At 41.9% G+C, this 285716-nt stretch overlaps 7 protein-coding genes and 1 long non-coding RNA gene across 22 annotated transcripts; 3 read left to right on the top strand and 5 right to left on the bottom strand.

Moving 5' to 3' along the window:
* Window positions 1-959: 959 nt before the first annotated feature.
* On the bottom strand, window positions 960-56405 carry DLG3 (discs large MAGUK scaffold protein 3). 8 transcript variants are annotated; one of them, XM_038587634.1, is made up of 20 exons: window positions 55683-56405; window positions 52308-52358; window positions 51789-51913; window positions 51401-51570; window positions 50948-51084; window positions 50456-50600; window positions 49682-49841; window positions 47915-48071; window positions 47391-47493; window positions 26738-26852; window positions 13668-13844; window positions 13369-13444; window positions 10554-10599; window positions 8783-8824; window positions 7415-7465; window positions 6492-6593; window positions 5721-5893; window positions 5196-5305; window positions 4463-4554; window positions 960-3162 (listed from the first exon to the last, which is right to left on the bottom strand). In XM_038587634.1, the coding sequence occupies exons 1-20, from the start codon at window positions 56037-56039 to the stop codon at window positions 3056-3058; spliced, it is 2496 nt and encodes an 831-aa protein (XP_038443562.1). In that variant the 5' UTR covers window positions 56040-56405; the 3' UTR covers window positions 960-3055. The 8 variants fall into 8 exon arrangements, with proteins under 8 accessions (XP_038443562.1, XP_038443560.1, XP_038443561.1 ...); XM_038587632.1 differs by lacking the exon at window positions 10554-10599 and adding an exon at window positions 12457-12556 and having other exon boundaries at window positions 55683-56404; XM_038587633.1 differs by lacking the exons at window positions 8783-8824; window positions 10554-10599 and adding an exon at window positions 12457-12556.
* Window positions 56406-65924: 9519 nt separating this feature from the next.
* On the top strand, window positions 65925-69616 carry LOC119868453. The gene is made up of 3 exons (XR_005386311.1): window positions 65925-66614; window positions 68376-68413; window positions 68570-69616. It is a non-coding gene; the product is annotated as an uncharacterized LOC119868453 (long non-coding RNA).
* Window positions 67569-77416, bottom strand: GDPD2 (glycerophosphodiester phosphodiesterase domain containing 2). Of its 4 annotated transcripts, none has more exons than XM_038587629.1 (16): window positions 77235-77414; window positions 75494-75607; window positions 75129-75232; window positions 74767-74860; window positions 74541-74600; window positions 74187-74285; window positions 73922-74015; window positions 73627-73772; window positions 73434-73516; window positions 73187-73337; window positions 70935-71156; window positions 70567-70715; window positions 68858-69005; window positions 68620-68702; window positions 68341-68369; window positions 67569-68244 (listed from the first exon to the last, which is right to left on the bottom strand). In XM_038587629.1, the coding sequence occupies exons 2-16, from the start codon at window positions 75596-75598 to the stop codon at window positions 68192-68194; spliced, it is 1620 nt and encodes a 539-aa protein (XP_038443557.1). In that variant the 5' UTR covers window positions 75599-75607; window positions 77235-77414; the 3' UTR covers window positions 67569-68191. The 4 variants fall into 4 exon arrangements, with proteins under 4 accessions (XP_038443557.1, XP_038443556.1, XP_038443558.1 ...); XM_038587628.1 differs by having other exon boundaries at window positions 67569-67996; window positions 77235-77413; XM_038587630.1 differs by having other exon boundaries at window positions 67576-67996; window positions 70950-71156; window positions 77235-77416.
* A 1867-nt stretch (window positions 77417-79283) lies between these two features.
* Window positions 79284-204501, bottom strand: KIF4A (kinesin family member 4A). Of its 3 annotated transcripts, none has more exons than XM_038587623.1 (31): window positions 204342-204501; window positions 203852-203992; window positions 203628-203742; window positions 200210-200400; window positions 198360-198452; window positions 195362-195528; window positions 195037-195131; window positions 163667-163783; window positions 162877-163052; window positions 157531-157592; window positions 147160-147292; window positions 145052-145110; window positions 144835-144940; window positions 140607-140663; window positions 139414-139599; window positions 126645-126748; window positions 125207-125351; window positions 124354-124464; window positions 116991-117074; window positions 116384-116497; window positions 100078-100233; window positions 99855-99955; window positions 95044-95173; window positions 93341-93511; window positions 92863-92970; window positions 91754-91831; window positions 91141-91239; window positions 90105-90287; window positions 82010-82126; window positions 80355-80477; window positions 79284-80080 (listed from the first exon to the last, which is right to left on the bottom strand). In XM_038587623.1, the coding sequence occupies exons 2-31, from the start codon at window positions 203969-203971 to the stop codon at window positions 79877-79879; spliced, it is 3705 nt and encodes a 1234-aa protein (XP_038443551.1). In that variant the 5' UTR covers window positions 203972-203992; window positions 204342-204501; the 3' UTR covers window positions 79284-79876. The 3 variants fall into 3 exon arrangements, 2 of the variants coding, with proteins under 2 accessions (XP_038443551.1, XP_038443552.1); XM_038587624.1 differs by having other exon boundaries at window positions 203852-203995; window positions 204342-204498; XR_005386308.1 differs by lacking the exons at window positions 79284-80080; window positions 80355-80477 and adding an exon at window positions 90429-90511.
* PDZD11 (PDZ domain containing 11) lies at window positions 204483-207986 on the top strand. 3 transcript variants are annotated; one of them, XM_038587626.1, is made up of 7 exons: window positions 204483-204623; window positions 205322-205421; window positions 206073-206156; window positions 206615-206671; window positions 206966-207064; window positions 207298-207358; window positions 207509-207986. In XM_038587626.1, exons 2-7 carry the CDS (start codon window positions 205335-205337, stop codon window positions 207541-207543), a joined length of 423 nt encoding a protein of 140 aa, XP_038443554.1. In that variant the 5' UTR covers window positions 204483-204623; window positions 205322-205334; the 3' UTR covers window positions 207544-207986. The 3 variants fall into 3 exon arrangements, with proteins under 3 accessions (XP_038443554.1, XP_038443555.1, XP_038443553.1); XM_038587627.1 differs by having other exon boundaries at window positions 204537-204626; XM_038587625.1 differs by having other exon boundaries at window positions 204578-204661.
* Window positions 207987-212644: 4658 nt separating this feature from the next.
* ARR3 (arrestin 3) lies at window positions 212645-225305 on the bottom strand. Its single transcript, XM_038588803.1, has 16 exons — window positions 225232-225305; window positions 224936-224966; window positions 224744-224804; window positions 224505-224549; window positions 218175-218374; window positions 217993-218052; window positions 217741-217808; window positions 216942-217077; window positions 216688-216772; window positions 216337-216409; window positions 215823-215960; window positions 214182-214265; window positions 213895-213918; window positions 213654-213706; window positions 213362-213371; window positions 212645-212803 (listed from the first exon to the last, which is right to left on the bottom strand). The coding sequence occupies exons 1-16, from the start codon at window positions 225303-225305 to the stop codon at window positions 212713-212715; spliced, it is 1233 nt and encodes a 410-aa protein (XP_038444731.1). The 3' UTR covers window positions 212645-212712.
* A 10744-nt stretch (window positions 225306-236049) lies between these two features.
* Window positions 236050-237158, top strand: P2RY4 (pyrimidinergic receptor P2Y4). Its single transcript, XM_038588801.1, is given in 2 exon segments — window positions 236050-236800; window positions 236803-237158. Coding segments are annotated over 2 exon segments (1107 nt in total).
* A 21113-nt stretch (window positions 237159-258271) lies between these two features.
* Window positions 258272-264674, bottom strand: AWAT1 (acyl-CoA wax alcohol acyltransferase 1). Its single transcript, XM_038586527.1, has 7 exons — window positions 264532-264674; window positions 263510-263617; window positions 263170-263240; window positions 262076-262280; window positions 261207-261378; window positions 259725-259924; window positions 258272-259312 (listed from the first exon to the last, which is right to left on the bottom strand). Exons 1-7 carry the CDS (start codon window positions 264605-264607, stop codon window positions 259158-259160), a joined length of 987 nt encoding a protein of 328 aa, XP_038442455.1. The 5' UTR covers window positions 264608-264674; the 3' UTR covers window positions 258272-259157.
* Window positions 264675-285716: the final 21042 nt, after the last annotated feature.

Below are 285716 nucleotides of genomic sequence, written 5' to 3'. Positions count from 1 at the left end.
TGATTCTAGCAAATGAGAGGACATGTCAAAGGAAGCCCCCTGCAAACTTTAAAGCGCCACAAACAGGTAAGGAGTCTCCTCCTTCCTGTGGCTCAGCGCACACATGTCATGGCTTCTCTTTCGATCAGTCATGTCTCTTGACCATGATCATGGACGGGGGTGGCTCCTCAGGCTATTGCACAGAAGTCACTTTGCCATCGGCCGTGTCCCACGTCCCTGCTCTCAATGCTCCTCCTCTCTCTTCAGGGGGCCTGCCACCTGCTCTGCCAACTAGGACCTACCCTGGACCCGTCTCTCCTGTTTTCCCCTGAGCTCAGTGCTTTCTGGAAAGCCCGGGAGCTGGCAGGCCAAGCTTGTCCATGCCATATTTGTTACTCAGCTCCCTACTGCTAGTTTGGCCCCTGCTTTTTCTAGCAAACGTCTTTGCTGCAGCAGGCATTGCCCATCTTGGCAACCTTTTGGGAAAATGTCGGCATCTTGCCACCAAGAATATGGACATGCCTCACACCTCGTCAGTTCTGGGGGACAGGGTTTGGGGCCACAGCAGAAGACCAAGCGCATAGCGCCCACGAAGGAACTGGTACAAACATAGTAGTCTAGAACCATCCAGAGGAATACCTGACTCAGTCAGCTGATGGTCACAAAATCTGGAGTCTTCTGAAGATTTTATTTTTGAGAGAGAGCGTGTGTGCATGACTGCAAGTGGGGGTGTGGTGGGGAGTAAGGCAGAGGGGCAGACGGAGAGACAAGCAGACCCCACACTGAGTCCCACGTGGGACCCGACCTCACGACCCATGAAACCCTGACGGGAGCCGGAATCAAGAGTCCGATGCTTACCTGAGCCACCCCAGCACCCCTGAGTAGAGAGCCTTTGGGGCCCCAAAGGTTTGAGACTTCTTCCTATGGCTGTGCTGCCACCCTCCCTTCTCAACTCCTTCAAGAAGGTCTCTGAGCCACACTTCATTGCAACTATCATTTATTAAAAAATATATGTCTCCTTGGAAGGAACACTGGTAAACCAACTAGTGTCATGCTTACTTTGAATCTTGATTTCCTTCCCTGGGAGGGGCAGAGGGTTGAGCATCATTCAGAGGATACATCACTTAACATCAGAGAAGTCAACATTCCCGGCTCACCCCCCTCCTCACCAGAATCACCATTGGCCATCGCTTCATCACTCATTGCCTTCAATCCAGTGTACTGCCCAGGTGAAGCTGCTGCTCTTTCTTTACCCTCATTCTGGGCCCCACACTGTACAGTTAGCCTCATTATGCTGGTAGGAGAACTGTTAACACATTTCCTAAATGCGGCTGGTGGCACTCGAAGAGTTTTCGACATGGTGTTTGCACTGCTCACAACACTGCGGACTAGGAAGCAACGGACTGGATCCCAAGGCCAAGCACATGCATGTTCTCCCCAGTGTCCCACCCAGCGAGGGGGTAAAGGAGGCTTGGTGGCATCCAGGGAGTGTGGCAGGGTGGGCCCGAGCCACAGCTGCTGCCTGCACTTGTATGGTCAGAGAAAACCTCCCTTGACCGTAGTCACAGCCTTCTGACTCTGGGAAAAAAAAACCCACGGCTTCCTGTCTCACCAGCAAGGGAATCTTAGCTCTATGGGGTCACACAGAAGGCCTGAAAATCTGCTTTCTGCCTGAAGAAACAGTCAGCTACCAGCTGTTGGTGCATGTGCTGGGGTAGGGCATATGGAGCAGCTGCCAAAAAAAAACCCAGATCCAACTTCTCATTACATGGCTGGCCAAGCCCAGGGCCGTGCTGCTGTCCCAGCGTGGACAGCAAGTGACTCCCAGTCACCGTTGGGGGGGGTCCCACCAAGGAACCTGAGGGAGTCCAGCACGTTCCCTGCACGAGTAAAGGGATGTGCTCCCACCCAGAGCCCTGGCTCCCCCCTCTGCTGCCTGGACAGCCATGCCTGCTCACCTCCTTTCACAAGGCCCGGCTCCTCCACAATGTCAATGAGCCTTTACAACACTGTCAATTGGAGTCTACGCATTCACTTAAATAGTAAAAGTAAAATTTGGAATAATGAAAAGGCTGACACGGTAGCACAACATGGTTTTGGTTTAACAGCAGCTTAAAAATGAACAAAAAGGAAACCTCTCATGCAGACACATCAGGTGGCATAAAACAATAGGCAATTTAATCTGGAGCACTGTTAGCCATTCTCTTGCTTTCTGCGCACGGACTGACTGCATCTCCGGGGCAGCAGCTGTTTCAGGGTCAAGTGTCCACCCCTCTCACCCGAGGAAAGGCCCTCTGGCTGACCCCGCCGAGAGAAAAGCCCAGCTTTCAAGAGAATGACCGAATGTGAGTGCCCCTGGTACAGCACTTACTACCACTTTTGATACCTCCCCAACCAGTTGGGATAGAAGATGCCATCTGATTGGAATATGAAAATTAAAGCATTTCTCTAATAACACAGTACCATTGATGAAGTCTCCATAGATTTTCTAGTCTGAGTGTGTGTGAATATATATATATTATATGAGAGTGTATAATATATATATATAATAATTTCTATATATTTTATATAAATTACATATATATATCTATATATAAATAAGATACTTTCTGTCGCCATACGTTGCACCGTTCAGCACTGCATGATGGCAGCACAAGAGGCCAAAACGCCCGGGGGCATCTCAGCACGCGGCACACTGAGCTCGCTTCACAAGCCGTGCAGCTGTCCGGAGCCTGGCTTTCCAGCAGTCCTCCTCTCTTCTCGTCACTTCTGCTTGGTTTTTATGAAAACAATGACTCTGATGGATTTGCACCTGTGCTAGCGCTTGGGAAAGGTCCATGCAGGAATGGGCACAGTCACATGATGAGTGAGATGGCATCATCCCAAAAAATAAACTAAAACAAAATGAAGATTTAAAAAAACAGAACAGGACTAGAAAACTCAATTTTTGGGACATATCTAAAAAAGGGGACAAGAACAGTAGTCATTTGTTCTCCTGGTGGGGACAGGACTGAAGAGGGAGGAGGGAAGAGGGACTTGATGTCTTCTGTTCACAAGAGTGCTTGGTGGGGATTCTTCAGAGTTTTTCAGGGGATGGGACCCAAATGTAGTGCCCAGACTGGTCCTCGATGATTTGTTTGATCTTGTTGTAAATCTCTTCCAGTGAGTCACCCTGTACAATGGCTAAAGTGGAGAGGAAAACGGAATTGTTAGTGTGCTCCACAGCACCCTGGACCCAGCAATCTAGCCTGCCCCATCACCCTACGGCTCAGCCTAGCCGAGATGCCCACGTGGATGTGGACTCTGGTTTCACCAGCCTGTGAGCCTAGGGCCAGGAGGGAAAAGGGCAGGTGCTGGAAGCCCACAGCTCAAGGTCACCTCACTGAGACGGTGAGACTAAGAGGCAACGAACAAGAAAATGTATTGTTCAAACAACATTTACCGAGCGCCCCTTAAATGCCAGACTTTGCAGCTCCCGTTGCTCTTGGCAGCCATGAAGCCAGCAGCTGGTCACTGTAAATGGCCTTAGTAGAAGATCTGGAAAATCCCAGTTATCCAGAGAACCAAAAAAACCGTTTCTAGCAAGAGGCAGTGCTCCTGGGGTCATGACTTCTGTTCTACATCAGAGGTTGGCCCGGCAAACAAGGACATAGATGTTAACAGTAAATGGAGCTCTAGAACCCAGGGTCTGAGGGTGTGGCTACGAATCCTTCCCCCGCTTTACCCAGCAGCACTACCAGCTGGGGTTTACTCAGTACTAACCTGCACATAAATGTCACTGTACTTTTTTTTTTTTTTTTCAAAATTTTCCTTTAAATTCTAGTTGGTTAACATATAGTGTAATATCAATTTCAGGAGTAGAATTTTGTGATTCATCACTTACAAACAATACCCAGTGCTCATCTCAACAGGGATGACACACTCCTTAATCCCTGCCATCCATCTACCCACCCCCCACCCACCTCCCTGTGACTCTACTTTAAAGGTAAGCAACAGATGACACAGAAACTTTAACAATCTTTTAGGAACTGACCTTGTAAAATAGGTGGCCATATAACACACACATACACAAACCCAGTGACAGACAACTTGAAGACCACACTGAGGAATCATCATCATCAACAAACATTGATCAGCACCTAAAACATGTGAAACCTAGTACTAGATGGAGGGGAGGGGAGGAGTTGAGAGAGAGAGAGAGAGAGAGAGAGAGAGAGAGAGAAGCAAAGTAACATAGGGAGCCTACAATCTGGGATAGGAAGAGAAGACGAATAAAATGATCCAAGGCAGCAGTTGGTGGTGGTGGTTGATACTACAAACTGGCTAAACTCCTCCAGCTGGATGGAAGGAACTTGAGTATTCTGGAAAGATCTGATCTCCAAAGCATCCAAAAAGTCTGTGCAGGGTATCTAAGCCTTCTGGAGACACTTAAAGTTGTCTGGCTGGTCCCACGTTATCTGAGCTGGGCAGCAGGTATTCTCACCTGTGAAGTATTCTCCAAACTCCTGCTCCAGTTTCATAGCTTTGTCATAGATCTTATTTGCTTGTTCGTATGTCTGCCGTCGGTTCATTTCCCTGCCAAAGACAGAGGAGAAAAATGATACCAAACTGGATTCTATGTAGTTTTTTTGTTTTTTTGTTTGTTTGTTTGTTTTTTTAGCAAGTGAGCATGAGCTGTGGTGGGAGGGGAGGAGGGCAGGGGCTGAGGGAGAGAACAACTTTTTTTTTAAGAGTTATTTATTTACTTTAGAGACAGCACAAGTGGGGGAGGGGCAGACAGAGGATCTCGAGCAGACTCCCCACTAAGTGTGGAGCCCGAAGTGGGGCTCCATCTCAGGGCCCTGGGATCATGACCTGAGCAGAAATCAAGAGTCAGATGGTCAACGGACTGAGCCATCCAGGTGCCCCCCAGATTCTACATTTTGATTAACATAAAGTATTGCTCCCAGGTTCCCTAAAAATCTGCTTAGCTGCCCTGAGAGCAACAGTTGCCCATGGCTCAACATCTTCCTCAAACCTTCCAGGTTTAAAAGTGCAACTGGAATGCATGTGCGTGGACACTCAAATCAGAAGGAGCCCTCGGTGACCAGCCAGGGTGCAGACTTTCCTCTGAGCTTCTACCAGGTCTTACCCCTGCCCAGCAAATCAGTTTATTTTTTTGTTCCTTTCCAGGGCCCTCTCCTAGCTGGGAGTGTCTGAGTCTTGCAAATACTTACATAAGTGCTTCAATGGATTTGGGCTTGATGAAAATGGCTATGGGGTAAAGTTGTGCTTGCTGCAGCCTCTTGATAGCATTGCCAGAAACATCTAAGATACAGTGCTTGCCCTGAAAAGGCAAAGACTCTATCAGCTTGCCCAGTCCCAGTCTACCCAGCCCCAGGCCCTTACCCAGTGGCAACCCAAACATCTGGCTGAAAGGAAGCCAGGACCACTCTGAGAGGCCAGAAGATTCTACCCCTGAGGCAACACCCAGGCCCCCATTTTGCTCCTACTAGCCAGAAAAGGCCACATCTACAGAGGGGTCCGTATTCATGCCGGTGACAAGCTGGGGTGAGTTGCATGGAGATGGCCAGCCACCTCTATGCAGGGCCTGGGAACATGCAGAGCCGGCACAGCTTTGGTCAGCAGTGCCATTCAGTAGGCCCTGTGCTGAAAGGAAGAGGACCCTAACAGAATGTCAGCAGGAACCCTTTGGTTTTTCCTTTGAGGGTTATACTTAGCAGGGCCATCTCCTCTCTTACCCTCTCTGCAACTGCCCGCACTGACTGGATGCTGGTCCCATAGAGATTATCATTAAATTGGCCTGCTTCGATGAACTTGTTGTCCTGAATATCCTTCTCCATTTGTTCTCGGGAGACCACAAAGTGGTAGTCTTGTCCATCCACCTCATTATCACGTCGAGGCCGAGTGGTATCTGAAGGAAGAGACGAGATGCTATATGGCCCAAGGACAATGACTTGCCCCAGGCCAAAAGAGATGATGTGTTCCTCTCTCACCAGGGTCCCAGGGCCACTCCAGTATTTTCCAGGTGAGCATGTGGGGTGGCGAGGAGGGAAGTAGCTTGAAAGAAGTTTTTCTTGCCTACTTCTCTTATAACCACCAGGTCTCACACACAGGGAGCTATCTGCTTTACACTGGTATAAAGGTATAGTTTCCTAGGCCGTAACCTGGCAGAAGATGCCAAATGTGGGACAGGAGCCAGCAAACCTAACAAGCTGTCCACAGGGCTAGGCCAACACTACTTGGACTGGGCCCCCAGTAGTCCAATTCTCCCTGACCCTCCTCACTTAAACTTTTCTCCAAGGGAGGCAGCAGGCCAACCTGATGGCTTAGGCCTCTCAACCCCATCAGCCTTGTGAAAATCTACTGCTGCCTAATCTCTTCCAGAGCGTTACATACACCCTTGTTCCCAGAGAACCCTAGAACCTGCCCCAGACCCCTTCCGTAAGACATCAGAGTAATAGTTCCCAGGGCACTAAGGCCTCCCTTCCAAAACCTTCCTGGGCTCTTACGCGGCACACAGGATCCAAATTTATGTGGGAACTCCGATATCAGGTCATCGTTGACTCTGTCCTTCATTGGGCCCAGGATGATCACAGGTCTTGCATAGTGAACTGGACAAAGAGAGCATGGAGGTCATGAGCAAGGCCTCCCACCAGACAGCCTGTTCTACCTCCAAGTCTGCCTAGAGCACTGAGGCTCTGGAGCTGCCACTTAGGGCAGTGTCCACAGCCATTCTCTGGCTTTTAAATACAAAGACATCAAAGGGCCTTTAATTGGAAAATATCTAAATCCAAGGCAAGTCTGAAATCAGAAGCAATCTGTTCTCCCAACAGATTCGGGAGAAATCTCTGCATGGGCACCAGCAGCTAAGCAAGGTTTTTTCTAAGGAGCCACTACAGGGAGGGACTGGGACCTTTGTTTAGGCAATGGTCACAGCCACTGAAACTGACCCTTGCCATCTTTGTAAACCTGTCCTATCCTCTAGAAGGCATCTTGGCAGCAACAAAGGTAGAGTGAGGGGTGCACACTGGGTTTCCTTCCCCTTTTTCTTTTTTTTTTTAAGATTTTATTTATTTACTTGAGAGACAGGTGAGAGAGAGCATGAGCAGGGATGGGGGGTAGGCAGAGGGAGAAGCAAGCTCCCTGCTGAGCAGAGAGCACGACATGGGGCTCGATCCCAGGATGACCCGAGCCGAAGGCAGACGCTTAACTGACTGAGCCATGCAGGCGCCCCTCTTCCTCCTTTTCTCTAACACTAGGAAGGCATAGAAGAGAAGAAGATGCCCAGGGGCCAGATGTGCAATAAGCCAATGAGTAGGATGTGCCTTCCTACTCCCTCATGTTCTTCCCTCTATTGATGCCACCAACCCCAGTGTTGGGCCCCATGACCACGAGACTAGCTTGAAGGCAAGACTCTCAGACGGCGGCTTACTTTCTTGCCGTGTCACTGGCTCATATGACAAAATTGCATCCTCTTGTCCTTCTGCAACAAAAAAGGGAGACATGTTAGCACTTTATAATCTGCCTATGTCCTGGTCCCCCTACAACATCCACCTCACCCCACCTCTGCCAGAAAACAGCCTTGTCAAGTGGTACTTATTACCACCTGCCATGTGGCCCTATCTGCTACAAATTGGCAAGAAAGCATAGAAGCCCTTCACCACCCCTGGAACAGGAGTCAGGAGTCCTCTCATCCAGCAAAATATAGCTGACCAAAGAGACAAGACCCAGAAGCCGTGAAGCCTCCACCAAAAACCACCCCAATTTCTCAGGAACCGTTCTTACAGGTAACTGTCAACTATGCTCAACTACCCTCTTGCTTCGGTAAGAACCATGGGGAAGCTTTAACTCGTTGAGAAACACTGCCCATGTCCCCTAATCTGTAGGCAGGGGAGTCAGAGTACTCATGCAGGCCCCCCAAGTTGCAGACTGACTTTGCCCTTTTAAGGGTTTACCTATGCGCCCCCCTACACTGGAAGAAATATCCAAAGGACTCAAGGCTGGGCTAAGGTCCCCAGTGCCCTTTATGAGCAATGCTGAGCCCTGCTCTCTCCTCATGGTAGAGCTCCATATATCCTAACAATTGTTAACTTTTCCTAAAATAGTCACCAAACCACTTGGTTCTGGGTGCCTGGAGGTCCCAAGTGGCTGATGGCAGTGCTGGGGAAGGCAGTATTTGCATCAAGTCCCAGGATGTTTGCTCACAGGCTTCCTCTGAGCCTAAGACCCGTGGGCAGATTATATAAGACCTCTAGCCACAGTTTGCCAGAGGCCAGTGCTCCCAATGTTCGTGGGGTTCCAAATGTGGCTTCTGTGGCTTGATCACGGGATCTCTGGAGGAGAACTGGGCAGTTACCTGATCACTTAACCCAGCAAAAAGACAAAAGACACCGAGGCTTAACCCAGGAGGTCCAAGAGACCTGGAAAGGCAATTCAGGACAATATCCCACAGGAGCCATTTGTTGGTCTCTAAGCAAGTCTGTAAAAATGGCAGCATTTACAGCCCAGGATGCCCATGGCAGGGATTTACTTACTGGCAGCTCACCCTTCCCAGGGCCCCAGGGACAGCTTTAAGCCAGGTCCTGACCCGAAGTGCAGGCCTTATACTCTCCTTTAATTCATGGCCCAAACCCCACCCATAAGGACAAAATGGCCACAGCATTTCCAGGATCTCAAAGTGTACGTGGCTAAAAGAAGCACTAGCCTCTGAACAGATATGGCAGCCATGCAACAGTGGAATGAGGATGGCTGGGACACGTAGTGGAGCCACACAACATGGGGGAGAATGACACACACTTACTGGAACTGCTTTCGCTGTCACTGGTGTTGGATGTCACTCCCTCTGCAAGCCAACAAGAAAGAAGACTCCGATTCAGAACACACCACTGAGAGGTCACACGCGGCACAAAACTCAAATCCTCTAGGAGGCAAGACACTGAGCTGCCACCGAGTCAGGCCACAAGAGGCCTGCCACATCCAGGCTACCAAGTGGGAGGCAGAGCTCCAACCTTGAGCCCCTGGCCACCTCATTCTTGTCCCCAGAGCCCTCTCAGTCTGCCAAATCCCTCCCTATATGCTACAAGCCTTCCATCCTTTGGCAGCATCCTCTTCGTCTGAATCCAGAGAACTGACTTGGATGGTTTCCAAATCCTATCTCAAAACACATCTCCCAAGACTAACAATAGGAAAGGAAAGGCAGTGACAGTGGCAAAGAGAAGTCCAGGGACCAGGCTGCTCTTGAATCTCCTCCCCAGGCAGAGCCCCTGAAGTACAGAGTTGGGCAGTGCTCCAGAACTAAGAGGCTAACCACTGGCTGGGTTGGAGCTGTCAACAGGGAGATGCTCTGACAGTTCAGTAGGACCAACAACCCTCCTGCCACCACTATCACGTAGCCTCCTTCTCCTCGCTTGGCCTAGTGGTGAGGGAAGATGCTCCTCTGTCCACATTAAGACAGACATGTCAAAACACAGAAACAATGGACACAGAACACTTGTAGGCCAAGACAGCCATCCTGTCTCAGACCACTGTGCCTACCCTCATCGAAGTGTGGGCACAGCAGCCACACTCAAAGGAGGCACAAGGTACTGTGTGGCCCAAACAAAGCTCACCACTCCCAAGACGACAGGCAAATGAAGATGAAGCACAAACACAACTATGGACAGAGACACTGCTCGTTTCAGCCAAGATGACACTGCTCCAGACTGTGATATGCTGTGGCCCCCGTAGGAAGAACTGGATGAGTCGCTGCCCAAGGCTGGTTCCTGACCCTCTGAGGAAGCTCCTTTACCTTCACGCCTTTATTACTTATTGAAGGAGAGTATACACTGACAGAACCTGCCTGCCACAGCCATGTGTATGTGCCCCTCTGTGCACGAGGGAGGTGCTGCTAAGATGCTGTCATCATGGTCCCTTCATATTTCACTCTAGAATTATTTTCCAGAGAGGAGAGGTCAGAGTTTTCCCTAGCTAAGGCACTAAATATATATATGGTCCATAAATGCTGCTGAGACCCCCCCTGCCCCAACCAGCTTAGACCCTTAGAGATGTTCCATGGAAAGCCAGCCCATGGCTGTTTCCTGAGGCCCCTGAACCTGCTGGGATGTCCCAGATGCACAATGGGTAAAGGGCTTCACAGTACTCTTGCCTTTAGTTAGACTGAAACAGCTCATTCCTAAGCACAATTCTTTAGTGCTGTGTCACTGGGAGAAGCAGCCAACCAGCAGGCACCCCTCACCTCAATAATAGGCTAGAGATGAGCTGAGTGGTCATCCCTGGGGAGGTGCTTCTTGCCCACCTCATTTCTGAGGCAGGGCGCCAGGATGGCTCCCCACCCCTTCAAGGTACAAAAGGGAAACACAGACATGAATGATGGGCTTTTATCAGGGTGCCAGTGATCCAGAGCGAAAGTTGTGACATTCAGAGTCACTTGTTCCACTTCCTGCTGTGGTGTCAGAGTTCTCACAACACTGTCCTCCCCTCCCCCTTGCCCTCACCCACATTCCCTACACCCCCAACCCCAGCATCTCCACTCATGCCAGAAATACAGTTAGTGGTGTGTAAGTTTGACTTACTCAGATTCTTTGCTCCATAATAATCGTCACTTAACCCAGGGAAGTCCTGATTTCACAGACAGGAAGGACAAAGTGAGAGGGAGGGAGGGAGGGAGGGAGGGAGGGAGGGAGGGAAAGAATTGGGACAAAAGAGAAAATAGAGAAAAAAAGACAAGGGGAAGGAAGAATAGAGAGCCAGGTGAGCATTAGTGACAGGAGTATGAAATACTGTGAAGCCCTATAATCATAGTGGGGTTAAGAACGTTGCTATAGAAAGAATGCCCCGGGTCGGACAAGATCCCTGTGCTTCATACTGCCCGACTTGCTGCTGGAGAGCCTCAGAGTGGACTACCTTTCTGAGGTGGTCTATAGTCTATAGCCTGACAGGACAGGACAGGCGACTTTCTAAGGCTTAGAGTCCCTGCTTTGGTTGACTTTGTAGTTGCAGAGCCCCGGTCTCTGGCTCTGCCCCTGTAATCACCATTTCCCTGAGGGAGCACAAGAGAGCTAGCAGAATCACCATCATCCCAAGGAGCTTTTGCCTAGTACTGACTCTGTCCAAACCCTTCAGGGAAAGCTTCACGTAGTCTCAGCTGTGGCCTTCAAAGCTGACCGGAGTTGTGCAGACCACAGGGGATGAGATCAGCTTCTGGAGAATCAGCACTAGGCAAGTTTCAATTCTCACCCGACAGGCAACCCCTGACCCTCAGAGCTGGGCCATGCAACAGCGAACCCTCCTCAGGCTAGATCCAGCACAGAGGTTCCGGGGCTGATCCACTGAACTGTGGTGACCTCACATCAGACCCTTTCTTATTGCTCACGAGCAGAACCAACTGCACATGGTGCTTCTTCCTGTGCTACCCAGGATTATGACCCATAACCCTCCATTTGGAGGAAGGTACCCTTGGATCTACTAGCTATCGCTCCAGGTGGCAAGACCTGCGTAGACCATGACCACGAATCCGGCCGGCCTAGACAAAGTCAGTCTCCTATCAGTCCCAACAGCCCAGGACCCCAAGGCCTCTCTTTGTGAGGCAGGAGAGGAGAGGTTTACAATTCACCACGAGCCATATGAGAAGTATTTCACCACTTTGACCTGGTGTGTAAGGTTAGGGTCAGCAGTTCATTTCTGAGGCATACGGTAGAATACAAATATTTCTCAGGATTATATTGGTTCTTAAAAGTCCATTTAGCCTAGCTTCTGGCCTTTTCTACTGTTTACTGTTGTTCAATAAATTTTTATTTAGACAATGTTGAGTAATCCCCCTTGCACATCAATTCCTTTAAGCAGGAAGGATTTTATTTTGAAGGCTGGCTCTGGAATCACTCTGGGATGACAGTGAGCCTATTGGAGCTGTGTGGGCATCCAGGGTGCATATGCACATGCATGTAATTCAAGAAGCAGGTCCAACTCCAGGTGTCCAGGGAAGAAAAGGCTCTTCTCTTAACGTAGATGAGTAAAGTTAGGGAAAGAAATCACAGGAGGAAGAAGCCAGGAGAGCAACTCGGAGTCCCTAGACCTGGTTCTCTTGAAAAACCATTCTTCTAAACCTGACACTGTGGCTGAAAACTGCTCATCACTCCCACAGGAGAGCTTCACCGGACCCCCAACGTCAGTGCCAGGGGAGTCCTGGTAGGCCAGCTTTGCAACCAGTTGGTCCTTAGAACTTCCAACATTCTTTCAGAGTGAGCAGCTGGATAAGAGAGACCCAATATCTCCCTGTGCAGGCCAATTTCTATGCTGACTCCGCAAATAAGCAAGTATGCACGCGCACACATGCACACATGAACAGATGGACAGGGACACACACACACACACACACACACACACACTTTCCCCCATCTTCTCATTAGGGGAGGTGCAAATGAGGAAGAGAGGGTGGGGCTGTGGGCAGTCTGCTCTCTGTACCCTGCTGCTACTTACGTTCCTGTATGCTGCTCTCCTGGGCCATGTTTTCTTTGCTCTTGTAAAATGGAAACTTTCGAGAGAGGCGGAAACTCTTTTTACGTTTCGTTTTGATCGACTGTGAAAGAACATGAAGATGGAGGGGAAGGACAGAAGAAAAAAAAAACAGAACAATGGATTTTAAAGCATGCAAGAAAAACTAAAATGGAGACAATGGTGAGCTAAATAAAAGACCATCTCTCACAAATGGAGTCTATGAGATTAAATGAAAGTTGATGTAGGAGGAAATTATGTTTACAGGAAAATGTTGTAGGGATGTTAGAGGTTTCTACCTAATCCAGACTCACAGCACTCATTGGCACTTTCTAAAGGACAAAGGTCACTGTAGCCTCCTGGACACATCCCTAAGGTGCCACTGATACACACAGAGTCATCTACTCCGTGTCTCTCTTACCTCTACTGCTCCAAAAGCTCTTTGGCCTACAAAGCTCATAGAAGAAAAGGGGTGAATGACTGAGCCCTCATGCCTTGTTGGTCTGAGGGGTGGTCAGAGCTCTGAGGCTGGCCTTCCTTGCTGGATAACAAGGCCAGGTTCTGTTCAGGGTCTCCACAGCTCTGACAGGGTCTGCGGCCAGGGAGATACCCACAAGTGGCTTCATGTGCCCAGAACAAGTCAGCCTTCCAGACAGTCGAACTCCAACACATCTTCAAGAGTCAGTAACCCAGAGGGAAGGAGTACAGACAGGACACAGAGTTTGAGTGCCCTCTCCCTGCTTTCTGAAAAGCAGTCAGTGTTCTGATAGGACAGAGCCAGCCCCCTGAAAAAGAGATATTCTGTTGTGCTCCCCAGTTCTCTTATCCAGCAGACAGACTCCAAGCTTCTTACTCCTCTTCTCATATTGGCTGACTTCCTTGGGGATCCCTACTTACCCTGTTAGACTCCATCATCCCCGTCCTGGCATGGAACTTCACGGTTTTCAATCGAGCTCTTTCTTTCTTTTCCACCCTGTTTTGGAGTCAGAAAGAAGTCCTGTTACTTACTGCCAGTGCATGGTCTCAGCAGCCACTTTTTGGCTCACTGAGTCATAACCATGTCTTAAGCACCAACTCTGTAACAGAGGAATAATAAAGCACATTCATTGCTCTCAAGCAACTTATAGTATAATAGGTAAAAAAGAAATCAATACCAGGAAGAGGGCAAGGAAGACCTCAAGAGCATGACAACTCACCTCTTTTTACTGGGGATCACACCGATTTGCTCACTTTCTCCATGTGGGGTCACCAATCTTGCCTGCCACCACTCATCATCAGATGCATTAATGACATGCAGAATGTCACCATAGGAGAAGCTGAGCCCCTGGCTTGGCAGGCAGCTGTCCCGAGTTCGATCATAATCAAACAGGGCCCTGAAATGCACAGCGAAAGATGAAGTCCTCATCCTAACCCTAAATGCCAGGAGTCTGACTCTCCTGGAAGGACGGCAGAGGACGGCCAATGCAGATAGTCAGCACAGACCTACCAGCCCCAGAACAGACCAGAGGGAATTCTCCAGGAGATTGCATCCTTCGTTCGGCCTCGATGTCGTAGATACGTGCCTTTTCTCAAAGAAACATCCCACTCTCCCAAGAAGGGGAATAAGAGAATCTCTTTCATGAACCCCACGGTCTCTAAGCTTCTAGACATAAGGTGGAAGTCCAAAGGAGAACATACTCAACAGTCTTCCCCCTCACCCACATCCTAAGGAAGCAAGTTGGGTCTACCAAAAGGCTTTCTCAGTTTATAAACATATCTTCAAAAGGTAGTTGAAGGCAGAACATAAAAATGTTAACTACAGCCTCAAACAATGAATGGTAAATGCTGCAGAGACACAAAACAGAAAAGGACCCTGTGTCCTGGGACAACTAAGGAAAAAGCAAAGACTGACATTCATCCACACAATGATAAAGTTGAAAAGGACCCTACAAAGAAGTCTCTTCATTCAGTCTTTCAGTCTCTCACTCTTACGTAGAGGGAGAGGGGGGCTCAGGGAAGAATAATGTGACCCAGATCACATACCTATCTAGGTATGTGAGGCCTAGGATGGAGGCCAGCTCCTCTGACAAGACATGCAGAGTAGAGTGCTAAAGGAGAAAGTGGGAAAAGGTGGGCTTGAGGAAGAGGAGGAGCCCAACCTGGCTGCCACTGGGAGTCCTAGGAAATGAGGTTAGAAATAAAGGCCTGGGGCAAATTTTGGAAGGTCCTGAATATATCTGATCCACTGGCCCCTGAAACTTGAGAGTAGGAAATTGACATGTCAAAAGAGCCTTAGGAACGTGAATCCACCCTCACATGTAACAGGGTAATCATGGAGTGGGATGGGTGGATTTGAAGGTAAATTTAAACCAAAACTACAAACTCAAAGGATCCACCACTGACTCTGGCTCCAGTGAAGCTGGCTCTTCACAACTAGCTTCTAGCTTCAGGAAACAAACTCACCTATATGAAAGTCTACTTTTCTCAAACACTGGATCTCACTGCGAATTGGTGATTTCGGTGAGAAGTTTGGATTTTTCTACTCGAGATCTAGGGTCTGACTCTTTTTTATATTCTCTGTTAGCACTTTTGTACACACAGCCCAGTGCATTTCCAGAACTAGTTCCAAGATTTAGAATTCTCCCCGTGGTGTGGTAGTCTGTGGCTCAGCTGCAAAGTAAAACACACTATTTCCCCATGTGCAGCCCCAAATGAAATACAAAATGTAGTAAAACTGTGCAGAGTGAAATACCCATCTACTTTTTAAACTTCTTGAAACAGAATTCCTAAAAAATCAGTATCAGGGGCGCCTGGGTGGCTTAGTCGGTCAAGCACCTGCCCCCGGCTCAGGTCACAGTCCCGGTGTCCTGGGATCAAACCCTGCATCGGGCTCCCTGCTCAGTGCGGAGTCTGCATCTCCCTCTCCCTCTGCTGCTCTTCCTGGTTGTGCTCTCTCTCTCTACCAAATCAATAAATAAAATCTTAAAAAAATAAATCACTATCAGATTATTTGACAATGAAAATACCCAAACTCTGACACAAAGCCCTTTATCTTCCTCAATTTATGCACTCGAAGCAGTAAGGAGGGTGGCTGAGGCCAGCAGATCAAGGAAGCACTCTGCCCAAGAGGTTCTTCCCTGGTTCTGTGTGACAGGATCAAATTGGAATGCATTTACCCTGCATTCGAAACGAAGTTTCCTAAAGCATGTTCCTACGAAGATGTGCAAGGTGAAGACCTTCTAAGTGACCATGAGAAACACTAAATGGCATTCTGGGCTTCACAGATTAAAACAAATATAGTCAAGAAAAGAAAAGAACTTGGATTAAGCACAAATTAGTTTGGGGAGGGAAGAAGGAAGATGTTAAAATAAATGAGAAGAGATTAGGATGAGGCTGTAGGACACTAGAGAGCTTACCGGTGAAAATTCAGAGACAACCCCACAGAACCATATCTGACCTTTGCCAACAGCAGTAAGAAGCTGGAGCACATATGATAAAGTTGATATAGACGTGTTTTCTGGATGTCAGGAATCCAATTATTGGTAATTTTTTAAACACCTGAGGTTAAAATAAAACTAATGTGCCAATTCACTTCCAAGAGGAATTTCAGAAACCTTACCATATGAAACCTTACCATATTAAAACACATATACCGCGAGCTAAGTAAAAACAGTAAGTGTGGATCCAAGTCACCAAGAATGCCAGCAGTGAGCACTGCACACTAGAGTGGCACCGTCTGCTTTGTTTTTACCCACAGGCACATGTTCCTTTTACTACTTTACTTCAAAAAATGTAAGTCAATATAAAAAGAAACTGCTTTCATATATTTTTGCTGTTTCTTTTTCTTTTCTGACACCTTTCTAAATAACTGCTGCTTGTTGCTATGTGTTGCATCACCTTTAAAAAAACATTTTAGACATTATATATTGGTTTTCTTTTTTTAATGTATATTTATTTTTTATTGGAGTTTGATTTGCCAACATATAGTATAACACCCAGTGCTCATCCCATTGAAAGATGAATATATATTGGTTTTCAATAGCACTCACCTATCCTTTTGACCCTGTCCTCCCAATTTAGTTATATCACATTTCGAGGATAAGCAATATTTATTTTTACATTATGATGTAAATAGTTTCCTTGGATGACTACCCCTACCTTCCTATAAGGTTTTTCTATGGCTTCTTTCCTCCCAGAAATACTGAATTTTTCATCTGATTAGTTTTTTACATCCTTATCATTTCATAGCTCCATTATTTAACACAGGCAGGGTTATTTAGATTTACTATCTCTTTTTGCTATAGCCAAAATATTTGGAAGCATTCTCCTCTATAGAGCCAGAAAAGCGAAGAATAGGAAAAGGATTAATTTTTTGCATGTTATTATAGTGTTTGAGATTTTATACTATTCATATGCATTAATTTCATCAAAAAATTATATCAATAAGTTCATTATGGAATATTTGAAACACAAAGTCTAAACAGAAAAATCACATTGAATATAACTCAGAACCATTCTTCATACTGTTGTGTTACTGTATAATATTCTGTAATAAATACACAAAAAAACAGATTTCACTGAGATGGAAACACGGTGTGTAGGTACAATTTAGCAACCTTAGTGGTCACTTGAAATTGTATCATTAATATTTCCTATACCATTAACTAGTCATCAAAACTAATATATATTTTTTATTTTAAAGATTTTAATTTATTTATTCATGAGAGACACAGAGAGAGAGAGGCAGAGACACAGGCAGAGGGAGAAGCAGGCTCCATGCAGGGAGCCTGACATGGGACTTGATCCTGGGTCTCCAGGATCACATCCTAGGGCTGAAGGTGGCACTAAACTGCTGAACCACCAGGGCTGCCCAAAACTAATATTTTTAAAGATGATATAATATTCTATTCTTAAGGATAGTCATTAATTAAACAAGTATTTTTGAACATCTAATATGCTCAGGCACTCTTCTGAGCACTTGAGAGAAAAAAAGAGAAAGAAAGCATCTGACTTAAGTCATTTACTTCTGGTAAAGAACATGTTTGGCTCTAAGTTCCATGGCAAACAAGGCAAAAAAGGGGCTATCTCCCAATAAAAGTGATCCCCAAGTCTATCTGGATTTTCTTTGATGAATCTGTGGATGAGGGACAGTGAACAACAGAATAAACAATGTTTTTAAACTATGATTTTGTTAAAGACATAGCAGCACATTTGAATTTGAAATAAAAGAAAAAGGATTTGAAGCTCTGAACTAAAATAACATCATTTTCAGCTGAGAATGTAAAATGAATGAACAAGAATTTACTTTTCTCGGGATGCCCACCCAGGTTGCTCAACGGTTGGGTGCCCACCTTCAGCTCAGGTCGTGATCCCGGGATCCGGGATCATGTCCTGCATCGGGCTCCCTGAGGGGAGCCTGCTTCTCCCTCTGCCTGTGTCTCTCGTGAATGAATGAATGAATGAATAAATAAATAAATAAATAAATAAATAAATAAATAAATAAATAAATATTTTTAAAAAAGAATTTACTTTTCCTTCAATCAGAACTACAAATGGAAGAAGAGCTTGGCAGGACATTAGAGCCTCAGAGGTCTCAAAGTTTCTTTCCAGCTCTAGCATTTCATGAGTATAAGTCTTTCCTATGTCTTCTCTACCAGGTTAAATATGCCCAGTTCCCTCACCAGTCGACTCTTCCACAGTCGTGATGGTGATTTCTTCTCCAAATCCACAATGGGGATTTTCTCTAAATCCACTTTTTCTCTTTTCCTGCTGAAATTTTATTTGACTATGAGCTAAAAAACTTCCTCAGAGATGACAGAAAGCAGGCCCAGAGGTGCATAGGGCCTCCCTCATCTAGAGTTGTGTGGTAGACAACTCTCACACCTTTGTTCCTTTATTTAAACATTCACTTTGTCTACTTTGTGTGGGGCACTGTGTTTGACACATGGGAGACCCAGAAGCAAAAGAAGTCCTGGCCTTGCAGAGTACACTGGCTGAGTATGTTGTAGTGAGAGGCACAAATGCAAGATAAGCCAAGGCCTAAAAGCATTCAGAGGGAACATAGGTCACACCCAGTTTGGGGAAGCTATAAGGAGGGGTTGACTTTTGAACTGGCCCTCAGTGAAGGTTCAGGATTTCAACAGGGAGATGGGGAGACGCCCTTCTGGCTAGAAAGAACCACGTGAGCAAAGGCTTAGAGGCAAGTAACCCAGGGTGTGCAGCAGGGTCAGCAGCACCATTATTTGGCGGCAGTGCAAGGCACTCAGTCTACAGTCCAGCTAAGGAGTCTGGCATTCACTTAGTAGGCCTTGTGAGACCGATTTCATGGTCTCAGCTTGTCATTAGCATGCTAAACTTGCACGTGAAGGTATAATTGAAAGAGAACAAGGGTGCCTGGCTGCCTCAGTCGGTAAAACGCATGACTCTTGATCTCAGGGTTGTGAGTTCAAGCCCCACGTTAGGCATAGAGCTTACTTAAAAAAAATAATAAGAAAAAAAAAAACTAAGAACAGGCTGAGTAGTAAAGTCAAACCACCTTTCAAATGATATATATTTCATGTAATCAGAAAAAAAAAGTATTAAATTAGACCTTAATGAATTTTGGGAGCACCTGGGCGGCACAATCAGTGAAGCATCTAACTCCTGATTTTGGCTCAGGTCATGAGCTCAGGGTTGTGAGATCGAGCCCCGAGTTAGCCTCTGCGCGGAGTACAGAGTCCGCTTCAATTTCTCTCTCCCTTTGCCCCTCTCGCCACTCTCTCTCTCTCTCTCTCTCTCTCTCTCTCTCTAAAATAAATAAATAAATCTTTAAAAAATGTAAATTTATTTTGAAAAAATATCAACTGCCTACTTGAGATCTTTAAGAACCATGCTTAACTGTGGCCATCTAGCAGTGACAATCTCTCTTAGGAACAGCCTGGAACCTAAAAGTGACAGGGACTGGCTAATGCCTCAGGTTGGAACTAGTAAGAGGATGAAGGAGCACCTTTCTCCACAGCATGGATATATTCTCCTATCTACTACCCCTTTTAATCCTTAGGGCAAGCACTAAAGAAAGTCAAGGTAGATACCATACTGTCCCTTTTAAATCAGATTGAACCACTGTCCCAAAACTGAAATCCTACACATGCAAGGCCCAAATGACATAGAAACAAAACTTTTCACCCTCTGACTCAAAAAGAATGAGCAGAAAAAGAAGAAAGAATAAAAGAAAGCAATACTTATTTGTCTCCAGACACCTAAAACCACATTTAACCACTCTGGTACCTTGGTCCCACCCTGTGTATATGAGTTTATTGACAAGATGGTGTATTGGGAGACTAGAAGCCTCAGAAACCTCTTATTATTTCTGGGTCTAGATAAAAAGCATTTCATGAAAGCCTCCGACTTGAGGACTGGTCAGTTCAGAGGGAAGCACTATGTCAAGAGAGAACAAAGCTTGTGGAAATATTACCATCTAAAGCCTAAGATCACAGTAAATGGTCTACATTAAAAGATTATTCTTCAACCCTGAATATGCTCCTCCTTGGTTATGGCCATACACCTCTGTGAAGCAAGGGAAAAGCCAGATCCTGGGTTTTCCTGCAACTTCTCAGACATGGCCAGGCAAGAAAAACACCAATTTCTCTTAAAAGCAGGGCAGAGACTGGCCCAGAGAAAAGCGAAAGTGGGCAATGAAGCAGCCTTCTGGAGCCAAGTCACACCAGCATGAAAAGCAGATGCTCGCTTCCCAGGGTCTGCAGGTTGGAGTTCCCGAGCTGAAGCTTTAAATGGAGCTGCCTATCTTCCTAAGGAGAAAACACTGCCAAAGGTCTTGAAAGATATGTTGTGTAAATGGTGACCTTTCAAACAGTATCCCCTAAGAGCTGTGTGTACCTGCCCACATAATACACGTGCTCTGGGGGACTTTGCCTAATCTTCCCTTCAGCTGGGACCTCACTGCCAGACTGGAAAGCAGGAAGATAATCAGCTCAAAGTAAACAGATTACCAGGCCAAAGTCTCTGCAGTTCAGATCCTAAATTGTGAGGTTTGGGTCTAAAAGATCCAGATAAATCAGAAGCACCTGGTATAGCCACCTTGAAGTCTTGGTGAACAGGAATGCAAAGAAAATGGCAAATACCCGGGAAACTGGTCAGGCAGGTTTCTCAAAACAAAGTAAACAAGAGCACTCCAGCACTTCAGCCTCAAAGACATGTGGCTGCTCCTGCTGCACTGACCTAGCAGGGCTCCAGCCATCTGTGTGGCCCGGGGTGGGGGTAGGGTGGGGGGGCTTTGCCAGTCCCCTCTCACCCTCATCAGCATCCCAGAGGCCCAGCCCAAGTTCCACCCTTCTCTGTGACCCTGCCCATTCCAAATTTCTTTCTTCCAAATTCATACTATGTATTTAGCAATGACCTTTCTTAATGTTTTCTACTTATGGCTATTTAACTCTTGTAGTTTTAAAATCTTTCATAGTATATCACCAAGGGGGAAGCCCTTTGAGGACTAAGGCCATGTCTGATGCTCACGAATGCTGGAGGAGATCAGGTTGGGGAAGCAGGGCACCAAATACCCTCCCAGTTACTCTCCAGTTGCTATCACTCAGAGAGTTTGCCCACTGCACTTCCCTCCCATATCAGTCAGGGTCTAAGACATTGCTTTCTTCCTTTGGTCAGTGTTCTGAGCTGTATGTTTGTGTTCCACCAAATTCATACATCAAGGTCCTAACCCTCAAGGTGATAGTATTTGGAGATGGAGCTCTTGGGAGGTAATTCGGTTTGGACGAGGTCATAATGGAAATAGTTCCCCTATGAGAAGAGGAAAAAATAAGATCTCTTTCTCTCTCCTTGCACATACCCAGGAAAGGCCAGGTGAGGACAGAGCAAGAAGGTGGCCATCTACAAGCCAGGAAAGTTGGAGGGGGTTGGTGCTCACCAGAACCTGAACCTGCTGGCACCTAGATCTTGGACTTCCAAATATCTAGAACTGTGAGAAATAAATGTCTGTTCTTTAAGCCACCCAGTGTATGGTACTCTGCTATAGCAGCCTGAGCTATAGAAAGTACCAGATAAAAGGCACATATTATTTGAAAATCAGCAGCTCATCCCTTTCCTGGTCCATATGAAGCACGCACCAAGAGCCATAAAGCAACAGTCACTCATCAGCTCTTGATCTTACTGCGAGAATTAAAATTGTGAGCAGCTTCTGAAAAGCAACCTAAAAGCCCAAACTTGAGTACTCAGGTCGACATAAGGTGGGTCATCACAAGAGGCACAAGTGCAGCTGACATCAAGTCACGTCTTCCAGGTACTCTTTGCAGAAGGGAACATGGAGAACAAGGAAGGGCATTGTTCTCCTTAGTTTACTTCAAAGTTTCAGGCCTTAAAAGTCAATTATGACATTAGAGGGGCAGTCAAGGACCGATTGCCCCACAATATGTGAACATTTGGGGTCACAGCACCTGTTGGGCCATCTGAGGGGATTAGGAGCCCAGGTCCAGGACTGCTGTTTGGGGAATATACTCTAGCAACAGGCAGTTAGAGAATCAATGATACAGTACACTCTGCCCCACCCTCAGGTAGCCCTGAACACTACAGAAATTGCTGTTGCATTTGGAGATGTTTATTATTGTCACCCCCAAATTCTGTCAGATAGTGAAGCCTGCCAAAATCACCTCACTGGCATTTTAACCCATATTGAAACTCATTAATGAACAAGGCAAAGTCAGGCTCTCCTAGGCACCACCCTGGGCTCTAAGCACAAGACAGATTAATGTCTGCTCCTTGACAAGAAGTAGCATTCTCCAGCCTTCTTTGATGACCAAACCAATATTTCTTATATGCTTTCTGGAATGCAGACTACAGATGCCCCAACATGATTTCCTTCCTAGAATGGGAAGAAGACTGAGATGGTAGATGACCAACCAGGAGGCCAGGGCTTCCCTGATGGTATCCTGTGGCTGTGAAGAACATACCCAGCCTAGCCGGAAGAGACTTGCAAAACCTATTTCTGCAAATATACTACTGAGCCTCTTGGCAACCTTTGGAGGACAAGGTCTTTGATTCATTCATTCAAGAAATAAATGAAAAAACATCTAAGTTTAGAACTTGGAGGTCCCTGGAAGTCTCACCTACCCAGTGTCTTTTTTGTACTACCTTCACATCAGAATTACCTGAGTTAAACACCCAATCACCCTGACCCTGAGCAAGAGGCTCAAGAGAGGCATATTTCTGTGGACTTTTCCAGTATGGAAGGCAAATTCACTAGCATAGCAAAAGCCCTGGAGTGGGCAGAAAGATGGCCTCTGCTCATCCTTCCTATACTGTTTAAGAGCTGAGTCTAGTCTGGTGAAGGGTGGGGAAGGCCCTGTGCTTTCCTACCTTCCACGTGGTAGCAGCTAATGTAAGTGTAATGTTCAGTTGCTAAAGTGAAACGGAAATAAATACCTATTGTGACAAACAAGTGGTTATTCCCGAGCGTTTTGACTGCTTGTTAAAAACATACATTTCAATAAATAAATAAATAAATAAATAAATAAATAAATAAATAATAAAAACATACATTTCCCCAAACCCAATGAAGCTAAATAGATAAAAAGAGGAGCCCGGGGATCTGTATTTTTACTAGCATGCCAGCTGATTCCGATCAGCAAGTTTGGGAAATGTTGAAAGAACCATGCTCTATGGTCAGAACAACTGGGCTGAAATTCCAGTTTTGGAACTTCAAGGCTGTCTAAAGTCTCTGTTTTCTCATCTGTAAAATGAGAATAATGTCTACTTTGCAGTATTATTTAAAGGATTTTAACTACAACTGAAAGAGAATAACAAAGGCCCTAATGCATAGATGTCACCTGTTTCCCTTTATCCTGAAGACATCATGGAACTGCTGAAAACTTCTGATTAGATTATGTCCAGATTGTTGCTTTAGCTTCAAGCCTCTCTGGTAACATCCTGGCATGGGGGTGCCCAGCCTCTTCTGTAACATCTCCAGTAACAAAATATCAAATTTACTACCTCCGGACGCAGTTCATTCTGTTTTCAGACAGTCTTAATCATTAGGTCTTTCTTCCTTCTGTTGAGATGAGATCTGCCTTAGGTGACAGAACAAATCTAATCCCTTTTCCACATGATAGGTTGATGCAATTAACTTAGATATAAGGAAATTGAGGAGCAGCAGGTGCATGTGTGTTATGAGGGGGTTTCAATTTTGAGCAACGCCGCTTGTTTTGAGGCACTGGGAGTGCAGTTCATGCACATGTCCAGCACGTAGTTGATATGCAGGTCTGGAGTTCACCAAAGGGATCAAGGATGTCATTTATACAAGAGGATCTGAATCTGAAAATAAATGACTATAATTTAGGGGGCAGAGCTAATAAAAGACATTGAGGAATGGTTAGCAAGGTAGGAAGAGAGCTTTTAAAGAAGCAAGTGGGTAATTCGTGGTAATAAATATAGTGAAGAGGTCAGACCAATGGCAAAGAATCGGTGAACCAGTCACTGAATTTGATGACTAAGAAATCATTGTGGATCCCTGACAGAGTTGGGCTTCTGCTCCTCTGGAGCCTTCCGGAGTTGCTTGGAACCCCACCACCATGCTGAAAAGCAGATGCACACTTCCTTTCCTACTGAAAGAGAGGTGATCTGAAGACATAGCAGGAGCAAGCACAGATGACTCCAACATTTCCCAAACTGGATTTAAGACAGGCTTCTCCAAATAAGGCTCCCATGCTCCTATCTTTTGGTGAACCTCTGCCTAGTACAGTCCCTCCCCTGGATATGAATCACAGCACTCTATTTTCCTCTGTTCAATACTGCATTTGCCCAACTTACTGAACCACTGATTTTGCACACACAATACTTATTAACATCATGAGGAACTAGTGTTTCCTGGCATATAATTTGGCACATGTGGTGAGCAAAAGAGAGAACAGTTTAAGGTGCTATTGGTATCAAAGGGATTTTTTTTTCTTTTTAAGAATGGAAGAAACTCGGGCAGCCCTGGTGGCTCAGAGGTTTGGCGCTGCCTTTAGCCCAGGGTGTGATCCTGGAGACCCGGGATCGAGTCCCACATCAGGCTCCCTGCATGGAGCCTGCTTCTCCCTCTGCCTGTGTCTCTGCCTCTCTCTCTCTCTCTCTCTCTCTCTCTCTGTCTCTCATGAATAAATAAATAAAAATCTTTAAATAAAAAAAGAATGGAAGAAATTCGAATATGTTTACATGCTAATGAAAAGGAACAAAGTGTAGAATGAAAGAATGCCAAACAGGCACGAAAGAAACAGAGCAAGCCAGGCTCTGATAGAAAGGTTAGGTTAGAAAAAGACCTCACACCTCACTGCTTTGGCCATAAAACACTTCCCTTGACTAAGTCTAGTGATCACAAATGTTCATTATTCTAAAGCATACTTACTTTCCTCAGAGGACACTGATGTTATCTAGATGAGGTTAAGGGCAGATTATATAAACCATAGAAACTGATTCACTAGAACAGAGCAGAGTTTCTACCCTCCTACCAGAGTTAGACACAATGTATCCCTTTCCCAGGGCTAGAGAAGGGTGTTCCAGGTCTTTTAGGTCTTCCAGGTCAGGAGCTAATGCCCCACTTCTATTACCCAGGCAGGGAGAGCTCTAGCACAGGATAGGTGGAGAGAGGAAATCTAAAAATAAAGCTCTCCGAAGAAACTGTCTTGCCTAAAGAGCAACTTCCCACGCACACTGGAGTGCCACATCTGCGGGGGCTGGCAGCACGGGAACGGAACAATCCTGACCAAGTCACAGAAGTATTACCCTTTCGCTGGGGGCAACAGCACATTTCTGCTTCCCCCATCAGTGTCCCAGTGTCTAGGCTACAGACCCAGAGCAAGGGCTTTGTGACAGAAAACAGGAGACCGAAAAGATCACCAGAAACTAGTCCAGCCTTCCTCTAGCTCAGGTAGCCCTGAACATTACAGAAATTGCTGTTGCATTTGGAGATGTTTATTATTGTCACCCCTAAATTCTGTCAGATAGTGAAGCCCGCCAAAATCACCTCACTGGCATTTTAACCCACTAGGAGGTAAGCACAGCAAATGTGAAGAAAGCTGCTCTCAACAAACAAGTAGTTAAGGGGTCATTTTTCAAAAAAGAACCATGAAGGGTTCTAGTGGGCTTCAGACTCAAAGCTGGGCTCCCTCGGCTCCACTCCCTCCCTAAGGCCAGGGACTACCAACTGAGAGAAAAGAAAATCAACACTGTGAGACAAACTGCAATGAGCATTTATATCCACTGGCTATCTTCAAGTCAAACCCCAAAGGCAGAACAGCAGTTCCATTGCCAGGCAATTAATGTAGCCTTCCCTCCTAACCCCCCAGCAGGTATCAGAGGCCACTAGAGAACATTCACCCCAAGAGTGTAATACAACCCCACACCTAAGCATTAAACACACACACACACACACACACACACACACACAAAGCTGTCTTTGGGTCAGGGGAGTAATCCCACCACTAAGGATTTTAACCTTGGAGAGATACCATGTACTTGCACCATACTGTTTGGAGTTTTGCCAAGAAGCTAGGGCAGGAAGAAGAAAACTATTCTTACTTCTACAAGGAGTTCATAGTGTTCACTTAGCAGTCCAACTCCCCAAGAGGTTTGTACTTTTGACCTGACAAAGTATTATAATGTGTCAAAAGTTCAACCTTGGACAGTACTGCAGAATAGCTTTCAGCAGCAATACAGTCAATGCTATATATCCGTTCCTTCCACCCACCCTTCCTGGGGACCATACACCATCCCATCCCATCATATCCCAGGATTCAGATACAACAGACTAGCACAGCAGAGAGGAAGAAAACACCATTTTTTAAAAAGACTCAGAAGCAGCAACCTGTCAGTTATTTGGTCTCTTACAAGACCCTGTACCGGAACACAGTGATAGTGATATGCTCAGATACAAATGCTGATGTCTACTGCATATGTGGAAGGGGGGTATGCCAAGTTTTCCCCTCAAATCACAGATTGCAAGCAAAGTACTCTGAACATTTGAGTGCTATTTGAATGCTGACTAGCAACAATCACCCAGCAGTCTTTCACAATTAGAGCAAACTGAAATTTTCTCATACTGAGTCATTCATGAGCAAAGAGGAAGAAGCCAGCTCACAGAAGAGAGAGACACTGACCATAAAGTACACAACCTGAGCATACAGTGCAAAATGCTGCTTTAGTACTGGGAGTACACACTCCCTACCCCACTAGTTAAACAGGAAGGGCTGTGTTGGCACAGAGCTCTCCTCAGGCAGCACAAGGCCTGGTGCTCAGAATTGTGACTTACCTGACATACAAAGACCTCTTCTCACTTGTTCGGAGGGATCCAGACCCAGAGCTCATGCTGCTGTTCATCATTTGTTCTCGCAAGTCATGTATCTTTGATTCAAAACGACTGTACTCTGTCAGGGAGACAAGGGAAAAGACAGGAAAAGAATGAACCCAAGGAACTGCACCAAGCCTGTGTGCCAGTGGCTAGAGAGCCAGAAGGACACTGGGCTTTTTCAAAGCAGCCAGAGTCAGTGCAGTCAATCTTTGCTTTGATAAGCAGAGTCCCTCCTCCAAGCACAGACAGACATCTTTCCACTCCCAGACTAATAGAAGGAAGAAACATACCTGAAAAAGGAGTAACATTTGGATATATCAAATGGAAAAAAGCTTTTATCTGCCTTGAAATTTCACTGGTCCTTGAAAAAACAATTGGAGAGAGGTTCCAGTGCAGCCTTCATAAATCTTTAGAGCAGGCACTAAGGCCCAAGGAGAGCAGATGGGAAAAGAGACTTTCCCAAAAAAGTGGATGGCAGAGAACAGATGGCCCTGAGACACGGTGGAGGGGCTGGAAAGGGCCTGAGGCTATTATACTACTGTTAGGAAAGGAAGATGATTTGTTTCTAGATGACTTTTTTTTTTTTTTTATTTTGGAGGGGGAGACTGGAACCCAGTACACAAAGGTAAAAACAAACCTCACAATCAGATGAGAAGATCACATCTTCCAAGTTATTTCCCTTTTAACAAACAGGATCTTTGGCTTCAGTAACAAACATTAAAACAGAAATTCTCCCAAACCGGTAAGTCGGCTGTCACCTTTCTCCTCCAAAATCATCTAGTTCATGGGGTTCTAAGTCCATATGCCCAGCTTTATAGCCCACTAACACCATCACAACAGCCTTGAAACAGCCTTATCACTCTGGAAAGGCAACTCCAGGTTTACACCCAACTTAAGAAAACCTGATAGAGGAAAATTATTCTAGCTCTACAATTACTATAAAAGTTTTTTTTTTTTAAATAGGGGTCCTTTGCTGTGACATTTTCCTAGTACATTTCCTGGTACATGATATTTACATTTGTCCCCCCCCAACACACAACAATTTTTAAGATCTATAATTGCTGCATAAAATGGGATATATCTAAAGCACATGCTGTAGAAATAGTAGAAAATAGTCCTACCTCATTATGAAAAGATTTCAAAGGAAGACAAAATTTATAGTAGGGGTTGAAGGTTGTGGAACTGCTTTAAAAAAACAAACCTATTTCCAGGGAAAAAGAATTCCACAAAAGCATTTTCATGTACCAAGTGGGCTGGCAAGAAGCATCCCCATCTAGTCTGTATGATTCTACAGGCAGAAAACAAAACACCTGTTCCAACACCTGACACTACCATTCCCTCCCTCAGAAAGCAACCTGACCTTCAGCTAGGTATAAAGGGAAAGGCTAAAAAGCCTTAAGGGGAGGGAATGGAGTTCTAACTCACACAAATATCCTCAATAAAGTTTATTTTTGTTCACTCTGGTACCAATGAAGCCAACTGGTTAAATTCATGTGTTCTTTCATTCATCATGCACCAGTGTTATGATTTGTCCTCATTACCTACTCCCATTCCTGAAATCCTGCAGGAAGCAGTTAAGTCACTGACTCACCCATTAAGTGTTGGAGGGAAAAGACAGCAGCTGGACAGTGTCCCTGTTCTGAGGGTTACAAGGCAACACATCAATATCAATGAGGCGTCGCAATCTAAATGTAGAGGGTGGCAACCGATCTGTCATAGAGGCCCCGGACTGCCCATGAGTGCAGCAGTGGGGCTGTCTACCTCTCTGCCTGCCCAGGGAACTAGCCCTACTCCAGGGCTCAGCCCTCCACCCTGGCCTGCTAGTTGGCTGCTTTCTGGTCCTCCTCTTCACTCACTGGCTAGGAGGAGAAGTTGATGAGACAAAGAGATTTTTGACCAGGCAGCCCTTTCTAATGGGGGAAGATAAAGAAGGCAGAAATAGCCATTGAACCCAGAAAAAAATATACCAAATCTATCCTTAAGCCATTTCCCCCCCTCTCACAACTTGTTTATATATTCCCTTCTTTGGAATTGACTTGCCCGCTGAACTCCAACTTAGCAGCAGATCATGGCAGTTGCTTAGTAACTACATTTCTTAAAAAAAAAAAAAAAAAAAACTTTAAAAAACAACCACCAAACCACTATTTCCTCAAAGCTCCTAATCCAAGGTTGATAATGCTGGGCTAGAGGGACCACTTAAAATAGACTACAAAAAGAGAACAAGGCTGTTACTTTAAGGAATCCACTTTCTGTTTTCTATGGGCTACTAAGCTTTCAAGTCTATTAAATTGTGTTTTATTCATTTTTTCCCACTCAGATGATCCCCTCAGAGTTCCAGCTGCTCATCAGTCTCTGGCTTTATTTGTAGAATTATCTAATGTCCACTAGGCACAGAGTAGCTTCTGAATAAATTATTGTTGGGTAAATGAGGAGCAAATTAGAAAACTGTGCCCAAGTTGATGCTTCTGTTCTCAAACTAATAAACATAATGGTTTATTTAACTGATGGCTGCCAGCTTCACTGAGGGCTTGGGAAGGTAGTTATGAAGTATTACCATTCACTTTTATTTCCAAGGTTAACTGTTGGGAGTAATTGGGGTATATGGTTTTTAAACACCCTTATGTGATGTTAAAAACCCACAGTAGGCACCTGATTAACAGACTTTGTTTACAACAAAGAAAAATAATAAATCTAACAAAAAACATTTAGAATAGTCTTTAAGATAGATGGCACCTCATCAGAATACTAGAAAACATCATTTTCCAAGGACAGAAGCTTCACTTAAAAAGCATCTGAATTCTAAGACCTCACGGTCCCTCCTCTTCCACTTATAAATAACTAAGGAAGCCATCGCTAGAAGGCATCTCCTAGGCTGCTCACTGCCTAGTCACTGCCCACCAGACCAGCCTCCAACCCAAAGGGTCCACTTCAAATAGGTTAAAGAAACAACACTAAAAAAAAATAGAAACAACACTTATTAAAGTCTCAAGTCTACTGACCTATGTTTTATTCATTTTCTCCCATTCAGATGAACCCAACCATGTGTGACCCACAAAGATATCCATGGTGAGGTTCCCTTTGCTAATCATGGCGAGAGAAATGAGGGGTGGGGGCACAATCAGACATCATTCCCTGAAACAGGGTTTATCACTGACCACCTGGGGTGCCTCTGAAAGAGCAGGATTTTGGATCCAACCAAGACACACTGACTCAGAATCTATTGAGGGATGCCTGGGTGGCTCAGCAGTTGAGCATCTGCCTTTGACACAGGGCTTGATCCTTGAGTCCCAGGATCAAGTCCCACATTGGGCTTCCTGCATGGAGCCTGCTTCTCCCTCTCCCTATGTCACTGCCTCCCTCTCTCTCCCTCTCTCTCTCTCTCTCTCTCCCTCCCTGTCTCTCATGAATAAATAAATAAAAACTTTAAAAAAATCTATTGAGCAGGCCCAGGAATCTGCAATTTACTAAGCATCAAGGGGATTCTGATGTCCAATAAGGTTTGAAACTGCTGGTCTTGACTTACAAAATTGAGTTTTGTTTTATTAGTTAAGGGGAAAGATAAGGTAAGTATCCTGTAGCATGTATCATATCAGAAGGAAGATAGGGCCAGAGGGCTGGAAAACTCTCAAAAAAAATTGCCAATACAGTTGCAAATCCTGCAGGAAAGGAAAGTGCTAGAGGCCTCTGTCCAATGTGTCTACAAAGAAAGCTGATGAATTTATACTTTATGAGAGGCACATGATTTTTAAAAATCTTTAACTACTTCCTTTAGACATTCCTGTATCACTTCCCCCCCACTACCCAAAAGTAACCTGTTAGTGTTTCTAGCATGTATCCTTCCATGCATATATTGTTTATATACATATACTCACAACTCACACAAAGTCACATAAATCTACTTTTTTCATCCTCTAATAGGTCATGGAAACCCATCCTTGTCAGTACAGAGACCTATTTCATTCTTTTTAATAGCTGCATAGTATTTCACACTATGGATAGACCATAATTTATTCAGTCATATCTCAACTGATGTACATTTAAATTGTTTACAATTTTTAATATCACCACCAATGCTGCACTATGTATTTGTATGGGCATTTCTATAGAATAGACTCAAAGTGAAACTGCAGGGTCAAATTATACACACTCACAAAAACATTTGATTAGCACTACCAAATAGAACCCCAACCTTCTGAAACCTTTCTGACTGGAGGTTGAGGACAAATTGCTATTCTAAAGCTTCCAGCAGTTTTTCCATTTCTGAAGAAGTGGAGGCAGAACTTACCTTTGAGGACAGATTGCTCTTTTGTTTGGGGAAAAAACACTTCAATGAGCCTTTTGGTTTTGCAAAAGTAAAGGCAAGACTGTAATGGGTAACAGTCAAAGACAAAGAGGAAGCTCAAATATTCCCTTCTGCATAACCACAGAAAAGGTCAGCCTCCTGTGGGTGGAGTTGCTGGGTCAAAGGACTTGCTCTGCCATCTATCTGACGCTCTACAGACACTCTGGAAATATCTACCTCTAGACTTGACCACTCTGTCTCCCCCTACTTGATAGTCTCCCTGTTACTGGAAACAAAACCCCCTTTCCCCTGCACACAACCAGTGTTTCCTCAAATGTTGCTGATGTTTGTTCCTAATTGCTTCCTTGATCCACTGCTTTCTTTCTAATTTTCATTGTTTTTGCCTTACTAGTAATTTTGCCTCTTCATTTTCTCTTAACTACCCTAAGAGTGATGGAAAGAAATTACTGAAAGATTTTAAGTAAAGGAATGACTTGTTCAGGGGTGTGTGTGTACCACGTGGGCTACTGAGGGGGGATAAAGTATGCTTGGTGCCTCACATGTAGATTTATTTAATAATTTTTAAGATTTTATTTTTTTATTTGAGAGAGTGCGTGTGCATGAGCAGGGAGGAGGGGCAGAGGGAGAGGGAGAAGTGGACTCCTTCCTGAGAAGGGAGCCTGGCAGTGGGCTCAATCCCAGGACCTTGGGACGCTGACCTGAGCTGATGGCAGACACTTAACCAACTGAGCCACCCAGGACCCTCATGTGTAGATTTAAGTTTAACAGTAGAGCGCCACACTTTCTCTTTTTGTCTAGCCCCTACAGCCCCTACTATAAGTAGTCCCTGCTTTTACATCAGCCAAACCAGCCAGCCCTGAGCCTCTGCTCAAGTATGTTCAATGTTGGGAAGCTCTCTATTCCTTCATTATTAGACTAGACAACACTATTCAAGAGAAAATTCTTGGTTTAAGGGCCATCTCTTTTGCCAGCTGGTCCTAATTGTGGTGTTTAAAACAATATAAAACATGATGGATCTCTTCTTCATAATAGTAGGAAGGAACAGTTTAAAGGTCAAACAACTGGGAAAACTTGGAGCAGGTTCCAAGAATAAGCCTGAATAAAAGGTAGAGTGTGAACAGGAGAAGGTGGGTGATGGAAGGTTGGGGACTAGATTGTTAGAGTTTGAGATAAGACTTTTCTTACTAAGCTAGGGGAACCACCGTTAAGTGTTTAAATAGGGACGTGATACAATCAGAACTAGGTTTGGGGGAACATTATTCTGGGAATGTAATATAGAATGGAGGACAGAGAGAAAGATAACAGAGACCAAGAACCTCTTCTACTGGTAGAGACAATGAGTTAAAAGGCCTGACATTGTAGGAGGGCAACTGAGAATACAGAGGGACAAGAATCAAGAAATATGTTGGAACTGGATGAGATAAAATTTGACATCTGATTGGATGAAGGGATCAAAGGCAACTTCTGAGTTTTTTCCCCGAAACACCAGGAAAAAGTGGGATAATATTAGCCACAATAGAGAATGGTCACCATGTCCTCAAAATAAGCTACTCCTTCTCCAGGCTAGATATTGTTATTTCTGTAAGTTTTCTTTATCTAACACGGTTTCCAGACCCTGTACTACTTCTCCCTTTTAAAATCTAGTGCCCCCTTGACAGGATGAGCATTGGGTGTTATTCTGTATGTTGGCAAATTGAACACCAATAAAAAATACATTTATTATTAAAAAAATAATAATAATAAAAATAAAATCTAGTGCCCAGAATTTGTGGTGATGTCATTTCCTTTACAAAATTATAAGCTCCTTGATGTGGTTTTTTTTTCCTTCTCAAAGTTTGGCAACGAGCACCCTTGTTGAGTCAACAAACTTTTATTGAATGTGTTAATTCATGATAGAGATCTGACAGGACAAACCTGGACACTAATTCTCAAGTTCTGGCTCCTCGGGAACTAATTAAGAAAAAATACAAAACTTTCTCCTTCCACCCACCCCAAAATGCTAAAAACTGACCAACAAAACCACAAACCATTTATGTAAAACACTGACATATCAAAGGTTTCAAGATCTACTTAATAGCCTAATAAAGCATCAAAGAGGACTGAAACTACAATGTTCACTAATATGAACTGGACACAAAGCCAAGCCTCCCTTCTAGTCAGACTTTGCTCTCGGGATGCCTGAGTGGCTCAGCAGTTGAGTGTCTGCCTCAGCCCTCACATTGGGCTCCTTGCAGGGAGCCTGCTTCTCCCCCTGCCTGTGTCTCTGCCTCTCTGTGTGTGTGTGTGTCTCTCATGAATAAATAAATAAATAAAATCTTAAAAAAAAATAAGTCCTTGCTCCCAAATCCATCTACCTTCCTAATGACAAAATGTCTTCTTCTCAGGGGGTGCCTGGGTGGCTCAGTCAGTTAATCATCTGACTCTTGATTTTGGCTCAGGTCATGATCTCAGGGTCATGAGACCAAGCCCGGTGTTGGGATCCAAACTGATCATGGGGCCTGCCTTAGAGTCTCTCTGTCCTTCTCCCTCTACCTACCCCCCACTCTAAAAAAAACCTTTTCGGAATAAAAAAATGACATTTGTCATTAATTTGGAAAAGCTGAAAGGGGCTCAGTTTCTTAACCCACAGGAAATTTATTTGGGGGGCAGCCCGGGTTGCTCAGCGGTTTAGCGCCACCTGCAGCCAGGGTTGTGATCCTGGAGACCAGGGATCGAGTCCCACGTCGGGCTCCCTGCATGGAGCCTGCTTCTCCCTCTGCCTGTGTCTCTGCCTCTCCCTCTCTCTGCGTGTCTCATGAATAAATAAATAAAGTCTTTTAAAAAAAGAAATTTATTTGGGTCTATTTGATGATGACTAGGAATATGTGGTAGAGACGGGAAATAAATGGTAGCAACAAAGGGTACTTATTCTGCAAGTGGTATGGACTACCAATGATTTGAATGAAGATCTAAAAAAGGAAATGCTACAAAATAAAATAAAAACCATGCCTATCAAATTTGGAAGTGACAACAAAGCTGGGGAGACAACTGGTGAGAGACTTGAGACACACAGATTGTGACAGGTAGCAACAATGGAAAGAACACAAAGTAAAAAAGTGTAACTTCCTGACCTTGAGTCCCAGTATAAATACTGAGCAGAGAAGACAGGGCTGAATAACTGCACGTGTATTGATTAGCTATAAATTCCAGATAAGTCAATAGCTGTCCAAAGGCTCATTTGTTCTTACAGAAGTACCAGTGTTCAAATCTCAAACTCCTACAGTTCTTGTTTGCCATTAGCTGAGCTGCCCTGAGCTCAAGGAAATCACCCACTGTGAAAAATTACAGAACTGTGGTGGAAATGAAGTGACAACCTCATGAGAGAGTCACAGACTTTGAGGAGTATGAATGGTATTTTAGGTTTCTATAGTTGTGTTTGGAGTGCAAACCCTCAGGATGTGTCTGAATTACAAGCATCTGTCCCAACAATATAGCTCACAGTTACAAAAGAAATGGATGGAGCTGATCTGAAAGAAAAAAGAAAAGAAAGAAAAGAAAGAAAAGAAAAGAAAAGAAAAGAAAAGAAAAGAAAAGAAAAGAAAAGAAAAGAAAAGAAAAGAAAGAAAAGAAGAGAAAAGAAAAGAATGAAGCCGAAAGTAAAGTAAGTCCATCGAGAAGATATCTGTTGGTGTGGAGTTAAGTATACAAATAGCCAAAAAGCATGTTTCTAGGAATCACAAACGAACGAGTCTCAAAAAATAATATGAAGCCTATTACTTGGGTTAGTTTTTAATTATGGGGTCTACTATTTAAAGAATCTAAGACCTCTAAAACCACAGGTCCTCAGGTCCCTTCTAATTTTGACATAATTATGATTTTATGACCAAATCAATGAGGCCCATAAGGAATCAAACCTAGGACTAGTCTAATTTAATTTTTAAATACGATCCAGAAGAGGGAAATCTTCGTGTCTGCAACTGATCCTAAGTTCTCTGGGTCAAAAAGTAATACCAAATCAATGGGTAGAAATTTCAAAAAAAAATTCTTAAGGCTATGTGAGAGGACAGAAGAGTGGCAAACAGGGCTCAGAATGAGCAAATACTGCTTGAAGAAAAATAATTTCAGCTCTACTTTTAGAACAATGGGCTCGGTACAATGACTAACCCAGAACAGAAACCTCAGTGTCATTGTTCTGGTCCCTGCACTGCCACAATGTGCTTCCTCAGCCATACACACACACACACACACACACACACACACACACACAGATAGCCAGGGTTCGGGATAGCATCTTGATGCTGGAAATAAAACAGAAAACAAGACATGCCAGATCAGCATGCCATAAAAGATTCCAGTTTAGCCCTTTTGACGGATATTTCTGTCCCCCAAAGAGCTTATTAGTGAGGATGCAAGAAGAGCTACTGAGCGAAAGTACTATACTACATGAAGGTTTCATTACATTCAGCTGCTTGGTCTGAAATGAGTAGAATTGAGAAATGCTTTGATTTCACATCAAGCAAAGAAAGTTATTCACAGGACCTTGCCATTGGTCCTTCTCACCTATCCCAGATGACCCAGCAGATCAGGATAAAAGCCTCAAATGGAGCCTTTTGTCTATTTCAAAGGAACCTCATATAGCATATTCAAATGCAAGATTAACAAAGCCTTTAGCTCCTTTAACCCATAAACCAAATTGTATGTAAGAACCACCCCCAACACAAAGCACCTTATCCAGAAAACATAAGAATGAAGACAAAAGTATATCTTTCCCTGCTCTCAAAGTAGTGGGCAATCTCATTCATAACAATCTTTCCCACTTAACAGAGATGCTGCAACACAGTGATTGACACAACATTTTAGGAATAAGCTTACTAACTTGAGTTAATATAACTGATTTCTACATTTTACCAGGTCAATCGAGAGGCTAGAGTCAAATGTTCTTCACAGTAGTCTCTCCGACAGGATCACAAATCCACTGACAATCCCTACTGGGGTATCAACTGAATCTTTTGAGTCAAATTTCTATGGGAGGAACCCAGAAAATGGGACCCAGGGAAAGACTCTTCCTGTTACTGTGGTCATTTTTCAATAACTGATAATCCCAGAGTAAAATATTAAAGAACAGAATAAGATACCCAAAATCCAAATTGTGTGTATGTGTGTGTGTGTAATAAAGGTGGCATGACAAAACAGTAGGGAAATGATGGATTATTTATACTTAATAAATGGTACTGAGGTAATTCATTAAACATTTGGAACACAAATAGGGTACTATCCTACCTGATATCATAAATAAATTCCAGGCAGGTTAAGGTTTTAAGTGTGAAAACAAAAACATTAAACAGCTAGAATAAAACAAAAGTGAACGTTTATTTGCTCTCAGGACAGATGCTAAAGGTACAAAAGAAAACACCAATAGACTTGACTACATAAAAACATAAAATATCTGTACATCAAAATAAAGTAAAAAAGCAAACTACAGGGCACCTGGGTGACTCAGTCAGTTAAGCATCTGGTTTGGGTCATAATCCCAGGGTCCTGGAATCGAGTCCCGCATTGGGGTCCCTACTCAGTGGGGCGTCTGCTTCTCCGTCTACCCCTCCCTCCTGCTTGTGTTCTCTCAAATAAATAAATAAATAAATAAATAAAATCTTTTAAAAAAAGAAAACCACAAACTGGGAAGAATCTTTGTAATATACATGACAAAGATTTAATATTCTAATTACATTTAAGCTTATACACACCAATAAGAACTGATGAACAGGGACCAGTGAACATATACATGCACACATACATACACATGTTCAGTTCTATCATTAAAAAAGAAATAAAAATTAAAATGAGTTAAGTAACATTTTTTAGCTATCAAATTTGCGGAGATTTAAAAAAAATAACACTCCATGTTAGCAAGATCTCAAACTACATACCCTTTATACTGTTGGTGGAGGTGGAGACCAATTTGGCAAAATGTATCAAGTCTTAAACATGTTCATACCCTTTGGACCAATCAATAATCCCACACCAAGGAATTCATTCTGAAGAAGCAATACTAGATTCACATAAAGTCTCATACGAGGATATCCATCAGTGTTATTTATAAGATAAAAAATTGGAAACAACCTAATGTCCACCAAAAAGGCAATGGTCACATGAATTATGGCACACACATGATGAAATATTATTTAACTATTAAAAACCATTTCAATAAGATATTCATGACATATGGTAAGTTAAAAGAAAGGATATAAAACTGTTTAAATCAATGATTCTGGGATGCCTGGGTAGCTTGGCAGTTGAGCGTCTACCTTTGGCTCAGGGTGTGATCCCAGGGTTCCGGGATTGAGTCCCACATTGGGCTCCCTGCATGGAGCCTGCTTATCCCTCTGCCTATGTCTCTGCCTCTCTGTGTCTCTCATGAATAAATAAATAAAATCTTAAAAATCAATCAATCAATCAGTGATTCTAGTCTTGAAAGAGATACATACATACTATATGACACATAAGAATTTGGAGGGAAATAACACCCAACACATATATAGACATACAGACACAAACTAGTTATCTCTGGAGGTAGTTGTACAGGAGATTTCAATTTTTTTACTTTGTATTTTTCTGTATTTTCCAATTCGCTATAAATCTAAATGCAATACAAAAATAAATAAAGGGATGCCTGCGTGGCTCAGTGGTTGAGCATCTGCCTTCAACTCGGGGCATGATCCTGGGGTTCCAGAATCGAGTCCAACATTGGGCTCCCAGCAGGAAGCCTGCTTCTCTCTCTGCCTATGTCTCTGCCTCTCTCTTTGTGTCTCTCATGAATAAATAAAATCTTTAAAAAATTTTTAAACAAAACAAAAATAAATAAATATAATATGAAGAGAGTGGGGAGGCAGAATGAATAGGACAGGCCCAAGGACAAAGCCAGGACACACACATCCATTAGAAACTCCCCTCCACACTGCTCCTGGTTCATTCATCATTTTCCTCTGGGTTTGATCATTCAACCAGTTACAGACAAATCCCCTCAGACATATTTTTTTAATATTTTATTTATTCATTCATGAGAGACACAGAGAAAGGGAGAGAGAGGCAGAGATCCAGGCAGAGGGAGAAGCAGGCTCCATGCAGGGAGCCCAATGTGGGACTCGATCCTGGGGCTCCAGGATCACACCCTGGGCCAAAGGCAGGCGCTAAACCACTGAGCCACCCAGGGATCCCCCCTCCTCAGACATATTATCACTATTATCACCTCACCATCTTATCCAAGAGTGGACCAAAGAAGACTTGCCAATTCCTTGTCAAAATCTAGATATACCACATCTACCATATTTCCCAGATCTACTGGTCCAGTAACCCTGTTCCCTCAAGCAATTTGGCCAGTCTGACATGACTTGTTTAAACCTGGTAAACCAATACCAACTGGCTCCTGTGCTCATCATTTCTTTTTCTGAGTGTTTATAAAACAACTCTTAATAATCTAGTCTAGGGGCACCTGGGTGGTTCAGTCAGTTCACTGTTAAGCGTGTGGGATCCCTGGGTGGCTCAGTGGTTTAGCACCTGCCTTTGGCCCAGGGCGTGATCCTGGAGTCCCAGGACCCAGTTCCGTGTCAGGCTCCCTTGCATGGAGCCTGCTTCTCCCTCTGCCTGTGTCTCTCATGAATAAATAAATAAAATCTAAAAAAAAAAGTGTTAAGTGTTTGACTCTTGGTTTCTACTCAGGTCATGATCTCATAGGTCACTGGATCAAGCCCCTTGTGTCTGGTTCCATGCTCAGCAGGGAGTCTGAAGATGCTCTCCCTCTGCCCCTCCCCCAACTTGCATACATACACATTAATCCATGCTCTCTCTAAAATAAATAAATCTTTTTTTAAAAATCTAGTCTGGAATTAACTCAAGATTTGCAAAATTCTTCCTCCCTTGTGAAAATCTGAAGAATGTGGATGTAAACCAGACCCTTAATGTACGTATTTGTACAAAATATATTAGTTTTCTTCTTTTGGTCTATTCAAATTTTTTTCATTTGCTTTTATTGAAGTTCAATTTGCCAACATATAGTATTAACACCCAGTGATGAGGAGGGCACTTGATGGTCTATTCACATTTTTATCACTTAATTTCATCAAGTGGAAAAATCCCCAAATCTCTAGGGCCTTTGCTTTTTAAAAGATATCTAAATTCAATGAAAAGTAAATGAAGGTCCATTTCAAGAGAATGAAAGTCTCATCACAGGAAAGAAGAGGGGAGACAAGACCCTTATTAAAGCAAGACAGTTATTAGCTCAAAACTTTGTGATTCAATAACAGTCTAGGTACAAATATAACTGTAAATTGAGTTTTCAACTCAATTCTATTTATCTGACACAAAATTTGAGGTAGAAGAAACATTAGAGATCATTTTGCACAGTCCCCTCATTTTATAGATCAGAAAATTAAGGCTCAAAGAAATTGACTAGCATGAGATCATTGAGCTAACTTAAAGTCAGAACTAGGATACCAGGTGGCTCCATTGGTTAAGCATCCAACTCTTGATTTCAGCTCAGGTCATGATCTCAGAGTTGTTAGATTGATTCCTATGTCAAGCTCCATGTGCAGAGTGGAGCCTGCTTAAGATTCTCTCTCTCTCTTTCTCCCCATTTCTGTCCTCCCCCCCCCAAAAAAGATAAAGTAACAACTAAAACCCAGGGCCTTGGCTCCTTCTCCAAGATAATTCCCATAGAATTTAATTACTTAGCATTTATACACACACTCATTATACACACACACACACACACATAACTTATATGTATATTCTTAACATAAGAGAGCAAAAACTGTATTTTTTCAGCGACAATGACAGGCCCAAATTATTCTACTTCTCCTATATCTCTTGAAAACAATAAAACTATTTCCCTATTACAGAATATAAGGCTACATCTTTAAATAAATCAACAGTGTAAATAAAAGGGTCAAGATTTCAACAAGCAATACATTGAATTAAAAGGAAATCTTAAGTTGTAATTAAATAAATAATTCATTCTCATCACTATACATTATTCTAGTCATTCTCCCCTATCGGGAAAACTGACATTTTATAGGATTTTGTCTCAAACCACCTAACAAGGCAAAGAACGCACCTGCCTAGCTAGGTACAGAATACTTTGCCAACTCTAGCTACACTGTTCCTGAGCTACATGAAGATAGAAAATCCCAGCACAAACACACACATCTGTATATAAAGTTCAGCCCAGGAGGCAAAACTGGGAAGAAAGGTAACATTTTTTTTCTCTTCTAAGTTTATCTCCTAAGTTTACAAACTTTAGGGTAGGCCTAAAAGGGTGCAGCCACTTTGGGAAAATGTTTGGCAGTTCCTCCAAAATGTTAAATGTTAAGTTACCTTATGACCCAGCAATTCCATTCCTAGGGATGTGTGTATGTGTATTTATCTCCAAGAGAGATTGAAAACATGACCACACAAAAATTTGTCTATGCATGTTCACAGGAGTATTCATAATAGTCAAAAGGCAGAAACAAGTCAAATGTTCATCAGTTGATGAATACATAAACAAAATGTGATAAAGTCAGAGAATAGAATATTATTCATCCATAAAAAAGAATAAAGTACTGATACATGTTACAACATGAATGAACCTAGAGAATATTATGCTACATGAAAGAAGGCATACACAAAAGACATTTGGCATGATTCCATTTATATGAACCAGCCAGAAAAAGTAACTTTAGCCCAGGGCTAGGGAAAGAGAGAAGTTGGAGGAAATGGGGAGTGACTGCTAATGGGACAGGGCTCCTTTCTGAGGTGAGGAAAATGCTCTAAACTTGATTGTGGTGACAGTTGCGCCACTCAACATTCTAAAGAACACTGAACTGTATGCTTTAAATGGGTGAATTGTAGGGTATGTGAATAAGCTGGTATTTTTTTTGGCAGGGGGGAGGGCTGGTGGGCCCTATCACTTTTATAAGGTCAGCATTCCTAGCTAAAATGATCTACACCTAAGCCTTCAGCCCCTCCAGCACTCAGCGATAAGAATAAAAGGTAGTCCCTTATCCTCCTGGTTCCCTCTAATCACTTGAGTAATAACAAAGTTGGCCTACTCTGGTCTGAGACAATTTAGAAATAGGGTGAGAATCAAATCAGGGGATGGAGCAAAGCAAAAATGAATGGGAAACAATAAGCACATTAAAGATGCTCAATGTCATTAGCCACTAGGGAAATGCAAATGAAAACCCCAAGATATTACTTCATACCCATCAGGATGGCTAAAATAAAAAAGACTGACATTAACAAGGGTTGGTGAGGATGTGGAGAAAGCGGAACCCTCACTCGGCTGGTGGGAATGTGAGGCGGTGTAGCTGCTATGGAAAACAGCCCAGCCATTTCTCAAAAGGTTAAACATAGAGTTGCCATATGATCCAGTAAGTATACATACCCAAAAGAAATGAAAACACATGTCATTGCAAAAATTTGCATATGGATGCTCATAGAGCATTATTCATAATAGATGCAAAGTGGAAACAACCCAATATCTGTCAAGTGATGAATGGATAAACATGTGTTATATGCATATAATAGAATATTATTCAGCCAGAAACTGAAATGAAGTACTAATACATGCTACAACACAGATGAACCTTGAGAATATTATGTTAAGTGAAAACAGCCAGTCACAAAAGACCATATGGTATATGAATCCAATTATATGAAATGTCCAGAATAGGCAAATATATAAGAGACAAGAAGTAGATTAGTAGTTGCCTAGTACTCAGGGAGATGGGGAGTCTGGGCAGTAGGAAGTGGTTATACCTAAAGGGTAGTTTTCTTTCTGGTTGATGAAAATATTCTAAAATCTATTGTGGTGGTGGCTGCAGAACTCTTTGAATATTCTAAACACTACTGAATTGCACCCTTAACTGAGTGAACTATAAGGTCATAAAAAAATGAATGACAAACATTCCCTTTCACTTGAAGAAATGAGAAATGCTACTTACTGAATTAATTTTCTTAAGCCTGCAAACATTTGCGATTATAGTTAAAGCAAACCAGCTCCCATCTTTTCATTCCTCCTGGGTTCCCCAACAATTATCATTCTGTAGTAGTCTACCAAAGTCCACTTTATTTTCATAAGGAGTCTGTAGGTCTTCCTCAGGCTTCTAACAGCCCCTCTACTCCTTGATTACTTCCTCCTTTGGTATAGGAATTTGGGAGTTTTTACAAGACTAAAAAGCAGACATTCGGCAGTTGGTTTCACTCCATTTGTTAACAGCTTCTGGCACCTGAAGAATCTTAGAGCAGTATTTTTTGCTGTGTCTAGATGTATCTGGGTAGGAAGAGGGGGTTTGCAATTTCTCTTCTGTGATGGGAGGTAGTTGTGGCCTGGAGGCAAAAGCCCTGGACCTGAAGTTCTCAGGGAAATCTGACTTCAAACTTTGATTCTGCCCTCTTCTGGCAGTGGGACCTTGAGCAAGTCACTCAACCTCTCTGACCCTCACCTTCCTCATCTCTAAAATGGGGATGATACCACCTATCCCCCAGGGATATCCTGAAGATTGATGCTTACAAAAACATCCGGATCACAGAGATACTCATGAATTCAGTAGAACAAACCATGGGACAGGCTCTAGTCTATGTGGGGGGAACACGAACTTGAATACAAAATGAGCTGCCTTTAAATTGTTCAGCGCAGAAATGCTGTTAACAGGACTTCATTTTCTGCCTTCCCTATACAGCCTTCTTTTAGGATAGCAAAATGAGTTTCAGGAGTTGAATTCTTTGCCTTGATAAACCTTCACCTCTGTGCTCTCAAGAGAGATCATGCTGATAGGGTAGCAGCTATGGTTACATCTTTCATTCTCAAACAGGGGGAGATGGGATGGTTATTTAAATGTTACAGGAAAAATATTACTTTTACACTTTGAAGTTATTATCATCACTGATCCTTCATTCTTTCAGGCCTTACCTGAAGGCATTTCCATGGCGAAAGTGTGCTTATTCAGCACTTTAAAATAAGTACGGAAAACTCATTCTCTCCCAGTCCTTTTTGCCCAGCATGTCCAGATTTACATGCCAAGTGAAAAGACTGGTCATAAAAGATCAATTCCCAGTTTAGCTACCTTAGTGACCAATTTCTGGCTCACCTTCTGATTTGGGGCTCAGGTTTAACTCTAAAAACAAAAGGACTTTCCAGAAAAATACTAGCTCAGCTTATAAATAGAGGCTGAAACAAAGTAACTGGCGGGGAGTGGGGGTTGGAATGTAGGAGATAGTTTCTAAATTAAAATGTTATAACATGAAGCCTGTACTTCCCTTGGTGGAGCAATTTCACAAATCACAGAAAAATATTCTTCATTTTAGAATAGATTGGAAGAGAGCCTTTGCCAAGAGTCAGTTGTTTAAATTTTCAATTTGAATTTTAAGCAGGATTATACATGCCCAAGAACATCATGCTATTTTTAACTAATAGGTAGGATTGCTATGTCCACAACAGTTTGGAGCAATCAAGAGTGAAACTATTAAATAGCATCTCTCACTGTGGTACCTTATCATTTAGCACTTCTATTTCTATTTTAATATTTTCCAAAGCTTCATTGTAAAAATTCTTGTAAAGCACCCATGCTAGGCACAATACAAAGTTCAAACAGATAGACATGGTTTCTATCTTCATTATGCATTTAACCCACACTGAACAAATCAGACATATGAAAGAATTCCAAGCTTAAAGCATTCCCATCAAGCTGCCATCCAGCCCCTAAGTGCCCAGGGGAGGTACACTAGGAAGCAACTGTCCTACACTTAACACCCTTTCAGTGCTTAAATCCTCTCAATGTTTTAAAAGGGGAGGGTAATGAAAATTTTCTAAAATTGACTGTGACGCTGGGTATACAACTCGGTGGATACACTAAAAAACCAATGAATTATACACCTAAATGGGTGAATTGTATGGTATATGAATTATATCTCAAGCCGTTAACAAAAAGAAAAATTATTCTTACTCTGTTCTAATTAGTCAAAGCTATGTTTTAAGCTCTCGTGCTAAATGCTATCTAGCTAAAGGCTGCATTGGCTTGGCAATGGAGCTCAGTAGTCACTATGGAGGTCACTCTAATCTACCCCTGCCCGTACATCTTTCTTCCCCTAGTCTCTCTTATTTATTTCCCCAGTCCCTTTCTTGTTGTTCCTCCACTCCAACTAGGTCTTAGGTCTCTCAGGTATTCCCAAGCATGGTTTGTCCCAGCTGGTGGACCTATGACTTAAACCAATTGCTGACTACCTCCCATCCCCCTCGTCCCCTGGCAACTTTCCCTTCCTGACCTTAGGCAAGTCATGTCCTTGCTCTCTTGTTGCTGTTCCGGTTTGCACAAAGACGGGTTGGATGGAGTACGCAAACCTTTCCAGGTCCCACGTTCTATGTGAAAATAATACAAATAATGAACACTTACATGGGTCATAGCATGCAAAGTCTCTGCCATTTTGGTCAAAAGACATATAATTGGATAATTCCTTTTGTAAATGGCCATGTAGTAGTTTTCTGAAGAACAGTATTCAATGTATTCATAAAATGATCAACATAGAGTCCTTATTTTTAAAAGCTATCATTTTATCAAAGAAAATTCAGAGCCCAACACCAAATGCTTGATAGTTCCTCTGGACCTGTCTCTGAGGGTCCATTTTCAAATGGAACAACAACAAAAAGCTTTTTGCATGTTGGACCCCTGCTGGATTTACCAAAGCAAAGAAAGAAATAAGACTGGAGTGACAGAGCCTTACCAACACTGGTTCAATAAATCCTAAGAAAGGCTTTGTTTGGCCAGTGGTAGAGAGACTTAACATGAGACGGCACCTCAACATACATTATAAACTCTCAGAAATACGCTCAGAGAGCAATAAACGCTGGCAGGAATGAATTTCTTTATCCTGGACAACTTGCAGCTTTTTATCCAAACCAGTTACATACTCCCAAGAAAACTCAGAGAAATATGTAGTCACCAGTTTCCAACATATTACCACCAAATTCACAGTATTGTCTCCATGTGCCCAACATCACAGAGCAAAACCAAAAGAAACACATCAATTTCATACACACACACACACACACACACACCCAAATATGCAGGAGAAACCATTTTCTTTGCAGAACCTACCGTTGTCTAAGTTGTGGGCATGACATGATAAATATCGGTTGCTAATAAAAGCCAGATGGATAGCTCTTCACTGAGAAGCGAAAAGTATATGCAGAAATTAAACAAACAATAACCCTAAGGTGTGTTTCTTGTCATTAACTGAATGCCAACATGGAGAGACTAGTGTCCATTTGTTTATTTATTCATGAGAGACAGAGAAAGAGACAGAGAGAGAGAGAGAGAGGTAGAGACACAGGCAGAGGGAGAAGCAGGCTCCTTGCAGGGAGCCCGATGCGGGACTCGATTCTGGGGCTCCAGGATCATGCCCTGGACTGAAGGCAGCGCTAAACCGCTGAGCCACCCGGGCGTCCAGGACTAGCGTCTATTTGCATCCCTCTGTCCAGTGACCTCTGACCAATAAGTTCTCCTGTTAGTTACCTCCCCGCACTTCTGCCCCTATCAAAGAAGCCTAGAGCAGAAGATGGCAGGCCCCTCTCTTCTTCCCCTTCAGGCCCTCGGCCTGAGGCACTTAACAGGAGTGGGGGGCCGGGAAGGACAAAGGTAGGTGCTTTTGATGCCTCACAGCTCTGCGACAGGGCTCCCGGCCTCTCCGCCTCTCATCACGGAAACAGAGCACCTGCCCAGGAGAGGTCTCTTCTTCCACTTTAGTAACTGTCCCGCGGGGCCTAGGTGTCCAAAGAGTCCAGGGCTGCAGCCCCAAGGGACAAAGGCTGGGCTTACAAAGCGGGGGGGGGGGGGGGGGGGGGGAGAAGTCGGGAGCGGTAAGAAAACCCTAGCAAACAAAAGCGGGGTGGGTGGTGGGTGGGGTGGGGTCCTGAGAATACCAAGCCAATCTAGGGTGTTCCCAGAGGTAGCCAGGTTTGGCGGATTAATGCCTGTGGGGGAGGCGGGCGGTCAGAAAATTCCTCTGAGGAAAGGGATTAGGGAGCTGCAGGGACGCAGCAGCCAGTAGGGAGGAGGCTGAGGGGAGGGCTGAAGTCCCGGGGCGAAAAGAGGCACAGCTCGTAAGTAGGGAGAGGTGATGGCAAAGAGGTGAGGGCCACACACGGCTCAGTGGCGGGAGAGCAGGCACTCGGCCCCGGGCGGCTCTCCCCTGGGAGAGGGGCTCAAAGGTGGCGCACCACACGGGCTGGGGGCGTGCAGCGAAGGGATTCCGGCGAGAGCGCAGAGTTGGGGCGCAGTGTTGGAAAAGAGAGTTTGAGAACAGAACCGTAGAGAGGCGAGGGGGCCTGACCCTCGTCCGCCCCAGCTCACCTGGCGCCGGGTCGGAGTCCAGGTCTAGTGCTGAGAAAGCGCCACTCCTGCCAGCCCCTCCGTCCCGCGCGAGAGACCACGGACACAAAGCGGGACGCGGGAGGAGGGGAGGTAGGGAGGAGGGAGGGGGAGGGGAGGAAGGAGGAGGAGACGCCTGAGGCACGCGAGGGGGGGGGCGAGGAGAGGCGCCCGTCGCCCTCCGCCTGGGTCACGGGGCGGGGCGTGCAGCTGAAGGCCGCGCTCGGCCAGCCAATGGCCACCCCGCCGGCTGGCTGGCTGACTGGGGCGCGCCATCCGGCAGCTCACCTCGGCACCTGGGCCTTCCTTGGCCGGCCCCAGCCAATCAAACGCCTACATTTGCATACCCAGCCCCGCCCTGCTCCCTGAGAACACAAAGAAGGCCCCCCGTAGGGGGAGGGGGCCCACCCCTGACTGCCTACCGCGACTGCATAACATCACCTTTCCAGTGTGTTTATGGATCTTTCACAGTCACCCTGATGAGAGGAAGGAAGAGAGGGTCCTAGGGGTTTGGACCAAGATGTCCTAAGAAGGCAGATTTCTTGTCCCTGAGGTCCATCTAACCAGGAGCTACTCTTCTCCAGTTCCACCGCACACATTTACATCCCTTCGCTTTTGAGCCCTGAGTCTCCGCCCCTCTCCCCCTCCCCTTTTTCCTAGTCGCCCCAATCTGTTTCCTTCCATAGGGCTGCTGCCCACTATTGGCCTTCTGCTGAACTGCCGCCCTGATCAGCAGGCTCTGAGCACAGCCTTAGATGCTCCAAAGCTGCCCAAACCATCACCTGTCCAGAGGGAAAACGAGAGAGGAAGAGGTTACTGCCCTAAGGCAGAAGGGACCTGATCACGTAGCTTTTGGTATCTATGATGGCAAAAAGCCAACACTGAAGTCTAAATTCCCCCAAATCATCTTGTCCAAACTTTCGTCTCCTACCTTCAGGTCTGTACTGGGCCACAATGGTGACTGACTGCCCAGCCCGTTTCAGAGCAGCTGCAGCCTGCTCGTGAGTTGCATTCCTCAGGTTCACGCCATTCACCTATCCAAAGAGAGGAGCTATGAGCCACCCCGAAAGCAAGAAAGGTGGTCTTCTGTCATGGGAGTTAGGAGAGGGAGATAGTCAGCCCATCCCTAAGCCTACTCAGCTGCATTTCTCAGTATCCCATCCTTGACCCTAAGACAAGACCTAAACAATATGAAATCTCTAGTGTAATAATTATCTTTGTGGGGGTCAAATGCCAACCAGGGTTAAGATCCAAAACGCATTCATTTTCTCCTTAAGGATAAGCCTGGGCTCTGTCCCTGGCACTCCCTAAGGTCACATATAAAAAGAATATAAGTTTTCTCCAGCTCAGCCTTCTTCCATCTCAAGAAGCATTCCTTGGAGAAAGCAAGATCTCCCCTCCTCCCTTTTAGATTGGCACAGCTCCCATCCTCCCACCTCTCCTTTGTCCCCTCACCGATAAGATCCGGTCTCCCCTGCGCAGCTCCCCACTCAGGTCAGCTGGGCCTCCTGCCAGGATGAAGGAAACAAAAATGCCTTCTCCATCCTCTCCTCCTACGATGTTGAAGCCCAGGCCAGTGGAGCCCTTGTGCAGTATGATCTTGCGGGGCTCTCTGGTGGAAAAGAAGTAAAAGGGTAAGGATGAGGTGGATATAAGCCAGCCTAGAGCAAGGCCCGCACTGCTGGAGAATGACTTAGGTCCCTATATGTGATACCCTGTTGCTTCCTTTCTCTCCTGAAACCTGCTTGGCTGCTGTTTTCTGCCAGGTGCCAAGTTTCAGTTCCTCTTCCCTCCCTTCTTCCTGAGGGCTTGGAGTCAGCTTCCCAGTGGACGATCCTCTCCTCTCTTGGTTCAACACACCCCTACCCTGTCTAAAGACTTCAGAGCCCATTCACTCATCCTCTTTTTCCCCAGATTCTCCTCTCCTACCACTGGCATAATGGACCGGGGGCTGCACCAAGGGGAACCAGTTAGGGGCACTGGAAATCAGCCTGGGCTTGATTGCACTCACCATCCCCAGAATGTACTTACTTTACACATGCTTCTCCAACCGTCTCAAAATTCCACCCACCAGCTCTGACCCCTCCTACCTTCCCCAGTGACAGATTTGGTCACCAGCTACTCCTGTGTGCCCTTACCAGGTGATGTGGGAGACAGATAAAGAAATCCCAGGTCCCCAGAGGGAGCTTAGGAACCTAACTGAAGAGAGTTAACATATGAAAACTCCAACTGCAACTAACCATGTCTAAGGAATCCCTCTAGAAATGGTCAGTGTCATCAGGTGAGAGCTACAGCTGCTCTTGTACATCCATACAACCTGACTCCCCACACTCTTGCCTGGTCCACCGCCTTCCCTTTAAGCATCTTTCATCAGAAGAGCCCCAAGTCCAAGACTCCTCTTGTTACTCCCCAGTCTTGGGTGTGAGGCTCCCTCCCTGAGTCCCGGATGCTCTTGCTCACATCCTTCCTCTCCTCCTACCTGGCATCCCCTCCAGGCCGCAGGGAGCGGAGCGGCCAAGCCCACCTCTGTGAAGCCCTCCTCCAGGCCGAGGCCGAGCCTAAGCCCAGGGCCAAGCTGGGACCGGAGAACTTGCATGCCCCCTCCATGGCTCCTCCAGCTCTCCCCTCCGTCCGCCTACCCTTCCGGCTCCACTGCAGCCTACCCAGCAGCCTACCAGGCCCCACCCCGCAGCAAACCTGTCCCCCAGAACCCCGGCCGGCCAGACCAGTTCCACGGCCGCGGCCGCCCCGCCGAAGCGGCCGCCGCCAGAGTGGGGCGGGGCCTTTCCCTGGGAGGCCACCGGGCCTGCCAGCCTCCCAGCGTCCTGACAACCCCACCGGCTCAACAGCTTTTTTTCCCTCTAATTTAGAACGAGGGCAGCAGAGGGACAGCCACTGTCTCCGGGAAGGAAACCGCCCCCCACCCGGCAGCTTCCACCTTCTCGGCCCCCTAAACGCTCCACCCCACCTTTTCTCTGTACTTTCGGGTCGGGGCCACACACTTGGCACTCCCCCTGATAGTAGAACTTGTCCATGCAGCTATCTCTGGCCCTCCTCAGGGCCCTAAGGGCTGGGAGAGGGCCTCAGACCCCAGAGAGAAGTGATGAGGGCTTAATCCTCTTCAAAGCCATACTACAAAGAGACCAGTGGCTAGCTAGAAACGAATTCCTATCGTCCTCATCCCTAGGTGGGATAAAGGTGTGTGTAGGGGGGCGGTCTTACCTGGTGAAGTCCTCCTCAGCCAGCAGGTGCCTAGGGATAGGAGAGTAGCGGGCAGGGGGAACCTGAGGAGGAGTAGGGTAGCTGACCTTGCTCTCCACAGCCCCAAGATAACCCAGGCTGGAATTATGGCTTATGTGGTTGTCAGCCAAGGTAGTAAAAGCTGGAATCAAGGAAGGGAGAGAAAGTTCAAAGACCATTCCCTGGAGGTCCCTACCTGATCTGATCCCCATCAAGGACTGTGCTCCAACACCCCACCTGGGATGCAAAAGCCACCAAGGGATGCGGATTCCTCAGGACTCTCCTCCCTTCTCACTACCCTGCCCCCCCCCCCCCAGGTTCTTCCTCCACAGTCCCTTTCTGAATCCTGGGCTCACTCCTGTGAGTCTTAGAAAGAGCTAAAGTCAAGCAGTCTACAAAGAAAGGCATGACTAGAGGTGTGACTAATAATAATCCTTCACATCTCTATAGCCTAATACAGTTTTCCAAGGGCTTTCTTGTCCATGATCTCATTTGATCCTTGCAGCTGTCCTATGAGGAAGGTAGCACATATATCATTAGCTCCTTTTTGCCAAAGAAGAAACTAAAGACAGGTGAAAGGGACTCATCCAAGGGCACCCAGCTATAAGGGATGGAGCTGGGATCTGGATCAGTTCTCCTGAGCATTAGTCCTCTTCTCTCTCTCTCTCTCTCTGAACAGGGCATTTTAATTCTTTCCCCTCCAGAAACCAGGGGGCAGGGGTTTCAAGGCTAGGGACAGGGTGGATGGGTACGTACTGCTGGCGTAGTCAGGGGGTGCATACATGTCGTTGAGGTGGAGGCTGCCTGGCTTGGCCACCTTCAGGTAGACCATATCAGATGTGTTCTTCAGTGAAGCCACCGCTTCCTCATGCCTCACATCCTGCAGATTGGTGTTGTTCACCTAGAAGAGGTAAGGCCTTAGGGCTGACACTTGGGAGAAGGGAGGGCCTCTCCAGGGAACCCTGAAGGGTACCCTGTCACTGAAATTCCAAAGTACTCTTTCTACCAGAGGCCCAGTATGGTGCTATGAGAGGTGAAGAAGCAAAAGACAGCAGTAGAGCAGGTGAGGGAGTGCCATCCACGAAAAGAACTAGGGCCTTGGTATCTGAGTACACACAACCCAGATGATGCTCTTGAAATTCCCCACAATGCTGATTCCTGAGTGAGGTTCAGGTGGAGTGTGAGGCTACTAGAGCCCCACCTCCCCACCCTACCCTACCATTTGGGCATCCCCAAAGGCTGTCTCACCGCCAGCAGCCGATCCCCGATCTGTAGGCGTCCATCCTTCTGAGCAGCACCCCCCTCGATGATCTTGGTGATATAGATGCTGTTGTCTCCTGGGATGTGCTGGTTGCCAATCCCCCCAGCAATGCTGAAACCCAGGCCTGGTTGGGGGCCCGAAGGGAGTGGGAGAGGGCCACAAGGAGAAGTTAGAGTGCTCAGTCAATCCCAGACCCATCTCCCCACTGCAGGCAACCCACTGGCACCCCCCCAACCCCCTGAAGGAGCTTTCCCTCCCCAGGAATCCCAAACACTAGGCTGCCATCCCCAGGTCAGTAAAGATGAATGAGATGTGAAGTCAAGAAAGAAGTCTATGAGCCAGAACAGGGAGTCAGGCAAGGAGTAAGGCTGTCCCCTTCCATTTGCTACAACGTCAACCAGGGGCCTCTGGCCAGAGTACAGGAACCCAGAGGGCCACACCTTTGGGCCCTTTAAGCAGGTTGACCTCCATGATGGTCTCAGGTGGGGGCTGTCTCCTCCGCACCACCAACCGCACCACAGGGCCCGCCTCCTTCAGCGCCTCCACGGCCCGGCTGTGCACCACCTCTGATACGTCCACCTCATTCACCCTCAGCACACAGTCATTCACCCTGCAGAGGAAGCCCAAGAGGCATGACACCCTGCCACTGCTCCTCCACCCCCTCTCCCACCACCTCTTCTTCCTTCCCTTCCTGCCCCTCCCCTGCCCCCTCTGAGATCTAATGAAAGGGTCATCCTGCCTGGCAGCCCTCTTCCTCTCATCTCCATCCTGCCCCCACTACCCTCCTCCCCCCCCCGCCCCCAGGGCCCTGCTTTCAAGCCACCTCACCCCAGCCTCCCGTCCATGGCAGCTGCTCCACCAGGGATGATCTTGGTAATAAAGATGCCAGGGTCATCAGGGACATGGGGGTTGTCGATGCCACCTGCAATGCTGAAGCCAAGGCCAGAATTGCCCTGCAGAAGGGGGCAGAGGGGCACAGTCTGCTCACTCAGAGGGCATGAGGGAGGGTTCTTGATTTCCCCACTTCCCCCAACCCTCCGGAGCTTGTGCTCCAGGCCTCAGAGGGAGCTGGCACACAGCTTCCCAGGCTGTGCTCACAGTCTGGCATAGAGGCCTCAGCAAAGCCATCCCTTCCCCAATTTCCTAGGCCTCAGCAAGCAAGGTCAATTAATATTCATTAGTTGTTTGGTTGATTGATGCAGTATGCAACTTCTGAGGGCCACTGTTTCCCCATCCTCTCAATGCAAGTCCCCCACCATGAGTCCTGAAGCTGAGGCTCAGGGCCCTTCTGTTTCCTGGTCTGAACCCTCCCCTCTCCCTTGCATCCTGACCCACTGGCAGACTCACCCGCTCAAGTACTATTTCCTCATACTTGAACATGCCATCACTGCCATTCACCTAGGGGGAGACACAGGCAGTTCCCTGAGTTCTTCCTGCCCCCATCCCCACCCATCTGCCCCCTGGTCAACCTGCTCCTCCTCCACACCCCCAAAGAGTGGGAGCCTGAATTGACCCCAGGACACCTCTTGGCCACAGATGGGGACAGGCTGATTCTGAGGAGGCCACACCCCTCCCTCACTTCCAGCCATATCAGGCCAAACCCATTTAGCCCAGATCAATTGTCTGGGACTGAGCCAGCCAGTGGTGCACTCACTGAAAGGCTGAGCTCCAGGGCCTTGGAGTTCACTAGGAGGGTTGCAGCACTGGCTTAAGGGGAGTGTCGGAAATGGAACACAGTAGGCAAACCATGCCACACCTAGCATCCATGGGAACACCCAGTGGCCTTGATGGAGGGACCTATTCCCCTTGTGAACTGTAGCTTTCCCTGACTTAGGGATCAGAGACTCCCACTGTGTTAGAACTGGTAGGACAGCAGACACCATCTTGTCCAACCTCCCTCATGTGACAGATGGTGACACCGAGGCCTAGGGAGGACACAGGTTGTACCTCAGAGCGCACTGGGAGTTAGTGGCAGAGCAGGGGCTAGAACCTGGATCTCCAGGTATTCTTTTGATTAAATCAAGCTGCCAAGGCCACTGATGTTTTGGCCACTCATCCCCTTCCCTAGCAGAAATCCCAGGAAATGGAAAATTGTACCCTTCAGAATACCCCAGGAACCCTCATTCTATATCTCCTCTGTGTCCCCAGGAACCCAATTCTTCAAATGGGTGGAAGGAGTCAAAGTCCGAACCCGCTTCATACCAAGAGGTTTTTGATCTTGAACCCTTTGTGTTTCCCAGCAGAAAAAGCCAGGGTAGGATCTGGGTGGGAGTCAGAGGCAAAGTCAGGGGTGGGATAGGAGCAGAGTGGACACAGTTCCCCAGGAGGGAGAAGCTGATAACCTGTGGACTGACTGGCAGCAGAGCCCATGGCCTTCAATATATAGTAGCCATGGGAGAAGTGAGGGGAAGGAGATGGAAACAAGCATTGTTCTGACCAACCCACCGAACTGGTCTCCCAGACAAGATATAACTTGTGACCATTGTCAAGAGAAAATGTGATTCTGGACAGACAAGTAGTAACTGCTCCCTGGCTCCCACTCTCATCCCCGAGAATGGAGGAACTTCCTTGCCTCTCTCCCCGGGTAACCCAGCACCCCTCCTCCATCTTCCTCTGGCTGTGTTACCCCTTTTCCAACCCCTGGTGTCCTCCTCTGAAGGGAGCTGCAAACCTAGGGTGGGGGCTCCTTCGTGTGTCCTGCTCTGCTCCCCACTCCATTGTAGCTTTGGCTTGGGAAAACAGAGAGGGCACGGGTAGTATTGGCTAGTCATGCCTCCGCCTTTGCAGGGCCTGCCCCCTGTACTTTATGCCCTGCAGCCCTGGGAGGTGGTGGGAGGACTCCAGCTGCAGCCCCACTCTGGTTCCTGATCCCAGGAGGAAGAACCCATGGCTTTTCAGAGCTCCCAAACCAAAACAGCTGCCTGGAGTAAGATGCAACAGACACACAGGCAAAAGGACACCCATACAGCCCTTCTGTGCATCTGGGGTACCATGTGTGCCCACATGTGATAAGCCATGCTTCAAGCCCAGCTCCAGTGAGAACCAGAGGCTCCAGCCTCCCACTGCCCTGCTCAGGGACCCCGCTCCCAGGACCAGGAGCCATCTGGGGATCATCCCTGGCAAAGAAACCTTGACCAACTGGCCCAGCCTTGGGACTGGCACCTATCTGCCAGTTGAGCAGGATAAGCATGAGGGAGTGTTTGCAAGGGTAGGGCCCCAGGATACAGGAAAAAAGAATGAGGGGGACTCACTAGAGAGGGCAAAGAGCCAAGGTAAGGGAAAAGGGAAGCAGTAAGTGTGGACAGACAAAAGACCAGAACTGAGGAACTGAGGACTCCTCTCCCTAGGAAGTCCCCACCTTTGCTTCTGAGTGAGAGCACATTCTATTCCCAGAGGAGGACAGAGGCGGACAGAACGGTCACCAGCTTGGGGCAGGCAGCACCTGCCCTCGACAGCAAAGCCTCTGTCTCCTCTCTCCCTAACCTGGGGGCTGCAGAGCCAAATAACCAGACAGGCCCTCCGCTATGCATGCCAAGGACCTGGCTCTGCCGGCCCAGCCTCCATTTTGCTGCTTCTCCCACAGATGCTCCTTCCATTTTCTAAGCTGGCAGTTTAGACTGGGAGTGGAAGCCGGAGTTGTGCCCAGCACCCAAGGGGTTCCCAAACTGTGCCAAGTCAGGGCTTGGGGGCCAAGTTCTCTCACATCTGGAGGTACCCAAGGGGGACATGCCCCGCTGGGGCCAGTCTTGCACCAGGGCAGCTGCCCCTTCTTGGCTCCAGGCACCATGCTTGCTCTAGAGCGAAGAAGCTTGCTTTAGTCCCCCCACCCCCTACCTTTGGGCCCCCCCAGCACACACACTTCAGAGCTGCTTGGACAAAAGAGTCCGTCCTTCTCAGCAGCCTCTCAGCCTTGTTTGGGACGTGTCTCTTGCCTCCTCTCCCTCCCCTCCTTTGCCTGTCAAGAGCCTCTCACCAGGGACACCACACACACACACACACACACACACAGGCACATGCATGCACACACTTAAGCTACATGCTCACACACATATACATGTAGCTACACACACAGGCAAACACAGCTGTCCCTGCAGCCTCATCTACAGAGAGACACCTCCACATTCAGAGAGACATCCCCACATGTCCATGTGCACATTCACACACAAAGGGACTGGGACAGAAAAGGACTCATGGCACTGAAGGATAAAGCTCAACCAGCTGGGAACATGGGCTCCTCTACATAGATTCACAGGAGCTCCATTGCCTTCCTCCACACACCTTAACATACATACACACATATGTCCCCCCTACGCAGAGCACCATGCCCCCTCCTCCCCCCCATGGAAGCACACACCATACACAGCCCCCGCAAAACCTCCCGCCCCCTGTCAGACACAGAGACGCTACTAAACCTCCGCACTGAGACAAACCCAGTCCCCCTCACAGGAAAATGTACCCCTCCGCCATACCTTCACCTCCTGACACACACAGCTCCTCCCAATCCCCTCCAAATGGAGACCCCCAAACAGACACACACACAGAAGCACACATTTCCAACCGCCTCTCTTAGCTCAGGTGAAATGCTAGGGCTCGGAGTCCACTGGCTTGAAGCCTCCAGGAATCCCTGCTGCACCCCCAGGCCTCTAGGCCCCCACTCTCCAGCCTCCCCTGGGTTACCCCACCATCCCCCCCGCCCCCCCCCTCCGCACTGCTGGTCCATACCTGCTCATACCAGTCCCGGTTGGTACAGGTGCACTCGGGCCACCAGCTGGGGCCACTTCCGTTGAGTTTGGGTGTGCTCTTGCCTGGGACTGGCTTAGGGGGCACTGGCCCCACATCCCGACCAGTGGGGATGAGCTTGGCCTTGGTGCGGGGGGTGGGGGTAGCCCCCGCCTGTGAAGGCAGGGTCTGCGAGCTGTAGCCCCCATAGCCCGCGCTGGTTCCATTGCCCCCACCTGGCCCGTAGGGGTCGGGCACCTGCCAGTCCCCATAGCCAGGAGGCTCGAGGCGCCGCAGGGCAGCCAGGCGGGTCACCTCATAGCACTCGGGGCATTTACAGCAGTGCTGGTGCTTGTGCATGGCACTGCCCCCCGCCGCCCGGACACCCCAGCCCACGCCGGTTTCCACACCGCCGCCGCCGCCGCCGCCGCCGCCGCCGCCGGACTCCCGGGCACACTCACACTGCTCGGACCAGGAAGGAGGGGGCACCCGTGGGGGCGCTCGGGCGGAGCGGGGCCTGGGGCCGGGCGGGCGTCCCGGGGCTTCTGCCCCCACGCTGCCCCGCACCCACGGCTCCCCCTCCAGCACTGGCGGCTCCGTGTCGCCCGTCGTGGCTCCTGGGCCGAGGCCCAGCGGCAAAGAAGAAGCGGGAGCCTGGGCAGAGGCTGGGTGCTGAGAGGACCGCTCCTGCACTGGTCCCCAGGATGGATCTGAGTGGAGTCAAGAGCATCTCTCCCTGGCTCCCTTCTCAGTTGATTCCAGCCAATCAGCGTGCAGAGTCAGGCAGCGGCAGCGGCAGCGGCAGGAATGCTAAACAGCGGCTCCTTAAAGGAACAGAGGCAGTGGCGACCCCAGGCTCAGCCCCAGCTCCCCAGACATCTGGGGTACGGCCGACCCTAAAGCAGGGACGGGGGATTTGGGCCACGGGGGAGCTCAGCCCCTGATCTAGTGCCCCCACATCTCCAATTCCAACCCGTCCTCCGCCCACTCCACCCCACCCCACTTCCAAGAGGGAGTTGCAGGGAGATAGTCAATGGGTCCCTGGGCTTGCTCTGAGCTGGGGCTAGCAGAAGTAAAGACTTGAAGCAGCAGAACAGACCAAAGGGATGTTGGAGCAGGGCAAGGAAGGTGATCTTTCTTAACAGGGGACCACGGAAGAGGGCAGCATATGTGGCTACTCTCCTGTCAGTGCCTCTTCCTTGGGACTATTGTTCTCTCAACCTCTAGGCCTGAAATGACCGCAATCTCACACTTGACCTGCTTCCATCACTAGTGAGGGACTCAAGCCTAGAACAGGAGGAGGAAAGGAAAGCTCTGAGCTCTTGTCCCCGGCCCAGAGGCTCCTGTCTCTTTCCCCGTACTCCTGCATGGTTATGATGGGAGAAAGAGCTTTAGGATGCCAAGAGGAAAGAAGAGTCCAGGGCAGAAGGAAAGGTAAGAAGAGATCTGAACTTAGAGAAACTGTTCCAGGGGGCCTGGAGAAGAACTTAGGAATTCCTGTCTGAGGACATCTCCTTAGCCTCCCTGGCTCAGCCTGTTGGGGGTTGGAGGAAGGTGATATGCAGGGAAAACTATCTCTTTTTGATGTTCTTCTTTTGTCCCTAGCTACCAACTATTGAGTCTTTACAAAGTCCTAAGTGCTTTACATTCAAACGAACCCCCTACCAAGGTGTTACTATCCTTATCTTAATTTCACTAATCAAGAAATTGGGGCTCAGAGATGTTAATACAGCTGGAAGTGACAGAATCAGGATGCAGAACCTGGCTATTTGATTCAAGAATCCATACTCTGAACCACCCTGGTACAACAGCTCTATTCTAAGTTCTCCCGTAGGCTGTAGATCTCAGTTCAATTCAACAAACATTCATTGCACACCTACTCTATGCAAGACCTCAGCCTAGGTCCGAGAGATACAGAAGTTCATTCTTAATTCAATAAACATTTATCTAACTAACACTTGCTATGTGCAGACACTGTTCTAGGATTTGGGGATATAGCAACAAACAGAACAAAACAATAAATCCCTGCCCATGGGGAGCTTACATTCTAGTGAGAGGATATAGACAAAACCCAGCATAATAAATAAGAGAATTATATAATATATAAGGTGCTGTGGGGAAAAAAGAAAAGTCAATCAGAGAAGAGGGTGTTGGGAATGCTAGAGGAGGATGCTGGGTTGTGATCATCTTTCTTCAAGTTTTTTACCTCTACATTTTAATACAAAAATTATCAAACATACAGAAAATTGAAAGAATCTTACAGGGAACAAACACCACCTGGATTCTCATTAATATTTTGCTATACTTGCTTTATCATATATCCTCCACATATTCTTTCCAACTTCTTTTCCAACTTTTTTTAAAAATGAAAATTCACAAACATATGGAAATGTTGACAGAATAGTACAATGAGCATCAATATGTCTTTCTCATAGACTCAGCAACTGTTACTGCCTTGTTATATTTGCTCTATCATCTATCATGTAGCTACATTGTTTTCTGAACCATTCGAATGTGTTACAGATTTCATCACACTTCTCCCCTAATACTTCAGCATACATCTTGTATTCTCCTACATGACCACAGTATTATTATGGCATCTAAGAAAATTAGCAATAATTTCATATCATCCAATAGCATCTAATGTCTAGTCTATATTCAAATTTCTCCAAATTTGCCTTTTATAGTTTAACATCAGAATCTAATCAAGGCTCCCCTATTGCCTTTGTATCTTTAACCACTTTTAATCTAGAACAGGGACGCCTGGGTGGCTCAGCAGTTGAGCATCTGCCTTCAGCTCAGGGCGTGATCCCAGAATCTGGGATCGAGTCCCACATCAGGCTCCCTGCATGGAGCCTGCTTCTCCCTCTGCCTGTGTCTCTGCCTCTCTCTCTCTCTCTCTCTCTCTGTGTGTGTGTGTGTGTGTGTCTCATGAATAAATAAATAAAATTTTTTATTGGAGTTCAATTTGCCAACAGATAGCATAACACCCAGTGCTCATCCCGCCAAGTGCCCCCCTCAATGCCCATCACCCAGTCACCCTAACCCCCTGCCCACCTCCCTTTCCACTACCCCTTGTTCTTTTCCCAGAGTTAGGTGTCAATAAATAAAATATTTAAAAATATCTAGAACAGCTCCAATCTTTTAAAAAAAACCCACTCTCTAAAAATTATTACAGATTTACAAGGAAGTTGCATAGTACAGAGGGGGCCTATGTACCCTTCGCCCAGTTTTCCCTCAATGATTACATCTTACATAATTATAGTACAATATCAAAACGAGGAAATTGACATTGGCACAATGTGGGTATAGTTCTAAGCCATTTTACCACATGTGGAGATGGCTGTAACAACTGCTGCAACAAAGATACAGAATTATTTTTTCATGACAGAGATCTACTTGTCAACATTTTATCAGGCTGAGGGAAGTATAGAAACCTCACCTCCCTTTAAATACCTTTACCATGTTCCATTTATACTATAGTATTGTATGGTTATCTTAAATATTTCCTCTGCATATATTGAGCTCCACATCAATGTTATATTTATTGCTTCAAGTATCAAACATAATTCAGACACCTTAAGAGAAGGAAAGTCTATTGTGTGTACTTCCATTTTTACTCATTAAATTCTTTCTTCTTTCCCGACGTTCGACGATTTCTTCTTTTATCATTTTCTTTCTGTTTTGAAAATTGCCTTTAACTATATTTTTAGGGTGGGTCTGCTGGTGATGTAATCTATCTCTTAGCTTCCCTTTTTCTGAGGGTAACTTGACTTCCCCCTTATTTCCAAAAGGTATTGCTAGGTAAAGCATTTGGGGTTGACAGTTCTTTTCTTTCAACACTTGAAATATGTTGTGCCACTTTCTTCTGGCCTTCATGGTTTCTGATGAAAGATCCACCCACATTTGAATTGTTTTTCCTCTGTAAGTCAGGTGTTGTTTCTCTCTTGCTGTTTTCAAGATTTTCTCTGTCTTGTTTTCAAAAGTTGGGTTATGATGTATCTTGGCATGGGTTTCTTTGGGTTTATCTAGTTTGGGCTTTGTTCAGCTTCTTTAATTTATGGGTTTTATCTTTTGCCAAATTTGGGAGATTTTCAGCCATTATTTCTTGAGGCCCCTTTTGGCCTCCACCTTCTTTCTCTTCTCATTCTTGGGCTCCAATGACACAAACGTTATGTCTTAGGGGATAGTTACCATATGTCTATGAAGCACCATTCATTTTTTAAAAATCCGATTCTCCCATTGTTGTTCAGATTGGGTAATTTCTTTTTTTTAAAAAAAAAAAGGTTTATTTAACTGAGAGAGAGAGAGAGAGAAAGAGAGAGAGAGAATGAGAGCATGGGGCCAGGAGGGGTAGAGGGAGAGGGAGAGAATCTCAAGCAGACTCCCCACTGAGCACAGAGCCCACTGTGGCATGATCTTATGACTTTGAGATCACTACCTGAGCTGAAATCAAGAGTTGGACGCTTAACCAACTGAGCCACCCAGGCGCCCCCAGAGTGGGTAATTTCTAAAGTTCTATTTTCAAATTTGCTGATTCTTTCCTCTGTCCTATCCATCCTGTTGATAAGTCCTTCCACTGATTTTTTGGGTTTGGTTATTGTATTCTTTGATTCTAAAATTTCAATGTGATTCTTGATTGTATCTCCTATTTTTTTGCTAAGACTTTTTTTTTAATTTGTTTCAACCTTGTTTGTAATTGCTCATTGAAGCATTTTTTATGTTGGCCACTTTAGAATCCTTGTCAGATTGTTGAAGCTGTTTTTCATCTTGGTATTGGCACCTGTGGATTATTTCTCATTCAAGTTGAGGGTGTCCTGTTTCCTAGTATGATGAGTTATTTTTTATTACATCCTACACATTTTTGGATATTATGTTATGAGACTCTGGCTCTTATTTAAATCTTGTTTTTGGTAGGCTTCTTCTGACACTTCTGACATCAATGGAAGGGGCCACTGCCTGGTTACTGTCAGGTAGGGACAGAAGTTCAAGTTCCCCCAGTGGTGTTAGTTGATAATGGAGACAGAAGCTCCTCCTTGCTGCTGGAAATTTCCACTCCCCACTAGACCTCCACAGATACCTCTCTGACTGGGAGGGGTTGAAGTATATCTTTCCTGCTCCCCAGATGGCTTCCACTGACCATGGGTGGGGGTACAGGTAGGGGCAAGGATGGTAGAGCAGTGGACTGGGAGGGGAGGAGAGAGAGCACAGCAGCAAAAGTCCTGACTACACTAGGCTTCCTCTGACACTCTGATATCATCCAGTAGGGAGATGAAGCCATGTTACTCTGGGGAGATGGAAGTCCAGGCTCCCTATTCAGCCTTTTCTGACACCACCCTGGAGAATGTTGGGGAAGCCTAGTAAAAGTAGAAGTCTGGGTTTCTATTTGGACTTTACTGGCATGGGTGAGGCTGCAGTTCTTTTCCGTGATGTTTGGTTACAGTAGAGTGGTTATTTCCAGTTCACGGCTGAGCTCCCCATTTCCTGGTCTTTTGGCTAGAGAGAGCAGGCTTTTTCTTTTTAAGATTTTATTTATTCATGAGAGAGACAGACAGACAGACAGACACAGGCAGAGGGAGAAGCAGGCTCCATTCCATGCAGGCAGCCTGACGTGGGACTCAATCCTCGGTCTCCAGGATCACACCCTGGGCTGAAGGCGGCGCTAAACCACTGAGCCAACCAGGCTGCCCAAGAAAGCAGGTTTTTTTTTGTTTTTTGTTTTTTGTTTTTTAATTTTATTTATTTATGATAGTCACATAGAGAGAGAGAGAGAGAGAGGCAGAGACATAGGCAGAGGGAGAAGCAGGCTCCATGCACCGGGAGCCTGACGTGGGATTCGATCCGGGGTTTCCAGGATCGCGCCCTGGGCCAAAGGCAGGCGCCAAACCGCTGCGCCACCCAGGGATCCCGAGAAAGCAGGTTTTTATTGAGGCTTTTTGGTCTGTGCCCATTGGCATTTCCAGGTTGCTGGCTTCTCCAGCATCAGTCTGTGATATATGAGGCAACAAGAAAACCTAGGGAACTCACCACCTTGAGTTCAGGTCACTGGGGTTCCTAATAAGTCTACTCTACTCTTTCCTCCTTTCAGAGTCTTCTTACATTTGTTTTATATATAATGTCCAGAATCTTAGCTGTAGTTAGCAAGAAGGGAGAAGTTTATCTACTCAAGCTGGGTCCAGAAGTAGAAGTCTCTCATCTTTTTTTTTTTTTAATTAACAACACTGATGTTTTGAGGAGTACAAGTCAGTTGTTTTGCTGACTATCCCACCTTCTGAATTTGTCTTTTTCCCCCTCATGGTGTCATTTATTTCATTCCTCTATACCCTATATTTATTGCAAACTGGAAATTAGAATAGAGGCATCTTAAATAGGTTGGTCAGGGTAGGCCCCACTAAGAAGGTGACATTTGATCAAAGACTTGAGTGGAGGTGAGGAAGTGAGCCATATGGAAGAGCATACCTCGTAAGGGAACAGCCAGTGCAGAGGTCCTGGGTAAGTAGTACCCCTGGCTTGTCGAAGGAACAGCAAGGAGGAGCAAGTGGCCAGAGAATAATGAGGGAGGAGAAGAGTACCAGGAGATGAGATCAGAGGTTTAGTAGAGAATAAGGTCGTATGGGGCCAGTAGGCCATTGTAAGGATTTTGGCTTTACCCTGAGAGACATGGGGAGCCATTGAAGGATTTTGTGCAGAGAACTAACATGATCTGACTTGGGTTTAGCAAGATCACTCTGGCTTCTGTGTGGAGAAATAGATCACAGAGGACAGGGATGGAAGCAATGAGACCAGTTAGGATGCTTCTGCAGTGATCCCTGTGAAAGATGATGATGATATGGACCAAGGTGGTTGCGTTGGAAGTGATAGGAAATGGTTGGATTCTGGATGCACAGGTATCCTCCACTTTTCAAAAGTTTGCATTACACCCCTTTGTTTTTTTTTTAAGATTTTATCTGTTTATTTGACAGAGAGAGACAAGCAGGGGGAGTGGCAGGCAGGGGGAGAGGGAGAAGCAGGCTCCCCGCTGAGCAGGAAGCCCAACTCGGGACTCGATCTGGGATCATGACCTGAGCCAAAAGCAGATACTTAACTGACTGAGCCACCCAGGCACCTCCACCACTCTGCTTTTAGGAAAGACCTGCATCAGTACCTATTTCCACTAACTGAAGGAAATCCAAAGAGGATTTTTGCTTTTATATTAAAAAGGGTATTAAAAAAGTGAAAATAGCATTCAGCATTTGTTTTGCAGTGAGCAGCTATAGAGGCAGCAAGCACCAAGGGCAGCAGCAAGAGAGTGGCCAAGCTCTTTCCTGGGGAACACCACTCAGCATCTCAGCATCAAGTCACCATAGCTTTGAGCTGTGTCTGTGAGCATCTGTGCTTTCTTGTCATTTATTTTGTGTGTTCCTTAGGAAGATGTGCCCTAAGGTATCAGAAAAGCCTAAGATAGGTTATGTTTTTGGGTCTGGGAATGCTCAAAATTTTTTCCATATACATTAATGGTAATTGCTTTTTTTGCCATTTCAGCGTATGAAAGGTTTCAGAGGAACCCGTATTTTGAAAAGAAAGTCACTAAGATTTACTGACAGAATGGATATGAGGTGTGGTTCCAAGGATTTTTTGGCCAGAGCAACTGGAAAGGTGAAACTGCCCTGGACTGAGATGAGGACAGCTTTAGGAGTGGCCATTCTTTTCTGGGGGAAAAGATCAGATGCACAGATTTGGACGTGTTGAGTTTGAGGTGTCTCTTAGACACCTAGAGGGAGATGAATAGTGAACACTGTAAATAGCCCTGTCATGGAGTTAGAGAAATGGAAATGTGGAAGCAGATCATTACCATTCCTGTGAAGAATGCTGTTTCAGAGGGGTGCTCAGAAAAGCAAGGTATCAACTCTACTTGTTGGGGGAGGACTTAAGAGGAGTTTCACAAAGGAGAGGACATTTTTAGTTTGATCCTGACAGGCGGTTCATTAGGTAGTGAAAAGACAGAGAGGTGTCTTGTTACCTATATCCTTAGACCCTGGCACACAATGGTCACTCAGTCAGACCCAACACGGTCACTAGTCGTGTGACCTTGAATATTCTCTGAGCTTTAGTTTCTTTACTTGTGAAATGGAAATAATCATGGGTCTTTTGTGAGGATTAAATGTAAAACACTTTGCCCATTCCCTGGTATACAACGGGTTAGGGTTAGTTATTATTGTTGAACAAACAAAGGAATTAATATCTTTCTTTTTGACCAAGTCTAGGCTAGGCTGGTAACCCAGGAGCTTGAAATCTTTTATATGCTCAGCAGCTTGACAACACTGAGTGCTAGACTCTTTTTTCCACATCCTAAAAGTGGCTCAGGAAAAAAGTCCCCTATAGCCCAGGTCCTCTGAACTACTCTGATTGAGGCATAAGCATGGCTAAACCTGGAGAGAATGGAGAGGGTCAAACATGCCTTCCCCAAGCCCCATTTCTACTGACTGCTTCTCTCTCGCTTCCTCGCTCTCTCCCTCTTACTCTCTCTCCTTCTCTCCCTTCCTCTCTCTTATTTCTTTTCATTTTTAATAAATATGAGTAAAATCTCTTTAGAATCATAGTGAGCCCACTCACTCCAGAGAGACTCAGACTGGACTGTGTTGGTGAAGCTGGGAGGACTCGGTCAATCCTGAGATGCTTTGACTCTTGGCACACCCTCGCGACTGCTAGAGCGACTGCTAGAGCTCCAGCCGGAGGCCCCAGGGAGACAGGCGCCCCCTACAGGTCCAAAGCAGCCCCACGCCCCTGCAGGTGGCTGTGGTTGCTAGGCAACCAGGCGGCCTGCGCAGAGACTGAAGCCACCAAGGAGTAGAAGGCAAGGGGATTTGGGAGGAGCAGAGAGACCATTTCTCATCCCATCCACCATCTCTCTGCAAAATGACCTGGTTGGGGCAGGGTGGCCTGCTGCTGTCTGATAATCTGGGCTCATTCTTGAAGGTAGAGCTGTGTACAAAGCAGACAGATTTTGTGGGTGGAGAAACAATCAGCCTTGTCCCAAAGCCCTCTGGTTCCACCTGAGAGCTGAAGATCTGGGTCGCTTGAAGGCAGTTTCTGGTTTACAAGTAAGGGGACATTGCTGTGGGTGTGCATCCTTCGTGAATAGGAATTCTAGCAATTTGGGTGTGGGTGGGAATAGTTTTAGTGATTAGTCCAGCAAAGGATTAAGGTTTCCCCATCATTCCTGATGTATGGATTAGGGAATTCCTACTTTTTTTAAAAAATATTTTGTTTACTGGAGAGAGGGAGAGAGGGGGAGAGAGAGAGAATGAGAAGGAGTGAGGAGGGGGCGGGGAGGAGTCAGGGAGGTGCAAAGGGAGAGGGAGAAACAGACTCCTCGCTGAGCAGGGAGCCAGCCCAGGGGCTCAGGGCTAGATCACAGGATCCCGGAAGGCAGACGCTTAATGGACTGAGCCACCCTGGGAATTCCTACGTTATCCATTGAAATAAAAATTTCCATAGAAATGCCGATATATAAAGGATCATTCATATCTTGGTGGTGCTAAGTTTCTCAGTGGCTTTCCTAAATTAGGTTTCTCTATGGAGTTGGGAGAGATCCTGAGGTCTGCTGATCCCTGCAAGTAGGGACTGAGCCCTACAAGAGGGAAAGAAATAAAAAGAAAATCAGCAGGTGGTAAACACAGAATTCAGCAGTTTCCTAGTACTGTGTGGAGTTTGAGGCTAGCAAATTCTCAGCTCAGTGCCCCCTCTCTTAGGACCATGCTGAAGCACCTCATCCTTAAGAGGGTCTTTGGGGCTCAGAAACCCACAGCTTTTCTTTCTAGTAACTTGGTATTCTGGCCCAAGAGTAGGTCCAGACCACGCCAAGGCTGTAGCCACAATATCTGTTCTACTTAGGACTCCTGTCTTTACTCTCAGCTAGTACAACAGGAGGTTCATTGTGGCAGAACCCCAAGCCACGGCAAACTGAGGGGAGAACTGTGCCTAGGAGTCTTATCGTGGGCCTTCTCTAAAGAGTTCCAAGGTAGAGATATCAGGCTGAGGTACTGGTAGGCAGAGAGGTCCTGGTTCAGCCACTGCCTTTGTCCACTACATCTCCACAGGGCATGGTGACAGAGGGAGGCTCCTTGATCCCTGTGCTTCTAAACTGAACTGGGTCGGGGCTGTGTCTCAGCTCTATTAATAGCCCCCTAGCCCAGCCTGCTAGCCCCAAACCCGGATGCCAGGAGCTGTGAGTCAGCAGCTAAAAATAACGGAGAGCAACTGCACCCCAACCCCAATGAGCAGCTCTCTGAGGCCCTCCTCCCTCAAGTTTTTGTCAGTCCCAGTCTCCAGCCCAGGGTCTCATAGAAGTTAAGTGTGCCATAGCTGTCCAGTCCTCCTAGAAAGCCAGTAAGGATAAGCGGTGGCAGCGTCAGGGCTGAGGACTCACGGCTAGGGTCCAGGGGTAAGGGGTGAGGGTCTGGGACTAGGTCCTGACACTCTGGCCCGGAGTCTGGACTCTGAGGTTACAGGACTGCAGCTGAAAGCCTGGAAGCTGAGAAGTTGAGGCCAAGGGGGTTGGACAGTCTGGAGATTGTCAGGACTGGGTTGGAAGAGGAGGGGAGGAAGAGGCTGCAGGGCTGCGGGGCTGGACACCTGGGAGGGGACAGAAAAGTAGGGGTGCGGGGTGGAGGTACACGCTGAGAGGTAAGAGCCTGGCGGTACCGGACAGTCTGGGCACTTCCGAGCTGCGGCTGGCAGACGGTCAGATTGAGGGGCGGATCAGGAATAGGGAAAACGAAGGAAATGCATCTTGAAAGGGTAGTGTGTGAAGGAGCCCTGCCCGCGACAAGGCGGGGTGGACGCCCGAGGAGACTGGGACCAGACAGCGGCCGCGGCATTGGCTCCCGGGGCGCCTGCTTCCTCCCAGCCCCTCGCGCGCCGGTGCCCCAGCCCACCGCGCCAGCTGCAGGCCAGGTATGTCGGCTCGGACCACCGCCTGTGTACGTATGTGTATGTGTATGCATGGAGGGGGCGGGCGGCGAGAAGGGAAGGGGCGGGCCTGGGAGGAGGAGGGGGCTGGAATACAAATTCAAACTCGCTTCCGTCAATCCCGAGACCGGAAGTGGTCGGGGCATCTTGGGAATTGTAGTTCCCGGGGCTGCCTTGCCATCCAGTAGGGTCTTGTCTGGAAATGGTAGTGCTGCCCCGGGTCCCAGTCTGGTGAGAGAGGAGGAATTGAGAACCGACCCTTCTGACCTCGCCAGCGTCTTAATCCGATTTCCCTTCGCGTGGAGACACCAATCGGGGTGAACGTTGGTGTGGTAGGGAACAGAAGAGTCAGCCATTGAGCCCTCTCCGGTCCCCGGTTTTGCCTTGGCCCCTCCCTCCCCCTTCTACCAGACTCCCCATCCTAGGTCAGCTCCTCACTGGTCACTTTAACTATTCTAGCCCAGGATCTCACGAGCAACAAACATACTGGGGAACTTGTTCCTCGAAGGGAAGGAGGGCCTGAGAACCAGAGCCTGCGCGCAGCAGCTCATAGACGCGAAAATTTGTGAGAATCTTGTCGAAATCGGATTATACCCTCAGGGTGTAGAGTCAAGGACACAGGTCTCCAACTGGCACAGAAAACAGGTGGCATTCATACGTCACGGTGACGACTGACGCGGCCTCCTTCTTGCGGCGGGTGACCACAAGGTGGAGCTACAACGCAACTCTGCACAGAGTGCCTCAGTCACCCAAGCTTGTCCCCGCGGTGGCTGTTCTCTTGCTTCCCCTCTTGTAGCCCTTCATTGTCCCAGGTGGTCTTCCCACCTCCAGCCCAAGAATCTCCCCGTGATCACCCCTCAGTGTCATGTCACATAAAACCGAGATAGAAGGTGCATTCTCCACCAAACCCCACCACTGAAAAGATCAGACCACAACCAATCAGGAGTTAAATTCATTGAGGAACAGATTAACAACATACAATAACCAGCCTGTCTCGAAGAAAAGGCTGTGCGCAGCAAAAAGCCACCTATAGGCACAGAATTAAATGGCTACATGGGCTCTTTTGCCCCCAGTATCTAGGCAGGAAAGCAGTTAAATTTGCAGGGAGTCAGAAGAGATAGCGAATGGAGTGGAATTAGTGTCTCCATCATCTTCGTTCTCCAGGAAAGGCTGTTCTGTCATCTCCTTCAGTCACTGATCCAAACTGGTCCATCCCTGACACACCCTGTGCCTTCTACACAAGAACTCGTGCACACAGGTCTGAAACGTTATCTTGGCAACCTCCTTCCCACTTTCTCCATCCTAGTTTCATTTTGGGAGTAACTTCCCATGACTCACTGTCTTCCCAACGACCTCAGGTCGAAACCCTAAGGGGAGCAGATTCCACGGAAGCTTGCAGCATGCCCACCATCTGTGCAGAGGACCCTCATAGTTCAAAACCTTCTGTTGGCAAAGTTTACCCCACCCCATCCCCACTCAGCCGCTCTCCCTTCCTTGCTGTTAGTCAATCCAGACAGGCCTCAGACTGTGGTTGGTGGGGGGGGGGGGTTGGGGCTGGGCATTCACTCCATTATGAAATTGTTGATCCTGGTCAGCAGCACTGCTGTTTCTAAGCCTAGAGCAGCGGGTGGGGAGAGGGGAGGACATATAGGGAGTGACCAAAGGGAAGGCTAGAGGAGGAGACAAATGAGAGGAGGGAGAAAGTTCTTACCAGTTTTCTCTCTCTCCTTCTTACATCTCCTGTAGGGAGAAAAGCTTCCCATTATGCGTTCAACCGGCTTCAGGTATGACCTTCTGATGCCAGGTTCCCTCAAACTGCCTTTCCCAGGCTCAGGCTAATTTGGCATATAAGGAAGGGCCCGAGAACCACAAAGGAACCGAACAGACCAAACCCCAAGCTCCAGGCAGCGTATGTGAGTCTGAATCAGTCCCATTGCCAGGACCCCGGGGGACAATGAAGACCCAGAAAGCTGAGGCATGAAGCACTCACCCTTGGAGGAGGAAGGTCCACAGAAGCAACAGGGTGGAGACGCAGTTGGTGATGATCCACATCATTAGGTAGGTTTGAGGGGGCTACGGGAATAGGAAAAGGCACCTCTAGGTGGTGGCCAGAGCCCCAAAGGTAGTATGTGGGGGGAAATGCATGAGGAAGAGATGGTTGGGGTCAAGGAGAACTGGGGGTGGGGTTGGGGGAAGAAGACAAGCGGTGACAGCCCCAGAGGTCTTACAATAATCCAGACGGGGTATCGCATCTGCTGCAGCAGCTGGCAGTCATTGGTGGTGACCGAATCCACCCCTGCACACCAGAGCAGGGAAAAAAGCCAGGGCTTGTTCACTACAAATAGGTTCACCGAGACATTATCTTGGTGTAGTGCCCTGTGGAGGTGGGAAACAAGGAACATCTAGAATCACGGGGCTCGAGGCACAGGAGTCAGCCCCTGTGCATGCTCCAATGTACGATGTTGCTGCCAAGGACTGTCAGTTCTACTTTTTAAACTTTTTTTGCATTGCTGAACTTTGTCTCCCAGTGGATCCCACCTACGGACCCTAGCTTGGCTATCAGGGGCCACATGAGTGTGTTTCTCTTCTCTGTCCCATGACAGCACTTCAGGGGTCTGAGGAACAAGTGCCCATGTCCCTGAGTTGTCTTGTCTCAAGGCCCAGCAGCCCCAATTCCTTCCACCAGGGCTTGGGACCTGGCTTATTATTCCCTTTACCACCAGTCCTCTTCTGAGCTGATGTTGGTTCCATTTATCAGTGTTCCTTTCAAAGGATGGGGTCTTGCATCTGAATATGATCTCCCAGGTGGGCTTGGCCCAGCTTTGAGTACAGCAAAACTCCCCCTACCTTTTGGGCATGACGTCTGCATGCAGGCAGCCCAGGGTTGGGCTAGTTTTGGCAATGTCACATGCCACTGATGACTCATTATGCACACTATTCAATCAAAGCCCTGGTCTTTTTTGCACATGTTCCTGCTGAATGCCAGTATCTCCTCTCTTGTCTTTGTGCAATTGAGCTTCTTTTGGACTGCAAATATAGGTCTTTACATCTATTCCTGTTGTGTTTCCTCTTGGGACATTTGGTCCATCGTCTTAGGGCACTTAGGCTTTTCAGGACCTCGATTTCATCGCCAGTGTATTCATTACCAATTTATATCTTTTGGAAACATGATCAGCAGTTGAGGCTGACTAGCCAAGACTAAAGTGAGGGCCAAAGCCAATGTCATGTCTCCCTCCATGGTGACAACTTGGGAAAAGGTCCTTGAAATACTTGCGATCACTGGGCTATCATTCAATCCATGTTTCTTTTTCTATCTGGCAACAGGGACCTTATAAGAGACCCTGGCAACTGCATGTTTTGCAGTCCATCCTGTTTACTTACTGGCTGGGTCAGCTTCTGGGGCCCAGCTCACATTTGGGACTCTCTCACCTCTCTCCCCGGATCCATCCTCTCTTGCACTTACCTCTTTGGTGAAGAATGAAACCTAACATCATTCTTGTGGCTGACAAGGTCCTACCCAATTTGCCTCCTGCTGACCTCCCCAGCCTCACCTTCCCCTTGCAGCTCTTCTCATCATTAGCTCCTTGTGACCTGTCAGGTCTCAGCCCAGACATCGCCTCTTTAACTACTTCTCCTAATGTGGCCCCTTTTCTAGCCCTCACTCTAATTGCTCTATTACATCTCCCAGTTTTATTATCTTCATATCACTTATCACTATCCAATATGCATATAATTTGTTCAGTTTATTATCTCTCTCTTTCACTAGTATTCCCAAAGCCTGCAATAAATAGTGCCTGATGCATAGCAAGTGTTAAACATATTGGTAAGTATTTGTTGTATGTGTGAATAAATGAATGGCCATTGCCCTCCCTGAGGTGGCTCTCCCCTGCCATTAAGTTTAATGGGATTCCCTTGGCTCCTTTCCTCTGGCACTCACTTGATATCCAACAGTGGCAGGTCTTGGTAGGGGAGGTTGAGAAACTGAGGCCTCTCAGTTCTGTTGCTTCCTTGCTGTCCATATATCTGGCGCATTCTGGGTGCCCGTTGTTGGACGTTAGCCCGATCTTCATCCGGTAGCCAAAGGACCTGTGGTTCAGGGAAGATGGGCATGAAGCTGAGGAGAGCTTGGGGATTCCAGGGATAGGGGCAGGGGCAGAGAGGTGTGACCACAGAATGGGGTATATGAGTTGGGGTGGGGCCCTGGGGCAGGGGGCAGCCTCAAAATTATCACCATAGCCTAGGGAAGGCAGGGGGTAGGGTGGGGAGAAGGGTAAGAGGGAGTACTCGGGGTCCTGGCAATATCACCATAGCTTGGGGCACCCTTGCACTCAGCACTGTCTCCAAGGTCTGGTTCACAAATGTATCATGGTATGAGTGATTTCGCGGGGGGCGGCGCAAGTCAAACATGATGGAAAGGTTAAGGACTGCAGCTTCCTTCAGCAGCTCTTCCAATGTTGGTACTGTCTGGTTCTCAGCCTCTTTCCGATCAGAGCCTGACAGCCTCTTGGCCCCCCAGAAGGGTTGCCTCTACAAGAACAGGAAAATTATTTCAAGACCAGAAGAAGCCTTTAGAGCATTCCTCCATTCTTGCCATTTCGGCTCATTTCCCCTACTTGGTGCCCAGCTCCTGTGTACCTCTGAGCCAGCGTCTTTCTTTCTCTGAACTGTGGCCCTTTCCAGACCATCTAACACCTTACATTGTGATCCCCAACCTCCTTCCCTCCCAGTTTCCTAACTTCCTTTCTCCTACTACATTTTCTCTTTGGTCTCACAGACACCTCTGGGGTCTTAGCCCCTTGGTTTCCTCCCAGTCCATCAGCCCCTTTCTGCCACACCTACATCTGCTACCCTTGGTCCAGCTGCAGCTTGAATTACTTTTCCACAGCACCCTCAATTCCATTCCTGCCCTGCATGCTGCACTCCCCCTTCCCACCAAATCCCAGACTCCGATTCGATTCTATAATCATCTGCCTCCTCCACCGCTAGAATTAGGGGGGAAGAGCACATCATGTTGACTGTCACTACAGTCTTCTTTCACCTTCAGCGCCACTTTATCATCCCTTTACTAAAAAAAAAAAAAAAGGCTCTATGCCCAACATGGGGCTTGAACTCATGATCTCGAGTTGAGGGTCACATGCTCTACCGACTGAACCAGCCAGGTGCCCCACTTAATCATCCTCTTACTTGCTCTTCTTTTGCTCCTTTTTCCATTCCTAGTGGCTCTTCCAAACCTCTGTCACTCTCCTCTCCTACCCCTCTTAATCAACAAATGACCTTACCTCCTAATCACTGACATGGAGAAAGCAAACTATCTAACACCTTAATTTATTTAATCATCTCAATGATCCTACAAGGTAAGTACTATTATAATTATGCCTATTTTACAGATGAGGAAAATGAAGCACAGAGAGACTCTGTTGCCCAGGCTCCCACAGCTAGTAGGTGGTGAAGCCAGGAGTCAAACCCAGACATCCCTTGGTCTTAATCGCCCTGACATGTCACCGTACATAGAGTTCAATGAAAAACCAATCAAGCTGCAAAAGAAATATGAAGTGATCCTATCTGTGCAAAATGAAAAATGCACATGGGCATGTACATCTCTGTGTATGTATATATGTATATATACATACGTATCCAACTGCTAGCAATGGATATCTCAGAGGAGTTGGATTATGGGGGACTTTTCTATGTTCAGGTTATTTCCTTAATGTTTAATTTTTTTAATAAGAAACACATATTACTTTTAGGATCAGGAAGAGAGGAACTGAAAAAATAAAGTACCCTGATGAATATTTCTGTTACCTACAGGATTGAAGCCTGCACTTTGGGGGCCTGGCATTCAAAGCCCCCTGAGATCAAGCCTCTGCTCCTCTTGCCAGTCTCACCTCCTACCACTCCCACGAATTTTATCTCCCAGTTGCACGGAGCCACTGTTTTTTATTTTTCCCCTGGAAACACTTCTTTGTACCTTTGGGGCTTGACATACGCCCCTTTCTGACTAGAATTATCAGTCCTTGCTTTGCCCATCTTAAAAACCATTGTTACTGCATGTGCTACTCAGGCATTCTCTCCCGTGAAATCACTCCTGATCCTCTCCCACATCCACCTTGCCAAACATTGGCTTTACTCTCTCTCCTCTCTGTTTAAGAGTTTATTTAATCATTTGAGAGAGAGGGAGGGAGGGGAAGAGAGAGAGAGAGAGAGAGAGAGAACGAGTGAGAGAGGGAGAGAGAGAAGCAGACTCTCCACTGAGCTGAGAGCCTGACCTGCTCCATCCCAGGGCCCCGAGGTCATTACCTGAGCCCAAGGCAGACCCTTAACTGACTGGGCCACCCAGGCACTCCCCTCTCCTCTCTATTTGGTAAAGATACTGTAATCACTCTAGTTTTCCTATTCTGATAGCCTGTTGGCTCAGCTCTGTCCTTGGAGGGAGAGACTTGTGGACAGAGCCTGGATACCTATTGCTCAGCACAGGGCTCAGAAAATACTTATCAATGAATGAACTCTCCCCCATGCACTCCTACAGGTGGTTGCCTCTTCTATGAGGCTGTCTTCACCTCTAGGAACCAGGTCCCAGCATTGAGCTTCTTCAGTTCAGCACAGGAGAAGTCACTGCTGTGAGAGGAGGTTCGGGCTGGGAACACAGAAGCCACATCTGTGGTCCGGCTCAGGTGCTCATCATGCATGAGGAAGGGGATCCCGTCAGAGCTGAGGGCACAAGGGGTGTCAGGGGGCTGAGCTCTGTGACTGGTCATCACTTCCTGAGCTCCTCTACTGTGTCCCTCTGCCCCCAGCTTCTCTCACCTGACCATCACATCAGTCTCAAACACAGCAGCTCCGCATTCGGCAGTTTTCCGCAGGGACATCAGGGTGTTCTCGGGGGCCAGCTGGGCAAGGGAATTGGTGGGGAGGTAGCAGAGAAGGGTTGGAGCCTGGGAACCCAGAGCCTGGAGGAACAGACCCTCCCCACCCTACCGGCATTCTACCCCACACTCACCATGGGGGCCCCTCGGTGTCCCACCAGACCAGGCTTGGGGGGTAAGTCTCTGGGTTCCATGATACAGGGTGAAGAGATGCATAGTGGGGCGAGGTAGACGGCCAGGGAAACTCCAAAAAATAGGAACAGTAGCAGAATCTTGGGACCTGTGGGGGTGTGGGGGACAGGCTATGGAGAAAGGGCAATGGGTGAGCTCTGGGGGGGCAGAAAGCAGAGTGCAGGTGCAGTAAGACAGGTAGCAGGAGGCAGAAGCATTGACGGCCAGTGAGGGGATGTTGGGGAGCGGAGCTGGCACCTCTTCGATGGATGCGGTAGAAGGTATCAGCCACAGGCCAGGCCAGGAGGGTGATGCCAGCAACTGCTCCAATATGAAGGAATGGGGCTGTGGCCTGTGGATGAGACCTGGTGAGGAGGGCTCTTCTCTCTAGTGGTCCTTGCCTCCCCCTCCTGGGACCTGAGTTCAGAGCTCCTTGAAGTCTTGGGGACTGGGGGGCAAGATGTGTCCAGGAGTTGGACACAGGTCAAGGCTCCCACCTAGGCATTGGAGATCAGTCACTCACCTGCAGTGACACACGTAAGCTACGCCATTCCTGCTGCCATTGGACGTCCAGTCCCACAAGGCCAGCGGCCACAAGAAGCATAATGAGCAGCAGCAGCATCTGGGGGACCGGGGATGAATGGGGCCTTCTTTGTCAACCCTGGGCTCATGGCTCCCTGGGCTGCCTCCACCCCCTATATGCAAACAGGACCATTTCTTTCCCCTGACTCATCCACGTTCCTTCTTTTACTCAACAACCTGGGCTTCAGGTCCTGAGCTTGAGTGCATGGGTAGAATACTGGGGTGCTCAGCCAGTAGCTGGCCAAGTGCTGGGCCCAGTGACCCCTCTTTCCACTCACTCCCATCCCCACTCTACCTTGTGGACACTGTGCAGATGCAGAGGCTGGCCACAGAGCCGCAGGAGCAGGGCCAGGAGCTGGAGGCAGAGGGTGGTGGGAGTAATGAGGCGCCAAGAGGGGTCACTGAGACCCCAGACTGCCCTCTTACCCCTCCCCTCCCCTCGGTGGCCGGGGGGTGGGGGTGTGAAGCTGACGGGAAGGGAGGACTGAGGTGGGGGTTATGTGGGCCACTTCCTGACCCACCAATAGCAGTGATGCATATGTGACAAGTAGAGAGATGACCAGCAGAAATGCCAGGGACCAGTCCATCCAGTGTCCCCAGTGGTGGAACAGGAATCTGTGGGAAGGGAGAGGAAGGTGTCTGAGTGGGGGGAGGGCTGTTAACAGTGGCCTGAAGGGAGTTGGGGTGGGTCTAGAAGGATGACTAGAAGGGAATGAGGGGCCAGGGGCTCCAAGGGCCGGGGAGACCTCATGGAAGAGTTTTCTAAGGAGGTTTTGGGTAGCAGGACAGCTAGGCAGGGCTGGGGATGACTGAGCACCCAGGGGTCCCAAGGTGGGGCACAGTGGAACGTGTATGCTGAGGAAGGAGGGGGTCCGTGACACACTCATTGAAGTTGTGCAGGTCATTGAGAAGGATGAGCCCGATGTACAGCCAGCCCAGGGAGAGGAGAAAGGTGAGGAAGAGCAGGCCAAACCAGATACAGTCGCACTGCAAAGGGGCAGGAGAGAAGCTCACAGCGGATCCCCACTTCCAGCTCAGAGTCCCCAACGGATGGCAGCTCAGTGGGGCTTCCTGCCAGGCGTTGGGCTGCTCTGCTCTGCTCTACTCTACAGGCAGAGAGAGATTTTCTTCCTGGGGAGAGAAAGCCCCTTCCCCCCAGCTGCCTCTGAGCACACTTGGCCTCCTTATCCCCTCCAGGCAGCTTCTGCCTTGGACTTCCAGTGCCCTCCCCCCCCATCCCTACTCCACCTTGCTGGTTTGCATCCTCTCTTTGGGGCATTTCCTCCAGTGGCAGCTATACAGGCAGTGGAGGCAGCGGGCCCAGACGGAGCAGCAGCCGGGGGACTCGGCCATGGTGAGGGCCTGGGAGAAGGGACACTCAGCCATCAGGGACTCTGGCAGGAGGTGGATCCCATCCTCCCTCCCAGGGCATCTGAGGAGCTCAGAGGTGCAGCAGAGACCTGGGCCATTGCTCAGCAACAGAGGTCATGGGGCTGGCCAAAGTGCCAGATTGGTCAAGGATGTGAGCAATGGGGGATAATCTCTTTCCCTTTAATCTGGATACCTGAAAAGTCAGTGGGACAGCCAGGAGATTCAGTCTCTGCAGGCAGGATGCATACCCACCCTCTCCAACTCCTCCCCATTTAACAGCATCCATCCAGCTCTGGGGATAGAGTGCTTGCCCAGGGTGGGGACTTAGGAGGAACTGCCCAGGGTGGGGCAAATTCAGTTTAGCAAGTTGAGACAGATCTGGCCAAGCTTCAGGCAGCCCCATGGTGGGAAGCCTTCCACCCCAGGAACCAAGAGTCACCTAAAGCAGAGGTTCTGGTTCTGACCTGGGGCTAAGGAAGGCCCAGCTAGTTGGCCAGTTGATATGGATACAGAGATTGCACACACCACAAAGTCCTGGCTAAAAGATTCTCTAGGTCTCTACCTCCTAGGAGCTAGGAGGTACTGCCAGTAAGAGAAAGACTGGAGGGACACAGGTTGCCTGTGTCACTCCCAGCCTTCTGAAGGAACCCTTTTCCTGCCCGCACACACCTGGAAAATCCAAGCCCTTTCACCCCACAGTCATGTCCCTTCCTGCCCAGTCATCCTGCCCAGTCACCCCCCTCCACCCCGCCACCCCAGCCAGGAACCCAGTCTCTGTAGGGGCCCCACCCTCTGAGATCGCTTGGGTGAAAGTACAACAAATACTGGTCAAAGGTGTATGTGTGTGTGTGTGTGTGTGTGTGTTTGTGGTTGTGTTGTGGCCTGGGATTGTTAGACCTCGCAATTTTGGGTCATGCGGGGACCTAGGTGGCTTACTGATCCCCAAACTAAGCTGGGTGTGTGACTGGGTGCACGATTCGTGTCAGCATTTGTATGTGTGTGTGCACTAGTGACTGTCAGTTCAAATGGGTTTCTAGAGGACTTTGAGTGTGTAGAGGAGCCCCTGGATCCACCCAAAGTGTGTGTGGTCTGAGGGACGTGACCCCTTGTCATCTGGGCCCCATAAAGGCTGTGGAGACTTAGAGGGTACATGGTGGCTGGGCCCCTGAAATGAGGGAGGGTGTGGCTGCCCCGAAACTGCCCTCCTTACCCCATGCTTGCCTTGGGAAAGGAGAATTAGGGTAAGGAGCAGAGGGGTGAGGGGTCTGTAGCTGGAGGGAGGGAAACCCCCCTGAGACCCTTCCAGGGAAAAAGCATCCTAAAGGGATGCTTCTTCCCATCCCGGGACTAGCTTCTAGTAGCCTGCTCTGGGCTCCATCCACACTTACTGCCTCCCTTCAGGTCTTGTCTCTGTATCCCAGACACTGCCTTCCAGAGTCCTCCCTCCCTCCCAGGAGCTGTCTGTAAGATGGGGTCAGGATCTGAGAAGTCTGAAAACCCCAATCAGGGGAGCTGAGCAGGGGTGCTGCTCAATCCCTGGGCCCGCTCCCCGCCGGTTGGAGCCGGTCTCCGCCCCACCATTCCCGCCTGTCACCCCAGCCTTCCCCAGCCCTCACACCTTGTCTCAGCGGCAGCTCTGCTCTGCTCAGCTCTCTGCTCTGCACTGCACTGCTTCCCAGCTCCTCTTCAAGTTGTCTGCCTCCTCCCTCTTCTAGTCCTTGGCTCAGCCCCACTGGTCAAACAGGTGGCACTGTTGCCACCTACAGGAGGCTGTGTGGGTTCTGTCCGAAGGACTTCAGCTGCTCTACGGCCAGTGCCCAGCCTGTGGGAGTGGGGGGTAGGGTGGGCGGGGGTGGGGGTGGGGGCGGGGGGGGGGAATAAGGGAGGAAGGGGGAGGGACAGCAGATCTGCTTCTTTACTCGCTGCGCTGCCGGTCAGGGGCTTGGCGTGAGGAATTCCTTTGTGTGGCCCTCCCCATCTCTCTTGTCCCTCCTCCTGTTCCCCTCTCAGTCACTGCCGGGGCTTTGTCCAGGCTCAGGGAGGCGAGGGCTGAGGGCACCAGCTGAGGGCACCAGCAGGCGGGAAGCTGGGGGGAGGTGACCACACAATTCTGCGACTTGGCAGTGAGGAGAAGGGGCCCAGCCAACCCCCTGGGAAGAAGGGGAGTGTGTGTGTGCTCGCCTGTGTGTGTGTGTGTGTGTGTGTGTGTGTGTGTGTGTGTGAGAGAGAGAGAGAGAGAGAGTGTGTGTCTAGCATTTCCCTCAAGCTTCCTGGGAGGGTGGCCTTGATTTATCAGCCTCCTTTCACTCCTGGGATCCTACTTCCACTTCTGTAAGGTGCATCTAGAAGATAGAGGGTTGCAAGCTACTTCTTGAACTCTGGGCAGCAGGTCGCCCTGTTTCTGGACCAGGGGTCACCACAGGCCTCATGAATCCTAGGTGACACTAGAAGCCCCCCGTTACCCCCATCACCCCAGACAGGAGATGTTCATTTAGGATGCAGGCAGACTTGTGTCATTCCTGCTGTCTTGTCCTCAAGGTATCTAAAGTCTCTTTCCAGGAATCATTTGAAGAGTATAGTGTTAGGGTCACAAGCCTTTGGAACGTGAACACGTGCAAAAGATGCTGTTACTATACATATCATCAGCAGAAGGCTGGCAAGCATGCTGTAGCCAGCTTAAAGTACAGAGCTCTCTCTGGGTGGGATGAGGGCTAGGGGGGTGCTGGCTTGACTAACCTTCCCTCTTTACCCTTTGACTGATGCAGTGGCTCAAAGCCTGGGAGGCTTACACAGCATTGGTGGGAAAAAATATCTTATTTGGGGATAAACTTGCTTACCCCTCCCCCGACACGTACTGGATTTGGAACAGTGAGAAGGAAGACTGGGTCTCTTATGCCAAGAGCTGGCTCCCCTCCCTCAGCCTTCCCATTGTATCCAGGGGCTCTAGTTGGCAAAGGCAAGAGGCTCCCTTGCTCCCTTGTCATTAAAATGCAAAGAGAAGTAGGGCTGCTTGCTGGCAGGAGGCCAGAGAGGGCGGCCTGGTCACCTAGTCCTCCTGTAGGCCTCATTTTAGACAGGTTATCCTTCAGTTTCCTTCACTTGGGGTCTGGTGGATTCTAGAGGAGTTCTGGATTTCATGTGTCCAGTTCTGGGGGGTGCTTTGGGAGCTTTTAGTGAGGTGGTGGTAGTAGGGGGGGGATACTGGGATTCAGAACGCATTGATAGTTAGCCCAGGGCTTGCAAGCTCCTCAAAAGGCCGCAAGACCAGTCAGCAGTCTATTTGGCATGCCGGGGTTGGCCTCGTTTTAGCTTTAAGCAGAGATGGAGAACCCTGATGCATAGTAAGGAGTAAACAACACCCCCCTCTCCCCTTTCAAAGGAGACAGCAGGCAGCCAGGACTGTGCTGTCCTGGGACTGGGCAGCAGTGTGGTCCCACACCCATACTATGCCAAGAAATGAGGCTGCAGGGCATTCAGAACAGCTACCACTGCCACTCTAGAGTCACACAAAAAACTTTGGTGTAAGGTAGACCTGGGTTCAAGCCCTAGTTGCTACAAGGTAGTGAGGCTTGGGTTCTTGCACTGATTCTCCTTGATAGCATTTCCAGGGGCTAAGGAACCCAGGAATATCTCTTCTTCTAGCACAGAGGATCTTTCCAAACAGTAGTTAGACTAAGATTTATTTATTTACTTAATATTAACATTTTAAAAGACTTCATTTACCTCAGCAACATGGAAGACAATTGAGGGCACTATTAAAACACTTAAAATCTGGAGATGGTCAGAGCAGGAAATATCCCAGTATCACCACCATTCCTGATGTGGGATGAAAGATTGGTGCCAGGCCACCAGCCTTGGCTAACTTCTGCCATTAAGCTGAGACAACCTAGAGATAAGACAGCCTCAGCCTCATCCCCAGTGGGGAGGAGGTGGGCAGCCTTACCTGCTCACAACTAAGAAAGAGCTAGATTTTACTGAGGACTGGTTCTTGATGAGTCATCAAGAAGGTCAGTTGGTTCTTTCTTCAGCAGGTGGCTTAGCAACTTTCTGGAGAAGAGATAGCAATAGTCTGTGGCTTGGAGGCTGGAAAGTAGGGGCCAACATGCAACAAAGATTTCCTCCCTTTTGGTAACATGTTGTCCCTTTTTTTCAATAGCAAGAACCCTGAAATCCAGAGGAGTCATTAAAAACAAACTCCTTCTGGCTGCAACCTGAAAGCATCTCCCAAGCCAGACTGGGGCAGAGATAACAAGTCCAACTTCAATAGGCTTCTTCTTCAATAGGGGAGCAGCCCGAGAAGAAGCTGGTATTGCTGGCTAGAGCTCGTTTCTTTTTCTTCCCTGGAGCTTTATTTTCTTGGGACTCTGTTGCTACATGTTTCAATTCTAGGAGGCCAAAGGAGGAGGCAGCTGGAGTTGTCTTCTTTAACAGCACCTGCTCCACATCACACATCTCTTTCAGGATCTAGGAAAGACAGAGACAGGTATGAAGAGATCTTGGATAGGGGCAGAGGCTCTACCCAGCCTTGCCGCTACAAATACTCAGCATGCTATAGTAGGAGGTGTCCCCAAGATCGCTCTCTTAAAAGAAAAAAAAAAGGACTCTGGCCTATGCCCAATTCCCACTTCCCAGCAAGCTGATTATACCTCTACTCCTTTTTCTCCCACTGCACTTTGTCATAGCTAATGCAGAGAAAGATGCTAATACAGTTGGAAGCACCTGCCTTTGGCCTACCTACCTTGCTGTTAGGAGTAGCACAGACAGGGTTAAAGAAGCTCAATCCTGGGGTAACCTCTGTGGGATCCTCTAGTTTGAAAGAGCCTTCGGAATCCTGGGTCCTCTCAACAGTGCTCAAGCTATCCTGAGAATCAGACAGTTGGATTAGAAATTCAGCTACCAGGGTTACAAAATCAGTCTGCTCCCCTTTAACCAGTCAGCCTAAGCAAATCTTAAGGGGACCCTGCTTGGGGTTTCTTGCCATTACAAATGCTCAAAGGCAGCCTCTGAAGGCAAAGGACTAGGTAGGAGAGTGGCACAGAGCACATCACAAAGCAATGTTCAAAACAAGGCCACACCTTGGTCATTTCTTTGGTTCAGCTTCCATCCTCCAGAATCCAGAATAACCATTTTAGCATATCTACAGGGTGTTGACTGTATTAGTTTTTCTTTCCGAGAAGGGAACTTGGGCCAATAGTGAAAAGTTACTTAGGTAACCAGGCAACTCTGGTAGAGCCTGGATTAGAATTATAGCCTGTTGTCATGGAAACAGAACTGGATTGAGAGTCAGGAAGCCCGAGGTCTAATCTTAGCTGTCATGACCAGCTGTGTAATATTAAATGAGTCACTTAAGCTTATCTCTGGGTCTCACTTTCCTTCCCTGTATAATGGGAGCACTGGACTAGATAAGTGGTTTTACAACTGATGTCCTAAGAGGAAGCCCAGTATGGAAATAAGTAAAGAGAGAGCTGCTTGGATCAACATGGGGTCAAACTAAGCCAGGCCATGGTCCTCCATTCAAGAAGCACTTCCATGGAGCCTCCAGAGGACCTCAGAACCCAAATTGGAAGGACCATGGGAACAGAAAATCATTAAGTTCCTGACTACTTCTACGATTCTTAGCCTGACCCCCAGCTTGCCAAGCTGGTCCTCTAATGACTACCTGCCTTAGAAGTCATTTTAATAGAAGCTCCAGGGCAGGGCTGTTCACATGCTGATGTTCAAGAAACTTCTGATGAAGGGGCATTATACCAAGCTTGCCAGAGCTGTTGCTGTTGTGTATCACAGAGAGCTGTAGGAATAAGATTTTGCCACGGGGCACACGTAGGAGTAAGGAAGTCTTTGTTGCCCTGAGTTTGCTATTCCTGGGAGCAATATAAGGAGGACAGCTACAGTGAACTTGGCCCAAAACAGTGACTATTTGAAAGACCAAGTTCTTGTGGGTCTTTTCCTAGAGCCATGGAATAGCTAGTTCCCATGGAGAGGGTCTAAGCAACGAAAGTCTCAAGATGTCAGAAGGATTAAGTTCCTTCCTGGAAGCTGCCTCATGGCCCTCAGAACTCCAGCTAAGCCTCTGGACTAGTTTGGTCCTGTGGGTCTCTGTGCCTGTAGTTGCCTTTTCTGCTCCTTGTCCCTGCCTCAGAAACTGCACCAAAACTTTACAGCCAAGGCTGGGCATGAGGAGCTGTGTATCTAGAAATCTCCTGGGAAGGGCTGTGATTTCTGAAGGGGATGTGTTGCTGGGCTCACAGAGAGGAAGAAGGACTGAGAAGTGAAATGTCCTTGGTTGCAGTGGGCAGAAGGGCAGGAAAAACTGCAGAAAACTCCAGGCTTTAGGGTGGTGGGAACTGGTGCGAGACCAGAAGGGCTGGTGAGGGGCAATGGAGTCGACCCTACCTTGTCTTGCTGCCGGTTCCTACACTTTGTGGAGTCACAGCTGCAGTCCATGCCACAGTCTGATTTTTGTCTCCTGCACCCACACTGCTTGTTCCCACACCAGCCCTTGCAGGAGCACTGTAAAAACAGGTTTGGAGACAGATGCATTACTGAAAGGGGTAGAAGACTAATGTAAAGTGCTTTTCCTTCATTTGCCAGCTTTTTAAGAAAAAAATCGAAAGCCCCATCAACTTTGCCACCCTTCTTTCTCCTCAGCGCCCTCTTCTACAGTGAAACAAAGATCACCAAAACCACGAGATGTTGCCTAAGAACAAGTCATGCTAGACAAATCCTTTCATGTTTGGATTATATATTTGAAAGACAGATTGGAGGGATACCATCATAAAGCAGGGTCACTGGCAAAGACTCACATGATAGTTTTATGGTCAAAGTGAAGAACTGCAAATTGGATGGTGCGGGGAAGGGCTGAGTATAGTGACTCGGTATCTTAAGATCTACCGAGTGGTACTTTCACCCAACTCACATTTCTACAGTTTGCTCAGTGTCAGTCTGGGCTTTATCTTCAGCAGTTTAATCGTTCAACATTTTAACAGATCATCAATGGCATGAAATAAAATCATTTACATTTGTATGGCACTTTATAGTTTTCAGAGTCCTTTTCTATACATAAGTACAAAAATCTCATGTATCTCCTAACCAGCCTACAAGCCAGGCATGTTTATTGGCTGTAACTATGGCCCAAAACTGGAAGGATGATTAAATAAGTAAGATAATACAATCACAATTCAAAAATATTTTGACAGGCTGGAATTATGTGCTACAAGTTGAAAGAAAAGTTCTGACAGGGATAAACAAAGGTCTGGCATCTGGGTCCTCTCCACATCAACTGTATAAATACGGGGGGGGGGCAGCAATCTGGCTTAAAAGTAGTGTAAAAATGGCCTAAGGTGGGCAAGCCTGGGTGGCTCAGCAGTTTAGTGCCACCTTCAGCCCAGGGCGTGATCCTGGAGACCCGGGATTGAGTCCCACGTTGGGCTCCCTGCTTGGAGCCTGCTTCTCCCTCTCCCTGTGTCTCTGCCTCTCTCTCTGTGTCTCTCATGAATAAATAAATAAAATCTTTAAAATAAATGGCCTAAGGATGTGAGGTGTCAGCAAGCTCCATGAGTCAATAGTGTGAAATGGCTGTCAAAAAGCAAATCAGTCAGTCAGAAATTTGGAGTTTGGAAAGCATGGAGAACAACTGCTTCACTCGATTCTGGGTCAGTCAGACCCCACTGGAAATAATGAGCCCTATTTCAGGGCATCAGTTTTTTTTCCCCCAGGTATGTAAAAGCATAAACGACAACAACAAAAATCCACTCATGTTCTCACTCTTCCCTTAGTAACTAAAATGCAGATAGAATGGAAGCCTCCTATCTACCCTTTCCTGATCCCATTCACCTCCCTCTCTCTCAGGGACAAAGTCTCTTGAATTAGCTGTTTATTATTCCATGCAGGTCTTCTTCCCACGTATGAGTTTCCTTAAAAACTCTAAGGAGGGATCCCTGGGTGGCGCAGCGGTTTGGCGCCTGCCTTTGGCCCAGGGCGCGATCCTGGTAGACCCGGGATCGAATCCCACATCGGGCTCCCGGTGCATGGAGCCTGCTTCTCCCTCTGCCTGTGTCTCTGCGCCTCTCTCTCTCTCTCTGTGACTATCATAAATAAATAAAAATTAAAAAAATTTTTTAAAAACTCTAAGGAATGATCCTCCATGTCTTGAAACTTTATATAAGTGGTATCTTATTATATATTGCCATGTGTTGCTCAATCCATTCATTTTCATTCTATGAACACGATTTAGTCATACAACAACAAGGCTGCAGTAGTAACAGCGGCTTTAGTGTGTGAGTGCTTCCCATGTACTTACTGAACCCACGTAATCACTGAGCACGCTTCCTTGTGCATATACTTGGGAGTTCAGTGTGTGTATGTGCTTAATAAAGAGGACAGTAGACAAGAAAACAGGCAGGTGACCAGTGCTATAGGAAGTGATGTTATAAGAGAAATGGCAGAAGAAGGGGGGGGTAAGTTTGGCTTGGAACAAACATAGGTGGCAGGGCTCACGGAATAATGGATTAGAGTCAGAAGAGACCTCAGCAACTGTCCAGAGCCTGATTTGATGTATGGGAGCTCCTTTTTAATGTCCCTGGTCTAATTATCTGAAGCTCTATTTATTCTGAGAGGACAGTTCCTATATAACTTGTGACCACAGGACTCAGTTCTGCCATCTGCAATGATAAGGAAGGAATCAGTTTAACCACACTCTCGCAGCATTCTTGCTCAAACCCTGAGCATAATTTCCACTCCCCAGTCCGCCTCTGCCCAGATCCTCTCAAAGCTAAGTATACCTAGCTTCCTCAATGAACCACCACATGACATGGTTTCCAAGAATCCTCACCACCTTGGCCATACACCAATTTGTCCAAGTTCATCCTCAATTGTGACATCCAGAAAAAAACATAACTTTCTAGTTTTGGTGGCCATTGTGAGGTATATTGACACAGAACTACTCCCTTGCTATGGACCCAACAGTCTTGTTTATGAGGCCTAAAAACCACAGTAGCTTTTTTTCCTGTCATATCTTTGTGAATCCATACTGAGCTTATAGTTAAATATAAGCCCTTAAGTCTCTCTCACAGAAAAACCATCACCATCGTTCTGTTAGTTGTGAAGCGAAAAGAAACCATTATAATATCCTTTTTCCTGATTTTGAGATTAATACAGATCACTTTATAAAATTGGAAAATCGAAACCATGATTTTTAATATTTAATAGCTGTATATAGTGTTTGATCATGTGAAAACGTCAATTTATTTAACCAGTCCCCTAATGTTAGATATTAAGATTGTGTTTTTTTCTTTTTTTAAAGATTTATTTATTTATTCATGAAAGACAGAGAGAGGCAGGGACACAGACAGAGGCATAAGCAGGCTTCCTGCAGGAAGCCGGACACAGGACCAGACCCTGGTATCACGCCCTGAGCCAAAGGCAGACACTCAACCACTGAGCCACCCAGGCATCCCATTGAGATTGTTTTCAAAGAAATTGTTTCCTATTACCAATCATGTTACCATAGGTATCCTGTTACATAAACACAATCTATATCTTCCCATCATCGACAAGGCTCTCTACGATCTGGCCCCTAACTACCCTTCTGGCCTGCCCTTGACTGCTCTCTCCCACTTTTCAATACTCTCCAGCTACCCTGTTTTTTTCAGTCATTCCTTGGTAAACCAAATTCATTCCTGTCTGAGGTCTTTGCATTTGCTGCTCCCTTTTCCTGAAATGTTTTCCCTCTGGTTCTTTCCCTGACTTGCTCCTTCACTTTGCTGAGATCTCTGCTTAAGTATCTCCTTCTTGGAGAGGCCTCTTCCAAACACTCTTTTAAAGAACTATTTTCCTATCCCAGAATTCTTTATGACTTCATTATATCTTCTCTGTTTATCTCTTATCACCATTTAAAATTATTTTGTTTTTCTGGCCATTGTGTGTTTCTCTCCACCAAGAATGTCTTTAGTTTCATAAGGCCAAGGATCTTACCTGTCTTGTTTGTTATATACTCAGCACCTAGAAACAGTGCTTGATATATAGCTAGGTGCTCACAAAAGTTTTGTTGAATGAATGCATCCTGTTTTGTACCAGTGACTATTTCCTTAGTATAAATTCTTATGTGTATAATTACTGAGCCAAAGGACAGGGACATTTTTAGGATTTTTGATACATATCTTTTTTAAAAAAGATTTTTCTTTTTAAGCAATCTCTACATCCAACATGGGGCTTAAATTTACAACCCTAAGATCAAGGGACACATGCTCTACCCATACTCTACAGACTGAGCTAGCCAGGCACTGGAGATTTTTGATACATATTTTCAAGTTGCCTTCCAGGAGTATACCAATGTACATACCTAATAGTAATAGACAGGAATGCCCACATTAGTCACCCTTGCCAATATTGGACATGATAATAAAAAAAAAACTTGCTTCTCTGAATAACACAGGACAAAAGACAGAGTTCTATGACATGTCCTAGAGAGACTTCACCAAGATGACATTGATCCATTGCCACAGCCTGGGTATGGTCCTCTGACATTTGCAAATTCATCTAAATGCCTCCAAAACATTCTATTATCCTGTCAATGTGTCTAGTTTATCTAAAGGGATAACAGAATGAGAGTGGTATCTGAAAGGCTGTCATAAGGAAGAACAATTAGAATTTACACAGTCATCCCCCACTGGGATGATTTATAAGACAGTGCATTTTAGCTCAACAAGGAACAACCTCCTAACAGTTAGTGGGCTCCAATGGGCTTCCCTATGAGACTGTGAGCTTCTCAGTACCAAAAGTTTTCAAGCAGGCAGAGGCTAGATAAACCCCTGGTAGTGTGGTATTCTGGAACAGTCATGACACACATGACAGATGTATTCATCGCATGAATGCCATTCCACTAGCTGTAATTTCATCCTGTTCTCTTTCACACTCAGGACCCAGATCAGAACGTAAGAGAGGGATAATGACTTGTCACAGACCTGACCTCAAATATATATGTATGTAGTACATGGTGTGTGTGTGTGTGTGTGTGTGTGTGTGTGTATAACCCACCAGTATGTCCCAATACCACAGCTGAGAATCACTGTAATAAAGGGATTCTTTATATAGAGTGGGAAGTAGAGCTGAAAGACCTCTGGGGTTCCTTTAAACCAGTGGTTTTCAAACCTGGCTACACATAAGAAATCTCTGGGGAGCTTTTCAAAAAGGCCAGATCCCACTTCAGACCAATTAAGTCAGAATATCTGGAGGTGGGGTCCCAGGCTACCTGAAAAGTTCAGGTAAAGTTCCCTTGAAAAGTTCCCTTGGAGATTCTAATGTGCAGTCAGTGTTGAGAACTATTGCTTCAGAGTCTGTAATTCTTCTAGCACTGGTTTCAGTGTCACAGTGTCTCAGAATAAGATCTGGTAAAAAAATTTAACATAAAGAATACCAGACAATGGCAGGAGACTCAGGCTCTAGTCTTATATTTAAAACTTGGTATGGGGATGCCTGGGTGGCTCAGCGGTTGAGTGTCTGTCTTTGGCTCAGGGCGTGATCCCAGGATCCATGATCGAGTCCCACATCAGGCTCCTTGTGGGGAGTCTGCTTCTCTCTCTGCCTAGGTCTCTCTCTGTCTCTCATGAATAAATAAATAAAATCTTAAAAAAAATAAAACTTGGCATGACCTTGGACAAGTCACTTCATTCAAGTTCATCTCCATTCTCTCATCACTAAGGAAGAGATAAGAATTCCTGCTTCCTCTTTTCTGTCAAAGGGGACAAATGAGAGTATTTGTAAAATGCTTACAGTCCTTCAGTAACAGTATCTGCATGATATTTTATTTGTCACTGAGTGCTTTTGCACATATTCCTTCTTTTAACTACTCAGATGCCATAAAACACCATATAAAGTTAGTATTATTAACACTCCTTAATTATTTTTTTAAAGATTTTATTTATTTATTCATGAGAGATACAGAGAGAGAGGCAGACATAGGCAGAGGGAGAAACAGGCTCCATGCAGGGATTCCAGGATCACGCCCTGAGCCAAAGGCAGACGCTCAACCACTGAGCTACCCAGGCATCCCTAACACTCCTTAATTAATTAAAAAATATTTATACAGCTTTGACCGTTACTTTGATTCAGGATATTAGTGGTGGAAGGGACCTTACACAGCCATCTTTCTAGTTTAATCCTTTCATTGCATAGACAAGGAATGAGAAGCCTAGGGAGATTAAGTGACCTGTTTCAGGTCATCCAACTAGCCAGTGGCAAACTCAAGATGAGGATCCATGTCTACCTTGCTTTGAAGCTATTTCTTTTCCTATAGCACATGGCCTGTCCCTCAGCATCTCCTTAGTACATAAAGGAAGCCTGGTTGAGGAAGCCTCCTTTTTCAGCATTAGTTCTAGACGAGTCATTATTTTGGTGCCTGCGGCAGTCTCCTTTAAAGTAATAATGCCAGCCCATTTCAGCTGGGTTGGAATCGCAAATAGGATGAAGGTCTACAGCTAATGTCTCTAAGAGAAGTCTGATCAGGGAGCAGTCACAGCATCCATGTACTTCAAGGTTGCTAAAAGAGAGAAACTAGATCGTGTGCCAACTTGTCTCCCTTAATGCCCAATTATACTCTTAAGTTATTAAATCAGGGGAAAAGCCTAGAAAAGAATAATTTCTCACAGTTTTAGATACTGAATTTGTCATTAATAACCAATACTTACTTGCAATTTTTACTAGATTTCTCTATTTCCTTTTTACATGTGGAGCAACATTGCCATGATACATATGGAAAGCTTGCTTCAAGAACAAGGATATACATATTTGCTTCACATTTGGACACGTCTTCCCAGGGGTTTTTGGTCCTCTAATATTTGTTTCTGTGTGTACTTCTCAATTCTGCTTCCTATTACTTAGCTAACCCTTGTGTCTATATTCAGCTCATGCTCTCCACTTTGGTCATAGTAAAGTCCATAAACATTTGTTGATTAAGTGAATGAAAGTCAGACACGTTCTGCCCCATTTCTGTGTCTCCTGTCCCTCTATAACTAAGTCTTTGCAATATGCTGTTCGTTGTGCCAGAAATGGTCTCCCAGTTGCTTCCAAGACTGTATTTCCCTTTCCATATTATAATGCAGTAATAGTCATCTCTTCCATGGTATCTTTCTAAACTATATCCGCTTGGTTTAGCTTTATAGTCACTCTTAAAATCCTTCAGTCCATCTCTCTAAGATGAATATGCTGAGATTCTTTGGTATGCTTCTATTTCTTTGCCTTGTTTTCCCACTAGATTATAAGCTCTCTGAGGCTAGAGGATGAGCTCTTTAGCCCCACTAAGAGCATGGGATGTGCTGCATTCCTGATGATTCTTTCCAAGTGACTTAATGCCACCACGACTGGCTTAATTCCTCATTACTTGCTTCGCTCTGGTGTTGTGGCTTTTTTTTTTTTAATTGTTTTTTTTATTTATTTATGATAGTCACAGAGAGAGAAAGAGAGAGAGGCAGAGACACAGGCAGAGGGAGAAGCAGGCTCCATGCACCGGGAGCCCCATGTGGGATTCGATCCCGGGTCTCCAGGATCGCGCCCTGGGCCAAAGGCAGGCGCCAAACCGCTGCGCCACCCAGGGATCCCTGGTGTTGTGGCTTTTTAAGGCTTAGTCCCCTATGAGGTGCTCAAGCAGCTAATGAAATCACGTAACCTTCCAGTGTTATTTGTGAACTGTTAGGGTCATTTGTGAACTGTTCTCTTTAAGTGCAATGTGGTTGCAGGGCACAATTGGGGTAGTGGTGAACTATAGGGCCTAGGAAGTTAATGTTTCAACAGAAAACACCTCGGTTTGGTAATTATGTAGGACTATCATTGTGGAAGTAAATAAAGTATGCCTCAAAGTCAAATTGATCCTAACTAACTTTAACTTGGTGTGTTTGATCTTAATTACTAGCCTTTTCTGTAATTATTATTACCCCTTAGTCTAGGGAGGCAAGGAAGATAGCTTCTAGCCTGCAATTTTTACTGATATGACCATGATATGGTAGAAACAACTGGATTTGGAGTCGGAATATTTGGTTTCAAGTCCTGACTGTCCTCAGTTTTATGACCTTGAGCAATGTCATTTCCCTGTGGGTCTCCAATCCATCTATAAAATGCAAATAATAAATACCTCACTGGATTTTTTGGTGATGATAAAAAGAGATAACCTATATGACAATGGTTGACAAACTGTCAAATGCTATAAAAATATGAAGGATTATTACATGATCACTTTGGAACCAGCTTCAATGAAGTGGTATAGATACCACTAACCCGTTCAGACTTAGTAAGAACCTGAAAACATGAAGAGAGCCATCTTGTGCACTCAGGCGGCCTTCTCTGCTAGCCCCAGGCTCCATACAGAGCTGGCCCAACAAGGACTCCTCAATGCCTTTGAATGGGACCCAGGGGCTCAGGGATATGGGGCCAGCACATACCCACTGCCAGTAAAGAGCAAGGACCAGAACCCCTGACAGAGATGAGAGCTGCCTCCTACCCCTTGGATGTTCTTCTTGGACACCTTAACCAATTTTGTTGGCTTCCATTCCTCATCAGCCCCATCATCATCATCACCAGCACTGTCGTCAGGCTCATTCACAGAATGCTCTGAATAATATTTTAGATCCTCGATGTCCATGCTTTGCTCCAGGAACTTTTCTTTAAAACGGGAAGGTTTTGGCTAAGAAAAAAAAAAGGTTTGGAATAATTACTTAATAAAATTTTTAAAATACATGTAGATCATATCTTTCCAGTAGCTGTTGCCAGCTATATTCTCAAGCCGAGATTTCCGACTCCCTCAAATATACTCCCTTGGCTTTACCAATCAGAAGAGATTCTGCCGCAGCCTTTGGCCTTGCAGAGTCTTTGAAGGGATGGAAACTGAAGGCATAGAAGCTGAGCAATCTGAGGGAGGAAAGAGGGACTCATGATATGATGAGATAAGTATCTTTGGATGGACAGCTGAACACTGCCCTTTTCTCTTGCTCCTCCTCAGTTGTTACATAATACCTGTACATGGCCAAAAGTCAGCCTTCTGGGGAAGGAATGCCTATTTTCCTCAAGACTGTAGTTTTATTTGGGACTCTGAGGAAAACTGAGATGCTGGAATCTGGGTTTTTTTTTTTTAAAGATTTTTATTATTTTATTTTTTTAAAAGATTTTATTTATTCATGAGAGACACACAGAGTGAGAGGGAGAGATGCAGGCAGAGGGAGAAGCAGGCTCCATGCAGGGGTCCTGATGTGGGACTTGATCCCGGGATTCCAGAATCATGCCCTGAGCTGAAGGCAGATGCTCAACCACTGAGCCACCCAGGCATCCCTAAGATTTTTACTTTTAAGCAAGCTCTGCACCCAATGTGGGGCTCGAACTCACAGCCCTGAGATCAAGAGTTGTGTGCTCTTCTGACTGAGCTGGCCAGGCACTCCAGAATTTGGGATTTTTAACTCCCAACCTCTTTTGAAAGATGAATTTAGCACACTTCCCCTCAACCATGGCCATATGAAGGTTATTACCATCATTGAGCAGTTTACCTTAGGTGGGATATATTCAAAAGAAGAGTCTGGAGATAGAAGGGTATCCTTAGGAAGATGAGGTTTCTGTCTGCTGGCTACTTGGAGGAGGGTCAGTTTCTGTTTGGAAAAAAAATACATAGTATATATAGTGCAGGGCAGCTTCTGGGAGTGTTAATGGCTAAAACATAAAGATTCCTGGGCTAGCTGAATTTAAGACATAGTAAAGTGAGGTGGGTTAATAATAAAGTAGGTTGAAGGACACTCACCTTAGAAGATGAGCATTAGATTCAGAAAAGAACAGATTGAAAACTGTGTGTTTATGGACATTCAGGAGGGCACAGGATGTAACGAGCACTGGCTATTATGTAAGACTGATGAATCACTGACCTCTACCTCTGAAACCAGCAATATTATTACATGTGAATTAATTGCATTTAAATAAAACTAAAAAAATTTTAAAAATGCGTGTTTATACCATTTTGAAATGCACATGACCATATCATATAGAAATTTGATACAGACCTCAAAAATAGAGCCAACTTGTCATACCCAGGGCTGCTCCCAAAAGCTGACCTCAATTGCAACAGGGTCTCCCAGGGCTTATTATAAAATGGGTGGGAAGCTGCGCTACCTGCTTGATGATTTCATTCTCTTGGAGAAGCTGCTGATTTTGCTCACACACTTCTCGCATCTTCTCGAGTTCTTCATCCTATTTCCAAATAATACAGTGATAGGTGGGGTTATTTTGGGCACTACATGTGGGTTACCAAACAACTCACATAGATGAAAACATATTGCTGCTAAGATGCTGGCAGCGGATGGTTTTTTGCACAGTAGGTACTGGCACCCAGAAAAATGTCTGATTCCTACCAGTTCCTAGGTGTCCTGAGTGCCACTTCTGTTCCATCACTCCTAAGCAGTCCTGACTGTGCTCACAAGAACCATGTGCTCTGCCCTAAATGCTTTCCTTATTCCTTTCTATTCCCTAGCCTTACATACCTTATTCATTCACATCAGGATGCTGATTAAGAGACCCACACGGACAGTTAGCTTTGTTTCTTTTAAGTCTACAGATGCTTTTGTTTACCCTTCTAAACATAGACTAGGCAGTTCATTTGCTACTCTAATAAGCCTGATTAAACTTCCTGGCACTAAAGACAACTAGATTCATAATTCAGCATACGACCTTAACTAGTTTGGTTATGTCTTGGATGGGAGGTGCCAAGGAAACCCTAGAGACTGGTGGTTCAGAAAAAAAGATTCTAAGTTGGACAAAATAGTGTTCCAACACGCTGCTAAGGGGTGTGGTGTTCCCAGGCTCTGGGAGATATTCAGACCCCAGGCACTTTACAAACATGTCAGGTCTCAGCTCAGAACAACCTCAGAAAGAGAAAAAAAAAAAAAGAAAGAAAAAGCTGAATGCCCTTAGGATTCTATGGGATGACTGGACTTTCCCACCTCTTTTAGAGCTTGGGGCTGAGGCAAGGAACCAGGAGGCCTCAAAATTTGGTATGGAGTAAGCAATGTCATTTCTGTTCCCGAAAGGAGGTCACCCTATGTGTGGTTGCATTCTAAATACCCCTACATTGATCACATAGGGCCAAGAGGCCATAGAGAATACTATTATAAACCTTTTTTCAGTAGTCACTGTCTGCTACAAGTACAGTGGTGTAAATCAGATAGGATTCGCAGTCAGGCCTATGGATCCCATCTCTGGAGACTTCTGCTCCATTATCATACCTGACACTTCAGTGTGCTCAGCAGCTGTTGCTCCTTCTCATTCACTGACTCCTCTAGCTGCTTCTCTGCCATTTGGCTTTGCTGCAGCTGGCTGAGAAGGTATAGCACCTAGAGAAAGATACAAATGAGACCAAAGGAATGAGGGTAGAAAGGAATTCTGGCTTAGGCCAAGCTGTGATCCAGATGACTCCTCGGATTTAGAGGGTACTTGTTACCTTTCATTCTCGTGGCTGGAAGTAGTAAGCCCGGCCACAATGTTAACCTTGGTATGAAAGTTGAAGGCTAAGAGTCGTTGTATGTGTAAACTTTGACAAGTCATTCCTTTTTCAGGTTCCTTGTTTGCAAAATTTAGAAAAGACAACATGGGCTTTCGAAGGAAACTTCATATTCCCCTCCCACCCTACTATCTTTTCAAATCTACCGACCAAAAGCAATGACACTGATTCTCAGCGTAGCTTCTGGTTTTGCCAGGGCTCACCTTCTCTTGATGCTGCTGTTCTACTCTGACCAGCTCTGCCTGTAACTCTGTCTCAATTTCAGCAAAATGATTTCGCTCCTCAAACAGCATCTTCTGCATGTCGGCACAGCTGGCCTTGTTCTGTTTCAGGCTGCTTTCAAGCTTGCTGACCTGTATTTTGGAGGAGACCAGCTGGAAGGGATAAAAGAAGATCAGTTTATTTGGAGAATGGCCACCTTTCCCCATTCATTAGGCAGGAAAATGTCAGCTTTCCTGAAATGGACTGAGAAAAGTTCCTCCATGTCCGAGCCCATTCTTTTTCTATGTCACATGGATTCTACACATGGTAACAATGCTATCCAGGCCAAGACTCCCTATTTCAGTTGAGATTGATCTCTTCAAGCTAGAAGCCACTGCTAAAGTCATTCAATCTCTTGCTCTGTCTCTGGACAAGAATAAACTGAACACAAACAGTATCTAGCAACTCCAAATTCTGATATTTAAGACTTTCTTCCTTCATTCTGAAGAGAAATCCACAGGACACACCCTTATGGCCAATTATGTTCCATCTCAGAACGTCTGTATTCACATGTTGGAACTAGTAGACATGTTAGCTGGCACTGTAGATCTGGCTTTTCAGGCTAGATTGATATCCTATGCTGGCCTGGTTTTATAGTCTCTACTGGCACACACGGTGAACAGCATAATACCAGTGTTCACACAAACAATCAGGATTTTCTTGGTAGGACAAATCTGCTAACCCAATACAAAAATGTATAAAGGAATAACATTGCTCAAACTTCCAGAGCTGGAGTTTGTATGCTCATCTCAAAGTGAAAATGCCTCAATCACCAGAGGCAATCAACTTCAGTTCCTCTTGTGACAATGTAAGATGACATATTATTTTTTTTAATTTTTTTAAAATTTATTTATGATAGTCACACAGAGAGAGAGAGAGGCAGAGACACAGGCAGAGGGAGAAGCAGGCTCCATGCACCGGGAGCCCGACGTGGGATTCGATCCCGGGTCTCCAGGATCGCGCCCTGGGCCAAAGGCAGGCGCCAAACCGCTGCGCCACCCAGGGATCCCGACATATTATTTTAAAGTCAGTGAAGATGGGACTTTCCTTAAGATGGGTGTATGTCAAAAGATGATTAGGTTTCCTCTTTTCTAGGTTGTACCTTAAACTTTTTTTAAGATTTTATTTTATTCATGAGAGACACAGAGAGGCAGAGACATAGGCAGAAGGAGAAGCAGGCTTCCCGCGGGGTGCCTGATGCAGTACTCGATCCCAGGACTCTGGGACCATGACCTGAGCCAAAGGCAGATGCTCAACCACTGAGCCACTCAGGTGCCCTGTACCTTAAACTTTTTTTTGAAAACATCTCATAGGTACAGTATAATAGTTTGAAAAGTAGTACAGTACAATAGTTTATGTATAACCAGTGGCCTACTATGGCATCCTGATACTTTCCCAATAATAATAGCAGACATTTATTGAGCACTTGCTGTATGCCAGGCTATCAGGTATCAATTTTCTAAGTGACTGGGCTGTATTTGTTCACACCAACCTTTACCCATAAAACTATTTTCTCTAATTCTAGTGTCATTGCAGCTTCTACCATGAAAAGTGGCAATGGCACTACAATAGTATTCCAGGTTAACATCTTATTTCAACCTATCTGGCCAGACCTCTAATTGCTGGTAAGAAGAGTGATGCTTACCTCTCCAATTAAATATTTCAGGGCACACTTGGCTTCCAGAATGGTAGCAATACTCTCCCAGCGGTGTTTTGGCCTGTCTTCACTTTCTGCATCCAGCAACTTCTGCTGTAGATCAGCAATCTGGGCACTCCTTCAAGGAAAGAGACAGTGAGACTTATTGCTAGTATCCTTAACAGCAAGGAGGAGAGAGCTCTGTGAAGCTCTTCAGATAGGTTTATGGATGGAGGTATTAGTGAAATATCATTTATTTATTTATTTATTTTTTTTAAATTTTTTATTTATTTATGATAGTCACACAGAGAGAGAGACAGAGAGAGGCAGAGACACAGGCAGAGGGAGAAGCAGGCTCCATGCACCGGGAGCCTGACGTGGGACTCGATCCCGGGTCTCCAGGATCGCGCCCTGGGCCAAAGGCAGACGCTAAACCGCTGCGCCACCCAGGGATCCCCAGTGAAATATCATTTAAATAATGACTGAGTCAGCTGGTTAGTATCTCAAATCCTGATGCAAAAGGAATCCAAGAAACTATCTCAGTGATTTTATTTTATGAAATACTGGTTGAAATAAATGTGTCACATGGTGGGGCTTGAAAAAATTTGTTTTAGTAGGGTTCTGTTGTAGTATATTAACTGTAATGTGACTTTGTCTTGAGGCCATATGAGTTCAGATTGTGATATGAAGGAACCAGGAGGCCTCAAAAGGATAAGAATCAGGTTGGAGACCTGAAGGGAAAAAGTCTCAAAAGTATAAGCAGTGGGGCACCTGGGTGGCTCAGTCGGTTAAGAGTCGGACTTCGACTCAGGTCATGATCCCAGGGTCCTGGGATCAAGCCCCATTTTGGGCTCCCTGCTAAGTGGGGAGTCTGCTTCTCCTTCTCCCTCTGCCCCTCCCTCCTGCTGGTGCTTTCTCTCTCTTTCAAATGAATAAAATAAAATCTTAAAATAATTTAAAAAGGACAAACAGGTAGATGTTCTTCGCTGGGACCAAATATCAAATTGATACCTATGGCTAGTGCTATGAGAGGTTATCTTGATGTGCCTGCCACAGGACTGAGAAGTTTCTAAGAAGATTAGATACCCTGACCCTGGTTATAGCTTACAGTTACTTTCTAATCAAGTATGGTCTGAGACCAAGGTTTACACAATATTTCAGTTTCATTAGTAGCTTCCTTCTCAAATTTGCAATGTGTCCAATGAAAGGTAGTATACCAGCATATGTGTAACATGCTGCTATGTAAGGTACTATAAAAGAAGATGGGTACCAAAATAATCTAAGATAGCAGTTCTCAAATCTTGGGAGTCTTAGGACCCTTCTACACTCCTAAAAATTATTTGAGGACCTCTGAGAAATTCTGTTCATATACATTGCACCTATAGATATTTACAGTGTTGAAAGTAAAACTGAGAAAAAATTAAATGTTCACTAATTCATTTAAAATAACAATAATCCATTATAATCTATTTTATGAAAATTATATTTTCTAAAAAAAAATCATGTAGTGAGAAGAATGAGACTCTTTTACACTTTTATAAATCTCTGTAATATCTGGCTCAGTAGAAGACAACTGGATTCTCACATCTCCCACATGCAAACATGTGACATGTTCTGGTTGATGTTAATGAAGACAATCTGGTCTCACATAGATATGTAGTTGGACAAAGGAACATTTTAGTAGCCTACTCAGATAACTGTGGACATTCTTCTTTGAGACTACACTAAAACCCAACAAGTTTTAGTGGGTTAGTTAAAGGAACTAAGTTTTAGTTCCTTAAAAATTAGTTGAAATGTGGAATCTGAAACTGTCCATTGGTCTATCTTCCAATCTGAATGCAGTACGTTTACCCATAGATGATTCTGTAACATATTTGGGCAATGTTGAGTGATGCAAAATCTCCAAATGATAACACATTTCATTATACAATATCAAGAAATAAATAGTTAATATCACTGCTGGTCTCAACAGAAAAGTTAAAAAAAACTGTCAAGCTCATGGGAGCAGATAAAAGTTTTCCAGAATTCTAAGTTTTGCTTGAAAGCTCAATTCTATCTTTAGTGACAAACATTGCCAGTTGTTTTTCTTGAAGTGACAAGCTCACTCTGTTCACTTTTGAGAAAATGCCTGCCAAGTACTCAAGCCTGAATAACCATAGTTTGTCAGTCGTTCTTTCAAACACAACGGATGTTCCGTGGAAAAAAGAGGCCTATTGAGTTCACACCTCCAACAATTGCACAAGTGCTTTTCCTCCAGACAACCCTCAGACTTCAGCAAAACAGCACAAGTGCTCTATGTGTTCTTCCCATTTGGTCACACAGAATACTAAATAGATTTGAACTCATGGGTTGAAATTTAATAAAATTAACACTGCTTTATCAAAGCCATTTTTTTAAAAAAAAAGTAGGCTCTACTTTGCCCAATGTGGGGCTTGAACTGATGACCCCAAGATCAAAAGTTGCATGCTCTACCAACTGAGGCAGCCAAGCGCCCCTATCAAAGCCATTCTTAAGTAAAACTGATCTAAAAAAACAACTGAGAGTGTGTGGTCATGAAGTATACAATGACCTCTAGTACAGATTGGTGCCACTGCTTTAATTCAAGCTATGGTATGAGCAATTTTGTCTTCTGTTGCTTTAACTATCACAGTGAATGTCATTGTAGTATAAGTGGAAAATAATGTCTTAATAGCATTATGAAGACAGTTTCGGTTGCTCAGAGTACCCCAGGGGTTGCAGACCATGCTTCAAGAACTCTGGTCTAATATATAGCCCTTTCCTTCACCAAGATTACAATCAATTTATATTGACAAGATTAATACCCGTAAAAAATAATAAATATATAAAGATAACACATCCACTGTACCATATATATGATTGATGACTCTAAGTTCTAAAGGAGTTTACAGAGGAGGAATAGTGGGAGATAAAGTGTCAGGGAAGGCTTCTTGGAAGAGGGGAGCCAGAACACTTCAGAATTATCGTCTACCATATGGCCTTTCCTGTCTCCTCTGACTATTCATGTCCCTTAGGTATTTTAAAATTTAGTTTCTGTCTCATCAAGTTTAGGAAAATTGCCTTGATTAAACTCACCTGTTTAATTGCTCTCTACTTGGCACCTGCCTAACATTTAATCATTTAATTATTCACAGTGGTGTGCAGGTAAATGTTTAAAAACCAGCCCTAGGGCAGCCCCAGTGGCCCAGCGGTTTAGCGCCGCCTTCAGCTTAGGGCCTGATCCTGGAGACCCAGGAATAAATCCCACGTCAGGCTCCCTGCATGGAGCCTGCTTCTCCCTCTGCCTGTGTCTCTGCCTCTCTCTCTCTCTCTCTCTCTGTTTCTAATAAATAATAAAATCTTTAAAAAAATAAAATAAAAACCAGCACTAAAAAACTGGACCCAATTTGTAGCTTTTGCTAGTTTCTGTGGCATAAATGTTGTAAGCTATCAATGGTTTACATTCCTGAAATTTTAACAAATGATTCCAACCTACCCCTCTGTCATTATACTATTTCCACTTGAGAGAAGAGGTGTGCCATCTACTTTCTGTATATCCAACTGTATGCATCCAGGGCAGCACAAAACAGAAACTCAAATGTTGAGTGATTTATAGACGTATCCAAAGATAAATAGCTAGTATGTGTTGCTCAAAACAAATCAAATGATCTTTAAGGTCTTGTGGGTGATACAATTCTATCATCCTAAGACCCTATATAATCTCTGTGGAAGTTCAATTCCTTCTAGAGATTACAGATACTTAAAAGACAATAATAGTGATTAGAGCAGCATAATTTCTGGTTTTAGAGCCAGAAAAGGAGAAAGAGAGACTGTGCATTGAGCAATTCTAATATGCCAAGTACTATGTTATGTACTTTACTTATTAATCTAATGCTCATGATAGCTTTACTTATACATTATTACATCTACTTAGCCAATAATCTCTAAAGTTCTCTTTCTTCTGTACTGTTGCTCTTCTTTTTTTTTTTTTAATTTTTTATTTATTTATGATAGTCACATAGAGAGAGAGAGAGAGAGAGGCAGAGACATAGGCAGAGGGAGAAGCAGGCTCCATGCACCGGGAGCCTGACGTGGGATTCGATCCGGGGTTTCCAGGATCGCGCCCTGGGCCAAAGGCAGGTGCCAAACCGCTGCGCCACCCAGGGATCCCTACTGTTGCTCTTCTGGCATCAGTTCTTAACTTCTTCCAAAGTTTTGTTTTTAGCCAGTTCTACATTTCAGAAATACCAAGATGGGGTGCAACATAAAGAGCATAGGTTTTGGAATTAGATAGGCCAGGTTTTGAATCCCAGCTCTGTATAACCTTGAGCACATTTCTTAAGATTTCTAACCTTCTGGGTGCCTGGGTGGCTCAGTTAGTTGGCTGTCCAGCTCTTGATTTCAGCCACGGTCATGATCTTGGGGTTGTGGGTTCAAGCCCTGTGTTGGGCTCTGTGCTCAGCAGGGAGTCTGCTTGGGATTCTCCCTCTCCCTCTGCCCTGCCCCCACCATGCTGTCTTTCTCAAAACAAAAAATCTAAAAAATATTTTTTAATTTCCAAACTTGTTTAGATATTTAAAGTCAGAAGAATGATACTTACTTCATAAGGTATAATAATACCTCATAAGGAGGGACTGAATGAAAAAATACGTCTAACATGTCTAGTGAAGTATATGGTTCAAAAAATTGCTACATTCTTTCATTTCTCAATCATCACAAAGCCTTTGAAAAACAAGCTTTTGAATCACTGGATTGATAGGTTCTATTTTGATTCCAGGCATAAATTTTTATAAATTACAATGTCTTAGAGATAGTCCTATTACCTGAGCTCCATTTCAGTTTCTAGGCTCTCAATCTGCTTTGTAATGGAATCTTCTGACTCAGAAACTTGACCACGTAGTTCAGCAAGTGAAAACGTGCGCCTCTGTAAAGAATAATGGGAATGAGGGTGAGGTGCTAAAAGGAAAGTAATCCTCCAAAGTTGTGAGGGTTTCTGGGGAGTGCAGAATCTGATTATTGATAACATATTTCCATTGGGGTACTTGCCCGGAGTTTAGGAGGTGGATTCTCCCCAGATTCCTTTTTCTCTTTGAGTTGAGCCACATCCTGAGCCAGGATCTTTCTATCTTCAAGAAGGTCATTCAGATGGCGTTTGGCTTCCTCAGTACTGACCATAACCTCAATTTCATTTGCAAGCCAATTCTAAAAGAGAAATCAGTGATGCTGGATTAGGGATGAGGACTCTCTGGCCCATGGGCTAGATTCAGCTCCAGACTTAATTTCACTCAGAACTGAGCCCACATAAGTAGAAGTGAGATTTTCATCCATGCCTACACTCACCCAAAATTGTAATAGCTCTCCAAGAGCTTTTAACAGAAATATCCCAAAAGGTCATAAGAAAGAGGCTTTCTGTAGAAAATCATTCTCTAGATATCCTAGTATTTCTATACACTGTCTTTGCCTTCTCCATTTTCTCCTTAATGTGTCCTTAACTAGTCATGATAAGGAATTCAAAGTATATTTTATATGTTATATTTAATAAATAGATACTCATTCTTTAAAAAAAATTTGAGTATAGTTGACACATAATGTTACACTAGTTTCCTGTGTACAACATAGTGGTTCAATATCTCTATATGTTATGCTTTGTTCACAAGTATAGCTACCATCTGCCACCATACAACACTATTACATATCATTGACTATACTGATGCTATTCTTTTTATTCCCATGACTTCATTCTGTAACTGGAAGCCTATACTTCCCACTCCTCTTCACCCATTTTGCCCATGCCTCCACCCCCCACTTTCCCTCTGACAACCATCAGTTTATTCTCTGTATTTATAGGTCTGATTCTGTTTTTTGTTGGTTTATTCATTTGTTTTTTTTTTTGACTCCACATTTGAGTGATATCATATGGTATTTGTCACTCTCAGTCTGACTTATTTCACTTAGCAATACCCTAGAGGTATTAGGTCTATCCATGTTGTCACAAATGGTAAGATCTCATCCTTTCTTTATGGCTGTGTAACATTCCATTGTGTGTATCACATCTTCTTTACCCATTTATCTATCAACGGACACTTAGGTTGCTTGCTTATCTTGGCTATTGTAAATAATGCTGCAATACACATGGGGTGCAAATATCTTGAAATTAGTGTTTTTGTTTTCTTTGGATAAATACCCAGTAATGGAATTACTGGATCATATGGTATTTCTATTTTTAATTTTTTGAGGAACCTCCACACCATTTTCCACAGTGGCTACACCAATTTACATTTCCACCAACAATACATGAAGGTTCCTTTTTCTCCACATCCTGCATTCCCCTGGTGATTAGTGATGCTGAGTATCTTTTCATGTGTCTGTCGGCCATTTGTATGTCTTTGAGAAAATGTCATTTTAGAAATGTCCTCTGTTCATTTTTTAATTTGTTTTTCTGGTGTTGAGCTATACAAGTTCTTTATATATCTTGGATATTAACCCCTCATTGGCTATATCATTTGCAAATATCTTCTCCCATCCAGTAGGTTGCCTTGCATCACTGTGTGAAAGCTTTTTATTTTGATGTACTAAAAACAGTTTATTTTTCCTTTTGTTTGTCTTGCCTTAAGAGACATAATTAGATACACATTCTTAACTTTTAAAGTCAATGAATGAGGGATCCCTGGGTGGCGCAGCGGTTTGGCGCCTGCCTTTGGCCCAGGGCGCGATCCTGGAGACCCGGGATCGAATCCCACGTCGGGCTCCCGGTGCATGGAGCCTGCTTCTCCTTCTGCCTATGTCTCTGCCTCTCTCTCTCTCTCTCTCTGTGTGACTATCATAAATAAATAAATAAATAAAAAATAAAAAAAAAAGTCAATGAATGAAATTTTTTAAGCAAACAAAATTAACTAAACTTAGTTTCTAAAAAGTAACCATCTTTGAGAACTTTTTCACTTTTGATGGAGGCATACCATGCTAAAAGTAATCAAAAGAAAGGTGGAGTAAGGGGATATATTAACATCAGATAATGTAAAATTCACATCAAAGGATATTTTTGAGAATAAAAAAGATAATTTCATAAAGATAAAGGAGTCAATTATTCAAAAGAACTTAACCCTTAATGTTTTATATCACTAATTTAAGCACCAAAATCATACATGAGCCAACCAAGGAGATAATATGAAATCACAAAATACTCAGTTGATTAAAAGAAGCCAAAAAAATAAACAAAATAAAGGAAATGATGAATAGATGGGACAAATAGAAAATAGCAAAATAATAGAGTCAAGCCTATCCATATCAATAATCATATTAAAAGCAAATGGTCTAAACACCCCAATTAAAATGCAGTTTGTCAGACTATATTATAAAAGCTAGACTCAACAATATGCTGCTTATAAGAAATACACTTTATTTATTTTTTAAAATTTTATTTATGAGGCAGCCCAGGTGGCTCAGTGGTTTAGTGCTGCCTTTGGTCCAGGGCGTGATCCTGGAGACCCGGGATCGAGTCCCACATTGGGCTCCCTGCATGGGGCCTGCTTCTCCCTCTGCCTGTGTCTCTGCCTCTCTCTCTCTCTCTCTCTCTCTCTGTGTATGTCTCTCATGAATGAATAAATTAAAAATCTTAAAAAAAATAAAATTTTATTTATGTATTTTAAGTAATCTCTACACTCAGTGTGGGGCTCAAACTCATGACCCTGAGCCAGCCAAGCACCTTGGAAACACACTTTAAAAATAAAGGCACAAATAGGTTAAAACTCAAAGTGTTAAAAAAAATATATACCATTCTAGGGGTACCTGGGTGGCTCAGTCAGTTAAGCATCTCCCTTTGGCTCAGGTCCTGGCTATGGTCCTGGAATGGAGCTCTGCATTGCTCCCTGCTCGGTGGGGAGTCTACTTCTCTCTTTCCCTCTGCCCCTCCCACCCTGCTGGTGTTCTCTCTCTCAAATAAACAAACAAACATACAAATAAATAAATAAATAAATCTATACATATATACACCATTCTAGCATTAGTAAAAAAAAAAAAGCTGGAAGGACTGTATTATAAAAAAAAAAAAGTAGATTTCAGAACAAAGAATATTACCAGGAATAAAACAGATCATTTCATAATAATGAAAAGATCAATTAATCCTAAATATTTATGCCCCTAATAAGATTTCAAAATACATGAAACAAAATAGAATTACAAGAAAAAAAGACAAATCCATAATTCCGGCAGGAGATTTGAATACTCATCTCTCAATAAATGATAGAATCAGTAGGCAGAAAAATCAGCAAAGATACAGTAGAAATGAACAGCACAAATAGACAAGATTGACATTTATAGAACACTCTCTCCAACAATAGCCGAATACACATTCTTCTTAAGTACATACAGAATATTTGCCAAGATTGACCATATTCTAGGCCTTAATAAGCCTCACTAATTTGAAAAGATCCAAGTCACACAAAATATGTTCTTTAACCACAATGAAATTAAATTAGAAATCATAACACAAAGATATTTAGGAAAAAACCCCCAACATTTGGAAACTAAATAACCCACTTATAAATAACCCATGGGTCAAAGAAGAAATCAAAAGGGAAATTAGAATATATTTTGAGTTGAATGAAAACAAAAATATAAGTATCAAAATTTGTGGGATGTTATTAAAGGAGTACTTAGGAGGAAATTTATAGTACTAAATGCTTATATCAGAAAAAGAAGAAGGGGCACCTGGATGGCTCAGTTAAATGTTCAACTCTTGATTTCAATGCAGGTCATGATCTCAGGGTTGTGAGATTGAGCCCTGTGTCAGGCTTTGTGCTGGGCATGGAGCTTGCTAGGGATTTGCTCTCTCTTACTCCCACTGCCCCACTTCCCCCCTCAAAAACAAAACAAAACAACCAAACCCTCAAATCAATGACTTCAGCTTCTACCTTAAGAAACTAAATCCAAACCAGAAGTAAGGAAATAATAAAGATCAGATTGGAAACTAATGAGTTGGGGTTTTGGGGACATTTTAAAAATTCTGATAAAATAAACATAACATGAAATTTATCATTTTAACCATTAGTAAGAATGAGCTGGTTCTTTGATAAACCTCTAGCCAAACTGATCATGAAAAAGGAAAAAGGCATAAAACATCAATAACAGGAATGAGATAGATGATATTACCATAGCTTTTACAGATTTTAGAAGGATAATAAGGGAATATTATGGATAACTTTATGTCAATAAATTTGACAACTTAGATGAAGCATACAGTTTCACTGAAACACACAAACTACCAAGGCTTACTTAAGAAGAAATATATAACCTGAGCAACCCTATATCTATTTTTAAAAACTGAATTTTAGTTAATTTCCACCTACTCCACAAAGCAAAAACTAACAAAAAACACTTCAGGTGACTTAACTTGTAAATTTTACCAAAATTTTAAGAAAGAAACAATATTAATTCTATACAAATTCTTCTAGACAACTGAAAAAGGACTACTTCCCAACTCATTCTAAGAGGCCAACATTTACTTTGATACCAAAACCAGATGAAGACATTATGAGAATACAACAGACCAATATCCCTCATGAACAGAGATGCAAAAATTTTACACATAATTTTTATTTTAGAAAAATTCTAACTTTATATACTGCTGAATTCAACAATAAACACATAAAAAGGATATGTCACAACAAAGTGGCATTTATTCAAGGAATGCAAGGCTGGTTTCAAAATTGAACATCAAAACACTCAGAATAAAAACTTACAATAAACTAAGAATACATAAGAATTTCTTCAATCTGTGGGGCACCTGGGTGGCTCAGAGTTAAGCATCTGAACTCTTTATTTTGGCTGGGGTCATGATCTTGGGGTCCTGGAACTGAGCTGTGTGACAGGCTCTGTGTTCATCTCCTCCCCTAATACCCTGCTTACACACTCTCTCTCTCTCAAATAAATAAATAATATCTTAAAAAAAGGACCTCCTCAATCTGATAAAGGGTATCTATAAAAAAAACTATAGGGCATCCTGGGTGGCTCAGTGGTTTAGCGCTGCCTTCAGCCCAGGGCCTGATCCTGGAGACCTGGGATCGAGTCCCACGTCGGGCTCCCTGCATGGAGCCTGCTTCTCCCTCTGCCTGTCTCTGCCTCTCTCTCTCTCTCTCTCTCTCTCTTTGTGTCTCTCATGAATTAACAAATAAAATCTTAAAAAAAAAATATAGCTAACACCATATTTAATGGCGAAAGCCTGGGTCCTTTCCCCAAGATCAGGAAAAACAGAATGGTTTCTACTGTCACCATTCCTATTCAACATCATCCTGTAGGCCCAAGCTGATATAATAGGGCAAGTACTAGAAATAAAAGACACATATTAGAAAGGAAGAAATAAATCTGCATTTAGAGATGTCATGGTTGTGCAGAAAATCTCAAAGAACCTACAAAATAGTTATTAGACTAATAAAGTCAAAAGACAGAAGTTAATATACCAAAATCAATTGTATTTCTTTTTTTTTTAATTTTATTTATTTATGATAGTCACAGAGAGACAGAGAGAGAGGCAGAGACATAGGCAGAGGGAGAAGCAGGCTCCATGCACTGGGAGCCCGACGTGGGATTCGATCCCGGGTCTCCAGGATCGCGCCCTGGGCCAAAGGCAGGCGCCAAACCGCTCTGCGCCACCCAGGGATCCCATCAATTGTATTTCTATATACCAGCAATGAACAACTGGATAAACAATTTGGTAGTTTCTTTTTTTTAAGATTCTATTTATTTATTCATGAGAGACAGAGAGAGAGAGAGAGAGAGACAGAGGCAGAGACAGAGGCAGAGGGAGAGGCAGGCTTCATGTAGGGAGCCCAATGTGGGATTCCAGTCCCGGGACTGCGGGATCACACCCTGAGCGGAAGGCAGATACTCAACTGCTGAGCCACCCAGGCGTCCCAATTTGACAGTTTCTTATAAGGTTAAACACACATTTACCACATGACTTAGCAATTCCACTCCTAGGTATTTACCCAAGTGAAATGTTTACCTATGTTTACACAGAAACCTATATGTAAATGTTTTTATAGCAGCTTTAATTCGTAATCACCAAAAAGTGGGGAAAACCCCCAAAATATCCTTTAATAGGTGAATAGATAAACTATGGGACATTCATATAATGGAATGCAACTCAGCAAAAAAAAAAAAAAAAGGGCAGAAACTATTGATTCATGCAACAACATAAATGAGTCTCCAATGCGTTATAGTAAGTGAAAGAAGCCATGCTATATGCTTCTTTTTTTAATGTTTCTAATTATATGACACTGATGCAAAGGGAAAACAATTATAACAGAATACACATGAGTGTTTGCCAATGGCTAGGGTTGTGGGAGGAGTTGACTACAAACAGGTATAGAGAAATTTGGGAGGACAATAAAACTATTCTATATCTTGCTTGTGATGGTGGTTATACAACTATATATGTTGTCAAAACTCTTAGAACTATACACTCAAAAAGGTAAATCTTACTGTATGTTAGACATACCTTAATAAAGTTGAAAGAAAATCAATGTCATTCGCCATACTAACAGAGTAAAAACTAACCATAAAATCATCTCAATAGGATTCAGAAAAAGCCCAATATCTGTTCATGATAAAAACTTTCAGCAAACTAGGGACAGGAACTTCTTCAAACTGATAAAGGACATAAACAAAAAACCTGTAGCAAAGATCATACTTAATGGTAAAGGATTGAATGCTTTCTCCCTAAGATTGTGAACAAAGCAAGGATTTCTCTTTTTACTGACTCAATTAAATATTTTATTGGAGGTTCTAGCAAGTGCAATAAGACAAGGTCAAGTTAAAAAAAAGAGGCATGCAGAACTACTTAGTAAATAAAATTGTCTCTATTTACAGACAACATGATTGTCTATGTAGCCTCTATAAAAAAGCTGTAACAACCAATGAATATATCTGAACATGTGGAAATTGAAATACAAAAAAATACCCAATATCATAAAAATATGAAATACTTAGGAATATATATATATATTTAAAGATTTTATTTATTCATTCATGAGAGACACAGAGAGAGAGAGAGAGAGAGAGAGAGAGAGAGAGAGAGAGAGGCAGAGACACAGGCAGAGGGAGAAACAGGCTCCATGCAGGGAGCCCGATGTGGGACTCGATCCTGGGACTCCAGGATCACGCCCTGGGCCGAAGGCAGGCACTAAACCGTTGAGCCACCCAGGGATCCCCACTTAGAAATATATTTGACAAACGATGTGCAACACCTGTATACTGAAAACTAAAACTGCTGAGAGAAATTAAAGATTTAAATAAATGGAGAGATACACTGTGTTCATGTAAAGACTCAGTATTGTAAGATATAAATTCTCCTCAGTTTATCTATAGATTCTATGCCATCCTAATCAAACTCCCAGGACACTTTTTTTTTAAAAAGATTTTATTTAGGGACGCCTGGATGGCTCAGCAGTAAAGCATCTGTCTTTAGCTCAGGGTGTGATCCTGGAGTCATGCGATTGAGTGTCGCATTGGGCTCCCTGCATGGAGCCTACTTCTCCCTCTGCCTATGTCTCTGCCTCTCTCTCTGTGTCTCTCATGAATAAATAAATCATTAAGAAAAATATTTTATTTATTTTTTTGAGAGAGAGAGAGTGCACATGTGGGAGGGAGGGGCAAAGGGAGAAGGAAAAGCAGATTTCTCCTGAGCAGGGAGTCTGATGCAGGGCTTGATCCAAGGACTCCAAGATCATGACCTGAGCCGAAGGCAGAAGCTTAATTGACTGAGCCACCCAGATACTCCTCCAAGTAGACTCTTTATAGAAATTAACAAGATGATTCTAAAATTTATATGAAAATGCATAGCACCTAGTTTTTCCAAAACAATTTTGAAAAAGAGTAACAACTTTGGGGGTTTATACTACCTGATTTCAGAACTTATAAAGCTAGTGTGATCAAACGTGGGTATTGGCATAAAGATCGACATGTAGATCAATGGAGTAGAATCTAGAAATTGACTTATGGACAATTGATTTTGACAAAGGTGTCAGGTCAAAATGAATCAGACTTAAATGTAAGGCTTAAAACCACATAAATTGTAGAAGAAAACTTAGAGGTAAATCATAGTGACCTTGGGTTTGGCAAAGATTTCTTCAACAGGACATAAAGCCCATTATGCATAAAAGAAAAAAAATGTCAATAAATTGGATAGCATCAAAATTAAAAAGTCTTGCTCTTCAAAAGACACTGTTGGGATCCCTAGGTGGCGCAGCGGTTTGGCGCCTGCCTTTGGCCCAGGGCGCGATCCTGGAGAGCAGGGATCGAATCCCACATCGGGCTCCCAGTGCATGGAGCCTGCTTCTCCCTCTGCCTATGTCTCTGCCTCTCTCTCTCTCTCTGTGACTATCATAAATAAATAAAAATTAAAAAAAAAAGACACTGTTAAGGGAAAAGGCAGGCCACAGCCCAGGAGAAAATATTTTTAAAACATAAAAGTCCTTTGTAGGATATATCTAGAATATATAAAGAATTCTAACTGAAAAGTAAAAAAGACAGCTTAATTAAAAAATGAGGAAGACTTGAACAGGTATTTCATGGCAAAAAGCATCTGAAAAGATGCTCAACATCATTAGTCATATGGGAAATGAAAACTAAAACCACAATGAGGTACCACTACCCATTCACTAGAATATCTAAGATTTAAAAGACTTATCATACTCAGTATTCATAAGAATGTACAGCAACTATAACACTCATAAATTGCTAGTAGGATGGTACAACCAAACAATTTGGCAGTCGCTTAAAAGATAAAACTTACACCTACCATACGAGAGAGCCAGCAGGCCACTCCTAAGTTATCTACCCAAAAGAAATAAAAACATATATCCACACAAAGACTTGTAGACAGATGTTCAGTAAAATATCATAACAGCTAAAAACTGGAAACAACACAAAATGTCCATCAACAGGTAAATGGATAAATTAGAATATAGCCATACAATAGGATGCCATTCAGCAATATAAAGACGTACTGATACACACAATCACAGGGATGAATCTTGAAATAATTATGCTGAATTAGTCAGAAAAATAAAACATTTGTATGATTAAATTTTTTATACAAGTCTAGCAAATAAAAACTAATTTATAGTGACAGAGAGAAGATAACTGGCTGCCTGAAGATGGGGAAGTAGAGGGGTGGACTAGGGAGGGGAGAAAGGAAAGGGATAGAAGTGAGTTCTGGTCATGATGGACATTGACATTGTCTTGCTTGTGCTATATGGATCAATAGTTTCTGTCTTTTTTTTTTTTGCTGAGTTGCATTCCATTATATGATTTCATGGGTGCATCTGTGTCAAACTTATTAAACTATACACTTTAAATATGTACAGTTTATTGTAGGTCAATTGTTAAAAATTAACTGAACCTCACTTGATGCAGGGATGTGAAGGGTTCTCTACTCTGGTCTTTATCTTGTCCAAAGATATTCAAAGGTATCATTAGGAAATCAGGCTTTTTAGGTAGAACTTCAGATTTTGAAGTGTTTTATTCTAAACCAAAAGAAAGCTATTTTCCGGGGGAGTCGGGGGGTGGGGCAAGATGGTGGAGGCGTCCCCAAGTCACCTGTCCCCACCAACTTACCTAGATAACTTTCAAATCATCCTGAACACCTACGAATTCGACCTGAGATTTAAAGAGAGAACAGCTGGAATGCTACAGAGAGAAGAGTGTGCTTCTAACAAGGTAGGGAGGTGGAAAAAAAAAAACCAAAACCAATCAAGTGGGGGAGGGGCCTTGCGAGGAGCCGGTCTAAGGTGGGCTGTGAAAGCCTCCCTGGACAGGAAAGCCCAGTCCTTGAGAAGCAGGAACTTTATTTTTATTTATTTTTTATTTTTTATTTATTTATGATAGTCACACAGAGAGAGAGAGAGAGAGAGGCAGAGACACAGGCAGAGGGAGAAGCAGGCTCCATGCGCCGGGAGCCCGACGTGGGATTCGATCCCGGGTCTCCAGGATCGCACCCTGGGCCAAAGGCAGGCGCCAAACCGCTGCGCCACCCAGGGATCCCAGAAGCAGGAACTTTAAAAATCCATACCAGATTCTTCCTGAACAGAAAGGTGCTTAGCAGGGAACTCGGGCAGAAGCACAGGAGGGGCAGTGGAGCCTCCAGTGTCCCCGAGTCACTAACAGAGGAAGTGCGCCCCGGAAGATAGAGCGCCACAGACTGTGGGTTGATCTCAGTAAAGGGCAGGAGCGCGTGCCCGGCGGGGCTTCAGGAGAAGCTCAGGCAGTGGCTCTGGGGGAGGGGGCTGCACCCTGCTGCCTTGGGGAGCTGTGGCCCCCCGGAGCGCGATTCCAGCAGCACACGTCTCGGCTCCCAGGGTGCCCAGCAGACACAGCCCAGGATCCTGCACTCCCCCCGGAAGAGGTGGAGGCGGAGAGGGCACAGGACAGTGAGGACTCTCCTGCCACCGGGCGCCTACAAGTTGTGGAGCTCAGCAACCCCCCACCCCACCGTCCCCAGAGCATTCAGGACAGTGTGGACTGGGAGACTATGGTAGTTACTGCGGGAGCTGACCCCAGAGCTGGAGAGTTGGCCACCGCCAGTGTTGTTGTTCCTCCTGGTGTCACCCTGTGCCTGGGACAGAGCAGGGCCTCCAGGGAATAGGGGCCTCACAGGATAAACAGCTCCCACTGAACCGTGCACCTGGTGGGGTTGAATCAGCACAGCAGGCCCCTTCCCCAGAAGACCAGCTGAAAGGACAGGGGAAGAGCAAGCTCTTGACTGAACAGCGTTGGAAAGCTCCAGGGGAAGTCCAGGAATTTATAGTATATAGAACCAGAGGATACCCCTCCCTTTTTTTTCTTCCTTTTTCCAATACAACTCGTTTTTAGCCACTCTGCACCAAGCAAAATGACTAGAAAGAAGAACTCACCACAAAAGAAACAATCAGAAACAGCACTCTCTCCCACAAAGGTACAGAATTTGGATTACAGTTTGATGTCAAAAAACCAATTCAGAAGCACAATTATAAAGCTACTGGTGGCTATGGAAAAAAGCATAAAGGAGTCAAGAGACTTCATGACTGCAGAATTTAGATCTAATCAGGGCAAAATTAAAAATCAATTAAATGAGATGCAATCCAAACTGGAGGTCCTAACAACGAGGATTAATGAAGTAGAAGAAAGAGTGAGTGACATAGAAGATAAGTTGATGGCAAGGAAGGAAGCTGAGGAAAAAAGAGAAAAGAAATTAAAAGACCACGAGGAAAGGTTAAAGGAAATAAATGACAGCCTCAGAAGGAAAAATCTGTTTAATTGGGGTTTGAGAGGGCGCCGAGAGGGACAGAGGACTAGAAAGTGTATTTGAACAATTCATAGCTGAGAACTTCCCTAATTTGGGGAGAGAAACAGGCATTTAGATCCAGGAAATAGGGAAGTTCCCCCCATCAAATCAATAAAAACTGTCCAACACCTCAACATTTAATAGTGAAACTTGCAAATTCCAAAGATAAAGAGAAAATCCTTAAGGCAGCAAGAGACAAGAGATCCCTAAATTTTCTTATTTTTTATTTTTTATTTATTTATGAGTGACAGAGAGAGGCAGAGACACCGGCCCAGGGAGAAGCAGGCCCCATGCAGGGAGCCTGATGTAGGACTTGATCCAAGGTCTGGAGGATCACGCCCTGGGCTGAAGGCGACGCTAAACCGCTCAGCCACCCAGGCTGCTCGAGATCCCTAACTTTTTTTTTTCTTTTTTTTTTTTTGAGATCCCTAACTTATAAGGGAAGAAATATTAGATTAACAGCAGACCTCTCCACAGAGATCTGGCAGGCCAGAAAGGGCAGGCAGGATATATTCAGGGTCGTAAATAGGAAGAGTATACAGCCAAAAATACTTTATCCAGCAAGGCTCTCATTGAGAATGGAAGGACAGATAGAGCTTCCAAGATAGGCAGAAACTAAAAGAATATGTGACCACCAAACCAGCTCTGCCAGAAATATTAAGGGGGACTCTGGAAAAGAGGACGCCCAAAGAAATAATCCACAAAAAAAAGGGACTGAATAGGTATTATGATGACACTAAATTGATATCTTTAAATAGTAACTCTGAACATGAATGGCCTACATGATCCCATCGAAAGACGCAGGGTTTCAGACTGGATAAAAAAGCAAGAACTATTTGCTGTCTACAAGAGACTCATTTTAGACCTAAGGACACTGACAGCCTAGAAATGAAAGGTTGGAGAACCATTTACCATTCAAATGGTCCTCCAAAGAAAACAGAGGTAGCAATCCTCATATCAGATAAATTAAAGTTTTTTTTTTAAAGATTTTATTTATTTATTCATGATAGTCACACAGAGAGAGACAGAGAGGCAGAGACACAGGCAGAGGGAGAAGCAGGCTCCATGCAGGGAGCCCGACGTGGGATTCGATCCCGGGTCTCCAGGATCGCGCCCCGGGCCAAAGGCAGGCGCCAAACCGCTGCGCCACCCAGGGATCCCTCCTCATATCAGATAAATTAAAGTTTATCCCAAAGACTGCAGTAAGAGATGAAGAGGGACAGTATATCATACTTAAAGGATCTATCCAACAAGAGGACCTAACAATCATGCCCCTAATGTGGGAGCTGCCAAGTATATCAATCAATTAATAACCAAAGTAAAGACATACTTGATAATAATACACTTATACTAGGAGACTTCAACACAGTGCATTCTGCAAATGACAGCACAACATCTCCAAAGAAACAAGAACTTTAAATGATACACTGGACCAGATGGATTTCACAGATATTTATAGAACTTTACATCCAAACGCACTGAATACACATTTTTCTCAAGTGCACAAGGAATTTTCTCCAGAATAGACCACATACTGGGTCACAAATCAGGTCTCAACAGATACCAAAAGATTGGGATTGACCCCTGCATATTTTCAGACTATAATGCTTTGAAACTTGAACTCAATCACAAGAAGAAATTTGGAAGGAACTCAAACATGTGGAGGTTAAAGTGCATCTTCCTAAAAGATGAAAGGGTCAACCAGGAAATTAGAGAAGAATTAAAAAGATTCATGGAAACTAATGAGAATGAAGATACAACCATTCAAAATCTTTGGGAAACAGCAAAAGCAGTCCTGAGGGGGAAATACATCACAATACAAGCATCCCTCAAAACACTGGAAAATACTCAAATACACAAGCCAACCTTGCACCTAAAGGAACTGGAGAAAGAACAGCAAATAAAGCCTACACCAAGCAGAAGAGAGTTAATAAAGATTCGAGCAGAACTGAATGAAATAGAGACCAGAAAAACTGTGGAACAGATCAACAAAACCAGGAGTTGGTTCTTTGAAAGAATTAATAAGTTAGATAAACCATTAGCCAGCCTTATTAAAAACAAAAGAGAAAAGATTCGAATTAATAAAATCACGAATGATAAAGGAGAGATCACCACCAATACCAAGGAAATACAAACAATTTTAAAAACATTATGAGCAGCTATACACCAATAAATTAGGCAATCTAGAAGAAATGGACGCATTCCTGGAAAACCACAAACTACCAACACTGGTACAGGAAGAAATAGAAAACCTGAACAGGCCAATAACCACGGAGGAAATTGAAGCAGACATCAAAAACCTCACAAGACACAAAAGTGCAGGGCCAGATGGCTTCCCAGGGGAATTCTATCAAATGTTTAAGGAAGAAACCATACCTATTCTACTAAAGCTGTTCCGAAAGATAGAAAGGGATGGAATACTTCCAAACTTGCTCTATGAAGTCAGCATCACTTCACTTCCAAAACCAGACAAAGACCCCACCAAAAAGGAGAATTATAGACCAATATCCCTGATGAACACAGATGCAACAATTCTCAACAAGATACTAACCAATAGGATCCAACAGTACATTAAGAAGATTATTCACCATGACCAAGTGGGATTTATCCCCAGGATGCAAGGCTGGTTCAACATTCATAAAGCAATCAATGTGATAGATCATATCAACAAGAGAAAAAACAAGAACCATATGATCTTCTCAATAGATGGAGAGAAAGCATTTGACAAAACACAGCATCCATTCCTGATCAAAACTCTTCAGAGTGTAGGGATAGAGGGAACTTTTCCTCGGCATCTTAAAAGCCATCTATGAAAAGCCCACAGCAAATATCGTTCTCAATGGAGAAACACTGGGAGCCTTTCCACTAAGATCAGTAACAAGACAGGGATGTCCACTCTCACCACTGCTATTCAACATAGTACTAGAAGTCCTAGCCTCAGCAATCAGGCAACAAAAAGAAATAAAAGGCATTCAAATTGGCAAAGAAGAAGTCAAACTCTCCCTCTTTGCAGATGACATGATACTGTCCATAGAAAACCCAAAAGATTCCCACCCCAAGATTGCTAGAATTCATACAGCAATTCGGCAGTGTGGCAGGATACAAAATCAATGCCCAGAAATCAGTGGCATTTCTAGACACTAACAATGAGACTGAGGAAAGTGAAATTAAGTCAATCCCATTGACAATTGCACCCAAAAGCATAAGATACCTAGGAATAAGCCTAACCAAAGAGGTAAAGGATCTATACTCTAAAAACTACAGAAGACTTCTGAAAGAAATTGAGGAAGACACAAAGAGATGGAAAAATATTCCATGCAAATGGATTGGAAGAATTAATATTGTGAAAATATCAATGCTACCCAGGGCAATTTACACGTTTAATGCAATCCCTATCAAAATACCATGAACTTTCTTCAGAGAGTTGGAACAAATTATCTTAAGATTTGTGTGGAATCAGAAAAGACCCTGAATAGCCAGGGGAATATTGAAAAAGAAAACCAGAGCATCACAATGCCAATTTCAAGTTGTACTACAAAGCTGTGATCATCAAGACAGTGTGGTATTAGCACAAAAACAGACACATAGATCGATGGAACAGAGTAGAGAACCCAGAAATGGGCCCTCAACTCTATGGTCAACTAATATTCAACAAAGCAGGAAAGACTATCCATTGGAAAAAGGACAGTCTCTTCAATAAATGGTGCTGGGAAAATTGGACATCTACGTGCAGAAGAATGAAACTAGACCATTCTCTTTCACCATACACAAAGATAAACTCAAAATGGAGGAAAGATCTCAATGTGAGACAAGAATCCATCAAAATCCTAGAGGACAACATAGGCAACACACTTTTTGAACTTGACCACAGCAACTTCTTGCAAGATACATCTATTAAGGAAAGGGAAACAAAAGCAAAAATGAATTATTGGGATTTAATCAAGATAAAAAGCTTCTGCACTGCAAAAGGAAAAGTCAACAAAACTAAAAGACAACCTACAGAATGGGAAAAGATATTTGCAAATGACACGTCAGATAAAGGGCTAGTATTCAAGATCTATAAAAAACTTATGAAACTTAACAGCAAAGAAACAAACAATCCAATCATGAAATGGGGAAAAGACATGAACAGAAATCTCACAGAAGAAGACATAGACATAGCCAACAAGCACATGAGAAAATGCTCTGCATCACTGGCCATCATGGAAATACAAATCAAAAGCACAATGAGATACCACCTCACACCAGTGAGAATGGGGAAATTAATAAGACAGGAAACAACAAATGTTGGAGAGAATGTGGAGAAAGGGGAACCCTCTTGCACTGTTGGTGGGAATGTAAACTGGTACAGCCACTCTGAAAAAACTGTGTGGAGGTTCCTCAAAGAGTTAAAAATAGAACTGCCCTACGACCCAGCAATTGCACTGCTGGGGATTTACCCCAAAGATATAGATGCAGTGAAACAGCATGACACCTGCACCCCAATGTTTATAACAGCAACATCCACAATAGCCAAAATATGGAAGTTGCCTCGGTGTCCATCGAAAGATGAATGGATAGAAGATGTGGTCTATATATACAATGGAATATTACTCAGCCATTAGAAAGAACAAATACCCACCATTTACTTCAACGTGGATAGATCGGGAGGGTATTATGTTGATTGAAATAAGTCAATTGGAGAAGGACAAACATTATATGGTCCCATTCATTTGAGGAATTTAAAAAATAGTGAAAGGGAATAAAGGGGAAAAGAGAGATAATGAGTGGGAAATATCAGTGAGGGTGACAGAACATGAGAGACACCTGACTCTGGGAAAGGAATAAGGGGTAGTGGAAAAGAAGGTGGGTGGGGGGATGGGGTGACTGGGTGATGGGCATTGAGGGCGACACTTGATGAGATGAGCACTGGGTGTTATGCTATATGTTGGCAAATCGAACTCCAATAAAAAAATATAAAAAAAAGAAAGCTATTTTCCATTTTTTCCTATCCGTAATGTAGATAAGAGAAATGGGAGTGCAAGCTATCCATACCTTCACTCGAGCTGCCGTGCCTTCCATTCCACGGCTCTGAGTCTCCTTCCGCTTATCTGCAACCTCCTGTTGCTTTTGCAGAGCATCTTTGAGACGCTTGTTGGCAGCTGCTGCCTAAATAAAAATGGCTCACAGTAATGTGGAATTTAAGGGTGAAAAAAAATTTTAATGTCCATTTTTCTTTCTTAGTAAAAAAAATGAAAAAATTATATGGGTTTGAGTTCCTATAGGAATCAACTTTTAAGTCTCCATGTACATAATACTGGTGAACTACTACTGCTTTAGAGCCTAAGAGAGGTACACATTTCAAAGAACTACTGCAGACTGAAAGAATCTGGAAATGCACTTATCAATATTACTCTGTATTTTTTTGGAAAGAAGCAAGCTTAGTTGGAAAAAGACATCCTTATTTGAATTTTCATTTCTTCTCAGATTTTTATCTGCTCACAGTTCATGACATATAAACAGGGATTAAGTCTTAGGAATTGCTGGTCAAGATTGGTATCCCTGGTTTTTCAGGACATTGGTTTATTTAAGGCATACTGCTTTGTCAGTACCTAGTCTGAAGGTGATAATACACTTGACCTACCAGGTTGGATTTTCTTACCTCCTCAGTTTTACGTCTGAGCACATTAGACTGTTTCTGGAAGTTTCTTTCAAGTTTGAGCAGTTCATATTGCCTTTTACGGTCCTGAGAGAAAAAAGTCAGACTTTTAATTGCTATTCAGCTAGCGAACATAAAATCTTATAACAATAACTAAAGAGTCCTTCAATGTAAGTCATTGTGGAAAACAGTAATTTTTTATGGTCCCTCAAAAATTAAAATAGAACTACCGTATGATCTAGCAATCTCACTACTGGGTATATATTCAAAGGAAATGAAATATGAAATCAGTATGTTGAAGAGATATTGCATTTTCTTATTCATCGCAGCATTATTCATAACGACCAATACATGGAAAGAACCTAAGACAGATGCATGGATAAAGAAAATGTGGTGCATGTATACAATGGGATATTATTAGCCACAAACAAGAAGGGAATCCTGCCACTTGCAACAACATGGATGAACCATAAAGGTCATTATGGTAACTGAAATAAACCAAACTAAGAAAAACAAATACTGTGTGATCTCACTTATATGTGGAATCTAAGAGTCAAACTCATAGAACCACAGAGTAATGGTGGTTACCAGGAACTGGGGGTGGCGAAAACTGGGGAAAGTTGGTCAAATGGTATAAACTTTCAGTTATAAAATGACTAAGTTCTGAAGATCTATACATAATAGTGACTACACTAACATTAGTTAATACTGTACTATATACTTGAAATCTGCTAAGGAATAGATCTTAAGTGTTCTCAATTCACTGAAAAAAAAAGCAGGTAACTATGTGAGGTGATGGATATATTGCCAACTGGAAACGTGCCATCTCCAAACTTCTTCTATTTCATGATTGTTATGACTATTCTGGATCACTTCCATTTCCATATAAATTTTAGGGTCAGCATATGAATTTCAGTAAATAAGCCAGTTGGAATTTTGAATGAGATTGTACTGAATCTGTAGATCAATCTGAGGAGTATTCCGTCTTAAGAATACTAAGTCTTGGGCAGCCCCAGTGGCGCAAGCGGTTTAGCGCCGCCTGCAGCCGGGAGCGTGATCCTGGAGACCTGGGATTGGGTCCCACGTCGGGCTCCCTGCATGGAGCCTCTCTCTCTCTTTGTGTGTCTCTATGAATAAACAAATAAAATCTTAAAAAAAATACTAAGTCTTTCTATTCATGAACATGGACTATCTTTCCATTTATTTAATTCAATGATATTTTATAGTATTTAGTTTATAAATTTTACACTTATTAAGCTTATTCCTAAGTATTTTATTCTTATTGATGCTATTATAAATGGAATTGCTTTCTTTACTTTCAAATTGGTTTTTAGTGTATAGAAATACAACTGACTTTTGTACATTGAACTTATATCCTGCAACCTAGCTGAACTCACGTATTAGTTTCCCCAGTTTTTTAGTAGATTCTCTAGCATTTTATACATACACGATCACATTACCTGTCAGCGGTGAGAGTTTTGCTTCTTCCTTTCCAATCTGGATGCCTTTCACATGTTTTTCTTGCCTAAGTGCCCTGGCTGGAACCTCCAGGACAATGTGGAATAAAAGTGACAAGAACGGATATTCTTGTCTTGTTCCTGATCTTAGGGGGAAAGTTTTTTCTTTCCTTATTATGATGTTAGCTGTGGGTTTTCATAAATGCCCTTTATCAGGTTGAGGGAATTCCTTTCTACTCCTAGTTTCCTGAGTGTTTTTATTATGAAAGGGTGATGGATTTTGTCAAATGTGTTTTCTGTCTGTTGAGATAATCATGTGCTTCTTGTCCTTTATTCAATTGATATGGTGTAATAGATTAAGTGATTTTCAGATGTTAAGGAAAGCTTACATTTTTTCAGATGAGCCCTACTTGCTCATGGTGTTTCATTCTTTTTATATGTTGCTGGATTCAATTTGTTAGTATTATGTTGAAGATTTTCACATCCATGTTCATAAGAGATATTGGTCTGTAGTTTTCTTGGAATGTCTTCAGTTTTGGTATCAAGGAAATACTGGCCTCATAGAATGAGCTGGGAAATGTTTCCCCCAGTTCTGTTTTTTGGAATAGTTTCTGAAAATTTGGTATTCTTTCTTCTTTAAATGTCTGATGGAACTCACCAGTGAAGCCATCTGGGCCAGGGCTTTTCTTTCTGGTTATTTATGTATTTAGCCATTTATTTATTTAACAGAGTGCACACCTGAGTGCAGGGGTGGGGGCAAAAGGAGAAGGAAAGGGAGAGAGAAACCTCAAGCAGACTCCCTGCTGAACGTGGAACCTGACTCAGGGCTTGATCCCAGGACCCTTAACTGATTAAGCCAGCCAGGTGCCCTCTTCTGGGAACCTTTAAACCAGCAAATTAATCTCTTGTTATGGGTCTGTACAGATTTTCTATTCTTTTTTTAAGATTTTATTTATTTATTCATGAGAGAAGCTGAGAGAGAGAGAGAAGCAGGTTCCATGCAGGGAGGCCGACGCAGGACCTGATCCCAGGACTTCAGGACCATGCCCTGGGCTGGAGGCAGGCGCTAAACTGCTGAGCCACCCAGGGATCCCCAAGATTTTCTATTCTTGAGTCAGCTTCAGTAGTTTTTATCTTTCCAAAAACTTTCCCATTTCATTTAAGCTATCTATAATTTGTTGGCATGCAGTTGTTCATAAGTATTCCCTTTTAATGCTTTCATTCTGAAAACTAGTAGTGATGCCCCTCTTTATTCCTAATTTTAGTAATTTGAATCTTCTCTTTTTCTTGTTAAGCCTACCTAAAGATTTGTCAGCATTTGTTGATCATTTCCAAGGTCCAATTTTTGGTTTCACTGATTTCCTCTATTATTTTTTCTATTCTTTATTTCATTAATTTCCACTCTAACCTTCAACATTTTTGCCCATCTGTTAGCTTTCGGTTTAGTTTGCTCATTTTTTCCCAGTGTCTTAAAGTGGAAGTCTAGATTATTGATTTGAGATCTTTGCTCATTTTTAAATAGGCATTAACAGCTATAAATTTTTCTCTAAACACTGCTTTAGCTGCATCCCATAAATTTTGGCATGTCTTTATTTTTATTTATCAGAAAATTTCCATGTGATTTCTTATTTAACTCGTTATTTAATTAGGACTGTGTTGTTTAATTTCCTCTTATTAGTGACTTTCCAAATTCCTATTGATTTCTTATTGCATTCCACTGTGGTTGGAAAACATACTTTATATTATTTCATTCCTTTTAAACTTATTTTTTCCCTTTTAAATGCACTGAGCAATGTTTATGGCCTAACGTACAGTCTATCCTGGAGAATGTTCTATGTGCACTTGAGAAGACTGTATACCCTGCTATAGTCTATAGATGTCTGTTAGGTCTAGTTAGTTTATTGTATTGTTAATTCTTTGACATCCTTGATGATACTTTGCCTAGTTGTTCTATCCATTATTGAAAGTGAGGTATTTACATGTCCAAATATTATTTTATTATTTAAAGATTTTATTTATTTATTTATTTATTCATGAGAGACACAGAGAGAGAGGCAGAGGGAGAAGCAGGCTCCACGGAGGGAGCCCGACGTGGGACTCGATCCCAGGTCTCCAGGATCAGGCCCTGGGCTGAAGGCAGGCGCCAAACCGCTGAGCCACCCGGGCTGCCCATGTCCAAATATTATTATTGATTTATTTCTCCCTTCATTTCTGTCCATGTTTGCTTCATGTGTTTTGAGGCTTTGATGTTAGGTGCATATATTTTTCGTAATTGTTATATCTTCCTGATGGGTTGACTCTTGTATCATTATAAACTGTTCCTTTCTATTTCTAGTAATATTTTGTGTTTTAAAGTGTATTTTGTCTGTATAGCCACATCAGCCTTTTTTTGGTGTTTGAATGGTAGATCTTTTTCCAACTTTTTACTTTCAACTTATTTGTATCTTTGAATTCATTATATGTCTTCTGTAGACACCATGTCTTTGTTATGGATCCTGTTTTTTTAAATCTAGTCTGACACTCTTTGCCTTTTGAGTAGATGGTTTAATCTACTCACATTATGTTATTATTGCATGTTTGGATTCATATTTTCATGTATACTTTTTAAATGTCATATCTTTTTTGTTCCTCCATTCTTCCTTTACTTCTTTCTTTTATATTAAGTGAATGAAGTATTTTTTAGGGCAGCATATTGATTCCTTTAATGATCATTTCACTCTATTCTTGAGTTATTTTCTTAATGATTGCTCTAGTACTTATAATAAACATCTTAAAAGAATCTACTTCAGGGATCCCTGGGTGGCTTGGCAGTTTAGCGCCTGCCTTCGGCCCAGGGTGTGATCCTGGAGTCCCTGGATTGAGTCCCACATCAGGCTCCCTGCGTGGAGCTTGCTTCTCCCTCTGCCTATGTCTGTGCCTCTCTCTTTGTGTGTCTCTCATGAATAAAAAAAAAGAATCTACTTCAGATTTATATTAACTTAATTCCAGTGAGACATAGAAATGTTATTTCTATACAGTTATTCTCTTCCCTTTCTGTGCTATTATTATATAAATTATATCTGTATGTAACCATGAAATTCACTATTATTATTACTTTATATAAGTTATCCTTTAAATAAGCTGAGATGAAAGAAGAACAAATATATATTTATAGAATTTGTTCTTATTTAGCATTTCTGGTTCTCATTTCTTCCTATAGATTCCGGTTACCATTTGATGCCATTTCTTTACTCAAATACAACTTTGCTCCCAGCTACCTCCTTTGTCAAATATGTTAGATTTCTATATGTTATAGACTCATCAATACAATTATATAAATATTATTTTATATAATTGCTTTTTAAATCAGTTAAGAGGGGGCACCTGGGTGGCTCAGTGGCTGAGCATCTGCCTTTGGCTCAGGATGTGATCCCAGGGTCCTGGGATTGAGTCCCACACTGGGCTCCCTGCAGGGAGCCTGCGTCTCCCTCTGCCTATGTCTCTGCCTCTCTCTGTCTTTCATGAATAAATAAAATCTTAAAAAAAATAAGTCAGTTAAGAGAAGGGAGAAGAAATACACAATTATAATACTGTCTTTTAGAATTACCTACATAATATCTTTACTGGTACTCTGTGTTTTCTCTGTGTGTGTGCGTGCGTGTGTGTGTGTAGATTCAAATTACTATCTGGTATCACTTGCTTTCAGACTAAAGTTCTTTTAGTATTTCTTATAAGGTAGGTCTGCTAAAAACAAAATCACTTAGCTTTTGTTTATCTGGGAATGTCTTTATTTTGTCTTCAATCTTGAAAGAAAATTTCGTTGTCTGTAAAATTCTTGGTTGATATTATTTTACTTCAGCACTTTTAATATGTTTTCCCATTGTCTTCTGCCCTCCATTGTTTTTGATGGCATTCAGCTGTTATTTTTTGGGGGGTTGCTTGTATGTGATGAGTCATTTTATCTTGCTTTCAAGTTTTTTTTGTCTTTTGTCTTTCATCATTTTGACATAATGTGTCTTGGTGTGGTTCCCTTTCCATTTATTTTGGAGTTCACTGAGCTTCTTAGATGTGTAGATATTTTGTAGCAAATTTAGAAATTTTTCAGCCATTATGTTTTTGAATATTTTTACTATTGTTTTACTTATTGTTCTCATGGAGCTACCAGTCTCTTAATTGCTCACTACCAAAATTTCCATTATTTTTGATAGCTCCTTTAGGTTTTAACTTCCCCAAACTCTGTCCCCAAATAAAGAGAGCACCTTAGGGAGGGCTGCATTCCTATGACTGTTCCAATGCCAATGCTCCCCATCACCCCTGGGGAACCTCTGTATTACTGCTCAAGACTGGGAGTGGGGATAGTATGCACTTCTCTGAGTTACTTCTCTGTTCTGTGAGTAGGGTGCTGGGCAGGGTCAGTATACTCTATTTTTCTTGACTTGCCTCTCCTGACATGGAATCTATATCCTATGATTGGGTTGGGGTAATCAGGCCCCAGTATTCCTGGTCTTCTGTAGCAGGAGCAGTTTCCATCCTACACATGGGGGCTAGGTAGAAGAAAGGATCCCCAGACCATCTTGGTTGCTCTTGCCTGAAATAGAACTTCAGCAACATGAAGCTGTGGGGGATGAAACAGAAGAAACCATAGCCACAGACTGGAAGTTGAGGAATGAGGGGAGTGAGCTGATTGTGGCTCAAGTGCCACAGACTCTTGCATCTTACTGAGATCTAGATTTCTTGAATACAGTTTCTTTGCTATATGCCCTCAGGACATATAGAGACTTTCAAGGGCTGTTTTTATAAATTTCACTACTTACATTTCTTTTGTGGAAAAGAGTGTTCACAAAGCTCCTCATGCAACTATTTGAAAAGTGCTTCTCCTTATTTCTTGACCCAATGTATCACATTCTGGCCAATTCTAAAAATTTCCCTGTATCAATGTCCTTTCTAAGAATACTGTTACTACTGTAATTCAAGCCCTTACTATCTTCCTGGATGATGTAACATGTTCTTAACTTCTGTTCTGGGGGGATCCTTGGGTAGCTCAGAGGTTTAGCATCTGCCTTCGGCCCAGGGTGTGATCCTGGAGTCCAGGATTGAGTCCCACATCAGGCTCCCTGCATGGAGCCTGCTTCTCCCTCTGCCTGTGTCTCTGTCTCTGTCTCTCTTTCTCTGTGTGTGTGTGTCTCATTAATAAATAAATAAAATCTTTAAAAAATATTCTGTTCTGGCCTCTAGTTTCTCAGTACTTCAGTTTGTTAAACACATTACTCTCAGATGTATCTTTCTAAAGCAGTACTTGGCTGATACCACTTTGTTTCTCAAAAACCTTAAAAATCTTTACATTGCTAACAAAATAAAGTTCACATTTCTGAAATCTTTAACAATCTAGCTTCATTGTGTTTCTGATGGAATCTCCTACCATCCTTCGTCTCACTAGGACCATTCATCTTTCCTTGAATAGCTTACAAAGTTGTCACCTGTGTCTTTGCTCTTGCTGTTCCATCTATCTAGAATGCCTTGCACTTGTCTCTATCAAAATCCTCCCTATCATTCAAGGCCTGTTCAGCTGTCATCTTTTCACTCTAATTGGAAATATGCTTTCTTTTCTTAATTACATTGGTATTTTAGGCCATTCATAAAGCACAGATTTCTTTATTCCTTGAATTAAAGAAAACTGTGCTTATGTCTCACCTTCCCCTCTAGATAAGACATTCTTCAAGGGTAGAGCTCATATACTACTCATCTTTCTCTTTTCCATGGTATCTAGTGCATAGTACCTTAAATATAGTGGACGTTTAAGAAATCCTTGTTAAAATTCATGAATGTGTCACATTTTTGGAGATAACCAGCTTTTTGAAGAAAAGTTTCAATGTTAGTCAGCCCAGAGAAGGGTTTATTAGGTAGGCCTTTGGAAGGTTATAGTTACTTACCCTTTCTTTTAACTGGATAACTTCTTTGTCTTTTTGTTGTTTCCACTGTCTAAACTTCTCAGCATCCTCTTTCATCTGACGCATTAACTGTACCCGCTGGCTTTTCATCACCTGTAAAAACAAAACCCAGTACAAGTATTAGTCATCTACAGTTATTCTAGGCTGATATGCAGATGGATAGACTAACTATTAAGAGAGAAAACCCAGAGCTAAACTGAGAAGGCTGCCAACAGATTTTCTGATTAGGCTTGCAATACCCCTTGCTATGCTTGCACAAGGTTTCCAAGTATAGACTGCACAAACGAACATGCTGAAGAAACTTTAAAAAATGTACAAAGAGCTAAATCCAGCCCTAAATTCTTTGTATGTAAATGAAATTTCAAGGAAATATCTACTAAGCCTCAAGGACAAATCCACCTAGCAACCATTGTATTCTAAAGGTTTCGGTATAAGTGGCTTGTGACTCCACTTTCTAGATGTCAGAAGTCGAACGTTCAATAACTGAAAATAATTTCCAGGTGTCATCACTTTGTAACTACTTTACAGAATTATTCAGCATTATCACGGAAGGTGGTCAGGATATCATGACAAAATATTAAGGTATCTTTCTCCTTTGGTTTCAGAGACTTTAACATTAAACTCTGAATGTTAAAGCCAGGTTTTGTTATTCAGATTCTAGATGACTACCAAGACAATGTCCCATAAAAGGGACATTTGTGGAGAGTCACACATTTGAAATGATGGTCCTGCCTGCTACTTTCTCATCTGACAACACCTCTGTAGTATAATTCTAAATGGAACACCTATGTTTGTAAGTTTTAATGAAATAAACCCAAGGATGAGAGCTTATTACCCGTATTTCCTGGTTCAATTTGGAAACGGTATGCTCTGTGGACTCTTTCAGCTTCAGAAGTTTGGACTGTTCATTCAGCTTCTTCTTCAGATCAGCCATTTGACCCTCTAGCTCCTGGAGACGTTTACGGCGGCGCTCACTCAACCTAAAAACAGATGCTATAGGAATGAAGACTAGCAGCAGCAAAACTTGACTTCAAAAGACATAGTGTTAGACTCCCAGGTTCACAGGGAGATATATATATATATCTAATATATATATTATATATATATCATAGGTGATCAGTCACATAGCCATCTTTAAATAAAGAATAACCACCCAAACAACCAAAATTGTCTCAATAATGGGAGCTAAATATAAAGAGTAAACAACAAATTTTTTGAGTTTCTAACAATGCATTCGACTCAAATGACATCACTCCCCACCACTATGTTAAAAGGATGGTTCTTTGAAGATATTTCACTTTAGTTTAGCTGTAAAGAAATAATTCTGAGGACTATTACACTAGTCTGAGACAGAAAGCGAACATTCAGCATAACATTTAAGAACATGAACTTTAGACTCAACAGAGGTATAATAGAATCACTGAGTAAAAAGAAGGTAGAGTAGTCAATAAGGAAGAGGTCTGAGGAAGAGTAGGATATTCTGGTTATCTGTCTTGGTTTTATTCTTTTTTAAAAAGTGGGCTCCATGCCCAGTGTAGAGCCCAAAGTGGGGCCTGAACTCATGTCCCCAAGATCAGGACCTGAGCTGAGATCAACAGTCGGACACAGAACCGACTGAGTCACCCAGTCTTGGTTTTACTCTTAACTGACTAAGGGATGGCTAGATTGGTTTTTCATTTACTAGCCTGGACATTAACTCTATTCACAAGCTAATCTGCCATCAGTACAGGGACAAAGAAACTGTAGCTGTCTGGTAGGTCTTATAATCTTTCAAAATCCAGCTCAAAATCTAACTGCTTATAAAGCCTTTCTCGATCATGCCAGCCTAAACTATTATCTCCTGACTCTGAATTCTTAAAGCTATTACTTCCTAGGAAATTTATCTAGCTACTAATCATATGCTGTTATGGCATTCTTTTTTTTTAAAATTTTTATTTATTTATGATAGTCACAGAGAGAGAGAGGCAGAGGGAGAAGCAGGCTCCATGCACCGGGAGCCCGACGTGGGATTCGATCCCAGGTCTCCAGGATAGCGCCCTGGGCCAAAGGCAGGCGCCAAACTGCTGCACCACCCAGGGATCCCTGTTATGGCATTCTTTTACTCATCATGAGGTCTTGTTTAAAATCTCAATTTCTTTTCTTTTGTTTAGATCTCCTCTCCACAACTAGGTATAAATCCTGTGGGGACAGGAAATGGTTCTCTTACTTATTTCCTCTATAACTCCTCACACATAGTAGGGACTTGAAATAATAGTTATTGGATGTTTTCTCACTTGGCTTGGTTGACATCCTTCTTCGTTGTCTGAAGTTCAAAAACCAATTCTTCTTTTTCCTTTTGCAGATTGATGACTTCCAATTCTAGATTTTTTATGTTATCCTAGAAATGTTATAGGTCAGAGAGAAAGCATTAAAAAGCACAAGAAGAAAATCACTTAAAGTCAATCACTTCAACATTCCACATCTTAAAGGAACTATGTATTCAATTTTACCACTTCAATCACAAACTAAAAACATCTGTACTCGATTTAAGGAGATTAAAAGTTCTGTAGTGGGAAAAGTATAAATTTGGAATCCAAAAGCCTGGGTTTGAACCTTGAGTCTAGCACTTAATATCTAAATATCTTAAGGGAAGTCATTTCATCTCTGTTTAGCCTTAGTTTCTATGCAGAAAAGAGTTCATATAGCAGGCCTGAGATTGCTGTTTTTAAAAAGAGCTGCTTGTAAGACTGGCCTTTGGCTCAGGTGTGTGAACTTGGGTTTTGGTAGGGTTCCCATCCTTTTGATAAGATTATGTCATTATGTCTCATTATGTCAAGAAACATGCTCTTAACCATAGAGAACAAACTGATGGTTACCAGAGGGGAGGTGGTGGGAGGATGCATGAAATGGGTGATGGATAAAAAAAAAAAAAAAAAAGAAATGGGTGACAGTGATCCTGATGAGCACTGGGTGATGTATGGAATTGTACTCTACATCTGAAACTAATTACAACACTGTATGTTAACTAACTGGAATTAAAATAAGACCTTAAAAAAATCCCTGGACTCCTACTAGACTCCAGAGAACTTCCCTGATAGATAACATTTCACACATGTTGTCACAACCTATTGCTAGAGGAATTAAATACATATTATGTTACTCCACTGGAAAAAGAAGCTTGCATCTGGTTTCCTTCAGACTTTGCCCCAGGTGCCTTTTCCCTTTGCTAATTTTGTTTTGTATCCTTCCACTGTAGTAACTCATAGCTGTATGACTATATGCTGAGTCCTTTGAGTTATCCTGGCAAATTGTCAAATGCTGGGGGTGGTCTTTGGGACCCCTGAGAGTTTCCCTATCTATGTAAACTATTAACAGTACCACTTACCTCACAGGCTTGTTGGGAAGATCAAATAAGATAAACGAGATTTTGTAAATAGTAAAGGGCTGCACAAACATTCTTCTATCCAGAACTTTCAATATATATTCAATACCAACTGTAGCACTGCATGCATTTAGGAAATGAATTCCAGAAACTGAATTTTATTTTATTTTATTTTATTTTTAAAATTTTATTTATTTATTCATGAGAGACACACACACACACACAGAGAGAGAGAGAGAGAGAGAGAGAGGCAGAGGGAGAAGCAGGCTCCATGCAAGGAGCCCGATGTGGGACTCGATCCTGGATCTCCAGGATCACAACCCAGGCTGCAGGCGGCGCTAAACTGCTGCGCCACCGGGGCTGCCCCAGAAACTGAATTTTAGTAGTTTCCAAGATTAGGAAAACCCAATAGATTCCTTCCTGTTCTCATAACCAAAAAATTAAAGGAAACTGCCTGAATGAGTGGTTGGTAGCCAAGATTATGTGCAGGCCTTAGACCAGTATTGAAATGACACAAAGAGGCAGGTCAGATGGGGCTGTATCAAGAGCTTTCTAAGCAGGCAAGAGCTCTTTTCCACAAAATCTATTGAGTCATTCTAGTATCCAATGAAAATCAGTCTCATTGCTTTATAGTTACCCTGCATATTTAAACCAGCAATAACGTGTACATGATTATATTAGGGAAGTAACACATGAAAACACTGAGGTAAAAAAGCCAGATAATACTTATAAAGGGCAAATTCTCTCTACTGCCCTACTCTTCCAAAATCCCAGTCCCCTATCCAGTAACCACTGTTATCAGCCTGGTCCAGATCTATCAGACACTTTCTAGACATTTACACATTATATATCTGGACATTTACATATTCTAGCCTTTATATATATATATAAAAATACCTTAGGGGGGAGGAGCAAGATGGCGGAAGAGCAGGGTCTCCAAATCACCTGTCTCCACCAACCTACCTAGAAAACCTTCAAATTATCCTGAAAATCTATGAATTCGGCCTGAGATTTAAAGAGAGACCAGCTGGAATGCTACAGTGAGAAGAGTTCGCGCTTCTATCAAGGTAGGAAGACGGGGAAAAAGAAATAAAGAAACAAAGGCCTCCAAGGGGGAGGGGCCCCGCGAGGAGCCGGGCTGAGGCCGGGGCGAGTGTCCCCAGGACAGGAGAGCCCCGTCCCGGAGGAGCAGGAGCTGCACCGACCTTCCCGGGCGGAAAGGGGCTCGCGGGGAGGTGGAACAGGACCCAGGAGGGCGGGGATGCCCTCGGGCTCCCTGGGACACTAACAGCAACTGCGCGCCCAGGAGAGTGCGCCGAGCTCCCTAAGGGCTGCAGCGCGCACGGCGGGACCCGGCGGGACCCGGAGCAGCTCGGGGGGCTCGGGCGGCGGCTCCGCGGAGGGGGCTGCGCGGCCCCGGGAGCAGCTCGGAGGGGCTCGGGCAGAGGAAGAGGCTCCGTGCGGAGGGGGCTGCGCGGTTCCAGGAGCAGCTCGGAGGGGCTCGGGCGGCGGCTCCACGGAGGGGGCTGCGCGGCCCGGGAGCGCGAATCCAACAGCGCAGGCTCCGGAGCACAGGGCGCCGGGACACAGCCCAGGATCCCGCCTCCCCCGGGACAGGCAGAGGCCGGGAGGGCCCAGGACAGCGAGGACGCTCCTGACCCAGGTGAGCAGATCAGCGGCCCCGCCCCGGAGCCTCCAGGCCCTGCAGACGGAGTTCCTGCCGGAGCTGAATCCAGGTTTCCAGAGCTGCCCCGCCACTGGGGCTGTTCCTCCTGCGGCCTCACGGGGCAAACAACCCCCACTGAGCCCTGCACCAGGCAGGGGCACAGCAGCTCCCCCAACTGCTAACACCTGAAAACCAGCACAACAGGCCCCTCCCCCAGAACACCAGCTAGACGGACAACTTCCAGGAGAAGCCAAGGGACTTAAAGTACACAGAATCAGAAGATACTCCCCGGTGGTTCTTTTTTTGTTTGTTTGTTTTTGTTTTTGTTTTGTTTTGCTTTTTGATTTGTTTCCTTCCCCCACCCCCTTTTTTTTCTCCTTTCTTTTTCTTTCTCTTTTTCTTCTTTTTTTTTTCGTTTTTTTTTCTTTTTCTTCCCTTTTTTTTTCTCTTTCTCTTTTCTTTCCTTCTTTCTCTCCTCTCTTTTTCTCTTTTTCCCAATACAACTTGCTTTTGGCCACTCTGCACTGAGCAAAATGACTAGAAGGAAAACCTCACCTCAAAAGAAAGAATCAGAAACAGTCCTCTCTCCCACAGAGTTACAAAATCTGGATTACAATTCAATGTCAGAAAGCCAATTCAGAAGCACTATTATACAGCTACTGGTGGCTCTAGAAAAAAGTATAAAGGACTCAAGAGACTTCATGACTGCAGAATTTAGAGCTAATCAGGCAGAAATTAAAAATCAATTGAATGAGATGCAATCCAAACTAGAAGTCCTAACGACGAGGGTTAACGAGGTGGAAGAACGAGTGAGTGACCTAGAAGACAAGTTGATAGCAAAGAGGGAAACTGAGGAAAAAAGAGACAAACAATTAAAAGACCATGAAGATAGATTGAGGGAAATAAACGACAGCCTGAGGAAGAAAAACCTACGTTTAATTGGGGTTCCCGAGGGCGCCGAAAGGGCCAGAGGGCCAGAATATGTATTTGAACAAATTCTAGCTGAAAACTTTCCTAATCTGGGAAGGGAAACAGGCATTCAGATCCAGGAAATAGAGAGATCCCCCCCTAAAATCAATAAAAACCGTTCAACACCTCGACATTTAATTGTGAAGCTTGCAAATTCCAAAGATAAGGAGAAGATCCTTAAAGCAGCAAGAGACAAGAAATCCCTGACTTTTATGGGGAGGAGTATTAGGGTAACAGCAGACCTCTCCACAGAGACCTGGCAGGCCAGAAAGGGCTGGCAGGATATATTCAGGGTCCTAAATGAGAAGAACATGCAACCAAGAATACTTTATCCAGCAAGGCTCTCATTCAAAATGGAAGGAGAGATAAAGAGCTTCCAAGACAGGCAGCAACTAAAAGAATATGTGACCTCCAAACCAGCTCTGCAAGAAATTTTAAGGGGGCCTCTTAAAATTCCCCTTTAAGAAGAAGTTCAGTGGAACAGTCCACAAAAACAAAGACTGAATAGATATCATGATGACACTAAACTCATATCTCTCAATAGTAACTCTGAATGTGAACGGGCTTAATGACCCCATCAAAAGGCGCAGGGTTTCAGACTGGATAAAAAAGCAGGACCCATCTATTTGCTGTCTACAAGAGACTCATTTTAGACAGAAGGACACCTACAGCCTGAAAATAAAAGGTTGGAGAACCATTTACCATTCGAATGGTCCTCAAAAGAAAGCAGGGGTAGCCATCCTTATATCAGATAAACTAAAATTTACCCCAAAGACTGTAGTGAGAGATGAAGAGGGACACTATATCATACTTAAAGGATCTATTCAACAAGAGGACTTAACAATCCTCAATATATATGCTCCGAATGTGGGAGCTGCCAAATATATAAATCAATTATTAACCAAAGTGAAGAAATACTTAGATAATAATACACTTATACTTGGTGACTTCAATCTAGCTCTTTCTATACTCGATAGGTCTTCTAAGCAAAACATCTCCAAAGAAACGAGAGCTTTAAATGATACACTGGACCAGATGGATTTCACAGATATCTACAGAACTTTACATCCAAACTCAACTGAATACACATTCTTCTCAAGCGCACATGGAACTTTCTCCAGAATAGACCACATATTGGGTCACAAATCGGGTCTGAACCGATACCAAAAGATTGGGATTGTCCCCTGCATATTCTCGGACCATAATGCCTTGAAATTAGAACTAAATCACAACAAGAAGTTTGGAAGGACCTCAAACACATGGAGGTTAAGGACCATCCTGCTAAAAGATAAAAGGGTCAACCAGGAAATTAAGGAAGAATTAAAAAGATTCATGGAAACTAATGAGAATGAAGATACAACCGTTCAAAATCTTTGGGATGCAGCAAAAGCAGTCCTAAGGGGGAAATACATCGCAATACAAGCATCCATTCAAAAACTGGAAAGAACTCAAATACAAAAGCTAACCTTACACATAAAGGAGCTAGAGAAAAAACAGCAAATAGATCCTACACCCAAGAGAAGAAGGGAGTTAATAAAGATTTGAGCAGAACTCAACGAAATCGAGACCAGAAGAACTGTGGAACAGATCAACAGAACCAGGAGTTGGTTCTTTGAAAGAATTAATAAGATAGATAAACCATTAGCCAGCCTTATTAAAAAGAAGAGAGAGAAGACTCAAATTAATAAAATCATGAATGAGAAAGGAGAGATCACTACCAACACCAAGGAAATACAAACGATTTTAAAAACATATTATGAACAGCTATACGCCAATAAATTAGGCAATCTAGAAGAAATGGACGCATTCCTGGAAAGCCACAAACTACCAAAACTGGAACAGGAAGAAATAGAAAACCTGAACAGGCCAATAACCAGGGAGGAAATTGAAGCAGTCATCAAAAACCTCCCAAGACACAAGAGTCCAGGGCCAGATGGCTTCCCAGGAGAATTTTATCAAACGTTTAAAGAAGAAATCATACCTATTCTCCTAAAGCTGTTTGGAAAGATAGAAAGAGATGGAGTACTTCCAAATTCGTTCTATGAAGCCAGCATCACCTTAATTCCAAAGCCAGACAAAGACCCCGCCAAAAAGGAGAATTACAGACCAATATCCCTGATGAACATGGATGCAAAAATTCTCAACAAGATACTGGCCAATAGGATCCAACAGTACATTAAGAAAATTATTCACCATGACCAAGTAGGATTTATCCCTGGGACACAAGGCTGGTTCAACACCCGTAAAACAATCAATGTGATTCATCATATCAGCAAGAGAAAAACCAAGAACCATATGATCCTCTCATTGGATGCAGAGAAAGCATTTGACAAAATACAGCATCCATTCCTGATTAAAACTCTTCAGAGTGTAGGGATAGAGGGAACATTCCTCGACATCTTAAAAGCCATCTATGAAAAGCCCACAGCAAATATCATTCTCAATGGGGAAGCACTGGGAGCCTTTCCCCTAAGATCAGGAACAAGACAGGGATGTCCACTCTCACCACTGCTATTCAACATAGTACTGGAAGTCCTAGCCTCAGCAATCAGACAACAAAAAGACATTAAAGGCATTCAAATTGGCAAAGAAGAAGTCAAACTCTCTCTCTTCGCCGATGACATGATACTCTACATAGAAAACCCCAAAGTCTCCACCCCAAGATTGCTAGAACTCATACAGCAATTCGGTAGCGTGGCAGGATACAAAATCAATGCCCAGAAGTCAGTGGCATTTCTATACACTAACAATGAGACTGAAGAAAGAGAAATTAAGGAGTCAATCCCATTTACAATTGCACCCAAAAGCATAAGATACCTAGGAATAAACCTCACCAAAGATGTAAAGGATCTATACCCTCAAAACTATAGAACACTTCTGAAAGAAATTGAGGAAGACACAAAGAGATGGAAAAATATTCCATGCTCATGGATTGGCAGAATTAATATTGTGAAAATGTCAATGTTACCCAGGGCAATATACACGTTTAATGCAATCCCTATCAAAATACCATGGACTTTCTTCAGAGAGTTAGAACAAATTATTTTAAGATTTGTGTGGAATCAGAAAAGACCCCGAATAGCCAGGGGAATTTTAAAAAAGAAAACCATATCTGGGGGCATCACAATGCCAGATTTCAGGTTGTACTACAAAGCTGTGGTCATCAAGACAGTGTGGTACTGGCACAAAAACAGACGCATAGATCAATGGAACAGAATAGAGAATCCAGAAGTGGACCCTGAACTTTATGGGCAACTAATATTCGATAAAGGAAGAAAGACTATCCATTGGAAGAAAGACAGTCTCTTCAATAAATGGTGCTGGGAAAATTGGACATCCACATGCAGAAGAATGAAACTAGACCACTCTCTTTCACCATACACAAAGATAAACTCAAAATGGATGAAAGATCTAAATGTGAGACAAGATTCCATCAAAATCCTAGAGAAGAACACAGGCAACACCCTTTTTGAACTCGGCCATAGTAACTTCTTGCAAGATACATCCACAAAGGCAAAAGAAACAAAAGCAAAAATGAACTATTGGGACTTCATCAAGATAAGAAGCTTTTGCACAGCAAAGGATACAGTCAACAAAACTCAAAGACAACCTACAGAATGGGAGAAGATATTTGCAAATGACATATCAGATAAAGGGCTAGTTTCCAAGATCTATAAAGAACTTATTAAACTCAACACCAAAGAAACAAACAATCCAATCATGAAATGGGCAAAAGACATGAACAGAAATCTCACAGAGGAAGACATAGACATGGCCAACATGCATATGAGAAAATGCTCTGCATCACTTGCCATCAGGGAAATACAAATCAAAACTACAATGAGATACCACCTCACACCAGTGAGAATGGGGAAAATTAACAAGGCAGGAAACAACAAATGTTGGAGAGGATGCGGAGAAAAGGGAACCCTCTTACACTGTTGGTGGGAATGTGAACTGGTGCAGCCACTCTGGAAAACTGTGTGGAGGTTCCTCAAACAGTTAAAAATATACCTGCCCTACGACCCAGCAATTGCACTGTTGGGGATTTACCCCAAAGATACAAATGCAATGAAACGCCGGGACACCTGCACCCCGATGTTTCTAGCAGCAATGGCCACTATAGCCAAACTGTGGAAGGAGCCTCGGTGTCCAACGAAAGATGAATGGATAAAGAAGATGTGGTTTATGTATACAATGGAATATTACTCAGCTATTAGAAATGACAAATACCCACCATTTGCTTCAACGTGGATGGAACTGGAGGGTATTATGCTGAGTGAAGTAAGTCAGTCGGAGAAGGACAAACATTATATGTTCTCATTCATTTGGGGAATATAAATAATAGTGAAAGGGAAAATAAGGGAAGGGAGAAGAAATGTGTGGGAAATATCAGAAAGGGAGACAGAACGTAAAGACTGCTAACTCTGGGAAACGAACTAGGGGTGGTAGAAGGGGAGGAGGGCGGGGGGTGGGAGTGAATGGGTGACGGGCACTGGGTATTATTCTGTATGTTAGTAAATTGAACACCAATAAAAAAAAAAAAAAACCTTAAAAATATACATAACTAGTAAATACATAAATATATTGTGGCAAATATCTAGGCAAATTTACATAAATAGATACAAAAATAATATATATACACATGTGCATATTTGTGTGTATACTTACTGAAATGTGTTAAAGATAAGTAGAATCACACTATATGTATATATTATTCTATAACTTGCTTTTTTCAGTCTTAGTGATTTATTTATATCATTGCATATAGATCTAACTCATGTTTTTGCCAACATGAAATATTTTTGTGCATGCCTTCTGTGCACATGTGCAAAGTTTTTCTAGGGTAAGAACAAGTGGAATTACAGAGTCATGGGGGTACACACTTTTAATTTTAATATATACTGCTGCTATATTTTCCTCTAAAGTGGCTATTCCAATTTACAATCTTGCTAGGAAATTACTTGTGTCCCTGCACCCTTATCAACATTTGATATTACCACACTTCAAAATATTTAGTGATTGGATGGGTGAATAATAGTATCTTTTCAATATATAGGCCACATTTAGTCAAAACTGTCACTGAGTTGAGTCCTGGGTTACTATAACTTGTGGCAATCTTCATTAATCAGAACCTATACCTCCTCAAATTTTTCTATAGCAATTCTTCAGCGATAAAAAACATTTATTTATTTATTTATTTATTTATACTTACTTATTTATTTATTTTTATTAAAAAATATTTAGAACCAGAAACTACCTTTATTTCTTAGAAAGAGACAGTGATTTACATGTGATGAATAGGTACTATTTACAACGAGAATTTGTCCCCTCTTAACTTTAAGGTTTGGGAGCACTAGCTTATTTGATTCCAAGGGAAAACAGGACAAGATATCTTACAGCTCTAGCTCTAACTCATTCTTAGCACCTCCTCCTAGGGTTAGAAGTACACTGGGGGAACATATATCCTCATATTTCCAGGGAAGGGTACAAGAGAGGAATAGTTTCTCAGCCTGTTAATCTTTTGTTTACCCTGGAAAGGTCAAAATACATTCAACCTAAAAAAAAGGTTGCATTTTTATGTGCCGTTAACATGGAAGATTGAGCTACATATTTAACTTGCTCCCTCCTGATAGCCCACTAAAATGACCACCAAAAAGGGCATAAATTAACAAGGATGAAGAGAGCCACCAAAAGATATAAACAAACTTTAGAAGAAGAAAATAGTTGAGTATATAGTCACTGACTTAGTAGAGTGGAAAAAGCTAAAATATGACTCCTATAGAACAAAGGCCAAGAACAAGGCAATATAAACCATAAGCCCACAGAGAGGAACAGAGAGGAGAAGTTTCATCCACGGAAAGGCTGAATCTGAGAGGCTGGGCTTACAACAGACACGACAGAAGGTGGGGATAAGGTACCATACTGCTGACAGGAGATTAAATAAAAGTCTATATATGACTGGGTAGACTCCTCCAAATCTCTTATTTTCTCTAGGTTGCCAGAAATAGGGCATACCATCACAATTCCAGGCAGGAGAATGAAAGATTTTTTTTTTACTGGAAACTGACCAGCCCAAGATAAACCTATGTACAGAACTTCCTATTGGCTTTTAGTGCCTTACTGTTAAATATGAAAGGAGAGCCAAAGATCACTGGAAATTTGAGGAAAGTTTCTTCTATGAAAGAAAAACCAAAACAAACCTACTAAAGATAGGAATTTGGAGGAGACAGAGGCAAGGCAGGAAGAAAAAGAAAACCTCAACAAAATTTAATTTCTATTAGAGATGAACACTGCATCCATGAAAAAAAAATAGAAGGCTATAAAAAATTAAAGGATCAAACACATCTTAGAAATTAATAGGCAAGTAGAAAAAATTCACCAGGAAGTAGAGGGAAATCACCCAGAGAGTGGAATAGCAAGATAAAAAAAAATAGGAGGGAGGAAATAAGAAAAGCAGAAACTAAGTCTAAGACATCTCAATAACTAAGAGGAGTGCGAGAAAAGAGAAATGGAAAAAATAGAGAGGGGGCATTAAAGAAATAATATAAGAAAACCTTCCCATTAAGAACACAAATTTCTAGATTGAAAGGACCCACCAAGTACAATAAATAAGAAAAGACCCAGATCAAGGCACATCACTGTGAAATTTAATCACACTTGGGAACAAAGAAAAGTCCTGAAAGTGGTGGTGATGGTATACAGATGAAATTAAAAGAATTGGGCATTATAATGGACTTCTCAACAGTAATACTGGAAAGAGAAAACAATGACGTAAAGCCTTCACATTTCTTTCTTTTTTAAAAAAGATTATTTATTTATTTATTCATGAGAGACAGAAGGGGGTGGGGCAGAGACACAGGCAGAGGGAGAAGCAGGCTCCATGCAGGGAGCCCGATGTGGGACTCGATCCTGGGTTTCCAGGATCATGTCCTGAGCCAAAGGCAGGTGCTCAACCGCTGAGCCACTCAGGTGTCCCAAAGCCTTCACATTTCTAAAGAAAAATCACTTCCATTGTAGTGCCTAAACCTAGGCAAATTAACAAGTCTAACAACAACCACCACCATCAGCCATTTTCAGGAATGCAATGTTTGAAAACATTTTTCTTTCATGTCCACTGTCTCAGAAAGTTACTGGGGTTGTACTCCATCAACACAAAGGGGTATCCCAAGAAGGAGGAAGATACACACTCTGTTTCAACATAGAGATGAGAATTGAAGCAGATTCCCAGGACCCAAGATGATGGTCCAGGTTGCTGGCTGGGCAGCAGGCTTACAGAAAGCCAACCAGGACAGAAGATTCTGGGAGGGTTATCTTTAAGAAAGAAATGGAATGATAAACTACTTGGTATGTCTGACCATATTAGGAGGAGTTTTATAAGTCTGTGAATAAGTTTGGAGATAAATTATTGACAGGTATATAGAAAAATAAGAAAATGAAAAAATGAGATTATTAACTCTAGGGAATACAAAAAGCCAAACAAGAAAGGAAGTGGAATTGTATTATACTATGTAGCTCAGCTGTAAAATCTACTTACATAGTCACAAAAATTTAAACACTATTCATTTCATCAAAATTATCATTTTGAAAGATAAGAGGTGAGGTGGTGCACATGGGTGGTTGTGCAAGAGAGCTACATTCCCATTTCTCATAGTGGGAAGTCAATTGATAATATCTAAAAATTTTTTCACAAGTGTACTAATTTATTATTTTTTATACAAAGGTTACCATTTTAATCATAATAAGTGAACATTAAGTATGTTTACATTGTGTAACCATTATCACTCTCCATCTCTAGAACTGCCTCATATTCTTAAGAGGTACTACCTAACCATTTAATCAGAATTTCTTGAGACTAACTGGAAGTAAAGGAAGCTACTCACAGAAGATATTACAGCACAAAATTACCGCGGTTTTAATTGAATCCTGAGCTATTCTAAAATGTAATAGTAACCCAACTATTCTTTTTTTTGTACTCTTGATTTCCTTCACCTGTTTCATCCATTCCGCCATCGACTTCCCCTCTGGCAACTACCAGTTTGTTCTTTATATTTAAGAGTCTGTGTTTTCGTTTGTCTCTTTTTTTAGTTGTTTTGATTCTTAAATTCCACATATGAGTGAAATCCTATGGTATTTGTCTTTCTCTGACTGGCTTATTTCACTTAGCATTATATTCTCTAGATCTATCCATTTGTTGCAAATGGCAAGATTTTATTCCTTTCTATGTCTGAGTAATATTCCATTGTGTATATTACCACATCTTCTTTATCTGTTCATTCACTGATAGACACTTGAGCTGCTTCCATAATTTGGCTATTATAAATAATGCTGCAATAAACATAGAGGCACATATATTGTTTCAAATTAGTGTTTTTGTATCCTTTGGGTAAATACCCAGTAATGGAATTACTGAATTATATGGTAACTCTATTTCTTCAAAGTTAGATTATCTATCTATCTATCTATCTATCTATCTATCTATCTATCTATCTATCTATCTAAGAGAGAGCACATGCATGCGTGTGCGTGTGTGTGTATGCACGGGGGAGGAGGGGTGCATGGGAGAGGCAGAGGGAGAGAAAATCTCCAGCAGACTCTGTGCTGAGCCGGAGCTAGACAAAGGGCTCTATTTCCGGACCCAGAGACCCAGACTAAAAAAAAGTTCAGTCATTTGCCATGTCAAGTGATATCCATTCTGAGTCTCTTCCGAATTCACACTGTAACCAAGACATCTACTAAGAAATCTTTCTCAGTATAGCTATCAGAACGAAATTTCTCCCCAAGTAGGGATCACATTTATTATAACACTATCAAACTATTTATTCAATACCTATTACATAAGGTAAGGTATTAGATCAAATGAAACAAAATTATACACTCCTTATCCTGAATGTATCACTTTTTTGAAATCAACAGTGCAACTCCAGGGGTACTATGCACATTATGTTGTCTCATCATCATGAAAAACAGTGTGCCTGTTTTTTTCCTATACCATTAAAAAAGAGATAGTAGACATGAACAAATGCTGCTCTAGTTAATATTTTACCTGGTACTGGAAATGAATGGGCTGTAGTTGGCTGTCGTTCTGAGTCATCTTTCTGGCTAGTGCCTCTTTCAGTGCAAGGGCTTTATTCAACTCAACCAGCTCCTTAGACATCTGAGCTTGACGTAGAGCATGCTGAGTAGTGAAAGCATCAGAAGACCTACTGGTCTCTGGACTGGTTTCTACTTGCTGGAAAAGACCAAGATAATGATATTTAAGAGAAACAAGCAATTGGAGCTCCTTAGGTCCCGCTTCATCGGGTCTCACAGCTACTTCTCCATTGCTAGTACCTCTGCTCTTTTAAAAATAATGGCTTCTCATACATTTGCATTAAACATAGGAAATGAATCGATCCTAGCCTATTTCCCTGCTGTTACAGCACCTATTTCTTATATTCTTTAACTGACTCTTCTAGAGTAAACTAAGTTTCTTGCTCTTTCCTTTATTGATCTAACATTTCTTACTTTTACCTCATTCTAAGGGGTCATTACAGGAGAAAGAGTTCTGTAAATGGCACTTTAGGAATGGTGGAAATGGTGACAAGGCTTCATTTATTCTCATAGAGCTGACCTCTGGCACCTCATTTATCTCCTATCTTTCTTCTTTCAGAATATGAAAAATACTGATACACGTTTGTTTTGAGGGGAAAAGATATCTCAAGCAAACCATCGTCTAGCCTTTCGTTTTGACTTTACTCATAACCTTTAGCCAACATCTAATACATTTTGTCTATTCTTGCAACTTGAACACTCCAGATATTCTCCTTGGTTCTTTTAGCCCCTAACCATCCCATCCATAGAAAAAGTATGATGAGAAAAAAAAAATTTCTTCTGTGTCTTCTCTGATGCTTTTTTGACTTAGCCATAATTTCCTAATTTGTTCCCTTCCTCATTCTAACTTGTTAGACAGCTGACACAGAATAGTAGCATCTAACAAGGAATCAGTAAGCCAGGTTGCAAAGAAGAAAAATGACATCCCTGAGATGCTCTGCCATCCATTACCAGTTATACTATTAAAGATGGAGCCTATCCAATTTAGGGATTTTACAAAGCTGATATTTACACTCAAGATTTCTGGATTTCCAAGGTATTCTATGGAGGATGGTAGCAATCAGGGATTCTCTTCTCAACTGAGTAATAAATTACAGGAAATGGCACAGTTAAAGCTCCTAGCTCTACACAAAGCCAATTACTTACAGCTTCTGGTTCCACTGCAGTATCAATGGCTGCAGCCATGCAAGCAACAGTTTCATCCTACAATGACAAATGAGTTTCAGTTTAGGAAAAGACTCTGAAGTGAAGATTACTAGTGGATTTTATACTGGTTATTCAATTTTTTTCAAGTATATATAGAGACTACTTAGGTGCTAGACCCATTCTGTGGTACACAAACACCAAAAACCACACATTTCCATTTCCCACCTCCTAAAAGTCTATCCTTGTTATAAGGTTGATCCTATAAGTCTTTGTAAAAAGGGGGGGAGGGGTCATGTGGCGATTGACATATTTATTGTAACTTTCCTGCTCTGTCAGGGATAAGTGGGCCAGAGTGAAATATTAGCCATTCTCATAGGCTAAAGTTTAATCCATCTTATAGACTCTACTCTTTACATTTTTACCACTAAGTCTACCTCTAATAATGTACAGGTCTAGCCAGTTCTCATGGACACACACCCTGAAAACAGACATAGGAAATAAAGGCAATGCAGTAGAAAAGTGAATAGAATGAAAGGTTATTTTGTATTTTATTTTACAGGCAAGGAAGCAAGAGCCTACTCTATGAGGAAATAAACTCCACAGGTAGACACCCCAGATAAATGTGCTCATGAAGTCATACAAATATCCTGCAGTTTCTCTCCCTCATATACACAAGAACCAACCAATCACTTGCAGCTATTCCTGCAGCTATTGCAGGTAGCAGTTACTTGAAGGGAAAGGTTAACAACCATCTAAAAGGGAACCCTAAAACCACTTGTGAGGACTAACTTGTTTATAGGCAATCATATGAACAAGCTTGGTTCTCTCCACTGGAATTTAGGCTTTATTTGGCATTGCAACATATGGATTACCACTTCTGTTTAAGTGATTCTGCAAGCCGTGGGAAGAAAGGATTATTTCCAGGAAGTCACACAATTAAAGTGGTCATAGGTGAAAGAGCTATTGGCTCAGTAGCAAGGAAAGAATTTAGGGTTAGCAAGTCGATCTCTGCATCAGCCCAGTGAAACATTACATAGTTGTTGAGACTTGAACCTCAGTAACTTCAAGGCAAGGAGCAAAGAGGCCCTTAGTAAGGTGCTATTTGTAAAGTACTTCCCCTTCCCAGAAATTCCCAATCTGTGAGACTCAGAGAAAATGCAAAGGAAGCTCTAGTGTTCCCACATCCCTTCTCAAGTGTTCCCACATCCTTTCTCATCATGATTTACAATACCAGTGATTCTCCAAGGGCCAGACATGAAATCCTTCTTGAGAAACAGAGCACTTTGATATATGATAGGTTAATGGTTACCCTTTCTTCCCTTCCGTATTTTAAGTTTCAGTAAATGGACTACTTACAGACCTATCCTGTTAACACTGGCTTTTGGAGACTTTTTCTAGTACCTTCCAGAGGGCCAAGATCAAAGTAGATGGGTTAAATCTTTGAGGAAGACATGTTACTACTGTGAGTTTACCTTCCAGTCTGTGGCCCCCCCCCAAATTTTAGAATGCAAAAGTTTAAGCTTTGGTGACATGTTCTGAAGTTGATGGTCAGGAGAACGAACAAGGCTAGGGTACACTGAGCTACATTAACCAGCAATACTCTCCCATATGAAGTATGTGCTTGGAGGCTATAGGCAATACCATTACTGGGCATGAAAAATGCCTTTCATGCTGGTCATAGCAGACAGGGTAAAAACAACGACAACAAAATTTGATTTTGTGGGAACTGAAAGGACTGCATGAATTTCCTCACAGGTGATTGCAGCAAGGAGGTTTGTTTGAATTGTGTTTTAAAGGAAGAAATGGTACAGTTTCATGCTTAGAGCCCCAGGAGGAAGATTCAGGAACAATGGTTGCCTTCATAACTGAAAAGAGGGCGTTCATCTGTCACTTAAAATAAAAATAGTTCTAATTTAGAACGAAGGGGACAAGCACTTACATTTGAAACATTTTGCTTTCACTGTAATGAGTTTTAATAAAAGCCACAGGACACAATGTTGTGTATTTCCAAAAAATATGTGCCTGGGAGGGTCTCTGAACAATAGACACGGAGAGCTCTGATTCAAGAGTCCAGCAGGAGCCCTAGGTAAAAGGGTTTACTCTGCCTAACTGTGACAGTAGAGGGAAGCCAGGGGCTTTATCAGCTTGTGGCAATCTTTAGTAACTTCTTGCTTCACGTGTCAAGTGAATTTTAGTGGCAGATACAGCGATTCTATAGAGTTCCTCTGAGTCAGCCACCAACCACTAAGCAACTTCCTTTGGAGGCATGCCAGGCACTAATCATATCACCACATCCTCACCATGGATATGCCTTCTCTTATGTTATTAGCTTGTATCCATGAGTTTTCTTCATCTTTCCCATGTGACTCAAAGCCCCAGAAATGAGGTGGTGTGACATCCTCTAAGTTCAGTGTGGGGGCCATGAGTGATGATGGTGTCCTAGATCACTTTTTTGTGATCACATAAGCTTTGGTTCCACAGCCTGGATTACCTTAATTCTGAGGCAGCTCACACAAGGTTTTCATACATGAGAGGTTTCAGCTATATTTAAGTGGAATTATAGATGGTGACATTTCACCTTGTGATAGCCATTCTCTGGCATGCACTCTAAAATTTAGCCACAATGAAGTCCTTATCATACCCCACTTTCATCCCTTTTTGTTTGGCATATACCCTTCTCTATATATAGATTTTTCCCCTTTGTGTGACAAACTTCTATTCGTTTTTTTAGAGCCCAGTTTCTTCTGTACTGACTCCCTGAAGTTTCTAGGTGGTTAATCACCCTTTGCTCATATTGCTAATGTAAGAGGATCAAAACAGAAAGAGAGTTCTCAGTTTTCCTTACTTCTTTTCCCCTTTCTTTGCCACCTCTCCCACTTGGGAACCTTAACCATCGAACAAACTACAAGGCTTACAAGAACAACTCTTGAAAATAATTGGACACTTAGTAGGATGGGGTTGCACCAATATTCTCCATTCAAGCGAGAGGCATGAAAACTGGAATAGCCTCCAACCAAAAGTTTCACAGCAATTAACAACAAAACTGCTGCTTGAGCCAAACCACAAGACATACACCCCTCTCCCTTCTCACCTTACAAAAACTCCAATCCTACTTTGACTCAGGGAGTTACCTGGAGTTCAGGAACTCCCTGAGTGCCTCAAATGAATAATGCCTTTAACCTCTTATGGCATCACTTATATTATTTTCTTTTGACATTAATACAATACTTAGCAAGGTTACACAGTCAGTGAGGGGCAGATTTGGCTTCAAATCAGGGTCTGTCTGGCTCTGGAGCCCAGGTTCTCAACTGCTGTAGTCTGTCTGTTGTATAAATGAACTGTCATCTCAGACTGCTCATGACAGTTTGTACAGTACTACTTGTTCTAAAACGCTGCTTTCTAGTCTTTTTGGAGTTTACTCATTTAATTTATTGGAACTCATCCTAACCCTTCCTCCCACAATACTGTATGGTATCTTTTTTATTGACTCTTTCAGAGTAAAATACAGATGCAGATCATTCCGTGATACCCTTTTGACATCTCTAGAAAACACTGGGCAAGATCTGAGATGGAGAATCACTGTTCCAGTAAAATTAAAGCCTCTGCCCAAGAGCTGGAAATGATATATATATGTCTATGGGCCGAGAAGGAACACCAAAAATAAAAGGTTTTTAGGGTGGTAGGACTGTAAGAATTTTTCTTCTAAGAAAAACAAGAAATACCCACCGCCCAACCCCCACCCCCAGACAACTACTATTGTAGTTCTATAAATAAAAATGGGAATTTACAGAATGATCATTCAAACTAATTTATTACTGGTTACAGAAGAGAGCTATGGTATTCCCTGGTTGCTCTAAGTCCTCTGTCAGAACCCAACTTATTTAAAACCAAGGTATGGTAAGGCCTCTTATTAAGTTAGCCTATACTGATGGGACAGCAAGTCAACAACTGCTGTCCATGCTACCAGGCAATTGCATACTGCTATGTTGCTGCATCCAGCGTTTGATTAGAGCACTGAAATATTAATGTGCCATTGCATATGTAACCTATGAGTGTTTTGATTTAACGAATTCAATATTCAGATCACATCCAATGATCCATGATCTTTGTACTCAAGCAGCTCACAATCTAGTTGTTTTGGCAAAAGGCACAGAGTTAGATATGTTTATGTGCATCAAGAGAAACAGGAAAGCAATAGGTCTATTCACACTGCCCCTACTTGGCTTACCGATAGCTGGGTAATCACTTGCTGCAGGTTACGAATTATCTCTACATTTTCTTTTAATTCCTGGTCTTCCAAAGTTTCCACTAACTTTTGAAGATCCACTTTGAGGCTAAAAATTCAAACAAAGGTTAATTAACCCAAAGGTTAATCATACTGCAAAGACCAGAGGATATATGATTATATACTAAGGTCACTAACAAATATTTGGTACAAAACTTACGCAGCATGTTGCCTGAGTTCCTCTAGCTTGGCGTTCATCTTTTCATTTGCTTGTTCTGTCTGCAACAGAGACCCAGGAGATCATCAGTGGGAATGTCTGACAGCCTCACCTAATTATGCCCTCTCTCTTACTCCTATGGATTAAAACCTAGGTAGAGAGGTTGCCTCTTTTGCTGTAATAGAGGATCTAGTGAGCTTTGGTGATTTAGTGAAAATGTTTTTTGTTTTTTTAACAGAGTCATGGAAATTAGCCCTTTAGTCAACATGAGCTACTTAAAATAGCATCCAAGCAGCTGGGTCTTATGCTTGCCATGAAGCTCAGACTATGGCGTGGAGTGTGATGCCTTAATTCCATATAGAATTTTGCAACTAGGGAAAAAAGCAAAACTTTCTGGCATGCTACTCCCTGCTGTCTGCACAAAACCCACTTACTTTACTGCCTCCTACACTATACTGTTCCCTAGCCCCAGCATAAGGGCATTGAAAACATAAAAGGGCTTCACACTGAATATGAGCTGAGCTTTTTTTTTTTTTTTCAAGTTACACTATCTGATATGGTAGGCTGGTTTTAGTAAGAGAAAGCAAGAAAAGGATGAGGCACAAGAATATGGCAGAGAAGAAATGGCAGAGGGAGCTACATTTTGGGAAGGGTGATCAATTTTATCTCAATCACAGTATCTTGTAACGTGCAAGATGTTACAACAGATTTGGGAAGCACAACTTATATAGGACAAAAACGTGGTTGTTATGACATTCTAACAGGACAATGAACTTCAAGTAGCCATTATATAGCAACCTTATAAAGTTCAGATGGGTATGCAGCTAGAGTAACGGGTACTGTTACAGTTAGCCACACTTACATATGTGTGAAACACAGCTTCTATAGTTACTTCAAAGGCACAGAATGCAGCACTGGAGGCAGAAAATTATATAGAAAAATCCTCCAGGGATGCCTGGGTGGCTCAGTAGTTAAAAATGCCTGCCTTTAGCTCAGGGTGTGATCCTGGAGCCTGGGATTGAGTCCCACATCGGGCTCCCTGCATGGAGCTTGCTTCTCCCTCTGCCTGTGTCTCTGCCTCTCTCTCTCTCTCTCTCTGTGTCTCTCATGAATAAATAAATAAAATCTTTAAAAAAAATCCTCCAGTTCCCCTTCCAGTAGCAATGGACAATGAATATAGGATTTGGCCCCCTTTAAAGAATCTTTAAGCAGCTTACACTTCCTTGACTAGAGAGCACACTGATGTGTGAAGGTGTATAAATTACAGATGCTCAATTACATTTTGGTGGAAACTCATTTTCACTTTTGGCAATAGTTGTGCTATTAAAAATTGAGCTGTATTTAGTAGAAAAATGTTAGTGACAGTGCCAAGTTACTTTCAGACAGATAGTAGGCTACAGAACTGGTGTAATCAGTTATATAGAGATCCACTATTTGGAAATTAACCATATGTAAAAGGAATTAATATTAATTTCCCAGCTGTTCTATCTTATCATGGCAGTTGTTGGGACAGAATATGAAACGTGACAACATTAGGAGAAGGGAGATAGAGAAGAACTAAAATCTTACTGAGGGGACAGTTACTTGGTATAAAGTATAAAGATTAGGTAGGACTTTATGTGACAGAAGGACCTGGTTCTTTCCTCTCTGGAATTTTATTTTTATAATTATTTTTTAAAGATTTTATTTATTTATTCATGAGAGACACACAGAGAGAGGCAGAGACATTGGCAGAGAGAGAAGCAGGCTCTCTGTAGGGAGTCTGACGCAGGACTTGATCCCCGGACCCTGAGATCATGCCCTGAGCTGAAGGCAGATGCTTAATCGCCAAGCCACCCAGGCATCCCCTTTGGTATATTAGAACAAATTTACTTTAAGATTCATGTGGATTCTTCGTAGTAGATCTATAGAATATATACAATTCTTTTAACTTTTCTGTATGTTTGATAAGCCCATGTGTCTACCTTAGAGGGGCTCCATGGAAAATATGATAATATTAATCCATTTCTTTACATGTAACTTTTCTCTCCTAATGAGAAGTATGTTAAATATTTCAGAGACTAAAGCAAGTAAACATCCAGATTGCTAGTAGCTTAGTCTTGGAGCCTCACCAAAATGATCCTCTCTAACATCTGGGCTGTCTGACCAGCTGCTTCGCTCAGACCACGACTTAATTTTTCATTCTCCTCTACCAGGGACTGATTCTTCTCCATCAGGGACTGTAGACTTTCTGATGGTTCCACACTAAAACAAAGAAAATAACATATTAGAAATATCTGTTAATAACACCTATATTAAAGGCGGATAAAAATATATCCCACAGACATTTAGGTGTGTGTGTGTGTGTGTGTGTGTGTGTGTGTGTGTGTAGGTGAAGGTGGTTTAAAATTAACCCCCAAAAGTCTGGGAAGTAGTATGATCATTCCAATTTATCCTTCCACTCAGGTAGTATACCGAATGAATAAGAAATATATGCCTGAAATGCTTTGAATTAATGGCTTGCAGGAAGGTAATAATACAGAGCCAGCCATGGTTGCAACAGTAACAACTAACCTCTATCCTTGGCTCTTGGTTTAAAATATTTCTATTCATGCCATAGAAATGATGGCTAAGTGAAATAAGTCAATCAGAGAAAGGCAATTATCATATGATCTCATTCATATGTGGAATTTAAGAAACAAAACAGAGGATCACAGGGGAAGGGAGGGAAAAATAAAACAAGATGAAATCAGAGAGAGAGACAAACCATAAGAGACTCTTAATCATAGGAAACAAACTGAGGGTTGCTGGAGGGAAGAGGGGGTGGAGGGATGGGGTAACTGGGTGGTACACTGCATGCTAATTAATTGAATTTAAATAAAAAATAAATAAAAACAAACAAAAGCGAAGGCTAACTGTGGCTAAAATACACATGGTCTCCCTCCTTTTCCCACTTTCAATCCCTTATCAAAGATTAGGAGCAAGAAAGGAAGAGGTATGGGGGAGGTAGAAGTGACACTGCCAAGAGCTGAAAAATAACCTCATCAGTGTAAGTCAACTACCTATTTACTGAAGTTTAGGGAAATAGCATTTAAGAAGTCAGAAAGTTGATATAATGACCAGTGGCCACTGAGAGCACATTTCACAATTTTCCATAAGTAAGTGTTCCCTTCTAAATGCCCGCCTTGCTTGAAACCTCTTATTCATTTGTCTATCAATTTTAAATTGTTTAGAGTGGGTGGTGGCAACAATGGTGTCCATATCAAATAGGAGTGGAAGGCAGGGACAGAAATAGCTTGTAGTACATCATATAGATAAGAACCTTTGGACCTTATGCAGATTACTTGATATCAGTTCCAGACTAATGGAAAAGACCAACAAGATGGATGGTTTTGGTTTGTTTTTTGTAATCCACTGGGATTAATTGTTCAAAATTAACTGGAAAATAGGACTGGTGAGAAAAGATCGGAAGAAATATGAAGATCCGGATCTGAAGGAAACTGAAGGGAAAAATGAATAGCTGTCAAGGCTATAATAAAGAGGAAATAAAGGACAGGGAACAGCTGTTCTCAATCTCAATAAAGGATCAGAAAGGATTTCAGGAGTAGACACCCTCTTACTCAGCTTAAGACCTCCAGGAATTCTTACGGAAAATCTTTGCATGCTCTTTATTCATAAAGTTAGTAGCAAGGCCACACCATAAGGTCTAATGTTATACTACTGAGAATTTACTAAGATTCTTTTCAAAAATTATTTTTAAATTATTTTTTTAAAGATTTGTATTTGTTTATGTTAGAGAGAGAGAGTGCGAGCACAAAGGCCGGGGGCAGAGGCAGGGAGAGGGACAAGCAGACTCTGTGCTGAGAGTGGAGCCTACATGGGCCTGATCTAACCACCCCAAGATCATGACCTGAGCCAAAATCAAGAGTTGGATGCTCAGCTGACTGAGCCACCCAGGCGCCCCAAGAATTTAAGACTCTTATGAAAAAATGTTCAATTAAAATGTGGATTATAAACTCTTGGCAATTTTAGTGTTATTTTAGGTTGCCTTGATATTTTCTTATTGTTATTAAGCTAAAAACTTCCATGCATCATTTATGTAAGCTGACAAGCCCCCAAAGTAATGATACTTTTAACTCAATAGTTTTTTCCTCCTAAAAATTTCCAACGTTTCTCTAAATGGGGGAAAATACAATGGAAAACCAGTGTTTCCTCTTTTGCAGGCTATTTAATTGTCAATGCTTGGAGTTCAAATTAGCTAAGCATGTGTAAATTGATAAACACAGAAAATCAATACAAAAGCTTCCATGACACACATTCAAAAAGAAAAGAATATAATTCTAGGACAAAAAGCAAAAAAAAAAAAATCATTTATATGAACTGTATATTTTGTAAAAAGCCTTTATGAAGTGTCTCTTAATATATACATTTTTGAGAAAAGAAGTACCATCTATTTCTCTGTGAAACATTGAACAGCTGAGTTCACTGTTTGATTCATCAACTGTTTCTTAGCATCTATTCCTTGTGCAGCTGAAATTATATCCAGCAGTATATTCTTGGTGGTTGGAAGTCTGAAATAGTTTTTTTAAATATTTTATTTATTTATTCATGAGAGACACAGAGAAAGAGAGGCAGAGACACAGGCAGAGAGAGAAGCAGGCTCTATGCAGGGAGCCCGATGTGGGACTTGATCCCAGAACTCCAGGATCACGCCCTGGGTCGAAGGCAGATGCTCAACTGCTGAGCCACCCAGGCATCCCTGAAATAGTTTTCATTAGTCTTGTGTCCATTAGTCTTATCTTACATAAAACAGGTCTATGCTAAACTGAAAGGAAAGGAAGATGGGTCAGTAGCTTCTAAACTGATGAAACTGGGGCACCTGGGTGGCCTAGTCACTTAAGTGTCTGACTCTTGATTTCGGCTAAGGTCATGATCTCAGGGTTGTGAAATCAAGCCCCCTGTCAGGCTCTGTGTTCAGCAGAAAGTCTGCTGGAGATTCTCTCGTTCCCTCTCCTTTTGCACCACCGCCCCCCCGCCATGCTCTCTCTCAATCTAAATAAATAAAATAAACTGGTTAAACTAGAATAGGTCTTTAAGAGACCCCTTAAGAGACCCCAGATTTCCTCAGTTTCTTTATCCAACATTCTTAAAATATTGTCAGGAAACCAAGATTAAGTTACCCAAGGAGGGAAAATTACAAAGGGTGATCGTCTCTGGGTGGTAAAATTGTGGCAATTTTAAGATTTATTACTTTATACTTTTCTAAATGCCCTATAAGAAGCAATGCATCTCTTTTATAATGAGAAAAAATGATTAAGAGTTATTGAAAATAAGGATATTAAAAGAAAATAGGCTCACACATACGTAAGAAAAAAACTCCATATGAAATGTAAAAAAATAAAACCAGCATCAGTTCTAGAAGGAAACATGAGCAAATTCCTCTTTAACCTTGGTGTAGGGAAAGGCATTTTAATTATGAATCAAAATCCAAAGCATGAAGAGAACGTAAACACCAGAGCAACTTTGGAAAATGGTGGCAGTTTCCTGAAAAGTTAAACATACAACCCAGCAATTCTACTTCTAGATATCTACCCAGTAAAAAACATATGTCCATACAAAAAAATTTAAAGTAAATGTTCATAACAGCAAAATTCCTAATAGCCAAAAAGTTGAAACAATTCAAAAGTCCATCAACCGGTGAATGGATAGACAAAATGTGGGTTATCCAGACAGTGGAACGCTACTCAGAAAAAAAAAAAAGTACAGGTAGTTATACATGCTATAATATGGATGAATCTCAAAATATTATACGTGAGTAGTGAGCATAGCATAATGTTTAGAGAAGTTGAATCACTATGTTGGTACACCAGATGCTAATGTAATATTGTGTGTCAGCTTATACTAAAAAAAAATGAGATGTACATATGTCTATATATACAATGGAATATTAGTCATAAAAGAATGAAATCTTGCTAATTGTAATGATATGGATGGAGCTAGAGGGCATAATGCTAAATGAAATAAGTCAGACAAAGACAAATACCATTGCTTTCTCTTATATGTGGAAATCTAAAAAACAAAACAAAACAAACAGAAAGCAGAAACAGACCCACAAATACATAGAACAAATGGAGGTTGCCATGGTGGAGAGGGATGAGAGGATGAGTGAAATAGGTGAAGAGAATTAAGAAGCACAAACTTCCAGTTACAAAATAAATGTGTCATGGGGATGAAAAGTACAGGATAAGGAACAGAGTCATTATTATAATAACTGTATGGTGACAGATGGTGCCTCCACTTATCATGATGAGCACTGTGTAACGTATAGAACTGTTGAATCACTATGTTGTAAATCTGAAACTAACATAACATTGTATATCAACTATACTTCATTAAAAAAAAGAAGTCAGAAGGAAAAAATTATTAGTGAAAGAAGCCAGACAGAAAATCCAAATACTATATGATTCCACGTGTATAAAATATCCATAAGCAATCCATAGTGCTGGGAGTGGGGAAACAAGTAACTGCAAGTAGGTATGAAGGATCTTTTAGGGGTAACAGAAAAGTTCTAAAATTGGATTTTGTGTTGATAGTTGTGCAACTCTGTAAATTTACTAAAACCGTTGAATTGAATGAGTTCTATGGTATGTAAATTACATCTCAATAAAGCTGTTAAAATCAGAAGGCAATGCAAAAATTGACACTTTTTTACTATGTGAAAATTAAACATTTTTGAATGACAAAAACACCAAAAACAAAGTAAAATAGAACAAACCAGGAGAAAATATTTGAAACACACACTATAGACAAAGGACTAATATCACTAATATATAAAGAACCATTAAGAATAAGGGCCAGAATTAGGATGGATATTATTATTTTTTTAAAGCAGAAAATAGCAAGTGTTTGGCAAGGATTTGAAAAAAAATTGGAACCCTTGTGTACTGCTGGTAGGAACACAAAATGGTGTAGCCACTATGTAAAACAGTATGGTAGTCTAATTAAAAAATTAAAAATAGAATTACTATATGATCCAGCTATTCCACTTCTGGGTCTATACCCAAAAGAACTGAAAGCAGGGTCTTAAAGTATTCATGGCAGCATTATTCACTACAGCCAAAAGGTGGAAGCAACCTGTGTCCATTGACAGATAAATGGATAGACAACATGTGGTATATATATACAATGGAATAGTATTCAGCCTTTAAAAGAAAGGAAATTCTGACACATGCTACAACATGGATGAAACTTGAGGATATTATGCTAAGTGAAACAAGACAGTCGTGAAAGGACAAATATTGTATGATTTCACTCATGTGAGGTGCTTAAAATAATTAGAGGAAAGTAGAATGGTGATTGTCAGGACTGAGGTGAGAGGGGGTACTGGGGTGTTAATGTTTAATGGGTATAGACTTTCAGTTTTGCAAAATGAAAAAAGTTTTGATGACAGATGGTAGTGAAGGTTGTACAATATTGTGAAAGTACTTAATGCCACTGAACTGTATACTTGAAAATGGTTAAAATGATGAATTTTATTTTATGTATATTTCACCACAATTTTTTCAAAAAGGGCCAAAGGATAAAAAAAATCTGATACAGGAACCTCCACACAGTTTTCCAGAGTGGCTGCACCAGTTCACATTCCCACCAACAGTGCAAGAGGGTTCCTTTTTCTCCGCATCCTCTCCAACATTTGTGGTTTCCTGCCTTGTTAATTTTCACCATTCTCACTGGTATGAGGAGCACTGGGTGTTATTCTGTATGTTGGCAAATTGAACACTAATAAAAAATAAATTTATTATAAATAAATAAATAAATAAATAAATAAATAAATAAATAAAATGACAAAAAAATCTGATAGAAAAATGGGATGTATGGACAGATAATTCACCAGAAAGAGATAAAAGTGGCCCCAAAACATATGAAAAAAATGTCCAAATCTACTCATAATTAAAGAAATGGAAATTAAAACAAGATACTGAGGTATAGTATGTTTCACCTATCAGATCAGCAAAAAAAGGAAAAAGTATGACAACATATTCCATTGGTGAGGCTTAGGGGAAATAGGCACTATCACAAACTGCTGTTGGGAATACAAAATGCAGTAACCCTTCTGAAGGGGAATATGGCAAATCCAACAAAATCACACATGCACTTATCTTTTGTCTCAGCAATCTCATTTCTAGAAATCTACCCTGAAGATAAATCACTAGTAATATGAAAACCAAGTAACATGGTTATTCACTGCAGTATATTCGGAATTACAAAATACTGGAAACAACCTAAATGCCTAGACATAAGAAAGAGGCTGAATTAGTATATTTGGCATATGTACACTAATAAGAGTACCATGCAGCTGTAAAAAAGAATGAGGAAGATTTCTATGAACTGATAAGAAATGATTTCCAGGGATCCCTGGGTGGCGCAGCAGTTTGGCGCCTGCCTTTGGCCCAGGGCGCGATCCTGGAGACCCGGGATCGAATCCCACGTCAGGCTCCTGGTGCATGGAGCCTGCTTCTCCCTCTGCCTATGTCTCTGCCTCTTTCTCTCTCTCTCTCTCTCTCTCTCTCTGTGACTATCATAAATAAATAAAAAATTTAAAAAAATTAAAAAAAAAAAAAAAAAAAAAAAGAAATGATTTCCAGGAAATGCTGAGAAAAGCAAAGCCACAAAGACTATCTGTAGTATACTACCATTCACATAAGAGGATATAAAAAATATATAGGTATATGCTCATTTGTACAAGCAAATACAGGAAGGTTACACCAGAAACTAAAGAGGTTGGTTGAATGTGGAGGAGGGAGAAAAAGTGGTAGAAATAAGGGTGTGATGGGAGATAAAGAGGGAATTTCACTGAATGCTTTAAAAAAATATTGTAGTAAAAACATGAACAAAATTTACCATCTTAACCATTTTTAAGTGTACAGTTCAATAAAGTATATTCACATTATCACACAATAGCTCTCCAGAACTTTTTCATCATACAAAACTGAAACTTCATACCCATTAAACAACAACTCCCTGTTCCCGCCCCTCTCCCCCAGTCTATTCTTTTACAGTTTTCTGCCATTGCTTTTATTTCTACACTGTTCTGTACCTTCAACTATAGGGACATAGACCTTTGCCTATGTTTCCTTCTGTGTTTTTTGTGTGGTTTTCCTTTTAAAAAAAATTGTGGTTGAAAAGCATATAAAACTGGGGTGTTTGGGTGGCTCAGACGGTTAAGCATCTGACTCTTGGTTTTGGCTCAGGTCATGATCTCGGGGTCATGAGATGGAGCCCCACTTTGGGCTCTATGCTCAGTGGGTTGTCTGCTTAAGATTATCTCCTCTTCCCTCTGTCCCTACCCCCACTCACGTGTGTTCTCTTTCTCTCTCTAAAGTAAGTAAATAAATCTTCAAAAAAAAAAAGACATATAAAACTTAACATTCTTAACTGGTAAGTGTACAGTTGAGTAGCGTTAAGTGTATTTACATCGTTGGTAAACAAATCTCCAGAACCTTTTAATCTTATAAAACTGAAACCTTTTAACCTTAAAGGACAACTCTCTTTTTGCCCTGCAGCCCCAGGTCACTACTATTCTACTTTCTGTTTCTATGAGTTTGACTTCTCTAAGAATCTCATGTAAGTGGAATCATACAGTATTTTTTGTGACTGGCTTATTTCACTTAGCATAATGTCCTCAAGTTTCAGTCATGCTATAACATGTAATAAGATTTCCCTCCTTTGTAAGGCTAATATTCATATATATATATTATTTATTTTCTTTATCCATTTATCCACTGATGGACATTTGTATTGCTTCCACTTCCTTGCTATTGAGAACAGTGGCGCTAGGACTATGGGTATGCAAATATTTCTTTAAGACCCTGATTTCAATTCTTTTAGATATATACCCAGCAGTGGGATTGCTAGATTATGTGGTATTTCTATTTTTAACTTTTTGAGGAACCTCCATACTGTTTTCCATAGCAGTTAAACCATTTTACAATCTTTTCAGCAGTGTACAAAGGTTCTAATTTTTCCACATCCTTGTCAACATGTTATTAACTTTTTTTATACTATCCATCCTAATGGGTGTATGGTGATATTTCATTGTGGTTTTGATTTGCATTTCTCTGCTGAGTATTTCTTTTTGTGTAACTCTAACTCTTAGAGCATGATAACATTTCATAAACCCTTCACATACTCGAAATATAATCAAATAATTAAAACCAACCAAGATATAGGGGGAATCCTAAAATGGAATACAAACAGTAACTCTGGGAACCAGTATCTTGCCTGGATACTCTAAGCCTAAAGACAAAAAGAACTGTACATAAATGCTGTAATCGAGTTCATAAAAGTGTTTCTCAAAGGGGTATGGGCTAGCAATTCTGAAACTACTTTATGTGTATATGGAACTGAATAAGTAAGTAAATAGATTGCAGATAATGAGAGCTGATTTCTCACTATTGGAAAAAGGAGTTATAAATAAAGGGAGGAGGAAAGCTAAAATGAACTCTGTAGTATTGGACTGGAATCAGAGGTATCAGTATAAGATCATGGCTTTTAATATGTGTACAGACAGATATAAAAATATAAATGAGCATATGTGTGCATTAATAGACATACAAATATTTTCTAGCTCTACTCACTGAAAGGGCATCAGTGACACCCCAGTAACAATAAGCACATATAGCACTCAGATTGGGTTTCTTTTTTTAAAAAAATTCTATTTATTTATTCATGAAAAGACACATGGAGAGAGGCAGAGACATAGGCAGAGGGAGAAACAGGTTCTCTGTGGGGAGACCAATGTGGGACTCAATCCCAAGACCCCATGATCAAGACCTGAGGCAAAGGCAGACACTCAACCACTGAGCCACCCAGGCAGGCATCCCTCAGATTGGGTTTCTAAACACTACTTTTTTTTTTCATTATATTTATGTTTTTTCTTTTTATTTTATTTATTTTTTAAAAAATAATAAATTTATTTTTTATTGGTGTTCAATTTGCCAACATATAGAGTAACACCCAGTGCTCATCCCATCAAGTGCCCCCCTCAGTGCCCGCCAACCAGTCACCCCCACTCCCCGCCCTCCTCCCCTTCCACCACCCCTAGTTCGTTTCCCAGAGTTAGGAGTCTTCCATGTTCTGTCTCCCTTTCTGATATTTCCTACCCATTTCTTCTCCCTTCCCCTCTATTCCCTTTCACTATTATTTATATTTCCCAAATGAATGAGACCACATAATGTTTGTCCTTCTCCGATTGACTTATTTCACTCAGCTTAATACCCTACTTTCAAATAAAAAATACCAGGGCTCTTTTGAGATATGGTTGGTTCTAGAATTGGGACAGATAAGGAAAATACAAGATGAGTGTGGAACATCTCATGGAAATGCTTAAAAACTAGAGGGTGGGGGAGCCTGGGTGGTTCAGTCAGTTGAGTGGCAGACTGGATTTTGGCTTAGGTTATGATCTCTGGGTTCTGGGATCAAGCCCCACATGGGGGTTCAGTGCTCCGCAGGGAGTCTGCTTGAGGATTCTCTCCCTCTGCCCCTCTCCTTGCTCACGTGCACTTTCTCTCTCATGGATGAATAAATATTAAAAAAAAACTAGAGGATGTATTAAAGAACATAAGAACCACCCTGAAAGAGCTCCTACTGGACAAAGCAGGAACAATTTGAGTAATAAAACAAATAATCATAGTATTGGATATTAACCCATAGAATAAACCCATGTGTCTATGTTATATATATAGTCTTCATTATACATACATATTATATTTTATTTATGTATAATGAAGAATTTTCTGTACAGTCTATACATAGACTATTATTTTTTTTTAAAGATTTTATTTATTTATTCATGATAGTCACACAGAGAGAGACAGAGAGGCAGAGACACAGGCAGAGGGAGAAGCAGGCTCCATGCACCGGGAGCCCGATGTGGGATTCGATCCCGGGTCTCCAGGATCACGCCCCGGGCCAAAGGCAGGCGCCAAACCGCTGCGCCACCCAGGGATCCCTATACATAGACTATTATATATAGTCTTCATTATACATACATATATATATATATATGTATATATATATATATAAAAGGGGAAAAGAAACAGCTCTTCCTCACAGTAGAATTCCAATTAATAAATTTTTTTAAAGATTCTATTTATTTATTCATGAGAGACACAGAGAGGCAGAGACATAAGCAGAGGGAGAAGCAGACTCTTTGCCAGGAACCCAATGAGGGACACGATCCCTGGACCCCAGATCATGCCCTGGGCTGAAGGCAGATGCTCAACCACTGAGCCACCCAGGTGTCCCCCAATTAATAAAATTCTGAGGCCAGAACCCATGATCTTTCTATCACATCAGGCTGCCTCAAAGCTAACTACAAGTTTGGCAAGATCCCTACCTTGATGCCACATGCTACCAGAAACTTTACTCAATCCGGGGAAAACAACCACAGGAGAAATGACCTCCGCTAGAATATACATTTAAAATTAATCTATGACTCTTACTTTATAGATCCAGGCAGGGTACCTCCATGGGCTTGTAGCAACAAAACCTGTAGCTGTTGTACCTGGGAAAAGCAAAGAAAAATAGTCAACTAATCACAGATCAAAAGCTATTTACCCCTTATCAGCTAAATTACTACAGTTAGCCAGAGTAAATTTATTTGATAGCTATGGAATCTAAGATATATCTTAGGCATTACAGAATGCCTCAGGGTTGATGAGTCAATGATAAAAGTCCAAACAGCATTATATGAATGACTAGTACTTGGAAGATGAGTTGTTCTTTTTACCTAAGCATCTTAATAGCTTTTTATTGAGCATCTATTTTTTTTAGCATCTATTTTTTAAAAACCAAACTCAGCACTGGGCTAGGTAATGTGAGGGGGGATTCTCATGTGCCCATGAGAATAAACTCTTGTGTCTTATTGTCAAGTTTATAATCTAGTTGGCAAAGAGAAGCCTATGGCCTGAAATAGAAACAATACAGGACAGAAGATGCTAATTCCTTTTTTTTTTAAAGATTTATTTATTTATTCATGAGACACAGACTGAGAAACAGAGGCAGAGACATAGGTAGAGGGAGAAGCAGGCTCCTAGCAGGGAGCCTGATGCGGGACTCGATCCCGGATCCCAGGATCACGACCTGAGCCGAAGGCAGGCCCCCAACCGCTGAGCCACCCAGGCGTCCCAGAAGATGCTAATTCTTAAAGTACAGTTAAGTACTTTAGGGTTCTGAGAAGAAGCAAATTAATGAAATTCCAGAACAGTCAAAACCAGAGTGTACATGCAATCATCCTCTCCCACATGGAACCCCCTGTTCAGCAGGGTGTCTGCATCTCCCTCTGCCCTTCCCCCTTGCTCGTTGAGTGCTTTCTCTCAAATAAATAAAATCTTAAAAAAGAGAATATGTTCAAGTGTCTCCTGTCTTAAAGCAAAAGCGCCCCTCTCAATCCCATTTCTATCTCTTTTGCCCTATTTCTCTCCCTCACAAAGTTTGAGAGAAGAGGGCAAGCCCTGGTGGCTCAGTGGTTTAACGCCGCCTTCGGTCCAGGGCCTGATCCTGGAGACCCAGGATCAAGTCCCATGTCAGGCTCCCTGCATGAAGCCTGCTTCTCCTTCTGCCTGTGTCTCTGCCTCTCTCTGTGTGTCTCTCATGAATAAATAAAATCTTAAAAAAAAACAAAGTTTGAGAGAAGAGTCTATACTCATTACATCCATTTCCTTTTATTCACCCCTCACTTGCTCCTCAAACTAGTCTTTTTTTTTTTAGACCCCTTATTTGAGAGAGAGAGGGCATGAATGGTGGAGAGGGACAGAGGGAGAAGTGGACTCCCTGCTAAGCAGGGAGCCTGATGTGGGGCTTGATCCCAAGACCCTGAGATCATGATGACCTGAGCCAAACAAAGGCAGATACTTAGCCACCCAGGTGCCCCTCCTCAAGCTATTCTAAGCAGATTTCTGTGCATAGCATTCCACTGAAGTAATTCTTGCTAAGGTCACCAATGTTCTGCATGTCACTATTTTTCAGTCTTCATTTTACTCGACTGGTAGCATTTGGCTTACCAGACACCATACTTTCCTGCTTTTCCTTCTATTCTCCTAGCTGATCTACTAAGGCTCTTTCTTGGTTAACCTTTGTGCCAGTTGTGCTTAGATGATAAATCCTCAAAGTTCAGTATCAGTCTTCTTGCTTTATAGACGCTCCATCAAGTCTTGTCTCTGCCTAATGGTTTCAATTACCATCTATAAAATGGTGACTTCCAAGTTTATCTCAAACACAAATCTTTCTGAATGTAGACCTTTATATTCAGTCATCTCCATGAATCTACTTTTGCTCCACTATAACCCATTTCTACACAGCAGCCAGACCAAATTAACATTGTTACCACCCTGCTTAACATTATTTTTAACATTATCCATGAGGCCTTGATCAGGTCTCTGCTTCTTCTGTAGTCTCATATTGGAATATTCTTTCCTGGCTCCCTATGCTCTAGCCATGCTGGCATTCCTTCAGTTCTTCAAATATACTATATGCCTTCCTAAATCAGGACCTTTTCAGATTTGGTATATGCCTGGCACTGTTCTAAGTGTTTTCTGTGTATTAATTCATCTAACCCTCACAAAAACCCTATGAAGCAGGTACAATTATTTCTATTTTATAGATAGGGAAACCGAGGCACAAAGAATTTGGCCAGGGTACCTAGCTATTGAGTTATAAAGCCAGCATTGGAATGTGGGCAGTGTGACTGCAGTGTCAATGCTTTTAACCACTACACTTTGCCACAAATACTTTTACTTCTCCCAGGAAGCCTCTTTCTTCTTTTCTGCATAGATAATTCCTACTCAAATCCCTCAGATCTCAACTCAAACATTGCTACCTCAGGGAAGCCTTCTCAGCTTCGATATATAACAGAAAACTCTGTTCCACAATGTCATACTACCCTATTTAGCATACTATCTCATTTTAGAAAATGATCTATTCGTATGCTTATGTGTTTGGTATTTGCCTCTCCTGCTTAGGCAGTAAGTTCCACCAAGGCAGAAATTGTGTCTGCTTTGTTCAACAATGTATTCTAACACAGTATCTGGCACATAATAGCTTTCAATATATATTTATTGTTGGAATGAATGGACAAATAAATGATTAGGAAGAAGTGTATTCTTGACAATAAAAATACACATAAAAAATAGCAAGGCAGAACGGAGTATGGCATTTTATAATTGAGATGACACTGTTAACAGGTAAATTACTTATATTTTCTACAGTGACCCCTGGGAGGGACAGAGGGAGGGAAAGGAGGAGAAGGGAAGGGAAGCTATAGACTTAACTGAATAGTAGCTATAATCACCAAGGAGGAAGGCCAGAGATGGAGTAAACACTACACAGCTGGGAAATTCTAGATTCCTAGTGGAAAGAGTACTATACCCTGGAAGGCAAGAAAACTTGACCCCTCCCCGCGCTGTTTCACACACACACAAGCCTGGGTCAATCCAATTACCTGCCTTCTCATCTCTCTACCAACCAGAGCTACTGAGCTGTTGCACAACCAGTTATATTGATACCACCACAAATGCATGCTCCTGGTCTGCTACCTCTTCCATTTCCATGATTACAAGCCTCTGTGGTCTCTTTGATCCCTCTACCCCATTATCTGGTTGCTTGCACTAAGAAGACCTTGTCTCCTACTATGCTGAGAGGATAAAGGCTGTCAGGCTGAAAACCCCTCAGTTCACCTTCTTCTCCCTCTAAATAATTGTCACTGTATTCTTCCTATCCTAACCTCTTCTCTTCTTGTCTTGGTGACAGGTATCCCTTCTACTGTCTAAGGCCAATCTCTTTTTATTTGTGCTCAGGATCTCAACTACTTAGAGATGGTCCCTTAGCAACTAGTTCCTATTCTCAGTTTCAGTCTCTCCCAACTGCTTTCTTCCACTTGATTCAAGTCTCTCCCATATTTTTAAACACAAATAGACCTGTATCCTTTGACCCTTGACTGTCTAGCTATTGCCTTCTTGAAAGAGCCTACCAGAATCCTCCACTTCCTTACCTAGCATTCACTGACCATCCCACAACAATCTGCTATCATTCCCCTGACCTTCTTCTCACTGAGGTCACCTTGATTTAAAAAAATGGACACTTTCCAGTCCTTATCTTACTTTATACCTCTTTATACATTTATACTTTTGATGGTTCTCCAAACTTTCTTCCTTATCTCCCACGATACCACTGCTTTTCTTCCTACCTGTTGACTCCTTCTTATCTTTTTGTTTTCCCTCTTTTCCTCATTCCTTAAATACTGCTGTTCCCCCCGAGTCCAGTCTTTGGCCTTCTTCTCTTCTTGGCCATTCACTCATTCAGCAAATATTTAAGAGTACCTTAAATGTGCCATGTACTCTTTGATCTCGTTCACTCTAATTTCAGATTCCATCTAAATGCTAATGACTCTCAAATCTGTATCTTCAGCTCAGACCTCTCTAGGTTAAACCCAAATGGCCAGCTATGTTTGAACAACTGTATTTAGATGTCCCCCAAGCTTTTCAAATCCAAAATGTCCCAAACTGAATCTGTTTCCATTTTCCCACCTGACCTTGTTTTCCCTCTTGTCTTCCCTGACTCAGTGATTGGTTGGTCGTACCATTTAGTCAGTTGTCTAAGCAAGAAATCCGAGAACAACCTTGATTCTCCCTGCCTGCCCTTCCACATCAAATTTGTTACCAAGCAAGCTCTATACATTCTACCTCCTTGGGTTTTTTTTCTTTCTAATTTGTACCCTTCTCTTAATTTCTATGGCTACTGTCTTTAGTTCAGGCCATAGTTCTCATCTGGGTTATTACAATAGCCTATAGTAGATCTGTGGGGGATATGTTCCAAGACCCCCAATAGATGCCTGAAGCTGCAGCTAGTACCAAACTTTATACATACTATGCTTTGTATATATACTATATACTATATTTTATTTACTATATTTTATATATAATATATTTTTATACTAAATATAGTAAAATATATACTATATTTTATATACTATACTATATACTATATTTTCTATATATACATACCTATGATAAAGTCTAATTTAGAAACTAGGCAAGTAAGAGATTGACAATAATAACTAATAATAAAATAGACCAATTATAATAATATACTATAATAAAAGTTATGGGACTGTGGTCTTCCCCACTCAAAATATCTTATTGAGATACTGCCCTTACACTTTTTCTTGTGATGATATGAGATGATAAAATATCTATGTGACGAGTGTCTAAGTGAGGTGAATGATATAGGCACTGTGACATAGTGCTTGGCTACTATTAACTTTCTGACGATATGTGAGAAGGAGAATCACCTGCTTCTAGACCATGGTTGATCATGGGTAACTGAAACTGTGGAAAGTGAAACCATGAATAAACAGGGGCACTACTATAATTTATTTTCCTACTTCTAGTCATACCCACTTCTAATCTACTTTCTCTATGCTTGCTATAGTGATCTCCCTAAAACACACATTTCACCATGTCACCTACTTATTGAAAATCTTTTAGTGGCTCCCCATAGCTTTCAGGTTGAATTACAAATTCTCTAAGAAGTCATATAAAGACTTTCAGGATCTGATTCTTGTCTTATCTCTCAGCGCTCACTTCTTTTTCAGTGAAATCTCCAATGCCACCCCCAAATCTTAGAGTGATGATAAACATGCCAATAGGAATTACTTTAAGGTTTTCCCAAACTAACAGAATGCTTAGCTCACATCTCTAAATCTCTGGTAGAGGAGAAGCTGAGAAATAGGAGCTCTATCATTCTACTCACATACTTATAATTTTTTCCATCAAATTTTAAAGCCCTTATACCTGTTGCTTCAGATGATTAAGTTCAGCTGTCTGGGGATCAATATTAACAACAGGTTTGTTCTTGATTTTTCTTGCTCTGTCAGCATAGCGAAGGGTATTTAATGTTTCTTCTAGATTGGAATCAGCAGGACTCACACAGGCTATCATAAGAGTATGGCTATTACCTCCTAGAGAATCTGAAAAAGAACAACAGGAGGAAATAAAATCAAACAAGTAAAGTGCAAGCAAAGCTATCCATTTGGGTTGGTGGCTTCAAACTCAGACCTCTAAGAAAAAAATTCTTAAGAATCTGCAAATTTCCTATTTGTGCCAGTATAAAAATACTAAGATTTTTGATGTGTAAATGATACAGTTTAGAATCTTATTCCATATGTCCCCATTCTTAAGACTTATTTCAGGAGTTAATCAGTTTAAAACAACTGGGGCCTGGCCCCAGTAAGTTAGGAGCCACTATTGGAATTAAACATTCTTAGGATGCCCCCTCTGGGTAGGTTTTAATTCTTCAAGGAATTCTGTTTAATAAGCACTAATAAACAGTAATCCAGTTTATTTTCAGGTATAAAGAACAGTTGTCACTCTATAGACTTCTTGGCTCTCAAAGGCATATATAAAGACATCTTTCCGTTACCTTAGAATCCTGCTTGCCAACAGGTCTCTTTCCTCTTTATCAATTAGATAGCTCTGTATGTGATAGTCCAACAATCTGTTTCCCTGTCCCATCTTCACCTTCTCAGCACTATTATTCTGAGTTACTCATTTATTTTTAGAAACACTCTGAAGCAGTGCTTACCTTGAAGCAGTCGAGTCAACTTGGAATCTCTGTAGGGCACAAAGCCACCCTTTTTGTCATCTCCAAGAGCACTGATTACATTTCCCAAGCACAGGAGGCCTCGGTTAATATTAATACCTAATAGCAGGAAACAAAATTCAAATTGTTTAGTAAAGCATCGAACGTACACCTGCATAAAATAAAAACCACACAGAAATATTAAATCATCAATCTTAATGAAACTTCTTGATCCTATTCACTTTTCTGAGGACAAAGGTCTAAACATTGGGTATGCACATTGAATTTGCTGGCACTTCTTGCCCTTTTCCCATAGACACAGAAATAACTATCACCGTGACAACAATCTTTGTATATTTACTTTTTTTTAAAAGTTTTTAAAATTTATTCATGAGAGACACAGAAAGAAAGAGAGGCAGAGACATAGGCAGAGGGAGAAGCAGATTCCATGCAGGACCCGATCTGGGGACCCTGGGACCATGCCCTGAGCCAAAGGCAGACACTCAACTGCTGAGCCACCCAGGCGTCCCTGTATATTTACTTTTTATATCCATTATCACATTTAATTCTTAACACTGAGAAATTAGATGAACAGCTACTTTATAATCATCTTGCTAAATTATTTTTACTATCAGTCTCACCTTACAGATAAGGAAACCAGCGCAGAGGTTCAATGACTTGTTTAAAGTCAAACAGCTGGTGAGTGGTAAGCCTGACATTCTATCTCAGGATTTCAGTTAAGTCCTATGCTCTTTCTATGACACCAACACAGGAATACATTATCTCTTGTTCCTTTAAAAGGGTTAAAGATTCTTTTATACTTCTTTATTTCCCAGCTTTTCTTCTTAAATCCTATAATAATCGCTGAGGTCCTTCTAAAGACCCTGATCTTCCCATGATTACGTTTTTTATGAAAAGGCTATATATAGTGGTTAAGTGCATGGGCTTTGGTGTCAAATAGACCTAGGTTCTAACCTGGCTCTATTACTGACTATCTATATGATTTGGGTTAAGTTCCTCTCTAAAATGAGGCAAATCTATCTACCTCATTGGGTTGTAGTGGGGAATTAAATAAGATACTTCTACAAAGTTAAATGATAAAGAAATGGGATCATTTTTGTTAATGCTACTCTACCTTTTAGTTACTTGGCCATACTTTGGACTCCCTTATAACTAGAAACAATCATATTTACAAGATCCTGAGCTCCAAAATTCCTGACTACATCCTAGTATCCTTTCGTTTCTTTCATGAATCCTGTTCTTCACCTATATTGTGACCAATTCACTGACACTTTCTTTTTTTTAAGATTTATTTTATTTATTTGAGAGAGAGTGTGTGTGTGTGAGTGGGGAGGGGCAGAAGGAGAGAGAGGAGGAATCTCAAGCAGCCTCCCCACTGAGTGCAGAGCATGACACAGGGCTCAATCTCACACCCCTGAAATCATGACCTGAGCTGAAATGGAGAGTTGGGGCACTTAACTGACTGTGCCACAGTAGGTGCCCCTACTGACACTTTCTTTTTTTTAAAATTTTTTATTTATTTGAGAGAGTGAGAGAGAGTTCGTGAGATAGCACATGAGAGACAGCATGAGGGGCAGAGGAGGGCAGAGAAAGAGAGAGAAGCAGACTCCCCACTGAGCAGGGAGACTGACATGGGGCTTAATCCCAGGACCAGAGGATCCTGACCTAAGCCAAGGCAGATGTTTAACTGACTAAGCCTGCACCTCAATACTTTCTAATACTCCCAGTAGATCATCTTCTCCCAGGCCTTAAACTGGACCCTGTGACTGATCATTTCAGTTAGGCTTTCCCAAGAACTCACCTTCCTATCATGTTAATTCCCAGGCACAGGTTAAACCAACTCTCTCTGTGTGTGTTTCTGTGTGTGTATAAGTTTCCGTAGGCTGCAAAGCTGAAGAAAGTCACATAACCAAATAAACTAGATCCATTCATTTTAAAACATTGCTATCTGACTTTAGCTGAACTCTTGGTCAATTGATAATCTTTTCTTCCTCATTCCTACTCCACTACACCAGTTATTCTAAACACTCATCATTTTCAAGACCGTAAACCTCCCTTCACTCTATTAGTGGATGATTTCAACAAATACATTGTGGAGATCAAAGTTTTCCACAGGGGAAGGTTTTCCCTCTCCTCACCTCACAGTCTTTTTTTTTTTTTTCCGGTACCGATTCCTTCTTCCCTCTCTTTGTTTCAGAGTAATAAATAACTACCTTTATTTCCCCTTCAGCCTCTGCTAGTTTCTGTTCCCTCCATTTTCTCTGGGACCCTGGATCCTTTGATCTTCTCCCTCTCCCTTAGACCTTCAACTTATTTTCCTTTCACGAATTCCTTCTTTTCAGTCTTTGTACATGCTCAAATCTCCCCAAACTAAAACAAAACAATCCCCTTAAGCAATCATCCCTTTCTTGTTCCTTTATTGCTAACCAAAAGGGATACCATTTTTCAGGGCCATTTATCCTATCAGGATGTGAGGGAGAGTCTGTTGAGATTTATCAAAGCTGCTCACCAAAACCTGTACTAATTCTTGTATTAGTTCATTCCTTTCTTTTCTTTCCCCTTTGAGCCCATAAGAACACTGGCCATCTTGTTGGCTCATATCCCATCTGGGATGTAAAAGAGAGACTGGAGATTTTTCCAACCTGCTGAGCAAAACATCCATCTATAGTTTCATACAAGAACAACAATAAAAAGATCTAGATGAACCCCGAGAAGAATCTATGGCAACCATGATCTAAGCAAGAATGATACACTTGAGTATGCAGAGGCTGTTTTGTGTTCTTCAAATAAGAATTAGGGCTCTGGAATAGAAAGGAGCAAGGGTAGTGAATCTCTAGAAAGAAACCATCACAAAACAGGATTTGATTTCCTGTTGTTAAGAGATTTTAAAATGATAAGTTCTTGACATGGATGTACTATACATCATAACGTCTGAGAAGCACATGTTTGCAGAGATTTAAAATCTGACCAAGAACGGCTATGGAGGAAAATGTCCAGATAAAATTCTAAAACCTAAATTCTCTAAGATTGAGAATATATCAAACAAGGAGAGGATCAAGAATACTACTTGACATTTCTGGGTATTTATTTACTATGGCAACAAATAAATAGTAGAGATTTTAACTTGAAAGGGAAATATAACTTGCATCATGGAGGCATGTTGCAACAAGTTTCAGAACTAGAACAGAAGTAACAGGGGAGAAAAACCAGGTAGCAGAGAAATGCAGTAGCTCCATATAGAGCAGCTCTCAACTGGGGATAATTTTGCTTTTTAAGGAACATTTGGCAATATCTGGAAACATTTTGGTTGTCACAATTTGTGGGTGGCAGTGAATGCTACTGGCATATAGTGGGCAGAGGACGAGGATGCCACTAACATCCTACAAGGCACTGAACAGCCCCCAAAATTATTTGATCTAAAATGTCAATAGTGCCAGTTGAGAAACTCTTCTCTATAGGTGAAGAAAATATCTATGAGCCTAAGGTAGGTAGCCGAGTAAAATAGGGTGAAAAACAGAAGTAGTTTTATATTACTAATATGGTCCACCTAGTCAGAGAGAAAGGGAATCATCTGTTACTGCAATGTATCACAAAACTTACAGGAGTAAATACTGAGAAGGTATAGAGTAAAAGGGAATTTGATTAAGAGACAGAATCTTGTTCACACTCTGCCTCTGCCACTTACTCATAATGTATGACCTTGAACAAGCCACTGAAACTTTCCTTTATTCATAAAATAGCTGTATACATACCTTACCTCGTGGGACTATGATAAAAATCAAATGTGATCTACAGAGTGCTACCTACACAGAAGTTTTTATTAATGGGGTAGACAAACTCAAATAATTTGGTTATCTATCCACTAAGCTATGTGATGCTGAAAGCAGAGCACCTCATAAATTCCTAATGTACTCTGATGACAGTTTCGTCACTCAGAAGATACTATGAGTAAATAAGAAAAATGGCTGCTTTGGCCTTCAAGCCGACACACACGGGAGAGCTGATTATATAAGTAAAATGATGGGAATCTGTTTGTTGGGGACCAAGGGGCATGGTTAAACACTAGTATGCTAGCTGTTAAGAAAACAGATCTCCAAAATTCAGGATAAAGGACAGCTAACTTTCTGGGAGCAGGACATCTAGGGGAAAAAGGACAGAAGGCTTTCAAAACATAAAATGTAATTGTCTAGTCACAAATTATTTCAATAAAATAATCAATGTAGCTTCATAGAAATCAATGTGGCAAAGAAACTCATACACAAAAAGAACACAGAGCATTATAGGAAGCTCTGTTCAAACACAGGAGATTGACTACTGGCATTTCTCTCCTCTTCCAACTAAAACATCACTAAAAGGAATTTTAAAAGTACTCACTCACAAGATCCCAGAACAAAGAAGAGAAATATCAGTAGACAGGAGGTTAACATATTTTTTAGAGTACAGGTGGAGAAGCAATAACTGACTTAGCAAGATGGAAGAAGCCTCAATCTAAAGAGCCTACAGGGGGACAAAAATGATGATAGTGATAATAACAGCTAAGTTTATATAGTATTTGCTATAAGCCAGACACCATCCTAAGTACTTTATACATATTAACTCATTTAATCTTCCCAACAGTCCTATAAAGTATGATTATCCCTACATTGACATATATGAGAGTTGAAGCACAAAGGGGTTAGGTAAATTGCCCAAGGTCACACAGCTAAGAAGTGGCAGTCATTATTCAAATATAGGCAGTCTGGCTTCAAAGTCCATGGTCTTAATCTCTATGTTCTATGGAAATGAGCTGATATGGTCACTTAGCACCAGGTACACTGGAAAGAGGACAGACTTGAGGCTGAAAATAAAGGACTAGTAGAAAATGTGTATACAGAACTCTGGAATTCTCAAGTCTCTGCCCCAGAGCCATGCAACTACTGTGTTCCCCATTCTCAATCATTCCTAGTCTACTTAATGGGATAGTTTTTCTAATACCCACACATTAAATGTTGACATTCTCTTGAAACTGTCTTCAGCTCTATTCTCCCTATATATACTCTCCCAAGGTTACTTTATACAGCCTAGAGTTTTAATAAAACTCTAGTAATGAGTCCCTAATCTGCATCTCCAAACAATTCCTCTTTCCTGTTGTCCAAAGCTGTATTTTGGCTACCTACTGAATAGCCAATGGGTTATGCCCATGAGGCCTTGAATGAAATACCAAACAAAACAGAATTCACCTTTCAATGCCAATCTATTTCACCTCCAGGACTGTTCCTTTTTATTTTCTCTCCATCTAACCAGTCATCCAACAAACAGCAAACCTGAGATATTCTGGACACTTTCTCGTTTCTCACCCCACACATCTGAGTCCTTTTCATTGAATACTTAGTAAATAGGTACAATGTTCTAGGCACTGTGCTAGTTACTAGACATACAAAGATGAGTAAGTCACAATCCCCACTCTCAAGGAGTTCATAATCTAAAGGGAGAGATGGACACAAACAAAAATAATTGCAAATATAACATTAAAGGAAAAGATGTGTATAGTAAAAATAGGTTCTTGTAAGGAGGAGTGGTAAATTTTACCTGGGAAGGTAAAGGAGGGTTTCAGAAAATAATTAAAACTTTGAGCTGAATTGTGAAGGATGACTAGAACAGTGCCAATGGAGGAGAGAAGGGTAGGAAAGAAGAATGTAAGGGCATTCCAGGGCAGAAGTAGCGTATGTCAAGGCACATATTTGTGAGGAGCTATGGGTAGTTCAGTATCAATACAATGTAAGGTATGAGATGGAAAGTGACAAATAAGGAGTTTAGAGGACAGCTAGGGAGAGATCATAAGTGCATGACAGATATGTAAGTCTCAGGTGTTTATATTTATCCCATAGGTCAGTGGTTTTTGAATGGTATTCCTCAGAACCTCAGGGATACTTCAGGGAATCGCAGAAATCCTTCAGAGTCTCTGCAACTGTAATTTGGGATTTGTGGGGGGGATTTGTATTTTTAAAGTTTTTTATTGTGATAAAATATGCATAATATAAAAGTTACCATTTTAACCATTTCTAAGTATACAGCTCAGTGGCATTTACATTTACACTGTTGTGTAACCATTACCACTATTTACAATTATTTTAAGCATTTTAAAAACTGCCTTTAAACAGCTCACTTCAATGTGCTATATTTCAAATCTCAATATACTGGAGTCTACCAACACATTATCTTGTGTAGCAAGGTTAATGAAGTTTCCTGCAGTCTTTGAAAATACCTCTAATATTTGTGCATACATTTGACCTTCATGCAAATGTGTATTTTTAGGTTGTGGCTTTGCAGAGACTCTTCCCTGGTCACATGCTCGTGCATGGAAAATTGTTCAAGTTATCCTATGGAAAATTGTTCAAGTTATCCTACCACTATACACGAGTTTGTAGTAAAACACTAGAGAGAGGCAGTTACTCAATTCACCCACTCCTCACTGCTTCAGTCAGGTGGGTAGTATCAAATGGATGTCACAATCTACATGTCCACTGATGGATGAATGCATATACAGAATTCGGTGTGCACACACACATACATATGATGAGATACTATTGAGCCAATAAAAGAAGGAAATCTTGTCTTTTGCAACATGGATGAACCTTGAGAACATTATGCTAAGTGAAATAAGTCAGATGGGGAAAGAAATAGTGTAGGATCTCACTTATACATAGAATCTTAAAAAGCTGAACTAGAATAGAATGGTGGCTGCTAGAGGCTGAGGGGTGGGAGAAATGGGGAGATGATTGTCAAAGAATAAAAACTTCCAGCTATTAGATAAGTTCTAGGGACCTCATGTAAAGCATGGTGACTATAATTAACAGTACTGTATTCTATACTTGATAATTATTAAGAGAGTAAATCTTAAATGTTATCACCACACACACACATACACACACACACACACACGGTAATTATGTGAAGGAACAGAGGCATTAACTAACCTTATTGTGGTAATCATTTCATAATATATACATGTATCAAATCATCACATTGTATACCTTAAACTTACATATGTTACATGTCAATAATATCTCAATAAAGCTGGGAAAAAAGATTTAATGAGATAGCACAGATGAAGAACTTAGCCAATGGCACTCACAAAAAAAAATTTCAGGGCTTCTTGTAAACTTCGCAAGTATCCTATTAGGCATTTATAGTTATTACATAACATAAACTAGGAAAGCTACTAGTAGTGATACAACTTTGGATTTAAATGTTCTATCATTTGAAACTCCTGGATCATTTTAATAATTGAAGAGAATCCTGAAGTTGTAAAGTGGGCTGTTAAGAAGTATTTATAATTCGCAACTACATATCAGTATGAATCACGATTTTCTTGATAATGTGTCACTAGACTGAATTATAGGAAAAATTAGAGCAAAACCTTCATTAAGATTCTGTCATCCAGAATCCCCATCATGTCATATATTAAGAATGAAGAATGTTCACTAGAGGTTAGTTTGTAATAGCAAAAGTCTGGAACCAATCTAAATGTTCATCAGTAGGGGAATGGCATAATAAATACAATGGTATATCTATATGATATATAGACATGAAAAAGTACATGGTAGAGATGTAGAAGTTAACATGGAACAACCTCCAATATATATTCATTCAGTGAAAAAAATAAAGGGTAGACTTGAATAGACTACCTTGTATGCTTCCATTTGTATAGAAAGAGAAAATATCTAGAAATGTGGATTAGGGATTTAGGAAAACAGAAGAATTTACTTTTCATTATACTGCATTTTTAAAAAAGTTATTTCAAAACACTTATTCAGATTCACAGGAAGTTGCAATGAAATGTCCAGGAAGGTCTTGTGGTGAATGGTAACATACTGCATAGCCAGAGTACAGTATCAAAACCAGAAAGTTAACATTGGCATAATCCCCAGAGTTTATTCAGATTTCAGCAGTTTTTACACGGTGTGTGTGTATGTGTAGCGGGGGGGAGGGGGTCCATGCAGTTTTTTACTTGTATAACTTCATGTAATCATCACTAAAATCAAGATACAAAACAGTCCTATCACCACACGGGCTCTCTTGTGCTACCCTTTATAGCCACACCTATCCTCCCCCGCAGTCCCTAACCTCTATCAACCATTAATCTGTTCTCTCCTATAACTGGACTATATCAAGAATTTTGGTTTTGGTTATTACAAACAGAGCAGCTTTGAACATTCCTGTACAGATTTTTATGTGAACATAAACTTCCTCTGGGATAAATGTCCAATAGTGCAATTACTGTATTGTTTGGTAAGAACATATTTAGTTTTAGAAGAAACTGTTTTCCAGAGTGACTATAGCTTTCTACATTCCCACCAGCAATCTATGAGAGATCCAATTTCTCCACATTCTTACCAGCATTTGGTATTATTACTATTTTTTCTTTTAGGTATTATGAGAGCTGTGCAGTGATATCTCATTGTGGCACTTGTATTTCCTTAATGACTAAAGATACCAAACATCTTTTCATGTGGTTATTTGCCATCTGTATGTCCTCTTTGGTGAAATATCTGTGTCTTTTGCACACTTTGGAGTTGGATTGTTTTTTACTACTAAGTTTTCAGAGTTCTTCATATGTTCTAGGTATGAGTCCTTTGTTGTACTGCATTTTTTATAATGGAAAATTTTATGATATGCCAGTTAATATAAAGAAAGAAATTGTAATTATAAACTAGCTATAATATTCTTATTGTTTGAAGACTGACTTATGTTATAAATCTGAAATTATATATTTACGTGAATATAAAATCCGTTCTTTTATTTATTTCTAATGTTAGAGTTTGTTGTAAGATTTCACTTAGAGTTCTGCTTTAAAGTGAAAGCAGATAAAACATCTGCTGTAGATGCTGGAAACAAATCAAAGTGTTTTGGGAGAGGGAGAAGAGAGGGAGGGGCAGAGGGAGAGAGAAAATGTTAAACAGGCTCCACGCCCAGGGCAGAGTCCCACCCAGGGCTCGATCTCATAACCCCAAGATCATGGCCTGAGCCTAAATCAAGAGCTGGATGCTTAACAGACTGAGCCACCAAGGCACCCCACAAATGGAAGGCTTTAAAGAGGGGGCATAGAAACATCGGGGTGCAGGTGTCCCGGCGTTTCATTGCATTTGTATCTTTGGGGTAAATCCCCAACAGTGCAATTGCTGGGTCGTAGGGCAGGTATATTTTTAACTGTTTGAGGAACCTCCACACAGGAAGGAGCCTCGGTGTCCAACGAAAGATGAATGGATAAAGAAGATGTGGTTTATGTATACAATGGAATATTACTCAGCTATTAGAAATGACAAATACCCACCATTTGCTTCAACGTGGATGGAACTGGAGGGTATTATGCTGAGTGAAGTAAGTCAGTCGGAGAAGGACAAACATTATATGTTCTCATTCATTTGGGGAATATAAATAATAGTGAAAGGGAAAATAAGGGAAGGGAGAAGAAATGTGTGGGAAATATCAGAAAGGGAGACAGAACGTAAAGACTGCTAACTCTGGGAAACGAACTAGGGGTGGTAGAAGGGGAGGAGGGCGGGGGGTGGGAGTGAATGGGTGACGGGCACTGGGTGTTATTCTGTATGTTAGTAAATTGAACACCAATAAAAAAAATAAAAAATAAAAAAATAAAGAGGGGGCATACATGATTGGATTTGGATTTCATAAATACTACTTTGGTCATCAGTTAGAAGGTATATTTGGGAATAAAAATTGGTTTTTAAGAAACCATTTAGGATGTTATTTTAACAGTTCAGGTGAGCGACCTCCAAGGACTAGAACAATGGAAAATGAATAAAGGAGATATAAGTCAAAGATATTTAAGACATAAGAAAGACACAACCAAGCAACCTTTTCAATGTGGGAGATGAGAAAGAATAAGAATGAATTACAACATGTGCTCATAATCTAGGAGTAAGGCAGATATACATTCATCTAGCCAGCCAACAGTTACTGAACACCAACTGTGTTCCAGGCACAGTGCTTGGAATAGGTGACAGGAAAAGAAGAACTGGTCTTTATGTTCAAGGAACTCAAAGTCTAATGAGAAAAACAAACAATTACAGTGAAAAGGGAGAATGCAGGGAGACTTGGCAGGGTGGCAATTGACTGGGAAAGGAAGTAATCTTCTATATTGTGATAAGGTTTTAGATTATAGGCTTTTAGGTAAATGCATTTGTCAAAACCCATTTAACACACTGAAAATTTGTGCTTTCCATTATAAATTCCACATTAAAAAATATAAACAAATATTGAAATCCAGTTAATAACACATAAGCTTAAATATTTAGGAGGAAGTGTACTAATACGTGCAATTTACTTTAAAATGCATTTAAAAAAGAATATGGCTTAATGAGTGGATAGACAGATACGTAGCAAAGCAAACATAGTAAAATGTTAGTGGTGGAATTCAGATGCTAAGTATAGGGCTATTCCTGTAAAATCTTTTAACTTTGTTGTATCTTCAAAAAATTCATAGTAAAATGTTAAGAAAAAACACTAAGGACAGCAGCTGATGGACTGACCCATATTAGAGGTTTCATAGGTGGGTGACATCTGAATTGTGAATTGAAATATTAGTAAGAATTGTCAGTCAGATCAAATGGGAGCAAGAACTCAGGCATTCAATCAGGACCAACTATGAGTCAGGCACTATGCCAGGCCCTAAGGATTCAAGGATGAGTAAGACACCTTTGCCTGACTTGTTGTCTACTGGGGGAGTCAGCCATTTTAGGAGATGACAGTATCAGAGTCGGGTTAGTGTTAGTGCAGGAAAGAGGTAAGCACGGGATGGCAGCAGGGGACTGAAAGTGGTCAGACAGAGTTTCTTCCAGGGGATGAAATCGAAGCTGAGTACTGAAGGGCAAAAACCAAAATTAGCCATGTGAAAACAGAAGGAAGGCATTTCCAGTGGAAGAAGCAGACGTGCAAAGAAGCAGAGAAAAGAAGGAACTTGGCACACTTAGAATGGCTAAGCAGTTTGCAAGGAAGGGGTGGGGAGTGAGGAAGGCAGCTAGGGCTAGAGCACAAAGGTCATGCCAAACATGGTGATACAAAGTGAGGAGCTATGAGAGGAGCTTTAAGCAGGGATATCCAGTTTAGGAAAACACCTTGTCTGCTGAGTGGTAGATGGCTTGGAAGGGTAACTAACTGAAAAAGATGCGGAGATCAGCAGGAATGCTTGGTGTAAGCTAAGAAAATGCTGAAGGCATGAACTAAGGTAGTGGTAGTAGGGTCAGAGAAAAGAAAGTGATTTGAAAGACGAGAAAGTAAGACTGAAAAGAGCTTGGCGACTGATGGGATTGGGAGAAGGAGCCAGTGTGAAGGAAGAGCATGGCTTGATGCTCTTGTTTCTGGCATGGATGACTGAGGGGATGTTGGTGTTATATAATGAAGGTGACAGAAGGGCAGGCTTAGCAAAAGCAGGGAGGGATGAGGAGTTCAGTTTTAGATATGTGGGATGGGAGTTATCTTTGGGACATCTATGAGATGCCCTACAGGCAACTACATTTAAAGCCTGAAATGTAGATGTGAGATTTGGACTGGGTAGCATATAGGCAGGAGTTATAAGCATCTAAGTGGGTGAGCCCACCTAGGGTGGTGCATAGGTGGCAAGGTGATGGGCTTAAACAGTGGGAAGAGGAAGAAAAAAAAAATCCCAGGGCAGAACCTGGGCTGTTGCAGGTATGGGTGGATGGAAGAAGAGGAGCCTGAGAGAGTCCTCAGAAAGAAGAAGCCCAGGAGATGGCAGTGTCACAGATCCAAGGGAGGAAGGAGACCATCCAGATGAAGGGGCAGGGTTCAGACACTGTGGAGTCACCAACTAAGAAAAGGACTAAAAAGAGCCTAATGGGTCCAGTTTTTCAGGTCACTGGGTGACCTCAGCAGGGACCGTTTCAATGGGATGAGGATGGAAGGCTGGCAAAAAGTCCGGGTAAAAGGGAAAAGGAAAAGAACAGTAATATGAGGAGGATGAAGGATGTTGTTCTGTTTTAAAATGGGAAAGACACATCAGAATGCTTCTATGTTAGGGGGCAAGGGAAAGTCAGTAAAAAAGGAGAGGTTAAAAAAGCACAGGAGGAATGTGACATTTGATGGAACCAGATTTGCAAGGCAGTGGAGAGGGAAAAAAACCCAGTAGAGAACATACAAGTACAATAGCACAGAGATCTGAAACAAGAGTACTGTTTGGAAATGATGGGTAGACTTCTATGGTTGGAACCTTTTAGTTTGTAGGCAAGTGGTGGAGATAAAGCTGACAATCTAGAGGGGCAAGAAATTGACAATGTAGTCCCCTGGTACTACACAGTCTCAAGGAGAAAAAAATACATTTGAAGATGAAATGGTTACAAGGGCAACATTGAAAATCTAAGCCTTAGGTTGGAAAAATGGCTATACTGTAGACAGTTTGATGGGGGAGGAAAAGACAACTGCATTCTGGGAGAGAAGAGATGGCTGTGATGAAAGCACATGGGAGCCAAAATTAGCAAGGCACATTGTGAAGGCTGCATAGCTGGGGTGGAGAATGTGGGCAGAGGAAGCTGTAAAGACAGCTGAGGAGGTAGGCTGGGACCAGGGTACAAAGGGTCTGGAAGGCCTGGCTATGGTTTTTAGATTCCATCCTGGAAGCAATGATATACCACTTAGTTTCTAATCAGGGAAAGTACCACGTACAAAGCGGTATTTTAAGGAGGTTGGTGTAGGTATGGTATTTAGAATGGAATGCCTCCTAGGAGCCAAAGGATGAGGAGGCTCTTCACCAGGTACGCAGGGTGAAGCCACGGACTTTGTAGAGGCAGCAGGAACAGACTGGAAGTGGGTGCATCTCTACAATACTGCTAAGGAAGAACTAACAGCAGGTAGTGGGTACTCATTCCTAATCGAGGAGATCATGCTGGGTGCAATAATTAGCATAATGGAATAGGAAGAAGAAAAAGCAAAATAGAATGAAAAGGAATAGTTTGAGTTAGAGAAAGAACTAAGAGAATGGTGATTTACAAACCAGAGTTTCAAGAAGACTATGTCCAAATGTTAATGCCACTAAGAGGTCAGGTTAAGATGGGCACTGGAAAGAACCAGTTCGTTTTGGTCATTAAGATATCACGGATACTGTTTTACATAGTGGTTTTAGCAAGGTAGTCTGATAAAGACAGACTACCAAGAGAGTGAATTAGGTTCCTAGATAGACAAAAATCAATATTAAAAAATAAATTTATTTCCATATACCAAAAACAAAGTTAAAATATAAAATTTTAAAATATTCTACTTAAGCTAGTTATATGGGTTTGATCAATTTGTGAAAATTCAGTAAGCTATTTGCTTATATGTAATTTCCTGGTTTCAAAGATTTATTTATATATTTATTTGAGAAAAAGCGAGAGAGGAGGGGAAGGAGCAGAGGGAAAGGGACAAGCTGACTCTGTGCTGAGCATGGAGCCTGATGCGAGGCCTGATCTCACAACCTTGAGCTGAAATCAAGAGTCAGACACTTAACAGACTAAGCCACCCAGATGACCCAATTTCCTGGTTTTATATTATACTTCAATTAGAAAGATTTTAAAGTATCACTTCTAAACCCATAACTATATGGTCAATTAATCTTTGACAAGCAGTAAAGCACATCCAATGGGAAAAGGACAGTCTCTTCAACAAATGAGGAGTGGTGTTGCGGAAACTGGACAGCAACATGCAGAATCAAACTGGACCACTTTCTTACACCAGACACAAAAATAAATTCAGAATGGTTTAAAGACCTAAATGTGAGACCTGAAACCATCAAAATCCTAGAGAAGAACACAAGCAGGAACCTCTTTGACATTGGCCATAGCAATTTATGACATATCCGATAATGGGTTAGTAACCAAAATATAAAAGGAATTTATAAAAACTCAACACCCCCAAAACAAATAATCCAATTAAAAAATGGGCAGAAGACATGAATAGACATTTCTCCAAAGAGGACATATAGATGGCTAACAGACATGTGAAAAGATGTTCAACATCACTCATCATCAGGGAAATGTGAACCAAAACTATAATGAAATATCACCTCACACCTGTCAGAATGGCTAAAACCAAGAACATAAGAAGCAACAGGTTTTAGAGAGGAGTGGAGAAAGGGGAACCCTCCTGCAATGTTGGTGGGAATGTAAACTGGTACAGCCACTCAGGAAAATAGTTTAGAGGTTCCTCAGAAAGTTAAAAATAGAACTACCCCATGACCCAGCAATCGCACTACTGGGTATTTACCTAAAGAATACAAAAACACTAATTCAAAGGGATACATGCACCCCTATGTTTATAGCAATATTATTTATAATAGCCAAGATATGAAAGCAGCCTAAGTATCCACTGATTGAGGAACAGATAAATAAGAAGTGATATATATATATATAACGGAATATATTGGAACTTTGCCATTTGCAAGGACGTGGATAGAGCTACAGGGTAAGATGCTAAGCAAAGTAAGTAAGAGGGATGCCTGGGGGGCTCAGTGGTTGAGTGTCTGCCTTCGGCTCAGGGCATGATCCCAATCCAGGGATCAAGTCTCACATTGGGCTCCCTGCGAGGAGCCTGCTTCTCCCTCAGCCTATGCCTCTGCCTCTCTCTCTGTGTATCTCTCTTGAATAAATAAATAAAATCTTTAAAAGAAAGTAAGTCAGAGAAAGACCAATCTCATATGATTTCACTCATATGTGGAATTTAAGAAACAAAACAAATGAGCCAAAGGGAGAAAACAAAACAAATGAGCCAAATAAGAACAAATAAGAACAAATAAGAAACAAAAGAAATGAGCCAAAGAGAGAGAGACAGACAGACAAACCAAGAAACACTTAATTATAGAGAACATACTGATGGTTACCAGAGGGGGTGGAGTGGGAGGATGGGTTAAATAGGTGATAGGGATTAAGGAATGTACTTTTCTTGCTAAGCAGCAGATGATGTATGGAATTGTTGAATCACTATATTGTATACCTAAAACTAATAATACATCACTATATGTTAATTAACTGGAATTAAAAAAATATATCACTTCTAATACTGTCAAAATACAAATTACCTATGAATAGAACAAAAGACATATAAGATTTCTACAGGAAAAATTATTAAGAAATATTAAATAAATAGAGAGATATATTATGGACATAAATTTAGAAGACTTAATTTGATTTAATGAAATAGAGTGCCCAGAAACAGACCAAGGCATATTTGGCCCTTAATATATGATGGAAATGGCACTGCTCAGCAGTGAGGAAAGGACAGATTTTTTATTAAATAGTGCTAGAACAAATGGGTATTTATGTGGAAAAACAAAATTGGACCCCCACATCATACCACGTACAGAAAACAGTTCTAGGTGAACTAAAGACTTAAATGTGAAAGGCAAAACTGTGAAGCTTCTATTCAATAATCTAGAAGAAGATCTTCAAGACCTTGCAGTACTGAAGTATTTCTTAAACAGGACACAAAATAAAGGAATCACAAATGAAAAAGGAGTGAAAAGACAAGCCAGAGATGAGGGAGAGGATATTTGCAAAACATGTGGGAGTGGGGAAGTTTGCAATAAATATAAATGAACAGTGAGTAGAACCTATAGTATATAAAAAAACCCCTACTTTTTAAAATCAGTAACAGAAAGCCACAATAGAAAAATGGGCAAAACTAGGACAGGTATTTTATAGAAAGGAAAATGTCTGTGGCCGGGTTGCCTGGGTGGCTGTTGGTTAAGCACCTGCCTTTGGCTTGGGTCATGATCCCTGAGCCTTGGGATTGAGCCCCACATTCGGCTCCCTGCTCGCCAGGGAGTCTGCTTCTCCCTCTCCCTCTGCCCATCCCCATACCTATCATGTTCTTTCTCTTCTCTCTCAAATAAATAAAATCTTAAAAAAAATAATGAAATGTATGTGGCCAAAAAATACAGAAAAAGGTGATCAACCTAGTCATTGAAGCAATAAAAATTAAAATCATTATGAGGAAGCCATACAGAAAGGACGAATACCTAATATTTGCTTCAGTGTGGATAGAACTGGAGGGTATTACACTGAGTGAAATAAGTCAATTGGAGAAGGACAATCTTTATATGGTTTCACTCATATGCAGAATATAAGAAATAGTGAACGGGACTATAAGGGAAAGGAGGGGAAACTGAGTGGGGTTAAAATTAGAGAGGAAGACAAACCAGGAGAGACTCCTAACTCTGGTAAACAAAGAAAGGGTTGCAGAAGGGGAGGTACATAGGGGGATGGGGTGACTGGGTGACAGGCCCTAAGGAGGGCAGTTGATGGGATGAGCACTGGGTGTTATACTATATGTTGGCAAATTGAATTTAAATAAAAAAAGGAAAAAAAAGAAAAACTCTGAGTAAGACAAAGAAAAACAAAACATTATGAGGTTTATCAGTCCACACTCACTAGATTGGCAAAAATTTTACATTCTGACCAGTGTTGGGGAATGTGGAACTACAAGGTCTTTCATACCTTGGAACACTTTGTAAGACAGTTGGGTATGTACTCTATGACACAGTAGGTCTATTTCTCAGTATATACCCCAGAAAATCCCTTTCTAAAAGATCTTTTTTTAAAGATTTTATTTATTACTCATGAGAGACACACAGAGAGAGGCAGAGACATAGACAAGAGGGAGAAGCAGGCTCTCTGGGGAGCCCCAGTGGAACTTGATCCCGGGACTCTGGGATCATGTCCTGAGCCCAAGGCAGGTGCTCAACCACTGAGCCACCCACGTGTCCCTTTAGATCTTATTTAAATTCAAGTTAGTTAACATATAGTGTATTATTAGTTTCAGGGGTAGAATTTAGTGATTCATCACTTGCATATAACACCCAGTGCTTATTACATCAAGTGCCCTTCTTGATGCCTATCACCCAGTTACCTCATCACCCCACCTACCTCCCCTCCAGGAACCCTCAGTCTATTTCCTATCATTAAGAGTCTCTTATGATTTGCCTCCCTCTCTGTTTTTATCTTATGTTTCCTTCTCTTCCCATATGTTCATCAGTTTTGTTTTTTACCCCAGAAAATTCTTATACATATGCATCAAAGTATAATAAACAAGAATGTTCATAAGGATATTGTTAATAATACCCCCAAACTGGAAACAAATGAACTCTCCATCAACAGTAGAAAGAATAAATAGTGGTAGAGTCAATTATAATGGAATACTATTCTGAAATGGAAATAAAGGAATCACAACTATAAGCAAAAGAGATGAATCTCTTACACACAATGTTGAATGGAAGATATAAGACACAGATGATTCCATTTATATAAAGTTTAAAAATAGAACAGAACAGAACAGAACTATGCTCCTTAGATATTTATACCATGGTGGTACCACCATCAAGGAAAGCAAGGGAATTACCATCACAAAAGTCAGGAGTGGTTACCTCTAGAGGGAAGGGAGGAGGAGGTCATAACCTGAGAGGGGTATACACAGGCACCGGAAATCTTTTGGTTTTCAACCCACAGGGCACTTATATGATTGTATACTTTATTTATTAAACTATATATATGATTTATGCAATTTTCTGTATATATGCTGTATCTCATCAAAAAATTTAACTAAGAATGAATCATATGTGTTGCTAAGCAGTGTTAACTGTTCTGAGGCGTTTGGCTCTAAAGGGAAGGAGATAGGGTAGCAATTACAGGAGGATTCAGGATTGAAGGAATTTGGGTGCATATGTTCACCAAAATACATATACAAGAATATTCAAGGCAGCACTATTCATAACAGCCCCAACTGGAAAACACCCAAACGCTCATCCAACAGTAGAAAGGATAAATAAATTGTGGTATAGTCACCAAGAGAATATGCATAGTGATGAGAACGAATGAATTACAACTACATGCAATAATATGGATTAATCTCAGAAGCATAATGTTGAGTCAGGGTTACTAGATTTAGCAAAAGAAAAAAAAAAACAGGACATCCAGTTAAATTTGAATTTCAGATAAACGATGAATCACTTTGCATGGAACATACTTATATTAAAAATGATTCATCACTTATCTGAAATTCAAATTTAACTGGCCATCCTATATTTTCTCTGGCAACCTTACATTGAAAGAAACAAGTCAGATACAAAGGTTACTCTTTGGGGAAGATAGAGACTGGAAGTGTGCAAAAGTGGTACTTCTGGGATGCTTGTAATATTGTTTCTTAATCACCACTTGTTCATCAAACTGTGTAATTATGACCTGGGCATTTTTCTGTATGGTATTATACTTCAATTGAATAATCTATGTCATCCATCTGTAATTTATTTATAATCTATCTGGCAGTGATCTGAATAACTTTTATATCCAAAGTCACAACAAAAAATAGAGATAAACTTAACAAGAAATATACAGCACCCACAATGACTAAAGGGAGAGAAATAATTTGAATGGGTAATTTAATCCAGAATATAAAATGATCTATAAATATAAAAGTATGTTCAACTTCACTAATAACTATAGAAATGAAAATGAGATATAATTTTTCACTTATCAAATTGGCAAGAATACTTTGAAGTTAGAAAACTTTAGAAAAATGAATAATGAATAATCTCATGCCTTCATGGGAATTTGGTAGTATATTTTAAATTTTTAGATGGAGTTTGGGAAGATGGTAGGCCAAAGATATTCCAGAATCCCTTTTATTCCCAAGTCTGATCCATCTACTCTATTCTTCAGCCAAGTAGGTGTGCTGTAATAAGCCAACAGAATTAAATCACAGGATGGGTCTGAGACCTGATAGTTAAGGGGTGATGCAGAGTTTTTCATCTCTGGAAGAGATGTGAACTCTGAGCCAAGGGCTTAGGGTTTGATGTAATAGAGCCAGAATACAAAGATGGGACATGGCTTCTGGTGAAGGCTTGGCCTGCAGGACTCTACAAATTCCTAGGGGACACTTGATACTGTCTGTGTGAGTATGCCAGGTTTCTCTGGATCTGAAAATGCTGAGAAGAAACTGAAGAGTTGGGTTGGGTCCTCTCCACCTTGAGGTAAGGACAGCACCATGGAACAAGAGTACAGAGAGGCTTCCTCTTGATATCTCCCAAGGATGTGAGCAGCTTACTGACAACATGCCTGCTGTTATGGTGCTGGCTCATGAACAGAAACCACTGTGCCTTTTCCACTCATATAGCTGCTAGGGCTTAAGACACTGGAGTCCCAATGAACAGACAAAAGAAAATAACAATCCACATAAGGGGACCCCGAGGCCAAAGAGAGGACAAGTGGAACACTTCGAATAGGCCTTTAATGAAACAGTTTCTGAAAGAAATAGACAACTTGAACTTAAAAAAGATCTCCCTAAGAGATTAAAGTACAGCACAAAAGACTTTTTGGAACTAAAACCATTTTGGAACATTAAAACCATTCCAACTAAAATCAGAAACTAGATCTTCTTGAACAAAGAAATTTTACAAGCCCAGGGTATATCCTTCAACATCCTTCTCCTTGCTAATAAACAAAAAGGAAGAGAATTAATGATAGGAATAAATATTGGCAAAGAGATCATTTTCTTTTCACTGATACAATTTTATATTAAGAAAACCCAAGACTCCAGTTTTTTAAAAAAACTTAGAGCTATATGTATCAGGATGAATGAATCTCACAAACATAACATTGAGCAAAAAAGAAAAAACACCAGTGACAAAAGAACACATACATTATGAAACAACCTATGAAAACTTTAGAAACAAGCAAAAATACCAAAAATACCACTACATCTTGTTAAGGGATACAAGAATAAGGAAATGAATTGATAAGATACCCCAAGATCAGTGCTGAGCACTGAGTAATGTATAGGAATGTTGAATTACCATATTGTACACATGAAATTATTATAACATTATATGTCAACTCTACTTCAGTAATAAAAACATTAATAGCTGCAAAAAATGTGTGTATATAATACATAAAATGCATATATATAATGCATAAAGAAATACAAGGAGAAATTAACAAATCCATGGTTGTATTGTCACAAAATAACATAATAACAAGAAAAGAACATGAATGATCTGAATAATATAATTTTTTAAAAGGAGAATGCTATGCAAAACCTTCAAACCAAAAATGGACAGGGGGAGCACACATAGAAAAAAAGTTATAGGTCACTCTCTCATAGGAACATATATGTAAATGTCCTAAACTGAAAACTAGTACATGAAACTCAGCAACATACAGAAAATAATTTATCATGGTCATTAGGGGATGATTCAATGATAGAAAAGCTATTTTTATAATTCGCTCTAACAATAGGTTAGAAGAAGAAAAAATACAGGATCATTAATTTCCAATCAATGATAAAACTCAACAGTCATTTCTTATTTTAAAAATACGTACTTCTGGGGTGCCTGTGTGGCTCAGTGGTTGAGCATCTGCCTTCAACTCAGGTTGTGATCCCAGGGTCGGAGGATTGAGTCCTACATTGGGCTCCCCGCAGGGAGTCTCCTTCTCCCTCTGCCTATGTTTTTGCCTCTCTCTCTGTGTCTCTCATAAATAAATAAATAAAATCTTTAAAAAATAAAAATAGTACTTCTTAGCAAAGTATGAATAAAAAATCACTTCCTTAACTTGATAAAGGACATTCACCAGAACTATAGTGATAATTTTTTAAAGTGTTTTTTTTTTAATTTTTTTATTTATTTATGATAGTCACAGAGAGAGAGAGGCAGAGACACAGGAAGAGGGAGAAGCAGGCTCCATGCACCGGGAGCCCGACGTGGGACTCGATCCCGGGTCTCCAGGATCGCGCCCTGGGCCAAAGGCAGGCGCCAAACCACTGTGCCACCCAGGGATCCCTATAGTGATAATTAAAGGTGAAATACTAGCAACATTCTGGCTAGAGTAAAAACAGAAAAAAAAGAGAATGGCTACTCTCACTGATACTATTCAATCTTGTACTGGAAAAATAAGGTACAAATGTTAGGAAGAGGCCGAAGTATCTACCTGAAAATAATATGAATATCCACCTAGAAAATCCAAGAAACACAACTGACTAATAATGAGAAACTAAGAAAGTGAGGTGCCTGGGTGGCTCAGTCAGTTGAGCATCCAACTCTTGGTTTTGGCTCAGTTCATGATCTCAGAGTTGTGATATCAAGCCCTGCATTAGGCTCTGCAATCAGTAGGAAGTTGGCTTGAGATTGTCTCTCCCTTTGCTCCTCCCCCACTAGCACTCTCTCTCTTTCTCAAATAAATAAATGAATTTTTAAAAAAGAAAATAAGAAAGCAACTCAGCAATGTGCTGAGATACAAAATTATGATTTAAATACTAATACTTTCCCTAGACAAGATTAGAAAATAAAATAGAAGGGTACCTGGTACCTCAGTCAGTTAAGCATCTGACTCCTGATTTCAGTTCAGGTCATGATCTCAGGGTTGTGAAATAGAGCCCTGTGTCAGGCTCTGTGCTGGGCATGGAGCCTGCCTAAGATTCTCTTTCCCCTTCCCTCTACCCCTCCCACCCTCACTTGTGCTTGAGCTCTCTCTCTCTCTCTTTTAAAGGTTTTATTTATTTATTTGAGAGAGAGAGAGAGAGAAAGAGAGAGAGCGCACAAGCAGAGGGAGAGGGAGAAGTAGGATTCCTGCTGAGCAGGCAGCCCGATGTGGGACTCAATCCCAGGATCCTGAGATCATGACCTGAGCCAAAGGCAGACACTTAACTGAGCCACCCAGACACCCAAGCTCAATCTCTCTTAAAAATGAAAATAAATTTAAAAAAAATAATAAAATAGAAAAAGATTCAAAATAGCAGTGCAAACTACAATATTATAGAATATGCCTACCAAGACAGGTGGTATGAGAATTATACTAAGAAACCAGCAAAAGTTTACTGAAAGACATAATAGAAGACTTGAATAAATACAGAGAGATCATGCTCCTGGATGGGTAGGCACAATTCTCAAGTTAATCTATATATTACATTCAGGATTTATGAAATTTGTGAATTTTTCATAGAACTTGACAACCTGATTCTAAAACTCATCTCACAGGCACCTGGGTGTCTCAGTGGTTGAGCATCTGCCTTTGGCTCAGGTCGTGATCCTGGGGTCCTGGGATTGAGTCCTGCATCGGGCTCTCCACAGGAGCCTGCTTCTCCTTCTGCCTATGTCTCTGCCTGTCTCTTTGTCTCTCATGAGTAAATAAAATTTTTTTTAAAAATTAAAAAAATAATACTCATTTGGAAGAGAAAATAATCAAAATGGTTCTGATAAAAGTGAGGAGAAACTTGCCTTTCCAGAGATGAAAATATATTATAAGTTAGACCTATTAAAGGGTTTAATAATAAGCAAATACACTAATAGGGCAGAATAGAATCCAGAAATAGACCCACACACATATCATCAACCCAATACACCATGATACTAAGTCAAGTTAGTGGTTTAAGGGACTTCTTTTTTAACAAATGGTGCTAGAACAACTGCATATCCATGTGATGTCAGGGAAATGATCCTCAATCCCTATCTCCCTTTATAACCAAAAACTAATTCAAGATAGGTTACAGAACTATGAAAAAGTTAAAACTAAAGCTTTAAGCAGGAAACATAGGAGATTATCTTTATGACTTTTGGTAGGCAAAGATTTCTCAGACAAGCTTTTGGTGGAAAGCTCTAAGCATTAGAGGTTAGCTATCTGGACTTCATAAAAATTAAAATTTCTGCTCATTAAAGACATTAAAAAGACAAGACATAGACTGTAAAAAAATATCTGTAACATACATTATGTGATACTTGAATCCAGAATATATAAAGAATTCCCACAACTCATCAATAAAAAGATGAATACCTCAATTTGTTAAAATGGGCAAAAGACTTGAATGGACACTTGAAAAAAGAAGATACATGAATAGATAGTAAGTACATGAAAAGAGGCTCAACATTGTCATCTTTGTTTTTTTTTTTTTTTTTTTTTTTAATTTTTATTTATTTATGATAGTCACAGAGAGAGAGAGAGAGGCAGAGACACAGGCAGAGGGAGAAGCAGGCTCCATGCACCGGGAGCCCGACGTGGGATTCGATCCCGGGTCTCCAGGATCGCGCCCTGGGCCAAAGGCAGGCGCCAAACCGCTGCGCCACCCAGGGATCCCAACATTGTCATCTTTGAAATGCAAATTAAAACCATGATGAGATCCCATTTGACACCCACTCTCATGTTTCTAAGACATCTTTTTTTTTATGAAGATGTGATAAACTGGGACTCTCCTATATTGCTGGCATATGAAATGATACAAATTATGTTAAAGAACTATTAAGCATTTTCTTATATAGTTATGCATACATCTACCTCCTCCACTCCAACGTATTGACTCAAGAGGAATGAAAATACCTATTAACAAAAAGACCTATATATGAATGTTCAAGGTAGCCTTCTTCATAATAGTTAAAAACTGGAAATAACCCAAATTTCCATCTATAGGAGAATGGAAAAACAAATAGTCTTATAATCATATAATGGAATACTACTCAGTAACACAGAGCAAGAACATGGACAAATCTCAAAAAAAAGAAACCACTCCTAACCACATTATGCTAAACAAAAGAAGCCAGGCACATAAAAATTATGTGATTCCATTAATATGAAGTCTAAGAATATGCTAAATTAATCTATGGTGACAGAAATTCAGAAAGAGAGTGGTTGCTTAAGGTAGAATGTGGGTAGGGTGGATTGACTGGAAAGGGATACAAGGGAACTTTGTGGGATAGATGGAAATGTTTCACGTCATGTTTTGGGTGATAGTTACACCTAAACTGGGTAATAAGTGCATATACAACTATCAAAACTCAACAAACTGAACATTTAAAATACATGTGTTTTATTGTATATAAATTTTACCTCAAGAAAAGAAATAGGAACCTGCACTGTTGGTGGGAATGTGAAATGGTGCAGCCACTCTGGAAAACTGTGTGGAGGTTCCTCAAAGAGTTAAAAATAGACCTGCCCTACGACCCAGCAATTGCACTGCTGGGGATTTACCCCAAAGATACAGATGCAGTGAAACGCCGGGACACCTGCACCCCGATGTTTCTAGCAGCAATGTCCACAATAGCCCAACTGTGGAAGGAGCCTCGGTGTCCATCGAAAGATGAATGGATAAAGAAGATGTGGTCTATGTATACAATGGAATATTACTCAGCCATTAGAAACAACAAATACCCACCATTTGCTTCGACATGGATGGAACTGGAGGGTATTATGCTGAGTGAAATAAGTCAATCGGAGAAGGACAAACATTATATGGTCTCATTCATTTGGGGAATATAAATAATAGTGAAAGGGAATAAAGGTGAAAGGAGAAAAAGTAAGTGGGAAATATCAGAAAGGGAGACAGAACATGGAAGACTCCTAACTCTGGGAAACGAACTAGGGGTGGTGGAAGGGGAGGAGGGCAGGGGGTGGGGTGACTGGGTGGCGGGCACTGAGGTGGGCACTTGACGGGATGAGCACTGGGTGTTATTCTGTATGTTGGCAAATTGAACACCAATAAAAAATAAATTTATTATTAAAAAAAAGAAAAGAAATAGGAAACTACACACACATAAAACATGAATGAAAAGATTACAAAGTTAAAAATAAGATTGAGAAAAACATATGTAATGTATATAACAAGGTATTGATATCTAGAATATATAAGCAACTTTTTAAAAATATTTTATTTATTTGACAGAGAGAGAGAGCGCACAAACAAGGGTAATAGCAGAGGGAGAGGGAGAAGCAGGCTCCCCACTGAGCAGGGAGCCGGATGTGGGGCTTGATCCTAAGACCTTGGAATCATGACCTGAGCCGAAGGTAGAGGCTTAATTGATTGAGCCACCCAGGCACCCCTAGAATGTATAAACAACTTCTAAAGTCAACAAGAAAAATACAATCTGAAAGAAAAAATAAGCAAAGGGTATGAACAGGCAATTCACAGAAATGGAAAAAGAAACTGCCCATAATGTGAAAAAAACGCTCAATTTCACAAGTAATTGGGGAAAATAAAAAAAAATTTTAAATAACATGCAGTGTCAAGATAGAAATAAAAAAGGTCAATAATATCTAATATTGTCAACAGTACAGGAAAACATTCTCATATAGAATAGGTGGCATACATACTGGGACAGACATTTTGGAGAACAATATTTAGCAGTACTTAAAATCTCAAATGTGTATGCCCTTCACCCTAGCAATTCCTCTTCCCAGTATATAATTTAGAGAATATTTTCAAGTATATATCATATACAAGGTTATTGACTGAGGCATCATTTTGCAATAGCTAGAAACTAGACAACCTAAATGTCATTCAATACAGGAATGGTTAAATAAACAAGGTAGATTTTACACACTGTGGAATCCTATATAGCAGTTATAAAAATGAGGCAGATTTATATAGTGGTATAAAAAATGTTCAAAGGTATGTTATTAAGAGACAAAAGGAAGGGATCCCTGGGTGGCGCAGCGGTTTGGCGCCTGCCTTTGGCCCAGGGCGCGATCCTGGAGACCCAGGATCGAATCCCACGTCCGGCTCCCGCTGCATGGAGCCTGCTTCTCCCTCTGCCTATGTCTCTGCCTCTCTCTCCTCTCTCTCTCTCTCTCTCTCTCTCTCTCTCTGATGTGACTATCATAAATAAATAAAACTTAAAAAAAAGAGACAAAAGGAAGTTGAAAAATACTATGTGCAGTATGATAGCATTTGTCTTTAAAAACAACAGGAAAATATCAGGTAAAATAAAACCAGGCAGGTGAAAGTGGTTACATGTAGATTAGGATTAAGAGGTTGGGGGTGAGCGGGGAGAATGGTTTATTTTCATCTGCATTGTTTGTGTTTTATACTAGGAATTTGTTCATATATTACCTGTGTAATTCAAAGGAAATAAATTATTTTAGCAGCACGAAAAATTTAAAGGCATATAACAAATACATTACTATATGTACATGCACACTTATGTATAGAAAAGTATCTGGTGATAATACACAACAAACTTCATAGCCATAGTTAAACAAGAGCCTGCTTGAAAACTTAAAAGGAAAATCTGGGGAATATAGTGTCCACAGGAGGCTTTAAAAAGCTCTGGTCTATTTCTGGTCTATTTCTGTGTGCATGCTCAGGAAAGACCTAAAAAGCCCTCTCTTCAACCCCTAGCTAATATTGAGGCCCTGTTCAAGAAGTGAAGACTAGAGCCTGAGCGTTAGAAACAAGCCCCAACACATAACACAGAGCCCTAGATGAAGGCTGGAAGAGTTAGAGTTTAAGGCATTTAAGGAAATCTGAGACAAATCATTAGCTAACCACTAAAGTAACTACACACTTCTGTGACTACAGACTACTGGGAATTAAAGAATTAGTCCGAGAAAGTCACTAAACATACAAAAACAACAAGTTGGATTTATTCTAGGAATGAGATTGGTTTAACATCCAAAATCAATTAATGCCATAAACCATATCAACAGAATAATGAACAAAAATAATGTGATCATTTTCAATACATGATGAAAAATCATTTGACAAACTCATGATAAAAACACTCAACAGAGTTAGGAGTCTTTATTTTCTGTCTCCCTTTCTGATATTTCCTACCCAGAAATGAACTAGGGGTGGTGGAAGGGGAGGAGAGTGGGGGGTGGGGGTGAACGGGTGACGGGCACTGAGGGGGGCACTTGACGGGATGAGCACTGGGTGTTATTCTGTATGTTGGCAAATTGAACACCAATAAAAAATAAATTTATTATTTAAAAAAATAAAAATAAAAAATATTAAAAATAAAAATAATAAAAAAATACACTCAACAAACTAGGTATAGACAGAAATTCCTCATCCTGGTAGGGGCATCTATGAAAAACACACAGCTAACATCATACTTAACAGTAAAAGACTGGAGATGCCTAGGTGGCTGAGTGGTTGAGCGTCTACGTTTGGCTCAGGGCATGATCCCGGAGCCCTGGAGTCAAGTCCTTCATCAGGTTTCCCACGGGGAGCCTGCTTCTCCCTCTGCCTATCTCAGCCTCTCTGTGTGTCTCTCATGAATAAATAAATACAATCTTTAAAAAAGACAGTAAAAGACTGAATGCTTTTCCCCTAAAATCAGGAATAAGACAATATCCATTCTCACCATTTCTATTCAACATTGTCTTGGAGGTTCTAGCCAGGACAATTAAGCAAGAAAAGGAAATAAAGGCATCCAGACCAGCAAAAACTATCTCTGTTACAGATGACATGAACTTGTATATAGAAATCCTAAAGACACTTGATGGGATGAGCACTGGGTGTTATGCTAGATGTTGGCAAATCGAACTCCAGTAAAAAAATATACAAAAAAATCCTAAAGAATCCATTAAAAACCTATCAGAACAAACAAACAAGTTCAGCAAGGTTGCAGACACAAGTCACTATACAAAGCTCAATAAACAGGGGAGCCCAGGTGGCTCAGTGGTTTAGCGCTGCCTTCAGCCCAGGGCCTGATCCTGGAGACCTGGAATAGAGTCCCATGTCGGGCTCCCTGCATGGAGCCTGCTTCTCCCTCTGCCTGTGTCTCTGGCTCTCCCTCACTCTCCCTCCCTCTCTCTCTCTCTCTGTGTGTGTGTGTGTCTCTCATGAATAAATAAAAATCTTTTAAAAAAACAAAGCTCAATGAACAATTTGAAGATGAGTTTAAGAAAACAATTCGAAAAAAAAAAAAGAAAACAATTCGATTTACTACAGCATTGAAAAGAATAAAATATTTAGGAATAAATTTAACAAAAGAAATGTACAACTTAAACAGTGAAAAATTTAAAAATTATTTAAGAAGGTCCAAATAAATGGAAAAACACTTGATTTTTGTGAATTTAAGAGTTAATATTAAGATGGCAATACTTTCTAAATTGATCTACAGATTCAACACAATCCCTATGAAAATCCCAGCTGGCTTCTTTGCAGAAAATGACAAGTTGATCCTAACATTCATATGGAAATGCAAGGGACCCAGAATAGCCAAAACAATCTTGAAAAAGAACAAAGTTGAAGCACTCACACTTCCTGATTTCAAAACTTGTTACAAAGCTACAGTAATCAAGACAGTGTAGTAATCAAGACTGGTGTAAGGATAGACATACAGATAAATGGAATAGAATTGAGAGTTCAATTGCTTCTTGACAAAGATGCCAAGACAATTCAGTGGGAAAGAATAGTCTTTTCAATAAATGATGTGGGGATAACTAATGATCTACATGCAAAAGACTGAACTTTGGACTCCACTTCATACCATATACAAAAATTAACTTAAATGGATCAAAGACATGTAAAACCATAAAGCTCTTAAAAGAAAACAGAAGCACACATCTTTGTGACCTTGGATTAGGCATTTTCTATAGATATGACACCAAAAATATAAGCAGCAAGAGAAAAAATAGATGAGTGGACTTCATCAAAATTTTTTAAATTATGTGCTTCAAAGGATAACATCAGTAAGTGAAAACACAACCCAAAGAATGGGAGGAAACATTCGCAAAGAATATACCTGATAAGGGGTTAGTATCCACAATGTATAAAGGACACACATAACCCACCCATAAAAAGATAAATAACCCAATTAAAAAAGGGGCAAAAAATCTGACTGAACATTTTTCTAAAAAGATATATAAATTGCTGATAAACACATGAAACAATGTTCAACGTCATTAGCCATTGGGGAAATGCAAACCAAAACCACAATGAGGTATCACTTCACACCCACTAGGATGACTACAATTAAAGACATAATAAAAGTAAGAATATGGAAAAATTAGAATCCTAATTTTAAAATTAGAATTCTAAAAATAACAAGCCTGAGAAATGTTAAAGTGGTACAGTTCCTGTGAAAAATAATCTGGTAGCTTTTCAAAAAGTTAAACACAGAGTTACCATATGATCCAGCAATTCCACTCCTAGATATATACCCAAGAGAAATGAAAATATACATCTACTTGAAAACTTGTAGGTCAATGCTAAATAACGTGGATGAGCCTTGAAAACACTGTTAAGTGAAAGAAGCCAGTCACAAAAGACCACATATTGTATGACTAGATGTACATGAAATGTCCAGATTAGGCAAATCTGTAGGGACAGAAAGAGCATGAGTCATAGATAGGTGGGGTGAGGGGTGTGGAGGTTCGGGGAGGAAGCTGGGGGAAAATAGAGAATGACTGCTAATGCATGTGGGTTTTCTTTTTGGGTGACAAAAATGTTCTAAAATCTACCATGGTGGGGACGCCTGGGTGGCTCAGCGGTTGAGCGTCTGCCTTCAGCTCAGGGCATGATCCTGGAGTCCCAGGATGGAGTTCCTCATCGGGCTCCCTGCACGGAACCTGCTTCTTTCTCTGACTGTGTCTCTGCCTCTCTCTGTGTGTATCTCTCATGAATAAAGAAAATAAAATCTTTTTAAAAAAATAAAATATACTATGGTGATGGTTACACAACTTTGTGAATATACTAAAAATGACTGACTTGTATAGTTTAAAAGGGTGAATTTTATGGTATATTAATTACATTTTAAATTTCTTTAAAAAAGGAAATTTTAAAGTTACCATATCACCCAGCCAGAGATCACACACTTAGGTGTATACCTAAAGGGAAACTAAAACTTGTCTACACAAAAACTTACACGCAAGTGCTCACAGAGCAATATTCAAAATAGCTAAATTGGATACAACTGAGGAATAGACAAGCAACATGTATATCCACACAATGGAATATGATTCAGCAGTCAAAGGGAATAAAATATTGATATACACTACAACGTAGAGGATCCCTGAAAACCTTATGTTAAGTGAAACAAGGCAGTCACAAAAGACCACATATTGTACGACTATATTTATCTGAAATACAGGTTATGGTTGCCTAGGGCTAGAGAAGGGGCTGGGAGTAGGGAGCAACTGCTAATTGGTATGGAGTTTCTTTTTGAGGGTGATAAGCATGTTCTACAATTAGATCGTGGTGATGGTTGCACAGCTCTGTGAATATCCTAAAATCTGCTGAAGTGTTCAGTTGAAATGGGTAAATTTTATGGTATGTGAATTATATCTCAATAAAGCTGTTAAAAAACCTCAAACTGTAAACATAAAAAAAGAGTTACAAGAATCTTTAAAAATAGTATTAAGAAGGCTAAATGTCACAGTGCAAACATAAAACAAAAAAGGCACTTTCCAATACATTCAGAACAAAAAGGTGAATGAGGAAGAAATAGGTCTTTGCCCTGTGTCAGCAGTGTAATAATGATACGTGACAGAGATAAAATTCCTCAATTACTATTTTTTTTGCTCCTGCATTCTCATCTCAATTCCTCAGAGGGAACCACAGCCCAATATGAGTGAACAAGTAGTAAGTGAGAACTCAACTACTTTAACAGGAGTTCAAAAATCTGATGAATTATAGCCAAGGAAATGGAGATTAATTTCAAATGAGAATGCTGAAGCTATGTCAATGATCACTGAGGAATCACAAAGAAAGATGTTCCAGAAGACTGGGCAGATAGAATTTCAATTTTCAAAAAAGGGAAAAAAAAGTTAATTCTATAAATTACAGCCTGGCAATTTTGATGTGAGTCTTCTAGATGATGATGATGATGATGATGATGATGATGATTATTCTAGATGATTATAGGGATGGCTTGCAGGGACCTAGAAATGGAAGAATTAGCACTAGAAGCCAGTTTTAATTCACTAAGAAGTCAATTTAAGCTAATCCTTATTTCTTTTTTGTAATGTTACTAAATTGGTAGCTAATAGAAATATGGCAGACTTAGTATATCTGAACATTTGACAAAATCTTTTAAGAGATTCTTAAGCACAAAATCAAGAAATAGAGACTGGTTGTTAATTTTTGTTAGATTAATAATCACTTGAAAGATCACTCCCAAAGCATGCAGATTACCAGGCCACTATCATGCTAGACTAAGGTCTCTAATAGCATAAACCATGGGGTTCTTCTAGCCTTAGGAGCTTCATCATTTATATCCAATGACTTAAATAAAGATATGGAAACCATGCTGATGGAGTTTATAAGTGATAATATCTGAGAAGGATAGTGAATACTTCAGATGACAGAATCAGGATACTGATTTTAATCATAAGTAGTTGGGGGTAAAACCAAACAAAACCAAACAAAAACTAAAACTTTCCTGGACCAGATGAAATCAAACCAAGGGCCAGATCCAAATCTCACACCTAAATTAGAAAATGAGTACAAGGGAAAGAAACAGTTTTTCACTATTTCTGATATCAGCCTCAAACTTGAATTGTAGCTACTGTTAGAAAATGACCTGAAATATTTCAGTCAAGACACTGATGATACAATGGGAGTACTAGGAAGTTTTCATCTACAGCTGTGGCCTTAATTTCTCTCACCCTCTTTCAGACGATCCCCTTCAGCCTTGGTTTTCTTCTGTCTTTCTGATCCAGCAAGGTCCACAAGATGCAGCTTGGAGCGAAAGCTGCTATTCCTGTGATGACAAGAAGACCCGAATGAGAATGGTATGTGAACTTGAGGGTAGCTGAGTGTCAGAGTCGGTCTGCTGGTTCTAGTTTTCTTTCAAGTCAGTCAAAAATGGCTCTACTGGTTACCAGTGCTCAGAGTACTAATGGCTGATGATTTGTCAAATGCACTGAAGGAGCAACTTAATATTAACTAACATTAAAAATCTTGACTCTTTAAACTGTAGGTACAACTTACTTGTCACTTTTCTTTCTTTGCTCTATGGAGATTGTAAAGATGGCATGAGATCGGGATGACTGGGAGTTCATAGCTGTGGATGCCACAGTCCTACAGTTGTTGCCCTGCTCCAAACAGGAAACAGTATCCAAAGCAACTACAACAGTCTTCTCAGTGAGTCCAACAATCTAATTCAGAGAAAGAAAAAAAATGCCCTTATGATTCCACTTTAAATACTTCATCAAAGATAGAAGGATTGGTAGGTTAAAAAATAATGCTTTGATACTCCAGCAGAACCTCAATAAATAGAACAGTTGTGATAATGAGGACTGTTTTAACTAGCAACATTGTGATCATTGCAAACCACAGTCTCTAATCTCCCCTAGGGACCTCCAAAGCAAGGGTACCAGGCAATACTGGAGCTAGAAGAGATCTCTAGATTTTAGGATAGAGCAGTGGATAGATGCCTTCCAGGGAGCCTCCAAGTGAAGGTAAGCTTTGGCCCTAAGAACAGTAAAGGCAACACAAATACGTATGGTATTTCTCTTGGCTACTTTCTCCATGTGACCCTATGCTCCTCCCATACCTCTGACTTGTTTTATACTTCATCTTCACCAAGGGAAATAGCAAGAAAACAGGGTCCTAGGCTTAGTATTATATCTACCCGAGAGAATTTGTACACATTAAAAATCTCTTGGAGCCTCTGGAGATTGAACCAGATGATTATGAAGCCCCTTTGAGCCCAAATATGCTCCTATTTTATTAGTCCATAGCTCCCAGATCTACATCTGTGGCCCTAATTTCTAGTCTTTCTAGAGGACTGCTACTTACACTTTGAAAACAGTGAATTATAAACCAAACTCATCTTCCTTCCCACCAGCACTGATTCTTTCTACGACTTCATTTCTATGAATATTTCTATTCTCAGAACCTCACATTCACCTTCAATTCCTCTCCTCCCATTTCTCCATATTTCACTTATCACCAACTCCTAGCCATTTTTCTTTTGAATCCATTGCTTCCTTTTCCTTTCTACATCTACTTGCCTTGTCCAGGCCAATCTTACTTCATGCCTGAAGAATAAGGTAAAGTTTCTCCAACTGGCCTTCCTCAATCTAGTCTGTCTCCTTTTCAATCCATTTCTGTTTAGTCTCCCTGAAATCACGCCTCCGAAATTTCTAAGTTCTGTGCTAGATAATGAGGATCGGAGGAGATTTTAAGATGCTCTCCTAACCTCTAGGAGCTAACATAGTTGGAGAGATTACACACATAAGATAAAAACTTGGTAAAAGGAGCCAGAGCAATCTCACTTATATACGATTCACAGGAATGGAACACATGAAGCTTTAACCTGGCTTCATAATCTGGTTCTAACACATCCATTACTTCTCAACCCAGAGTCTCTAATCCAGACAGACTGGTCTAGTCCTACTACCCCCAAGGAGTCTGTTTTCTACTTAAGCCACTCCTTACTATAAGAATACCCTTACATCTTTTATCTCTGCTTATATTCCATCTATCTCATCTGAAGAATGCTGACAAACTTGTCTTTATCCATCTCAATTTAATCAGTTATGCACACTTCTTTGTATTGAAAATTGTACCTCAAATAATGCTTGGGATTTAATTCCTGCCTTGGCTTGAGGCATAAAAAAGATCTTGGAACTGGGTCAAGACCTGGTTCAGTACCAACATTCTTTCTGGTGACAGCATGCCTTTTGCCCAGGTTTCTTATCCCCACTATCCAAATTGTCTTCACATATTCTAAGTTTAATGGGCTTTTATTTATTTTTAAAGATTTTATTTATTCATTTGAGACAGAGATATATCAAGAGAGAGAACATGAGTAGGGGGAGGGGCATAGGGAGATGGAGAAGCAGACTCCCCACTGAGCAGGGAGCCCAATGAGGAACTGGATCCCAGGACCCTGAGATCATGATCTGAGCTGAAGGCAGACACTTAACCATTTGAGCTACCCAGGCTCCCCTACTGGGCTTTTAAAATAGGTATGATCCTTCAAGCCTTGCTCTAATGCATGGCTAATGACTTTATTTATTTATTTATTTATTTATTTATTTATTTATTGGGGGGGGGGTAATGACTTTAAAATCCAAAAAGGAAAAAACTCAGAAGCCCACCTGCTCCTCATGCACCTATACTCTAAACCTCCAACTTTCCGTGAGGGGAAGAGAAGAATGGGAAGAAGATGGGTAAGACACTATTTTACTAAGATTTCCCAAGTATATAAAACCTATTCTCATCTACTTTCAGCCTTGGATTCCCCCTCTGAATACTCAAGCTGGAGCTAGACTCAAGCTTTGCCTGTTTTCAATAATGACTTCTAGATTTGGTCCACTCCCATATACAAAACTCCCAACCTTGACTCAAATTTTCTGTTCAGCTATAGCTCCTCATCCTGCATCTAAACCATATGACAGAAGCCTCTCACATAAGTGATCTCTTCTTCTTATGGTACTTATGGATTTTAAATGTTTTACATTATTTTTCCTTTTTAAGTATCATTCTATAGTCTACCATAATGTCTGTTATATAGTGCTGTCCTAACAGAATTTCCTATGACCATGGTTATGATCTATGTCTGTGCTGTTCTATAGTAGCCACAGCCACATGTAGCTACTGAGCACTGGATATGTGGCTGGTGGGACCAAAGGACTGAATTTTAAATTACATTATATTTTAGCTCACTTAAGTTTAAATAGTCATTTGTGGCTAGTGGCTATTATACTGAATAGCCCAGGACTAGAACTCTGTAAATAACTAATAAAATATTTAATTGATATTACCATTCCTTCAACAGGTAACAGGAAGACAATATAAATTCCTTCCCCACATGAGCTCCCATCTAGGATTTCTAGATTAACAAAGGAAATTAGGATCATACAAAATCTGAGAGACTGAGATGTCAATAGTCATTTAAAACCACAGTTGCAAATAAAAGGGATGTGAACTTTAGCGTGGTCAACATTTTTCAGTAACAATAAATGACAGACAAACACACCTTTATGCCTTCTTTAGGATCCTCTCGTATATTTATTTGAGAGGCTTTCTCACGAGATGGGCATAGAAGATCCAAGATTTCTTCGTTGTAAATCTGGTATTGTTAAAAATAAAGTGGTAAAAACAAGATGTTAACAGCGGTAATCTTGGAGTGATGGATTATAGGTGATTTTTAAAATTATTTGTGACTTTCTGTATTAAAAAAATTTATAACATTATTTTTATAATTAAGGGCTTTAAATCTTACATGTAACCATTTGATACTTACAAAATGAATTCACATATTCATTGTAACAAAATTGAGACTGCTCTCTTAAAACAGTTTCTTGGGAATAGCAGACACAATTAAAAATGACAAGGGTGCCCAAATTCAGTTCTTTGATGGTGCCATAACAACATCACCTTCCCTAATTTTGTTACAATGTTTAAGTAACAGGTCCTTAGTGGAGGGTAGAAACGGGAAGCAAATGGGAAAAGTGGCAACCAATACTTCAACAATCAAAACTTTAAGTATTTAGAACAGAGTTTAGCACATAGTAAGCACCATATTTGTTTGCTATTATTGCCATTGCTGCAATTTAACATACCAGGTTTTTTTTTAAAGGATTTTATTTATTTATCCATGAGAGACATAGAGAAAGAGGGAGGCAGAGACACAGGCAGAGGGAGAAACAGGCTCCATGCAGGGAGTCTGACGTGGGACTCGATCCCGGGTCTCCAGGATCACACCCTGGGCCGAAGGCGGTGCTAAATCGCTGAGCTACCCGGGCTGCCCAACATACCAGGTTCTTAAGTAATTTTTACATTTGATTACCTGACCACAACTGGGTTAATTAAGAGACTCAAGAAGGCTAATCTTAATGACATTTAAAACTCCCTTTCAACTCTACACCTCTGATACCTACTAATGTATTAAGATTCAACTCCAGGATGAACTATTCACATACACTATAAAATTGTATGCTTCCGTTATCTAAGTTTAATCATTGCTCATTGAAGGTATCACTGCTATGGAACCAAGCAGCTAGTTTCCCAAAAACCATAAATTTTCTGAACATGTGTTTTTGAGGTCACGAGGTTAGATATAACTGGCCAATCTAGTTGTATAGTGATATTCACTAGAATGAAAACCCCACAAGGGTAAGGATTTTCATCTTTTGTTCACAGATATATCCAAAGTACATAGAATAGGCCCTATAACACAGTAGGTATTCAATAACATCTGTTGAATAAATACATTCTATTACCACACAGCTTAGTACTTCATCCATTTTTTATAACATTCTTCCTGAAGTAGGAGCATTATCACTTAGGCCTCAAAACAGTAAAGGAAAATCAAATATTTTTCTGCAGACTCTACAGGGAATCAGCAGCAGAAGCCAAATTGGAATTAAAGAATTCTTATCATCTTTTTAAGTGGCAATGCCAACTCCTCTAACAATCAAATTAAACAGACTATTCTGACAAGAAAAGAACTGGGCGGGAGCCAGCTCCAATTGAGCCAGTAAATTTTCTCTATCAATGTTTTAAAATGTAATTTACTAAAAATGCAATTTACTAATGGGTAGCCTGGGTGGCTCAACGGTTTAGCATGGCCTTCAGCCCAGGGTGTGATCCTGGGGACCCGGGATCGAGTCCCACGTCAGGTTCCCTGCATGGAGCCTGCTTCTCCCTCTGCCTGTGTCTCTGCCTCTCTCTCTCTCTGTGTGTCTCTCATGAATAAATAAATAAAATCTTTTAAAAATGCAATTTACTTATTTGAGTCATGCCAGGGAAAAAACATGATTTGGATTTATTTTTTCTACCCAAAGATACATTTGAATTCAGTATAACTTAAGATAAATCACTTACCTCCAAGTATGACACTTTCAGAGTAAATTCGATATCACTCTTTTTATCAATTTCTTTGAAGAGCAATTGTATTACCCTAGGAATGACCCCAACTGTTGGTTCATTCTCTTGGTCTGCAGTGTATGCACCTCCCATTGAATAGGTTTTTCCGGAGCCAGTCTGTCCATAGGCCAGGACGGTTGCATTGTATCCTGATAAAACAGAAGTCACATGCATAGTGGTGCTCAAATATTTTCATCCAATCAATATCCTCCATCTCCTTCAGCAATTACTTGCAACAAAATTGAGATTGCTTTTTTTTTTTTTTTGATTGCTCTCTTAAGACAAGGGTTTTTTAGGAGTAGCAGACACAGAAAAAACTTGTGTGGATGACATGATTTTGCATCACTTTAAAGAAGCAAAGAAGAAAAATACCAACCTCCCAGAATGTGTGCCCCTCTTTATTGCCCTTAAAAACTAGGAAGTAAAAAATAAATAAATAAATAAATAAATAAATAAATAAATAAATAAATACTAGGAAGTAAAACACTTAAAGATATGACTGAGATAATGAAGGTGGCCAAACACCATCAAAAAGCCATTCAGAACTTTATAATTCTACTTTTACCAATTCTAAATTATAGGCATTAAATCAAAGTCTTAGAAGTAGCAAAAATGGAAGGGGGTCCAACCTATGTTTTTGATGACCAATCTTCATCTGAAGAGGCAAAAAAGTTGATTTTTACAATCAATGAAACCATCCGCTCCCCATCTAAACTCTCAGACTGCATTTGGGCCATATTATCAGGCACTTTGGCCTTTTTTTTTTCATTTTAAAATAATTTAATTGTCTAAACAAAGACCTCCCTTCTGAAGGATATTCTGAAAGATCATAAGCTATTTCCTCAAGATTTTCACTGTAATAAATAGCTAGTATCACCTGGTATGATCATGAGGCAAAAGAATAACATTCCATAGTCTTCTAGAATATCAAAGATATGTATATATAGTAATAACTGGGGGAACCAATTTTCAGTATTTTTTCCAAAAAATTGAAGGCTCTCTGGTATTGGGAATTCAGAGTACAAGAGGATGCTGTTGAGCTGACTAAAAAATAGTGGTTTTGTCTTTGCAATTGAGAGCAATGTTAGCCAAACATATATTGGGATCACTATCTACTTTATATTGCCTATAAAGACTATAATTTAATTCTTATAGTTCCCCAAGTTAAGATAAAAGTATAGAATTACAATGTTCTTACTGAGCTGTGAAGGAATATTTCTGAGGAAGATGACCAGATTATGGAGGGTCTGGAAAACCATATCGTTTCCAGAATGGCTAAAGGAAATATGGATGGTTAATTAGAAGAGACTTAGGCAGAATCACATAATTGTCATCCAAATATGTAAAAAGGAAAAAGATTAACTTTATAGTGGAGAAGCCTATGATAACACCATAATCGAATGATCAAAATGAACATCAGCAGTAAGGCAACAAATTATGTGCTGCCGAATAGGATTCAATGGGAAGAATACAGCACCACTTCTGTGATATTCCTGTTAGAGATATACAACCACAATTTAATAATGAACACCAGACAAACCAAAACTGATAAACAGTTTACAAAATAACTAGCCTGTGATCTTCAAGAGTCATGATCACAAAATTTTTTTAAAAAAGACAAAAAACCTTAGAATGAAAGAGACTATACAGAGACAGTACAACTCTTAAATACAAGTGCTTCTGAATGAGATCCTTTTACTTTAAAGGATGTTATTGGGACAATTAGTGAAACTTGAATAAAGTCTGAGTAGTAGATGATAGTAATGTAGCAATGCTAATTTCATGATTTGGATGATTATATTGTAGTTATGTAGGAGGAAGTCCTTGATTGTAGCAAATATACACTTAAGTATTCAGTGGGCACCAGGTAAATAATTCATCTCAAATGAATCAGGAAAAAAGTTCTTTATGTCATTCTTACAACATTTCTGTAAGTTTGACATAATTTAATATTCCAAAAATCTGAAACAAAGTGTTCAGTGTGTTCTGAACCACAGCATCATTTTTTTAAAAAAGATTTTATTTACCTATTCATGAGAGACAGAGAGAGAGAAGCAGAGATACAGGCAGAGAGAGAAGCAGGCTCCCCACAGGATGCCCAATAGGAGACTTGATCCCAGGACCGCAAGATCACCACCTGAGCCAAAGGCAGTCAACCACTGAGCCACCCAGACCTCCCCATAACATTATTTTAAAAAGTGGAAAAAATACGTGAAGCCTGGAAGAAGGCTTCTATTTGCCTAGAGGGATGAACTAATATCACTGGGTAGAAATTACAGGGAAGCAAATTTCATCTCAATATAATCTAACACAATTGGGAGTTGTCCAACATCCAATTAATAGGACCACTTTGTGAGTCCGTGAGTTCCCTATCAAAGAAAAAATTGTAAATAGACGCTGGAAGTTCACTTAGAGAATATGGCTGGAAAGCATTTTTCGTTGAATGCAAAGTAAGACTAGATGATGTACAAATGTGCTTTTGATTTTTAAGGGATTGTGTGCCATGGTCTGAGTTTTTTTACACAGACTTCTGCTTTGAATCCTGAATAACCTCTGTACTGGAATAACAGTAATTAAACACCTCTCAGGCACTACTATCTTCTTTAGAACCCTGCTATGGTCTTCAGCAACACTAAAGTCTTAGCTTCTTCAATAAAAATTATTAACTAGTCAGGGTACTCAGGGGCTTTAGGAAATACCCATCTTCACCTAAAAGAATTCTATTCATCATTCAAGATCTCTCTCAAACGTTGGCCTGTGCTGTGAGATTCATCCCTAATCCCCTAAGTAGTCAGTGCCATCCTTTTGGTTTTCATACCATGAAAGTAGCGCTAGCTACTTCCATAGCAGGACTGATTCTATTGTGTACTTTTAACTTTAACATATGTTTTCCTTAAAGATAAGTGCAAAAAGGTTAAAATTTTTATGTATTTAAAATTATGTATGCAGTCCTATACTTTCACTCCTACTCCTGGACTTTGAAACCCTACAGGGCCTGGAAGGGGTTTTATATAATTTTTATATAATTTTTTTCTGAATTCTCAACAGGCTTCGCAGTGCCTGAGCCTTAAGTAAGTTGGCAAACTGATCATCTTTGGCATCCATGAAAGAGCTTAGGATCTAATGATGTTCCAGGACAAACAAACAAAAATATATATACAAGTCAAAGATGAACAGAACCACAGAAAGCAAATACAGTATAAAACTAGCTTCAAGGGTACAGACTTTTGCAAATGACATTGAGTTAGTTCCTAGGCTGTAGGCTTTTTGAAGGCAGGACTCCTATTTCATCTATTCCTGTATCTGCAGTACCCACGTACAGTGCCTGACACAAAATATATGCTGGAGAACCAGCAGAAGAATTAAATAGCCTTACCTTTAAATATGCCTTTTATGAGTGGTGCTACTGCTGTATTGAAGACTTCTTCTTGTTCCGTAGAGGGGTCAAACACAAAATCATAGGTAAAGGATTTGTCAGTACCAACCACCACCTAGAGAAGGCAAGGGACAAGAAGTGAGAAAAATGAAAGGGAAGACCACGCCCCTCACTGCCATTTGGCCCCAGCTGTTCAGAGGTAGGCCCAGGACTCTCCTACGCACCTGAGGCTCCCCGGGTACGAAGGAAAGGCACATCTGGCAGCCCTCACTAATCTCTTTGGGGACCAGAGGGCGACATCGCAGTGCCACTCTTACAGGAATTCCTTTCACCTCTTCTTTCATGATCCTACCGCAACACCGTCTCTGCTTGGGGGGGTGGGGAGAGAGAAAAGAAAAGATACTTGCTGATGAATCAATCTTGGTAGGTCGGGAGGGGTGGGAGTTCAGGCCCGCCTTGGAGGGAAGGATGGGTTACGAAACTCGGCAGTAGCGGTGGCAGCCTCCCCGTCCTAGTGGGATCGCTGCCTCGGGAGAGTCATTGTCTCTCAGGCTTGGCAACGACAGGACAGCCGGTCAGCTCCACGCTCTGAAGAGAGCGAAGTGGAGCCTGAAATGAAAAGGAAAGCCCCTAGCGGAGATGACGACAAAGAACCAAAGCCCCAGGGTACCAGGAAAGGCAGATCCTGAGCTAAAGTGTGCCCCCTTAACTCACCAAACTAAACGTCCTTTCCCCGGTCTCCCGCCTCCCTGTCCCAGCCGGAGCTTTAACCGCCAAGTTTCAAATCTGTCCCTGAGGCGCCAGCCAATCCGCGTGAGACCTTGCGGGCAGAGCACGCACGTCGGCGCGCGCAGGAAGATGCGTTGGGAAGGGGAGGGCCTGCGCGCCGCACCCTGAACCCGCCCTTTCCGACCTACCGTAGCATCCGCTTCCGGCTTCCAGACTGAATTGGCGGCGAGCGGAACTTGGGGTTCCTGAGGTTTGCGGATGAGTGAGGTAGTACTGCATCTCCCCGGCTTGTGCGCAGGATTCAGGCAGGATGCGGGGCAGGGACGTGGAAGGGAACCGGTGGTGAAGGAAGGGTCGTTGTTCTGGGGACCCCCACCATTACTGATCACATCTAGGGAATGTGGGGTGGTGCCTTGTCCAGAGTCCTTGTGGATAGTTGGAGGCAGTCCTTGGACTTTGAAAATTGACGCACCTGATTTCCTCTTCTCTAGACGGCAACATCTGTTTTGCAGGATTGTTGTAGGAAAGGAGATGATCTCTATGGAGTACTTAACAGTTTGCTTGACACGCAGATATTCAGCAAAATTAATTGTTCTCTTTCATCTTTTTTCTTCTTTTTCTCTCTCAATCTCTATCACCTGGAAGTGGGCTGGGCCCATAGATGACAGCCTTGGGATGGGGTGGGGTTGTTTTTTGAAACTTGCTGGACTGCTGACCCTTTTTTTTTTTAAATTTTTATTTATTTATGATAGTCACACAGAGAGAGAGAGAGAGAGGCAGAGACACAGGCAGAGGGAGAAGCAGGCTCCATGGAACGGGAGCCCCACGTGGGATTCGATCCCGGGTCTCCAGGATCACGCCCTGGGCCAAAGGCAGGCGCCAAACCGCTGCGCCACCCAGGGATCCCTGCTGACCCTTTTGAACCATTTTCTGTCAGCTTCGATTCACCCTTCCTTCCATTCCAGGGCCTTGCTGGAGATGGACAGTCGGATTCCTTATGATGACTACCCCGTGGTTTTCCTGCCTGCCTATGAGAATCCCCCAGCATGGATTCCTCCTCATGAGGTGGGAATGTTTGAGTAGGGGATATATTCCTGTGGGCTTGAGATGATGCATGAAAGGTAGGATGGCAGGATTAGAAAGCTCAGTAGAGGGTGAATTCTAGCCTTGTAGCCAGGGGCCCAGAAATTAGAATCTGAACAACTGGGCCCATTGGGAGCTTCTTATGGAATCCAACTACCAGAGTCCATTCACACCAGAGAATTCTGGAAATTCAGAGCCCTAGTTTCTATTCTCTAAAGGTAGAGATGGGGAGCTACTGGGCTACTAACATTTCCCCATGCTATCCATCTACCCATTCGGACAGTGTTATCTGTACTTAAAACTAAGTCCATGATCACACCTGTGTGTGTGTGTGTGTGTGTGTGTGTATTGCTTTTAAGATCTTATTTATTCATTCATGAGAGACACACAGAGAGAAAGGCAGAGACACAGGCAGAGGGAGAAGCAGGCTCCCTGCCTGGAGCCCGATGTGGGACTCAATACCGGGTCTTCAGGATCACATCTTGGGCCGAAGGCAGGTGCTAAACCGCTGAACCCCTCAGGGATCCCCCCACACCTTTTTCTAACTTCAGGGTGATGCATTTGTAGTCCAGATGAAGGGAGGTATAAAATCTAAGGCTGGTAGTAAGAATTCGGGGTTGCTGTTTCTTGCAGAGGGTATATCACCCAGACTACAACAATGAGCTGACCCAGTTTCTGCCCCGAATCGTCACACTGAAGAAGCCCCCTGGAGCTCAGGTGAGCTTATGGAACAATTCTGTCTTTTTTTTTTATTTTATTTACTTATTTGAAAGAGAGCATGCATGAGTGGGGGAGGCAGAGGGAGAAGCAAACCCCTCCCTGAGCAGGGAGCCCAACATGGGGCTCCATCCCAGGACCCTGAATCATGACCTGAGCTGAAGGCAGACGCTTAACTGACTGAGCCACCCAGGTGCCCCAGAACAATTGCATCTTATTTTAGGCTCAGTTTGTCTGTACCAGGCCCAGAAGTTGGCAGTGGATTGGGGGGATGGATGGGAAGGCAGTTAGGGAGGTAAGGAAACACTTTAATGGGCAGAAAGTCTGAGATACCACTTCCACAACTTCTGACTTCTCTCTGAGAAACACATAAGCCAAGCTATCATACAGTGATAACAGTAGATGTTCTTGTGTTTGTGGTCTATATTGAGCCCCCCTTCTGTGCTCTTGTCTTACAGTTGGGATTTAATATCCGAGGAGGAAAGGCTTCCCAGCTAGGCATCTTTATCTCCAAGGTATGTGTGCCTTGTAGGCAATATGGATTGCTAATTCCCTTTCTTAAGTTACCAGATTGCAGAACAATGGTATCCAAAGGCCTGGGAGAGGAATGATTTAGTAGACTACAGAAGGGGCGTAATGGGGACACCCATTCCCATTTAAAACGTCTCATCTGGCAAACCATCTGTTTCTCTGCATTGTCACGTACACACAAAAACAATAGCATCTTAACCTTTGAATAGCACTTAATTTCAGTTACAGCCTTTGAAACTCTTTTGCCTCAATCTCATATATTCTCTCCTTACTAACAGGTAATTCCTGACTCGGATGCACATCGAGCAGGACTTCAGGAAGGGGACCAAGTCCTAGCTGTGAATGATGTGGATTTCCAAGATATTGAGCACAGCAAGGTGGGCACAGCATCTGGGCTGTGGTGAGGCAAGAAGCCATCCCTGGTAGAAAAGGCTAGATAGGATTAACCTCATCTGTAACTTATATGAAGGAATCTCTGCTGAGGAAGTGCACCAAGAGGAACCAGCTAGTAGTGACCCAGAAGGTTCAAGTGGCAAGCTGTTTTTCTCCTGTTATGATACTGCCCTGGGTCATATCTCTTTATTTGTACATGCTGCTGTGTTCCTTCCAGGCTGTTGAGATCCTGAAGACAGCCCGCGAAATCAGCATGCGCGTCCGCTTCTTTCCCTACAGTGAGTGCCACTCTCTTTTTTATTTATTTGGCAGGGTGGCCCTGGGTAGGAACTCTTTAAATACTGGTTACTAAAGGCCCCCCAAGTTTGGGATGGGGAATTGGAGGTGTAGGCTTGAAAGTAATCCATTCTTTTCCTCCTTTGCCCCAGATTATCATCGCCAAAAGGAGAGGACTGTACACTAGAGAGTTGCGGCCCGTAGCCCTCCACATGAAATCTTCTCGGACAAGCTGGTTAGGCCTCAGGGAAGCCTCTTGGGAAACTACTCTCACCCCACCCTGGCAGAGTAGAGTGAGGTAGGGACACAGTAAGGCCCTGCACCGAGTCAGCCAGCCAACTGCATTACTCAAACTGTGCTGCACTTTTTGTTTCCTCGTTTTGTAGGTGAGATCATTCCCTGAAACAGGAAAGGCAGCTGACATTTATTGAATACCATGTGCTAGACAATTACACATGTGTTGTATCATTTTCATTAGAGTCTAGAAATCCACAGAGAAAAAGAATCTTGGGGGCCTTCCATCTCCTCCCATTCTTGTACTACCAGTCTCATACATTCCAGAGACTCTCTGGAACCATTCTCCCCACCCCCACCCTCTCCCCACAAAAGTAAAAGGCAATGCTGAGGAAATGTTGGTGTGACTTTTGGATGATACTGACTGGGTTTTAAATGCTATTGAGGCAAAAATAGTAGCTCTTCCAAAGACAGGAGCCTATGGAAGTACCAGCGACACTATATTTACCTCACAACTATCTCTATCTGGCCAGTACATTAGAGAGGTCCAAGAACCTTACCTTCAGTGTAACTGAGGAATGGTGTAGGGTGAGGGGTACTAGAAGAAACTGCCCCTTACCTTGTGAGCTTTGGACATTTCTCTGTGTATGGGGGGAGGGGTAGTATTAATAGAATTGTCTCCTGCCCCACATTGTTTGATCTGGAACACAGATGAAGGGAGAGGCTTGGATGCATTCCTTCCAGGAATGGTTCCCAATTTCCAGCTTGTAGTTTGAGTGGTACTGTTGACTTCCCCCTTTTCTCCACCCCAACTCCCAAATAACCTGCCACCGTCTTTATTACCAGTCCATTGTTAGAGATTCCAGACCACATCTTATGCCATTTCCATTGGCATGTTTAAAATACCCCATTCAGGGGGTGTCTGGGTGGCTCAATTGGTTGGGCGTCTGTCTTTGGCTCAGGTCATGATTCCAGGTCCTAGGATTAAATCCCACATCAGGCTCCTTGCTCAGCAGAGAGCATGCTTCTCCCCCCGCCCGCCCCCTTGCCCCTACCCCTGCCCGTTCTCTCTCTCCTAAGTAAATGAAATCTTTTTTAAAAAAAAACCCATTCAGAAAAGGAAGTTTTCTAATGAGGTATGAAGTGAAGTGCCCCCATGATGAAAGTCCCAAATTTGCCTTGAAAGAATCTTGGGAAGCTTAAACATGTATTTCCAGGCCCTGCCACTGGAGAGTGATTCTGTTGTTCTCAGGTGGAACCTGGAAATCTGAGTTTTTAAAAAAGTCTTCAAATATGGGAAACAGTTCTAAATAGTATATCTCTTTGAGGAAGTTCTGGCTCTCTATAAATCCCTTTTCAGCTTTACTATGTGCTATTGACAGTAGCAATGTCCTTGTGAATAGAGCTGGAGGTAGAATTTAGCCCTGTGCTGCCTGGGAAATCCCACTCCCATTCTGTGCTTCTATTTGCTGTGCTGTCCCTCAGTGGCCATCTGAAAACCTGGAGGCTGATATACTTGCACAAAGGCATATTGGTTGAGTCTACTGAATGTTGAGGTCCAAGACTCTTCCTGTGGTTAGCAGGTTTTAAAACAGCTGTCTAAGAAGTGTGGTAAACATGGTAAAAAGTCCCAACTAAGTGCCATGGGCCTAGGAGGCAAAAAGCCTGCCCTAAATTGGTTCTCACTTTGAGGTACTTAGAATGGTTCTTTGTCATGACACCAGCATGACACAACTGCATTGTAAAGGTACAGGTATAGCATGGAGAAGATACAAACGATAACAGGCTGAGGCAAAAGGACTGGTCATTTATTGAAGGTGTAGCTAAAAATATGGGGAATGAACTGTATCTGCCTCTGAGGTATCCCAGCTGCTATAGGACTATATCCCTTTTAGAGTTTTTATCAGTCAGAGAAAGTAAGGTGGGATTCCTGGGCCCTGCAAGAATTTTCCACCCCACGGCAGCGAGATGCAGTCAAGAAAAACAATAGCCTTTTCAGAGGTTCTATTAAAACTTTTATTTTTATATTAAGTATGACCCACACCCATTGTGAGGCTAGAACTCAATGGCCCTGACATAAAGAGCCTCCTGCTCCACCGACTGAGCCAGCCAGGTGCCCCTCAGGGGTTCTGTTTTGCTCCTAAATTCAGAAACTATATGAAAGCTTAGTTAAGTAGCCAGGGATTTAAACCTTAAATCTGAGGGGGGGGATGGATTACTGGCAAGCCCAAAAGCAATAAATTCATCAAATTAGACAAGAGACCAGGTTATCAACAGGAACAGTGGCTTTTGATGCCTGACTCCGTGAAAGGCTCCAGTTGGATTTCAACCACTGAAGTGTGTTATGGTAAGAGGGATGTGACTGGGGTTAAGTCTCAACTACGAAGGGCAGCTTCTTGGAGACACAGAAGAAGAATTCTGATCTGACCTCTTCTTGCCTGAAGGCAAACCAGGAAGCTACTTTGTGCTGAGGTTAGTCCCATTTTCCCTTAAATATCTGTCAGGACTGGCCATCTAACTCATCAAAGGAAGTTTGCCTTCTCTGCTTTACACTCCTTAGCCCAGCAAAGCTAGGATAAAGGATGCTCCTCTTCAGTGGAAATGAATTCTGGATGGAAGGGCAGAAGCCATGTGCTGGGATAGCTGTGTGCATGTGTTAAATGCATGTAAAAGGCCAGATTCAGAGACGATATTGGGCCTTTGTACTGAATGGTAGGGAAATGAACCTTGTACCTGCCCCAAGATAGGACAAGCCAAGGTTATCCAAAAGAGTAAGCAGTGGAGGGTAGCTAGAGACAAGTGCAACAGAAGTATCCTAAAGAGAAATGGATATTACATATTTCACATTGTAACTGGTTTGGGCACTGGTCTCAAACATCACATATGAGGTCTCTGGATTTTTCTTCCCCATCATCTACAGAGACTTGTCTGGACAAATGACAAATGATGTGAGGGACCAGAGAGTGGTAAGTGGTAACTCAAAGTGGATAAAGACAGATCCTTCTGAAGTGTGATGATGCCTCCCCAGGACACCAACCATAGAAGCCTTGAACCCATCATCTTTCTATTCCCTGAAACTGGTAAACTCCTCCCTTATAAACAGCACAAGAGAGCCTTCCCACAGAGATTGACTCTAGGTGTGCCAGAAGTTGTAGTTACTTTTTGTTGTTCAGATCAGTGTTGTTATCCACTAACATGATGATGATATCCTCACTTCTTTGTGCTCCTATATCTACCCACTTACCTGTCTCCTTGAAAGCATTGATAATCTACAAAAGAATGTGTTGTAGAGAGTTGAAACATTTAGTAGAGGTTTAGAGAGGATAATGTACCTGCCCTTCCTCTCTGCTAGTCTTACCAACCTATTGTTTCCCTCAATCCCTTTTTCAAATAAAACGACAGAACATCCACTTGTGACATCATAGCCAGCCACTGCAGTAGTTGAATCACATGTAGTAGAAATTTAGGCTGCAAAAGCACTCCCGGCCAGCTGTGTCCCATAGCTGCAGCCTGAACCTGCATAAGAAAATGTTTAGAAAGGAAAGAAACTTGCCTTTTAAAGGTTAGAACTTAAAAGGCAAACCAAAAAGGATCAAAGAAACTGGGTCCCTGAAAAGTGGTTGCTCTGGCCACAAACCAAGTGGCCTAGCATTCCTAGGACAGATCCAATCGCAATATACTGTTTTGATTGAGGAAGACCTTATGTATAGAGCAGCAGATTTAAGGATTCAAAGCCTCCTGGATTTTGTGCTACAGGTGGAGATGAGATGAAGGCAGAGAAAAGAAGCAGGGTTTGGTCATTTGGGGAGGCTTCATATTTTTCTTCCCCTCTTCCACAAATAGTCGAAGATGGTGCTACCCTACCATTAATGCATAGGCCTAAGGTATTGAGGTATAATGTTAGTGATAAGAGACTAATCATTCACTATTTGGTTCTCCCAAGTACATGGTCTTAGACAGGAAGCCAATTCCAATGAATACCTGCAACCAAGAGTCAGATACTCTGCACCACTCCTCTACTCCCAATACCAGGCAGTCTCAGAACCAGAAGTGGAGAATGGCCCTAGAAAAGGTGGTCCAGGGCTCAACTTCTCAACGCTCACAAAAGATAACTTTGAGAAGAATCCCTAGGTGAGTTGGCCAAGGCGGGGACAAAAATGTACTGTATGATGCCTTGATGGTGGGCTCACCTGGCAGGCAACTAAAGCTGTAGTACTTGAAGCCCATGATGAACCTTATCTTTCCCACCTTGAAGTAGGTAAGTAGGCCAATCATCACCCTGAGGAAATTGATACCACCTCCTCGGCCTCGATACTGTACCTTACACAGCCCTATTGCCAAAGCCCTACCCATGTACCTCCCTTCCCTGCTCTGCTACCCCAGGCACAGGAGTTTGGATTTGTGTAGAGAATCTAAGTGGTTTCCCGGAGAAGCCTCTGGCCTTGCCCTGGGCCCCTCTTGTGAGGGTGTACATCGCGGCAGGTGGGTGGTGCTCTCAGGTGGTGCTCTGACAAGAGCACACAACTCTTCTCTGTCCATCTGCTGCTCATCACCTTGCACGCTGCCCAGGGCTTGGCACACGGCCATGCCCCCTCAGGTCCTGCCTATAGCAGTGGGTGATCACGGGAGTAGGGTGGTAGGGGTGCTGTGGTGGTAGGGTAGGGGCTGGGATGGCCAGGGCCCAGAGGGAAAGTCGAAAGACCCACGGAGGGCAAGGGGCCTTGCCAGAGGGAAGTCCAGGGTTGTTTAGGGGAAAACCACATGGTAGAGAGTAATCATGGACAGGAGCAGAGGGTGCTGTTCTCCATACTCCATTACCTCTTTTTTTTTTTCTTTTTTTCCATTTTTTTATTGGAGTTCAATTTGCCAACATATAGCATAACACCCAGTGCTCATCCCATCAAGTGCCCCCCTCAGTGCCTGTCACCCAGTCACCCCCACCACCCCTTGTTCATTTCCCAGAGTTAGGAGTCTCTCATGTTCTGTCTCCCTTTCTGATATTTCCCATCCATTACCTCCTGGAGAAGGAAATACCAAAGAGATTGCCAGGCACGTCTGGGACAAGTTGATTTATTAGAGCGTTACAGTGGGGCTCCCAAACAGAGGCACCAAAGGAAGGTGCTCAGCTTCCCTCGTCCCCCTCCTCCTCCAAAGCCTCCTGGCTCTCTCGCCGCTCCTGCCGAGCAAACTCCTCAATGACTATGTCCTCAGAGCTTGCAAAACAGCAAAGGGGAATGGAAGGTTAGGAGCAAGTTTCTGGGCATCGTCCACGCTCACTCCCTTTCTGTGATCCCAGAAAAGTGACCCCTTCTCTGCTTCCCAGCCCGGATCTTCAGCCCCCTCTCGGTTGCTACCCCCATCTCCACCCCGGTCGACCACTCCGGCTTGTTTCCCTTCTCTCCCTCTCCAATCTCCCGAAACATCCGTCCCCCCCACCCCACCCCCACGCGCCACAGAGTGCTGGAGGGGAAATGAGAATGGGGGGTGGGGAGGAGGGGAGGGATCAAAGAACGAAAGACGGAAGGAAGGCGGGGGAGTGAGGGGAAGGAAAAAAATGGAAAGGATGAGGGGGAAGGAGGATTCTGAGAAGAGCAGGGGGTGGAAGACGTATGAAAAGCACTGAACTATGACACGAAGCTAAACCGTATGTTTCTACTGCACAGCATTGAAAGCAACACTCCAGGGAAGCTTTTTAACATTTCCATCGTCATAAAATGGAGGGTGGCAATGGGGAAAAGGGGATGGGGCTTCCGGGCCTCACATTTCCTTACCTAGCAGCCTCTGTAGCAAGCGTGGAGAGAGGGAAAAATGGAAGTGAAGCAGACCGGGGCGCTCAGTTCCAAGAATAAATGTGTTGTTTCTCTTCCCACTCCCTTTTTAACTCTCTCCTCCCCGCCCGCCTGAAAACCTCCCAGCCCCGCCCCACGCGTACCCGCGCCCCCCCAAAACCTAGGAATCCAACATTCTCTACCCACACTGATAGTCCTTGATTCATGAGAGCAGAACTGCTTAGTCCCCAACACTCAGGACCACTGTTCCTACCAGTCCCACCTAGTCACTCACCATGTGATGGCTTTGGATGCATCAGGATCAGGGGCAGCTCCACGCCAACATCGCTGCAAGGATTCCAAGGGACAGTTACAGATCTCCCTCCGAGGCCACTCCCTGAACCTCTCTCCCTCAGTTTTCTGGTCCTGGGATGTCCTCACACTTTCATTTGGCACTCTTTTGGTCTCATCATCTCCTCATCCTCCCCATCTTGCCCCAGCCCCCTCTCCCCACTGCTTCCCCTTGCATCTCTTACCTGGCTATCAGGTCACCTAAGATGCTGAGGGTTGAAGGACAGTAAAATTAGCAGCTGGAAATGAAGAGTGGCAACCTAGCTTTACTGGGGGATAAGGGATCATAAGGACAATTCAGTCTCAGAACAGGTTTCTGGGAGGAAAGTTGGCTTGCTCACTGAGCTCACAGGTTTGGGAAACTGATCTGGGAGAAGGGGTGGGGAACAGCTTGTTTGGGTCAGTCCAACCAAGGGGGAAACAAAAGTGGCTCCCCAGCCCCTTCCCAAACTGACCCTGAACCCTCGCTCACCCTCCACCAGACACCATCAGGTTGACTCTCACTTTGTAGGACACCAGGATCCCCAGCAGCTCCTTGTTCATTCCAGGTTGAAGACTGGAGGTGGTAGTATTCATTGTTGTGTGTTTGTTGGGGCCGAGGGTGGGGTGGAGGATTAGGGGAGTAATTCATTCAGTCCCTCAGTCCCTTCCTGTTCACCTTTTCTAGCAGACCTTCCATGCTCTAATCTCTCCTTCTCACTGAAATCACATTTCTGTTTGTAAAATCCAGTTTTACCATGTTACACTCTGCTCAACATCCTACCTCTCTGAATATAATTACTGGGCTTAGCTTTCAGGACCCTTAACAAACTGGCCCCACCCAGTCTCTCTAACCTCTCCTGCCCTACCCCCTAACACCTGGAAAACAACCCTAAGTGGACCTATCCTCTCTCCATGCTCAGAACATGCCATGCAGACTCCCACCTCCTGGCCTTGCCCATGCCATGCTCCCAATCTGGATGCTCTTTCCTTCCTCTGTCGCTATCCAGATCCTACACTGCCTCAAGATCTAGCTCATTCAATCTCTACCAGGAAGCCCTCTCCAGCTTTGCTGGCTTCTTTTAACTTCTATTGAATTTCTAATCTGAACTACTTGTACAAACATTTAACCTTTAGATTGCATCCGCATTCTTCTTTGTTCTCCATCTAGGCCATAAACTGACTGAAGGCAGAGACTGTCTCAAACTTCTTTGTATCCGCTCACATTGCTTAGCATAGGAATGAGCATGTAACAGGTGCTCCATGAAAACTCACTGATTGGAAACTAAAATACAGAAAACTGTATGATATTGGGAAAGTCTCTTCGTGACTCTGGAATACTGATCCTTCATCTATAGAATAATGCTGTCTGGTTGATTCCTAAGGGTCTTTCTAGCAATAACAATCTATAGCTACAACATTGATGAGGCACAGAGAAGGACACTTACCAGATGGTGGCAGATGGCTTTTGGTGGGAGATGCATCTAACACTAGGGCCTCCAAAAGCATGGGGCCAAATGAATGATTTGATAGAAATCTATCAGTTCCTATTCTCTTGTTCTCCTTTTTTTTGGTCTTGCCCCTCCATTTCTCATCTCCTAGCCTTTTCACTCCATTTCTGTCTTTGTTAGAGAGTAGCTACTCTAGAGATCACAGTGTTAGAGCCGGACAACATGCAGTAGAATCCTTTCCACCTCTGCCGCTTACTAGTGATACAGGCTTGGACAAGTTCCTTCATGCCTCTGAGCCTCAGGGTCCCTTAAGTGTAAATTGAAATAAGAATATGTACATATCAAGCCTATATTAATGTGATTCTTATAAAAATTATATATATATATATATATATATATATATATATATGACCTTTGTGAGCTATGAAAGACACAACACAGGCAATTTTCCTCTCTGCTTTTTCCTTTCTTGCTGCCTGTGACCTAAGCCTGGGTATTGGTCCTATGGCATTATTTAGCTTCCTGTTGGCCCTCAGGCCTGCAGGGATCTCTGAACACTGGCCTAGGGATATTTAGAAAAAATAAGTAGGCTTCATTATAGGTGGTAGCTCAGGACTATGTACATAGCATGCAGAATGGGTTGGAGAGAGAAAATAGAGCTTGGGAGTCACATTTGAGCTTACATGGTGCTTGAGGCCAGATTGGTATCACCATGCTTGAGTTTGCCATCCAGTGCCAGGCCCTGTTTCTGGCAGTTGGCAGCCAGGAGTGGGGTTACTTCAAAGCTCTTAGAGAAGCTGGAGTTAGCAGCTACAGTCTCCCTTTAAAAGGAGAAGAGAAGAACTTAGGCTAGGCTTGCAAATTAAGTGTACTTTCATTCCCATGTCTCTTGCACAATTCCACAAACCTACTGGGATATCCAAGGGTGCTGGCATGTCCCACTCTGGAGAGTGGGAACAATTCACTCTGGTGGGAAATTCATATACCCCTGACCTCTGTCCGCATTTTGATGTCCTCTTATGGGTAGCCTCCCTCCTGTTCTCCTGGGAATCCCTCAGCCCTCACCTTGACCTCCCTCAGTCCTGGGTTCCTACCCTCTTCCTTCTTTTACCAACAGCCTCCTTTGCTTCCAGTCCCCAACCCCTTCCTACCAACCCACCCCTTGGCTTTCTGACCCTAGCCCCAGCACCAGCTCACATGAACTCCTGAATGAAGACGGTCTTGGTGTACTTGTCTAAGGAGTACAGGACAACATCTGTGATCTGGTCAACTGCACAGCCAGGAAAAGCACATGATCATCATCATCCTCAAGCACATGATCAGTCATCATCTTCAAGACCCCGACTCCCTGGCCTCAGATGTGACCTTATATGTGGGTACACTATGCTTGATGCACTTAGATGTGCATGTGGACAAAGACACGTATTTTGATAAGCCTGCATTAGAGTGAAAGTCTGGATTAATGCAGACTGGGTAAGTGGAGCTGAGTTTTAGAAAAGGAGCCGTGGATTAGAGACCAGGTGCAGGGGGATAGGAAAAGGAGCTCACCTGAAATCTTGATTTTCTTGATGACCTTGTTGGTGCAGTTGTTGATAGAAACATTGACAGCGATGGGTTTGCCATGGTAGTGAACCTGAAGCAGGAAGAGAGGCTTATCATGAAGGTGGAGGGAGAACACCCAGATCAAGACCTAGAATTCCTGTTTCCTTAGCACGGTTGTTGCCCTGGCTTCCATCCCGGTCTACCGAAGTAGGAAATCAGAGTGGTTCCAGGGTAGGGGTCCGGAAGTGTGGGTCACAAACCTCTCTGTCCATTGAGGCCTGGAGCTGTAGGGGCTGAGCTGACAGAAGGAAGCGGCGGGTAGTCTGGGCACAGGGGCCAGGGCCTGGCTCTGGGATATCAAACTGTACTTTTCGAACCACCAGCCGCACCGAGTCTCTGAGTAGAGGAGTAGAGGCCAAGAGGTTAGCCTGAACATCTCCTTTGGGAACCACAGACCTTTTCCATGCCACCCCCAGGGGCCAGTCCTTGCTTGGGGTGGGGGGTGGGTGGCGGTGGGATAAAGCCTCTCCCCTAGGCCCTCAATGTAGGGCCAGCAAACTATGGCCCACTGGCCAAATCTGGCTCGCTGCCTGTTTTTGTATGGCCCACAAGCTGAGAAGGGTTACTATATTTTTAAATGGTTGAAAAAAAGTCAACAATAATATTTCATGACATGTGGAAATTATATAAAATTCAAATTTTAGTGTCTATAAATAAAGTTGTATTGGAAGAGAGCCTGCTCATTCATTTACATACTATCCATGGCTGCTTTCGCACTACAATGGCAGAGTTGAGTAGTTGCAACAGAAACTATAGGGCTCATAAATATTTATTTTATATTTTATAGGGCCTAAATATTTATTTTTTGGCCTTTTACAGAAAAGTTTGCTGACTGTCATTGAGCAAGGAAGAGAAGTCAGAGGGGAATCAGAGTTGGACATCTGAGACAGTGGCGATGGTGCTATGGAGGTTAGAAGTAGGGCTGTTTCTCTCCTGAGATCAAGATCTGTTTTTTAACACTGTCCAGAGGCAGGGATTTTGGAGAGGACCAGAGACTACCTCTTGGAAATTTTCTCCTCCAGGTTTTCAGCACAGAAACTCTTCACTTCAAAGTCAATCCCACAAGCCTGCAAGGGGGCGGGGGCAAAGAGAACTCATCTCCAACACTGCCTATTCTTTCCTCTTGGGTCTATAAGGAAATGCCTGACCCCATCCCTTAGCTGTCCACTTCTCCAGTCTTGTTCCTTTGTCCCTCTGTCCCTCCTCCTAGAACTGACTGTTTATCCCTTTTTCTCAGAACCCAGAACTTACCTTTCCTGCATCTTCAGGACCTGGTTGCAATGTCACCGAACAGGGCAGGTTAACAACCATCTGGGGGATCAGAAAGAAGTCAGCAAACAGAAGAAATAGGGACCCCCTTCTTTTGTTGAGCCTCTTTGGCTTCCTGACTTAATCTTCCCTGGCAACCTCGCCGAGGACATGGGGGTCAGTACCTGCAGGGTAAAGGGGTAGGCATTGTCTCCCAGCTTTTGCAGCAGTCGCTCCTGTAGGACCGTGAGGGGCCCTTGGGGGCTGGTGGGCTCTGGTGGGAACACTTGCAGCACCTGTACGTACAGATCTTTGCGGAACGTCAGACCAATCACATCCAAGTCATCATGGCCATAGCGAAAGGCACATGTCAACATGACAAACACTGCAGGCAAAGGAGGAAGAGAGTGACCCATCATGCCTGAGGCAGAAAGGAAGTTCTTAAATGGCTCATAGGAAGACATGGAGAGAACTATGTAATATGAGTGAAACCATATGGCCATGAAGAAAAAGATTAATATATTAGACTACAGTAAAATTTAAAACTTCTTTACATGAAGAGTCTTTATAGGGGATCCCTGGGTGGCTCAGCGGTTTAGCACCTGCCTTTGGCCCAGGGCGTCATCCTGGAGTCCCGGGATCGAGTCCCGCGTCAGGCTCCCTGCATAGAGCCTGCTTCTCCCTCTGCCTGTGTCTCTGCCTCTCTCTCTCTCTCATAAATAAATAAATAAATAAATAAATAAATAAATAAATAAATAAAATATTGAAAAAAAAAGAGTCTTTATAAACAATGAAACAAGCAAAAGCCTGCATATATTTGCAACATATTTGGCAAACAAAAGTTTAGCATTCCTAACCTGAAACTAATGTAACATTGTGTGTCAACTCTACTTCAACAAAAAAGTTTTAACATTTGTGATATATAAAGAACTCCCACGAATCAATAATCTAAAAATCCCAATATAAAAGTGTGCAAAGAATATGGAGAGGTTCTACACAGAAACACAACGTAGAATGGCAAGATTTGAAAATATACCGGGGTGCCTGGGTGGCTCAGTCGGTTGTGTCCAACTCCTGGATTTGGCTCAGGTCGTGATCTCAGGGTTGTGTGATCAAGCTCCGTGTTGGACTCTGCATTTGGTGTGGAGTCTGCTTGAGATTCTCTTTAACTCTCCCTCTGCCCCTCCCCACCGCACGCACGCTCTCTCTAAAATAAACAATGAATCTTAAAACTATACATGAAAACTTGTCCAGTCTCATTTGTAATCAGACAAATGCAAATTAAAGCCACAATGAGATAACATTTCACACACATCAGCTTGTCAAAAAAAATTTTTTTTTAAGATTTTATTTATTTATTCATGAGAGACAGAAAGAAAGAGAGAGGCAGAGACATAGGTAGAGGCAGAAGCAGGCTCCCTGAAAGGAACCTGATATGGAACTCGATTCCCATACCCCAGATCACACCCTGAGCCAAAGGCAGATGCTCAACTGCTGAGTCACCCAGGTGCCCCTGAACTATTATTTTTAAAATATTTTATTTTCTTGGGGATCCCTTGGTGGCTCAGCGGTTTGCCGCCTGCCTTCAGCCCAGGGTGTGATCCTGGAGTCCCAGGATCGAGTCTCACGTTGGGCTCCCTGCATGGAGCCTGCTTCTCCCTCTGCCTGTGTCTCTGCCTCTCTCTCTCTCTCTCTCTCTCTGTGTGTGTGTGTCTTATGAATAAATAAATAATATCTTTTTAAAATATTTTATTTTCTTAAGTAATTTTTACATCTAATGCAGAGCTTGAACTCACCACCACAAGATCAAGAGTGGCATGCTCTACCAACTGAGTCAGCTAGGTACCCCTCCTCTGAAGTATTATCTCCACTTTATAGGTGGAGAAAATGAGCTCAGAGCTATTAAGGGATGGCCCAGAGTTTCAACCCAGGCCTGTGTGACTCCAAAGCCCAGAGTTGCGTGTGCCCAACCTACGTCATAGGAGTTCATGCGAGGAGTTGATGTATAAGAAATCCCTTTGAAAACTGTAATTATAGATGTGAATGATGATGATAATCATGGGAATATTGGCAGAAATGGGATAGTTATAATTGAACCCATACTTATGCAGCTGGTACCTAAGATTAGGGGCAAATAGAAAGCCACTTCAGTGGACTAGTGGAATGTGGGATGGGGTACAGAGGGCTACCTGCTGTCCAAGGACAGAGTGATAGAGATTGAGGGAAGGAAAGAGGTAGAACAGGGATGGGGAATCTTACTTCTACCAGGAGCCCTGACCCACAGAAAAGCACATGCTAGTAGAAAGCAACTTATTGTAGTATTTTTAAGAGATCAAAATATCAGACAGATGATCTGCTTTTAAAATTAAGAACAAGAAAAGTGAATCTATATTCAAAAGATACAATGAAAACTGAAAGTAATGATAATGGTAGTGTTTATAAGGACTGGGGCAATGGGCGGCCTCATATATGGCAGGAGGGAGAGTCAATTGGTACAACTATTTTGGAGGGCAGTTTGGCAATAGAAAGCTTTAAAAATGTGTGAATGCCCTTTGGACTTTCATTTCTTCTCTAGCCATTTACTCTTAAGAAATAATTGGACAAATATGAAAGATATATATATGTGTGTGTGTACATACACAAGTATGTACTTTACAGAGTTGTTTATAACAGCAAAAAATGTCTGATTGAAGATTGACTAAATTATGGTTCCCCATGCAGTATACTACTAAGCAACTGAGAAATTTATAGGTTTCTCTATATGAACATAGATGAAAAAGATTAGAAAATATTATTTATGATATTGCATTTTAAGTAAAAATATAGCTATTTCACACAGAAAATGTGAATAAATATAAACTAAAATATTATTGGTGATTATCTTTGAGTGATAGGGTAGGATTGTAGTTTCTTTTCTCCTTCACCTGTACTTTCTAATTTTTCTATAATGGAGACAAGCTTCACAATTTTCAAAAGATGTGACAAATAAATTCCCCTTGGTTTTCAATTACGGCCCATTTAAGAGGGAGAAAAGAGAGAGAAAGAAAAGGAAAAGGAAAGAAGGAAAAATAAAGGAGAAGACAAAAAAGGTGAGAAAGAGAGGAAAAGAGGTAGCTACAAGGAAACATGAGGAGGGAGGAAATGAAAGAGATGAGGAATAACACAGAATATCAGCATGGGTGAGGCAGAGGGATATGTAGTAGCCCCTGAGGTGAGGGTGGTAAGAAGGTGGATTGTTTTTGGCATATCCCCCTGTTTGCAAGTGGGTAGGGCATCATCTCCCCTGCCTCCAAACTTTCTGGTTCTTTAGCAATTTAGGATCATCCTTTTTGCATGCTAGAAAACAGTTCATTTTCAATTTTAAAAATTCAATGTCTATTATAAAGTTATTAATTTAAATTTGTGGCAGGAAAGAATATCCACTGGAAAAAGGACAGTCTCTTCAATAAATGGTGCTGGGAAAATTGGACATCCACATGCAGAAGAATGAAACTGAACCATTCTCTTACACCACACAAAAGATAAACTAAAAATGGATGAAAGATCTCAATGTAAGACAAGAATCCATCAAAATCCTAGAGGACAACACAGGCAACACCCTTTTTGAACTTGAACACAGTAACTTCTTGCAAGATACATCCATGAAGGCAAGAGAAACAAAAGCAAAAATGAACTATTGGGACTTTATCAAGATAGAAGCTTCTGCACAGCAAAACAATCAGTCAACAAAAGTAAAAGACAACCTACACAATGGGAGAAGATATTTGCAAATGACAAATCAGATAAAGGGCTAGTATCCAAGATCTATAAAGAACTTATGAAACTCAACACCCAAGAAACAAACAATCCAATCATGAAATGGGCAAAAGACATAAACAGAAATTTCACCAAAGGAGACATACACATGGCCAACAAGCACATGAAAAAATGTTCCACATCACTGGCCATCAGGGAAATAGAAATCCAAACCACAACGAGATACCACCTCACACCAGTGAGAATGGTGAAGATTAACAAGACAGGAAACCACAAATGTTGGAGAGGATGTGGAGAAAGGGGAACCCTCTTGCACTGTTGGTGGGAATGTGAGCTGGTACAGCCACTCTGGAAAACTGTGTGGAGGTTCCTCAAAGAGTTAAAAATAGACCTGCCCTACGACCCAGCAATTGCACTGCTGGGGATTTACCCCAAAGATACAGATGCAGTGAAACACCGGGACACCTGCACCCCAATGTTCATAGCAGTAATGTCCACAATAGCCAAACTGTGGAAGGAGCCTCGATATCCAACAACAGATGAATGGATAAAGAAGATGTGATATGTATATGTATTCCATTGTATATATATATATATATATATGTACATATATATGTCCATTATTATATATATATATATATATACACAATGGAATATTACTCAGCCATTAGAAAGGACGAATACCCACCATTTTCTTCGACATGGATGGAACTGGAAGGTATTATGCTGAGTGAAGTAAGTCAGTTGAAGAAGGACAATCATATGGTTTCACTCATATGGGGAATATAAAAAATAGTGAAAGGGATTATAGGGGAAACAAGAGAAAATGTGTGGGAAATATCAGAGAGGGTGACAAAACATGAGAGACTCCTAACTCGGGGAAACGAACAAGGGGTACTGGAAAGGGAGGTGGGCGGGGGGATGGGGTGACTGGGTGATGAGCACTGAGGGGGGCACCTGATGGGATGAGCACTGGGTATTATACTATATGTTGGCAAATCGAACTCCAATAAAAAAATACAAAAAAGACCAAAAAAATTTAAATTTGTGTCTGTTATACAAATAATACATAGTAATTGTATGAAAATCAGAAAATACAAACAAAAAATGATTCAAAACTCTGTCATCATACTTCGTGTTGCAGAAACTACTGCTGTTCATATCGCTTGCAATTGCTTCTCAGCTTTGTGTCTATAATTAAACATCAGGCTACCTTAGATATTTGTGACATTGCCTATTTGAAAGTGGACTTTTTGAGATTGTTGTAGATTTACAAGCAGTTGTAAGAAATAATACAGAGAGATCCCATATAGTTTTTTGTTAAACAGTATATCTTTCACAGGACCACGTATACTGCCCTACAATTGGCCTTTATCACTCAGTAGTATAGTATAAGCATATTTTACATCAATAAATGAAACTTGATAGAAAAAAATATTAGAAAATATGCAAACAAAATTATCTTCATAAAAGTAGCAAAACATGTAAAATAGCTAAGGAACAAACTTAAGAAATATATACAACTTAAACGAATAATAAAAAAATTCTTTTAGGAACATAAGAAAGATTTGAGTAAAAGGGAAAACACATATTCCAGATCAACATGCATTTTTTTACGCTAAATATTTCTTTCTGTAGGTTATTCTGAAGATTTTGTAGGAATGTGAGAAAATGATTTAGGTTTTTTTGTTTTTGTTTTTTTAGAAATACAGAGTAATTGAGAATCTCAAGTTGGTTAATTTAGTGGGTATTCCACAGAATTCCTCTGATATTTAAAACTGGCTGGATGGCTTATCCACACTGTTTAGTCAGAAAAAATAAGGTTATTTTTATCTCACAGTATCTAAAGGTTATATTTGAACTAGTATTCATCAATTTATTCTGAGCCTTTTTCAAGTCAAACCCAACTTTCAAACTTATTGAATCACAAACTAAAAGAAATTTATTAAAGCAGTGCAAAAATATTTCAATGTAATCTTGATCTATGGTGCTGTGGCCGGAGTAATGTCTCTTGTTGTTACTTGCTGGTGCTATGGTTTTCTTTGTTTGTTTACTTGGGATTTCCCACACACACACCCAGAAAAGACGGGGTTTCCCTACACAGAAGAGGTAGAAAGATATATACCAGAGGTTGCAAAATGTCAGTCTAAGGGTCACATCCAGACTAATGAAAAATGTAAATTTTTTGATCTATCTAGACCTTTAAAAATCTTTTAGTTGGTTGCCAACATTTGAAAATCATGAAATTTTCGTGAAAATATGGATTTCTGGAATACTGCATCTTTCCATAGCCAGTCTAAGCCCACATTCAGTTCAGCAACAAAGTAGAGTACCATGAAAAATAATAAAGAAAATCAGAAAGCTTAGAAAAAATCTATTTGAATTCCAGCACACATATACATTTTGTATACTTTTGAAAAATAAAATTTTATTTATGTTTTAGAAATAAACCTATTTTGAATATTATTTGGGGGAAGAGGTACCATAATCTTTTCAGAATTTAGGCCTCTGAAGGTCTTATTCTGAGCTTCATTTCCAGTTCCTGTCCAACAACCAGAAAATTTGGCCACACTAGGCTAAAATTCCCATTTATTAACTCCCACCAGACAAGGCATTCACAGTTCTCACCACGTTTTGGTTTTCTTCTACCCCTCTGGTCCATTCGTTTAGTCTATTCATTTAAGTTACTTGTCTGGCGTGTGTGACATTTCAGTTTGGGATCCCTGGCACATACAAAGGCCAAGAGAATTTTTACTTACTCTTTCGACCCTTCAAGTAATCGGGGTCAACCAGGACTACACCATCTGTGTAGAGAGCGAGAGACGGTACCATGGTCAGGAAAAATCCTTAGACTATGAAACAGAAATCCATCCCTGAAATAGTTCCTCCCATTTTCCCCTTGAATTGGCCTCCTCTTCTGTATGTTCCTTTCTTGGCTTTTAGTTGCTGGCTCCCATTCCCTTCTCCCCAGGTTCTTTCCCTTTTTAGACTCACTGACCAATGGGATCCACCATGTCCACATGGTCCACGAAGTCCCGTTTCCCCAGGTAGATGGCAAGCTGTTGTGGAACAACCTTGCGTGTTATTATCATAATCATCTTTGAATGGCTTCCCCTGAATCCTCAAGGCAAACCCTTGAGACCTCTCCCTTTTGCCCTTTCATTTGCCTGGCTAGGCCAGGTTCTCTCACCTTCCCATTGGAGCAGGTCTTCTTATACACTCTATAAAGAGAAAATCAGAAAGAAAATAGGGAGGGTCATTGTGAAAAAAGGGAAGAGGAGAAGAAGGAAGTGGAGAAGAAAAGGAAGTATTCTTAGGATTAGGAGAAGAGGCTCAAGGAGCATGAAATGGTGCAAAGGTGGAGGTAATTGGGATAGAGTTCAAGTTACAAGTTGAGAAGTTGGAAACTCCTCTACCACAAAGCAGGTACTTGGGTTTGGATAGGGGACAAGTCACAGATTCAGAGAATTAGGAGTTCTTACTTACCTTGAGATGTGAGCCATGAAGTTGATGTTGAGCCTTTTCTGAGAAGAGGGAAAGAAGGAGGAAGGCTCAGTCATTTGGTCCCAATTCTTTCTCCAGGATACAATCCAGACATACCTAGTGTGGTGTAACCTTTCCTTGTTGAATAGATACCTCACTACCATTCAAGTGCCTTATATTCTCCCTCCTGCCAAGGTTACTTATTCAGTCACACTCTCACCCATCCCAGACAGGGGAAAAAAACCCTATTTTTACAAATTGTTGACTAACCACTCTGTCTATTCTCTAGAAATGGCATGGCTTCCTGGAATAGCTGGGACACTCTTGACCACCTTCACAGAGAAGGAATTTGTCTCAAAGCAGGCTGGAGAGAGCCCTCCATCAAGACAATTTGAGGAAAATTTGACTGGATGAGGCTGAACACCACCTGGCACACAGTAGGTGTCAAGACATGTTTGTTAGATACGCAAATAAATGAATGAAGAAAAAATGGATTCTGTCTGCTTTTGTCCTACAATAGATTCTGAACCTGAGTTCATCTCACGGTGGCTTTAACTCTCAGTTAAGAGAGGAGAAAAGTGTGGGAGAGAAGGGGTTGGAGCCCTCATGCTCTTGGTTGTTGGTGGCAGAAACCTCTAGAAAGCCTTCCTTGAATCTATTCATCACTCTCTTCACCTTCCCCCAATTTTCTCCTTCTTAGCCTTATCTGTGTCCCCAGGTGAAAGGCCTTGGAGTAGGGATCCTTAGAGAGAGGGAGATGTCTGTCTAGTGCTTCTCTTTGTTATATATCATGTCTGGCCTGAGGGTGAGCTCCAGGGAGCCTCCAGAGGTCTGTCACAGGGTCTCTCAGGCCAAGTGCCTGCTGGCTGTGTCATGAAAGATGCCCTCAGATGCTCCTTAATATATTCATGGGGATGCTAAAGGCAAGGGTATATGGGACCTGGTATGGGTTAGAAATAGAGGACTTCGGACTATTACCTGGGGAGAGAGATGAAGCTCACATCCGTCTCCAGCTCTGGTTGCTATGCTTACCTCTCCAGCCTTTTATACTTGAGGTCCTTTGAATATTTAGATTGGTGGGGGTCAGAGAAGAAGAGTAGAGTTGGGGGGCATAAAACACTGTTTTATAAATAGTTCAGGTGCCAAGAGTTTAGAAAGCAGATTAAAGGCTAAAAGATTAGTGGCTAAAGATTAGCAGGTTCTTGCTGCTGGGACAGGATAGAGGTAGAGAGTTGAATCTGATAGTGTTAAAGTTAGGGGAGCTTGAGAAGGGGAACTACAGGGTTTTGGCCTTAAGACTAGAATCTAAGGGGAGTCGACATTAAAGGAAAAGCATGGTGACGGATAGAAGGAGGAGGCCTTGTGATTCTGAAAGGAGAGCCTTGTGTCATACACTAGTGTTTCTATATCTCTTGATCAGCTATTACAGGCCACACAAAAGCTAAGAGTATGGGAAAAAGTCCCCCACCACATGGGACTTGGGGCTCTTGAAACCTACTGTTTAGATCCCTGATTATCCCAGCTTATGTGCACAGCAGGAGTCAATCTTCTGTAAGTGTGGGTGGTGACTGAGGAGGGGAGGCTGAGTGTATTGGGCTGTGTGTGTATATGTCTGTGAGCCTTGAACATTTCTTGATGCAGAGGAAAGTAACAGAGGATCCTTGGCCCAGGGGCAGGTTCCCCTGGAGAATGTTGCATGTGGGGGGAATAAGCAATTGACATATCACTCCCACCTAGAGTAAACCCTCCCACCCAGTTTTTAACTCTCCCCAATCCCTGAAACTAAGTCTGTGCTATAGGCTCTAAGCAGCTTCACTTGCCTCGTATGACCACTCATGGAATTAGAGATATTTCTGTCCTACAGCTGCCAGGACCCCCACAGTGGCAGCAACAAAAATAACCTTCCTCTCTTGGCTGTCCTTCTCATAGTACCCAGGTCCAGGCTTCGTGGACATAGAGAATGTAGAAACAGAACCTCCAAACTCTGGGAATACAGGACCCTACCCCACGTCCAAATCCTCATAGAGCTGGCTGGTCTTTAGTATCTATCCATAGTATCCAGAGATGCCAGCCCTCAACCTGCCACAGCAGGGTGTCCATTCCTCAGTGGATGGCTGTGGCTCTGGCTTAGAGGGCTGGGCCTTTTCTACTTCCTGCTCCCTATTGTGACTGCTGGGCAACTGCCCTGTATTCCTTTTGTACAGCAAACTATGTTAGCCTTTGCCATTCCTTGCCAATATATACCCCCGTGAACTTGTCTTTGAGTTGCTATTACTCTGCCCTTCTCAAGGATTTTCAGAGAGAGGTAGAAGTCCAGACTGCAGAAACCACAGTGGGACTGAAACTAATGCTGGACATGCAGTAAAGAGTTATGCACTTGCCAAAGTTAGTGTCTGTGGGGAAAGCAAAACTTCAGAATGAATGTATTTTTGGACTAGCCTTCAGCCCATTTTTATCTTCAGACCCACACTTGAAGCATATCCCCTTTCAGTTCAGATCCTTTCAGCAGGAAAAAAAAATGATCTGGTAGGTCTTGAATTCATTACTATGATTGAACCTAAATCATTATCTCTATTCCAGAAGTATGTACCTTTCTTGGCTGAGGTATAATTTACAAAATAGCAAAATGCACAAATCTTAATTGCACAGCTTGGTAAATTTTTATCTACTGTGGTAGGCTATTAATGTGGTAGGTCCATTATTTAATGGACCCCAAACATATAGGGTCCTAGTCTCTAGAACCTATGAATATTTCTTTATACGGCAAAAAGGACTTTGCAGAAATGATTAAATTAAGGATCTTGAGATTTGGGATTATTATGTATCATCTGAATGGGCCCTAAATGTAACCACTAGTCTCTTTATAAATAAGAGGGAAACAGAGGGAGAAGGAAGGAAATTTGACTATGGAAACAAGGCAATACGAGAACTGAAGCAAGATGCGATGTCACTGGCTTTGAAGATTGAGGAATGAAGCTCTGGATACTGGAAAGGACAAGGGCATGGATTTGCCTCCCCCTCATAGTCTCTTATGGTCACAAGGTGGCTGTTGCAATTCAGGTGTAGCCTGACTGACACCCTAATTTTGGTGCAATGAAACTGATTTTGGACTTCTGACCTCCAGAACTATAAGAGAATAAGTGCTGTTTTAAACCACCAAGTCTGGGGTAATTGTTTTACAGCAGCAATACAAAACTAATATACCTGTGTATACACACATGTAACCACTACCTAAATCAAGATATAACACATCTCCATCTTTCTCCAAAATTTCCTTGTGTCCCTTCCCAGTTTGTAGTTACCAAAGAGAATTATAACAAGATAATAATAAATAAAAATAAATAAATAATAAATACAAGAGTATTTGCATTTTCTAGTGATTTTTTTTTCCTGGACTGCAAGGTGGCTTTAATATTGGAAAATCAATGTGATATACCACATTCATACAAGAAAGGATAAGAACCATATGATTCTTTCAATAGATGCAGAAAAAGCATTTGACAAAGCACAACATCCATTCATGCTAAAAGCCCTCAACACAGTTGAGTTAGAGGGGACATATCTCAAAATAATAAAGGCCATATATAAAAACCCACAGCTAATATAATCCTCAATGGAGAAAAACAGAGCTTTTCCTCTATGGCCAGGAACAAGACAGAAATGTCCACTCTCACCACTGTTACTTAATATAGTACTGAAAGTCCTAGCCACAGCAATCAGACAACACACACACACACACACACACACACACACAAATAAAAGGCATTCAAATAGGCAAGGAAGAAGTCAAACTTTCATTGTTTGCAGATGACATGAAATGCTATATAGAAAACCCGAAAGACTCCACTAAAAAATTGCTAGAACTGATACACAAAATCAGTCAAGTTTCAGAATACAAAATCAATGTACAGAAATCGGTTGCATCATTTATCCATGATGAAGCAACAGAAAGAGAAATCCAGGAATCAATCCCATATATAATTGCACCCGTTTAAAACAGTAGGGGATCTGGGAATAATCCTAACAAAAGAGGTAAAAGATCTATACTCTGAGAACTATAAAACATTGATGAAAGAAATTGAAGAGGACACAAAGGAATGGAAAAACATTCCATGCTCATGGATTGGAAGAACAAATATTGTTAAAATGTCTATACTACACAAAGGAATCTACACATTTCATGCAATTCCTATCGAAATACCACCAGCATTTTTCACAGAGCTAGAACAAACAATCCTAAATTTTGTATGGAACCACAAAAGACCCTGAATAGCCAAAGCAATCGTGAAAAAGAAAAGCAAAATGGGAGGCATCACAATCCCAGACTTCAAGTTATATTACAAAACTGTAGTAATCAGGACAGGATGGTACTGGCACAAAAACAGTCACATAGGTCAATGGAACAGAATAGAAAACCCAGAAGTGAATCCACAACTATATGGTCAACTAATCTTTGACAAAGTAGGAAAGAATATCCAGTGGGCAAAAGACAGTTTCTTCAACAAATGGTGTTGAGGAAACTAGACAGCAACATGCAAAAGAATGAAGCTGGACCACCAAACACAAAAATAAATTCAAAATGGATGAAAGACCTAAATGTGAGACCTGAAACCATAAAAATCCTAGAGAATACAGGCAGCAGCCTCTTTGACATCGGCTGTAGCAACATCTTACTAGGTATGTCTCCTGAGGCAAGAGAAACAAAAGCAAAAATAAACTATTGGAACTACATCAAAACAAAAGACTTCTGTACAGTGAAGGAAACAATCAACAAAAGTAAAAGGCAACTTATGGAATAGGAGAAGATATTTGCAAATGACATATCTGATAAGGACTAGTAACCAAAATATATAAAGAACTTACCAAACTCAACACTCAAAAATCAATTAATTTAGTTAAAAATGGACAGAAGACATGAATAGACATTTTTCCAAAGAAGATGTATAGATGGCCAACAGACACATGAAAAGATGCTCAACAATACTCATCATCAGAGAAATACAATTCCAAACTACAATTAGATCACTTCACACCAGTCAGAACGGCTAGAATTAACAACACAGGAAACAACAGGTACTGGCAAGGATGTGGAGAAAGGGGAGCCCTCTTTTACTGTTGGTGGGAATGCAAACTGATATAGCTACTTTGGAAAAAAGTATGGAGATTCTCAGAAAATGAAAAATAGAACCACCCTATGATCCAGCAATTGAACTACTAGGTATTTACCCAAAGGATACAAAAATACTGATTTGAAGGGATAAATGAACCCCAATGTTTATAGCAGCATTATGAATAATAGCCAACTTATGGAAAGAGCCCAAATGTACACCAACTGATAAATGGATAAATAAGTGGTGGCACATGGAATATTACTCAGTCACAGAGAAAAATGAAATCTTGTCATTTGCCACAATATGGATTGAGCTAGAGAATATTATGCTAAGTGGAGTAAGTCAGTCAGAGAAAGACAAATACCATTATTTCACTCATATGTGGAATTTAAGAAACACAGCAAACATAGAAGGGGAAAAGAGAGGCACTAAGAAACAGACTCTTAACCATAGAGAACAAACTGATGGTTACCAGATGGGAGGTGGGGGGAGGGGAATGGGTTATATAGGTGATGGGTGTGATGAAGACTGGCTGTTGTTTGTGTTGAATCTCTATATTGTACATCTGAAACTAACATTACACTGTATGTTAACTAACTGGAATTTAAATAAAACCCTTGTAAAAAAAAGAGTATTTGCATTTTCTGAGGTGGCAAGACAGCAAAGGAATGCATCCCTAATTATGGAGTTTCTGGCCTCTATGATATATTGAATGGAGAGGTACTTTCAGGTCCTTACCCACCTCACTTGCACATCCCAGTGATTTTTCCCAGCCACGGCTTTCAGTTAGGAAGTGATGATCAGAACTTTAAGTGAGGAAAGGATGGGTTATTCAGTAAGGGGATTCAGCAGACAGAATTGTTTGTCAACTCAACAGCCACCTCCTTCTTCCTTCTTATGGGCAGAATCTTCATTTCCTGAGCGGACTGTGGCCGTTTCATCCCCCTTGCCAGTGATTGGTTCAGTTATAGGTATGATGAGATTCAGGCCACTGAGATGTGAAAGGAAGTGTACTAGCGAGAAATTTGGGAAAGGCTTCCTGAGTAATAACAGTACACCCACAGGAAGAGAGGCCTTCCTCTCCTACAATTGAATATTGTCCTGTTTGGATGCAATGCTTGAAGTGCCCCAACCACATCTTGTGACCATGAGAGTTGCTAAACAAACATGCTGCGGGGTGCAGATCGGAAAGATGGAGTCAGGATTTTTTGTGACATTGTTGAGTTGTTGAATTGGGCAACTACAAAGCAGCCCCACTCATGGACTTAGATGCAAGATAATAAATTTCCTTATTTTAAAATCAGCCAAGTTGGAATTTTCTGTTACTGCAATTGAAAGCATACCAGTGGACTTAAATGGGATCTGGGCAATGACATTGGCTCAGTAGAGGGGTGGGGGGGGGGGGTGGGGGGGCTCGTAGAAAGGAGACCGAGGAATTAAATGGTAGAAACAGAGACTTCCTGTGCTGTCCCAGGTGCTGGACAAAGCGGTACTAGTCTTTATACTAAAGCCTTTAACAACCTTTCTGGAGATGAAGAGCAGACATTTTGAAAGATGAAAAGGGCACACTATGGAAAAGACACCTGGACAAGGCTAATTTGGACACAAGTATATGCAGCCAGTCACTTTCCCATTATTTTGTTAATAAGTTTGGATTAGCCAGGGTTTCAGATTATAGCTCCTTGCCAACAGGGTTGAATGTCTTTTTTTAAAAAAAGATTTTATTTATTTATTCATGGAGACACACAGAGAGAGAGAGAGGCAGAGACACAGGCAGAGGGAGAAGCGGGCTCCATGCAGGGAGCCCAACGTGGGACTTGATCCTAAGTCTCCAGGATCATGCCCCGGGCTGCAGGCGGCGCTAAACCGCTGCGCCACTGGGGCTGCCCTGAATGACTGTCTTGTTCCGCTCTACATGGCACCTTATTCTCAGCAGGTAACCCCATTATTTCACTTCATAAAGAAAACCCAGGCAACTGGGGTGAGCTTTCCAATCTTTAGCACCCTCCAAATTCACCTGTATTTTAATTCCTAATGATGAGGAGGATGATAATCCTCGATGCATCACATGCTTTGCCTCCTCCTCTCCTCACAACCAAATAGGTGCTAGTATTCTCATTCTACATATGAGGAAATGGAGGGTCACAAAGGCTTAACTACAGTCATACAGCCAGTGGGTGATGGAGCCAGAGTTAAACTCTAGGTCTGACTTCAAAGACTGCATTCCCTCCACTATTTTACCTACCTTTTCTCCCTCATTTCTTTACTTCCCTCCTTCTTCTCTTCTTCTGTTCCTTCTCCCTCCCTCTCCATCCTTTCTCCCCCTACTGCACCCCTACTCAGAGAAAGAGATTAGAAACCATACCTTTCCCCCCTTAGGCCTTAAGGAAACAGCAAACATTGCAGAGAAGCTGTCATCAAGATATGAATATTAGATGTGAGGGGCGAAGAGGAGGAGGACTAGAAAAAAAAACTGGAGGAGGAGGGGAATGGAAGGATAGCAGTGGGGAAGAAGATAATAAACTTTGCCTGACATACTCAATTCTGGATTACCCATGAGATACCCAAGTGGGTTTGTCCTACAGCAAACAATATACACAGGCCTTAGCTGTGGGAATCATTCAATTCAACAAAGTATAACTGAGTCATTCATTCAGTAAACATTTATTAAACATCTACTACATGCAAGATATCTGTTTCTTTAACTCTGAACTGGAAGGTTTTATTTTTTTATTTTTTTTTTTTTATTTTTTTTTTTGGACAGCAAGTGTATAATTTTGGGGAAAAAACCCACCTGGAGCCTACCCTTTACATTGATGTGGATGGAATTGGAGAGTATTATGCTGAGTGAAAAAAAGTCAATTGGAGAAAGAATTATCATATGGTTTCACTTATATGTGGAATATAAGAAATAGTGAAAGGGACCATAAGGGAAGGGGGGAATCTGAGTGGCAAAAAATTAGAGAGGAAGACAAACCATGAGAGACTCCTAACTCTGGGAAAGAAACAAAGGGTGACAAATTGGGAGGTGGGTGAGGGAATGGGGTAACTGGGTGATGGGCATTAAGGAGGGCACACGATGAGATGGGTACTGGTTGTTATACTATACATTGACAAATTGAATTTAAATAAAATTTTAAAAAGCACCTGGAACATATGCTATTATAACTTTACCAGGAAGGCTGTAGGAAAGACAGAGCTAATACAAGTTGCTTGTCCTCAAGGACCTCTGGGTCTGGTATGTGGCTGGGAGAATCAGGAGAAGATGGACAAAAACACAAATGAGTGGAATTCTATTCAGTTTGTAGTACATGCCATAATCTCAGTAGGAATCAAATATGGTAAGAGTGTGAGAGAGACATCCATTTTGATTAGAGTGAGATCTGTACACCGGAGTCTCATTGGGTATTATAATTACTCATAACTTCTAAGTTAAATCATGAGAGTTGATGTTGAGAGAGAGAAAGAGGGAGAGAGGGAAGAAGAAATGGTAGTGAGGAGAGAAAGGAGAGGAGAAAGAGGGGAAGAGAGGAGAAAAGAGAAAATGCTCTAGGAGTAAGGCTTGGGGAAAGGTCACTTTTGAAGGGAGATGGACAAAATGAGCCAGGGAAGAAGTCAGATGGGACATGCGGAGGACTGGGAGAAGCAGCATAATGCAAAGTCTCAGAAACAAAAGTGAGGAAGAGTTTCAAGAAAGCCAGCAAGTTTGGCCTATAGCATTTCACAAGGCACAAATCATTGCTTTTGACCCGGGCCATTTGGGGCGAGGTCTTTTCCTAAGTAGCCACTGGGCGGCAGTGGCAGCAGTGGCAACTGGAGCTGTGTGTCCAGGGACTCGCAGAAACCCTTCAGAGCTAAACCAGCCTGAAGCAGGAGCTTCTCCAGTGTGGAGGACACTGAAGTGACCTCTTGGGTGTATCCCGAGCCTCAAATCATACTTGTTCTCCCCTGAAGAGATCAACTTCATTCCTAGGAGCAAAGTAGTCACACAAAACACCATATGATTAGAAGCGTTTCATGGTTTACAAAATGTTTTCACACCTATTGACCAGTTCGATATTCAGGAAACCTTAAAAGGTTGGTATTTTTATGCTCACTTCACTGATGACAAAACTAGGTTACAAAGAGGTGTCCAGCATCACACAATGAATCCCTGGGAAAACAAGGAGTTGAATTCAAGTCCGTCTGCTCCGAACACCTGGGCTTTTCATGTAATATCACAGTGGCCAGCTTTCCAGGACTCAGGCTATAACTGCTTCCTCTGTGCCTCCCTTTCATCTACCCTGACCCTGTCACAGGGCAGGGATCTCCAAGTTTCCACTATTCAGGTTTCTGGGCCTCCAGGAGATCTAGATCCGAGATTCTAGAGCCTCCCTTGCTGGCCTGCCTCCTCCTCTCACTCCCAGAATCCAGCCAGGCAACATTCTCAGGACCTGAAGATCAGGTTGTTTCCAGTTCCCTGCAGAGTGGATTCTGCCAGACTGCATCTCCCTCCCTAAGAGCACCACTCACCTCACCTTCAGAGTCCTGCAGGCCCAAAGCTTGCCCCTCTGCCTAAGACCCCCATAATCCTGAAAACTTAGCCCCAGGAGCCCCAGATCCAGAGCTCCTGACAAACTGGCATTCTCTGGCACTTGGCTCTCAAACATTGAGGTTTGGCTTCTGTATTTTCTCAACTGTATTCAGACTGGAGTCTCCTGGACTGGTAGAGAGAGATGAGGGGTGCTGTGTAGGAAGAGGTGGAGCCTGTAAGGGAGGCATGTTGGCTAGCTTCCTTGGCGGGGAAGGAGTGAACTGCCTCCTTTCGCCCTCCTCTTATGTGTACAATAGGTGCCTGGAAATTGACAGGCTGAGAAAATGAACCCCTAGTCTTTCCCCAAACCTACTTCTCTCATAGCTTTTCCCATCTCTGTCGATGGTAACTCAATTTCTCCAGTTGCTCAGGCTGGAAATCTTGGAATCGTTCTTGACTCCTCTTTTTCTCTCACACTCCACATTAGTAAATCTTGTTGCTGGGCCTCAGTTTCCCAATCTATACAGTGAGTGGGTTGGACTAATCTCGATGGGCCTTTCTAGCTCTGATGGCCTCCCAGGACTGAAGGAGGGATGGGCCCCACCCCCAAACCTGCCCTCTTGGATAAGCCTTCTGGCTGCCAAAGGGAAAGGTGATAGAGTCAGCTGGGCTCAACTTCAAAGGGATAAGGTAGGAGACATGCCAAGTTTCTTGGGTAATAGTGACAATGGGGTTCCTGGGCTGGACCAGGCTAGGGGAAGGTGTCACAAAAATGGAGATGCTGGGACCAGGGTGAGGGGAAAAGTAAGGTCACCATGTAGAGAAATGTTGTAATGGGCTAGGAGACAATTTGGGTCCAGGCATCTTTGCATGATGGATTGTGCTGGTGGGCCTCCACAATTGTGGCCAGCCAAGATCTGAAGGACAGAGTCAGATGCAGGATGAGAACACCCCAAACTCACTGCCTGCCCTACTGGGCCCCAGCACCACCTGCTGACCATCACTCCCAGACTGGACCAAGGGGGCATGGGTAGGGCCCAGCCTGGTTGGGTTGTACACAGACATTCTCCTCTCAGTTACTCCTAATGCTTCAGTCATGGCCCTCCCCATTCTCTGCTTTTTGGCCTCAAGTTAGGACTGGAAGGCCAGGAAAATCCAGCTGCCCTCACTTCTGCCCTTTCCATCTATAGGGGAACCATGGCCAGGGCAGAGTCCTCTCTGCTCACAACCCTAGGCCCCAGCCCAGATCCTGGCGACAGTGAGGCAGAGCTGGACTGCAGTTTTAATGAGGAGTTCAAGTTCATTCTGCTGCCTGTGAGCTACACAGTTGTCTTTCTGTTGGGTCTTGGCCTCAACACCCTGACTCTCTGGCTCTTCTTCTTTCGCCTCTGACCCTGGGATGCAACAGCCACCTACATGTTCCATTTGGCCTTGTCAGATACTTTGTACGTGCTGTCACTACCTACCCTCATCTACTACTATGGGGCCCGCAACCACTGGCCCTTTGGTACTGGGCTCTGCAAGTTTATCCGATTTCTTTTCTATTGGAACCTCTACTGCAGTGTCCTTTTCCTCACCTGCATCAGTGTGCTCTGCTACCTGGGCATCTGCCACCTACTGTGGGCACTGCTCTAGGGCCGCCCTCGCTTTGCAGGCCTTCTCTGCCTGGTGGTTTGGTTGGTCTCAGCCAGCTGCCTGGTGCCCAACCTGTTCTTTGTCACAACCAGCACCAAAAAGGATCCCCTCCTGTGCCATGACACCACTCGGCCTGAGGAGTTTGACCACTATGTGCACTTCAGCTCGGCAATCATGGGGTTGCTCTTTGGAGTGCCCTGTCTGGTCACTCTTGTCTGCTAGGGGATCATGGCCCGGCGCCTGTATCGCCGGTTGCCAGGGGCCGCCCGATTATCTTCTCGTCTGTGTTCTCTCTGCACCATCGCCGTGATGCTGCCTTTGCTGTCTGCTTCGTGCCTTTCCACATCAACCGCACCATTTATTACACATCAAGACTGTTGGAAGCTGACTTCCGGGCGCTGAACATTCTCAGTGTGGTCTACAAAGTGACTCGGCCTCTAGCCAGTGCCAACAGCTGCCTGGATCCTGTGCTCTACCTGCTCACTGGGGACAAGTAGTGATGTGAGCTCTGGCAGCTTTGCAGTTGTGGGGGGCGCCAGCCCCCCATGACTGCCTCCTCCCTGGCACTGGTGTCCCTGCCTGAGGATAGTGGCTGCATGCGGACATCCACTCACTGTGGCTTCCCTGCTCCTAGGGCAGGTAGACCGTTAACTCTGGGAGCCAGTAAGTGAGAAGAAAAAGGGTGAATGCAGGGCAGAGGTGAGGGAACTTACCAGTTACACCCAATATGGCTGCGTCGTCTTCTTTCCCAGATTTTGGAGAGAGGCCCACACCCTGAACATTAAGAGGAACCAGGGAAATCATGTGTGACCCCATCTCTCATAAACCCATCATTTGCCCTTTCCTTTTTAGCCAAAGGCAGTAACAGCCACTCTTCTTTATCTGCTTCTGTGTCCTTCCTGGGGCTATTGGTCCTGTCTCTTGATCCGACAAGGCTTCCTAATATTCTCACCCAGTCCTCTTTCCCTCTCCTTTCCCCCACACATATTTGTGTGTTACTTCACACAAATAATTCCTATGACCACAGCCTCCTTGCCCATCACCTACCTCTCCCGTCCACTGGCCCCACCAAGTAAAGCTGCTTTCTCTATCACAACTGACCCAGCCTTCTCCATTTCTCCAATCCATTTAACCCATATGCTTTATCAAAACTCACTGCCCAGACTTTTTTTTAATAAATTAATTTTTTATTGGTGTTCAATTTACCAACATACAGAATAACACCCAGTGCTCATCCCGTCAAGTGTCCCCCTCAGTGTCCGTCACCCACTCACCCCCACCCCCCGCCCTCCTCCCCTTCCACCACCCCTAGTTCGTTTCCCAGAGTTAGGAGTCTTTATGTTCTGTCTCCCTTTCTGATATTTCCCACACATTTCTTCTCCCTTCCCTTATATTCCCTTTCACTATTATTTATATTCCCCAAATGAATGAGAACATACACTGTCCTTCTCTGATTGACTTACTTCACTCAGCATAATACCCTCCAGTTCCATCCACGTTGAAGCAAATGGTGGGTATTTGTCGTTTCTAATGGCTGAGTAATATTCCATTGTGTACATAAACCACAGCTTCTTTATCCATTCATCTTTCGACGGACACCGAGGCTCCTTCCACAGTTTGGCTATCGTGGCCATTGCTGTTAGAAACATCGGGGTGCAGGTGACCCGGTGTTTCATTGCATCTGAATCTTTGGGGCAAATCCCCAACAGTGCAATTGCTGGGTCGTAGGGCAGGTATATTTTCAACTCTTTGAGGAACCTCCACACAGTTTTCCAGAGTGGCTGCACCAGTTCACATTCCCACCAACAGTGCAAGAGGGTTCCCTTTTCTCCACATCCTCTCCAACATTTGTTGTTTCCTGCCTTGTTAATTTTCCCCATTCTCACTGGTGTGAGGTGGTATCTCATTGTGGTTTTGATTTGTATTTCCCTGATTTGCCCAGACTTTATGGTCTGCTACTTTAGGGTTGTCTTCCTTCTTACTCGAACTTTAGTTAAACACCTTGACTCTCACCTTCAGCCAATTTTCTCCTCTCTCCCAGACTGAAGGAGATTGCAAGACAAAGCCAGATCATAAGGCTGGTTCGACCCACTGAAACTTCATGTCTTGGGACTTCATCTAAGCCCCCATTTTTATTAGCTTGCTGAGTTCCTAATGAACATTCCAGAGCAAGTGTTTCCTGTCTTTTCCATCTTCTCAAGACTCCAACTTCATCCTCTAATAGTTACCTTGCCTCCTGTAAAACTGAGAATACCTCAATTTCTTTCTGCATCATTAATGTTCACTCTACTTTTGTATCCATCTTGTCTTTCTTTCCTGTAGACCCAAAATAAGAGTTGGCCCTCTTACTTGTTTCTTTGTTTATTCCTTTTCATCATTTCAGTCTTTCCATAAACCGATTTCATCCCATTTTTAAAGAAACACACAAACAAAACCTAACCAAACAAAAATAAAGCATTATCACTGGTACCTTGACTCTGTTGTCTCTTGTAGCTAATATCCTATTCACCTTATTCATTTCACTGTCAAATTTCTTAGAAAGAGTACCATAACCGCATAGCCCCATTTCATCACTATAAAGTCACCTCTTAACTCTCCGAATCTGGTTTCCTTCTATACCTGGAAGAACACAAATTACTACAAAAGCAAGATCTTAATGATAGTTTCTCTATATTTATCCTCTTTGACTATCTCTACTTCATGTTACTCTGGTGCATAGCCTGTCTAAAAAATTTCTAATGAAAAAAAAAATTAAAAATTCCACTATGACAACATTAAAGGAAATTTTGAAAGAAAATATTCACCTGCATTTCTGAACCCCAGACAACTGTTTTCATTTATCTATGTTCCATGCCTTTTCTGTTTGCATAATACTTCTATTTTATAGAAGTGCAATCACAGTGTACATATATTTTAAATTTTTGCTTTAAATTTTTTTAAAAGATTTATTTATTCATGAAAGACACAGACTGAGAGGCTGACACATAGGCAGAGGGAGAAGCAGTCTCCTCGCAAGGAGCCCGATGCAGGACTCGATCCTGGATCCCGGGATCACGACCTGAGCTGAAGGCAGATGCCTCAACCGCTGAGCCACCCAGGTGTCCCTAAAAAAACTTATTGTAAATACTGTCCTTGTGCTATAGTCTTTCATATTTATCATTTCAGTGGCCACATAAAATTACATCCATTAGATTTTTTTTTACTATTCCCCTATTATTTATTGGACTTTTAGTCAGCTCCCAATTTTTCTGTGCTTTGAACATCTTAGTGCATATGGCTTTTTTTCTTCTTTACAATTCTGTTCCTAGGACAAGTTCCCAGGGGTGAGATTACCAGATCAAAGGGCATGAATGTTTTTTATGGATCTTGATTTTCAAAAAGAGTGTACAAAGTTTCAATGTCACAGTGGCACACAAGTGTTCCAGTTCCCTTGCAGCTCTAGCATTGGACTTTATAAGAAATCTTTTTGGATGGCTTAAAACATCAATTTGTTAACTTCACTTTTTCAATTACTTATGGATAAAACACCTTTCCATATGTTTACTATTTGTATTTCCTTTTTTTCAAATATTTGTATTTCCTCTTGTGTGAACTCTTCATATCCTTTGCCAATTGACACGAATGGTCTTATATATATTGGTGATCTTATATATCTCTAAATGTATTCTTTATTTAACATACATGTTAACCCTTTGTCATATTTGATATACATATTTCTTCCATTTATTGTAATTTTTACTTTTAAATTTAGTTCCTTATTTTATCCTCTTGCTTTACATTTCTCTCCTCCTGCTTTTACTTATTACTTCCTCTCTCTTTGCTGACTTTTCCTCTTTTCTCCCTAAGTAAACAAGTTCCAAGATCTGTCATAGTCATAGCATTTGGGGATTATTTAATCCACTCCCCACCGCCCTGCCATCTGACCTTTGATTTTCTCTGGGAGAGAACATGTGTACACATGAATTAAAAGTTGACTTAGAGTCCTTGAGAGTACCTCAGAAAGCTTCTGGGGCTTAGATACCCTCTCACTTTACAGAACAGGAAACAGGCCCAGAGATATGACTTGTCCATTACTTAATAAGTTAGTGGCAGAGCAAGAACTAGGCTTAGCCCTCAGGTCCCCTGACTCTCAGAGCTCCCTCCATTACACCATGCCAACTCAATTCTAACCTCTCCTTTCTTCCAAGTTCCACCTCTATATCTTTAATTGCCCACTGGACAGGGGTGGGGCAAGATGGCGGAGGAGTAGGGTCCCCAGGTCACCTGTCCCCACCAACTTACCTAGATAACTTTCAAATCACCCTGAAAACCTATGAATTCGACCTGAGATTTAAAGAGAGAACAGCTGGAACGTTACAGAGAGAAGAGTTTTTGCTTCTATCAAGGTAGGAAGGCGGGAAAAAAAATTAAAAAGAATAAAGTGGGGGAGGGCCCCCCATGGGGTGCCAGGCTAGAGCCGAGCCCGAGAGCCTCCCGGAGGGGAAAGCCCACCCTCCAAAAGCGGGAACTTTAAAAATCCGCACGGGCTTCTTCCTGGAGGGAAGCTGCTTAGCTGGGAACTCGGGCAGGATCCCAAGAGGGGCAGTGGAGCCTCCAGTCTCCTGGGGTCACTAACAGAGGAAGTGCGCCCGGGAGAGAGCGAGGTAAAGGGCTGGAGCGCGCGCCCGGGGGGGCCTCGGGAGCAGCTCAGGCGGCGGCTGCGGGCGGAGGGGGCTGATACCTGCTGCCTTGGGGAGCCGTGCACCGGGAGCGCGATTCCAGCAGCACTGGCCAGGAGCCCAGGACTCTGAGTGGACACAGCCCAGGATCCTGTGCTCCCCCGGGCCAGGTGGAGGCACGGAGGGCACAGGACAGCGAGGACGCTCCTGGCACCAGGCACCCCCAAGCTGTGCAGATCAGTGCCCCCCGCCCTGGGAGCATCAAGTCCAGTGCAGACTGGGAGACTGCAGTAGTTAGTTAGGGAGCTGACTCCAGGGCTGGAGAGCTGGCCACCGCCACTGTGGTTGTTCCTCCTTGTATCACCCTGTGCCTGGGAGGGGCGGGGCCGCCAGGGAACAGGGGCCTCACCGGGTAAACAGCTCCCACTGAGCCCTGCACCTGGCAGGGGGCGGGGCAGCTCAGGTGCACACACCTGAGAATCAGCACAGCAGGCCCCTCCCCCAGAAGACCAGCTGGAAGGACAGTGGAAGAGCAAGTTCTTGGCAGAGCAGCGCTGGAAAGCCACGGGGGAAGTCGAGGGATTTACAGTATATAGAACCAGAGAATACCCCTCCTTGTTTTTTTCTTTTGTTTTTCTTTTTCTTTTTTTTTCTCTTCCTTTTTCCATTACAACTCATTTTTAGTCACTCTGCACTGAGCAAAATGACTAGAAAGAAGAACTCACCACAAAAGAAAGAATCAGAAACAGGACTCTCTGCCACAGACTTCCAGAATTTGGATTACAATTCGATATCAGAAAGCCAATTCAGAAGCACAATTATAAAGCTACTGGTGGCTCTGGAAAAAAGCATAAAGGATTCAAGAGACTACATGACTGCAGAATTTAGATCTAATCAGGCCGAAATTAAAAATCAATTAAATGAGATGCAATCCAAACTGGAGGTGCTAACGACGAGGGTTAACGAGGTAGAAGAAAGAGTAACATAGAAGACAAGTTGATGGCAAGGAAGGAAGCTGAGGAAAAAAGAGAAAAACAATTTATTGCCCACTGGACAGTTTCACTTGGATCTTCCATTGTGACTTCCAACCCAAGATGTCAAAACTTCCTAAACCAGTTTCCTTACCTAACTTGATCATTTCTTTTCATGGCATCTTCCTTCCTCAAGTCACCTAGGCTCAAAAACACTCAGATAACTTCAATTCTTCTCTCTCTTTATTTCACGAGATTCTGACCTTTCTTTAGTTATCATGCCAGTTATAATTGGCTTTCATTTATGATCCCAGTGCTACCATTCTAATACTGACTGTTATCACTTTATTCCTGACTGTTACAGCCTCCTAAATGGTCTTTCTTACATTCAGTCTCTCATCACACAAATGCATCTTATATAAGGCATACTGGCAGATTAATCAACCCTAATACTGTTCTCACAGTTTCACTCTCTTGCTTAAAATTCTCTCATGGTTCCCCATTTTCTACAAGACAAGTTGAAACTCTTTAGTCAGAAATTAAAGAGAGAATTTTCAGCCTTATTTTCCATTCCTCCCCAGTATGAATCTTTCTTCTCCAGCTAATTTGAACTCCTCGTTCTTTCTCCAAATATGATTTGCATTTTCTCAGCTCTTCACCTTTATTCTTCCCCATTACCCCCATCCCATACTAGAATGCCCTTCCTTTCTTCTTCCACTGTCCTTTTTCTACCTAGTTTCCAAGGCCGGGCTTAAGCCTCACTTCCTCTTTAAGGCCTTCTACGGTGACTGATTCATAGTGACCTTCCTGGTCACTCCTACAGTCATTATTGTCTATATCAGTCATTTGGCACTTTTATTATCTTTTGGAATTATGCTATTATTGCTATTTAACTCTTTATGTATGTTTGCTTTGAGTTCCTACCTGTAAACTCCTTGAGCTACTATGATAGAGAGGAAAGAGCATAGGACTGAAAATCAGAAGAGCCAAGTTTATCCCTGGTTATTAAAGTGGGGCTTGGGGATCCCTGGGTGGCGCAGGGGTTTGGCGCCTGCCTTTGGCCCAGGGCGCGATCCTGGAGACCCGGGATCGAGTCCCACATCGGGCTCCCTGCATGGAGCCTGCTTCTCCCTCTGCCTGTGTCTCTGCCTCTCTCTCTCTGTGTAATTATCATAAATAAATCAAAATTAAAAAAAAAGAAAGTGGGGCTCAGGGGTGGCACTTGGGTGAGTTCCTCAGACTCCTTGACCACATTTCATTACCCATAAAACGAGGATCATAATCTCAGCTTTAAGTACTTCAGATTGTAGTAAGGCTCTGCAAATCTAGAGAGCTAACCAAATATAAATCATTGTTATTATATCACCCCATTTGCTTAATAAATGGGGCTTAATAAACATTTGCTGAATGATTACACATTAGTAATTCAGTTTAATGTTTCTGTTCCTGGGCATATTTCCATGTTAAGAGGCCACAGGAACCCCAAGAAACCTAGATATAGATCTAAGGGCACTTTAGGAACAGTGGAGATAGGAAAGGCATTAGAAAGCTATTGTGAAGGAAAGTAGGCCTATCCAGCATCTCTCACATTCCACTCCATTGGCTACTTACTAGTTGGACTACCCGTAAGGCTAACCCGGATGGGAGAGGAAAAGGTGGTTCATCTGAGCTTTCATTTTCCTCACATTTTCTACTACTTCATCCCATAATCCCCAATCATTTAGGCCACATGGTTCACCTAGGATGCACCTAGGACTCTATTCTCCTTCACTGATGTGATGAAAGCCAGCATTTTGGTGAAGAAGATGATGAGAAGTAGTAGAGACAACAAACATTTTTAGTCAGATAACCAGACTTGGCTTTAAATCTTCAATCTGCTACTTGCTAGTTGCATGATCTCAGACAAGTTACTTAATCTCTCTGAGCTTCTGTTTCCTCATTGGTAAATTGGGGGTAGTAATACTCATTTAGCTGGGCTGTTGTGAAGTGTTAATGGAGTAATGGATAAAGAAACATCATTTACAATTCCTGTGGGTGGGAACCAGTTTTCAATAGTTCTCAACTTTTGTGTAGTTGGATGAGGAACCAGAATTCTAGATTTGGATTAAAAGTGATAGTTAAGACCATGACAAAGACTGAACCCTTGAGTGTGAGAAGCAGAAGGCTAAAAACTTATTATTGAGAGATGACCACAGTGATGAATTGGGAGAAAACAGATTGAAACTTTGGCATTGCATCAAGGGAGAAAAGAGTTTCAAAAAGAAGAACTTATAAAAGTTATTTTTTAAAAAAAACTGAATGAAAGGAAAAAAGAAAAATTAAGGAAGTAAACAGCAATGAATGTGTAAGAGAATTCATGGAAGATGATACTCTCAGAAAGATAATAAAAAAAATACTTGATTCCTTGCCAACCTGCCTACAAAAGATATTAGCCAATGGTATTAATTAAAGAGGCCAATCTCAAATAGCTTTTGTAATCAAGATCTGTTTACATGTATTTATACTACTCCTTCTCTTTTAGTTCCTATAGGTCTTTGTCTCTTTCCAAAGATTTCAGAATAACCCACTGAATGAGTTACTTGCCACAACCTATAGACCTTATATTTCAAATAAGATTTAGATGTGATTTGTCACCAAAAGGGAGTACAAAAGATACTTGAGTACAGCCAAAGAGTTAGTCTATATATGAGGACACTTTGGTGTATGTTTGATTGCCAGAGCTTATGTATTTAGGTCACAAAGTGGGAAGAAGACAAATTATTTTTCCTTGAGTCAAAGGGTAAATTATCAAAATGTGAGACCTTTTCAAGACAAAAAGATAAAATCCTTTTTGGGGCTGGCTGGCTATTACTGTATATTTTGTATCGCAGTTTGAAGCCCTAGTCGTGGAACTGCTGATGGGAAGAAGAAACCAGATGTACTTGGAAAACTAAAGAGAAAAATCAATGAATGCCCTCTCAGAGCATTGTGATGTTGGCACCAGCTCAATTTGTTTACTTCTTACTGATATTTAAATTACTCCTCATTGTAAATCCCATCCCCTTTACAACACCAGTAACTCTTTATCTCCAGTGTGAGTAAAACATTTCTTTTTACACACTCAGATCTTGATGGATTTCTTTCAGAGTGTAACCATTGCTCTAGTTCTTTGAAAACGTAACCTAGTTTGATTTTTACAAGTTTTGGTCTTTATTCATTTCTCTACTGCAGTTTCCCAAAGCACATATTCTGGGATATTAATACATATTATTAAGTTTTTAAGGGGTTGGATTAGAAGGGGGTTCCAACATAGTGACATAGGCAGACCCTTGAAATCACTTCCTCCCATGGACACACCAAATCTACACCTACATACAGAGTAATTCCTCCTGAAGAAGAATGGAGGGCTGAATGAACAGCTTCAGCATGACAAAGAATAGAGGGACTACATAGAGAATGGCAGGAGACATTGGGATATAGTAACAACAGGAACCTCAACCCCGGTGCTGTAAACTGCAGTGGGGGAAGGATAGCACTGAGGAACCTGTGCATAGATTTGCCCTTGTTATATCCAGAGCAGTGAGTTATACAGATGGATGGCATAGTCAGAAGGCCAAATTAAGGAGTCTTTATTAAAAGCCAGCAGCTGTGAGGGAGCTCATGCGCTCCAAAATCTCGCAGCCCCGAGTAAGCTCAGGGATAGGTTAATAAAGGCATAAACCACATCCTGTTGACAGTTTCTGTTGAGCCCTAGACATTTGCTAAGCATTGTACAGAAGCAAAAAAACTGGGTTAAGTTAATGTCTAGGGTATACTTCCTGAAACCCTGGGTATTGAGGCATTTTGCAGTTTAAACAGACATAAGGTTACAAAAATAGTGGCTATATACAAGTTGGTGTCTTTTATGCTAAGTCTCTGGTATTTCACTCTCCATCAGGCACAGGAAAAAAGCCATGGTTTAAAAGGCAACTAGACTATAAATGAATTAATGCTAGGGCATCCCCTAAATGGCATAACTGCGGGAACACTATGCAGGGTTGGAGGTGCCAGTGAGCACCATTGTTTATATCCCCCCTCCACTTTGATACTGCAGATTGGAATGGGGTCTGGGCACTCTAGCCAGCCTGCTGCCTCAGTGATCCCAGGGACCCTAACCCATACCAGCTCCAGTCATTCCTTCAAGGTGCCCTCCCCTACTCTTGACTACCTGAGCTCCACTTGTCCTACCAAGGTGGCCCCAGTGTGGTGTATATCAGGACACCCCTGGACTGTGTTCACTACAACTCCAACCATCTCACCTAGGTGGTATGGGTGCAAAGCTCTCCAGGACACTCTGGCTCTTTGCCCACTTCAGTTGCAGCCAATTTGCCAAAGCAGCCCCTGAATGGAGCACCCCAGGGAAACCTCTCCCACCTGTGTCCACTTCACCTCCAGCTGTTCCACCAGGATAGCCCCTGTGCAGAGTGCTCCAGAACTCAGACTGTTCCTGCTAACCTCAGGAAGGAAACATATATCCAGATCCAGGAAGCAAAGAGAGTCTCAAACAAGATGAACCCAATCAGGTACACACCAAGGCATATAATAATTAAAATGACACAAAGATTAAAGATAAAGAGATTCTTAAAAGCAGCAAAAGAAAAGAAACTAGTTACATACAAGGGAAACTATAAAAGGCTATCGGATTATTTTTCATCAGAACCCTTGAAGGCCAGAAAAAAGTGGCATAATATATTCAAAGTGCTGAAAGAAAAAGAAAAAAACCTACAACCAAGAATACTCTACCTGGCAAGGTTGTCATTCAGAATTAGAGGAGACATAGAGTTTCCCAAACAAACAAAATTTAAAGGAGCTTGTCCCCACTAAACCAGCCTTTAAAGAAATGTTAAAGGGACTTCTTTAAGTGGAAAAAAAGGGTCATAAGTAGAAGTAAGAAATTCATAAAATGAAAAATTTCACAAGTAAAAGCCATCATATAATAAAGATAGTAAACTAATCACTTATAAAGTTAGTATGAAGGTTAAAAGACAAAAGTAATAAAATCAATTGTAACTAAAAAATTAGTTGAGATTTACAAAATAAAAAGATGTAAATTATGATTGCATATATGTGAAACATGGAAGAGGAGAGTACAAACATAGTGCTTTGAGATTGTGTTCTAACTTAAGTGACCATCAACTTCATATAAAAAATTGTATATTTATGATGAAATATATGAACCTCATGGTAATCACAAACTACAATCTATAATAGATACACAAAAAATAAAGAGAAAGGAATCCAACCATAATAGTAAAGAAAGACACAGTCACAAGGACAGAGAGCAAGAGAAGAAAGGAATAGAGAACTACAAACCAACTAGAAAAACATTGAACAAAATGGCAACAAATGCATACCTATCAAAAATTACTAAATGTAGTTGGTCTAAATGCTCTAATCAAAAGATATGGGGGACTCAATGGATGAAAAAAAAAAGACTCATCTATATATTGCCTACAGGAGAATCACTTTATTTTTATTTATTTATTTTTTTGAAAATCACTTTAGACCTAAAAACACATACAGACTGAAAGTGAAGGAATAGGAAAAAAAAATACCATGCAAGAGGAAATGAAACAAGAAAAACAACTCAAACTCAGGTAGCAATATTTACATCAGACAAAATAGACATTAAAACAAAGATTAAGAGAGACAAAGGGGGCATTACACAGTGAAAAAGGGATCAGTCCAACAAGAGGATATAACAATTGTAAATACCTATGAATCCCAAGTAAGAGCACCTAATATAGAAAGTATATTAACAAACATAAAGGGAGAAATTGACAGTAGTATGATAATAAGGGACTATAATACCCCATTTATGTCAATGGATAGAGCATCCAGAAAGAAACCCGATAAGGAAACAGTGGCTCTGAATGACACATTACACTAGATGGAACTTAACAGGTATACCCAGATCATTCCATCAAAACCCAGCAGAATATACATGCTTTCTTTTTTTCTTTCTTAATTTTCAAAATTTATTTTAAATTTATTTTATTTTTTTAAATTTTAGTTTAAATTCTAGTTAGTTAAGTACATTCTTTTCAAGTACATGTGGAACATTCTCCAGGATAACTCACATATTAGGCCACAAAACAAGTCTCAAAAAATTTAAGAGATTGAAATCATATTATCTTTCCAAACACAATGATATGAAACTAGAAATCCACCACAAGGAAAAAAAACTTGAGAAAACACAAACACTTGGAGGCTAAACAACATGCAACTACACAGCCAATGGGTCAATGAAAAAAATCAAAGAGGAAATTTAAAACTTCCTGGAAACAAATGAAAAAGGAAACAAAATAGTATAGAATTCTGGTGATGCAGCAAAAGCAGTTCTTTTTAAAATTTTTTTAGAGTGAGAGAGCACAAGTTAGAGGATGGGGAGGGGGCACAGGGAGAGGGGTAGAGAGAGAGGATTTTAAGTAGGCTCTACACACAGCTTGGAGCATGACATGGGGCTTGATTCCAAGATCCTGAGATCATAACCTGAGCTGAAATCAAGAGCCAGATGCTTAAGGAGGAAACTTGATGGGATGAGTATTGGGTGTTATACTATAAGTTGGCAAATTGAATTTAAATAAATAAATAAATAAAAAGATTCAGATGCTTAACCCACTGAGCCACCAAAGCGCCCCACAAAAGCAGTTTTAAGATGGAGGTTTATATTGATATGGGTCTACCTCAAGAAACAAGAAAAATCTCAAATAAACAAATTGATGAATTGTATGATGATGAGTTGTATGTAAGTAATGAATCCTTAAATTCTACTCCAGAAACAATTATTACACTGTATATTAACTAACTGGAACTTAAATAAAAACATGAAACTAAAAAAAAAAAAAACCAACAAAAAAAGCATTCTTAAAACTTAAATGATAAAAATAATTCAAAAATTTTCAGATGTGGAGTTTTCCTCATACCTTTTTGAGTTTTATTTCTAATTCATTCTTAGACAATTATGCCAGCTCTGCTGGTTTGACGATACCTTCACAAATTAAAAATGAAAAATACCTCAAAGTTTGAAAACAAAAATGTTTAAAGATTCATAAAAGGTTGTAAACCATCTCTGGTTTACCAAAATTACCAATATGTGAAGAATCAGTAACAAACCGCTTTTGTATTTTTTAAAAGATTTTATTAAAAAAAAAGATTTTAATTAATTAATTAATTTATTTATTTATTTATTTATTTATTATAAAAGGGAGGTGAGCAAGGAAGCAAGAAGGGTGCTAGGAGGAGGGATAAGCAGACTCCAAGCTGTGCAAGAGCCAAGCCTGACACAGGGCTCAAGCTCATGACTCAGAAATCTAACCCTGACATCACAACCCAAGTCCAAAATCAAGAGTTGGATAGTCAGCTGACTGAGACACTGAGGTGCTCAAATACCAAACTACTTTTGAATCAATTGTTGATTCTTTCTGTATTTCTACTATCTTCTCACCTGGCAAGCTGATCTCTGCATACTCTGGGGCTGGATCTTCATTGATAAATTGGGGCCCTTAGGTCTTTCTGGACACCTCAGATATTTACTAATTTATTCACTTCATTCAGCAATATTTATTGATTACCCATTATATGCCAGGTACAGGGGGAACATAAATCAGACAACTACCTCAAGAAGTCTATTGGATGAATATTCAAACATGGCTGACAGTTATTAATGTTGACTTACTATGTAGCAAGCATTCTCACATGCAGACTATATAAAGCTTTACATGTGAAAGAGTAGTGATGATGTCCGGCTACAATAGAATATATACAATGAGTACAAGACAATTGAAAAATTTAAATTGTTTAAGATTAATTAGGTTCTTGGTTTTCAAAAAAGTTGCTTAAGTCCATTATAAATATGCAAAAATGATATACTGTTAATCTTGTTTTTGTACATGAGCTCTTTCAGAAAGGACTTTAATGTGTCACAAAAATTGACTATGGGAAAACCAGTTTTTAAATCGGAAATAAGCCAAGCAATATATAACAGACTCTGACAGTATCTTACCCAATACCCATTATCCCAATCTTTCTCACCCAGAGAACCTCAATTTTGTTTGGGGCAGCAATAAACCAAACTTCTCAAATATATACCTCAGGGTGGCCACATGACCTAGTTCTAGCCAATGAGATTTAAGCAGAAATCTACTGGATAGGGTTTCTAGAAGGGCTATTGTTTTCCTACTAAAGGAAAACAATTTAGTTTACTAGATCCTTTAGCTTTTTGCCTTATGCTTTTTACCCTTTTCTTCCTGTGTAGAACACAAATGAGGTGTTTAGAAATCGAGCAACCATTTTACAATCATAAAGACATAAAACATACACTAAAAAAGTTGTGAAGCAGAAAGCTGTAAGGATTATCTTGAGCAATGGACCCACCTTTGGGCTGGAATTTTTTTTTTTGCCTAAAAAAACTACCCAGGTGTGCCTGAGTGGCTCAGTCGGGTTAAGCATCTGCATTCCTCTTGGGTCATGATCCCAGGGTCCTGGGATCAAGCCCCAAGTGGGGCTCCCTGCTCAGTGGGGAATATGCTTTTCTCTTTGCTCTGATCCCCCACCATTCATGCTCACCTGCTCTCTCTCCCTCTCCCTTTCATACAAATAAATAAAATATTTTAAGAAAACAAAACAAAACACCTATTTTGTTGCCCCACCACAAAAGTGTTTTTGTTACATGCAGTCAAATGTGGTCCTAACTGGTACACTCTATCTCAAAAGGGAAAGGTTTGCAGGGAAAATATTTTAATTTTTATTACAAGAATGAATAAAAGTCTTCTGATTTGAAAAGCAATGGGATTTCCTGCAAAATAAAAGTACTTTTCTTGATCTTGTATTTGCCTGTGGTGGAGAGCAAGATATCTAGGAGAGCAGGAAATATAAGCTAACTCCTGCCCTCTGATCAAGTGAGATTGAGATATTACATTTTACTTACTGGAGCAGTGTCTCCTAAAATGTATCATAGCACAATAGATTCTTGAGATATACCTCAGGAAAAAAATAAAAGAAAAAACATTTTCTTGGTCAAGTTGATAGATATTGAATATAGAACCCATTCCTCTTAGAAATTCACAGTAGGCATTATGATGTTAAAAGCTCTGGATAAATCCTGTAGTAAAGAAATTGGCTTAACATTGTTTGACCTGGCCTCTTAATAAGCTATTTTTTAACTGTAGTAGAGTTGACATATAATGTCTTATTAGTTTCAGGTGTACAACATAGTGATTCAATAATTCTCTACATTAATGCAATGCTCACCACAATAGATGTAGTTACCATCTGTCACTAAACAAAATTATTGCCTATATTCCCTATGCTGCATTTTTCATCCCTGTAACTTATTTATTTTATAACTGGAAATTTGTACCTCTTAATCCCCTCACCTGTTTTACCTATTCCCCATCTCTCCTGGCAACCACTAGTTTGTTCTCTGTATTTGTTGGTTCATTTCTTTTGTTTTTTAGAATCTGCCAATAAGTGATCATATGGTATTTGTCTTACTCTGACTTATTTTACTTAGCATAATATACTCTAGGTCCATCCATGTTGTCACAAATGGCAAGATTTCACTCTTGTTTATGACTAATATTCCATTCGTATATACCACCTCTTCACCCTTTCATCTATCAATAGACACAGGTTGATTCCATATGTTGGCTATTATAAGTAATTCTGCAAAAACCACAGGGATGCATGTATCTTTTCTAATTAGTGTTTTTGTTTTCTTTGGGTAAATACTCTGTAGTGGAATTACTGGGTCATATAATATTTCTATTTTTAATTTTTTGAGGAACCACCATACTGTTTTCCACTTGGGCTGCCATAATTTGGCTATTGTAAATAATGCTGCTATAAACATAGGGATGCATGTATCCCTTTGAATTAAATGTTTTTTTTTATTCTTTGGGTAAATACCCAGTAGTGTAATTGATGGCTCATAAAGTAGTTCTATTTTTAATTTTTTGAATAACCTCCACACTGTTTTCCACAGTGACTGCATCAGTTTGCATTCTCACCAACAATCTTTCATGTTGAAGAATACATTCTAAAGCATGTACTATGAGACAAACAGTGCATGAGGGTTCCTTTTTTGCCACATCCTCACCAATACTTATTCCTTGTGTTTTTGGTTTTAGCCATTCTGATAGGTGTGATATCTCATTGTAGTTTTTTGGTTTGCATTTCCCTGATGGTGAGTGATGTTGAACATCTTTTCATGTGTCTGTTGTCCATCTGTATGTCTTCTTTGGAGAAATGTCTGTTCATGTCTTCTGCCCATTTTGTAATTGGATTATTTGTTTTTTGGGTATTGGGTTGTATAATTTCTTTATATATTTTGGATACTAACCCTTCATCAGGTATGTCACTTGCAAGTAACTTCTCCCATTCTGTAGGTTGCCTTTTAATTTTGTTGATTGTTTCCTTTACTGTGTGGAAGCTTTTTATTTTTATGTGGTCACAATAGTTTATTTTTGCTTGAGTTTCCCTATCCTAAGGAGACATATCTAAAAAAATGTTGCTATGGTAAATGTCAGAGAAATTGCTGCCCGTGCTCCCTTCTTCTATATTCATTATTTATTTCTAATTTTACTCTACTGTGTCTTGTGACTATAGTATATGGAATTTCTACCTTTTATATTAAGAGCATTTTGAATTCAAATACTAAATAATAGTTGTAAAGATTCATGTGCACTTTAAAAGAAAGTATTCCTTGTCCTAATCATTATCATTTGACAGTCTAGTCTACATTACTTGTATTATTCAGCACCATACTTTTTAAAAATTAGCTTTTTGTCTACATGACTTGTCATATTCTGATAGCCAAGTGTTGAAGTCTCCAATCACACTATATGGCAGACCCTTGATGTATGAGGAATTCCAAAGCATGTACTGTGAGACCATATGATTTTCATCCATAAATGCAGAGAAAGTAGAAGTGAAAATTTCAAGTTTCTCCTTTACACCCTTAATGAGGTTAACCATTAGTAAAGACTGACAAAATCAAGTTCTTATTAGTAGAGCCAACAAAAGGCTAAGGAAGAATGGAGGAGGGGGTTATTAATTTTGCCTAGTGAAGGCTTCACTGAGAAGGTGATATTTGATGTGGACTTAAAAGGTGAATATGCTTTACTATGTAGAGAGAAGGCAAAGAAATGTGAAAATATTGAGAAAACATGAAGAAGTCCAGTGTACTACTTTAGACTATGATAGTGGTGATTGGATATTCATGGGGGTCAGAGTATGAAGGGTCTTTGTTGAACTTCATGATGGGGAAGCGTTGAACTCTGACTATAAGTACAGACATCCCCTCTATGAGGCAGCCCTCTGGATATCACTCAAGTACTCTGCTTACTTTCTGCCTCCGTGATTACCTCTGGAGGTCCCTGGACATTTGGCCCACTAGGGTTACCATTCTGGACACTCTTAGTAAATGTTCCTTCCTGCCTTCATATTCCATGATTAAATCTTACTGATTATTTTCCTTGATGATCACTTCATACAACATTACCGTAACATCCAGAGTGAGGAGCAAAACCTTAGAGTATTAGAGTATCTCAAAAATATTCAGGGATGGAGGAGGAGACAGAGGGAGAGCAAGAGATTGCATTGTAGAGGAGAGTCTGAGGCTGAGGAGCAAAGATATGGGGGGAAAGAATTTTTGAGAAGGAGTATGTGACTGATGCTACTAAGAAAGCTGAGTCTTACACTGGAATCCCTTTGTTATTTCACTCGTATAGCCTCATTCCCATGTGTGCCCTTAAGGTTCTTTTCTGGAAAAATTCTGCTGTAGAATGCTCCTCCTGAACAACTCAAACAGGTGAGAATAAATTGAAATCCAATTCCCCTTTTTATTCAATTACTTTAGGTTACCTCTTATGAGGTTTTGACTCATCCAGTTAGTCCCAGTGACTCCTACCAAGGTTTCTCCTACCTAATCTGATAGGCTCCCAAATCAAATCAGCTACTTTCTTTATATTACCAGCAGCCTTCTCTGCCATATCAAGGGGTTTGAACTTTATCTTGTAGACCAGCATTTGCAAGACTCTATTTAGAGAAACACTTAATGTTCCATGAGATGTTAATAGGTGTTATTTGAAATAAGGATTCTATTATCAGGTAAGCTTGGGAAATACTAAATACTCCCTCTTGGATAGTCACAATGCCCATTAGTGTAGTGACGATTCTGAAAATAATTCAGTAAATACATCCATCTAACTTTGTTTAATCCAGCATCTCCCACAGTTATTTGACCACATAATAATTTTTTTCTTTGTAATATTTATTAACATCTGTGGAACATTAATGGTACCCCAAACGTAATTCAAGATATGCTGGTAGAAGCACTGTAGGAGCAAAAAGGGATTTTAAGCAGAGGTCTAACAAGTCAGACTTAGCATTAATAAGAGCACTCTGGCACCAGTGTGATAAATGGATTGGTGATAGAGGACTCTAGTAGAAGTAGTGGCAATTATCTAGAAATTGCTTTGACTAGGTTCTGACAGTGGAGAGGGAAGATGACACATTGGATTAATATCAAGGTGGTAAAATTAACAGGATCTGGTGATAAAATGTGAGATTGGGAGGGTTAAGATGTTTCACCTGCTATCGGATGTGTTGATATTAAGGTGTTTGTTAAAAATTGGTAAGCTGGATATATTGGTTTTGAGGGAAATCACTTATGAGAGAAATCTGGGTTAGAAATAGATATTTCAGGGATCCCTGGGTGGCTCAGTGGTTTAGCGCCTGCCTTCGGCCCAGGGCATGATCCTAGAGTCCCGGGATCCAGTTCCATGTCGGACTTCCTGCGTGGAGCCTGCTTCTCCCTCTGCCTGTGTCTCTGCCTCTCTCTCTCTCTGTCTTTCATGAATAAATAGATAAAATCTTTTAAAAAAGAGAAATACTAACATTCAACAAAGCAGGAAAGACTATCCACTTTCCAGTGAGACAGTCTCTTCAATAAATGGTGCTGGGAAAATTGGACATCCACATGCAGAAGAATGAAACTAGACCATTCTGTTACACCATACACAAAGATAAACTCAAAATGGATGAAAGATCTAAATGGGAGACAAGATTTCATCAAAATCCTAGAGGAGAACACAGGCAACACCCTTTTTGAACTTGGCCACAGCAACTTCTTGCAAGATACATCTATGAAGGCAAGGGAAACAAAAGCAAAAATGAATTATGGGGACTTCATCAAGATAAGAAGCTTCTGCACAGCAAAAAAAAAAAACAGTCAACAAAACTAAAAGACAACCTACTGAATGGGAGAAGATATTTGCAAATGACATAGCAGATAAAGGGCTAGTATCCGAGATCTATAAAGAACTTATTAAACTCAACACCAAAGAAACAAACAATCCAATCATGAAATGGGCAAAAGACATGAACAGAAATTTCACAGAGGAAGACATAGACATGGCCAACAAGCACATGAGAAAATGCTCCGCATCACTTGCCATCAGGGAAATACAAATCCAAACCACAATGAGATACCACCTCACACCAGTGAGAATGGTGAAGATTAACAAGACAGGAAACAACAAATGTTGGAGAGGATGTGGAGAAAGGGGAACCCTCTTGCACTGTTGGTGGGAATGTGAACTGGTGCAGCCACTCTGGAAAACTGTGTGGAGGTTCCTCAAAGAGTTAAAAATAGACCTGCCCTACGACCCAGCAATTGCACTGCGGGGGATTTACCGCAAAGATACAGATGCAGTGAAACGCCGGGACACCTGCACCCGAAGGTTTATAGCAGCAATGTCCACAATAGTCAAACTGTGGAAGGAGCCTCGGTGTCCATCGAAAGATGAATGGATAAGGAAGCTGTGGTCTATGTATACAATGGAATATTACTCAGCCATTAGAAACGACAAATACCCACTATTTGCTTCAACGTGGAGGGACCTAGAAGGTATTATGCTGAGTGAAATAAGTCAATCGGAAAAGGACAAACATTATATGGTCTCATTCATTTGGGGAACATAAAAATTAGTGAAAGGGAATAAAGGGAAGGAGAGAAAATGATTGAAAATATCAGTGAGGATGACAAAACATGAGAGACACCTAACTCTGGGAAATGAACAAGGGGTAGTGGAAGGGGAGGTGGGCGGGGGGTGGGGGTGACTGGGTGATGGGCACTGAGAGGGACACTTGACGAGATGAGCACTGGGTGTTATGCTATATGTTGGCAAATTGAACTCCAATAAAATTTTTTTTAAAAAAAGAGATAGATATTTCAGATTGAAACAGTATAAAGTGAAAGATAGGGTGGGACCCCACCAAAACTGAATATTTAAGAAGTATGAAATAAGAAAAGTAAAAAAGGTAATCTAATTTTCCCCTTTATTGAGATACAATGTATAACATTGTGTAAGTTTAAGGTGTACAACATGATGATTTGATATACATATATATTGCAAAGTGATTACAATAAGGTTAGTTAACATATCCAACACTTCGCATAATTACACTTTTTTGTAATAAGAACATTTAAGATCTACTTCCTTAGCAATTTTCGAGTGTATATTATTGTTAATTTAAATCATCATCCTGTACATTAGATCCCCAGAAATCATTCATCTCTAATTGGAAACTTGTACTCATCAGCATTGGCCAACATCTCCCCACTTCCCTTATTCCCTAGCCCCTGGCAATCACCATTCTATACAATGTTTTTATGAGATTGGCTTTTTTTCTTTTAGATTTCACATATAAGTGAGATCTTACAGTTTTTGTCTTTCTCTGACTTATTTCACTTGGCATGATGCTTTCAAAGTCCATCCATGTTGCAAATGGCAGGATTTCCTTCTTTTTAAAGGTGAATAATATTCCATTATATTCCACATCTTATTTATTCATTCATCTGTCAATGAACACTTAGGCTATTTCCATGTCTTGGCTCTTGTGAGTAATGTTGCAAAGAATACGGGGTGCAGATATCCCATTGAGATAATAATTTCACTTCCTATGGAAGTGCCCAGGTGTGGGATTGCTGGATCATATGGCAGTTCTATTTTTAATTTTTTGAGGAACCTCCATACTGTTTTCCATACTGGCTGCACCAATTTACATTTCCACCATTAGTGCATGAGGACTTGCTTTTCTCTACATCCTTGCCAACACTTATCTTTTGTCTTTTTGATAGTAGTCATCCTAACAGGTATGAGGTAATATCTCATTGTGGTTTTGATTTGCACTTCCCTAATGATTAGTGATGTTAAGCATCTTTTTTATGTATCTGTTGGCTATTTGGATGTCTTTAGAAAAATGTCTATTTAAGTCTGCTGCCCACTTTAAAATCAGATTTTTTTTGCTATTCAGTTGAATGAATTTTTAAATGATCTTTTCACTTTTGTTCCTTCACTACTTTTTTTTTGTATAGTTGACACATAATATTATGTTAGTTTCAAGTGTATACCTTTGCTGTGTTTTTTTAAAAATTTTATTTATTCATGAGAGACACACAGAGAGAAGCAGAGATATAGGCAGAGGGAGAAGCAGGCTCCCTGCGGGAGCCCAATGCAGGACTTGATCCCAGGACCCCAGGATCACACCCTGAGCTGAAGGCAGACACTCAACCACTGAGCCACCCAGGCGTCCCTTTGCTGTGTTTTTAAGAGTGTCTTTTGTTGGTTGCCTTATGAAGGAAGAGACATCTGTATTTTTATTTACTCTTTTAAAATTCTCAGAATGCAACTTTAGGAAAAACTTTTAAGCAGAACTTAGTAAGACTTTAAAATATAGTTATGAAGCAGATTTCCCATGGTAGACTCTTGTATGGTAGCAAATGCCTTGGGATTATGGTGTTAGAGGACCATCATGAGGACAAAGTGACCTCTGTGAAATGCCTCTGCCAACTGAAAAGTAATCCTGAATAAGTTCCCTTTGATTTATCTGAAAGGCACACTTGTTAGCTTAGTGGTGTGGAGATAAAGGAAGCCTTCATATTTGTAGACAGAAGATTGCCACACAAAAATCTGTATATGGGGATCCCTGGGTGGCGCAGCGGTTTGGCGCCTGCCTTTGGCCCAGGGCGCGATCCTGGAGACCTGGGATCGAATCCCACGTCGGGCTCCCGGTGCATGGAGCCTGCTTCTCCCTCTGCCTGTGTCTCTGCCTCTCTCTCTCTCTCTCCTCTGTGACTATCATGAATAAATAAATAAAATCTTTAAAAAAAAATCTGTATATGAATGTTTCTAGCAGTGTAGGCATAGTAGGCAAAAAGTGGAAACAATCCAAAAGTCCATCAACTGGTGAATGGATAAAAACTGTTGTGTATACATGCAATGGAATATTATTCAGCCACAAAAAGAATGAAGTACTGATACATGCTACAACCTGGATAAACCTTGAAAACATTATGCTAAGAGGAAGAAGCCAGTCCTAATAAACCACATAGTCCATTACTCCATTTATATGAAATGTCCAGAAATGGAAAATCCATAGAGACAAAAAGTAGACTAATGTTTACTAGTGGCTGGGAGAGATGAAGGAATGGGGAGTGACTGCTAATGTGTACTGGCTTTCTTATTTGTGGTGCTGAACAATGTTCGAAAATTAGTGGTTGCACAACTCTGTGAATATACTAAATATTACTGAATTTTACAATTTAAACAAGTTAAACTTATAGTATGCAAAATATCCCAATTGAAAATGCATTATGATAAAACAAGAACAACCTGAGTGGTAGCTACTCAAACTGTTTGGTTATCATTTGAGTCCTTCAGGACCCAGGGGGTTGGGCTTAGGGAAGAAAGCCAGTAAGGGGGGAGGCAGGAAGCATGTCTGCCCCTAGCATGCCCATGGTTGGGTCAGAGGGGCCTCAGGATGCCCCCTTTTGCAGAATGACTGAGTAAAGCTCCTCAGAACAGCAACTACAAGGGCTTTGTGGCAAGGAAGGAATTCCTAATGTCCTCCCCTACCATACACAGCCTTCCTTTATCTCCTTTTCTCTCCCTTTTGGTTAGCAGCAAATGAGTCTCCTCTCCAAAGAACATGCTCTTGGGCATGCAAGCTCATTCGGTCACACGAAAAGCAGCTTTTGGGTCGCTGAGCAACCATACTGGGTCTTATGCTGGTCAAACAGTTTGCACAGGGCATCCATATAGAGTGCATGATATTTGTCCACCACTTCCGGGCTTGGTTTTTCAATTTTGGGCAGAGGCAGAGGCTCCCCAACTGGAGATGGAAAAAGAGAAGGGGCAAGTGTTAGAATCTTCTCTTCCTTTAACCACCTTCTTCCCTGAGCCAGATCCTTTCACTTGCCAAGTCGGATCTCAGATTCTCCCTCTCTGCCACCCTTTTCTTTGGTGGGGGTGGGGAGGAAAGGGCTGAGGTTGAGGTCAAGAAAAGTTGAGGTAGGGCAGTCCCGGTGGCTCAGTGGTTTAGCGCTGCCTTCAGCCCAGGGCGTGATCCTGGAGACCCGGAATTGAGTTTCATGTCGGGTTCCCTGCGTGGAGCCTGCTTCTCCTTCTGCCTGTGTCTCTGCCTCTCTGTCTGTCTGTCTGTCTGTCTCTCATGAATAAATAAATTTTAAAAAATCTTTAAAAAAAAGAGCTGAGGTGGCCTTGGGGCTAAAAGCAGCACTCACCTACAGTGATGATGGGCAGTGAGTATGGCAGGAGCCCATTGGAGCCTTGGCAGAAGCCTCTTCCATAGAAGATACAAAAATAGAAACCAAAGATACTGCGGAAGCAGCTCTGGAACTTGTACATCCAGCTGTCCTTATGGAATAACACCTGTTCATATACCTCAGTTTCTCCAAAAGTGAAGGTGGGAACCAGATGTGCCCTGAAAGAAAACCTCAATTTATTTCTCAAACACAGGCTACAAATGAGAATCACCCAGGAAGAACCCTGGCCAGGCTTCTACCTATATAAAATCCCTGTGACATAAAGCATTTCTTCTTGCACTGAACAGGGCTCCTGTATTTATTGTCTTTTGTCTTGAAATTTTCAAGTCCAGTGAGAATGCTATCTCTGGGCAAGATCACAAGGGCAAGATATGGGGGTGTAGGGAAGGAAGAGGGTTTTGGGCAGAGATCCCCAAAAACCTATATCATGTAAAGAAAAGCTTCCAAGGGGATCCCTGGGTGGCGCAGTGGTTTAGCGCCTGCCTTTGGCCCAGAGACAGTGCAGAGACAGTGCAGGGCACAGTGTGTGTGTGTGTGGGGGGGTATTTTCTTTATCTTACAGATCCAGAAGCCCAGGTTCTGAAGGGAAAAAGTCATTCAGGCAGTCAGTGAGTGACAGGACCTGGACTAGAACCCAGGATTCCTTCCTCTCATCTCAGAACTCTCTCCTATGTTATGCTCCAAACTGATGAACAGGCCCTTCAGGCAAGAGCCTTAGATGAACTACTTCCCTTTCCTTTGAATCTACAATAGGACAATTGTCTCTGTGTTCACTAGGCTGACCTCCTGACCTTACGGTGCACCCCACCGCTCCAGCCTTGGGCACCTGCTCTTTTCCTGCTATCTTTATGCCTGAATTAAAGTGGCTAATAATTATCTACCAGTTACTGTGTGACAGACACATGTAGATGTTTTCTGTAGATGACTTCATTTAAGCCCCACAATGACCATATGAAGTAGGTACAATTATTTGTAACCACATTATGAAAATGAAAACACCAAGACTCAGAATGGTTAAGTAATCTGTCTCAGAGTGCACAGTAAGTTATGGAGCCAGGGTTTCAAATCAGGCCCCCTTACTTCAGATTCCATGCACATACTCACCATACTGTACTGCCTGTCCCTTTCATTTACCATTAACAAACAGATATAGATATTAATATTAATAGAGATGATGTGGGCATCATCTGTATATTAAGGGAGTCCTAGACAAGCCCTCTGATAATGAATCTTGGTTTCTTGCTTGGCTTCCTAAGAATTGGTCCAGTTTGGTTAGAAGGAGTGGATGACATAAACTTTTTTAAAATTCTAGGACCATCTCCCCTCTGCACTAGTAAGTTCCATGAGAGCAAGACTCATATCTGATTAATCTTGGCATCACCTAGTAGGTGATACTGCTCAGAGAAGGCCACCCACCCTAGCCCAGGGAGGAACACCTACCCATGCTGGAGGGCTGTGCGCACAAACCCTTTGCGCTTCTGGAGGATGAGGGTGGTAGTGTTGGGCACACTTTGCAGGGCCTCTCCCACCCCTCCCACTACGATGCCCACGAGGTTGCCAGTGCCGTGGCTTAGCAGGTAGTCGATAGCTGGCTGGCTCACAGAGCACACACCTAAAGAGAATCAAGGAGCAGAGACAGGAGCGAAATAAGGAGAGGAGAAAATAGCTAAGAGAGAACCCCTCTGCTCTACTCCTCATTGGCTTGTTTGTACGCCCTCTGTTCCCATGAGTCCCAGAAGGAGAATCAATGAGACGGGACAAAGGGTGTGGAAAAAAGAAGGCTGTAGGCGAACCCAACATGTTTCACTTTGAGGCAATATCTCCACTTCATTGGAGGCACTGAGTCAAAACTATAGTAGGAAGGTTTCCAGTGGTATAACTAGAAGGACTTTCTGAATATCAACTATAATCTTACTCTTTTCCTTTCCTCTATTGCCTTTAAATAGCAAAAGTTATTATTTACTGAGCATATACTCTGTGGTAGGCACCATATTGAATACTTTACTTGTATTATCTCATTTAGCCATCAAACCACATCTGAGGTTGGACTATTATCGTCAGCATCACCTTGCTGATCAAGAAACTGAGACCAATAGCATGCCGAAGACCACACAGTAGCTGGCTCTGTGTGACTCCACACAGAGCCAGGATTCAAACCCAGACAGTTTAACTCCAGAATATATGCTTTAACTACTATGCTATGATGGGAGTGAGTGAGAGTTGGTTGAGAGGTAGGGGATGGGGCTTTAAAAGGTGCATCCCCTAGCAGAAAATGGGCCAGAAGCTCCACTAAGTATGGTCAGAGTTACCTTTGGCCATGAGGTACTCCCTAACAAGGGGGATCTTGAAAAACCAGGACAGTGTGGCCAAGTGGGGAGTGATGCCTGGGAAGATCTTTGAGAAGCCTGTGGCTTCAGTGCAGAAGTTGCAGAAGGCTCCAAAGGTCAAGATGCCATGGGGGTGAACCCCCATGAGATAGTTGTGCTTCGGTGACAGGTCTTTAGTCTTCAGGATCTGCAGCCATGGAGAGAAGTGCCAGAGGTGGTGAAATGAGATCATGTGAAGAAGCAAGGGTGAAGACACTTCAGTAATCAGGACAATATCTAAAGCAGAGCTTTTCAACATAGGCCATGAGTGGGTTTCAAGGAGCCAAGATATTGGTTTCCTTAGCTCCTGGGAAACCAGGTAGGATCTGGGGCAGCTAGAACTGCTGGGTTTTTTGCCTATGGTTACAAGTAGTTTAGGTCATTTATCTCAGTGCTTTTTTGCATGGTATCATTTTGTAAGAGTGCTATTATGTGAAAAGTTCGGCAAGCTCTGCTCTGAAAATTAAGGCAATGTTTGTTGTCTACTCCAAAGAATGCTCAGAGGATCAGCATAGCAGTACATTTCTAGAAGTCTTCCTAATATGCTCTCCTCTCAACCCCTTTCCAGTTTCTGCCTAACTAACTTCTGCTAAACTTGAAAACCCTGCCTAAGCATCACCATGTCTGTGAAGCTTTTTCTTACCCCTCATCTGAACTACTTGTATACCTTGTACCAAATCATAAATACATACTTGTCTATCCTTCTCATTAGATGTGAGCACCTTGATGGCAGATTGCATCCTGATCACTTCTCTGTACCTCTAACATGTGGTATAGAGTAAGCTTTCAATCAGTGTTTGTTAAACAGAACTGTATTTGCATTTCCATGTGTATCATCTGCTAGGTCATGCCAAGGGTGTCTAAAGTATGCTCGCAGAGTAGCAAGTAACCAGCAGCGCCGTTGGGTCCTGAAGTATGTCTGGCCTGCACTGAGACTTCTCTGGTATGCTCATTTTCCTTATGGACAACCCTAGTTACTTAGCATAAATGCCCAGTATTTTGGGAACTGTGGGAGATGTTGGGGAAAAGACACTTACCGTAATGGGAAAATAGTTCTTGAGGTGGGTCCAGGCACACCAATTCCTTACCCAGGCTGAATGCCTTCCACCTGAGACAGAAATATCAGTGGGGATGGTGTCTGTGTGTGCCAACCCCATCCCTCCCGCTTACTCAGGGCTTTCCTAACAGCATGGAGGGAGCATGGCTCTGCTAGAGAGGTGGAAAAGGAAATGGCCCCAAGACAGTCTTGGCTGGTCCAGGTCCTGTGTCTCTGAGAATTTGGATGAGGGACTTGTGGCATGGTGAGTGGGACTCTCTGGTTACAAGTTAAGCTGGAACATTCTTAGGCCTTGTTCTTTCTAGGTCCATAAGTCTTACCTTGCTCTGGGGTCTTCCAGTCCAGGAAAAACCAGATAAAGTAAAGCACTGGTAGTGGCCACAAGGATGTAAACAGCAAGTAAATGAGCAATGGCTGCAAGATCCAAACTGATGAAGGAGCAGGTCAGACCAAAATTGGGCTGCCAGCAAAACTTGCCCATATACGTCCCCATTAAGAGCTCTCTAAACTACTCAAGCCCCTGTTCCTGGCCTTCTGCACAGTCCAACTCTTGCCCATCCAGAATCCATGTCTACTTGTCCTTCAAACATTCCCTCTCTCATCTACCATACACCAGCCCTATTTCTCTAATTCCCTATCATCCCCATCTACTTGCTTCCCCATCCACTCACCATCCCTCTACTGCTCCCTGCTTACCATTTTCCCCCTGCTCCCATTCATCCACCATCTTTTCCTTCTTGTCTCCTGTCTCCTTCACTGTCCACCATCCCCAAACCCTAGTTAAGCCACAAGCTCGTCATCTTTCCTTGCCCATATACTAGCCACATCTCCTCACACCCTGCCACCTAAGCATCTGCATCCCTCTACTGTTTTCCATTCACCATTCCTTCCATTATCACTCTCTCCCCACATGCTATCACCTCACCCCATCCCAGAATGGTAAACTCTATGGTATAAACATAGGCTATACTTCTCCAAGTCTGTAATTCTAATGCTTCTTCAGTCCCACTCTCCATGCTTCCTTATTCTGGTAGATATACAGGCCTATTCCCTAGGCCTCATTTCCCCCTTCCAGATAGTGAGGATTAAGAAGTGGCTAAAATTAGCCAGATCTACTCATAACCATCATGACCCTGTTCTACCCCTCTGTTTGTTCTCACTGTGTCCTGTGGTATCTCCTCTTTCTCCAGGGCAATCATGGAACTCAAGTCTTATTCTGTAGTATCCTCTGAGATGATCAAAGATAGGACATGAGATTTCCCATGAGCATGAAATTCACCCCAGATCCGGCCCTGGCCTCTGACTCTGGTTTCTTGCTGTGCGCTCTTGGATCAGTACTCACACATGGCAAGGTAGCTCAAGGGCCATTGTAGAAGTATCAGACTCTGGAAGTGCGTAGGCTGCTTGAGACAAGGCATGATGCTCAGAAACCTGAGGAGACAAAGATCCCAGAACACTCTTCCAACCAGTGGTGGCACCAGCCTCTGGAAGCTCACTCGACAGTGATTTGAATGCATATGATCAGGAGGATTTTCACCTCTCTTTTCCTTCTTTGTCCTGCCCCACACCTATGACCCACTGCAGGAGGCAGGCTTTGGAGTACCAAGGACTGCCCTATCAGGTCTGAACCCTGGGCCCTGGCCATTTGCCCTTTGACTCTTTCCTGAGATTATTAAGAAATCAGGATGAAGAAAGGTAAGGACTACCATCTAGTCCTAGTGACTCAGAGACCAAGAGAAGGGAAATACCTTTCATAGGCCACTCTGAGACTACAGGGGTTGTGATCTCAGTGAGGTGGCTGGTGGTCAGGGAGCTCTAGATAGTTTTTGGGGTGGGGATAACCTAGTATAGATTTTTGTTGAGAGACACTATTGTCCTGAAGTAACCTGGCTTGGGATGTCCCCTCTTTTAACTTGCTATTACAAAAATTTCCAGGGCAGCCTGGGTGGCTCAGCGGTTTAGAACCTGCCTTCGGCCCAGGTGATGATCCTGGACACCTGGGATCGAGTCCCACATCCGGCTCCCTGCATAGAGCCTGGTTCCCCTTCTGCCTGTGTCTCTGCCTCTCTCTCTGTTTCTCATGAGTAAATAAATAAAATCTTTTTTAAAAAAATTCCAAATATACACAAAGCTAGAGAATGCAATAAATTTTTATCTTTTTCTTCATGTTTTTTTCTTCAATAACTATTAACATTTTGCCATACTTGTTTCATCTATTGCCCCAATTTTTTTTCTTGGAGCATCTTAAAGCAATTCTAAGGTACATCATTTCACTCTTACATACTTCATTGTGCATACAAAATTATGAATGTTTTCTTCCATAGTGATGCTATAATCATCCTTAACAAATTTTGTAATTCTTGAATAATAACTAATATCCAGTCCATATTCAAATGCCTTTTTACAGTTGGTTAATTTGTTTTTTTTTTTTTTTTACAGTTGGTTAATTTGAATCAGGATCCAAACATGATTTGTTGATTGTATTTGAATGCTATGGTTTCATAACTCTGTCTCTCTTAAATTTTTCATTGTAAAATAAAACTTAGATACAGAAAACCACCTAAAACAAATGTATGGCTTAATAAATTATTATAAGATAAATACCTTGCAGCCACCACTACATCAAGAAATAAAACTCCAGAGCTCTCATGTGCCCCATTTCAATCACAACTGTCTCTTCTTCTTCCCAAAATAACCACTATCCTGACATTTAGAGTAATCTTTTCTTTGCATTTCTATGGTTTTATTACCCAAGCATACTTCCTTAATGATTGTGGTTTAGTCTTGCCTGTTAAAAGAATTGACATGTTCCTTAAATTTTCTCTTTTTAAATTTTTTTATTTTGGAAAGTTTTAGATTTATGGAAGAGTTGCAAAGATAGTATGGAGAGTCCCCTATACTCTCCACACAGCTTCCTCTTATGTTAACATATTATGTAACCATGGTATAGATACCACAGCTTAAGAAACCAATACTGGTACATCACTGTTAATGTCAGAGTTTATTCAAATTGCACCAAATTTTTCTACTAATGTCCATTTTCTGTCCCAGGAGTCCATTAAGGTCTCGCATTGCATTTAGTAATCATGTCTCCTTAGTCTCCTTCAATCTGTGATAGTTTCTTGATCTTTCCTTTTATGGCCTTGGCATTTTAGAAGAGCTTAAGTTTGTTTTCATTTATAGGTTCCCCCTCCATCCCTTTCTTTTTCTGACATTATTTATTTATCTCCACATTTGACCTGGAGAATTTTCCACAGCCTGGACTTTGTTTACTGTATGCTCATGGTATGCTTCAGTAGGTTTCTCTGTATTTCATGAAATGAGACATCTGGATTCAAGGAATGGATCAGACTCAGGTTTGAGCCCTTTGGCAAGATCTAAATTTGCTTTTAATACAGAACAATCCTCCTTCCTTCCCTTTTATTTCCCATGTCATTGGCCTGTTGAAGACTGTTCACCCTTAGAGTAAGCTAGTCTTCCAGGCCTCAGCACCAGCTCCACTAAACAGAGGTGATGGTATGGAGCCTTGTTCCTGGGTGAGTTCCAAATACAGGCAAAATGGGAAGGAGGGGAAGCGAAGTCCTCATTCCTCTCTCTGACACCTGTTCTTGCCTTGTTGTAACTTCATGCCCAATGAAGCAAATTGAGTTGTAGGTTTGTTTTTATTTTTGTTCATTTTTTTGCTTTTCACACCTAAGGATTGTATGCTTCTAAAGGGGTAGGGGCTACATCTAAGTTGTCAGTGCCTCAGCCCCTAAGGCCCTTAGTATTGAATGAATAATGATCAGTGAGTGAATATCTTAGTTTGAGATCTTGATAATGATGGTTTCTTATGGGTAATGAAATCACTGGAGTCTATAGAATAGTGTAACCTTGGAGATTTAAGAGGGGGCCAAGAAGGTGTGCAGAAAAAGAAGACAAGAGACACATTACAAAAGAGGAGAGGAAGAATGAGAGAAAGGAAAGGCAGTTGCTGACCTTTGAATTGGTTTGGCAAAAGATGTGGAGGGCACCACTCCAGGTCTTCTTGCTGATTGGATACCAGCCTGGCCCTTGAGCAAATGCTAGCACTCGGGTATTGCAGCATCTCAACCTACATAGATGTTGACATCCTTGTGGTTGAGGGTGAGAATTAGCCTCTGGCAATATAAGGGAGTTTTAGCATTCTGTCTTTCCATAATAGAATTTTCTGAGCCAACATCAACTCCCTCTCCACATTCTCTCAGCCTTCTAAATTACCTTCTTCTGGGACTTCTCCTGGATTAACTTTTAATAATTTGTACATTTTCATTTTTCCCCTCTAGTTCCTCCCATGGCTTCTGAGAAAAAGGTAGTAAGTTGTTGAGAAGACATTCAGGCTACAGAACTGACCTATACATATATTCTTCCTTGTTGCAGCAGACCCTGTCCCTTGTTTTAGTATTTAAAATTTATGGACTTCAACATGATAATAGCTGTATTTTTTATATTCATTGATAGAGAAATATAGAATAAACTCAAGTACTAAGAGTATACACAATGATGCAATAGGTCATTTGAAAAAAATCTGTGGAAACATGTTATTTATTCATTCTAGACAATGCTTGGGTCATGTGGGAATTTCTAGAACCCTTATAATAGTTAAGTTACTCCCCTCACTCCCCAGCAGTTTGGAAACTGGCTGTTCTCTTTTTCAAAATGAGAATTAATTTATCATTTTTCCTGATTATAGAAATAATCCATGTAAATCACAAATATTTCAGACTATTCGGGAAAGCATAAAGGGAACAAAAGTCACTCATAATCTCATCACATAGAAATAACTAGTCAATGTTAACATCCTGGTATTTCTCTCTCTTGACTTTTTTTCTGTACAAATATAGACATAGATATAGTGTCACTGTGAAGAGTTTAGGCTCCTGAGTCCAACATATCTTGGTCTATTTCTCAGCTCTGACACTCAAGTGAACTATGAATAATTACTTACCCTTTTCCTAACTAGTTTATCTGTAAAAATACAAGTATAATGCTTACTACCTACACCTTAGAGTTGTTGTGAGGAAAAAGTAATGTAAAACACTTTGCTCAGTGCCTTGCTTATATATATGCTTATATTTAAAGCTCAGTAAATGTTAGTTATTATGCATAATTTATTAACCAAAAAGTAATCGTATTTTATGCACTGTTTTGTAAACTGCTTCTTCACCCAGCAGTATATTGTGGACATTATTCATGTCAACTTTCTTCTCTAACAACATACATAACATTTCATTGTATGGATATGCCATGATTCATTCAACTAACCTCCTATTATAGAGGAAGCACAAATTTTTAGGCATGCCTTTTCCATTATCTGGTCAGACTTCTAGATCTTCTACTGGTAGGTGATCAGAAACCTTCATGTACCCACAGATTTTCCAGTAACACTGATAAGTTTCCTTTCTCCCAATAATTTTTAGGATTTACTGGTACAGAAAGTGTGATGCTTTCTCAAGCCTCTGTTAACCTGGGAGATGTTCAGGGACCAGGGAACCTGGTGAGCAGAATCAACCTCTCTCTCCAAGGAGATGACTGAGCCTCAAGAGGGGGTTTGATCCTTTTCTCCAAACAACTCAGGAAACAGGGTTTCAGACCCAGCAAGGTTGCTGCTTAGATTCACCTCAGCTCCACCTCAGGAACTCCAAGGAGATGACTGAGCCTCAAGAGGGGGTTTGATCCTTTTCTCCAAACAACTCAGGAAACAGGGTTTCAGACCCAGCAAGGTTGCTGCTTAGATTCACCTCAGCTCCACCTCAGGAAATGTTTGAATGGAAGCCAAGTCCAGGGCTGTGATGGCATATGGAAAAATGGGACTTGTAAGCTGTGGATCACTGAAATCAGCCTGTATCCAGGAAAAATGGATAAGAAATCTGTTTTATCGATATTTGGTTTCTATGCTTTCATATTGTTTTCTTTTATTTTTGAAAAAAAATTAATCCAGTCTCACCTGGACTAAGGGTGGAGTGATTGCAATTTCCTAGACCAGAGACTTTCTTGGTATGTGGGTGATCCTGGCCACCCTGAATTATATAAAAGAAAATGGAATGATGACCAAAAGAAATTAGGAAACCTGGAAATGTGAGAACTGGTTGTTAGTAAACATACTGATAGTTTCTTGTCTTTTTCTCTCTCTTTTTTAAATGTGAGCCCACAGAATTAACATAAATACTTGGATAATGATACACTCTTATCATTGTTTTATGATGTCCCTCTTCTCTATCTGCCTATATTTATTGATTCATGTTTTTCCAGTAGGGATTTCCCTCTTGAGCACTGCATGCAAGAAGTACTGTCTTGTCCCTGGGTTACAACTCAGCAGCTAATTGTCTAATCTTGGCCTTCACTTCCTTTTCAGAGGCCTGAAGATATATTCTTAATGCCCAAGCTTTGGTAATAAAGTTCTTCTTTCTTTTATCTTACCAGTCCTGGCCTGGTAAGGATTTATCAGAGCAACATCAAATCCTCAAGTGAGTTCTGTCACTATAGGATATTAATAGCAAATAGCCAAAGCAGGTCATGGAGAAGGATGAACATGCATCAATATTCCCCCAAGCCAATGCCTGGTTATATGAAGATCTAGATATCAGAAACAAGTTGGAGTTTTAAGATCTGGGACATCAGCAAGATATGGAGATCAAAGCAAGAATAAACCAAAAGCAGTCATTCCAAAAAATGACATGGCCAGTGGAAACCATTCAGTTCTGGTCCTAAGTCAAAGGTGAGTGGGGATCAGAGGAACAAGTGACATTGAACTCTCTGTCCAGGTGATTAGAACAATCATAGAAGGGTCTTGCCATTTCCCCACCTTCTGTGGCAAGCCAGTCCACCTTGTCATACAGTGTCACTGGCCAACCTCAGCTTATCCACCAAGTGACACTGCCTGCCTCTGGCTGTCTGCCTATTCCTTCTAATCCGGTTTTGCATCCTAAACAATTGGATGAATTCATGCTGTATGGTATGTGCAGAAATAGCCAAGTTGGGGGTGGCAAGGATCAAGGATTTGTTTAGTGCAGTATGATAGCTGCAGGAGTGAAAACCAGAGTTTGCAAAGAAAGAAACTGTCATATCACAGAATATGGCAAGACAAATGCTAACTGGGAAGCTGCTTCATGTTCTCTAATGTCATCGGACTCTGAGCAACTAAATCCGTCAATCTGAAGAGGAATGGTTCATTGACTACAAACTTTCTGGTGCCTAGCACCGTCAAGGGATTTTTTTCTAACTCACAAGTCCTGGCATAGGTAACAAAAGAGCACTTTATCTCAGACATTATACACCTGATATAGTAACTACCCCCACTGGTCCCTTGATGTCACTGGAAGATCTTACTTTCCCACCCTTTTCACCTTTGGTGCCAGAGAAACTACAGGAGTCACAAAGAATCATACAATTCTTCATCTTGGGGGATCCCTGGGTGGCTCAGCGGTTTGGCGCCTGCCTTCGGGCTGGGGCGTGATCATAGAGACCTGGGATCGAGTCCCACGTCAGGCTCCCTGCATAGAGCGTGCTTTTCCCTTTGCCTGTGTCTCTACCTCTGTGTGTGTGTGTGTCTCTCTCTCATGAATAAATAAATAAAATCTAAAATCTTTTAAAAAATAAAATAAAATTCTTCATCTTATCTTCTGGGAGAAGCTCGCTGGTGTGGCTTGACTTTTTCAAGGCCCTACCTATATCTTACAAGGTATAGTACAATTGCCAAAGTTACTGTAGTTGCTGGAGGGCTTCCCTCTCCACTGCAGGGTAGTGGTGAATTACATCAGCTTGTATTGTCCTTAACCTGTTATAAAAAACCAAAACCTCATGTATGGTTTATTCAGCTTATGAGAATGAGAGAAACACCTGTCCCAACACCTTGACCTATTTACATTTAGGAGGCGGGAGATCTAGGAGGGACCAAGATCTACAAGCTGAACCACATGTTGCAAACTCAAATATCTCTAGGGAACAGAGATACTAGAAATGACAGGACAGGCTGAAAATTACACTAGGGAATGGTGGGGATTGTGGTGAACTAGAAAGGGCATGCTCCTTCTAAAGAACTTCAAGGTTGGGGCACCTGGGTGGCTCAGTTGGTTGGGTATCTACCTTTGGCTCAGGTCATGATCCTGGAGTCTCCAGATTGAGCCCCACATTGAACTCACACTGAACCCCACATTGGGCTCCCCACTGAGTGGAGAGTTTGCTTCTCCCTCTGCCCCTGCCCTGCTCCTGCTCTCTCTCTCTCAAATAAATAAATAAAATCGTAAAAAGAAAAACTTCAAGGCTGGCTTTTCCAACTTTTTTGGTCAAAAATTTCAAACATACAAGAAAGTTGAAAGAATAGAATAGTACACGCTTGTATATTATCTATATCTTCAACAATTGCCAATACTTTGCATGTTTATTTTATCTCTATATATTTTAATGTATGTATATATGTATCAGTGTGTGTGTGTGTTTTATATTTCTGAACCATTTCAAATTTTAAAAACAACAATATCTGTACTGTCTAAACAAAACACTACCGTGAACAGATTTGACCCAAGGGCTGCTAACTTGTGACCACTGGGGAAGAACTTGTATGAAGGGCACACATCAAGAAATCTGACATGAAACAAAGGGTGGACTGGCAGAAATAAGCATGCGCTTCCAGCTCTTCCTCAGCCTTCTTGTTCTAAAAAGAGTATATAATGCTTTTCAGATTGGCTAGGATTTTTTTTGTATTATTATGAATTATATCATATGTATAAAAGAGTTGAAAGAATGATCATGAGAACAAAGGTGTATTTATTTAATAGTATGCTCTCAGTAGTTTCGAAGGCCCTTACATGCCTCTCCATAATATTCCCCTCATCTCCTCCTCCACCATGAAAAACCACCATAGTGATGAGTTTGTCTATTATTCACTTGCCTTTATTGGTAGTTTTATCACATATGTATGTTTGTGCCCATAAACAATAAAACATTGTTCAGTTTTGCCTATTTTTATATATATGCACATATATGTATACCTACACATATATAAGATGGTATTCTGCTGTGGCTTGATTGTTTTCACTCAGCAGTAAGATTTTGAGATTCATCTTTGTTGATATACGTAGCTCTGCTTTCTGTATCCCATTGTATGAATGTGGATGGATGTAACATGATTTATTCATCCATGCTCTTATTGATGGATATTCGGGTTGTTTCCATCTTGTTTTTGTTACTATTAACCATGCTTCCTGGATATTTTTATTTATGTCTTCTGGTGCTTGTGTGTAAAAGTTTCTCTGAGATATATGCCTAGGAGTAGAACTGTTGAGTCATAGGTTCTGTGCATATTCAATTTTACTTTAACTCACTTTTTAATTTTTGCCAATCAGTTTAGAGTTGAATACTACCTTGTGGTTTTAACTTGTATTTCCCTAATTAGTAAAGAAATTGAGCATCAGTTCATGTATTTATGGCCCACATTTCTTCTGGAAAATGCTTGCTTATGTCTTCTAATCATTTTTCTGATGGTTGTTTTTCTTTACTACTTTGTAGAAGCTCTTTGATATAGTCCATATTCTAATTCTTTGTCATTTAGGTGCTGTAAATGTTAATATACCAATTTATAGTAAGGTATAGAGGACATAGTCTCTGGAGCCAGACTGCTTGGGTTCAAATCCCAGCTCCACCCTTCACTAACTGTAATCTCAGGCAATTAACTTCTCTGTGCCTCAGTCTTCTTAACCTCTTTGAGCTTCATTTTTCTTATCTGTGGAGTACCTAACTCATGGAGTTATTGTGTCAATTAAATGAATTAATATATATAAAATACTTAGAATGACACCTGGCCTGTAACAAATAATATATATTTCAGTGGAATGCTCTCCAAGGACAGGGATTTTTTTATGTTGCTTTGATTTGTTCATTGATTTATCCTCAGAACCATTATCAGTGCCTGGCACATAGTAGGTGCTCAGTAATAGTTGTTGAATGAATACTCTTTCTCTTAGTTTGATTGTCCATTCACTTGCTTTAGAGATGTTTCAAAGTTATTAATTTTAATGTGGTTGAATTTTTCAATCCTTTCCTTTAAGGTTTGTTCTTTATGTGTGTTATTTAATAAAAATTCTTCCCCACTTTGTTGTTATGAAGATATTTTTCTATATATATTTCTAAAAATTTTTAATTTTGTTGTTATTTTCCTTAAGATTTATGTGCATGAGCAGGGGAAGGGGCAGAGGGATAGGGAGAGAGGAAGCAGACTCCCTGCTGAGTGTGGAGCCTAACAGGAGGCTTGAGCTTATGATCCTGAGCCGAAATCAAGAGTCAGAAGCTTAACTGAATGAACCACCCAGGCACTCCAACCACTCCAACCAGCTATGTTTTAGTGTGGTGTTCTTAGTACTGAGGTTATAGCAACAGGGAACTAGACAAAGTCCCTGTCCTCATGATGCTTACATTCTAGGGAGGGTGTGTGTGTGTATATATATAGATATAGATATATATATATACTAGTGGTATAACAATCCACAAGTGGATATACAATCCAATGCCAAGTGGTGATACAATCTATGAAATAAAATAAATCAGAGTAAAGGGGATAGGGAATGGAATGGGCTGCCATTTTAGGTAGATTGATCGGGGAAGGCATGTGGCCATCTAGGGGAAGAGCAATTCCAGATAGAGGGAACAACAAGTACTAAATCCCTGAGGCAAGAGCATACATGTTCAGGAAATTTATTCAAGAAACAGCAAGCAGGCCAGTGTGGCTGGAGTAGAGTTAGCAACAAGTAAAAAAAATAGTAGGAAGTAGAGTCAGAGAAGTGGTAGTAGTATTAACCGTGGTAAGTCTTTGAGGAAATAAATTATTTTGGCTCATCAATGTCTGTTGGGTAGAAGCAAAGCCTGAAGTGGATTCCTATTATGGTCTCCTGGTCTCTGGTTTATCTTCCCTTCTCTATTACTACCCAGTTCATCTTTTGAAAATTCCTTTTGTACTGTCACTTTCAGGTGCTCTCTGTTGCTTGTAAGATAAAGGCCAAATTACGCAGTCTCTGAAACATCACCCATGCCCTTCCCTCCACCTGGAACATCTTCCTACCTCTTCTCTGTTCAAGATCACATGACCAATACAGTCAAGACAAGAAGTCAGTTCTCTTGACTCCCAGAGGTAATAATCAGAGTTTGTTAAAACTAGAATGATCTGTATTAGTTAGGATGTAGGTTTAGTGCATGTGACAGAGATCCAAAATAAAATGTAGCCTAAATAATGTAAAGATGCATTTGTCTCTCTTTCAAACACAATGAGGTTTCTGAGCTGTTTTATGAGTCTACTCAGTGAAGCTCTCAGGGGCCCAGGCCCTTTCAACCCTCAATTGAGTTGTCTACACTTACATCATCAAAAATGGTTTATCTCCCTAGAATATTATAGCACTCTTTGGTGTGTGTGCATAGCAGCCTTTTAATGATCTTGCTTTGGTATTTGCCCTTTTATTTTCTTAATCAATTAACTAATTAATTAATTTTGGGGTGAGAGAGTTGTGAGAGGGTAGTGCAGGAGGGAGAGGCAAAGAGAATCTTAAGCAAGCTCCTCTCCCAGAGCAGAGTCTGATGTGGGGCTCAATGTGGGGCTGGATGAAGGGGTTCGCTCTCACAATCCTGAGATCATGACCCGAACTGAAATCAAGAGTTGGAGGCTCAACTGACTGAGCCACCTAGGCACCCCTGTTATTTGCCTTTTTAAATTCTATTTTTCACAAGGCAGCTAGAGGAAGGCTTCTAAACTTCAAACCAGATTTTGCAAGATTTCCTCTGTCCAAAACCAATGATGGAGAAGATCTTCCTCCAATGATGGAGATCTGGAGACATAGATATGGAGTGATTTCCAAGATATATCTAAGCAGAAAAAAGAAAGATACAGAATAGCATATACAATAATGCAACCTTCTGTCAAGAAGAAAGGGATAAAAATATATCCATACAACATACAAATATATACATACAAATGTTTCTAATTGTAAGAACTCTAGAGAAAACCTTCAAAATAACAAAAATACTTCCTGATAGAGAGAGAGAAGGAACAGATCAGAGGGGGTGGAGTTGGAAGTGAGATTTATCAATATACTGCATTATGTGAGCTAGTAAGTGTGGATGGAATGATAGAAATAGAAAAACACGATTGTACAACCTCTGATGAAATAACTGTGTCATGCAATGATCATCACTGACTGCTAAAATCATGGCATAAAAGGTTGATATGGAATGTTACAATGAAAAGATTAGGTTATTAGCACATATATTTTGGATCAATCTTAGAAGCACTATAAGGAAGATAACCCCAATGTGCAGTGTCTACCTATGCCTACTTTTAAAGTATTCTCCCTGGGCTCCTGGGTGGCTTAGTAGGTTAAGCATCTGCCTTTAGCTGGGGTCATGATCTCGGGGTCCTGGGATGGAGCCCCAGGTTGGGCTCCCTGCTCATCATGGAGTCTGTTTCTCCCTTTCCCTCTATTCTCCCCCCTGGCTCATGCTCTCTCTCTCTCTCTCTCTCTCTCAAATAAAGAAATAAAATTTAAAGACCCATATTCTCCACTCCAAAGGAGAACCTGAATCTAAAAAAGCCTCTGGCTGGCTTCCAGTTCCTAGGAAATAGGAGAAATAGAGAAACAAGTTAAAAAACATCATGAGGAAGCTAACAGATAAATCCACAATTTAGGACTTTATATAGAGCAGTGATCTAGTTTCTTCAAGAAGTCAATGGTATAAAAAATGGGGGAGGGGTGAGGGAATGCTGCTCTAAATTAAAAGGATTTATTTAAAATAATTTAAAACATTTATATCATAAACCAACTATAAAAAACATTTTGAAGGCAATGAGGGAAATTTGACTATGGACTATGTATTAGATGGTACTAGGGAATGGTTGATTTTTTAGGTATGATAATAACTTTATTGATATGTAAGAAAATGGTAATGTTTTTAGATGTGACATATGTTAAGGTGAAATTTACTTTAAGACACTTCAGCTAAAACTAAAAGAAGTTGGATACTGCAGCAGTATCTTTTTAAAATTAACTAATTTATTTTAAGTAATCTTTCCACCCAACGTGTGGTGGGGCTCAAACTCACGACCCTGAGATCGTGACCCCAGCTGAAGGGAGTCAGCCAGGAAGCAGCAGTATCTTGATAATTGGTGAATCCAAGTAATAGTTTATAAAGTTTCATCATACTATTATCTCTAGTTTCAGATATGTTTAAAATTTTTCATAACAAAAATAATTGTAACCCTTCCAGCAACATTTCATCTCACTTAGTAGAATATCCAAAACCATCACACTGGCCTATGGGCTCCTACTTAATCTAGCTCTTGTTGCCCTCCCTCACCTTATCTTCCATTCTCTTTCCCTATTCATTCCACTCCTTCCAGTTACTAGGAAATCTTGTTGTACCCTGAATATGCCAAGCAGATTTCCTCTCAGGCTTTTGTCTTTGTCGGTCTCTCTGCTAGGACTGTTCTTCCTCCAACATTAACATGACTGGCTGCCTCACTTTAGTCAGATCTCTATTCAAATATCACCTTTCGGGAAGGCCTCCCTCACCAGCTTCACTGAAATAGAACTCCCCATCACACGCTGATCCCTTATTGTCCTTATTTTTCTTCACAGCACTTATCACTATCTGATGGGGTTCCTTGCTTGCTTGTTTATCTGTCTCTCCCAGCTAGGATGTAAGCTCTGAGAGGGCAGGGTCTTTGTTTTATTCAGTGCTACAATCCCAGCATCTAGAGCAGTGCCTGTCACATAGTAGGAACTCCATAAGCATTTGTTAAAATATTGAAAGAATAGTTATGATAGCTTGAAAGCACTAGCGATGTGGGATAAATAACAATTTAAGCTGACACATTTGCTGAATTGCTAATCCTCTATGAACAATGTGTGCTATAATGATCTATATATGTCATATGGTATGAGAGATCCTCGGGATGAAAAGTGAGGCAACTCCCAGACTCTGCTTGTCTTCAGGGAGGACTTGTTTGCACAGATGCTTTTGGACTGTGTCACCTGGCTTACCTCCAGGCAGTTGGGTTTGTCAAAGGGGTGGAGTCCCGCTCCAGCTATTTGTGTAACTGCTGTTTTCTGACTCACTCTTTCCTTGTCCTAGGCCATCCCTAAGCTGAATTTTCTTCCAGTTACTGAGGAAGAGAGGAAAACTAGTTATTGAGAACCATCAGGTCCTGAGAGCCAAAGCCAGAGCCAGAGCCTCAGAGCCACCTTTAGAGCCTGGCTCTAAAAAGGTCTTAGTTTTCTCTCAGACATTATGCCTTCAGACTGTGGTGTTTCTGCAGAGGAGGCCCAAGAAAGGTGGGTCCCCTGTGAAGACTTGGACCTGGGGGGGCAACAGTGAGTCTGAAGGTCCTTTCCCTCCCCCTAACAGGGAACATTTTCCTTCACCTATTTCCTTCCAACCTCTCTCCACTGTCCTTCTTGATGTTCTCTTGTTAAGCAACCACTGAACAGTAAGTAGTGAGCTTGAATCTGTGGCACTTCAGGGAAGCCTGTTCAGGGATGCCTGTGCAGACACCCCATTCAATTCTTCAGCTCAACAAATTCTGAGGGACCTTGACTTTGCTGCACACTCAAACAGTAGTGTTGTGCCATTTGGTTGGGGTCTTGCTTTGTCCTAGAATCCACCAGGGCCAAGGAAAGATCTTTCAGCCCTCATACTTGAGTAACTTACTATTTTACCCTAGCTAACACCAGTACTATTCTATTTTAATGCTTGAATATTTATAACATGTTTAACATCTAGTTGTGCTAATTCCTCCATATTACTTTAGTTTTCAAAAATTGGTTATTTTTTTAAATTGACTCCACACTGGGCATGGAGCCCAACGTGGGGCTTGAACTCTTGAACTTGAGATCAAGGCCTAAGCTGAGATCAAGAGTTGGATGCTTAACTGACTGAGCCACTCACATGCCTCTGCCTGGTTATTTTCTGACTGTATTCTTTTGGATGAATTTTAGAATAGCTTTCTTAAGTGCCAAACAAAACTATTAGGATTTTAATTGGAAGTGCATTAAACATTCAACTTAATTTCTTTCTTTTTAAAAATTTTTTATTTATCTATTCATGAGAGAGACAGAGAGAGAGAGAGAGGCAGAGACACAGGCAGAGGGAGAAGCAGGCTCCATGCTGCGAGCCCGATGTAGGACTTGATCCCGGGACTGAGGGATCATGCCTTGAGCCAAAGGCAGACGCTCAACTGCTGAGCCACCCAGGCGTCTCAATTCTCTTGAGTTTTTAAAATAAGCAATCATATTGTTTGCAAATAACTCATAGACTATGACCTTGACCAAGACTATGACTATGACTATGACCTTGATCAAGACTATGACCTTGACCAAGTTCAGACATTAAGTTGTCATAAGGTAAACCCATATCCTATTGGTGCAATATAATACACTGTAATTTGTTCCCGAAAATTCATCTTACACTGTAAAAATATCAAAATTGGTAATGAAAATAATAAAAATAAAATTCAAGTATATGTTTTTTCTAATTTCTCAAATTTTAATTATGATTTATATTATTTCATTATTTAACTTGATTTTTTTGTATATTTTTTATTGGAGTTCGATTTGCCAACGTATTGTATAACACCCAGTGCTCATCCCGTCAAATGCCCCCCTTAGTGCCCATCATCCAGTCACCCCCACCCCCCACCCACCTTCCCTTCAACTACCCCTTGTTCTTTTCCCAGAGTTAGGAGTCTCTCATGTTCTGTCACCCTGTCTGATTTTTCCCACTCACTTTCTCTCCTTTCCCCTATAATCCCTTTCACTATTTTTAAATTCCCCATATGAGTGAAACCATATAATGTTTGTCCTTCTCCCATTGACTAACTTCACTCAGCATAATACCCTCCAGTTCCAGCCACATTGAAGCAAATGGTGGGTATTTGTCATTTCTAATAGCTGAGTAATATTCCATTGTATACATAAACCACATCTTCTTTATCCATTCATCTTGATGGACACCGAGGCTCCTTCCACAGTTTGGCTATTGTGGACATTGCTGCAATGTCAAGTATATGTTTTTATAAAATTCTCATTAACTGTATAAAACAAAACACTAAATAGAAACGTTACATCATAAATGTTTCTTTTGGGGTTATTTTTCCTCATGGGCTAGCCTAAGATGTACATTGTGAATATATGAAAAATCATTGAATTGTATATTTTAAAAGGTGAATTATATGGTATGTGAATTTTTGAAAAAAACAAAAATACAAGTCCTCGAATTTCAGAATGAAGGTGTCACATTTTTCTGCTAAATATTCCTTAAGTAAATAAACATAGGCATTCTTTTTTACTCTTAAGAACTTTGAGTGCATTTTAAAATAGAGTCATCTTTCTGGAAAGTTTTTGTTATCAATAAGATATGTATTGACACATGACAAATATTTGGAGTAGGATAATTTCTGGAGCATCTCTAACAATGACCCTTTGCTCTCCTATTTAAGTGAAATCTTTATGGCTGAGTTCCTCTAAGAATCTAACAATTCAATACCTCTGATTTATAGCCAAGGCTTGATTTGTATTTCTTGACATGATAGATTTGTGACAGTGTAAGATTACAAAAAGGCCTGTTTCATTGATATTAGACACCTGTTTGGAAATAGTAGCCTTCCTCCTCAATGATTTCATTTAACTTTGCCAGGAATTCCATTAATGCTTCTACAGATAACCCCTTCCCCAGTTCTGATAGTATAACAAATGGGTTCTTTTTCTGTAGCTATTAAACCAGAAATATACTCTACTCAGGAAAAATATTTTCCTTTGATATCTCACTCTATCTTTATGTTATTAAGAGTTAATATTTTTGTCAAAATTGTTGCTTGGATTATTTTGTGTTATGGAGTCAAAAGTCAAAATATCATATTTTAGTCTTAAGTTATGGCTTTTCTTAATTTTTAAAATTGATTTGGCATTTTTCCTCATATATTATAGAGTGAGAAAGCCACTATAATGTAATTTGTTACAGTTACAATACTAAACTGATAGAGTTCATTAAAAAAATTTGGTAAACTCAACTTCATCAAAAGTAAAAATATTTTCTCTGTAAAAGACCCTGTTAAAAGGATAAAAAGACAAGCTACAGACTAGGAGAAAGCATCTGCAAACCATATATCCAACAAAGGACTAGTATCTGGAATATATAAAGAACTTTCAACAGTCAAGATCTAAAATGGGCAAAAGTTGTGAAGAGATGTTTCACTAAAGAGGATATATGGCCAGCAAATAAGCAAATGAAAAAATGTTTAACGTCTTCAGCCATTAGGACAATTGTAGTGTAAGTGCATGACAATTAGCTTTTGGATTGTAACATAAATGCCTGGCATTAAGTTTTTTATTGCCAAAACATCCATATCAAAGACATTCATCTCAAATAAATACATTACCAGCCACACAGTGAGATAAAGAGCCAGGTGACACTCAATCTTAAGGTTCCCCTTTTAGAAAGCCCTGGTGACCTGGATAACTGACTGCGTGACCTTCCTTTTCCCTTCCCAAGTTTTAATTCCTATTCTGATATATTAAATTCACCAATTAAGAATGAACCTGTGAAGCCCTAGGCTCCCCACTCTTGATCCCAGTAATGGCAGAACCCCAAGTCTGCATACTTTTTCTATTTCTACCTATGACCTCACTGTGTGGCACCTGGTGTGCTGTGTATTCTCCGGAACCTGAGTAATAAATCTTGTTTTTTCAAAGTTCTCTGATGGTTGTTGCTGAGGTGTGTTTTGCAATAATAATAAAAACCACAAAAACTGGGCCAGCCACGACATTGAATCCAGTGGGGAAATGTCTGTGGGCTAGCCACAAGTAGTCAGGGCCCAGGTGAGTGCCCCCAGGCATTTCTAGCCGACAGAGATTGATCTAAATCAAAAATGCAAATTAAAACTACAAGAAGATATCACTACATCTGTATCAGAATGGCTAAAATTAAAAAAGAAAGTGACAATATGAAATACTGGCTAAGATGCAGAGAAGCTTAATCCTTTATATATTGCTGATGGGAATGTAAAGTGGTACAGCCATTCTAGAAAATAGTGTGACAGTTTCCTATAAAACTAAATATGCAATTTCCATATACCCCAGCAATTGCACTCCTAGGCATTTGTCCCAGAGAAGTCAAAACTTTCATTTATACAAAAACTTGTACATGGGTGTTAATAGCAGCTTTACTTGTAATAGCCAAAAACTGGAAACAATACAGATGTCCTTCAATGGGTAAATGGTTAAACTACCTGGTGCATCCAGACCATGGAATCCTATTCTGCAACAAAAAGGAATGAACTATTGATACATGATGACTTGGATGGATCTTAAGGGTATTATGTTTAAGGAAAAAAACTAATGTCAAATGACAGCATGCTGTATGATTTCACTTATATAATATCCTTGAAATGATAAAGCTATAGAGATGGAAGATGGATCAGTGATTGCCAGGGCACAGGGATGAAGGCAGAGGTGTGTGATTATACAGGTGAGGTTCTAGATAGTTACTCTATGGTGATGAAACAGTTCTATGTCATGATGGTCATGGGGATCATACAAATCTGTACATGACATCAAATTGTCAGTTTACACACACATACACAAATGAACGTGCATAAAAATAGTAAAAACTGAGTAAGGCCTCTAGTCTAATTAATAGTATTGTACCAGTGTCAATTTCCTGTTTTTATATTGTACTCAATTATGTAAGATGTCACCATCATGGGAAGCTGGGTAAAGGGTCCAATGGACCACATTCGCACCTTGCTGTGAATCTGCAATTATTTCAAAATAAAAAGTATTTTTTAAAAAAGTATTTTAAAAATATTGTGTATTTTTAAACTTTTATACAACTTTTAATACAACTCACATGTTTTTCCTTAAATTAGAAGGATGATTTTTGGGGTACCTGGGTGGCTCAGTTGGTTAAGTGCCTGCCTTTGGCTCAGGTTATGATCCCAGGGTCCTGGGATGGAGCCCCATATCAGGCTTCCTGCTCAACAGGGAGCCTGCTTCCCCCTCTCCCTCTGCCACTCCCCCTGCTTGTGGTCTCTTGCTCTCTCTCTCTCTCTCTCAAATAAATAAGTAAAACCATTTTTTAAAGGCTGATTTTTCTTAAACATTACTTTTTCGAGATATAGTTGCATACTATAAAATTTTCCTATTTAGAGTGTACAATATGGTGGGTTTTAATTATTCACAAGGTTGCACAGCCACCATCACTATCTAATTCCACAACATCTTCATCATCCCCTAAAGAAGCTTCATACCCATTAACAGTCACTCCCATTTCCCCTCTCCCCCAGTCCCTGATAATCACTAATCTACTTTATGTCTCTCTATCTCTATATTTGCATATTCTGGACATTTAATAGAAATGGAATTATGTAATATACAGCCTGTGTTTCTGGCTTCTTTCAATTAGCATAATATTTGCAAGGTTTGCCCATGTTGTGGCATGTAACAGAAGGAATGAAATTCCTTCTATGGTTGAATAATATTCCATTGTATAGATATACCATATTTTGTTTATTCATTCATCAACTGATGGACTTTTGGGTTGTTTTCATTTTTTGGTATTATAAATAGTTGTGCTATGATCATCGACGTACAAATTTTTGTGTGATCATGTATTTTCAATTTTGGGGGTCTATATGTAGGAGTGGGACTGCTAGGTCTTACAATAACTCCATATTTAACTTTTTGAGGAACTACCAACTTGTATTACAAAGGGGCTGCACCATTTTACATTCCTAAGAGCAATGCCTTAGGGTTCTAATTTCTCCATATCCCTTATTAATACTAATACTTGTAATTGCCTGCCTTTATTATAGTCATCCTAGGGAGTGTGAAATGGTATCTCATTATGGTTTTGATTGGCATTTCCCTAATGATTAAAAATTTTGAGCACTTTTTCATTTGTATATCTTATTTGGAGGGATTTCCATTCAAATTCTTCACTCATTTTTTAAGATTTACCTGTTTATTTTTAGAGAGAGAGAGAGTGCACATGTACCTGCATGCAAGTTAGGGGCGAGTGGCAGAGGAAGATAATCTCCAAGAAGACTCCCCACTGATTATGGTACTTGCCCTGAGCACCCTAGAGATCACAACCTCAGCAGAAACCTAGAGTCCAGTTGCGTACTTAACCAACATTGGGTGCCTGAGCCACCCAAGCACCCCCCTTTGCTCACTCTTAATTGTGCTTTTTGTCATTGTAAGAGTTCTTTATATATTCTGCATACTATATTCTTATCAGACATGTGATTTGCAAATTTCTCCTGTGGGTTGTCTTTTCATTTTTATGATAGTGTTCTTTGAAACACAAGTGTTTAATTTTAATGAAGTCCAACTTAGCTATTTTTTCATTTGTTGTTTGTGCTTTTGGTGTCTTATCTAAGAGTCCATTGCCAAATCCAAGGCCAGCAAACTTTACTCTTATGTTTTCTTCTAATAGTTTTATAGCTGCAGCTCTCATTTTAGGTCTTTGATCCATTTCAAGTTAAATTTTGTATGTGGTATGAGGTAGAGTTCCAACTTCATTCTTTTCCATGTGAATATCCAGTTGCCCTGAATCATAAATTGAAAAGACTATTCTTTCTTTCCATTGAATTGTCTTGGCACTCTTGGCAAAACTCAATTGATCACACATGTATGAGTTTGTTTCTGGATTCCCAATTCCAATCTATTGATATAAAAGTTTTTTAATGAATAAATTACTTTCCCTGAGGTGTAACATGGATCCACTCTGAATAAAATCCATATGACTTTGCCCACACTTATGAACTAATTTAAGTGGGGTATCATGGGTCCTTATTTAGGAAAATTAAGCTGATTAATAAATACGTCTCTAAGAAATGAGGAATGGGAGGTGTGGTGGTTGATATTAGAAAGACCTTTGGATTAGAATTAGCAAGACTTGGGTTTGAATGCTAATTCTATACAAAGCAATGTAACTTTGGGCAAGTTACTTAACTGCTTTGAGTTTTAGCTACTGAGAAATGGAGATGACCTCAATCTCACAAGGCTGGTGTTGGCATTAAGAGACAAAGATTGTGAAAATGATGGCATAATCCCTATTACACAGTAGGTACTTGACATAAAGTAGACTCACAGTGTGTGCCTGGTCTCATGGCTCCCTTCTTTTCTTTTCTTTAAAGATTTTATTTATTTATTCATGAGAGACACAGAGAGAGAGAGAAAGAGGCAGAGACACAGGCAGAGGGAGAAGCAGTCTCCGTGCAGGGAGCCCGATGTGGGACTCGATCCTGGGACTCCAGGATCATGCCCTGGGCCAAAGGAGGCACTAAACTGCTGAGCCACCCAGGCTGCCCTCGTGGCTCCCTTCTTTCTGACCCAGAATTGTTACATGAGTCTAGGAGTACGTGAGTCTAGGAGAGATGGACTACTCAGTGGATATCTATGTCAATTTTCACAGTTTTGCTGTCTCCTACACTGTATAACAGTCCTTCTTCCTCACCTTTTTTGTCAGAGGAAGTATAAAGGATGGATGAAGAAGAGGAAAATGGCTCTCCACAGACCAGCTTCCTGGCAGGGTTTGAGGGAAGACCAGTAGTGAACTACAGTAATTAGAAACTAGTCATATGACGACATCAAGAAGGTGGTGAAGCAGGCATCGGAGGGTCCCCTCAAGGGCATCCTGGACTACACTGAGGACCTGGTTGTCTCATGCGACTTCAACAGTGACACCCACTCTTCCACCTTCAATGCCGGGGCTGGCATTTCCCTCAATGACCACTTCGTCAAGCTCATTCATTTCCTGGTATGACAATGAATTCAGCTACAGCAATCGGGTGGTGGGCCTCATGGTCCAAGGCCTCCTGGACCATCAGCCCTAGCAAGAACAAGAGGAAGAGAGAGGCCCTCAGCTGCTGGGGAGTCCCTGCCCCGACTTAATCCCCCAACATACTGAGAATCTCCTGACCTCCAATTTACATCCAGAACCCCTGAGGAAAGGAAGGGGCTTGGGGAGCCCTACCTTGTCATGTACCATCAATAAAGTATAACGTATCCAGCCCTCCCCCCAAAAAAGAAACTAGTCAAAGCCTGTTTTATGTATCTAGACCTTTATTATTTTTTTCAAAATTTTATTTATTTTAAATTTTATTTATTTGAGAGAGAGAGAGAGTGAGAGAGAAAGCACAAGCAGGGGGAGGTAGAGGGACAAGCAGACTCCCTGCCAAGCAGAGAGCCTGACAAGGGGCTTGATCCCAGAATCCTTGGATCATGACCTAAGCCGAAGGCAGATGCTTAATCAACTGAGCCACCCAAATGCCCCAAAATTTTATTTAATTTATAGTTAGTTAACATATAGTGTAATACTGGTTTCAGGAGTAGACCTTTATATTTATAGAAGAGACAGCATAACTACATGTAAAAATTTTTGCCAGTGTAGAACTGGGTCACAACTGAGGGAATCCTTTCAACTTGGATCAGGAACTACAGGTCAGGTTCCTGGTTTACCTTGTTGTATTTC

Source organism: Canis lupus, chromosome X, assembly GCF_011100685.1.
Source record: "Canis lupus familiaris isolate Mischka breed German Shepherd chromosome X, alternate assembly UU_Cfam_GSD_1.0, whole genome shotgun sequence".
Lineage (NCBI taxonomy): Eukaryota > Metazoa > Chordata > Mammalia > Carnivora > Canidae > Canis > Canis lupus.
This window is presented reverse-complemented; position numbering and strand designations above follow the sequence as displayed.

Coding starts and splice junctions, on each gene's coding strand:
- DLG3 (XM_038587632.1), bottom strand. CDS start 56,039: ATGCACAAGCACCAGCACTGCTGTAAATGCCCCGAGTGCTATGAGGTG. Junction 12,557..13,368: donor GGATGATGGAGTCTAACAGG/GTAAGTAGGGAT, acceptor GTTCTTTCACAG/TCGATCAAAACGAAACGTAA. Junction 7,466..8,782: donor TGACAGCGAAAGCAGTTCCA/GTAAGTGTGTGT, acceptor TTTTTGTTGCAG/AAGGACAAGAGGATGCAATT.
- GDPD2 (XM_038587628.1), bottom strand. CDS start 75,598: ATGGCCGAGTCCCCCGGCTGCTGCTCCGTCTGGGCCCGCTGCCTCCAC. Junction 70,716..70,934: donor CAAGGGTGCCCCAAGCTATG/GTGATATTGCCA, acceptor CCTGAACCACAG/GTCCTTTGGCTACCGGATGA. Junction 68,370..68,619: donor TGGACCTTCCTCCTCCAAGG/GTGAGTGCTTCA, acceptor TTCTCCCTACAG/GAGATGTAAGAAGGAGAGAG.
- KIF4A (XM_038587623.1), bottom strand. CDS start 203,971: ATGAAAGAAGAGGTGAAAGGAATTCCTGTAAGAGTGGCACTGCGATGT. Junction 116,498..116,990: donor TCAGACGTAAAACTGAGGAG/GTAAGAAAATCC, acceptor ATTTTTATTTAG/GCAGCAGCTGCCAACAAGCG. Junction 93,512..95,043: donor TGAAATATTTAATTGGAGAG/GTAAGCATCACT, acceptor TATCCCTTCCAG/CTGGTCTCCTCCAAAATACA.
- PDZD11 (XM_038587625.1), top strand. CDS start 204,615: ATGAGTGAGGTAGTACTGCATCTCCCCGGCTTGTGCGCAGGATTCAG. Junction 206,672..206,965: donor TAGGCATCTTTATCTCCAAG/GTATGTGTGCCT, acceptor CCTTACTAACAG/GTAATTCCTGACTCGGATGC. Junction 207,065..207,297: donor AAGATATTGAGCACAGCAAG/GTGGGCACAGCA, acceptor TGTTCCTTCCAG/GCTGTTGAGATCCTGAAGAC.
- ARR3 (XM_038588803.1), bottom strand. CDS start 225,305: ATGACTGAGCCTTCCTCCTTCTTTCCCTCTTCTCAGAAAAGGCTCAAC. Junction 218,375..224,504: donor TTACTTGAAGGGTCGAAAGA/GTAAGTAAAAAT, acceptor CTTTGCCTGCAG/TGTTTGTCATGTTGACATGT. Junction 215,961..216,336: donor GTCTTCATTCAGGAGTTCAT/GTGAGCTGGTGC, acceptor CTCCTTTTAAAG/GGAGACTGTAGCTGCTAACT.
- AWAT1 (XM_038586527.1), bottom strand. CDS start 264,607: ATGCCTTGTCTCAAGCAGCCTACGCACTTCCAGAGTCTGATACTTCTA. Junction 263,618..264,531: donor CTTGAGCTACCTTGCCATGT/GTGAGTACTGAT, acceptor CTCCTTCATCAG/TTTGGATCTTGCAGCCATTG. Junction 259,925..261,206: donor CGCACAGCCCTCCAGCATGG/GTAGGTGTTCCT, acceptor GTTTTCTTTCAG/GGCACATCTGGTTCCCACCT.